Consider the following 265,445-nt stretch of genomic DNA (forward strand, 5'->3'; position numbering starts at 1 on the left):
TATTTTAACATTTTCTTCTGCTACTCATAGTGTTATTTGATTTTATTTAAGTTCCAGCATGCCAACAGGGATGAGAAACTCCTCCATCATCACAGAGTTCCTCCTGATGGAGTTCTCCAGCATGCGAGAGTTACAGGTCTTCCATGCTGTGCTGTTCCTGCTGATCTACCTGGCTGCCCTGCTGGGGAATCTTCTCACCATCGCTGCGATTATCACTGACTCACACCTTCACTGTCCCATGTACTTTTTTCTGAGCAACTTATCCTTCCTGGATGTCTGCACCATCTCAGTGACATTCCCTAAATTCATTGTGAATTCTTTCGCTGGTTCTCAGTCCTTATCCCTCACTGCCTGTGCTGCTCAGATCTTTTTCTTTATCTTTTTTGCAGGGACAGAGATTGCTTTGCTTATGGCTATGTCCTATGATCGTTTCGTAGCCATCTGCCACCCCCTTCACTATGGCATCATTATGACCCCAGTGCGTTGTCTCTGTGCAGCAGCTGGCTCGTGGCTCAGTGGACTAATTTATTCAATTTTATACACAGGGAACATGTTTCGGCTGCCCTTTACAGGATCCAATGTGATCCACCAGTTTTTCTGTGATATCCCTCATGTCTTGAAAGTCTTAAACTCTGATGTATTTTATATTGAATTTCTTTTAATTGTAACAAGTTCATCTTTTTCCATATGCTGCTTTGCCTTTCTAATAGGCTCATACGCCCGCATCTTCTCCAACGTACTCAAGATTCCTTCTGTGGAAGGGCGCTACAAGGCCATTTCCACCTGCTCCCCACAACTGATGATCCTGTTGTTGTTTCTCATTTCTATAATAACTGCAGTCTTCAGGGACACAACAGATACATCACCTATCCAAAATCTTTTATTTGCAATGACCTATACTATACTTCCTCCTCTGATGAACCCAGTCATCTACAGCCTGAGGAACCAGAAAGTTAGAGCCGCCATGAGTAAGATGGTCAAGAGAATGTTTCGTTTTCCCAGGACAGATGTATCCATTTATGAAAACATAAAAAAGTTGAAGGATATATATTTGACTTTCAAATGTGTAAGATAATATATGAGATAGCCTAACAAGGAGGGAAATACAATGAAAATCAATATAACCAAGCAAAACAGATTCTTAGATGAACTGTTACATCTGATAGAATGAATCAGTCATTTTCTTTCACAGGACATAAGACTGGTCCATTTTTCTTTGTGCAACCGTGCCAACAGAAGAATGGATGGAACAATAAGTGATTCTGGAGAAATGGTAAATAAGCATCAGCAAAAGCAGTTACCAGGAATGACTGTGTTCTTTCCCCCTCTTAATATGTTTCTTTCCTTCTCACTTTCAAACTTTTTCTTCAACCCATTTGATGATGGTAATGTTCCTCTTTTTTCATGGTGAAGATCTATTAATACTTCAATTATATGCATATAAAATACACAAATGTACATATGTACAAATATACATATAAAATGCAAAATACGCACATAGATACATGCATATATATATGTATATGCACACTCACATTATATATATATATATATGTATATATATTTACATACATAATTTATGTATTTAGTAGATCCTTGAGAACTTAAACTCTATGTTCCTAATTTGGATCATTTATAAGATGCTGTTGGACTTAATCACTACTGTCCCTCAATCTTAATTTTCATGTTATAATTTTGTATACATTCTTTCCTCATCCCTTAAATTGGAAGTAATCTTTCATTACATCAAATTTTATGCATCGTTTATCTTTCTTTTCTATATGCTTTATTGTATTTTATTTTCTATTTCATCTAGAAATAGAAAAGCCTGATATATCCTAGTGTAGTCTCTGTTCCCTTTCCAATAGGGCACAGCCAGATCAATTGATACTACTGACTGGCTTGAAGTAATCGTGTGCATTTCATTTGGCAAAATTTGAAGCTGCAATTATACAAAATTGAGAATTTGTTTCTAATCCAAGAGAAAGTTCTGGTGTGGATTTTAAAATGCAACTAACTCAGATGATCTTGCTGAACTTCTTGATGACAAAGATTTTCACTTTTTTCTTTGTATTCCTAGAAATTAGCCCCTTTTCACACAGTGTAGATGCAGTATTTAGTTACTGAATATTAATTTCAAGCTTCCTGAGAAGTTTTCTTATGATTTACTCTTTATTTATTTACTACCTAGCATCACATGTTTTTCTTAGGAGGCCATTATTGTAAAGCTTTTAATTTGAATGACTAGAGAGACATAGACAGATACAGACAGAGAGAGATAGACAGACAAAAAGAGATACAGAGACATATAAAAGGGTTGTGCTTTCCTCTCCCTCCCCTTTAACATGTTTTTTTTTTTCCTTCTCACTTTCAACCTTTTTCTTCCACATGCTTTATGATGGTAATAAGATAAAGGAACAGGGAAATAGCATTCATGAAATGCCCATTTTACCTTCTAAAAAACTACAGATAGGGACCACTGACCTGAGCTCTCTCAAAGACTTTAAAATCACAAATCAGAACAATTTCTAGATAAATATTAACAATAGGACATCACGGCAAAAGAATTTTTGAGCCCAGAACTGGAAAGGAGACTTTCAGTAAAGGGTTTGTTTCACTAGAGTGATAATGAAGCCTGGAGTACAGTGCAGTACAGGTTGTACCCTAGAAAGCTGGTAGTGGGTCATGGGAGTAGTTGCATTGTTTCTAGGTTTTAGGACAAAAATTCATTTTTTAACAAAATTTGCTTGAAAAACCAATAGCAATATTTTGCATTGTATACTAGCAAAAACTGAAGATGGATACATTATTTAAACATAAAGGCTGTTATCATAAGGAAATTTTAGGAATGTGAAATATTTTGCCTGTCAGATCTATTGCTAAGGAAAGATTTATGACCAAATAGTATATAGAGCATTACTGAAAGCAAAATGAATAATTTTTATTTTAGTAAATTAAAAAAGATGTTGCACAATCAATAGCAATGTGGCCCAGATTTGAAGAAAAGCAAGAAACTGGGGGAAATTTCCAGTCAGATTCTCTGTTAAAGACCTCATTTCTCTAATATGTAGAGAAATCGAGTCAAATTTATAAGAAATAGAAATCATTCCCCAATTGACAAATGGTCATTGTTAATTAAGGAACACATCTCTGAGGTACAAACTCAGATCTATCAGATTGCCTAATATGACAAGAAAAAAAACATGATAAATGTTGTAAAGGGTTATTGAGAACTTGGAACACTAAGGCATATTTAGTAAAGTTGTGAGCTACTCCTACCATTCTTGAGAATAAGTTCACTCCATGCTTAGAGGTCAATAAACCTTCAATGTCCTTTAAACCAACACCACCATCACTAGATCCAAAAAAGTTTTAAAAAAATAAAGGAAAAGTAAATAGGTTAAAAATATCTGAAGTAGTTCTTTTGGGGTAGAAAATAATTGGAAACTGAGTGAATGGCTAAACAAATTATGGTTTCTGATTATTAAGTAATACAATTGTACTCTAAGAAATGATCTTGTAGGATTGCTTTTGAAAAACCTGGGAAAACATATAAATTGCTTCCAAGTTAACTGAGTAGAACCAGGAGAATACTAAATACTGTACTAGCAATATTGGAAGATGATCAACTGTGAGTAACCTATCCATTCTCAGCAATTTAATGATCCAAGAGTTTAAAGAAAAAAATGCTACTTACTAGAAGAGAAAGAATTGATTAAGCCTAAATATAAGCCAACACCCACTTTTTTACTTTTATTTCTCTTAATTTTTGTGGGTGCATGGCTAGTATGAAAAAAATCTTTAATGACTACACATGTATAATTAATATCAAAGTGTTTGACTTTTCCAGGAGTTGCCACAGAGAGAATTTGGAAATCAAACTGTTTTTAAAAAGAATGTTAAATGGGAAGTTAGACAACACAGTGGATGGAGCACTGGCCTCAGAGCAGGAGGTCCTGAATTCAAATCTAGCCTCAGACACTTAATAATTAAATAGCTGTGTGACCTGGGGCAAATCACTTAAACCCATTGCCTTGCAAAAACCAACAAAAAAAAGAAAAGAAATGAATGTTAAAAGCGTTGTTACATGTAATTGGATAAGATAATATCAAAGCTATCATTTGGAAAAATTTTTTTCAAGAGGACTGGAAATGGAAACACAAGCAATTCAGATATCTTCAGGATGGGTCACTATAAAAGCAGAAGCAAAAACATGAAAGGAAATGGAATGGAAGGTAATCACAAAGGTATAGTGTTGGTGGGAAACAGCTAATTAAGTCCAGGGAGCAAGTTGAACTGGTAGTGAAATCAGAGTTGTGGGGGATCCTTATATTTTTCCCCCCTGCTCTTTTCCCTCAGAAAATAAAAGAACCTAGTTTTGCAATCTCTAAGGGATCTATCCAACATGATTTGTCATATCTGTCATGTAATTTGTCATGCAAGTTCTATCTGAGAATATATCTTAGTCAACCATTAGATTGTGTGCTCCATAAGGGTAGAAAGGAGAATGCAATTTTTCTCTTAATGGTGTATTTGAAGTCACATTACATGTGGGAGAGGCAGATTTGACACAATACATTGATGATTCTTCTCATGATTGGTGCAATTATTACAGCTCCATACTCTTGTTTTCCTAGGCATTATTTTTTCCTGAGCAATATTCTTTGCTAAATATTTAGAAGATCTCAGTCCTTCATCACAAATTCATTGTAAAGTTTGTGATTAACAGCCAACCCCATCTCCCTCCTTGGTTGCACAGTTTAGTTCATCTTTCTTCTCTTCTTGAAAGCTACAAACTTTGCCTTGCTATTGAGTCATCTGTCATTCCCTACACTATGGCATTGCCATTATGCCGGTATGATGTCTTTGTGAAGTATTGGCCTGTCATGTGGAGCCTGAGAAATCAGAAGAATACATTTGCCTTTGATAAAATCATTCAGAGGATATTTTTTCCCTAAGAAAGTAATGTTTATCCTTGAAAAGATGAAAAAAAGATAAGAAACACATCTTTGGACTGTTTTATGTGCCAGATGTCCCAAGAGATAGAGTGAAATGGATATATACAAAACACAAAACAATGCTATTCAGAGAAACATTTCTTTAGACAATTTTACATTGAAGAAAATGAATCAATCAATTATTTGTGTATTTATTTATTTATTTGTTTGTTTATATATTTATTTATTTTTAGTTTTTGCCAGGCAATGGGATTAAGTGGCTTGCCCAAGGCCACACAGCTAGGTAATTACTAAGTGTCTGAGACCTGATTTGAACCCAGGTACTCCTGACTCCAGGGTCGGTGCTTTATCCACTACGCCACCTAGCTGCCTCCAATTATTTATTTTTAACATAATATAAACTCAGTGTATAAGTGGCTATTTTCTACAATGGAATTATCATGACATCAGACCTGCTACTTAGGCAATAATGTTCTCAGAAGACTGCATGCAACACTAATTGACTTCCTAAGCAATGACAGATATCTTTAGCTGAAAGCTCCTATATTGTGCCTTCATACTTATGTCACTCCTTTTACTCATTCTTATACTATGTCTTTCCTTATCTATCCAACTTTAAAAATTCATAGACCACTGAATAGCAGTCCTGGGTTTAAATTCTACAAAAACATTTACATTTCCCCTTGCAAAGTGGCTTTTTCTCTTTTGACCTATTTCCTCATTCTTAAATGAGGACTTGGACCTGATGACCCCTCAGTTCTAAAGAATTTTATCTCTGTCTATTTTACCCAAAACAGTAACTCAACTTAAATTCACACTCCACCCAGAAAAGAGTACAAAAGTGGTTTTAGTCTATCTAGGTGAAGAAAAGATAACCTACCATTCAATAACCATTTAATAAGCAATTATTATATACCAAATTCCATGGTATGCACTGACTAAAAAATGCCAAAAACCAGTTCCTGTTCTCAAGGAACTCAAAATGCAGTGGGGAAGGCAATAAACTAGATAGAAAGATAGTCAGACAGGCAGACAGACAGATAGACACAGACAGAGAGAGAGAGAGACAGATAGATAGAGAGAGAGAGAGAGAGGTAGAGAGAGAGACAGGTGCTTCACCAAGAAAAAATAAAGTTACTAAAGTCAAGAAGCTTACTTTCTAATAGTGGAAGACGAAACATCAATGGTATTTAGAACACCATACCTTGTTCAGTCCTTCCTCAACTCATGATGCTTAAAAGAGGAAAGAAGTGAGGAGTGTAACTGAGACACTCTCAGAAATAGTAATCCTACAATGACTCAACAATCAAAAGAATAAGATTCAGGGTAGCATTACTCCAGGGTGGTAGTAGCAAAGCTGGCCAGAAGGTATGGTAGCCTAGAGAGAGAGAGCTAAGTAGAACCAAGAGGATAGTGTGATTAAAACTTCCTTAAGAAACAGTGCCTTAAAAGGAAGCAGGTGATCTTGTTTGGATAAGTCATCAGATTCCTCAGCGCTTTGGAAAACTCCTTAAATGCTTAAGTTGAAAAAAGTTACTGTAGCTTTGCACTGGAAGAACTTTTCCCATGTTCCTTATCCCAGTGAAACTGAAGACTCTTTATTTATCCCTTCAACATTGGTGTTGCTGCTGTTATTGTTTCCTTTGACCCCATTTAGTGTTGTCATTGCAAAAATGATTTGCCAATCCCTTCTCTTCAGATAAGGAAACTGGGCCAAAGAGGGTGAATGAAGGGCCTTGTCCAGGTCTACAAGCTAAATGCGTGGGGTCAGATTTAAACCAAAGAAAATGAATTTTCTTAACTCCAGTCCAAGCATTATATCTCCTGTGCCACCTAGATATTTTTGGAAAAGGCATTTGGAATTTATTTGGAATTATAAATAATAAAAAAATCAATTGCATCAATAAATATGGAAATAGTGAATTGATTATTAATTTAGAAAATGGCAGATTAATGTTACTTTACTTTTGCTTTTCAGTCATTTTTCATTATTGTCATAGGAATAAAAATCTGAATCACTATTTATTAGAGAAATGCAATAAAAGTTACCGTATTAGCTAACTTTAGCAAAGTAAAACACCAAATGCAGGAAGGATGCAGAAAAATAAAAACACTAATACTCTGTTAATTGAATTAGGAACTTGTTCAAACATTCTAGAAAATGATTTGGAGCTGTGCTATATAACCTCTAATGCAGTTACACTACTTCCTGGGCTACTTCACAAAGAGGCCAAATAAAAAGGAAAAGGACATGCATATCCTTTATTTGGATGGATATATATAGATATAGATATAGATATAGATATAGATATAGATATAGATATAGATATAGATATATAGATATGTATATAGATATAGAGATAGAGATAGAGATGATAGAGATGATAGAGATGATAGAGATAGAGATAGAGATAGATATACAAACATGCACATACACACAAATATGGATATATATTCCTATGCACATACATTATAAATATATCCTTATAAACATATTCTTATAGCTATATATTTACATCAACTTTTTTAATGATGGCAAAGAATTCAGAATTGAGGGGTAATCATTTTGGAAATGGTTGAAAAAATTATGGCATATAAAATATGATTGTGATGGAATAATATTGCACTGTATGAAATGATCAGGAAGATGATTTTAAAAACCATGGAAAGGCATATCAACTGATGCAGAACAAGATGACCAGAATAAGGAAAACTGGGGATTTAAAATATTTCCAATTTTGTTATTTTTCATATTAAATCTATTGAATTCTAAATTCTCTCCCTCACACCTCTCTCCTTTTCATTGAGAAAGAAAGCAATATGATAACAAGTATACATGAAAAATCATGTAAGATATAAATCTATCTTGTCTATTTTAGAAAAAAGAAAGAAAAATAAGAAAGTGAGAAAATTTTATTTCAATTTGAACCCAGAGTTCATTAGCTCTTTCTTTGTAGCTCCACAGCATTTTTCTTCATGGATCCTTTGTCTTAAAACACTGTATTGACCAGTTTAAATAAGTGTTTCACAGTTGATCATCAATACAATATTGCTTTTGCCATGGGCAATCATTTTGTGGTTCCTATCTCTTTACTTTTTTTGAGGTTTTTGCAAGGCAAGTGTGGGTTAGGAGGTTTGCCCAAGGCCACACAGCTAGGTAATTATTAAGTGTTATGTACGTTGAAAGGCTTTGTTTCTGCCCCTTCATGTCAATCACTGTCTGGGATCACAATCTAATTGGTACATTGCTCCCCATACCTTTTCCCCTGCCTTGTTCATTATGCCAATGAGAAAGAACAGCTACCTCTCCTTGAGCATGCACTAAGGAATAGGTCTAAAAAGCTAGCTTAACTTAGAATTAGGTGGGGAAATCTCATCAGTTTTTGTTGAGATTGAGGCGAAATATTTTATCTTAACTCAGTATCTGGGCATAGGCAACCCCAGTCTTTGTAATGTAAACTAACCCTTCTCCTTTCACATTCTTGTCAAACCCCAATACTTTCATATTCCTTACACTATAAGTGTGTGTATATATATATATATATATATATATATATATATATATACATATATATATACAAATATATATATATGTATATGTACATATATTTGAAGAATGACTTTATCTGCAATATACAAAGAAGTGGAATATTGCCATCCAAAAACTGGTGGAAGCAAAAGTTTGAAAGTGAAAAAGAAAGAAACAAGTTTACAGAGGAAAGAATACAATCTTTTCTGATGACTTCTTTGGCTGAAACTTATTTTCCATTTAGTATGGATCAATTAATATTCCATTCCATTCTTCTGATGGTACCTTTACACAATAAATTAGAGCAGATTTATGCTAAATGAAGGCAAATGATGAATTTACTATCACACTTAATTTATCTAAGAGTCTGTGTAGCTAGATTGTATTTTTTATTGTATTTCTTCCCATTTTAGACTGCCTAATGGATTAACTTACACATTGGAAGAATCAAAAATATATTCTTCAGATTTTTCATGTTTTCATGGATGGGCTTATCTGTCTTGGGAAAATGGAACATCTTCTTGATTATCTTGCCCATGGCATCTCTAACCTTCTGATTCCTCAGACTGTAGATGATGGGGTTCATCAATGGAGGAAAAATTGTATATGTCATTGCAACTAAAAGGTTTTGTATAGGTGATGAGTCTGTTGTGTCCCTGAGGACTGCAGTTATTACAGAAATAAGAAATAGCATGAGGATTATCAGCTGAGGGGAGCAAGTTGAAATGGCTTTGTAGCGCCCTTCCACAGAAGGAATCTTGAAAATACTGGAGAAAATGTGAGCATATGAGGCTGTTATAAAGGCAAAACAGCATAAGAAAAGAGCTGAACTTGTTACAATTAAAAGAAATTCAGAATGAAAGACATCGGAAGCTGAGATTTTCAAGACATGAGGAATATCACAGAAAAACTGATGTATCACATTAGATCCTGAGAAGGGCAGTCGAAACAAGTTCCCTGTATGGACAGCTGAATACACAAGCCCACTGAGCAATGAGCCCCCTGTGGCCCAAAAACAACTTGTTGGAGTTATGATGATGCCATAGTGTAGGGGTTGGCAGATGGCTACAAAGCGGTCATAGGACATGGCCACAAGCAAAGCAAACTCAGCTGATGCAAAAAAAATAAAGAAGAAGATCTGAGCAGCACAGGCAAGGAGGGACAGGGAATGACTGCCAGACAAAGAATTCACAATGAATTTAGGAAGAGTGACGGAGATGGTGCAGACATCCAGGAAGGATAAGTTGCTCAGGAAAAAATACATGGGACAGTGAAGGTGTGAGTCAGTAATAATTGCTGCAATGGTGAGAAGATTCCCCATCAGGGCAGCCAGGTAAATCATCAGGAACAGCACAGCATGCAAGACCTGCAGCTCCCGCATGCTGGAGAATTCCATGAGGAAGAATTCTGTGATGATAGAGAAGTTGCTCATTCCTGCTTGTGTGTTAGAATTCTATTCAAATCAAATAACACTATGAGTAACGGAAAAAAAAATTTGGATCAGAAGCATGAATAGAAGAATCAATTAAAATACTTTAAATTGAATTAGAAAACGATTCTGTCCCATTAAACTTGAATAAAAATAAATCACCCTGTCTAAAGGCCTAGCTTATGTTTGAAAATTATGAGGCCAAGATACATTCAAGAAATCTGGAATAGTTTTAAGCACTTAGTTCTGAGAATAACCAGAGGGAATTAAACATGATGAACATTAGGAAAGCTAATAGTATCTCTGCAAATTTAATAAAATTTAAAAAGACATAGATAAATTTACACACACACACACACACACACACACACATATATATATAATGTGCATTTGCATACACACAGCTATAAATATAGTCATATCTAAACATATATCTATACTTATTTATCTATACATCCAGAAAGAGAAAAAGAGGAATAAAGAGAGAGAATGGTGAGAATGAGGGTAAGATTGATACTCATTGCATATTTCATGGCCTTGTGTTTAGAAGGGTAAATACATTTTAACTTTATATAAATTGTTAATTTATTGATATTACTCTTTCAAAGAATGGTAAATCAAGGTTCAAGCTCATTAAAATTTTGGTAAAAACTAACAAAGATCTTTAGTAGTCCAATCAGAACTTGAAATAAATTATTTTTCTCAATGCTCTTTTTCTCTTATAGAAAAAAAACAGCAATACAGATAACTTTGAAAATAGTCAAGTGATTGCTCTGTTATTGATAAGTCATATTTCAATTGTGTCTAACTCTCCATAGCTCCATTTGATTGTTTAATAGCAAACATGCTAGAAAGGTTTATAATTTCCTCCTTCAGTTAATTTTGCAGATGAGAAACTGAGACAAACAGTGTTAAGTAATTGGCCCAGCATGATACATCATACATCTAATAGTATCTGAGGTCAAATCTGAATTCGTGACAAGGAATCCGGCAAGCTCTACATTACTATATAACAGCTAGATTACTATGTCTGCTATTCAATAAATAAATATATATTGTTTAAGAAATACATATATATATATATATATATATATATATATATATATATATATATATATATATATACACATAAAATGGCAGACAAATACAAAAGTTCAGGCCAAAATAGAACTTTTGTTTCCTCAAAAATTTTTCTTTTATTTTTGTTTCTTTGTTTCCCTGACTTTTTGTCCTCAGTGCTGTACATCCCTTTTCATACTTGCCAGGTTTTCAAGAGCTTTTGATTCTGAGTTTACAGGTAAGCACCTGGTCATCATGTCACTGTTCCATTCTTGCCAAGACTGTGCACATGAATCACTTTGCTCTAAAAAGAAGCAGATGCCCTATTTGTGCCCCCAAACTATAATCACAGGCAGGATCCACTTTGTTTGTCAGGCTGAAGAATTTCCAAATGAATTAGTTTCCTCTTTATTCTCCCTCACTAAGACTCTTGTCTGAAAATAAGATGAATAGCCCAAGACTAGCACATATCTCCCATCTGTTTCAATGATCATAAGACGGAACTGAGAAGTCAAGAAATCTGATTGTTAAACTGAATTTTGCCCTTCCTAGATATTACACGCTTAGTGTCACCTCCTCATCTTGTATTTCTTACTTTCTATGGGCTTCAGGGTCAGAACAGATAAAATTAATGTTTTGGATGTTATGATCTACATTACTCCTTCCTTGATCCAAGATTCGTGATTCCTATAATCTGTACATAAAAATTTTTCTTGTGTAAAAGGAATCTATTTCCCCAGATCAGTTATTAGGTCTTTGAACTACTGAAAGAGTTCATTGACTCTACAAAGGAAATAGGATTGGTGTTGTGATTTTATATCTCCAGACCTGTTAGAGAAAAAAAAAACTGTCAATCAATACAGAGGACATACTGATTTTCAAATAAATATACAGAAAGAGATAGTTGATAGAGGAATAAATTAATGGATATGTAGAAAGATGCTATAAAGACAGCAATAAAGACATAGAATTGTATATTGCATGTATATATCTCTATATACATAACTGTTTTATAAATGCAGAAATATATTATTGTTATATTTATATACATATATGTATATGTGTATATATACACACACACACACATATATATATATATATATATATATATATATATATATAGAGAGAGAGAGAGAGAGAGAGAGAGAGAGAGAGAGAGGAGAGTGAGAGAAGATAGAGATAGACACGGAACTAGGGGTGATAGATAAATGTACATTATTCTTCCACTTAGCCACAACTACCTTTGTGGCTTGACCCTCTATCCAAACTATTGCCCCAAATGTGAACCACCAAATCAACATTAGAATTCAATCTCCCACTCCAAATATTCCATCATTTAGTTTCAAAATTCAACCTTTTTAAGAGCATTGAAAAAACTCAATGTACCTGAATTCACTGACCTAACAATCCCAATTTCTATTCACTTGTAACAGACTTCACTTCATACTTACACATATAGACAGACACACAGAGTCACAGTCAGAAATGCATACAACCCCCCCCCCACACACACACACATACAGAAATAAAATAGTTCCAGGCTTCTCTTTCCTTCTCTATAACCCAAAATGAAAAGGAAGTCACATACCTAGAGTTCTCATAGGTCAGCAGAAAAAAATAGAAATTTGGAGTGTTTCAGGTCACATCAGCAGACTCATAATTTTAATTTTCTTTTAAAAAGAACCAATATTTCCTTTATATACACGGTACTTTAAATGCCCATTTTCAAGTCAGTGAAAACTAGGCTGTCTAGAATTTGCTTTGAGTCATTCAAAAGTGGCCTCCCCCCCCCAAAAGAATTTCTGAAGGTCAAATGCTTTCTTTGAAAATTGCTATGGAGTTTCTGAGGCCCTCAGGGAAGTCGATTATCCCTATAAGCCTGTCTCTATCAAATATGATCATAGGAGCAGAAACTCAAAGCTGGAAGAAATATACAACTCAATTATCAAGGTTCTTTTTTTATAAAGGAAGAACAAAAGCATACAGTAACTGACTCTAGCGTGCCAGTTTGGAAATGACAAAGTCACGGGCAAGAAATTGTCTTCTGTTTCCATAGTCAGCACGCCCTGCATTGAATTTATTCAAAAGTCCAATTTGTCTTTGTTGTATCAAAATTAAATTATAGCTGAGGAGAGGGAGGAAACAGAGAAGGTAAAGTTAGAACTGATACAGGGGAGGCTAAATGGTGCAGTGGGTAGAGCACTGGCCCTGGAGTCAGGACTACCTGAGTTCAAATCCGACCTCAGACACTTAATTACCTAGCCGTGTGGCCTTGGGCAAGCCACTGAACCCCCTTTGCCTTACAAAAAAACCTAAAAAAAAAAACTGATACAAAACTTCTGTGTATCCCAGATATCTTTGTAGTACTCCATCATAAAGATTAAGCTAAAGATAAAAAGCAACAGGAATTGATCCAATTGTTCAACTCTCCTTGTGATCGGTACTACAAATTTGAAATTAATTGGCAATAGAACTGGGGTCTATAATCATGGATCAGAAAGAAATATTTGCCATATTTACATAACAAACACTATTGAAGTTCACAATTACATATGACATCTCTCATGAGCCTAAAAATTATTCTGTTAGAAAGATTATATTATGCACAGGATATAGGTTTGTGGAGAGGGGATCAATGACACTAAGATTTATTCAGTCATTCACAGTAAGTCCCTTGGTTGGATATATTTTTATAAATATCATGGTTAAAAACTTTCTCCCTTTAATCTCATTAAAATGTGAGCCACAAAGGACTAAGTTTTGGGAGTCTCTCAATTCAACAAATATGTATTTTCTACTGTGTTCCAGATACATAACCCCAAAAAGTCCCTGTCAGTGAGGAAGAGAAAACAAGAAAATTAGTAGATATACGTGATATATGTATAGGAATATTTGGAAAGCATCTCAGGAAGCCCCCCCCAACCAAATAACCAACTAATTAAGAATCAGAAACAGAATTTGAACTTACTTGATTCCAACCTACTATGCTATCCAAAAATGTGATACCAAACTGTCCACTGAACAAAGAATCACTAAAAATTAGATAATAGCCATGATTTTTAGTTCACACCTTAAGCACCTGAGCAAACTGATCAGTCACAAATAAAAATAATTAAAATTGTATTTAAAATACCTGAGCTATTTGTTCTGATGTGTGTGTATGTCCCAGTATCTGATATTATCCTTAGGTTCTCTGACTCCTTACAGTTCTGCACATATCTGGACACTATCTCTTTCCTCATCAATTAATTCCATCCTCTCTGCTGTAATGAAAAATGTGGCATGGCACTGAACTCTAAACCTTTAAACCTACAGGCATCATGGAGATTTTTAGTGATTCTTATGGTATAGAATCAGGTAAAATATATAGGCCATTGTCTTTACAGAAATTTCTATGAAATCATGAGTTTTCAAGGTGAACATTCATAATCCTTTGTTATCTAGGGCTTCTCTGACCCATCCCTTGAGAATAATTATAGTGGGTATATTTTTATAAACATCATGGTTAAAAACATTCTCCCTTTAGTCTCATTAAAATGTCAGCCACAAAAGAATAAGTTATTGGGAGTCTTTCAATCCAGGATGGTCTTAGGGAATAGAAAATAGGTATACCATGCTAAGTGTAAAGGAAAAGGGGAAAGAGGAGAAAGATGAAGGGGAGACAGCAGCTAACATAAGGGCATGAAGGAGGAGTATAAAGTGAATGTTGCTATTAGGAAATTAGGGGAAGACAATGTTGGGTTCTCTCATTAAATGGAAGTCTTCCAGATCATGACTCTGTCCTCCAGTAAGAAGGTCCAATGAAAAGAATAAATTATAAGATGTGAATAGCATGATTGATTCAGTCTCGCCAAATAATGTGATTTCCTAATAGTTTTGTTCTTTTAAATGTTTAATTCAATATTTTAAATGTTTGCTTCATTTAAAATTTTTATGAATATTGCTTTTTTGAGGTCTATACCTCCTAGAGATCAGAGAAAATGGTCTTGAATTTTCAAAAAATACTTTATAGTTAATCTTTCTCTGACAGCAAAGAATTTGAAATTTGGGGTTACCCATCACTTGAGGAATGACAGAACAAGCTGTGGTATTGTGATTGTGATGGGGAACCATTGTGAAATGAAAAAATAATTAGGGGGATGTCTTCAGAAAAATATGTTATGACTTTTATCAACTGCTGCACACGAAGTGAATAGAAGCAAGTCATGATTGTATATAGTTGGGTTTCTTTTGCAAGGCAATGAGGCTAAGCCCAAGGTCAAACAGCTAAGTATTAAGTGTCTGAGGCCAAATCTGAATTCAGGTCCTCCTGACCCTAGGGCTGGTACTGTATCCACTGTACCACTAAGCTGCTTCTATAATTGTATATAATAACAGCAATATCATAACAGTGATCAATCGTAAAGCATTTTCTTCCTCTAGTCAATACACGGTCCAATTCCACTAACATTCAAAGGAAGAATTAATAAACTAAGAAAAAAAATTGAAACAATTTTCTAACTTTCTTATTGTTCTTCCCATTTGTGACATGGTGAATATGCGTATATATCTTACATGATTTCACATATATAATTGATGGCATATTGCTTGCTTACTTGGTGGACAGGAATGTGATGGGGGAGAGAAATTTTAGAACTCAAATTTTAGTAGCATACATAAATAAATAACAATTTTTTTCAAGCTACCTGCTTTCTGATACTGCTCAGATTATATCACATGAATTGTCTCCCCATATTTTTTTTCTGGTCATCTCCTAAAGCATTTATTCTAGCACAAAACTATTCCATCAAAATCGCATACCATAACTTGTACTGTCTTTCCTAAATTGAAGGGAATTCCCTCAAATTCTAATTATTTAAAATTGTTAAAAGAATTTCCACAAATATGTTTTCATTCATCATTCCTTTCCCTTTTTCTTTTATCTCTTTGTAAAATTGCCCTAAACATGGTAGGGCTGAGCCAAAGAAAAATGCACAGTTTTGCAGATCTTGGAGCACAGTTCTTAAATATTGTCTAGAAGTTCATAACTAAACTAAAACTGCATTTGTGTTTTCCCACATCCCTTCTATGATTTGTTTTTTGCTTTTTGCTTTTTTGTCATATTAGATGACATGGTACCTTGGAGTTTTTATTTTGAATTGCATTCCTCTAATCTATAGTTATTTTGACATGAGCAGGAAGAATTTAGAAAAACCTGGAATGACTTACTTGACCCGAAGCTGAGTGAAGTGAGAAGAATCAGAACTTTGTACATAGCAACAATAATATTGTGTAATGGTCAATTATGATGGACTTAGATCTGCTCCATGATACAAAAACCAAAGACAATTCCAATGGATCTGTGAACAAAAATGCCATCCTCATTCAGAGAAAAGAAGAATTAAGCATGAATGAAGGCTTTAGCCTAATATTTTCATTTTTAAATTTTTTTAAAATTTTTTATATCTCAAGGGTTTTTCTTTTTTCTGATTTTTTTCACACTATTATTTATGCAAATTTACATTTAACATGTAATGAATGCTTGTACATGAATCACTTATATAGTATTGCTTGCTATCTTGGGGGGCAGGGTGGGAGGGAGAAGAACATGGAACTCAAAAATCTTACAGAGAATGGGTGTTCTGGATTGTCTTTACATTTAATTTTAAAATAAAATAATAAGAATGATGATGATTATGATGGTAATGATAATAATAGTGACAATAATTCAACTTACCAGAAAATATCTCAAGACTTTTTGGACAGAGGCAAAATGGCAACGTGAAGCTAGCATGCTCCTGGAGCTTTACAACATTAAATGAAGTCTCTACACGAACATTAAAGCTACAGATACCACCAAAAAAATGACAAGATCCAAAGAAATTTTCAACAGAAGATATCATGGAGGATCTTTGGTGAAGAACTATCTTTTTTTGGTGGAAAAGAGGAAGTAAAGCCAAGCTAGGTGGGATAGGCTTTTAGTCACAGTGTAGTCCAGGTCCAGATCCCAAAAGCTTAACAACACAGATTCCAGCATCTATATAGCAAGCCAGCAGGGAGGGTCCCAACCCTAAATAAAGTCCCTGCCCACAGGCCAGCCCAGCCCAGCCCAGGGATCACTGGGAACAACTTGAAGGGATGGTGAGAGAAATCTGCTGCACCAGAATGAGTGTGGAGTGAGAAGCACTGGCCACAGAACCTGCAGTGAGAGTGAGGGAAACCAACCTGCACCTCTAGAGCACAACTCACAGACAGTAAGGGAGTCAGGGTAGACTATAAAAGTCTCTCTGCTTTCCCTGGGGCAGGACTTGGCTGTTTACCCACACACAGATCCAGGATGCAGTTTGGCCTTTGACACTATGATAGCAGGGACCTCCTCACAGCTCCAGGGCAGAGGGGAGGATCTGTGATTATCTTCATATCAAAGTACAGACAAGAGAGCATAAGACCTTGGAGGAATAAATGTCCCAATGGGGTGCCCTCCCCAAAAAACCAAAGCCTTGGAAGTGCTGTAAATTAGTCTTGGACTGAGGAAATGAGTAAACAACAGAAAAAGAAGAATCTGACTTTAGAAAATTACTTGGTCCCATGGAAGATCAAAATACATACTCAGATGATGACAAAATTGGAGCATCTGCATCCAAAACCTCCAAGAGAAATAGAAAATGGATTCAGACTATGGATGAGTACAAAAAAGACTTTGAAAAGCAATTAAGGGAGATGGGGGAGGGGAATGGGAGGAGCAATGAGAGCTATGCAGAAAAATTATGAAAAACAAATCAGCAGCTTGGTGAAAGAAATACAAAAAATGTTGATGAAAATAATATATTAAAAACCAGTTTAGGCCAAATGGAAAAAGCAAAAGAAAAGGCAAATGAGGAGAAGAATCCCTTAAAAAGCACAATTGGCCAGCTGGAAAAGGAGATAAAAAAGCTCACTGAAGAAAGTAACTCCTGGGGTGGCTAGGTGGCACAGTCGATAGAGTACTGGTCTTGGAGTCAGGAGTACCTGAGTTCAAATCCAGCTTCATACACTTAATAATTACCTAGCCGTATGGCCTTGGGCAAGCCACTAAACCCCATTGCCTTAGAAAATATAAAAAAAAATAACTCCTTCAAATGCAGAATAGAGCTAAAAGAACCTGATAACTTTGCAAGAAAACAGAAAGAAATAAAAATCTTCCAAAAGAAGTAAAAAATTAGAAGAAAATGTGAAATATCTCATTGGAAAAACAACCAACCTTGAAAGCAGATCCAGAAGAAATAATTTAAAAATTATTGGGCTACCTGAAAGCCATGACCAGGAAAAGAGCATCAGCCCTAGAATCAGGAGTAGCTGAGTTCAAAGCCAGCCTGAGACACTTAATAATTACCTAGCCGTGTGGTGTTGGACAAACTACTTAAACCGATTGCCTTGCAAAAAACCCTACAAATAATACAACAAAATTACCCTGAGATCCTAGAAGCAGAGGGTAAAATAGAAATTAAAGAATTCACCGATCATCTCCTGAAAGAGAACCCAAAAGAAAACTTTCAAGAATATTATAGTCAAATTCCCATACTCCCAAGTCAAAGAGAATATATTAAAAGCTGCCAGAGACAAACAATTCAACTACCATGGCTCCATAGTCAGGATTACACAGCATCTGGCAGCATCTATATTAAGGGCTCGTTAGGATTGAAATATGATATTCTGGAAAGCAAAAGATCTTGGTTTACAACTGAGAATCAACTACCCAGCAAAACTGAATTGCATCTTTCAGGAGAAAAGATGGACTTTCAATGAAACAGGCGACTTGGAAACTTTGTTATTGAAACAACCAAAGCTGAGCAGAAAGTTTGATCTTCAAGGACAGGATTCTGGGGAACCATAGCAGGGGTGGACAAGAAGGACTAGCTATGAAGGAATTAATAATATTGAACTGTTTTTATTCCTACATCGAAAGAACATATAACTCATATGAACTTTCTCATTTATAAGAAAATTTAGAAGGAGCATATATAAATAAGGCATAGAAGGGAGATGAATGCAATGATATAAAATAGTAAAAAAGATGGAGTCAATGGGTGATAAAGGGAAGTACTGGGAGGAAGAGAAAGGAAAGGAATAAGAAACTAAGATATTTCACTTAAGAGTCAAGAAAAAGTTTTTTTTTTTTCCAATGGAGTGGAACAGGGGATGGCAAAGGGGAATGAGTGAGTCTTCATTCTCAACAGAAATGGTTCATAGAGGAAATAACATACACATTTAATAGCGTAGAGAAATCTATCTTACCCTATAGAAAAATGAGAAGAAAGGGATGGGATATGGTGGAATGCGTGATAGAAAAGAGGAAAGATTGTGGGAGAGAGTACTCAGATACAACACACTTTTGGACAGGGACAGGATGACAGGAAAAAGAGAAGAGAATAAATGAGAGTGGGGAAGAATAGAGTGGATGGAATACAGCTGGTAACTGTGGGGAAAAATATTGAAGCAACTTCTCTTGGAGACTTATGATAAAGAAAGCAACTCACCCCAGAAACAGAGCCATTGGAATCTGAACATAGACTGAAGTATATATTTTTCTCTTTCTCTCTCTTTCACTATTCTTGAGGTTTCTTATCTTTTTTTGGGGGCGGAGCAGGTTTGTGCTTACTCTCATAACAGAATTATGTAATAATATAAAATAAATAAACCAAAAAAACACAAAAAATAAAATAAAAACAAAAAACTGAAAGAAAGAAAGAAAGAAAAAAGTAAAAATAACCAACTGGAAACTCGGGAAAGAGAAAAATTAATGAACTAGGGAAAAAAAGCAAAAAAAAGCTAACTGAAGAAAGCAAACTCTGAAAATTAGAATAGGACCAGTAGAAACCAATGAATCTATGAGACTTTTAGATTCCATCAAACAAAGTAAAAAGACTGAAAAAATTGAAGAAAATGTAAGGTACCTTTGACAAAAAAAACAACCTGGAAAATAGATCCAGGAGAGATAATTTATGAATTATTGGACTATTAGAAAATCTAGATCAAAATAAGAGCCTGGAAAATGTCTTTCAGAATATTTTCAGGGAAAACTATCCAAATCTGCTAAAGCAAGAATTCAAAATAGTAATTGAATGAATACACAGAACTTCTCCAGAAAGAGACCCCAGGATAAAAACTGCAAGGCTATGATAGCATAGCCAAATTCCAAAATTCTCAAAGGAGAAAATGTTGCAAGCAGCAAAAATTTAACAATTGAAATAGAAGGGAAACACAATCAAACTTACACAGGGATTATCAGCTTCAACACTATAGGACTTGCAAAACTATTTATCAGAGGAAAAATTACCTTAAATTTCAACCAATAATTTACTACCCTGAAAAGTTCAGCATATTCTGTCATGGAAAAAGATGAATGTTCAACAAAATAGAGAACTTCCAAAATTTCCCGACAAAGATACCAGAACTGAACAGAGAATTCAATATCCAATTAGAAGACTCGAGATACATAAAAAGGTAAATGAGAAGGGGGGGGCAAATATGACTCAAGAACATCAATTTGTACACAATTCTATACAATTCTCAAGAGTTACAAATGTTATATTCTCTATAAAATATAACATTTGTAACTCTTGAGAATTGTATTTCTTTTAGGATAGTTAAAGGGTTGAATATAATTGAAGAGATTGGATTTAGAGGAGATGAATATGGTTGGTTCTTGTCTTTCCACTGAACAAGATGACATCATTATGTCTGAGACAAAAAACGAGATGAAAAGCTGGGGTTTTTTCTCAAAACCCAAGTGTCTCAGTTTCATTTGACCTAATTTAACCTTGTCTTATCCATAAAGGGTAAGGACATCCTATGCTGGGTGGTCCAGAGTCAGTCTCTCATACCTTACAATCAAATGTAAAGTTTTAAGAGAGACCTTCCATGTATTTCCAAGACCAATTAGAGACTTTATAGCTGATTAATTTAAAAGTGACTTGGGGAAGAGGGTGGGACCCTCCTTAGAAGGGTAGGACATAATCCATGCTTCAGTTAATAAGGTTTAAATATTATGGTTGGAGAACAAAAGTGGGGGGATGTGGGAGAGTATGTGCTGGGCAGGTACAAATGGTTCATGAAATTATTTGACTTTGTGTGTCCTTGGAGGGTAATTGAAAGGGGATAAGGGTTAAAATGATTATAATTTGATGTAAAAAAATATTTCATATGGCAATATTGAAAATTGAAAACAACAAAGTAACATTGATTTATCATTTTATAAATGAATGAAAAGAATCCATTATTTTAGTTTTTAATACTTATCATTTGAATTTTTTATTATTTATATTTCCAAACATATCATTCACCTTGCCTTTTCCAGAGAATTAGGTGTCAAGAAAGCACAGCAGATCTAGGGTTGGAATTGGATTTAAAATATCTAATCTTCATCACTTCGGTTATGGCTCCATACATTTATTATCTGTGTAAACCTGGAGGAAGCACTCTAACCTCTTTGCTTCAGATTCCTCATTTGAAAAAAAATGAGCTGGAAAAGAAAATGACAATCATTCTTGTATCTTTGCCAAAAAAAAACCAAATCTGGGGTCAGAAAGAGTCTAACACAACCAAACAACAATGACAATTCCCTTTTAATGGTAGGTATAAATAAAGGATCTCAATTTCTTTGGAATAGGAAACTCTAAACACAAGAAAATTTCTCTACAAATACAAGTCTACAACTTCTTTGCAACTTATACATTTAAGGAATTGTTTTAAGGGACTGGGGGATTTAATGACTTTATACAAGATCATCTAAGTATTTCAAAACACTACTTCTTGAGGAAGTTCTAGTCACACTGCTCACTTGACTCCATATAATGCTCCCTCTAGGCTGTTATAACTTGTCATGAGCTTTCTTGCTCACTTATTTTGGGTTAATGCTGCTCTGAATCCTATTCTCTTGAATAATGAGTCATTGAAAAGAATTATAATTTTTGAGTGGTGTTTCAGCCATCTTCCTAATTTTGTTCCCCCTTCGGGTCACATCCCTCCTTGACATTTTGTCATCCTCTATTGGAATTTAAGTTTTGAGTTTAGGAACTTATTTTTTCTAGGAGAGGAAACTATTATCTGTCTATCTATCTATCTATCTATCTATCTATCTATCTATCTATCTATCTATCTATGTAACTATCTCTCTATGTTTATTGTCTTCCCCATTGGATTGTGAGATCCTGAAGAACTGGGGCTATCTTTGCTTTTCCTATTTATCCCTAGTTCTTAGTACAGAACTTGTGTCATAACATGCTTAATAAAGGGTTATTAAGTAACAGAATAACCTTTCCCTCATGTATATCAGGGATGGGAAATCTTTTTTTCTATTAATGGTTATTTGAATATTTATGATATTATTTTGACACATATAACATTATTAAATTTAGCCCACTATATTTAGTCAAACATTTTAATTCAATCCTAAAAAGCTCCTAGATTTATTGAATTTTGCACCCCACCTGCTATTGCATCAAAGTGCCAGAACAAATGATTTTCTAGAGTTATAAGACCTATGAAGTGAATGTTCCCTGACCTAGATTTACTAAAACCATTTTTTGTAGACTTTTCTAGGTGAAATGTGAATTAAGGTTCAGTTACTTCTTTGGAAAAAATAGATTCAGATATACTATTTTAGATTTTAGTGGTCATCATATCAAGTTCCTTTAAAAATAAAGAAACTTAGATCCAAAGAGATTAAGCCACTTGCCCAAAGAAATGTAATTATTTTTGTGGGACTTTAACCCAGGACTTCCAGTATAGTGGTCTATTAATTTGTGAATTTTCACAAGTGGGAGGAAATACCTGGCCATCTTAATGATCAGTGAAAAGAAAGACATGAAAATATAAAGACACAATATATGTTAGTAGAGAAATAACACAACCCTCATGATAAGAACTTTTACCTAAACTTATTTAATATTACTCAAGTGATTAATTGGTATTACATCCATTCTGGTGATGCTGCAGTTGTTCTAAATTAAGAGGCTTTTGTCATGATAATTCCATTATAGACAACACTTGTAGGCTAGGTTTGCACATAACATTTAGCATAATATTTTGTGCTAAAAATAAATGACTGATTCATTCTTTACAATATGGAAGTATGGTTAAGGGGATACTTTTCTGAGGATTTTTGTTTTGGTGCATTCTCGACCCATTTTATCTTTATTCTTGTGTCATTTTGAAAATATAAGTCAAAAGGTGGTTTTAAGCTTTTTTTTTCAAGGATGGACACTTCTTTCTTGGAAAATTTTTCTCTGAATTATCTTGTCAATGCAACTATGATCTTCTGATCCCTCATCTATAGATGATGAGCCAATTGCTGCCCAAAGACAATATATTGGCATTGGGGCATACAGGTGATAGTATGATGTAACAGTTAATAGATTACCAGATAGCCGCCAAAGCATATCACCACTCACAAAACAAACTTTATGAATTCAAAGAAGAGAAAGAAGATCTGGGATGTATAAGCAAGGAAGCAAATTGATTGATTGCCAGTAATGGACTTGACAGTGAATTTTTGACACAAGACTGAGATGTTACACATATTCAGAGAGAGAAATTGTTCAGAAAAAATATTACGTAGGAGAGCAAAAGTATAGGACAATAATAATTGCAGCCATGCTGAGAAAATTTCCCATCTAGACTGTCAGATAAATTAGCAGGAGCAACGTATCGTATAGGACTATATATCACTTGGCCGTCATGTGGCCTGAACGATACCATTAAAATAAGATTTTACTAACAAACTTATAGTTGAATAAGTCATAATCTCAGATATTATTTACATAACAAATTACATGACAAATGTGAAAAATGATTTAAAAATAAAGAAAAATGGGTGAATTTTGGATTGCAAAAGTATGTTCTTTAATTATTTGAGGGGGAAAGGACATGGAAAGGAAAGGGACAACTATTTAATAGGGAGCCCAATAATATTGACTTCACTACCAGATTAATATATTTACTAAACTTCATTAATTCCTTACCAGAATCACTGTCCATTTATGTGCAAAAGCCCTTCTAGTTCTGTTAATGTTTTGACTTTCTCTGTTATAATGACATATCTTGGATATGTCTGCATTGGTTGTGTTTGTATCACTAATTATAATTTATTTTATTTTTTCTGTGATTTTACACTTTCTTTTCTAATTTTCTGCAAAAACTCTTTATGGCATGCTTTTGTTTAAATTTTAAGTTCCAAATTCATTCACCCTTTTGTCTCTCCCATCTCCATCTTGGATAGGCAAGTAATTTAATATAGATGATACATTTGCAGTCATACAAAACTTATTTTCATATTAATCAGGTTGCAAAACAAAACCTAGATAAATAAAAAAAACAAAAAAGGAAACAAAAAATAAGAGAAATCAATGAAGTTCAATCTACATGAATACCCTATCAATTCTTTCTCTGCAAGTAGATAGCATTTTTATTAAAAGACTTGGATCATTGCTTGCTCATAATAGTTAAGTCATTCACAAATTATCACTTTACAATATTGTTGGTGTTATGTCCATTGTTCTCCTGGTTCTACTGTCTTCACTATCCAAAAGTTTATATGGCTTCCCAGGTTTTTCTGAAATCATCCTGCTAGTCATTTCTTAGAGCACAATAGCATTACTTAACAATCAGAAACCACATTTTGTTTAAGCATTCCCCAAATGATGGTCATTTCCACTACAACAAGGTCTACTATGAGTATTATTGCACATATTTCCACTTCTTTTACATTTAACACTTTTCCAGATACAAATCAAATATTGTTCTTGTTGTATTACAAGGCATTCTAATTTATCTCCCTCTGGGAATTGTTATAAATTACTCTCCAGAATGGTAGGATTAGTTCACAATTTCACCAAGTGCTTAGTGTCCCATTTTTTTCATAAGCCCTCCAATATTTATTATTTTCCTTTCCTGTGATATTATCTAATCTGATTAATATCAATTGATACCTTGAAGTTTTTTTTTTCTAATCCTTAGCTTTTATGAATTGAGAGATAATGTCTATTTTTATAAATTTGACTAATTGGATATTAGAGAAATTAGGTCTTTAACAGAATACCTGAATAATTCTCTCCTTCCACAGTTTCCTGCTTTCCTATTAATCTTTTGATTGTCAATTTGTTTAATTTTAAATAATCAAAACTTTTCATTTTGCTTTATGTAATGCTCTATATATCATTTGTCATGAATTCTTTCATTATCAATAGAGCTGCCAGTGAAATAAACCATACTCCTAAAATCTACTTACGGCTACGTCATGTACCTATCTTCACTTTATCTTGGTGTACAATGTGAGATATTCTACTCCTAGTTTCTGGCAAAATACTTTCCAGTTTTCCCATCAAATTTTATTAAATAGTGAGTTCTTGTCTCAAAGCCTAGGAACAGTTTAACCAATTCCATGGCCCACTGTTGGCTTTCCAAGGTAAAACCTGCACTGCACTGTACTCCAGTTCTAACCATTATTCCAGCAAGATAAGACCTTTCCTGCCAACCTCCTTTCCAGGCTTGGGCTGGAAAATTCTCTTAGTTTAACCTTTTGATGGTTATGGCATTCTAGAACTGAATTTGCTCTTTAATTTCAAGGGTTTTTTGGAGGGAAACTGGTGAGAGATCAAAGTGAGTCCCTTCTTTTGCTTTGCCATCTATTTCTGCTCTTTAGAAGGGAAAAATAAGCATTCAAAAAACACTTTTTTCTTCCAATCCTTCAAACTATTCACCTATCCATTCATACTGCAATCTTTCTGTCTCTGGCTCTATCTGCTTCTACCTTTCTTTCTCTAACTCTGTCTCTGTCTCTCTTTTTCTCTTTCACTGTTAATCTGAGACTCTCTCTCTCTCTCTCTTTTTCTATATATATATATATATATATATATATATATATATATACATACACGTATATGTAAATATTGCCTATCTATGTCTTTAGCTATTAAATTAAACAAGTTTACATTATCAGTTGCCCCCCCCAAGAAAGAGTTGTTATGATTGATGATGAAATATAAAGTTAAGCAAAAGAAGGCTTCTGTTCTTAAAAAGTTTGAAATTACTGAACACTAATTTATGAAGTACTCAACTGCGGAAAAAAAAGTAATCATATTAGGTTTTAGGGATATAAAGGCAAAAAAACTAGACAGCCTTTGCCCTTGGTACTTTAGCAACATTCTAACCATTCCTGAAGTGGTTTCATTTTTTGAAATTCACACCAGATATTTACCTTGGAGTAAAATCAGTGACCATATTTTCCCATATTTGTAGTTTCAGATTACGCCAATTGACATACACCTGATCAATTGAAGGTTGTCATTATTTGTAACAAATGATATACCTCTGGAAAAGTAACAGAGAATCCGCAAGGAGATAAAAGATGCAATGGAAAATAAATACAAAAAGGACATAAGAAAAAAAATAAACAATGCATAAAATTAAGTGTAATAAAAGAATTCTTCTAGCTAGAAAGATAAGGAAATGTTCCGTGCAAAATCATATCATCAAATTTGAGATGAAAAGACTACAGTGGTCATCAAATCTAACTTGTTCATTTTACAAGGACCCACACAATACAAAGCTATACATATATTTATATATGAACATAAATATATTTTTGCTTCTATATATTTTGTGTGTATATATGACATATATATGTCACACACAGACATAGACACAGGCACACAGACACACACACACACATATATATATATATATGTATATATGAAGGATGAAAATATCTTTAACATGCATAGAAAGGGAAGAGCATTATTGTCATTTTGATGGATGGAAGGAAAGTAGGGGAAAAAAAGAGAAGAGAAAGAGTGCATTAAGAGGGGAAATCAACAAGACCCTCATGATGGCTGCTTTGGTTAAGCTTATTTACAATAGCTTGGGAATCAATTAATGATCCATCCATTCTCCTAATGGCACTGTTACTCAAAGACAAATGGGTCTATGAAATATCAAGAACTATTGATATATTATGTCCCATGTAACATTTAATCTAAGAAGCTTTTTGCTAGATGGAATTTTTCCATTGTAGGCTAATCACATGAGTCATATTATACATTTGATGGGTCAAATATATATTTTTCAGCTTTTTATGTTTTCATAAATGGACATGACTGTCTCGGGCAAAAAAATATACTCCTGATCATCTTACCCATAGCAACTGTGACCTTCTGGTTCCTTAGGCTATAGATGATAGGGTTCATCAATGGAGGTAGTATCGTATAGGCCATTGCAATTAAAAGGTTTTGAATAGGTGATGAGTCTGATGTATCCCTGAGGACTGCAGTTATTACAGAAATGAGAAACAGCATGAGGATAATTAACTGAGGGGAGCAGGTTGAAATTGCCTTGTAGCGCCCTTCTTCAGAAGGAATCTTGAGGATACTGGAGAAGATGCGAGCGTATGAGGCCATTAGAAAAGCAAAGCAACATAACAAAACACAAGAACTTGCTACAATTAATACAAACTCAGTATGAAACACATCAGAGGCTGAGACTTTCAAGATGTGAGGAATATCACAGAAAAATTGGTGGATCACATTGGATCCTCTGAAGGGAAGGCGGAACATGTTTCCTGTATGGAGAGCTGAATATACCAATCCACTGAGGCAAGAGCCAGCTGCCGCCCAGAGGCAACGTGCTGGTGTCATGATGATGCCATAATGTAGAGGGTGGCAGATAGCCACAAAGCGGTCATAGGACATGGCCATAAGCAAAGCAAACTCTGTTGCTACAAAGAAAAGAAAGAAGAATATCTGAGCAGCACAGTCAAGGAGGGACAAGAACTGAATGCCAGCCAAAGAATTCACAATGAATTTAGGAAGAGTGACTGAGATGGTGCAGATATCCAGGAAAGATAAGTTGCTCAGGAAAAAATACATAGGAGAGTGAAGGTGTGAGTCAGTAATAATTGCAGCGATGGTGAGAAGATTCCCCAATAGAGTTGCTAGATAGATCAGCAGGAATAGCACAGCATGTAGGACCTGCAGCTCCCTCATATTGGAGAACTCGATGAGGAGGAATTCTGTGATGATGGAGAAGTTGTTCATCCCTGCTGTTGTGATGGATCTTAACTAACATCAGATAACACTAGGAGTGGTAAAAAAAAGTGAAAGTGAAAACAATAAATTAATTTACTTATTCAGATAGAACCTGTAAACTATTTTTTCCCATCAAGCTAATACAATAGAAAAAGTACACATTACCTTATAATGTCCAGTTCAACTGAAGGAAGAGCTTGCAGCAGAAATGATGAGGTTAAGATATATCCAATTGTTCTGGAACAGAGTTACACATATTTAGCTGTCCAGAATGACCAAAGGAAGTTCTGAATATCAGAAAAGTGAAAGGCACTACCAAAGAAGAATTACTAAGGGTGATAATAGATTTTATTCATGTTTATTCATGTTTGCAAACACATACACATATATATGTTAGAATATGCATATATACAATTATACTCAAACAAACATATTAATACATGTGTTTGTGCTTAGACACCTATACATAGATCTATAACTATAAGTATATATCTGGAGATCTACGTCTAGAACTATATGTGTATTTATAGTAGATAGATAGACAGCTGGATAGAAGATAGATAGATAGATAGATAGATAGATAGATAGATAGATAGATAGATAGATAGGTAGATAGATAGATAGATAGATAGATAGATAGGTAGATAGATAGATAGATAGATAGATAGATAGATATTCAGAGACCTTCAGAGATGACAAAGAAGGAAAGATTATCAATTTTTACATATTTTATAGGACTGTGCTCAGAAAAATAGTTTGAAAGCATTCAAATATTATACAAAATTAGGGTTGGCTAGGTGGAGTCAGGAGTAGCTGAGTTCAAACCCGGACTCAGAAACTTAATAATCACCTAGCTGTGTGGCCTGGGGCAAGCCACTTAACCTCATTTGCCTTCCAAAATCCTAAAAAAAATTATACAAAATTAAGTTAATTTTATTGATAATATTGGTTCAGATTATGGTAAAGAAAGGCCCCAAACCAAGTCAATGTTTTATGCAAAGTGACCAAAATCATTAGTAGTAAAATCAGAACTTGAAACCAATTATCTTGAATAAATCCGAAGTACCTCTTTTAGAAAACTCTAGAAATAAAAATAGCTACGAAATCAATAGCAGTGTTCTGTATCGCTGTTCTTATTTTTCAGTTGTGTGTTTTTCTTGGCAAAGATACTGAAGTAGATTGTCATTTCCTGTTTTGCTCATTTTACAGATAAGGGACTAAGAAAAAGAGGATTAAGTGGTCAGCCAGTAAGTATCTGAGGACCATTTTGAATTCACAAAACTAAATCTTCCTAAATTCAGAACTGGCATTCTATAAAAGCCAACCTAGGTCCTTGATTACACCAGCCCCCTTTTAAAATTATATATAATACATTTAAGATTTGTATCACAGGCTTATACTTAACAGAACATGAAAAAGGAAAATTTCATCTTTTATAAAATTATGGCCATATTTTATTTATTTGCTTCCCTTGCTAACCTCAACCCTGTAGTCCAGTCTTTTTTGGAAATGACAAATATGCCAAGAGCACTAATTCTGAGTTTGCAAGTAAGCAACTGGTCAACCTTTTGCAGCTTAGATGTGCTTCCTCATTCTTGCTAAGACTGTCTAGATTAATTAGTTTGCTTTCTAAAAAGGCACAGACATCCCCTTTGTCTACCCAGATTTGAAAGTCTAGCAACCAGCTTTAGGTTCTTCAGGCATAAGAATTTCCACCTAAATAAATTTCTTTTTGTCCTCATTTGCTGAGAATCTATGTAGATAAGGTAAATAAGACTTCTCCCTGTTCTCATAGAACATCTTCCCCCAGTTAGAGAAGACCTTTACAGGAAGTGTGCAAATATCTTCCTTCTGTTTCAATAATCAGAATATGGAAGCAGAAATTCAAGAGATCTGATATTTAGAGTAAATTTTGTTCCTTCCTAGTCACTGTAATGTTAGTGTATCCTATTCATCTATCACTTCTTGCTCCCTCAGATTGCAGGAGCAGTCAGTATCTATAAAATACTGGTTTGGACAATATAATTTTCACTGCCCTCTCCTAGAGTCAACATTTATAATTCCCATAATCCCTGCACATTTTCTTTATTGTGTGAATGCAATCTATTTCTATAGATCAGCTACTATGACTTTGAACTACTGCAAGAACTAATTCATTTTGGAAAGGGATTAGGAATGACATTATGACTCTAATCTATAAGCATGTGAAGAAAATAAAAATACATCTACCAATGCAGATGAGCAAGAAACAAATAGAGTTAGATGTAGAGATGGATATGACAGAGATAGACATAAAAATGGAGAGTTAGAGGGTGAGGTAGTTATACTGACACACACACACACACACACACACACACACATATATATATATATATATATATATATAGAGAGAGAGAGAGAGAGAGAGAAAGAGAGAGAGAGAGATGATAGAGAACTAAATGAATAGATAGCTATATCACTGAGGACTAGAGTTAGCAATAGAAAAATTGAAGGAAAAATAGGCAGATATGTGTTTACATAAATATATACACATCAGTGTGTTTTATGCATATATAGATAAAAATTTATCACTTCCATTTAACTTGCTTGACTTCAGCCACTTTCCCAACTATCCTCCATATTATGGACTCCTAAGTCCACATTAGAATTCAAATATTCAGTCACTTTATCTCAATATTCAAACATTTAAACAGTATTATCTAAATTGAGTATCCCTGAATTCACAGACCCAGCATACTCTCACTTCTAGCACTATATGTATTTACCTTTAGCTTAAATACATTTACACACATTCACATTTACACATACACATGCATACAGACATACTCACAGATGTGAAAAGGATATGCATATTGTTATGCTCCAGACTTCGTTTTCCCCCTAGAACCAAAGGTGAGAAAGGCTCCACAATTCTCAGAAGGTAATATGACAAAATAGAAATTTAAAGTTTTCAGGTAATATCAGAAGTTTCTTAATTTTAATTTCCCCTAAGCAATGAATAATATTTGCTCTATTTCCTTAACTTTTAAAAGACCACTTTCTAGTCATTAGATGTTAGAAAATTTAACATCTACTTTAATTCACTGAAAAGTGGTTTCAAATTAAAAGAGTTGATGATGATCATATGTGTTCTTTGAACTTAGCTGAGGAATGGCTGAGGTTCTCAGTGAAGTCAGGCACCCTTTTATACATTTCTCTTTCAAATGTGATCATAGGAACAGAAATTCAAAACTGGAAGAAGCTGAGAGTTCAGTTATCCAGGATTTTTAGTTACCAAGAAAGAATAGAACCATGCAGTGGCCCATTCTAAGGTGCCCAGTTTGGAAATGACAAAGCCAAGGTTAATTAAGTGTCTTCTGCTTCAAAAGTCAACACTTCCTCCATAGAATTTATTCACAAGTCCAACCTAGGGGTGGCTAGGTTGCTGAGTGGATAGGGCACCAGCTCTGGAGTCAGGAAAATCTTATTTCAAATCCGACCTCAGACACTTCATAATTTACCTAGTGGTGGTGGCCTTGGGCAAAGCATTGTCTTTAACAATTTTTACCTTTAATTGTCTTTACCCCATTGTCTTGCAAAAACCTAAAAAAAAAAAGTCCAACCTATCGTTGTTGCAACAAAATTAAATTACCTATGAGGGCATGAGGGTTACAAGAGAAGTGAAGTTCCAACTGACATCCATGTCCTTTAACCCTGCAGGTATCTTCGTAGCACTCCATCATACAGATTAAAATACAGAGGAACGATGAACAGCAAGGGAATAACTCACTTGTTCCACTCTCCTTGTGATCAATAACACACATTTGCAAATAATTAAAGAGAGAACTGGGGCACTATCATCATAGATCAGAAAATAACACTTTTGTGATTCACAAAGTATGCTTCATATTTCATCTCTTAGTAGCCTCAAAATGACTCTGAATTACAAAGATAATACTATGCAAATGATTACAGGCATATTAAGGGGAGGGGGTCTGCAAAGCTGAGGCTTGCCCCCATATTCAGCTCACAGTAAATCAACAAACATTTATTAATCTTGTCCCAGATACTGTGGCAAGCCCTGGAGTTATAAAGAAAGGCAAAAGACAACCCCTGACCTCCACAAACTCATAGGCAATGGGAAGAAAAAAGAAAGTCCATAATTAGATACAGAGGGAACCCAAAATGATTACCTGGGTCACGAGAACCAGAAGTAGAATTTGGACTAAATTTCTACTTGTTTCCAAACCACCACACTCTCTACAATGTGATGCTAATTTACATCTCAGAATAAAAGCATCACTTACACTGTGACCATCCCAGTGATTTTGAATTCACACATTCAGCACTTGAACAAACTGATCAGCCACAGAAAAAAATAATAATCACAATGAAAATACCTGAATGCTTTGTTCTTCTATGTATACTTTCCAGCATGTGTTATGTTTGTCATTAGGTTTTCTAGCTATTGAAACATTCTACACATACACTGGAGACTATTTCTTTCATCACCAACTAATTTCATTCTCACTGCCATGCTCAATAATATGGCTAGCATAAGTCCCTGAATCGACAAGCATTGTGGAGAATTTTGGTGATTCTTTTGTTATAGAGCTTGGTTAAATATGTTGCCCTGTATCTTTTGGAGACAGTTCTGGGAAATCACCAGAGTACTCACAGTAAACATCATCATTCTATGACCCATCCCTTGAGAATAATTAGAAGAGACATAGTCTATTTCATAAAAAAACATGGCAAAAAAAAATGTTCCCTTTTAGACTCATTGCAATATCAGCCATAAAAGTATAACCTACTGGGAGTCTCTCAGTCAATGACGGTCTTTGTCAAAAGTCAATAAAGATTTTTTGGACTTTGACTATATCTCATTCACTGTGTTAAGAGTAAGAGAAAAATGGGGGAAGAGCAGGAAAGGAAGACAGTATCTGGCATAAGGACATGAGGGAGAAATAGAAAGAGTACCACTAAAGGAAATAAGGAGAAGAATGTTTTGGTTTCTCCCCACTAAATGGAAGTTTTTCTAGTCATGGTTCTGCCCTCCACTGAGAGGATGAAATCATAGGAGTAGAGGGTAATATTAAGATATGAGTAGTATGAAAAGAAAATGTGATAGGACTTTGTTTTTTTGAATTTTAATACATTGATTAATAATTTCTAATACTTTAAAATTTATATTGTTTAACATGCCTTTTTAAGGGCTATACCTTGAAAATATCTTAGAAAAGGGAAAATGCTTACATGCACAAAATATATGATATATACATACATAATATATGTTTATATGTATGTAAATATAATATCTTTTGGTGGTAACAAAATTGAGCAACGTTTGACCAAGTCATTCAATATGAATGCTATGGAATACTATTGTAGTGAAAACTGAGCTATGAAATTATGATGGAGTGCTATTGTGCTATTAGAAATTACGAGAGGAATAGTTTCTGAAAACTATGGGAAGACGTATATGAATTGCTTCAAAGTGAAGTGAACAGAATCAAGAGATGATTGTACATAGTGACAGGTATGCTGTTATGATGATCAGCTGTGAAACACTTAGTTACTCTGGTCAATAAATGAAGACAATTCCAAAGGACTCATGGTCTAAGATGCTATCTACCTCCAAAGAAAGACTTAATGTACTTGGGTTTAAATTGAGATAAAATTTTCTCACTTTCTTCTTTTTCTGCCTTTTTTGTGAAATGTTTAATATGGATCCAAGTCTTATATAATTTGACATGTACGATTGAGAGCATGATACTTTCTCAGTGGACAGAAGCAAAGGGGGAGAGAGAATTGAGAATGTTTCAATTTCACAAAGGTAAGAATAACAAATACTTTTAATTCCTCTGTTTTCCTCATTCTGTTCTGCTTACTTTTCTTCACTTGCTATGTCTCCCCATATTTTTAATCATCTTCCTAATCATTTATTAGAGGACAATAGAATTCCATCACAATCATACATCATAACGTTTTTGGTCATTACTGAATTGGCAGGCATTGCTTCAATGTCTAATTCTTTGAAATTCCAAAAAGGGTACCACAAATATATTAACATATGTTCGTCTTTGTCCTTTTTTTTATCTCTTTGTAAAATAGGCCTTGAAGTAGTATGTCTGAGTCAAAGAAAATGCATAGACCTTGGAGCATAGCTCTCAATTATTTTCTAGAAAGGTAATTCACAAATTAACCAATCAATGTCTACTTTTTTCCACATCACTTCCAGCACTTTTTTGCCTCTCTCTGATGCTAGATATTGTAATAATAATCTGACATATTTATTTTTCATTTGTCTTTAAGTGCCATCTCTTATAGTGACTTAGAATATTTTTCATGTAACAAAACTAAAATAGGACGGAACAAAAATAAACATTGACATGTCACTTTATAAATGAATAGATAAAACAATTTATCATATTATTAATTTTTATTGATACATTTGAATATATTATTTATATTTGAATTTTTATTATTTATAGTTCACATGATTGCATCTTGCTTTGCCTTTTCCAGAGAACTAGATGTCATTGTATCTAGATTGCACAGAAAATGAATGTGGTGCTGAGACTGGAGTTAAAAAATGACAAGTCTTCTTAGTTTGAGTATGAGACCATAAATTGACTATCTGTGCAGAACTGGACAATAGACTGGGTCTGTTTACCTCAGTTTCCTCCTCTGAAAAATAAGCTGGAAAAGGAAATTGAAAATCACTCTTAGCCAAGACAACCCTAGATGAAGTCATAACTAACAAGAACAATAACAATTCCTTCTAGGTAGGGATAAGAGAACTAAGAAAGTCGCTCTAATTTTCATTGGGATAGAGAACTAAGAAACCCACTAATAATGCAAGTCTCCAACTTCTTTGTAACTTATACACTTAAATAGTTTGCTAATGCACTGAAGGATTTAATGATTTATTCAAGTTCATCTAATTTTCAAGTCACTCTTTCCTAATGAAGTTCTGGTCATACTATCCAAATGACTCTATTTATCATTCTGTTCAGACTGCTCTACCATCCCACCAGCTTTCATACCCACCTGTTTTGGGGTTGTGGTGTTGCAAATCCTATTCTCTTGATTGGTGAGACACTGAATAGGATTATGATTTTTGAAGAATTTCAGCTACCCTCATCACTTTTTTCACCTTTTTTGGGAATGGTTGAACAAGATATGGTGACCCTACTTCTAACTCCCCTTCCTCTGTTAAAATGTAAACTCCTTGCATTTAGGAAATTTATTATGGGGGGGGAGGCAAATATTATCGATCTATCTATTGATCTATCTATCCATCCATCCATCTCTATTATCTTCCCCTTTGAACTGTGAGTTCTTTGAGGAAAAGGACTGGCTCTGGAATTTCTTTTTGTCCCCAGTCCTTAGCACAGGACTTGTGACATAATATATCCTTTAAAAATGATTATTGAGTTTCAAACTAATTTTTCCTTCACCAAGATGAGCTAAACTCATTTTTGTAAACATTTTTTTGCAGGTGAATTTTGGCTAACTTACAGCTTTTGGGAAAATAACTTGGAATAAAAGGCCTTAACTCTGTCAGTGTTTATTTCCTTTATCTCTAGTCCCAGGGCTGAATTTTTGAGGCCAAATTTGGGCCACAATCTGAATTTCACAAGGGATCCATTATATTTTCAGTCAATGTTAGTTTCTTCCTAACTTACCTATAAATGAACTTAAAACAAGAAATAACAAATAAAATTTGAGTAAATATGTATTTTTCAATATAGCATGGTCCCAAACAGAAAGAGTTAAACCTTAGAGACCATCATGTCCAACTATTTCATTTAAAAGTGAGGAAACTTAGATACAAAAAAAAATAATCAACCTGACTAGAGAAATATGACTTTTTTTACATAACTTGAACCTAGAACTGTGTATAAGATGGTCTATCAATTTTTCAAGTTGCCTATGTAGGGGAAAGACAAGACCACCATAATGGTCAATGAAATGAAAGACATAAAAAGCGAAGGCACAAATATATTGCTAGAGAAACAAAACAACCATCATGAGAGCAGCTTTTGCCTAAACTTATCTAATATTGCCCACCGAATCAACTAGTTTTGCATTCATTCTTCTGATGATACTGTTGCCCCTAAGTAAGTGGGTGAATGTCACAATAATTCCACTGCAGTCAATAACCACTTATAAAATGAGTCTGCTGTATTAAAATAAATAATTTATTCATTCTCTTTAATATAAAATTATATCTAATGGGTGCTATTCTTTGGTGCCTTGTTTTGGTACTATATGTATCAATTTTATTCTCTGCCTTGTATTATGTTGTACATATAATAGTCCATAGATAAATTTCTTGCCTTTGTTATGTTTTCAAGCCTAGACATTTCTTTCTTGGAAAAAAAAAAATTCTCTGAGTTATCTTATCAATGACAATTGTAATTTTTTGATTCCTAAGGTTATAAATAGATGATGGGTCCAAAAGACAAATTGTGCACAAATACAACTTATTGGCATCATGGAGATTCCATAGAGTAATAGGTGGCAGATATCCACAAAGTAGTCCGAGGACATGGTCATTAGCAAAGGCAACTTTGTTACTTCAAAGAGAGAATGAAGAAGCGCTGTGCTGTGCAGCCAATGTACAAGATAGATCGTCTATCAATCAAGGAGTTTACAATCAAATTTTCAAGTATGACTACAATTTGCAATATAACTGTTGATTCATCAAGGAGAAGCTGCTCAGAAAAGAAAATCATAAGAAAGCAAAAGGTGTGGGACATTAATAATTGCATCAATGGTGATAGAATTCACTTTCAGGATTAACAGGTAAATAAAAAAAAAAATATTGCATGGAAGATCTGAATCTCTTGTTTGTCATATGACCTGGATTACACCACTAAAACAAAATTAAACTCTCACTTCTTTTCTTATGAAACATACAGTATAGCAGTTGATTAAGTCATATTCTTAAATATGACTTACATGATGAATTACATGAGAAATATCATTAAAATGATAGAGTATTGTAATATTTTGGAATGTAAAATTAAATTCTTTTATTATCTAAAAGAATAAATATTAAAGGAGGGAGCCCAGAAATGCAGACTTCATTACAACTCACTTCATTACCTGGACTTCATTTTCTTCTTGATAGTAGTCTCTTTCAGTTCCCTTTAGGTTTTAATTTCCTGTATTATAATGACATATCCTGAAAATAGCTAGATTAACTGTATTTATATCACTATATATATATTTTTTTTCCAAATGATAATTTTTATACTTTCTTTATCACCTGTAATAACACATTACAATATTCTTTTTTGAAATGATGGGTTCCAAATTCTTCACTCTCTCCATCCCTCATTGCTCCCAATTTGAAAAGGCAATCTACTTGATATATATTATCCATGGGCATTAAGTCAAACTTTTTCCAAAATTAGATGTGTTGCAAACAAAAATGCATAAAAAATATACAAAAAATGAGCACTTATGAATGATTTTTTTTCCATCCATCAATCCTTCCATCTATCCATTCATGCTGCAATTTCTGTGTCTGTGTCTATCTGTCTTTGTCTCTGTATTTTTCCTGTGTCTGGCTCTTTCTCCATTTCTGTGTCTCTGTCTTTGTCTATCTCTGTGTCTCTGCCTCTATGTTTCTGTGTCTTTGAGTCACTGTGTTTACCTTTCTGTGTCTCTTTGTGTCTCTCTGTCTCTGTCTCTGTCTCCCTCCCCCCATCTCTGTCTCACTGTCCCTGTCTGTGTATGTGTTTATGTTTTTCCATATATTCAATTAAATATATTTACATGAATTGTATTCTAAGAAAAACATAGTCAGGTGGCAGACAAATATAAAGTGGTAGATAAATATAAAGTAAAAGAAGGCATTTGTACTTAATACATTTGAAATTAATATACAATAATTTATGATGTACCCAGTATGTGCAAAAAATACTTTATTAAGTGATAGGTCTAGAAAGACAGAAATAAATGGACAGATGAAAAAAGCAGTTTTGCCATCAAAAACTTTAACTGCAATTTAAACTAATTGAAATGGTAGCATTTTAAAAATTGCATCAGAGATTCCCATTGATTTATAACTAATTACAATATTTTACATGATTACAGGTTGAAATTCAATATATTGAAAAACATATGACGGGGCGGCTAGGTGGCGTAGTGGATAAAGCACTGGCCTTGGAGTCAGGAGTACCTGGGTTCAAATCCGGTCTCAGACACATAATAATTACCTAGCTGTGTGGCCTTGGGCAAGCCACTTAACCCCAATTGCCTTGTAAAAAAAAAACTTTAAAAAAAAGGAAAAAAAGAAAAACATATGATGAATTCAAGAGAAGCACTATTTTTTATCAATTGAACTGACTGTATGCTATTGCAAAGGGAACAAAGAATCCACCAAGAGACATCTATAAAACACTTATACTTCTAGATGCAGTAGAAAGCAAAGTGCAAAAAGAACATAGGAAGCAAAGATAACATAACATTAGGTATAATGAAGGATTATTAAGAATTTAATATATGAGAATAGATTTTATTACAAAATCATAACATAAAATTTGGGATGGAGGGACTAAACCCTTTTAAGTGTAGCCCCTTCATTTTTTAAATAAGCAATTAAGTGTAATAAAAGATTACATTCAGCTTTAGGAACGCGGAAAGATTTTGTCCAAAATCACACCATCAAAATTGAAGAGAAGGGACTATAGCAGTCATCAAGTCCAATCATTTCACTTGGAAAATGAGAAAATTTAGGAACAAAAATATTAGTTACCTAGAAAGTATTAAGTATAAACATACATATGCAGATATATATAGATATATGTTTCTATATATTTTTGCATTATGTATTGTATATTGTATATCAATAAATAAATATGTATATGTATGTATGTGTGTAGAGTGAATAGCTCTTCATTATGCTAAGAAGGACATCATTATCATAAAAATGGGTAATGAAGGTGATTTTCATTCTTCCTTTTCAAAGAATATACTGATAGTAGGGAGGTAATGCTATGACAAGCAAGTAAACTGAATTTGAGTGAGACAGGCTATGCTAAGTCACCAACCTCAGTTTCCTCTGGAGCCACTTGGGCTAGACATGAATCAGAACACCTGGAGATGACACTGAATGAGAGACAAGATCAAGTGACTCATCCAAGGTCACACAGTAGTAGTAAGTGCCAGAGGCCACATTTGAACTCAGGTTCTCCTGCTTCAGGGTCATTTCTCAAAGAGTATGACAATGAGGAGACAAGAAATGGGCAGGGGGGGGAGGGAAAAATACAAGCATCCTTATGACTGCTTTTTGTTACACTTATTTATCATTGTTTCAAGGGATAAATTAGCCATCCATCCATTCTCCTGATGGCAATGTTGCCCAAAGAAAATGGGCAGACATCATGATAATTACACAATAGACAATAACCTCTTCTAAGATGAGCCTATGTTAGATGTAGGGAAATCTTTTTTCTGCCAAGGACCAAAACTTACATTGAACTTTATCTATATTTAGTCAAACATTTAATGAATGCTCTTCTAAAAAAAAAGTCCTAGATTTATTGAATTCTAAGCTCTGCCTGTTTGCTTTGGCAGTGCCAGACCATATGATTTCACGGGCCTTGACTTACAGACTGGACATGTACCCACCCCTGTTCTCTGTTATAAGAAAATAAATGATCGATTCATTTATTTTATATAATAGTTTATCTCAGGGTCTGTTTTGATTGATGATATTATTTTTGTTGCATTTACTCCCCATTTAGGGCTATCTTGTATATCACCTTACACATTTGATGGAAAAAATACATATTCTTTAGCACTTTTGTGATTTCATAGATGAACATGTCTTTCTTGGGGGAAAACAATCCGCCTGATCATCTTACCCATGGCAACTGTAATCTTCCGGTTCCTCAGGCTATAGATGATAGGATTGATCAATGGAGGCAGAACTGTATAGATCATTGCAATTAAAAGGCTTTGAATAGGTGATGTGTCTGATGTGTCCCTGAGGGCTGAAAGCATTGTAGAAATAAGAAACAACATGAGGATGATCAGCTGAGGGGAGCAGGTTGAAATGGCCTTGTAGCGTCCTTCCAGAGAAGGAATCTTGAGGATGCTGGAGAAGATGTGAGCATACGATGCAATTAAAAAAGAAAAACAGAATAAGAGTAGACATGAACTAGCCACAATTAATAGAAACTCAGTATGTAATACATCAATATTTGAGACTTTCAAGACATGAGGAATATCACAGAAAAACTGGTGGATCACATTGGATCCGGAGAAGGGCAGTCGAAACATGTTTCCTGTGTGGAGAGCTGAATAAATGAACCCCCCAAGCCAAGAGTCAGCTGTTGCCCAGAGACAACGTGTTGGTGTCATGATATTGCCATAGTGTAGGGGGTGGCAGATAGCTACAAAGCGGTCATAGGACATGGCCAAAAGCAAAGCAAACTCTGTGGATGCAAAGAAGAGAAGGAAGAAGATCTGAGCTGCACAATCGAGGAGGGACAAGGAGTGAATGCCAGCCAAAGAATTCACAATGAATTTAGGAAGAGTGACTGAAATGATACAGGCATCCAGGAGGGATAAGTTGCTCAGAAAAAAATACATAGGAGAATGAAGGTATGGGTCAGTGATAATTGCTGCAATGGTGAGAAGGTTCCCCATCAGAGTTGCTAGATAAATCATCAGGAACAGCACAGCATGGAAGACCTGCAGCTCCCGAATGCTGGAGAACTCCATGAGGAGGAATTCTGTGATGATGGAGAAGTTGCTCATCCTTGGTGGTGTGTTGGAACTTTGCTAAACATAAAATAACACTATTAGTAGCAGGAAAAAATGTTGAAAAGAATGAATTAAATCACTCAGTTAGAATCTGAAAACTCTTATTTCTCTTTAAGCCTGAACAAACAAAAAATAATCATGTATTTTAAGGGCAAAAGCAGGTGAAAGCATAGCTTACAGTACAGGTGATGATGCTAATATGCATCCAATACATCTGGAACCAAGTTTTATATATGTAACTCTGAAGAATGAACAGGTGTAACAAAATATGATGAACTTCAGGAAAACAAATGGTAAAATTTCGCAGTCAATACAAGCACTATGAACACCAAGGGTGGAAATGGTTTTCATGTATATACAGATGCACACATGCACCATATGTGTGAGCAAATACTTACATATTTTTATACATACCAACACTTTTATTTTGTCCACATAACTTAACATATCTACATATATGTTCTCTCTCTCTCTCTCTCTCTCTCTCTCTATATATATATATATATATATATATATAGAGAGAGAGAGAGAGAGAGAGAGAGAGAAAGAGAAAGAAAATGATGAGAAAGAAAATGAATGGATGAGAGAAAGATGAAAATAATGGAAAGATTAGCAATTTTATTGTGTATTCCATAGAAATGTCTCCAGGAACATGTTTTAAAAACATTCAAACATTTTAGAAATTAAGTTAATTTTATTCAATATTGTTTCACAAAGTGGTAAAGCAAGGTCCAAATTGATTCAGTGTATTATATAAAATAACAAAGATCATTAGTAGTATTTCAAAACTTGTAAACAATTATTCTGACTCTAAAAACATTATCCCATTTATAGGAAAAAATAAAAATGCACAGTTATGAAACCAGAAACAGTGATTACCCTGTCATTGTTGTTGCTTCTGCTGCTGTCATTGTTGAATAATTTTCAGGATCTCATTTGCATTTTTGGAAAAGACATTTGTCATTGTTCAGCTCATTTTATAGATGAGGACTTTAGGAAAGAGAATTAAGTGATATGTCTAGGATCATACAATCAGTTAGCATCTGAGGCCAGATTTGAACTCAGGAAACTTAGTGTTCCTTATTTCAGGTCTCGCACTCCATACCTTTCTACCTAGCTTCTTGATTACACTGTCCCTATAAATAAGATGATAGAGGTAGATAGAGATAGATGATAGATAGATAGATAGATAGATAGATAGATAGATAGATAGATAGATAGATAGATAGATAGATAGATATAGCTCTATATGAATTTATATGAATATTTACTGTAAAAATGGTGAATAAGGTTTCTTCTTGTTCATATTAAAGCATTTTCCCCTTAGTTAAACAAGGCAGTCTTAGACTAACACTTGACTTCCCCCTGGTTCAGTGGAATTAGGAATTCAAGAGATCTGAGTTTTAGAGCCCATTTTCCCCCTTCCTAGACATTTCACCCTTAGGATCAATTCCTCATTTATTACTTCTTGCTTCCTCCTATCACAACAGCCAGGATGTATTTAATTAGAGGCTTAAACAATATAATCTGCACTGTCCTTACTAGATCCATTTGTGATTCCTATAATCTCTGCATACTATTTCTTATTATGTGAAAGGAATCTATTTACCTATAAAAGCTACTCTGAAGATGATATACTACAAGAAATAATTGACTCTGAAAAAGAATTAGAAAGAGCATTGTAATTTCATTTTTATTGACAACTGGAGAGCTAACTATGTCTACCAGTGTAGATGTGAAAGAGTGAAAGATATAAAGATTGAGACATAGGTAGAGATGGAAATGATAGTGATAGAGAGATTGATAGAGAGATAGATGACAGAATAATAAAAGAAAAGAGAGATGTAATGATGGATGCTACAAACAGCAACAGCGTATGAAAGAGTGATATATGGATATGTATGTACATATTTATAAACAACTATGTATCTTTTAATGCTATGTAAATATGTTGCACATGTGTATTTATAGTTATGAAATATATTTCTATGTATATATTTATGTGAATATAAATAGAGATGATAGATTGATGGAAAGATAAATAGAGAGATAAACCTATATCATCTTTCCACTTAATGATAAATACTCATTTAGACCTGTCTTTTTCCAGAATTACAACTCAATATTAAAATTCATTCTTTAAACTTCAAAATATTTCATCATTTAGTTTATTCAGTATGAATATATTGATAGCACTGCCAAAAATCAATGCTACTGTATTGAATTAATATATAATCTCACATCCTGCCTTACACACATATATATGTTTGTATATATATATATATATATATATACACACACGCAAATATAGATATATATATATGTAGATATATATCTAGAAACATACATAAGCAAAAATATATTGATGTGCTCTAGGTTTCACTTTCTTCTATAACCAAAAGTGAGAAAGAAACCATAGACGTAGAATTCTCAGAGCACAATACATAATGCAAATTTTCATTGTTTCATAACATTTTCAGGAGGTTCCTAATTTTAATTTTCATTGAGAATGAGTAGTCTTTGCTATATTTTGTAATCATATCAATTTCCACTTTCCATTCAGAAGAATCTAGCAATCAAACACCTAGTTCAAGCCATCCAAAAGTGATCTCCACAATAAACAAAGTCACTCATCTTTTTTGAAAACTGATGAGGAATTGCTGAGACCCTCAGTAAAGTCAATTAATCCTGTACATAGAAAATTCTTTTAAAGATGAAAAAATGAACAGAAACTCAAACTGAAAGAAAACATAAAACTCAATTATCCAGGCCCTTTATTTACAAGGGAAGAACAGAGATGTACAGTCTCAGACTCTAGGTTGCCCAGTTTTGAAATGACAAAGTCAGGGTTAAATAATTATCTTCTACTTCCAAAATCAGCACTCCCTCCACTAAACACATTCACACACAACTTCTTTGTCCACCAAGTATTTTTGTAGTATTCCATCATAAACATTAAGTAACAGATAAATAAAGTGCAGCAAGGAATTGATCCACATGTCCAAATCTCCTTGTAATCAGTAATACAAATTTTCAATACATTGAAGACAGGACTGGGGTCTATCATTGTAGATCAGAAAAAGGACCAGGATTCTTATTGACAAATATTTGAGATTCACATTGTTATATATATATATATATATATATATATATTTTATATATATATATATATATATATATATATATATATATATATATATATATATATATATATACAATCTCTGAGCATCTATGAGAAAGATAAAATACATGTACCTAAGAATAGCCAAAAATCTTCACAATGCTTGTAGATTCAGGCATTTAAGCTAGTCATATTTCTAAGCAAGGCAGTGAAAATGAAATTAGTTATTGATGAAAGAAATAGTCTCCAGATTGACCCATAGTCAAGTTATATTAAGTCACCAAACAGTAAGTATCTCCTATGTTCCAGACATTATTGAAACTACTTAGGTAAGAAAGAGTGGTTACAGAAAAAGACAGCTCTTGGATTCAACAAACTCATAGTCAATGGAGAGGGAAAAGCATGTTAACAAGTGTACAAAAGATATAAGTACAGGAAAAATTGAAGATAATGTCAGACAGAAAAGCACTTACACTGAGATCATGCCTGATTTTAAATTGACACAGTAAAGCTCTACTAATCAGAAGATGGAAAGAGAAATTCAAGACATCTTAAATTTAGAGTAAATGTTATTCCTTCCTAGTCATTGTAACTTTAGTGTCTCCTATTCATCTCTCCCATCTGCCTCCTCTGATATCAGGAGCAGTATTCATAAAATAGTGGTTTGTACAAAATAATCTGCACTGCCCCTTTCTAGAGTCAACATTTCTAATTCCTATAATCACTGCACATTATTTCTTATTGTGTGAAAACTGTCTATTTCCATAGTCCAGCTACATGACTTTGAACTGCTACAAGAGATAATTTATTTTGGAAAGGCATTGGAAATGACATTGTGACTTTAATCTACAAGCACTCATTGAAGACAGAAATAGAGCTACCAATGCAGATGAGCAAGAAACAGATAGAGTTAGATTTAGAGATGGATATCATAGACATAGAGATATAAATGAAGAGAAATAGAGGTAGAGACAGATATATTGATACTCCAATATACAAATATACAGAGATAGATGATAGAGAAAAAAATCAAAAGATATATCAATGAGGACTAGAGTTAGAAATGGAAATATTGAAAGAAAAATTTACAGGTATGTGTTTATATAGATATATACATGTGTCTTTTATGCTATATAAGATAGATAAAATCTTATCAGTCTTTCATTTAACCTTCTTGACTTAAACCACTTTCCCAACTTTCTCCCATATTATAAACAAACTCAACCTTAGAATTCATTTTTCAACCTTCCAAATATCCCATCATTTTATCTCATTTTTCAACTATTTCATGAACATTGCTGAATTGAACTGAAAATTGAAAACTTCAGTCTCTGAATAGACAGACCCAACATAATCTCACTTCTTGAACTATATATATATATTTATCTATTGCATCCATACATTTATACACATTCATGTTTACACATAAACAGCCATAAAGACATCCTCACAAATGTGTAATGGGAATGCATGTAAGTGTGCTCCAGATTTTGCTTTCCTCTCAATAACCAAAGAGGAGAAAGACATGACAATTCTCAGAGGAAAATAAGACAAGCTATATTTAAATGTTTTCAGTAATAACAGGAGTCTCTTAATTTTAATTTTCACTAAATATTAAATAATATTTGCTCTATTTCCCACAATTTTAAATGGCCACTTTCAGGTCAGTAGATGTTAGTAAATCTAACATCTACTTTAAGTCACTGAAAATGGTTTTCATTTAAAAGGGTTGCTAATGATCATATGTGTTCCTTGAACTTAGCTGAGGAATGGCTGAGTTTCCCAGGGAAGTCAGGCACCCTTCTATGCCTTTATCTTTCAAATATGATCATAAGAGCAGAAATTCAAAGCTGGAAGAAGCTGAGAGCTCAGTTATCCAAGATTTTTAGTTACAAAGCAAGAATAGAGGCGTGCAGTGGCAGATTCTAAGTTGCCCAGTTTGGAAATGATAAAGCCATGGTTAAGTAAGTGTCTTCTGCTTCCAAAGTCAGCATTTCTTCCAAAGAATTTATTCCAAAGTACAACCTCTCTTTTTTTTGCAATGAAACCAAATTACAAATAAAGGGATGATGGTAACAAGAGATGAAAAGTTACAGCTGACATCCACCTCCCGTATCCCCTCAGGTATCTTTGTAGCACTCCATCATGTAGATGAAAATGCAGAGAAACAATATACAGCAAAGAAATGACTCACTTGGTCCCACTCTCCTTGTGATGATCAATAACACACATTTGCAAATAATTAAAGATAGACTTGGGGCACTATCTTCATAGATCAGAAAATAACACTTTTGAGATTCACAAAGTATGTTTCATATATCATCTCTGATTGGCCTCAAAATGACTCTGTGAGTTATAAAGATAATACTATGTAAATGATTACAGGCTTATTGAGGGGAGAGGGTCAGCAAAGCTGAGGTTTACCCCCACATTCAGCTCACAGGGAGTCAACAAGCATCTATTAATCTTGTCCCAGATACTGTGGTAAGCACCAGAGTTATAAAGAAAGGCAAAACGCAGCCCCCGGCCTCAACAAACTCATAGGCAATGTGGAGAAGAAAGTAAGGCAATAATTAAGTCCTGAGAGAAGCCTAAATGATTAACCGAGTCATGAGCAGCAGAAGCAGAATTTGGACTAAAGTCTTACTTGTTTCCAACCCACCATACTCTCTACAGTATGATGCTGAGTAACATCTGAGAATAAAAACATCACTTACACTGAGACCATCCCTGTGAATTTGAATTCATACATTCAGCACTGGAGCAAACTGATCCGGCACAGAGGGGAAAAAATCATCATAATGAAAATACCTGAATTATTTGTTCTGCTATGTCTGCTTTCTAGTATATATTGTAATTGTCATTCGGTTTTCTAACTACTGAAAAGTTCTGCACATGAGCTGCATACTATTTCTTTCATCACCAATTAATTTCATTCTCACTGGCATGCTCCAAAATATGACTAGCATAAATCTCTGAATCTGTAAGCATTGTGGAGATTTTTGGATACTCTTACACTATAGAGCTTGGTTAAATATGTTTCCCTTTATCTTTTGGAGATGATTCTGGGAAATCACCAGAGTATTCATGGTAAACATCATCATTCCCTCAGATTCTGAGGATTCTTTGACCCATCCCATGAGAATAATTAGAAAGGGCATAGTCTCATAAACAACAAGGTAAAAAAGTTCCCTTTTAGTCTTATTGAAATATCAGTCATAAAAAGTCTAACCTACTGGGAGTCTCTCAGTCATTGAGGGTCTTTGTCAAAAGTCTATGAACATTTTTTCTTAATTCTGACTATATGTTTTTCACTGTGTTAAGTATAAAGAAAATAGGGGAAAGAGGAGGAAAGATAGAGACCATCATGCATAAGGGCATGAGGAAGAAATACAAAAAGAGTGCAACTAAAGGAAATGAGGAGAAGAATGTGTTGAGTTCCCCAACTAAATTGGAGTTTTAGAGATCATGGTTCTGCCCTCCTTTGAGAGGACCCAATCATAGGGATAGAGGGTAGTATTAAGATGTGAGTAATATCACAAGAACATGTCATTTCACAAGGATTTTGTTTTTTCAAATTTTAATTCATTTATTAATAATTCTCTTTTAAAATTATTGTCTAGCATTCCTTTTTTCAGATTTATACCTCAAAAAGACATTAGAAAAAGGAAAAAAAAACTTTTATGCATAACAAATATATGGAAGATCTTTTGGTGGTAAAAAAGTTTGGAAATTGGGGGAATATCCATTGAGCAATGGTTGACCAAGTTACTAAATATGAATGCTTTGGAATACTATTGTTGTGAAAACTGAACTATGTAATTCTATTGGAGAGCTATTGTGCTATTAGAAATTATGAGGGGAATAGTTTCTGAAAACTATGGGAACACATATATGAATTGCTTCAAAGTGAAGTGAACAGAAACAAGAGATGATTGTACATAGTGACAGCTATGCTGTTGAACATCTGTCAAACATCATTTATTCTGGTCAATACAATGATGGAAGTGATGGAAGACAATTCCAAAGGACTCATAATCAAAGATGCTATATACCTCCAAAGACAGACCTAATGTACTTGTGTTCAAACTGAGATAAAATTTTCTCACTTTGTTATTTTTCTTCCTTTTTGTGAAAAGTTTAATATGGATCTAACCCTTACAAAATTTCACGTGTGATTGACACCATGATAGTTACTGTCTCATTAACTGGGAGCAAAGGGAGAGAATTTAGAACTCAATTGTTTAAATATCTAAAATATAAGAATAAGGGTGACTATGTGGAGCAGTGCACAGAGAACCGGCCCTGGAGTCAGGAGTACCTGAGTTCAAATCTGACCTCAGACACTTAATAATGACCTAGCAGTGTGGCCTTGGGCAAGCCACTTAACCACATTGCCTAACAAAAACTAAAAAAAAAAAAAATTAAGAATAACAAATAGTGTTAATTCCCCTATTTTTTCTCATTCTGCTCTGCTTACTTTACATCAGTTGATATGTCTCCTCATGTTTTTAATCATCTTTCTAATCTTTTATTATAGTAAAATCATATTCCATTGCAATCATATAGCAAAACTTTTTCAATTATTCCTGAATTGATGGGCATTGCCTCAATGCCTCATTCTTTGAAAGCACCAAAAGGGCTGTTACAAATATTTTAGCATAGGTTGATTCTTGTCCTTTTTCTCTGATCTCTTTGTGAAATAGTCCTTGAAGTGGTATGGCTGAGTCAAAGAAAATGCATAGTGTTATAGACCTTGGAGCATAGCTCCAAATTATTTTCTAGAAAGCTTGGGCTAGTTCACAAATTAACCAACAATGGATTATGTCTCCTTTTTTTCCACATCACTTCCAGCATTTTTTATTATACTTTTCTCTAATGCATTATTGCAATTCATATGACATAGTAATTTTAAGGGGGTTTTTTTGTTTGTTTTTAAGTATCTGTCTTTAAGTCACCATCTTTAATAGTGCCTGGGAATATTTTTTCATATAACAAAACTGAAATATGACTGAGCAAAAATAAAATAATATTGACATGTCATTTTATAAAGCAATAGACAAAAATTTCTCATTTTATTTTATTACTGTATTTGAATTTTTATTATTTTTAGTTCACATTATTTCATCTTGCTTTGCCTTTTGCACACAAGTAGATATCAGTATAGCTAGATTGCAAAGGAAATATAGCAGTGGGACTGGAGTTAAAAAGAACAAGCTTTCTTAGTTTGAATCAGAGACCATACATTTACTATCTGTGCATGGAAATTCACCATGGACATGGAACTTCATTCTGTTTGCCTCAGTTTCCTTATGTGAAAAATGAGCTGGAGAATGAAATGGCAAATCACTCCATTATCTTAACCCTAAATGAAGTCAATTGAAGACAAACAACAGCAATTCCCTCATAGGTAGGGGTGAGAAAAGTAACATCAATGTTTTGGGGATAAAGAATTTTAAACTGAAGAAAGTCCCTCTAACAATGCAAGTCTACAATTAAATTTTAACTTATTCATTTAATGAGTTTTCTAAAGTAGTGAAAGATTTAATGATTTATTCAAGATCCTCTAGTTTTCAAAGCACTATTTCTTTTTAAATTTTTTTTTTAAATTTAAGGTAATGGGTTACGTGACTTGCCCAAGGCCACACAGCTAGGTCATTATTAAGTGTCTGAGGCCAGATTTGAACTCAGGTCCTCTTGACTCCAGGTCCAGTGCTCTAGCCATTGAGTCACCTAGCTGCCCCCAAGACACTATTTCTTAATGAAGTTGTGGTCATGCTATGTAATTTACTCTGTTCAGTCTAGCGCACCTTCCCACCAGTATTCTTACCCACTTACTTTGGGGAAATGGTGTTCTGAATTCTAATCTCTTGACTGGTGAGACACTGAATAAGATTATAATTTTTGAGGGTCTTTCAGTTATCCTCGTCACGTCTTTCACTCTTTATGTTGGGAATGTTTGAAGAAGATATCTGCTCCTACTTCTAGCTCCCTTTACTCTTTTAGAATATAAACTCCATGAGTTTAAGAAAATTATTGCTTTTGGGGGGAGATGCAAATCTTATCTATCCATCTATCTATCTATCTATCTATCTATCTATCTATCTATCTATCTATCTATCTATCCATCCATGTCTATGGTCTTCCCAATTGAAAACTGAGTTCCTTAAGCAAAGGGACTGTCTCTGTCTTTACTTTTCATTCCCAGTGCTTAATGCCGGACTTGTGACATAATATATTCTTCATAAATGGTTATTGAGTGACAAAGAAATTTTTCCTTCACCTAGATGTTCTAAAATCATTTTTTGCAGGCTTTTCCGGGTGGATTTAGACTGATTTACAATTTGGGGGGAAAATAGACTGGAATAAAATGCCTTAATTCTATCAGTGTTGAATTTTTTTCCCTTTAGTCCCAGTGCTGAATTATTTGTGCCAAATTTGGGCCAAAATATGAATTTTACAAGGGATCCATTATACTTTCAGCCTATGTTAGTATCTTCCTACCTTCCCAATAAATGAACTGAAAACAAGAAGTAACAAATAAAAGTTGAATAAACATGCTATAGCATGATCCCAAACAGAAAGAGTTAAACCATAATGCACAACTACTTCATTTAAAAATGAGGAAGCTTAGATACAAAAAATTTAATCCACTTGCTTATGGAAATATAACTATTTTTGTATGATTTGAACCTAGAACTGCCTGTACAATGGTCTATCAATTTATCATGATGCATAGGTATGAGAAAGTTATGACCACCATAATGGTCAATGAAATGAAAGACATGAATATGTGAAAGCATAAATATGTTGATAAAAAACAAAACAACCATCATGAGAGCAGCTTTTACCTAAACTTATCTATTATTGCCCAGGGAATCAACTAGTATTGCATCCCTTCTGATGACACTGTTGCCCTAAGTCAATGGGGGAGTGTCAGGATAATTCCACTGCATTCAATAACCACTTGTAAAATGTGTCTGTTATGTTTAAAATATATGTGATTTCTTCATTCTCTTCAATATAAAATTTTGTCTAACCTAAGGGGGTGCTTCTCATTGGTGCCTTGTTTTGCTGCTATATGTAGCAATTTTATTCTATGCCTTGTGTTGTCTTGTACATATAACAGTCCATAGACAAATTTCTTACCTTTTCTATGTTTTAAAGGATAGACATTTCTTTCTTGGGGAAAAATGTTCTCTGAGTTATTTTACCAATGGCAATTGCAACTTTTTGATTCCTCAGGCTATAAATAGATGATAGTCCACTCGTGCCCCAAAACAACTAATTGGCATCATGGAGATGCCATAGAGTAGGAGGGGACAGATATCCACAAAATAGTCCTAGGACATGGTCCTTAGCAAATTCAACTTTGTAACTTCAAAGAGAAAGTGCTGTGCAGCCAAGATACAAGATGGATTAATTGTCAGTCAAGGAATTTACAATCAAATTTTGAAGTAGGACTGCAATTTGCTATATATAGCAGTTGATTCATCAAGGAGTAGTTACTCAGAAAAACAATCATAAGAAACCAAAAAGTGTGGGACAGTAAAAATTGCAACAATAGTGATAGAATTCACTTTCAGGATAAACAGGTAAGTCAGCAGGAAAAATATTTTGTGTAAGACCTGCACCTCTTTCTGTCATATGAACTAGATTTCCCCATTAAGACAAAATTAAATGATCACTTCTTTTGTTATGGAACATATAGCAGTTGATTAAGTCATATTTTAAGTATTACTTACATGACAAATTAAATGACAAATATCACTAAAATGATAGAGTGTTGGTATATTTGGGTATGTAAAATTATGTTCTTTATTATCTGAAAGGAAGGAAGAAAAATGGAATGGAAAAAATGGAATAAAGGAATAAACCTTAAATGACAGACCCAGCAATTGAGGCTTCATTACTTCAGCTCATGAACTGGACTTCATTCTCTCCTTAGCAATAGCCCCTTCCAGTTCCCTTTATGTTTTGGTTCCATTTATTATAATGGCATATCCTGGAAATATCTGGATTCGTTGTATTTACATCTGTAGTTCTTTATTTTTTTGAATGATAATCTTTATGCTTTTTTAATCTATTATATGCTTTTTTTAAATATTGAGTTTCAAATTCCTTACTCTCTCTCCATCCCTCCCTGCCCTCCCAATTTTAAAATGCAAGTAATTTGATATAGATCATTCATGTGCAGTAAGGCAAAACATATTTCCATATTAACTGTTGTGTAATCAAAACCACATGAAAAACCAAACAAAAATAAGAAAAATAAAGGAAACAGAAAAGAAATCAAATTGAAATCTATGTCATTCTGCAGATAGATGACATTTTTCATTATATCTTTTGGATCATTAAATTTCTGATATTGTCTGCATTGTTCTCCTGGTTGTCCTCACTTCACTTTGGGGCCATTTATATGCCTTTCTAGGTTTTCTGAAATCATCCTACTCATCATTTCTTAGTATACTATATTTTTACTTAAAAATCAGAAAGCACAATTTATTTAGCCATTCTCTATATGATGATCATACTATCATTTTCCAATTCTTATCCACCACAAAAAGAACTACTATAAATATTATTGTACATATTTCCTTTTCCTTAATTTTTTGAACTTTTTTATATACAGTATTTATATACAGTATTGATAGGTCAGAGGGAGTTTATGCTTTTTAGTTCACTGGACATTGTTCCAATTTATTTTCAGGAATGGAAGTATTAGTTCACAACTCAATCAAGAGTTCTGTAGTGGCCCATTTTTTTGTATAATTCCTCCAGCATTTATCATTTTCCTTTCCTATCATATTAGCCAATGTGATAGATCTAAGTTTATACCTCAAAGTTGTTTCCCCTAATCAATAGTTACTACTTATCAGTTGAAGAATAACATCTCGGCCTTAAAATTTAAATTATTTCTTTATATACTCAAAAAAATGAAAAATTTAACAGAGAACTGGTTTTAATCTGTCCCCCTCCCCACAGTTTACTGCTTTATTTCTAATTTTGGCTTCACTGCTTTTAATTGTGCATTTAAAATTTTAATATAATTAAATTATTCATTTTGTTTTCTGTAATAATTATCACCCTTTATGTCTAAATTGTGTACCCATTTTCCCTCTATCTCAGGATAAGATATGAGCTGCTGCTCAATCTTACTTTCTGAAAAAATAACTTCTAGTTAAATAGTGAGATCTTGCCTCAAAAACCTGGAACAATCCAACGACTTTCATGGCCCACTGCAGCCTTGTAGTATAAATCTTGCATTGCCCTACACTCTAGAACTGACCATCACCCTGGAAGTGAGACACCTTTCCCACCAATCTCTTTTTCAATCTTGAGCTAGAAAATTCTCTTAGCCTGACCTTTTACAGTTTTTCCATGCTAGAATTTGATCTGATGAATCATTGTCAGTTTTTTTAAGAAGGAAAGGAAGAGATCAGGAGAATCCCTGACTTTATTCTTCCAACTCTCTGTAACTCTTTAGAAGGCAAAAAATGAGCACTTACAAATTATTTTTTCTCTCCAATTCATCTTTCCAACCATCCATCCATTCATCCATTCATCCATCTATCCTTCCATCTATCCATCCATTCATATGACAATCTCTGTTTTTCTGTGTCTGATGCTTTATCTGTCTCTGTCTCAGTCCTCTTCCTTGTTTCTATCTCTGTCTGCTTTTCTGTGTTTCTCTCTGCCTCTCTCTATGTTTCTGTATCTTTATGTCTGTATTTATCTTGCTCTGTCTCTTTGTATCTCTCGGTCTATCGCTCCCTCTCCCCTTCTCTGTTGCTCTGTCTCTCATCTCTCGGTCTCTGTCTCTGTTTGTGGTTATGTTTCTGTAGCTATTCAATTAAATAAATTTATATCAATTATATTCTAAGAAAAGCATAGTAGGTAGATAAATATAAAATGGAAGAAAAATATAAACTTAAGTGAAAGATGGCTTCTGTACTTAAGATATTTGAAATTAATATACAGCAATTTATGATGTACCCACTATGTGCAAAAATACCTTATTATTAAGTGCTAGAAATAAAAGGCAGAAATCAACTTAAAGACAAAAAACAGTCTTTGCCATCAAGAACTTTAACTACCACTTAAACTAAGCAAATGGTTGCATTCTAAAAATTTCCATCAGCTATTTGCTTTGATCTAGAACCTATTACATTATTTTGCATAATTGCAAAATAATTGCAGTTTCATAATTGCAGTTTCAAATTCTATCAATTAAAAAATATTTGAAAAAAATTAAAAAGAACAAAAAATATTTGATGACTTCAAGAGAGTCACTATTTGTCACAATTGAACTGACTGTATGCTATTGCAAAGGGAACAATGAATCCACCAGGAGATATCTATCAGACACATACTCCTGGATGCAATAGATAGCAACATGTAAAAGTACATGGGAAGCAAAGAAAAATAATGTATAAAATCAGGTGCAATGAAAGATTATTTCTAGCCCAATATATGAGAATATATTTTGTGCAAAATCACAAAATCAAAATTGAGGTGAAAGGACTAACCCCTTTGTCTAATCCCTTCATTTTATAAATGAGCAACTTACTTCAAAGAGTTCAAGTTCCCAAGGACCTATTACACACACACACACACACACATACACACACAGAAATATATATATATATGTATATAAACAAGCTCACATACATCCATGCATGCATACAGATACACATGAACACATATGTGTATCTCTGAACTCTATGTTTATATGTGTATCTATGCATGCATGCATGTATGCAGATATATCTATATACAGATATATAGATATATATATCTATATACAGATATATAGATATATATGAAGAATGAATAACTTCAACATGAGAAAGGAGAAGAACATTACCAACATGATGATGCAAAAATATGAAAGTGAGAAGGCAAGAATCAAGTTAAGGGGGAAATATCACTACCATTTTATTGGTTGCTTTTGGTTAAGGTTATTTACCATTTCTCTGGGGATCAAATATTGTTCCATTCATTCTTCTTATAGTACTTTTGCCCAGAGACAATGGGCTGTTTTCATGATAATGGAAATACAGACAATAACAACTAATAGTATAGGACTAGGTTATAGAAAATAAATGATTTATTCTTCCTGTCTAATGTAATACTCCCATTTCTCCCTATTGCTGTCTACTCATTAGACATGTCAAATACACCTTATTCAGGGATTTCTTTTTATCTTTTCAAGGATGGACACTACTTTCTTGAAAAAACAAACATCCTCCTGATCATCTTACCCATTGCAACTGTGACCTTTTGGTTCCTCAAGCTATAGATGATGGGATTCATCAATGGAGGTAGTATTGTATAAGACATTGCTATTAAAAGGTTTTGGATAGGTGATGTGTCTGATGTGTCCCTGAGGACTGCAATCATTGCAGAAATGAGAAACAACATGAGGATAACCAACTGAGGGGAGCAGGTGGAAATAGCCTTATAGCGTCCTTCCACAGAAGGAATCTTGAGGATACTGGTGAAGATGCGAACATATGAGGCCATTAAAAAGGCAAAGGAGCATAACAAAAAACATGAACTTGCTACAATTAATAGAAATTCAGCATGAAATACATCAGAGGATGCGACTTTCAAGACATGAGGGATATCACAGAAGAACTGGTGGATCACATTGGATCCTGAGAAGGGTAAGTGGAACATGTTGCCTGTGTGGAGAGCTGAATACACAAGGCCACTGAGCCAGGAGCCAGCTGCTGCCCAGAGGCAACGTATTGGAGTCATAATGATGCCATAATGGAGAGGGTGGCAGATGGCCACAAAGCGGTCATAGGACATGGCCACAAGCAAAGCAAATTCTGTTGTTCCAAAGAAGAGAAAGAAGAAGATCTGAGCAGCACAGCCAAGGAGGGACAAGGACTGAATGCCAGACAAGGAATTCACAATGAATTTAGGAAGTGTGATTGAGATGGTGCAGATATCCAGGAGAGACAAATTGCTCAGAAAAAAGTACATGGGACAGTGGAGGTGTGGGTCCGTAATAATGGCGGCAATGGTGATAAAATTTCCCAGAAGGGCTGCTAAATATATCAGAAGGAATAGCACAGCATGTAAGACCTGAAGCTCGCGCATACTGGAAAATTCCATGAGGAGGAATTCTGTGATGATGGAGAAGTTGCTCATTCCTGCTGGTGAGCCAAAACTTTATCAAAATCAAATAACATTATGAGTAACAAAAAATATATTGAAAAGAATGAAATAAAGTAGTAATTCAGAAAGAACCTTAAAAGTATCCTGTCCCATTTTTTGTGAACAAAAGAAAATCACACCAGGGGAATTCAGAACTTGCTATAGAAAATGATGAGGCTAAGATATATCCATTAGTTCCAGAACAGTGTTATATATACTTAGCGATGCAGAATGACAGAGTAAATTATACATAATTAACCTGGAGAATAAATGGTACCACTTATAAAGGTAATAAAGAGGACCATCAGCATTAGGGATGGAAATAAAATTAGAGAATGTGTGTTTGCAGAAACACACACATGTGTGTGAGTATATATGTAGATACACTTATACACATGTAAACACATATATAAATAAATGTATTTGCAAATACATATCTATATATCTATTTCCTATATAAACTTACCCATGTATGCATATAGAAATATCTATATTTATCCATATGCTGAGAGATTAAGAATGAGATAAAGATGAGGAGGAAATAATTGAATATTTTTATTGCCTATTTAATAAGGTTGTGTTGAGGACAGTGATTTGAAAAAATTCATGCATCATATAATTTGTTAATTTTATTGCTAGTATTTTATCCCACAGTGGTAAAGCAAGGCCCACAGAGATCATTTTATCCAAACTAACAAGACCATTTGTAGTAAACTCAGAACTTGAAACCAATTATTCTGACTCTAAAGCCATTTTTCCTCAAAAGAAGACAGACATTCAAATTGCTATGAAACCAGAAATAGTGATTACTCTGTTGTTGAGCTCTGGTGTCCAGTTCTCTATGATTCCCTCTGGAGTATTTTTTTTGCAAATATTTTAAAATAGTGTGCCATTTCCTTCTATAGCTCATTTTTTAGATGAGAAATCGAACAAACAGGATAAAATGACTTGCCCAGAGTCATACAGCCAGCAAGTATCTAAGGCTAAGTTTGGACTCATGAAATTAAGTCTTCCTGACTTCAGACAGTGTTATATAGCTCATCAATTACTCTATCTTATATTTAGATGATCAAGCATTAGTATTTAAAATTTATACTCAACAGAATGGAACAGAGTAGAAATGCCATCTCTTCTAAAATGCTAGTCATATTTTTGTTTGATTCCTTTGCTTACCTCATCTCTCCATTTGATAAGCATTTCAATTACTGATTCTGAGTTAATAAATAAGCTATTTATCAACATTTTACTGCTCCTATATGCTTCCTCATTCTTGCTAAGAGTGTCCACACTAATCACTTTGTGTTCTTAAAAAGAAACAGAGGTCCCATTTTTGTTCCCACATTTGAATGACTAGCAGAAGACTTTCAGGCAGAACTTCTATCTGAATTAGTTCCCTTTTAATACTCACTCACTGAGAATCCTCACCATAACTAATGTAAAAAAGGATTTTCGTTGCTCTAGTGAGGGTATCTTTAACATAGTTAATAGAGATCTCCTCTGAAGATAGCAATGTTTCATATCTTCTTGAATGATCATATGATAGAAGTAGGAATTCAAGAGATCTGATTTTTCAGTTGATTTTACTCCTTTCTAGACATTTTATTCTTTTATTTTTTTTAGAATTTTGCAAGGCAATGAGGTTAAGTGGCTTACCCAAGGCCACACAACCAGGTCATTATTAAGTGTCTGAGGCCGGATTTAAACCCAGGTACTCCTGACTCCAGGGCCGGTGCTCTATCCACTGTGCCACCTACCCACCCCCAAGACATTTTACGCTTAATGCCATCTATTTATCTCTCACTTCTGGATGATCAATAAAATTAGTTATTTGGACAATATCAATGCCACTAGATCCAATATTTCTAGTCCTTATAATCATGGAGAGTGGGTTGACTTAGGAAGCATAAGACAGGTTCATGATCTATAAAATTAGTCATTTGGACAATATAATCAATACTACTAGATGCAATATTTATAATTCTTATAACCTTTCCATACAATTTCTTATTGTGAGAAATGAATCTCTTTCTCCAGAGGAGCTACTTTTTAATTTAACTACCTGACTTTTAAAAGGAACTAGGAATGGCATTAAGATTTTATTTCTAAAGGCACTTGCTGGAGATCAAGATATGGCTACCAATGCAAGACACAGAGCTACAACTAAAGTTAGAGATGGAGATGATAGAGAGGGAGAAAGATAAAGTGAGAGATAGGTAGAGGCAGAGATAAAGTTTGAATACTGATATATAAATACATATACATATATATATAGAGAGAGAGAAAAAAGCAATAGATAACAAAGAAATAAATGAATAGATATACAGCTAGCTGTTACAAATAATAGACATATTGAATGATATATATTTACATATATGTTTTTAATTCTTTATTCACATTGGTACAATCTAAACATATGGAAATATATAGTGTGTATATAAACCTAAACAATTTTTCTTTACAAATATATGTACTTATATGTTTGTTTATGAAGAGAGAGAGTGGTCCTAGACAGACTGATAGCTAGATAGATAGCTAGATAGATAGATGGATAGATAGAAGGATGATAGATAAATGCCTATATCATCCTTCTACTTCATCAAAAATATTCTTTTGGATCTCATTCTCTTTCCCAAATTTTCCTTCAAAGCTGAACTCCCAAGTCATCTTCAATTCATTCTCCAACTGCCTAAACATCATTTGTCATTATTTGTGTCAATGGTCAGCCATTTAAACAACTGTGCCTGAAATCACAAACCTAGCATAATTTTACCTCTTGCCATATTGGTAGAACCATATAAATTCATCTGTGACATAGATGCACCAATAGACATTCCTATTTATACACACATCCACATAATACAAAGCATACATACACACTCACACCCATATATGCAAGTAAAATATTCATTGTTGTGCTCCAGGGATCCCTTTCTTCCTATATAACCAAAAGTGAGAAATAAGGCCCAGACTTAGAATTCTCAGAGGACAACATGAAAAATATAAATTTAGCTAGTTTCTGGTCTAATCAGCAAGCTCCAAATTTTAATTTTTCCTGAGAATTGAGTAACATTTGTTTTATTTCCTGCTTATGTAAATTTTAATTTTCTATTCAGTAGACTCTAAAAGATCTTGAATTGACTTCAAGCCATTCAAAGTGATATCCACATAAAAGATTTAATGAAGTTTACACAGCCTCTTTGAAAATACTGGGAAATTTCTGAGATCCTTGATGAAGTCAATCATCCCTTTAAATATGTCTTTTTCATCAAATATGATCATGGGAGCAAAAACTTAAAACTGGAAGAGAGCATAGATTTTAATTGTCCAGACCATTTATTTATGAAGGAAGGAAAGATTGACTCTAGGTTGCCCAGTTTGGAAATGACAAAGCCAGGGTTAAATAATTGTCTTATGCTTCCTAAGTCAACCCACTCTCCATTGAACTAGGTCAAATGTTCAAACCATCTTTGTTGTAACAAAATTAAATACAGATAAGAGGATATTGGAAACAGAAAAATGAAGTCAGAATGGACACACAACTTCTATGTCCCCCAGACATCTTTATAGCATTTCATCATAAAGATTAAGCTATAGATAAATAAAGTGAGTAATTGGTTCATTTGTCCAACTCTCCTTGTGATCAATAACACAAATTTATAATTAATTAAAGGTAGAACTGAAATGTGTCATATATCAGAAAAATAAACATGATATATCTATGTAAGTCTAGTGATTCCCAAAACACTCTATATATGTCATCTAAGATGAGCTACAAAGATGATACTATGCACATGATACAAGCATGTGAAGGAGGGATCAACAAGACTGAGATTTACCAATAATGAATTCACAATTATCAAACATTTATTAAGTGTCTCCTATGTCCCAGATACTGTGGTAAGCCTGGAGGTTGCAAACAAATGCAAAAGACAACTCTTGACCTCAGCATACTCACCTTCAATGGGGAGGAGAAAACAAGTAAATAAATAGGCACAAATGACATATGTACAGGAGGAAATGAAGACAATCTCAGACAATCTCAGCCTATAAGAGTCAGAAGCAGAATTTGGAATAAGTTCCTCCTTAATTTCAATCCATTATGTTATTTGCAGTATAATGCCAAATTACATATAACAAAAAAAAAATCACTTCCACTAAGATCATTCTTTTGATTTTGAGTTTGCACATTAAGTCCCTGAGCAAACTGACTAGCCACAAAAAAAATAACCATAATCATAAAGAAAACACCTGGAATATTTTTCTGGTGTATATATGATCCAGAATAAGTTGTTATTGGCATTAGGTTCTCTACCTAGCTGTAATAATACACATAATCTGGAGAATATTTCTTTCCTAACTAATTAATTCCATTCTCATTGGCATACTCAAAAAAAACAACAAGGTGCTGAAGTCTAAACCTATGAACCTGCAGGAAATATGGAGAATTTTGTTGATTTTTATGTTACAGAACTGGTGATATATATTACTCTGTGTCTTTTGGGGAAGGTATTATGAAATCATTAGAGGATTCAAGACAAACAGCGTCATCTCCTTGCTTCCTATGAATTCTCTGACCCATCCCTTGAGAATCATTAGAAAGGACACAGTCTATTCTCCCTTTAGTCTCATTAAAATATCTGCCTCAAAGTATAGGCCATTGGGTGTCTCTCCATCGAAGAGCTTCTTAGTCAGTAGTCAATAAATATTTATTGAATACTTAGTCTATTTTAGGAGCTAATGTATTTGTTAAGGAAATGAGGATATGAGGAAGAAAGGGAGTCATCTCTCCTTAGGGTAGAGGAAGAAGTTCAAATTGGGAGGAAATGAGAAGACAATATTAGCCTCCCCCATTAAATGGAAATTTTAGAGGTCATGACTCTGTCCTCTAGTCATGGGTCCCAATCACAGGAATAAAGTGTAGTAAAAGGATGTGTCACATGATTGATTCAATATCACAAGATGTTGTCATTTCACAATGACTTTGTTTTTTGTTTAATTCATTCATAAATCTTAATTCATTTTTAATTTTAATTTTTTGTTATTTAATATTTTTTAGTTCTGTACTGGAATTAGATCAAAGGTAAAAGGCAAAATATAAAAATATTTAAAGAGGCTTTTTGTGGTGACAAAGTATTGGAAATTGGGAGGGGGGTTGCCCATCAATTATGGAATGACTGAACAATCTGTGATATGTCATTGTGACAGAGAACTATTGTGCTATGATAAATGAGGAAAGTGGTTTCAGAAAAAAAAAATGAAAGACATATGGATTATTGTTCCAAAGTTAAGTGAGGTGAATGAAGACACAGTTGTTCATAATACCAAAATTATTTAATGATGATCAGTTGTGAAGCATTTAATTACCTTGATCAATAAAATGATCTGAGACAAAAAGGATCCATGATGAATAAGGCTATCTTCAAAAAAACTTATGAACTCTGAACTAAGATTGAAATAAAACTTTCTAATTTTCTTATTTTTCTTCCATTTTGTAAAATAACTATAATGAATATGTCTTATATGATTTCATGCATATATAATTTAAATCAGAGAATGTAGAACTTAATGTTTTTATGATAAAAAAATTACTGAAATATTTTGATTCCCATTTTTTCTTATTCTACTCAGCTTTCTATGCATCAATTGATATGACTCCCCATGTTTTTTTCTGAAATCACACTTCTATTTATTTCTTATTAATCCAATAATATTGCATCATAATAATAAATTACAACTTGCTCTGCCATTCTCTGTATAGGAGGGCATCCTTTCAATTTCTGATTCTTTGTCATCACAAAAACATTCTGCTAAAATATCTATGAATATTTAAGTCCTTTTCCTCTTTCTTCAGTCACTTTGTGAAGAAACCCTGGAAGTGATATTGCTGAGTCAAAGGGTATACCCTTTGTATTGATCTTTGATCATAGCTCCAAATTATTTTCGAGAATGGAAGGACCAATTCACAATTCAAGCAACATTGCATTAGTGTCTATATTTTTCCATATTACATCCAGCATGTTATTTTCCATTTCTACCATGTTAGCTAACCTAATAAAGATGTCACGATAACTCAGAGTTTTGGGTTTCTAATTGAATTTCTCTGATCAATAGTTAATGATATGATGATACTAAAATATACGATTTATATAATACTGGAAATGAGTGAATAACAACAAAGCAATATTATATCATTTTAAATTAATAAATAAAACAATTCACCATATTTGTTTTGAACTATACCTTGACACTTTGAATTTTTTTATTATTTTATGATTCTAAATCTTACTCCTCACCTTGCTTCTTCTAGAGCTAGAGGTCAAGGGAGCTAGGTAGCACAAGAATTATATTGCTGGGCTATCTTCCTCAGTTCAAATGGACATTTGCTAGCTTTGCAAACTCTATCTCATTTGTCTCTGTTTCCTCAGATGAAAAAGGAACTGGAAAAGAAAATAACAAATCACTCCATTACCTCTGCCAAGTAAACTCCAAAAAGGGTCCTAAGGTGTCTTACATAATTAAACAACAATTCCCTTGCAGGGATAAGGAAAGGGTCTTCACCTTCACTGGGATAGGGAACTGTAAGATGAAAAAATCCCTTATCAATGAAATTCTATGACTTCTTTGCACCTGAGGTATTTAAAGTTTTAATCTACACAAAGATTTTATGACTTATCTAAAATCAACTACTTTTTCAAGGTACCATTTCTCATAGAAATTCATGGCAAGAGGGGCAGCTAGGTAGTTTAGTGGATAGAGCACCGGCCCTGTAGTCAGAAGGACCTGAGTTCAAATATGAAGCCATCAGACACTTAATACTTACTTGGCTTTTTGAACTTGGGTAAGTCACTTAACCCCACTTCCTGGCCAAAATAAACAAACAAATAAGAAAATAACAAAATAAGAAATTCAAGGCATGCTACTAACTTGATTCTTCTTAGGTTTTTCTCTAGTATACTATAACATTTCACCAGTTTTCCAAATTACCAGTTTTGGGGTAATGTTGCTCTAAATTCTGTTCTTCTATTTTATTGGAAATGATTATAACTTTTTAAGTTGTCTCGGAACTTATATACACTTCTTTCCCCTTTTAGGTTTTACAGACTAGGGATAAGATATGGTGACCTTATCTCTATATTCCCTTGATATTTTTCTTCCTTTTTTAAGAATGTAAGTCTATTGAGGTTAGAAATTGCATTATTTTTTTGAAGGGAGGCAACTCTCTCTCTCTCTCTCTCTGTCTCTCTACATATATATATATATATATATATATATACATACATACATACATACATACATACATATATGTGTGTGTGTGTGTGTGTGTGTGTGTTGATTGTCTTCACCATTAGACTGTTAAGTCCTTGAGATCCAACACCAGGACTGGTCTTTCTTTTTATACCCAGTGCTTAGCATAGAATAACTGACATTAAATATGTTTTATAAGTGGTTATTGAATTACCAACTGACCTGTCCTCCTAGATGGTCTAAAACCATTTTGGCAATATTTGGGGGGAAAGTAGACTGAGATAAAATATTTTAAATCTTAGAAGTCATCCTGTTCAAGTTCCTTACTTAAAAATGAGGAAACAGATCAAAAGAAATTAAACCACTTGCTCAGGGAAATGCAAATAATTGTGTAATTTAAACTTGACTGTGTCTTTAGTGTTCTATGCATTTTTAATGTTGCCTCAGTAGGGGAAAGACGTGGCCATTATATTAATGAGTGGAAGAAAATATATAAAAGTAATAAGGTATGGGGCAGCTAGATGGTGCAATGGATAGAACACTGGCCCTGGAGTTAGGAGAATCTGTGTTCAAATCTGGTCTCAGATACTTAATAATGATCTAGCTGTATGACCTTGGGCAAGTCACTTAACCACACTGCCTTGTAAACCCCACCCCCCAAAAAAGTAATAAGGTATACTATGTGTTGTTAGAAAAAACACAACCATACAGATAGAAAGTTCTGGCTAAATTGATCTATTATTGCTTGGGAGATCAACTAGTGTTTCATCCATTCTTCTGATGATAGTGCTACTCTAAGTCAAAGGGATGGTGTCAGGGTAATTCTACTGTGGACAGTATCCATTTGTTCTTGCCATTATGTTTCAGAATAAAGGGCTCATTCAATGACTTCCATGTAAATTTATATTTGAGAGGGTGGCTTTCTGGAACATTGTTTTTGTGCTTTATCTACCAATTTCATCTTATCCCTTGTGACATCTTGCTCATAGAGCAGTCCAAACATATTAGCTTTTTTACATTTTCAAGGATGGACAATTCTTCCTTGGGAAAAAAAAATGTCCTCTGAGTGATCTTGCCAGATGTGATTTTCTGATTCCTTAGCCATGTATAATGAATCAACTGATGCCCAAAGACAACTTGTTAGCATCATGGTAATGTTATATGGTAGGGAGTGACAGATGGCCACAAAGTTCACATAGAGCATGGACAGTAGTGAGGCAAACTTTGGTGCTTCAGAGAAGAGATGAAGAAGATCTAAGCTGTGCAGTCAAAGAGGGATTTGGAGTGATTGCCAATCAAGGAGTTTACAATCAAGACTTGAAATATGACTGAGATGTTACAGAAATTCAGCAAGGAGTTTTTCTAAAGAAAATACTTAGGAAAGCAAAATGTGGGAAAGCAATAATTTCAGTAATGGTTAGAGGATTTCCCATCAAGACTTTCAGAAACATCAGGAATAATAACATTTGCATGTCCTACATTTTGTGTGACCTGCAATATACAAAGACGAGATTAGTTTCTTTTCTACCCTTATGAAACATACGATCTAATAGTTAAGTCCCTTTTTTCATAAAATGATGATGATAAATTGCATGAAAAGATAAAGAAAAATGATAGTGGATGGATGCACTTTAAATTGCAAAGCTAAGTTCTTTAATTAACGGATGGGAAAAATATTTTGATATTTTTATTTAATATTAAGCTCCAAATTCCCTCACTGACTCCTTCCTCCCTGAAACTTCCTATAAAAGACAAGCAATTGGATAAGAATTATACATATCCAATTATGTACAATTATTTCAATATTAATCATGTTGCAAAAGAATGCCCAGACAAAATAAAAATAAAAACATTAAAAGATAAGAGAAATAAATGAAGATTAAAAAAAGCAGGGTTCAATCTACATTTTGGCTTTATCACTTCTTTATATGCAGTTACCAATTTTTATTTGAAGTCTTGGATCATTGAACTGATAAGAAAATAAATTATTCATGGCTGATCATCTTGTGATATTTTTGTAATTATTTCCAATGTTCTCCTGGTTCTATTCTCTTCACTATGTCTTCCCAAGTTTTTCAGAAAATATCCTCCTGGTCATTACTTAAAAATAAAGAACCACATTTGTTTAGTCATTTCTCAATTGATGATCGTGCTTCACTTTCAAATTTTTTTTAATACAAAAAGAATTGCCATAAATATTTTTGTATTTGTTTCCATTTATTTATTTGATAAACTTTTGGGTGTATAAATATTGTAGTGGAACTGCTATAGTTTTTTTAAAAAATTACTTTTTTTTAATCAATAGGACAAATAACCACATTATTTTCAAGGATCTTAGGACTGTTCACAACTCCACCAGTAGTAGATTAGTGTCCCAGTGATTTTTTTTCCATAATCTCTTTAATATTTTTCATTTTCCTTTCCTGTCTTTTTAGTCAATCTGATAGATTGAGTTTGTATCTCAGAGTTGTTTTCTCAAAGCAATGATGATCCATTATCAAAAAAGAAATGATTTCTGTTCATTTAAATTTCACAATTTGAGAAATAAGTTATTAGAATAATTTGTAATTTTCCCCTAATTTCCCCCTTTCCTTCTAATCCTGGCTACATTGATTGTGATTGTGCAAAAAAAAAAAATTTAATAAAATCAAACTACTTCTTAGTTTTTTTTCCAAAAATTTTAGTTAAATAGTGAGTTCTTATCCCAAACCTAGAAACAATGCAGCCAATTTGAAGGCCCACTGTTGGCTTTCCAGGGTGCAACCTATACTACGTTGTATTCCAGGCATAACCATTAACTTGTTCAACCTTTCCTGCAAACATCCCTTCCAGTCGTGGGTTGAATTACTTTTTTCCCCTTGACCTTTCACTGGCTATGCAAATCCAAAATTCTATTTTAAGTATCATTTTAAAGGATTTTTAGAGGGGGAATTTGGAACAGTTAAAGTTTGTCCCTGCCTTTATTCTGCCATCTTTAACTCTTTAGAAGGCAAAAAAGGCACTTAATAAATGATTTTTCTCTATCCATCCACTAGTTATTCATTGATACTGCTATATCCTTCAATATCTGTCTGTTTGTCTGTCTGTCTGTCTGTCTGTCTGTCTGTCTCTCTCTCTCTCTCTCTCTCTCTCCAGCCATTCAATTAAGCATATTTTCAGTAACGACTTCCTAATTAAAAGATGCTATTCCAGATAATAGTTAAATATAAATTTAAGTAAAAGACAGCTGCTTTAGAAGCTTGAAATTAATATAAAATAATTTATGATGCATCTGCTGTGTTCAAAAACCATGTTACATGCCAAGAATAAATAAGTCTTTGCCATCAAGAAGATTAGGCAGTCCTAATTAGCATGAATAATTAATGCCCTGAGGTAGTTGTATTTTTATAATTCAAACCAGATATTTCTCTTGGATTGCAATAAATTACCATGTTTTGCATAATAGTAACTTCAAATTGTGCCCATTAAAATACACATGATTACTTCAAAAGAACCATTATTTATACCATTTGAACTAGTTGTATGCTATTGGGAATGAAACAGAAAATTATCTAGGAGAGTTAAGGCATTTATACTTCTAGATGTAATAGAAAATACAATTCAATAAACTCAAGGAAAAAGAGATAAACATATATATGGATAAATATATATAATATATATATGATATACATATTATATGTATATAATATATATTGCATGCATATATATAAACAATTAAGTGCAACAAAAGATTACATCCAGCTTTAGGAATAAGGAAAGATTTTGTCCAAAATCACACACTATAAAAATTGAGAAGGGACTACAGCAGTCATCAAGTCCAACAAACTCATTTTAAAAATGAGAAAATGTAGGAAAAAAGAATGTAGCTCCCCCCAAAAATATTAAATATAAACATATATATACAGATCTATATAATTATGAATTAAATATTGTGTATCTGTATATGTGTGTGTATTTAAGGGGCGATTAGAACTACATTATGCTAAGAAGGACATCACTATCATAAAAATGAGTGATTAAGGTGATGTGTCATCCTTCCTTTTCAAAGAAGATTCTGATATTAAGAAGGTAATGTTATGACTAGCAAGTGAATTGGATTTGAGTGAGGGAGGCTGTCTTAAGGCACCTACCTCAATTTCCTCTGGAACCATCTGGACTAGACATGAATCAGAACAACTAGAGATGTACCTGAATGGGAGACAATCACAATCAAGTGCCTTCTCCAAGGTCACAGAGTAGAAACTGCCAGAGGCCACATTTGAACTCAAGTCCTCTTGCTTCAGGGTTGGTTCTCCAAGAGTATGACAATGAGAAGACAAGAAATAGTCTGGGGTGGGGGGGTACAAGCATTCTTATGACTGCTTTTTGTTATGCTTATTACCATTGTTCCAAGGGATAAATTAGCAATCCATCCATTCTTCTGATAGCAAAGTTGCCCAAAGACAAGGGCTGACATCATGAAAATTTGAAAATAGAAAATAACCACTTCTAAGATGAGTCTATGTTAGATGCATGAAAACCTTTTTCTGCCAAGGGCAAAAATTTAAATATTAAACTGCTATATTTAATCAATGAATTCTCCTCTAAAAAAGCCCTAGATTTATTGAATTCTGAGTTCTTCCTGCTGGCTTTGGCAGTGCCAGACCATATGATTTCATGAACCTTCTATGACCTACACTGGGGATTTACCCACCCCTATTCTATGTTATATGAAAACAAATGATTGATTCATTTATCTTATGTGGTATGTCATCTCAGGGGCTGTTTTGCTGAATAGTATTCTTTTTGTTGCAATTACTCCTCATTTGGGGCTATCTTATATGTCACCTTACACATTTGAGGGATCAAATACATATTCTTCAACACTTTTGTGATTTCATAGATGAACATGTCTTTCTTGGGGGAAAACAATCTGCCTGATCATCTTACCCATGGCAACTGTAATCTTCTGGCTCCTCAGGCTATAGATGATGGGATTGATCAATGGAGGCAGAACTGTATAGGCCATTGCAATTAAAAGGCTTTGAATAGGTGATGTATCTGATGTGTTTCTGAGGGCTGAAGCATTGTATAAATAAAAAACAACATGAGGATGATCAGCTGAGGGGAGCAGGTTGAAATGGCCTTGTAGCGTCCTTCTGTAGAAGGAATCTTGAGGATGCTGGAGAAGACGTGAGCATATGAGGCTATTAAAAAGGCAAAACAGAATAAGAAGAAACATGAACTAGCCACAATTAACAGAAACTCAGAAGTTGAGACTTTCAAGACATGAGGAATATCACAGAAAAACTGGTGGATCACATTGGATCCAGAGAAGGGCAGTTGAAACATGTTTCCTGTGTGGAGAGCTGAATAAATGAACCCCCCAAGCCAAGAATCTGCTGTTGCCCAGAGACAATGTGTTGGTGTCATGATGTTGCCATAGTGTAAGGGGTGGCAGATGGCTACAAATCGGTCATAGGACATGGTCAGAAGCAAAGCAAACTCTGTGGATGCAAAGAAGAGAAGGAAGAAGATCTGAGCTGCACAACCATGGAGGGACAAGGACTGAATGCCAGCCAAAGAATTCACAATGAATTTAGGAAGAGTGACTGAAATGATACAGGCATCCAGGAGGGATAAGTTGCTCAGAAAAAAATACATAGGAGAGTGGAGATGTGGGTCAGTGACAATTGATGCAAGGGTGAGAAGATTCCCCATCAGAGTTGCTTGGTAAATTATCAGGAATAGCACAGCATGGAAGACCTGCAGCTCCCGCATGTTGGAAAACTCCATGAGGAGGAACTCTGTGATGATGGAGAAGTTGCTCATCCCTGGTGGTGTGTTGAAATTTTACTAAAATAATAACACTATGAGTAGCAGAAAAAAAATGTTGAAAAGAATGAATTAAATTTCTTATTCATATAGAATCTGAAAATTCTAATTTCCCTTTAAAGCTGAGCAAACAAAAATATCTTGTATTTTAAGGGCAAAACCAGCTGAAAGCATAGTTTACAGTACAGGTGATGATGCTAATATGCATCCAATAGGTCTGGACCCAAGCTTTATATTCTTAACTGAAGAATGAACAGTTGAAATAAAATAGGTTGGAAATCAAGAAAACGAATGGTACCATTTCAAGGTTAATAACAAGGACTATGAACATGAAGGGTGGAGATGGATTTCATACACATATACACAATACATGTGAGCAAATACCTACATAACATTTTATACATAAAATATGCATGTATTTTGTACACATATCTTTATATATCTACACTTCTACATTAGATATTATATAGAGAAAGAAAACGGAAGAAGAAGGAAAGAGAAAGAATGCGAGAAAGATGAGAATAATGGAAAGATTAACAATGCTATTGCCTATTCCATGTAATTTTCTTCAGGAACATGTTTTACAAATATTCAAGCATCATAGAAATTAAGTTGATTGTACTGCTCATATTGTTTCATAAAGTGGTAAAACAAGGTTTAAACTGATACAGTATTTTATATAAAGCAACAAAGATCATTAGTAGTAAAGTCAGAACTTGAAATCAATTATTTTGCCTCCAAATATAGTTTTCTATTTATAGGTTAAAAAATAGAAATACACATAGCTATGAGACCAGAAACAGTGATAACCCTGTCATTGTCGTTAATGCTGCTGTTGTTGCTAAGATATTTTTAAGGATCCCATTTTCATTTTTCTTGGCACAGATACTAGAGTGACTCATCATTTCCTTCTTCAGCTCATTTTGTAGATGAGGACTTTAGGGAAAGAGAATTAAGTGACATGCCCAGGGTCACACAGTCAGTTAGTATCTGAGGTCAGATTTGAACTCATGAAACTTAAGTCTTCCTTTTTCAGGTCTAGCACTTTATACAGTTCTACCTAGCTTCTTGATTACTCTATCCCTATAAATGATATGATACATAGAGATAGATACATAGATACATAGATAAATAGATAGATAGACAGATAGATAGAATTAGAAAGAGCATTGTGATTTTATTTTTGACAATAGCTGGAGAGATAACTATGTCTACCAGTGCAGATGGGCAAGATACAGAAATAAAGATGGAAATGATAGAGATAGAGAAAAAGACAGATGAAAGAGTAACAAAAAAATAGAGATATATAAAGATGGATGGTTGCAAACAGCAATAGATTGTAAAAGAGTCATATATATATATATATATATATATATATGTATACATTTATAAACAAATGTGCGTCTTTTAAATCTATGGAAATATGTTGCATGTATTTATAATAATAAAATAAATTTCTATCTATATGTTTTTATGTGAACATACATAAAGAGAGAGATGTTGGATTGATGGATAGATAAATAGATAGATAAACCTATATCATCTTTCCACTTAGCCATACTTATAAAACCTCTCTCTTTCCAGACTTTCAGCCCAAAAGTGAGCTTTCAGCTCAATATTAAAATTCCTTCTTGAATCTTGAAAATAATTCTTTATTTAGTGTTATAGTATAAATATATTACTAGCACGGTCAAAACTCAATGCTCCTGTATTCATTGAATTAATGTAATCTCACCTTCTGCCTTACAAAGCAATTTGTGTGTGTGTATGTGTGCGTGTGTGTGTGTGTGTGTGTGTGTGTGTGTGTGTGTATGTGTAATCTCCTGTGGAGAAATGCAACCTAGACACATTTAAAAACTCACATTCTCACACCTACATAATCAAATATGTATTGTTGTGCTCCAAGTCTCACTTTCTTCTTCTATAACTAAAAGTGATGAAGAAAACATAGACCTAGAATTCTCAGGACACAAGACAAAACACAAATTTATGTGGTTTCATATCATATCAGCAGTCTCCTAATTTTCATTTTCATTGAGAATGAAAAGTATTTACTATATTTTCTGAATGTCAATTTCCACTTCTGTTCCAAAGAATCTAGAAATCTAACATCTAATTCAAGTCAAAAGTGACCTTCAACTACACAAGTTCACATTATCTTCTTTGAAAAGACTAGAGGAATTGCTGAGACCCTCAGTATAGTCAATTAGTCCTACATATATGCATACATATATACATATACATATACATATATATATATATATAATTATTTCAAAGATAAAAAATGAACAGAAACTCAAACTGAAAGAAAATGTAGAACACAATTGTCCAGGCCCTTTATTTACAAAGGAGGAACAGAAATATTCATTTACTAACTCTAGGTTGCCCAGGTTTGAAATGACAAAGCCAGGGTTAAATAACTGTCTTATGCTGCCTAAGTCAACCCACTCTCCCTTTAATTTGTTCAAATGTTCAACTCAGATCTTTGTTGAAACAAAATTAAATTAACTCAACGATGGAGGAAAAAGACAGGTGAAGTCAGAATGGAGATACAGCTTCTATGACCCCCCCAAGTATCTTTGTACTATTGCATCATAAAAAATAAGCTACAGATAAAGTGCATAAAGAAATTGATCCACTTGTCAAACTCTCCTTGCAATCAGTATTACAAATTTTCAATTAATTGAAGATAGAATTGGGGTCTATCATCGTATATCAGAAAATTACTAAGACTTATTTACATAACACTTTTGAAATTACCAGTGTTACATATATCATATCTGAGCATCTATGAGAAACAGAAATAAAGTACCATGTACATGTTATAGGCAAATGAATGGGGTATGAGTGAAGTTGGCCTATAGTCAATTTATAGGAAGTCACCAAACATTAAGTATCTCTTATGTCCCAAACACTATAGAAACTACTTAGGTTACAAAGAGTGGTTACAAAAAGAGACAGCCCCTAACTTCAACAAACTCACAGTCAATAAAGAGGGGAAATCATGTATATCAGTGTGCACAAATAACACATGCACAGGAAGAATTGAAGATAATATCATAGGGAAAACAAATTGTTTATCCAGTTCATAAAAGCCAGAAGCAGAGTTTGGTCTAAGGTCTAACTTAATTTTAATCTACCATCATATTCACAATGTGATGTTAATCTACCTTGCACAAAAAAGAATCACTTACACTGAGATCATGCCTATGATTGCTAGACACTAAGCAAACTGACAATCACTAGGAAAAGTGGTCAGAATCATATTGATATACCTGCGATAGTTATTCTGATATACCTATTTCCAGCATCTAATGTTGTCCTTAAATTTTCTAGCTACTTTAAATTCTATATATAATCTATAGACTATCTCTTTCCTCACCAATTAATTCCATTCTCAATGACATATTCCAAAATATGAAAAGACACTGAAGTCTAAACCTCTGAGCCTATAGGCATAATTGAGTTTTGGATGATTCTTATGTTATTGAACTTGGTGAAATATCCTGGCTAGTGTCTTTGGGAAAAGATGCTATGAAACCACCAGAGGACTTAAAGTAAACATTATTATCTCCTTGGTTCCTTTGGATTTTCTGACCTATCCTCAGAGAATAATTAACTTGGGCATAGTATATTCTAAACAACAAAGTGAAAAACTTTCTCCCTTTAATCTCATTAAAATATGAGCCATAAAGGTATAAGCTATTGGAAGTTTCTCAGTCTATATTGTCTTAGTCAATAGTCAATAAACATTTATTGAATTCCTACCTCTATCCCAAGAACTGTGTTAAGCATCAAAGAAATGAAATGGGGGGGGGTAGGAGGATGAAGAGGATACTACCTAGCACAAGATTCTGAAGGAGAAATACAAAAGTTTTGCAGCTGGTAAAAAAATGAGCAGAAAACTTGATTGTGGTACCCTATTAAATATATTTATTAGAAGTCATGGCTTTGCCCCCTTTAGTCGGATGGTTCAGACAGAGGAATTGAGAATAATAATTAGTTGTGAATGGTGTGACTGATTGAATCTCACAAGATAATCTCATTTCACAATGGGTTTGTGTTATAAATACTTAATTGTTTTATTCGTAATTATTAATTCACTTTAAAAAACCTGTTATTTAACATTCCGTTTTTAAGATCTTTACCACAAAGAGATCAAAGCAAAAGGCAAAGAACTTATATTGCAAAAATATTTTTAGAAATTTTGGGGGGGGTTGGGAAATTGGGTAGATGCCCATCATTTAAGGAATAGCTGCCATAGCAGTGTTATGTTATTATGATGGAGCACTACTGTATTATAAATAATGAAAAGGAAAATTGTTTGAGGAAAGCATTGAAAGATGTATATGAACTTCTGTAAAATAAAGTGAGAAGAGCTAAGAGATGATTGTACAGAGTAACAGCAATATTGTAATTATAATTCCCCCCATGAAAGACTTCATTATTCTCATCAGTACAATGATCCAAGACAATTCCAAAGAACTCAGGATGAAAAATGTTATCTATCTCCAAAGAAAACTGGTGAACTCTAAGTGAAAATTTAAGTAAATTTCATTCACTTTCTTATTTTTCTTCAGTTTTATGAAATGTTAATATGCACATGACATATATAATTCATATGATATTACTTGTCTTTTAAGTGGCAAAGGAAGAGAGAATATTTATAATTATTTTTAATGTTAAAAATATTTTTTAAAATTCTCATTTTCCTGGATTTGATAAGCTTACCCTACACCAATGTAAATAAATAGCCCCCATATTTTGTTCTGAAACTATTCTCTTAATCATTCCATACAGCATGCTATATTCCATTATAATTCTATCCAACAGCTTGTTCAGTGTTTCCCCAATTGATGACAACCAACCTTCTCAATTTCAAATGCTTTGCAATCAAAAAGAGAGGCTACAAATATTTTTGTATATATATCAGGCCTTTTCCTTTTTTCTTCAATTTGTTTTGTGATATGGCCGTAAAAATAGTTTCATTGAGTCAGAGACTCATTTTTATGGATCATTGAACATAACTTACAATTATTTCCCAGAATGGTTGAACCATTTCACAACTCAACCAGTAGTTCATTCCTTTCTCAATTTTCTCACATTTCTGCTAGTATTTGTGATTTTGATTTTCTGTCACATTAATTGATAAACATGATATGGTACCTCAGAGCTTTTGGTTTTTAATTCTTACATGTTAAAATGATTTTAATATTAGTTTTAATTGAGTTTCCAATTCTCTCCCTCCCTTCCTTCTGATCTCTGTCCTTGAGACAGGGAACAAGTTCATCTATGAATGATCATGCAAAACTTATTTCAGTATTATTCGCCTTGTGAAAGAAAACACAAATCAAAAATAAAATAAAGTAAAATAAAATAAAACTCATTGAAGAAATAAGAACGTGATAGTAGTATGAATTGAATTAATTTGCATTCAAACTCTACCAGTTAATTTTATGGACTTGAATAGTGTTTCCCAGCTTAAGTCCTTTGGAAATTATCTTTGATCATTATATTGTTTAGAGTAGCTAGGTTATTCACAGGTGATTATCTTCCATTATTGCTTTTACTGTCTACAATATACCTATTCTGCTCTCTTCACATTACATCCATTCATCTATATATTTCCAGTTTTTTTCTGAAATAATACTGTTCATTATTTTTTACAATTACACATCACAACTTCTTCAGCCATTCCCAAATGATGGTTATCCTCACATGTCCAATTATTTGCCAGTACAAAAAGAGTTGGCATAAATATTTTTATACAAATAGTTTCATTCCCTAGCCAACATACATTTTCGCTTCTTTTGGGTATAAGCCTAGAAGTGCTAGTGCTAGATGAAAGGGTATGCACAGTTTTAAAGCACTTTGGGAATGTTTCTACATCATTCTCCAAAATAATTTAATCAGTGCACAACTTCACTAACAGTGCACTAGAGTCCCAATTTTCTTCCATCCCATCTAACATTTTGATCTTATCTTGGTATACAATATGCGATTTTGTTCTATACCTAATTTCTGCCATCTTGTATTTCAGTTTTCCCAGCAGTTTTTGTCAAAAAAAATTTGTTCCAAAAACTTTAGTCTCTGGTGTATCAGACACTGGATTATTATGGACATTGATCATTGCATTTTTGACCTAATCTCTTCCTTTGAGACACCATTCTACTACTTAGTCAGTACTAGATTGTTGTCATGATTACAATACAGTATGACATCTTGCATGGATAGATCCCATTCCTTCTCATGTTTTCATAAATTTCCCTTATTACTCTTGATCTTTTCTTTTTCCAGATGAATTTTGTTATCATTTTCTAACTCAGTTTGATTCATATGGCACTGAATAAGTAAATGAATTTAGGTAGAATTGTCATTTTCATATATTGACTCAGCCTCCAGATGAGAAATTCATATTTTCCCAGTTCTTTAGATTTTGTTTGTGTGACTTTGTGTGAAAAGTGTTTTGTAATTGTATTCATTTAACTCTTGGTTTGGTTTTGTCAGATACACTGCCAAGTATTTTATATTGCCTATAGTTATTTTCAATGAAATTTTTCTTTTCATCTCTTGCTGCTGTACTTTGGTGATAATACATAGAAATGCTTATTATTTACATAGGGTTAATTTAAAACTTGCAACTTTGCTAAAGTTGTTAATCAATTCACTAGGTTTTTTTTTGTTTCTCTAGGATTCTCTAAGTATGCAATCAAATCACTGGCTGAGAATAATAGCTTTGTTTACTCATTGCATATTTAATTTTTTCATTTTCTTTTTTCTTCCTCTTATTGCTATCACCAGTATATATATATATATAGTATAATATAGAAAAATAGTGGTGATAGTGGGCATTTTGTCTTCACCTTATGATCCTATTGAAAAGTTGTCTAGCTTATTACCATTACAGATAATGTTTGCTGATGGTTGTGGAAAGATGCCATTTCTCTTTTTGTTTTAGATTTTTTTTTCAAGGCAATGGGGTTAAGTGGCTTGCCCAAGGCCATACTGCTAGGTAATTCTTAAGTGTCTGAGGGCGGATTTGAACTCAGGTATTCCTGACTCCAAGGCCAGTGCTCTATCCACTGTGCCACCTAGCTGCCCAAGATGCCATTTCTTAAGAAAATTTCTATACATGTTCACTGTTCATGGAGCACTCCTTGTGATAAGGGCATATCTTGCCCATGAGGGCACAGAAGAGTGGTCTTGTGCTAGTCTTTCCCATGCCCTACAATCAATTCCTAATTTCTTAGAGAAGTTTTTCTGTAGTTAGAGGCTCAATACATAATTAAATCACAAAATAACCTTTTTTTATTAGATACTTTAATAAAAGAGGGTTGTAAAATAGGGACAGAAGATGGAAACATATCTAGAAAGATTGGACATAAATAGATTAGGAATTGATCTTGCACTTATCCTTTCTTTAGTTAGCAAGCAATAAAGGACTTCCTGATTTAGGTATCAGAACCATATGGTTGTCATGGAAAGAGTTAGACAGAGGTCCATCTTCACTTATTTTTCCAAAGAGTGTATAAAGAATTGGAAAGAATTGTGCCTTAAATGTTTGATAGAATTCACCTGTGAATCCATCTGGCCTTGGAGATATTTTCTTAGAAAGTTCAAAAATGGAGGGGCAAAGCCAAGATGGTGACAAGAAAGGATCCTGTTTTAGGCGTTCTCTCATAAAACTCATAAGCTAAGGATTCTAACTAAATTTTTGAGAGACAGAATGCACAGAGGGACCCAGTGAGGCAGGTCTCCAACCCAAGGTTACCTGGAAAAGAGGAGAAAGGCTCTGCTCTCCGGGGTCAGAGGGGTGGCCGCCAGAGCAAAAGAACTTCAGCCTCCTGGAGGCAGCCCCAGGGCGCTGGGAGCCTCAGCTCACAGCAGCGGGGTAGTTTCCTGATTTATGCCCTGGGAGCACCAGGCACAAATTTGGGGAACAGCAGGGGACCTCTGCCAGAGTGAGCACTTGAAGCCCAGCACTCAGGGCACACAGAGAGCAGCTTGGCCAGCACAGCCCAGATCCAGGAAAAGAAGCAGGCAGAGCCTGTAAGCAGGAGCCCCCAGGGCTCTTAGGTCCCCTTTTTATTGCCCTCCCCATCCCCTTGCCCTTTTCCCCTTTTAATACTTGAAAGGTCAGTAAAGTTTCTTAACTTAACCTAATGTGTGTGTTAACTTTAAGCCAAGTCTGATGAGAAGAAGATTCATGTGGTTCTTCATTCCTCTATTCTTCCCCTCTATTACAATGTCTTTTGTAACTCTTAATATAATGAGATTTACCTCATTCTATCTCCTCCATCATCCAATCTCCTTACTGTCACACTTTTTAATGTGGTATTTTTAAAAAATCATTCTATCTGAGTGAAAGAAAAGTCATGTGCATCCATCACTTCTGTCTAAGCATATTCCAATAGAGTTACAATTCTCAAGAGTTATTAGAGATTTTCTCCCATGAAGGAATACAGTCAGTTTCATCTTATTTGATATCAGTTTTTTTCTTTACCCTTTTTTTTAGTTTTTCCTTTGTCTCTTGAGCCTCCTGTTTGATGTCCAAATTTTCTATTTAGCTCTGTTTTTTTAATCAGGAAATATTGGAAATCTTCCATTTTCTTAAATGTCCATCTTTTCTCCTGGAAGAGAAGCCTCAACTTTGCCAGATAGTGGATTCTTAGCTGCATTCCAAGGTCCCTTGCTCTTCAGGAGAGTATCTCAGCCCAGGCCCTTCAATCCCTTAATGTTGATGCAGCCAGGCCCTGCATAATCCTTATTGTGGCTCCTTGGTCTTTAAATTGTTACTTCCTGGTTACTTGTAGGACTTTCTCTTTCATCTGATATTTCTGGAGTTTGACCACAACATTCCTTGGTGTTTTCATTTTAGGATCTCTTTCAGGAGGGGATCAATGTGTTCTTTCAATAGCTATTTTGTCCTCTGGCAATTTTCCAACACTAAATCCTGTAATACTAAGACCAGGCTTTTTTTTTTCTCTTCAATGTTTTCAGGAAGGTTTGTAATTCTCAGGTTGTCCCTTCTTGATCTTTTCTCAAGGTCAGTAGTTTTGCTGATGAGTTATTTTACATTTTCTACTATTTTTTCGAGTTTTTGGTTTTGTTTAATAGAATCTTACTGTCTCATGAAGTCATTAGTTTCCACAGATTTCATTCATTTTTTAGAGAAAAAATTGTCTTCATTTACCTTTTGCAACTCCTTTTCAGATTGCTCAATTCTATTTTTGAAGGAGTTTTTAATTTGCCCAAGTGTAGTTTTGAGAGAATTATTTTCTTTTTCCATTTGCCCAATTGAGGATTTAAGAGAATTATTCTCATTTTGCATTTATCCAACTATATTTTCCGAGGATTTGTTTTCTTGTTGTGAGATTTTAACTTTCTCTTTAGTTTCTTTTCCTAATTTTTACAATTGATTTTTCAAATCCTTCCTGATTTCTTCAAGGAAGTCTTTCTGGACTGGAGACCAATTCATATTCTCCTCAGAAGTGTCAGATCTCTCTGGGTTTGAATGTTAGAATCTGTTAGAAACTTCTAAGTATTTCTCCAGGGTCCCCCTTTCTGCCAGCCTTTATTCATTTTCCTAGGATCTTATGTAGGGAGAGGGGCTGACTGAAAGAGGTTTGCTTTTGAAAACCCTAGAGGCTTTGTTCACTTGCCTTAATTATTCCAAAGCCCTGTCTGTAGGGGTCACTGATTGCTTTCTCTGGATTGTTTGAGGCCCTCAACAGCAGGGCTAAATTGGCTTTGAAAAATAGACTGGGTCATGGGGGAGAGAGTTAATCTCCCTTTCAGCTGAGTGAACTCTGTTACCCACACATGAGCCTGAGGGAGTGGGGAGATGTTTACCATTCCTTCTGGGAAGAAGACTCTGCTGAATGTATGGAGCTCAGGTCCCTTGCCCAGCTGGTGGTTTTCCAGGTATTCTCTGAAACTCTCTGGGCTGAAACTCACTAGGACTCACCAGAGCTCTGCTGCCTTCTGGCCAAAAACTCCGTGGCTCAAGTTGGTCCTGGGACCTACTACTCACCAAAGCCTCTGTGGCTAAGGTCAGTCTTCTGGCTTCTCCCAGCTTCTGTCCCTGCTCTGACCCTCTGGTCTCCACTATTGGTTCACCCACCATCCCCTGAGACAGACCTTACTGATAGGTGTTCTTCTCCTAGCTTCTCTTTCTGGGTTTTGTCCATCAAATTTCTGTTAAGAGGTTTATTTCATGTTATTTTTGATGGGAACCAGGAGCACTTAGAATAGTACCTGTCTTCTCTCTGCCATCTGGGCTGGAAGTGTCTAAATAATCAATTTTTAAATAAAGTGAATGAAACAATAAATTATAAAAATAATCAACAATTTCATACAAGAAAATGACAACAATGAGACATCATACCGTAATTTATGGGATGCAGATAGAGCAGTTTTTAGGAGAAATTTTATATCTCTAAATGTTCATATGAATAAAATAGAGAAAGAGGAGCTCAATGAATTGGGTACACAACTAAAAAACTAGAAAAAGTATAAATTAAATATTGCCAATTAAATACCAAACTAGAGATTCTGAAAATCAGAGACATTAATAAAATTGAAGGCAAGGAAAATATTGATCTAATAAATAAAAATATGTATGAAAAAATATAAACCATTCAATGAAACAGATAGACCTTTGGTTAATCTGATTTTTAAAAAAAAGTTCCAAATTGCCAGTAACAAAAATGAAAAGGGTGAATTGAGGAGCAAATTAAAGAGATAATTCTGAGCTATTTTGCCCAAGTGTATGCCAGAAAATTTGACAACCTGATTGAAGAAGACTAAAATGACCTCATTGTATTGGAGTCAAGTTATGGTATGTCTGACTGGCTTTTTTTATTGGAGACTTCTGTAGTCAGAAGAATCCTTAATCATTTAGGCCATTCTTAGTTAAGTAACCGAGAATATTACCAAAGTCTCTAGACTGTTATGGCAGACAAGGTGGATTCCATTAGCTTTCTAAGTTTAAACCTAATCATTAGGGGTCTCAGCAATGGTCAATGTAAAACAGTACCCATTATTACAGTTGAAGTTAAGGGAAATACTTTTTTAATTCTCTTTTCACATGAATCACTACTCTTCAGACTGCCTCTCAACTATAAGCCATTTTGGCAAGAATTTGCAATACTATTATCAAAATAATTATCAAAAAATGGAACATTCTTCTAACATACATGCTCACAGGGGCACACACACACAACATACAAACACATATAATTTCATGGTTCATAATGATATGGAGGTGAACCTGGGCTTTTCAAACCTCTGACATCATGGATACTGGAAAAGCTTTAAGTATGGGTTCTCCAAATAGACTGTTTTCTGTTTTCTGAAGACCAATCTAATGTAAAGAAGTATATCCCAGGTAGAGTGGCTGCCAAAAGATGAATTTTTACCAATCTATAAAGCTCTGTTTCCCATATCTATCTGTTTCTGACTTGCTGATGTTATATTTGCAGAAATTAGGAAAACTTTATTAAGCATAGTCCTGTTTTTAAGAAATAAATCAATCTTAATTTGGCTATGATTAACCTAAATTAAAGATCCTGTTTAATGAGAGTAAATACAATGAAAGCAGAAATCAAGTAATAGCAAATCTGAAATTTCTGCCCTGAATAAAATCATAAGAAGGAATTTCTAGGCAATTTTAAGGTGATTAGAAGTTATTCTTACAACAAGGGCAGAAGTTTGTGTTTTTTGTTTTTCATTAAACTCAATGACAACAAGAAATGTACCTATATGAGATTTTTGGACATTATGAATTATAATACCAATGAGAAGAATTTACAAAATACCAACAAGAAAATAAATGCAGCATATATTAAAAAAATTAGTTTTGAGTCAAGGATGAAGAATCGAAGGCATTGCATTATGAAATTTATTAAAACATCTTCAGATGAAGCCAAAATATGTTTTGATATTTAGTAATTTCAGTGGAAAAGTGGGAAATTTGAGAATACATGTTTCTTGTTAGAGGTCTGAGAGATGCCAAAACCCTAGAAATTAAACACAAAGCCATACAAATACTTTAAAAAACAAAAAAAAGAGAAAAATTTTAAGTAAAAAAATGGAAAGGCATAAGATATAGTAATAACCAAATGACACCATAAAATAAAACAATATATTATAACTGACAGGATAATAATTATAATTAAAACATAGACAAAGGGCATAAATTAGCCTAAATTAATTCAGATTCAGAGAATATTGATACAGAATATTCACTGCATGTATGAAGGGATACAAAGAAAAAAATTGAGAAAAATAGTCCCTGTTCTAAAATATTATATACTCTTTTAGAGAAAGTTTTATGATGTGTCAACTGTGATAAAAAAAAGTATTTTGATGAGTGATACAGAGAACCAATCAAAATAAGAACAAGGACAGTAAAATAATTTCCAGAATGTATTTTCCAACTTTAATTACATTTTTAATGCCCCCCCAATCAAGATCATTCTTTATTATAACCTCAGAAAAAAACAAAAAACAAACTTTTTCCTCACTCATATGATCATAATCTGGATCATATCCTGAAATATTGAAAATAAATAATACTAGATAGCTCCATTAGTGAAAAATCCCTATCTATATAAATTCATAGAGAGACTTTATGGAGAAAAAGTGTCTTTTAATCAATTTAGAAAATAAATTGAATAAATTTTTCTGATTCTTCTTTTACAATATGACTAATATGGAAATATATAAAACACAATTATATATGTCAATCTATATCAGATTCCTTACTATCCTAGGGTATGGGGAGGGAGATGTGGGAAGGAGAAAACTTCACAAAAATGAATGGCTAAAATTTTTTTCATATATAAATTTTAAAAGAAATTTAAAAAAGAAATAATCTTCAAGTTCCTAATTGGTTTTTAAATAGATGGGGGAAAAAAGCAAATTTTTCAGGGTTCTTGTCTAATGAAACTTTAACTTGTAAATCACTGGATCCACTGTATCAACCAACACCTAGATTTTCAAATTTAATTGTTGACTTTTTAAAATAAAATAAAACTATGAAGAAAAAAGAGAATGGATGTATTTTGTAGATAGGCATTATGAAAGAACTTTACTGGTGAATTTTGTTTACATTTTTATAGCCTATTGGAATAACCAATGTATTACAAAGCTGAGTTATAATTGCCTGAATTTATATATATATATATATATATATATATATATATATATACAAAAAAATCAGAGGGAGTGTGAATGTGTGTATGTAGAAATAGTATTAATTTTTGGACTGCACAATTATCATCTGTATCTATTGTTTGTCCTTCACTTGCAAAGAACATATGACATCAGAGGGGTGATGCCATGAAATGCATATGAATTAGATTTGAGTAAGGGAGTCCTCACCCTCACTTTCACCTCCAGAGCCATCTGGGTCTAGTGAATAGATATGGATCAGCAAGATTGGAAATGGCCTGAATGGGAATCAAATAAGTTGAAGTGACGTTGCCCAGGTTGTGTGACTTGCACAACTAGTGTAATAGTTTTGTGACTTAGACAACTAGTAAATTTCAAATGTCTGAATCTGGATTTGAACTCAGATCCCCTAATTTCAAGACCAGTATTCTATCCACTGCACCACCTAGCTGTAGTGCTAATCTCAGTGATCCTTTAGTTATATGATTTTTGGACAAGTTTCTATTAAATTATTTGCCCATGTATAAAACAAGATGAGTAAAATCAGCTCTTTAATCCTATGGGATTAAAAATTTAAATGATAGTCATACAAGATATGTTTGAGGTCAAGCATATGATAATAGCAAATCAGTTGTAAATTTTAAAAACTAGAATGTGATGAATTGGTTAAATAGTCCAATCATAGCTGAAGTTGGGCCTTAGTATACTTTGTATAATACTTTGAATTTTCCAATATTCCATGGAGTATTTTCAGAGACCTGATTTTCTTTAAAGCACCCTTTTCCAGACTATTACTTAACACTGTACTCTATTTTAGAGTGAGCTTCTTTAGCACATTTTGGGGGCTTCCATGATAATGCAATACAAAAAAGAGGTCTAGTCACTAACCTATTTTGCACTCTGGTCCTTACCCAGGTATGAAACTTAATGTTTTGTAACTCTATTTACATTTCTGTATCCTAGAATTTTAATCCAGAACTGTTTAATATGTCAAAAAATTTCCAAATGATACAAGATCCTAACCAGTACCGATATATGAGTCTCTTGAAATCTGACTACTGCCTTGCCACCCTTTGTGTTGAGGATTTCTGTTGTTCCTACTATTCCTATAGCTGCAGACTCCAAGGCCAGGTCCTTACCCCATTCTTATTACCTTAGCATACTTCTGTGAACCCAAGGTGTTCACAGACCTCTCTTTCCATCTACCTAATCTTCCCTTGATTGGAAAAAAATAATTATATGAACTATAGCATTAGAAGAACACCTTCAAACATAATTTATTGATAGAATTGTGAGAAAAGTTATATCAGTATTGTGAGAGCCTGACCTCCCTATGCACAAGTGAGATATGGAAGGGTGATCTCGGAATATGTGCTAGAGCAGAAACAATGAAGTTACATGATAATTTTACTGAACAAGAATATTTTTAGTCAACTGATTTGATGTGATCAACTACTATGTATGCCACAGAACAGTTGAAATTGAAATTAAAAAGTCAAAGAGAATTCTTTCCAATTAGAAAGAGCCTCATAGTAATAGTTCTCATACAGACAACCAGGAGAGAGCAGGACAGTAAGACTGAGGGTAAAAATCAACCATCCAGAGAGTCCTTTGGAGTTCCACAATAACAAAAGAGGCATAAACAGTACTCATTGCAAGGGAGTATATAATAAAATTACTGTCCATTTCCAAATTGGAAAATTTCTCAAGTATATTGTCATGTACTACAAAATTTAATCAGTAATGCTAGCCTCACAAAATTATTTTATTTACCCCACTCCCTTTATGTGCCTTAGTCATGGGTATTGCCTGGCTATGTGTTGTGCCTGACATTTAGCATAGCAGGCTCTGAGACATTGCATTCACTTGTACATGAGGACAATACTTTTTTTATTACTGTTTTGGCCACAATATTTAAGTGTCTTTTTTATATTTAAAAGCTACTGGTGACTTAAAGAAAGTAGTTTAGTTTTTAGGGGTCTGACCTGAACCACTTAAATGAACAGACAATATTTATCTTAGTGAGAATTTGATTCTTATAAAGGAATTATTATATAAGCAAAATATTTAGGAAAGAACATGACTTTTCATTTGTTCCTCACATCAGTCATTGTTGGAACAAGTTTTAGAGATCTGCCATTTATTTTGTCCCAAGTTATTCTATGTACAAAATGCTAGCAGCAGCAAAGGGCATTTCACTTTTGGAAAAGAAATTAAAACAAAACAAAACAGCAAAGAAGTATGTACCTTTGAATTAATTTATTTTCATTTTTGTTTTCTTTACTTTACCAAACATCAAAAAACATGAGAACAGCATAAAAAGAACATATAGAGACAATTTGCTTTTTTATAAATGTATATTTTCAATATAAAAGTCCCAACAATGTCCTTATTGCTCAATCCCACTTTTAACTTTCTTTTGCTTTCTTCTCTCTATATGTTTTTGAAAGATTCATTGATAATTTGTTTCTTTTTTAAATATCACTTTCAATACTTCCTTTGAGATTATTTTATAAACTTCCCTTTTTCACAACCTAAATAAAATCATTTCTCTTGAAACAAACTTATATACACATAGATATGTTTATGTATTTATGTATATATATGGTCTATGTCTGTATAAATGTGCTTCTGTCAAAAAATCATATCCACACTTTATGTCTGGAAAAACAGAAGTAATTCTATATATTTAGCATCCATCACCTTTCTATTAAAAGATGGTTAGCAAACTTCATCATGAGGTATTTGGAGTTATTCTTCGACACTGCATCAGAAAGCTGTCTTTCACATTAGTTTCTTTCATAAGACTATACCCTTTGCTAAACATTTATACCACTTCTGGTTGTTTCACTGTGCATCAAATCACAAAGTATCCTGGATTTCTATTATTCTCTCTTTCATTTTTTTATATTTGCATGCCAGTTAATTCATTCATTATCTGTAGGATGGGAATCCACTATTTCCAGTAAATTTCCCAGATTTCTGCTTTTAGAATTAAGGTGAAATGATTTTATAATTTCAATATATAGGCAGCATCCCATATTACATATTTTGGATTTTTAAATGCTTCACTCAGTCATTAGCAGAAAATAATTGTCCTAACTTTGACTTTTGGAGATATTATTTTAATCATTTTGCATCTCAAAGGGAAGGATGACTGAAAAGTTCATTTTTTTTTTAAATCTAAGTGTTATGTCATCTTGTATATTCAAAATCCCAGCCTTACATTCCTTATCCTCTTACTTTCTTAGGGCTAGACACATTCTTCTTGGGAAATAGTGCCATTTTGATCATTCTAATCAACACTACTTTGATCTTCTGATTTCTCAGGCTATAAATGATGGGATTCATGAATGGAGGAACTATTGTGTAGGCCATTGCAATAAGAAGGTTCTGAACTGATGATTTGTCTGATGTAGGCCCCAAGACTGAAATAATTACAGAAAGGAGAAATAAGAGAAGAACAATCAAGTGAGGGGAGCAGGTAGATAAGGCTTTATAGCGTCCTTCCACAGAGGGGATCTTGAGTACGCTGGAGAAAATGTGAGCATATGATATAATTAGAAAAGCAAAACACATTAAAAGTAAACATGAACTTACAGCAAGGAGTAGGTATTCAGTATTGTACACATCCAAAGATGCAAGCTGCAATACCTGTGGTATATCACAAAAAAACTGGTGGATCACATTGGATCCTGAAAAGGGCAAACGGAACATGTTTCCTGTGTGTAGGGCAGAATAAACAAAGCCAGTGAGCCATGAGCCAACTGCTGCCCAAAGACATCTGGCTGGTGTCATGATGACCCCATAGTGCAGGGGATGGCAGATGGCCACAAAGCGGTCATAGGACATGGTCATGAGGAAAGCAAATTCTGTTCCTCCAAAGAAGAGGATGAAGAAGATCTGAGCCATACAACCAAGGAGGGAGATGGATTGGATGCCTTTCATGCTGTTAACAATGAATTTGGGAAGAGTGACTGAGATGTAACAAATGTCCAGGAAGGATAAATTGCTTAGAAAAAAGTACATTGGAGCATGGAGGTGTTGATCAGTGACAATTGCAGTAATCGTGAGGAAATTTCCCATCAAGGTTGATAAATAAATCAAAATGAAAAACACAGCATATACAACCTGTAGTTCCCAGATACTGGCAAAGTTGATGAGGAGAAATTCTGTGATGATGGTAAAGTTGACCATATTTGCAGTTTTCAGGAAATTTCGAAGACTGAAATTTATAGCAGGGTGCCAAAGAAAGGAGAAAATTCCTTGTCACATTGGGGAACCATGAAAATAAGCCTGTTCCTTTCAAAAACTGCACAAAGCGAGTCAGGTTCTAGCTTCTCTGTGGCAGAACTAGGACTAAGCTGAAATCGGGGGTGCTGGTTCTAATGCTGATCCATGAATTCAGCCAATATTACAGAAAATGCTGTTTATGGAATAGCTGATGACAGAAGAGGAGACAGACTGACATCAACTGTGAAGAGAAACAAATTCAAACAAATTAAATAGGAAAGACTCAGAAGCACAGGTAAGGAGACTGATGGAGGGGGAAAGAAGATAGAAGTACCTTGAGCTTCTCAGGAAATTCCCTTTTGATGTTGGGGAGAGTACCAATTTACAATAAAATTCAAAAGAAAATATATAGTGAATTATGGTATTTGTCATTGCAATATAGATATTGAATTTTAGCACTTAAACTATTTTTCCTAGTTTTATGGCATTTATTATTTGAATGATACAAATTCCTCCTTATGTCTCCTTCATATTCAAGACTGAAGTCTCAGTTACTGAACAAAACAAATAACGTTAAAGCTCTGTGATAGCCTAAATATTTTTCTTGTCAAACACCCACTTTTTACTGATAACAGAGTCCCAGGAAGGCAGCATGTTTTATAGCAAATGGGAGTTTACTAATGTAAAGATCAGGAGGAGAAGTCAGGTTTTTCTGACACCTGGGTCTTTTCAATTCCTTATATTATTTTTAACTCCAGAGTATACTTTTCATGGAAATTTTAGATAATTATGAAAATATAGACAAGCTAAATAAGTGAATAATCTGTAATTCAACCCCTCTTCTAGTGCTTTTTCTATATTATATTTTTTACTTTACCTAGAAATAGCCTGTCATCTATATATTTTTGCTCAAGTTGTCTCCCCCATTAAATTGTAAGCTCTTTTTTAGGGGTTTTTCTTTGAAAGGCAAATGGAGTTAAGTGGCTTGCCCAAGGCCACACAGCTAGGTAATTATTAAGTGTCTGAAGCCAGATTTGAACTCAGGTGCACCTGACTCCAGGGCCAGTGCTCTATCCACTGTGCCACCTAGCTGCCCCAAATTATTTGAGGGAAGAGTCTATCTTTTGTTTCTTTTGGTATCTCTAGCACATTGTACAAAGCTTGGTTACTTAATAATTTTTTATTGACTGATTGATTGCTTCTTTAATAGCTTCATATACTTAAGGTCCACGGAAACCAGGTACTTTAGATGTGATCTAATGTTTCCTCCCTTTATTCAATTTATTTCTCAAATTATGATCTATTTTATTAGCCTTTTTACCTCAATTCACCTAAAAAGTACTCTGACATAGTGGAGAATGTAGAACCTCCATTATTTGTGTACCTCTCTAATCAGATCAGACTGACCTTTTATCTCACTATGTCCTATATATGCAATGGAAGGAGTAGTAAGACAGAACATAGAGATCTGAATTTTAGTATCAAGTCTGCCCTGAAATATACAACTCATCTGGTTTTTCACTTCCCTCGACTTTGTCTCAACTTTATAAAATCCAGATTTTGAACCAGAACAGGAGATCTTATACTACGTTCTGTGAAATTCTAATCGTTAACTAAATGTATCCACTGGTAGTTGGATAAATTACCAATCAATAACATTTGAATTCAATTTGAGTTCTTTATAATCCCAGGTTTCAAAAGTCTGCTTAAGGAATTGGGGGGAAAAAACCTTTTCGACACTTGGACTAGATTTTGTCTCTAGTACTTTCTGTTTTTCACTTCTGCGATCCTTATTATCGCTGCCTGCTCTGTATGACTGTGAGAGCAAAAAGATATTCCCAAAGACCAAAAATGTGGAAGTCAGGTGCTAGAGGGATTATTTAATTTAGACAATTCATTTGAAGAAAGAAAAGAAAAAGAGGGAGAAAAAGAAAGAAAGAAAGAAAGAAAGAAAGAAAGAAAGAAAGAATGAAAGAAAGAAAGAAAGAAAGAAAGAAAGAAAGAAAGAAAGGAGGGAGGGAGGGAGGGAGGAAGAAAGGAAGGAAGGAAGGAAGGAAGGAAGAAGGAAGGAAGGAGGAAATAATAAAGACAGAAAGACAGAAAGAAAGAAAGACAGAAAGAAAGAAAGAAAGAAAGAAAGAGAAAAAGAAAAAAGAAAGGGAAGGAAGGAAAGAAAGAGAAAAGGAAAGCAGGAAAGAAAGAAAGAGGGAAAGAAAAGAGAAAGAAAGCAAAGGGAGAAAAAAGAAAAAAGAAGGAAGGATAGAAGGAATAAAAAAGAAGGAAGAAAAGGAGTATAGATCAAAGGAGAAAGGGAGGAAGACAAGAAAGAAACCAAGAAGAAAAAAGATTAAGAGAAAAAGAAATAAGATTGAAGGAAAGAGGAAAAATGATAAAAAAAATAATTTTAACATGTATTATTCTTTTGGTGTTTGTCATTGTGAGAAGTTTCGAATTACAGCATTAAATTCTTTTTTCTGTTTGTCCTTTCTGTTTATTTTATTTATTTATCTATTTATTTATTTATGTGTTCATTTATTTGTTTGTTTTTTTATCATTTTATTTTATCATTATGATCTAAATTCTTAAATGTGGGATTTAAGTTCCACAGGTTACATACACTTCAGCAGAAAACTGTTGAGAATGGAATTGTTCAGATTTTAGCTCTTCTGAGTTCAGGCTTCAAGGTCTTTCATTGCCATAACCATCTGGGTCTAGCATAGTGGCAGAACGTTTTTCACTTTTGTCATTGTATTCCTAAGATGTAACATGATATTTGGCATGTAAAAGAGAACTATTGATATTTGATGATTGTGTGTTCCATCCCAGTGACAAACTAGGTTATTTGATATGACATATATATATATATATATATATATATATATATATATATGTATATATATATATATGTATATATATATACATATATATATATGAAACTGCATACTCTCTGTCTTTGCATATGTGTGTGTGTGTGTGAAATTTATCTAACTAGTCTGTGATTTAGGAAAACCACCCTTCATTATTTTTTCCTCAACTTGATGGAAATTATGTAGAATTTGAAGTAGATACAGTGAATTTGGACGGCATAGCAGTATAGTCAATCAATCTTTCTAGTCATGGTTTCTTTGTGATAACAATAAACTTTAAAAAGGATTACTGTCCAAAATGTGAAGTTTTCTTTTAAATGGCGTCCCCCAGAAATAATTCAATAAATTAGTGATACAATGCAATTTATTTTTTTCACAGTCCATGGGTCATTTTTCTATTTCTTCTAGTTTTAATTTTCTATTAGTTAGTACATTTATTCTAAGTGTATTTCTTATACAGAGAAATTTTCATGACATTAGTTTTGACATTCTACTCTGTTCAAGGGAAGTTGACCCCTTTGAATAAAAGGGCAACTAGATCAGGCAATGCATCAGACCTTAGATGCTTGCTAGCTGTGTGACAAATTTGTCTGCCTCAGTTTCCTCATCTTTCAAATGAGCTGGAAAAGGCAATGTTCAACTACTCCAGTCTTTGCCAAGAAAACTTCAAATGGGTCACAAAGAATCAGACATCACTGAAATCATTTAACAATAAAATCTGAAAGAAGGCTGCCAAATAGCACATAACTGGCAAAAGCTGCCTCCTTCTTCTTTAAAACTCTCTTTCAAATAGGATCATGAAGTCTCTGAAGTGGAAGAACCCTGAAAGATGAATCCTCTCATTTTACAAATGAGGAAACTGAGACACAGATAAGTCAAATGTCATAGGTCACCCATGGAATGAGAGCTAGATGTATGATTAGAATCTATATCTTCTAACATTAATTCCAAAGCTTTACCCACTAAATGATCCTTATAAGTATTAATAATCTTTGCTTGAAATTCTCTAACACTTTCCTGGAGAATAACTAGAAGGGGAAATAGTGTCTCTCATATGCAATATGGAATTAAGCTATAAAAATTCTAATATATTTATTGTAAAATAATCTATGTTTATTATATTTACTATCTAGATATATCATCCCTTTTAATGGCTTTCAATAAATTCTTATATGTTTTCATTAAAAGCCCTCATCACTGACTACATATAGGATATATATATATATATATATATATATATATATATATATATATATATATACACACACACACACACACACACACACACACACACACACGAGTTCAGATCTTCATTCTCCATCGCACCAAAATAAAATTATAGTTTCAAATAATTTAAAATCTTATATATGGACTAATTTTAAGTTTTAGAGTTGGAATAGAACTAGCTGCCAATGTCAGCATCTCATGCCAACATCTTGTCTAGAATGTTTGTGAAAGGGAATCCTAATGCAGCCCATTCCAAAGACAGTCCTTCTATTACGACAGTTGTCATTTGCCCCAGAGTCTTCTTTTCTCTACAGTTATTCATACTTCTTCCTGTAATTTCATGTAAAATTAACTTGTTGACCTTCAGTTACCCATGTGTTGACTCTCACCAGCTTATCAATGGACATATACTGAACTCCCAGATTTAAATTCAATAACACAGATTTCATGAATAAAGCATAGGATAGGGGGATTAGATTGTCTTTTCAAGGTGACAACTTATATGATTTCCACATTATACTTTGAACTCATTTTAAGCTTGCAATACATAATACTTCATACTTTAAAACTCCATTTACCTTGGTTTCAGAATACTAATATTAACATCCATGCAGTTGTATTAGAAATTTTATAGTTTAGATAAATTTGGTGTTTATAAATCTATGATCACAGGAGTTTCATGGATTATACCTTGAGGAACACAGTTTTACATGGTTAATGAAAGCTCCTTATTCCATATTGCGTATGAGTAAAAAGTACAAGGCTGGAGTGTTCATAGAACTTTATATTTTTCAAAATGTTTCCTTGGGGAGCTCAAAATAATGGACTGTTTCAATAGTCCTATGAGGTAGAGAAAACAAGTCTTGCAATTCTTCTTCAATAGATGGGAATGTGGAGTTCAAAGAAAAGATGTTTGTAACTAAAACACAATTCCTCCTCCAATTCTCCACCGCAAGATCCTTCTCTTTAGATGAGTGAGCCACATTCTAATTGATTTGTAACACTGACCCTTGTAACCAAATTCTTCTTGTGACCAATAACATATACTTGACAATTGACTAGAATTAAAAGGGATGAGTAGTAGTAGCAGCAGCAGCAGCAGCAGCAGTAGTAATAGTAAAAGCTATAATAATAGTAATAGTAAAAATAATATTGGCCATTTATTTAGTTCTGGAGATTGATACATCATCTCTTTAAAGTCTCACATACAGTGTTTCAAGCTAAGCCAATGTTTCAAGCTCTATACTAAAGAAGTATTTTCTTTATGTTAGAAAGGAAAAGTTAAGACTTACCTTGGGTCTCATAGGAAATCACTCCTGGAGACAGGTTTCATATCTTATGAAGCAATTTCTTAACTAGAGTACCACACACTATCTATATTAACACACTTCATTTTGAGAAGCTAATAACTCATAAATTATCAAACCTGTAACTGAAGCAGTCAAAAAGAAATAAAAGGAGGAAAAAACACATGAATTATATAGTGTGGATGATTTCTTCTCTCTCGAAGGTCTTGATTTGCTCTTTAGCATGTTCTAGATATGATGGTATCTCCTTTTCTCACTCCTTAAGGCAAGACTAAGAGGACTGAAGTAATGAAAGTAATGACATGTGACCTTGATGACTTCACTGAAATAATGTTTCTTTTGTGACTAATCATGGTGAAATATATTTCTTAGGAGTATGTGAAAAAAAATTGATTCCTAAATTATCCAGATGAGTCAAGAGCAACATTATCTCCTCAGAAGCTATGGGTTCTTTGGACCTTCTCTTGAGAATAATTAGCCAGAAAGTCATGTCTTTCATAAACAAGAAAATTGACTTTTCTCTTTAGTCTTGTTAAAATATTGTTCTTCATTGTCTAGTCCTTTGGGTCTCTGAAAGTGCATGAGAGTCTACTACATAATCCTCAATTTTATCCAGAATGCGGGTCAATTAAATCTGTTTTGTATTAATTATGCTGTATAATAATAATAATAATAGTAATAATAAAATAATGACTAATAAGTGATAGGCAAATAATAAAAGATTTAAAAAAATTCCTAGCCTCAAGGAACTTAAAAAATAGAATAAGATTGATAAAAATCTATTGATCATATCTATGATAAATTCATTCATAGTTTAGCATGGCAAAAGGTTGTTTGTGAAGTATGTACATACATAATGTAGATATAGATAATATAAATTATATGAATATCCATATATAGATTTAAAAATATAGTGATACAATACACATATATGCTATCTGCAAAGGCTTACTTGAGTTTTAAGTTGTTATGATAATACTAAAAATTTATAAATACATGCCTACCAATTATATACTAATATATTATATATGTATAAGATAAGCAGTACAATATTTAGTGATCTAACATACCTTAATGAAAAAGTATATTATTCTCCAAACTAAAATGCAAATTCTTTTTAAATAATTAAACACATAATACCACTGTTATATATGAGATTTCAAGATTTCCAAAATGATTGTCTTATAATAATCTTTTGATGCTAAGAAAAAAATTATTCTTATTTTTCAGATCAGAAGAGATGTTCCTATGATTTACTCAGTGTCATTTAACTAGTGACCACCTAATCCAATATCAAATGCAGTTCTTTCTGTTTCTGAAACTTATGCCATCTCTGTCTCTCTCTCACTGGCCAGTTTTCATACAACTATAGTGTCATATGAAACATATATAGTATTGTATAAATGTAGAAATTTACATGTATAAAAGAATATTTTAAAAGATAAACATTATCTCTCTCTCTCTCTCTCTCTCTCTATATATATATATATATATATATATATATATATATATGTACATATCCTAGAACTAAGGATATATTATATATATATCCTTAGTTCTAGGATATAGTCACTAGTTTCAGTTACAGAAGTTCATAACACTGCCTAAAATATAGTACACATTTAATAAATAAATAAATACTGACTGACTAATACTAGAAGTGAGGCCCAAAGGAAGCGCTGAAAATGTTGGCCTACTTATTTGGCTTCTTGATGAAAAAAGAGTTGTCATCTAGAACCATGGATTTATTTCTCCACATAACCCAAATTTGGATTCTACATCAAATATCTCATCTCTCACAAAGCTTCAATGCAAATGCTGAAGATTGGCAGATGAAATACAGTCCTCTTTCTATTCACCATAAAGAGAAATTTCCACGTTTATTGACTTTTCAAAAATGAAACAACTTTGAATAATTTTTAATCATTTGCCATAAGACTTTGGGTCCCTAGTTCAATGAGTCTCTTCTTCCCAAGATTCAAACTAATGACATCCTGAATAGAAGCCACTCTGCAGAGAGATTTTTTTAGAAAGAATCCAGCTACGAAGAAAACTTTCTGTAGACCTCCTCTGCTCTGGGGTCCTAAATTTACTTTTTTCACTCACATTTTACATAGAACAAATACAAAGTCTCTCACACTCAATCTGAGCCTGTAACCTAGAAAAATTGTTTCTGCTTATTTTGTTGAGGGTGAGGAAGGACATAAAATAATGAAGTGCATGGTAAAAGCTTAATCCCAATCTGGGTACAGTTTATAAAGCTCTATAATGTTTATTATCAAGCTATAGATAGAGAGAGAGAGAAAGAGAGAGAGAGTGAGAGAGAGACAGACAGACAGACAGACAGACACAGAGAGAGAGACAGAGAGACAGAGAGACAGAGATGGAGATGATAAATATTTATACATTTCAAATTTAACACAGAAGCATCAACACAATTCTGCTTGTCTATGACCCTTTCTGAATTCTTTTCTCCTGATTTTTGTTAATTTATTCCCTCAATTGGTTGTAAGGACATCAGTGGTCATGTCATTATAATTAACTGAACTCATTATCATGTTAGTGATAATCTGATTCTCCTACTGGAGAGTTTGATTCTCCAATATTTTCAAATAAAATGCTTAGAAGAGAAGATGATCTTCCACCACTCTTTTTCTTCCTTTGAATCATGTTGGAACTTGGTTCATAGGCTTTATGTGCACATATGTGTGTGTATATGAATATGTATGTGTACATGTTATGCTGCAGATAATTTGCCACCAACCACAACAGAAAAATTGAAAATTTTGCAAGAGAAACAAGAAAAGTCTGGACCCTTCAGTTTATTTTTATTTAATTTTGTGCTTATGAATTTAAAAATGAACAGATATGAGCTGTTCCTTAAGCAAAGAATCAATGAGTAAATAGTGATTAATCAGCACACGTTATAAGTATCTGATAAATGTTTAGCTATTGATTGGGGTAACTATCATGTGTTAGGCACAGTTTGACAGAGCACATGTAGCAGGTAAATTCATTTATCCAAGCTGATAGCAAATAGAAACAAGCAAAAAGTTATGCAAGTGAAATATATCAGAAAAATGCAGAATTATTGAGCACTCCCATTAGAAGTGAGTCATCTTAGCTCAACCAAAGTAAAAAAGTCCTATTTCTACCCCAATGGGTAATTTCATGAAGACTTTAGTAAAGTAAGCTGGTTGGGGGATATAAGTAGGGTACAAGATCTACAAATTTCTATCTTCCCAAACCTTTTCTATACCTTCAGAGACCTTTCCCTGAAGAGAATCTAAAACCTTGTTTTTCCCCCTTGAATACTGGTACCAGAAATATAAGGATTTCATCTTTTCCAAACTCTCAACAATTCCTCCTTTTGTCTGAGATCTCCACCAAAAGTTATTATGCAAGGTTTTGTGCTTTCGTCTTCACTATCAAAATAAGAACTGTTTTTGCATAGCCCTTCACAACTTTGTTTCCAAATTTAAGGTTAGCATGGGGTTCAGTGTCAGAAGGCAGAGAATGTGCAAGCAGACAGGACCTCAGAAAGGCATCCAGGGTGCAGCTAGATGGCACAGTGGATAGAGCACCAGCCCTGGAGTCAGGAGTACCTGAGTTCAAATCCGATCTCAGACATTTAATAATTCCCTAGTTGTGTGACCTTGGGCAAGCCACTTAACCCCATTGCCTTGCCAAAAAAAAAAAAACCCTTAAAAAAAAAAGGCATCCAGGAGAATCACTATGTACATCCTCTTCAGTTTTGGGCACTTCCAGAACAAAAGGAGTGATTTTCAAAGGAATATCACATTTTTTACCTCTTTAAAATACACTCAGCAGAACTAATGAGTCTCCCCTTCATTTGACTCAAAAGCTCTTCCAATGGCAACTTAAAATGAGAGGCTAAGGTTTGGACTGAGTGAAACAGCCTACAAACATATTAAAAATAGAAGTATGATGATGGTAACAAGAACAGAATCAATTCAGAAAGAGAGCCTAATAAAGGAGTCACCAGAAATGCTGAGGTATCTTAATGAAAATTTCTGACTTAAGGCTCAGATTTTCCATTTTTAATTGGGTTATAGCTATGATAAGATGTAATTCAGAGTATGAAATAATTTAGAGAGGATAATCAGACCTTAAAAATTTTGATTTTCAGCACCATATAGTGGGAAAAGATTTCAATCAGTCTATTCATGAGACAATAAAAATGGATAATTGATTAATTTTTCTTTCTTTTATTTTTTAAACTTTTTCATCCAGATGATTGATCTTAGATATAGATTTAAATATATGCATATTTTTTTAGGTTTTTGCAAGGCAAATGGGGTTAAGTGGCTTGCCCAAGGCCACACAGTTAGGTAATTAAGTGTCTGAGACCGGATTTGAACCCAGATACTCCTGACTCCAAGGTCGGTGCTTTATCCACTATGCCACCTAGCTGCCCCAATATATTTTCTATTATTTATTTTTATTTAACCATTTTCATTTTGGGGACAGTGGGAAGAAGACTAAGAGAATCCCACAAATAAGAAAACAAGCAAGAGCCTATAGGAAATTTGTGAAAATTTGGTTATTGTGTAATTATATATTGGGAAGGGTGGGGTTGAATAAGGCCCATCAGCTAAAACTAGTAATGGGAGAACTTAACTCCAACAAAGATATGCAAATGTGTGTGTTTGCTTGTGTGAAACAGACAATTTATAGCTTCCCTTATTAAGAGTAGTTTCATATAGAAGCTATATGTATAGGGATATTTATAGTAGTTCTTTTCTGATGGTGGGGAGCTAGAGATTGAGGGAACACATATTGGTTAGGGAATGTTTGAGACTGAGATGAAATGATGTTCTATTTTGGGAAATGATCAACAAGAGGCTCCCAGTAAAAAAAAAAAAAAATCAAAAACCAACTCTTGCATGAACAGATGCAATGTGGAAATGTACTGCATAAAGTGGCAGCAATGTTGCAGGATGATCAGCTGTGACTAAACTACCTTCTTTCAGTAATATCATGACCCAAGAAAACTCTGAAGGGCTTATGATGGGAAATGCTATCCATCCCAGAGACAGAGCTGAGGGTGTCTCAATACAGATTGAAGCATTTTTTTCACTTTATTAACTTAAGATTTCTTTACTTGAGGGGGTTATGTTTGCTTTTGAAACATGACTATTGTGCTAATGTTTTTTATGACTACACATTTTCGGTCTATGTTAGATAACTTGTTTTCTCAATGAAGGGAAGAGGGAAGGGAGGAAAGGAAAGAATTTGGAACTCAAGGTTTTCAAAGTTCTTGTTAAAACTTGTTTTTGCATGTACCAGGGAAGAAAAATAAAATAAAATTTAGAACAGAGGATAATTTAACATAAGAATTAATATGTTATAGTTACTGAGGATGATTAAGTTTTCCCTGGGAAGATGAGTGAATGTTGATAGAAAAAGAAAAGATGTGAAAGGAAAGTAATGGTTAAGGAAGAAGATTTTGGCCATCATCTTGATGATAACTTTACTTTCAAATGATCTGCTGTGGTTCATGAGCTTAATCAGTTGTTCCTTTCAGACCTCTATTGATAACAACATCTTTATGACTAGGTGAATTTTTCTGTATAAAGATGAATTATCTATATAAAGGAAGTATTTCCTAATAAATATTTTGATTATTTTGAACAGATGATTTATTCAATTCCATGAAATAATTTCTTAACTTTTGATTTATTATTTATTATTTTGGCGATTTTATAATAAAACATAGTAATCATTTGCTTCATTTTTTATCTCATTGGACCATCTAACATATTCAGCAGTACAGTGACATAATTATCTTCTTAAATTTCTTAGTGTTAGACACATTCTTCCTGGGAAAAAATACTACCTTGATTATCCTAATCAGCACAACTTTGATATTCTGGTTTCTCAGGCTATAAATGATGGGATTCATGAATGGAGGTAGTACTGTATAGGCCATTGCAATAAGGAGGTTCTGAACTGATGATTTATCTGATGTTGGTCCCAGGACTGCAATAATTGAAGAAAGAAGAAATAAGAGAAGGACAATCAAGTGAGGGGAGCAAGTAGATAAAGCTTTATAGCGTCCTTCCACAGAGGGGATTTTGAGTACACTAGAGAAGATGTGAGCATACGATATAATTAAAAGGGCAAAACACAATAAAAGAAAACATGAACTTATGGCAAGGAGTAGGTATTCAGTATTGTATACATCCAAAGTTGCAACTTTCAATATTTGTGGAATATCACAGAAAAATTGGTGGATCACATTGGATCCTGAGAAGGGCAAGCGGAACATGTTTCCTGTGTGTAGGGCAGAATAGACAATGCCAGTGAGCCATGAGCCAACTGCTGCCCAAAGACATTTGGCTGGTGTTATGATGACCCCATAGTGCAGGGGATGGCAGATGGCCACAAAGCGGTCATAGGACATGGTCATGAGGAAAGCAAATTCTGTTGATCCGAAGAAGAGAAAGAAAAATATCTGAGCAGTACATCCAAGAAGAGAAATGGATTGAATGCCCTTCATGGTGTTTACAATGAATTTGGGAAGAGTCACTGAGATGTAACAGATGTCCAATAGAGACAAATTGCTTAAAAAAAAGTACATTGGAGTATGGAGGTGTTGGTCAGTGACAACCGCAGTGATGGTGAGAATATTTCCCATTAATGTTGCTAGATATATCAGGAAAAACAATATTGCATGTAAGATCTGCAGCTCTCTGATGTCAGCAAATTCCATGAGGAGAAATTCTGTGACAATGGTGAAGTTGCTCATATCTGCTGTTGCCCTGTAAATTATCAAAAATAAAAAAAAATATTATGAGTAGGGGAAACAGAGACAATGAAATAAAACTAAAATGCCTAAGGGGGTTATGAAAATGAATTTGTTCCGTTTGAAAAACCTTCAAATATAAAAATAATGTGTCTGTATTAGAGATGAGACTAGAAATGATGATACAGAAGATGTTGATTCTAGAACTGAGCCATTTAGTCAGCTACCATCTGGAGATACTATAGAGTCTTTGTATTATTAAGTCAAATGTCCTGCTGTTGGTAATACATTGGATAGATGACTGAGCCTAAAGTAAGAAAAAAGTATGTCCAAATCCAGTTTCAGACAATTTCCAGTTGTGTGACCCTGAGCAACTCAAAAACTCTCTTTAAATGTTTACAATAGGCAAAATGGAATTATTAATAGACCCTATTTCCTTGTAAGAATGAAATGGGATAATGATATATGCAAACCATATATATATAAATATATACATATATATATATACTGGGATATAATAAGCATTATATAAATGTTTTTTACTATTTCCATAAGGAGTGGAAAGCAGATGACAGCAAGAAAAGTTCTAATTGACAAGGGTGAGGAAAGTCAGTTTCAAAGAAGGAAAAGATGAATGACTAGTTTATGTAAGCAAGGGAGGGAGATATAGGAAAAGTGACCAAGATAATGGTATGGCCCTAAAAAATATTGGTAGCAACTAGGTGGTTCAGTGGCTAGAGCACCGACCCTGGAGTCAGGAATTTTTCAAAACTTTTGGCTATAGTAATTTGCTCACCTGTTTCCCAATTTATGAGTATTTCCTGAGATTACTTTTCTTTGTCACTTGAAAAAGAACTATAAATATTTTTTGTACATTCTTAGAGTTTGTTTTGTTTAGTTTTAATCCTTCTCTTGAGTTAGCTAGATAGCATAATGGATAGAGCTCATGTCTAGAATCTTTCTGAGTTCAAATCCAGCCTCAAAATCTTAATAAGGTATGTGACCGTGGGCAATTCACTTAACTCTACCTCAGTATAATTATCTGTAAAATGAGTTAGAGAAAGCTATGTCAAGTAATTCCAGCATTTTTTAGAAGAAAATCCTTAATGGAGTCATTAAGATTTGAACAGAATTTAAATGACCCCCCAAAATTCTTTCTTTATATTAATCTCTCTAATTCACTCTTGTTCTTTCTCCTCTTTTCTTCTTTCCTTGCTAAGTGAGATATATTTCTACATATGACTCTGTGTTTGCTCTTCCCTCATTGAGCAGTTCAGAGGAGAATGATGTTCATATATCAGTCAATTCCCTCAGCCTCTTCTCTTTTATTGCATACATGTCAATTTATTCTTTTTGATTTTCTGAGAGATATTTCCCTAAACCTCTTTCTTAATCTAGCCAGTACATTCCTCTTTCTGTTTTTTCTATTTTTGTCTTTAGTTTACCAAGTTATAATATAACTACTTCTAGACATTATCTAATTAGACTCCCCCTATAGACTTGAATAATGATGGGGCTCAGAATGGAACATGCATCATCTCCCACATTAGAATATAAGTTAATTTGCCTTTACCCCTTCATCACTATTCATTCATGTTGATCTGATTACATTTCTCTTGCCTGAAGTTTGAAATTCAACATTTCAATATAGCTCTGTTCCCTTCCCATCAATAAATAATGCTTGGAAGTTTTGTTTCACCAAATATACAATTTTTCCCTGAAGTATAATACCCAATTATTTATGATCAAATTATTCCTGATTGCAAGCAGAGAAATCTTTCTCTTTTACAATATTTTCACAGTTCTCCATTACTCCTTATAATGGTGACTGCTAAATCATGTGTGATCCTGTCTACGGCCCCTTGCTGTTTCAAGGATTTCTTTCAGACTGCTTGGAGTATTGTCTTTCCTTTGACCTCTAGAGTTTGTTTATAATATTCTTAGGAGTTTTCATTTTGAGGTTTCTACCTAACATTTTTTGTAAGGTTTTGAATTTTTCAATTTCCCCCCACCTTCCCTCCCATGCCCCTCCCCCACAGTAAGCAATAAACTTCATATTGTTTCCATGCTATGCATTAATCAATCTTGACTGTCTTAAGAGAAAAAAATGGGGTGGCTAGGTGGCACAGTGGATAAAGCACCGGAGTACCCTGGGTTCAAATGTGGTCTCAGACACTTCATAATTACCTAGCTGTGTGGCCTTGGGCAAGCCACTTAACCCCGTTTGCCTTGCAAAAACCTAAAAAATAAAAGAGAGAAAAAAAATGTCCTTTAGGAAGAAACAAAATATTAGAGATAGCAAAATTATGTAATACATTAGACAAGTTTTTTTTAAATTGAAGTTAATAATCTTTCGTGTTTGTTTAAATTTCACAGTCCTTTGACTGGATACAGATGGTATTCTCTGTCTCAGATACCCTAAAATTATCCCTGATTATTGCACTGATGAAATGAGCAAGTCCATTAAGGTTGATCATCATCCCCGTGTTTCTGTTAGGGTGTACAATGTTCTGGTTCTGCTCATCTCACTCACTCAGCAACATTTCATGCAAATCCTTTCAGGTTTCTCTGAAATCTTATCCCACCTGATTTCTTATAGAGCAATAGTGTTCCATAATATAAATATACTACAATTTGTTTAGCCATTCCCCAATTGATGGACATTCACTCAATTTCCAAATTTTTGCTACCATTCCAATTCTTTGCCACCATAACAGCAAATGACTAGTGGACCCTATTTCTACTTTGTCCTCTAATTCTAACAGATCTGGGCAACTTCTTAAAATATGATGTTTATGCTTTTTTTTCAAACATTCACAAATATAAACATATACATATACACATACACATAGGAGACAATAAATGAGGGTCACCTCTCCTAACAAACTATTCTACAACTCTTCAAATTGCTGACTTTTTGTGATACCTTGCTGCAACATACTTGCTAAACTCATCACAAGACTAATTTCAAGATATCAGATCTCTTGTTGAATTTTTCTTACAAACTTAAGTGCAACAGATTCTGAAATAACTAATTTCTCAGCTACCTCAGGCACCTCCATTTAAGCTTAGACAACAAAGGAACTCATTCTTGCTTTACAAACTTCATTCCCATAAAGTCAGTTACAAACAACAGTCCCACTATTTGTCCAAATACTCAAACTATGGAAATTTAGCTTTAAGGAAAATTCTCAGCCATGTACACACAAAGGACTACATATACTTTAGGTTCATTCTGCCTCAACATAATCCCATGATGAAATAAAGAGAGTAAATGAAGTTGTGCATGTTCCTCCTCTTTTCATGAGTAATTCCAGTTTAGAATTATATTGCCTGTATCATGTATTATTGAGTAAGTCTCTATTTAGGTTTTGTCCCTTCCCAATTATATTTGCATCCTTCCTTTATTTTTTATCATTTAGGCCTAGTATAATTGCAGAAATGGATTGCTTTTGTCTTTGTAGTACTCATGCATAGCACAGTGTCTAATATGGTACATGACTGAGTGTTTGTGCATTACCAAGGTCTTCACTAAAATAGGCTATACTACATAGCAAACACATATATGAGACTGTTAGAATGTGTTTATGTGTAAAATATAGTGGTCTTGTCCTTAGCCAGTTTATAATTTACTACATATATATGTGTGTGTTTGTGAATGCCTGTGTGTCTATCTTATTTGGAATCCTTATTTTTTAGAGTTATTGTGGATGACACAAGAGGGTGGTTATTCTTTTTTGTTATTTTTAAATTTTATTTATCTAAGGCAATGGGGTCAAGTGGCTTGCCCAAGGTCACACAGCTAGGCAATTATCAAAGACCTAAGGACAGATTTGAACTCAGGTCCTCCTGATTCCAGGACTAGTGCTCTATCCACTGTGCCACCTAGCTGCCCCCCAAGGAGTGTAGTTATTCAAGCAATATCACTGTCCTGACTTCTTCAAAATAATGATGACATTTTAAAATAATTTTTAAAAATTGATACATATCCAGAATTTGGTCTTTTTTTTAAACCAAACTTTCATAAATAATTTAAAGTTAAGAATTCTTAGTGAAATGAAACAATGCCTCCCATATTTTCAGGGACCACTTTTCTAAATCTCTTCACTTTAATTTTTGGTGAGAGTAGACATTTACTTTACATATACCAACTGTTTACAGGATTTTTTTTTTGCTAGATATACCAGGAAACTTGAGTGCCCACTTTACTTCAAGGAAAGGTGTGACACATCTGAAAGACAGGTGTTAGGTGATGAATCACTGAGGCCATGACAGAAGCTGGCATCTGTTCATTAGAAATTCACTCTAAAATAAGAACATGAAACCATGGACTCTGAAATGAAAAGAAACTAAGAAGTTATTTAATCCAAGCTTCTCGTTTTCCAGTTGAGGAACCTGCATCAAAAGAACAGTTGTCATGGGTAGTAAGGGATAGAAATGTTCAGTTCACATCTTTTGACTTCAGTCAAATCAACAACCCATGCTTGTTGCTATGTATTATCTAACCTTTCTCTAGAAAATAAGAAAGGGAGAATAATAATTTTCATATGTTTCATGGGCTAAGCAATTTTCATTAATCACTTTAAAACTACGCTTCTCAAAGAACAATCCATGAGATTCCTCTGGTCAGTCAATGTGGTTCTCAGTTTTGTCTAACATCAATAAAATACCAAATGTCTTTTGTATTTAAACTTATCTTCAGTAACATTACTACCTAGGTATCTATGCCAAGTAATACAATCATTCAACTAATTCTGACAAAAAGCAAATATACCCTTCTCTATTGCCTTGGATAGTTTCTCTATCTAAGTGTGTGTGACTACCCCCCCCCCCACACACACACACCCAAAATTACTGAAGCAAGAACTTAATTTAAAGTTGAAAGAGAACTAAGCACATCTAGTCTATCTATCACACACCTGACAAATGATCATCTAACTCTTTGTGTGAAGGCTATTAGTGTGTATCACCCAAAACTAAACTCAATATCCCTAATCAGACAGGACTAGTCTGTGTCTCCCTGATTCCTGGAAGATTTACCTTTTTTTATATATAACCCAATGTCTCATTATCTTGTGTAGCTTTTGTATCATTCTCCTGACTTACATTGAGTTATTGTATTTGCAGGACATAATTTTTTTTTTATATTTTAAATCCCCATTCATCTTATTTTCAGAATATATATAGTGTGATCCATGGAACTACATGAGCAAAATAGCATAAGGCTTGTATGTTCAGAGAACATTCATCATTCACTGAGATGCTCCCTGAATAGTTCACATCACTGGGTTATTAGAAAAGCTTTGCAGCATAGAAATGAGATGGTATTATTTGAAACATAGGGACTTGAAAGCAAAGAGAAATGGCAGATTTCAACCTAAATCCCAGACATCCTTAATTATCCCTCACTGTTCTTTTACCTCAGAATCAAAATAGGCAATTGAACCACATTCTAATACTTTGCTACATTTAGTCTTTTGACCACATTTTCCCTGTGACTGACAATACACACTGAACTCTTTCAATTAATTAGAATTAGAAGTTAGAAGTGTATTTGTGAGCCACTGCCACCACCACTACTACCATTACTATTACTACTACTACTGCTGCTGCTGCTACTACTACTACTACTACTGCTGCAGCTGCTGCTACTACTACTACTACTGCTACTGCTGCTGCTGCTACTACTACTACTGCTGCTACTACTGCTGCTACTACTACTACTACTACTGCTACTACTGCTACTGCTACTAATGCTGCTGCTATTACTCCCCACGACTACTCCTACAACCACTATTAGTATTACTACTGCTGTGCTGCTGCTGCTGCTGTTACTCCTGCTATTACTACCCTTAACCACCATTACTACAACCACTGTTCCTTCTGCTGCTGCTATTGTTACTACCCTCCACCACAGTACTATTGCTGCTGCTGCTGCTACTGTTCCTCCTGCTATTATTACTCTCAACTAGCACTGCCATTGCTACTATTACAACCAATACTACCACTACTACTACTACTGCTATAGTCACTACTAAAACTACAATAGCAGGCACTTATTTTGGTCTTGAGATACAAATGCCATCTTTTTAAAGCTTCGATACTAACACTTCAAGGTATATTCCACAGGTAATATTTTCTTTATTAAAAAGCATAATTTGTGACTTACCTAGAGTCACATAGGAAATCACTACTGGAGAAAGATTTTTTTGTTTTGTTTTCATCATCTTAAGTGATATCCAGCACATGATCCATTATCCAAATGATAGCCAGTTTATATCCATATGTTTTCTCTTAATAAATCAATAACTCATACCTCATCAAACCAGATCTTGGTTATACTTTTAGCAAGTGAGCAACATGACCCACTTAAGGGGCTGCAGGGGGGAAATAAAAGATAACAAAAATTTGAATTAGGAATGGTAGAATTTTTTTCTTTTTATCCAAGGTGTGACTATCAAAAGACTGTCTCCTCACTAAGTTAACAGATTCTTTGCTTGGAGACAAAAGGCAGAAAAGGAATGAAGATTATCACATATTAACTTGTTAGCTTCTGTGATATGACTAGTATTTCTTATGTACCTGACTGTAGATATACACTTATTAAAAGACTTCTGAAAAATTTCAACATCCATTGCCTCCACAGCTGTTATGAGTTCTATGGTCCTTCTCTTGAGAAAAATTCCATGGGGAGTGGTACCTTTCACACATAACAAAGGAACTGAATTTTCCCTTTAGTCTTGTTAAAAGACTGTCCATCAATTTCTAGTCATTTGGGATTCTCAGAGTCCATGAGGGACTTCCATATGATCATCATTTATATTCATAATGAAGAACAAATAAATTTGTTATTTGGTAACTGTGTTTTCTATAACAGAAATTCTGGCCCTATTAGAAAAATCACAAAATAACATTTTATAAATAGCATGAGATGATACAGCTGCATACTGTGTATTTCTCACAAAGCAAGGAAGCCTTCCTCTATTACATAAGATTAGTTTTAATGCTACTAACCTTTTCTGAGGAGCTGTTACCATTAACCTCTTTCAAGTTTGAGGGAGTTGGAATGGTCCCAACTTGATACTGAGTTCATAAAATATAAGTCTAGAACTGAACAGATTGCTATGTGACAAAGACCTTGGCATAGAACTTGGCACTTATCAGGTATTTAATAAATATATACTGATTGGTAGATTGATTAATGGTTATAAAAGAAATGGTCAAGTTAAATCCCTAAAAATTGTAAAAAAAAACAAAACAAAAAAATTCCAAAATCCATTTACAAAACCATGGAATATTTATTAACTATTTTCATCATCATATATTAGCTCCTGATTGTAGCGAATGAAAGATGAAAGGATTAAGGAAACCAAGGTTTGAGCATATCAATTTATGAAACAACATATACAAGTTGCCTAACTAGACCTTATTAGCTTAGCATTGAACCTCAAACACAGGGGAGACAGATCATTACACATTAAAAACAACTAATTAAATATGACAATATTAGGAAATATCATTTTTAATTATAGAAAAGATTAGAGACTTTCCAAGTTGGGAGGGGGAAGTGAACAGAAGCACTTCCCTGAAATCAGAAAAAGGAGGTGTTCTACTCTTCCCAAGTGATTTTATTCAATCAAAGGAATATGAAAACAAGTGCTTAACCAGTAAGAGACTAGTTTTCAGATAAGGGTTGCTTGAGAGGTAGAAATGCTGATAAAATTCCTTGCATCTTTGGATCTGACAAGGGTTTCTGGTCAACATACTCAATTTCATTTGTTAAAGATTTTTTTGTTTTGTTTTTAGATTTTTGCAAGGCAAATGGGGTTAAGTGGCTTGCCCAAGGCCACACAGTTAGGTAATTATTAAGTGTCTCAGACAGTATTTGAACCCAGGTACTCCTGACTCCTGGGCAGATGCTTTATCCAAGGCACCACCTAGCTGCCCCATTAAAGGATTTTAAGCAACAGATAGATATGGTTCAGTTTCCCAGATACTCAGGGCAATAATGCTCACAGCAATAAACATATCTACAACTACATTTAGTTTTTTCCCAAGACAAAAAGAGTGAATAGAAAAGAAACTGAGATAGATCTAGAATTGAGTCACAAGTTGGAATCAATGTGGTTCATTTACTTCCCACTAGTGCTTGTTATAATACCCTCAATTTCCTCAATGTGTCATCTTGATTCATGAAGGAATAACAGTACATTCCCATCATGGAACATTTATTTATGTCAAATTTATAAGATTTTTCACTTGTTCATAATCACTTGTTCACTTGTTCACATTCAAAATTGCATGCCAGATTAAAAAGCAAGCTATTTAGAGTCTTCACAATGGACTAATGTTGAGAATGAATATTTAAATGTAACCAAGAAAAACTAAAAGTAAAAATTAACATTGAAAAAAGGTGAAAGCAATCAAATAATGTTCAGTAATATTAACTAATATCAAGTCTCCTTACATCTTAATAACTCACTTCCAGTACCTCTTAATCAGGACATTTTGAATTCCAGATATGCCATGTAGTTGTCATCTGGCTCATAGAAATCTTCTCTTGTATGTATAGGATTAGGCATCATTCTCATGACATTCTGAAGGGTGCTTTGCTTCTCTGCTTCCAGATCACTTATAAAACTGCCTACATAATTCTGTTAAAATCAACCATTAACAAGACTATATATACATGTATTTATATATATATATATATATATATATATATATATATATATATATATATATATATATGTTTAAATTGCTTGTTTTGTATTATATTTTCCCCAGGTACATGTAAGAGCAATTTTAACATTTGTTTTTAAAACTTTCATTTGCAAACTCTCTTCCTTCCTCCATGCTTGAGAAGGCAAGCAGTTTGAAATAGGTTATGACCATGTAGTCATGCAAAACATTTACATATTAGTCACATTGTGATAGAAAAACCTCAAGAAAAAAGTAAACACAAAAGAACGCTTCAAATTACCTAGAGGATAAATGCTAGAATACATACCTTAGAAGCTTGTACTATATGACCACTATAGAGAAGAGAGAGAATCTAGATGATAAAAGAATAATAAATCAGAGAAAGGGAAATAGGAAAAGAAAATAGATAATGAAAAGAGTAGAAAAAAATCATTTTTGGAAAGAGTATCAAACAGGAAATAAAAACAAAAACAAATGAATCCAACTACCTAAAGGGGAGAAAAGGAAGGGGGAATCAAATTGACTGAGAGAAAAAAAAGAGGGAAAAGAAATATATGCACAGGTAATAACTGGAAAGAATAAACAAAACCTTAAAAGGAAAGGAATGAAAAGTAAGAAACTGGAATTAAGTTGAGAAAAAAATCATTGCTAATAGGACTACTTTATTAAAAAATAAGGCAAAACAATTGAAGGAATTTAATAATGTACTTACAGTAGAAGAGAAAAAAGCATAACTTGAAAGAAGTCCAAAAGAGATAAGTTGAAAAAAATAAATATAATTCATAACTTTAAAGTAAATGGATTATATAATTCAATAAGACAGATTGACAGTTTAGATAATAAAATGAAAGCCTAGAGGCAGCTAGATGGCATAGTGAATAGAGCATCAATTCTGGAGTCAGGAGGACCTGAGTTCAAATCAGACCTCAGACATTAATTATCTAGCTGTGTGACTTTAACCAAGTCACTTAACCCCATTGCCTTACAAAAGAAAAAAAGCCTAAAAAATATCTGCTACAATATATTGCTTATAAGAATCCAATTAAAAAAAAAGATTTAAACTAAAATGAAACTGAAGAAATGGAAAAAATAATTGCTACACATTTAATTGCATCCAAAAAGAGAAAAAGTTATCAGGCAAAGTGAAAAAAAAGAAAAATAAAAAGGAATAAACAAGGAATCTATGTTATGCTGAAAGGAGCCAAGGAAAACAAATCAATGTCAATATTAACCTTAGATGTTACAAATGTCTTATCATGAAAATTAATATAGGAAATATTATCTAAGCATAAAGAAGACATTTTAAGAGTGACATGAGACTACAATATCTCTCTATCCATTTTGAATAAGACTAACAGAAAGATAAACAAAAGGGAAAATATGAACTGAAAATAACTTCCGGAGAAAGTAAAGTTAATAGACATGTTACCTTCTCTATGGGATAATAAAAGAACATATTTTTCAAATAATATAAATTTCTCTGCATCACATGGAATTTTCACCAAAAATTGTACTCTTGTACTTGTACTAGGAACAGAGATACTGCAAACAAATATAAAAAGACAATAATGAAAAGTACATGTTCTATAGATCATAAAGCAATAAGAAAAGGGACCACAAACAAAATGAAAGACTCAAATGGAAATATAAAAATATCATGACACCATCAACTAACAAATTGCAACAATTGATAATTGTGTAAAGATAATATTGGTGATGAAACACAAAAATTTTCTATAATGGGAATTTCTGGGATAGAAAGCAGTTCTCAGAGGGAAAAATATTATCCTTACAATAATACATAAAGAAAAAGAGATTAGTTACATGACTACACAATAAAATTAGAAAATAAAACTAAAATGGTCACAAAAGGGTATATTTTGAAAAGTAATGGGAAAACAAACTGCAAACAAAAACCTCATAGACTTTATAAGACTAAAAACTTGTTCCTTGAAAAGTCTAATAAAATTGATCAACCTTTAGGTAATTTAATTAAAAAGAAGAGAGTAGGATATCAAATTATTAAAATGGTAATGAGCAAGGTAAAATCACAGTAAAGCCAGAAGAAATGAAAATCATGATTAGAACATATGCATTATTATATTCGAACACAACTGAGAACAAAAAAGAGATACAACAGCTTGAAAAATATAAAATAATCAAATTATCAGAAGATCCAAGAAATATTAAATAATCTGATCTCAAAGAGGAAATAGACCTAAATGTGAAGGAACTACCAAGGAAAATAACTCTTGCACCGGATTAATTTTATCAAATTTTATAAACTAGTACCAATATTTCATAAATTATTCTTAAAAAATGAACAATATCCCTATTAGAATCCTTTTATGAGGGGCAGCTAGGTGGCATAGTGGATAAAGCACCAGCCCTGGCGTCAGGAGTACCTGGGTTCAAATCTGGTCTCAGACACTTAATAATTACCTAGCTGTGTATCCATGGGCAAGCCACTTAACCCGTTTGTCTTGCAAAAACCTAAAAAAAATCCTTTTATGAGACAAATATAATGCTTATTAGAGGGGAAAATTAAACACAGAAACAAAACTATAATATAATATCATTAATGAATATTAATTCAGAAGTTTTAAAGAAAATCCCATCAAGCAGATTACAGAAATTTATCCAAGAAAATTTATACAAAGGTTACAAAGATGGTTGTACATTAGGGAAAAAATCAATGCAATGAATCATCTGAAAAATTAAAATATCCCAAACATAAGATAATCTCAATAGAAGCAAAAAGTAAAAAAAAAGTCTTTTAAAAGTACAATTCTTTTATGTTTTTTTAATCAACAAATTATAGGCATTTAATATAATTGAAAGCATCTATTTAAAAACAAACACAAGCTTCATATGTTATGGAGATACATTCAAATTTCCTTCCAGTAAATACAAGAATAAAGTAAGAAAGCCCACTAGACTCAATATCATTTGATATAGCTCTAGTAATTTTAACAATATCAACATGAAAAAAAAAAGAAATGTAAAGGAAAAGATAAGATTATCTCTATTTATTGATATGATGGTTTCCTTGGAAAACTCCAAGGAATCAGGAAAGGTACTAACTGAAACAATTTACAGGTTTAACAGATTTGCAAGTTATAAAACAAACCCTCAAAAATCAGCACCATTTCTATAAAATAAAAACAAAGATGTATAAAATACCTCAAGAGCAACCTACCAAAGCCCTTAAAAACATATTTATTGATTCATTTACAGAAGACTTAAAGAACAAACTTAATAACTGGAGGAATATTCCATGTTTTTAGCTAGACCATGTCAATATAATAAAAATGTTGGGGGCAGCTAGGTGGTACAGTGGATAGAGCACTGGCCCTGGAGTCAGGAGGACCTGACTTCAAATCCGAAGGTAGATACTTAATAATTGCCTAGCTCAGTGACCTTGGGTAAGACACTCAACACAATTGCCTTAAACAAAAAAAAAAAAAATTGAAAAAATAATAAATATGTCAATACTATCAAAATTAATTTACACTTTGAATGCTACATAATCAAATTACCAAGAAAATTCTTTACAAAACTTGACAAAAATAATGATAAATTTTATTTAGAAAAAGAATCAAGAATATCAAACAAACCAAAGCAATGGAAAAAGGGGAAATACTTCTCGACCTCAAACTACTAAAAAATTTAAAAAATTGTAGTAATTAAAAAATTGAGAATTAAATTGTTGGAACACACTAGACAAGGGGATTCAAAAAGAGTAAAACTCAATAAATCACAATCTGATAAAGTGGAACATATAGATCACCCAGGAAAAAACTCCTTATTAGATAAAATCTGCTGAGGAAACTGGGGAATAACCTAGTAGAAATTATCTTTGGACTTATACTGAGACCATGTTACATTCTTAATTATATATGTGCAACCATAATATAAAATATTAAAAATAGTTAAAAAATGTAAGAGAAACAGACAGTTATTTATTGGTAAAAGATTTCTTCTTAGCCAAACAAGAAATAATCTATTGCAAAAGATAAAACAAATGGCTTTGTCCATTTGAAACTGAAAGGTTTCTATACAGTCAGCATTATTGCATCTAGGATAAGAACGGAAAGTGTTTCAATGAGGAAATATTTTATATTAGACATATCTCCTAAACATTTGCTATCCAAGATGTATCAACATTCATTACATCACATAAATCCCCCCCACACACACACACACCACACAGACGAGACACACAGAACTAACAGTCATGATCCCAATTGATTAATAGTCAAAAACAAATATCAAAAAACCTGCAAAGCATTGAAAAATCATGTAAGAAGGTTTCAAAAAATTAATAATAAAAGAAATGCAAACCAAATCAATTCTGACATTTTTCCTCAGACCCTGTAAAGTGGCAAAAATGAATCAAAAAATGCCAAGAGTAAATGTTGAAGAATTTGGGGATGATAGACCAATACATTGTTTGTTTGTTCCCCCATGGTGTATTTATTTTCATATTATTACATTACCTTGTTGTGAAAGTAAACATAAAACCCCTCCCCCCAAAAAGTAGAGAGATCGCAAGAGAAATGGAGTGAAAGGAAAAAAAAATATTTCAGTCTATTCTGATTCCATTGGCTCTTTTTGGGGGAGTCAGTTGCTTTCTTTATCAAAAGTCCATCAGAGAAGTTGCTTCAATATCTTTTCCAACAATTATTATTACTAGCTATATTTCCCTCCAGTCTATTAATCCCAATCTCATAGATTCTATTCTTTCTCTCCTTTCAGCCTGTCCCTGCTCAGAAGTGTATTGTATCTGTGTACCCTTTCCAATGATTTTCCCTCTTTTCTATCACCTACTCCCCCTCCCAGTCCCCTTATGTATGATATTTCCTCTTTGAATCATTTCTGATGAGAATAAAGGCTCACTCATTCCCCCTCTCCTTCTGGCCTTTTCCTCTCCATTTTTCTTGACCCTTTTATGTGAAATATCTTTTTTTTTTAGGTTTTATTTTGCAAGGCAGTGGGGTTAAGTGGCCACACAGCTAGGTAATTATTAATTGGAAATATCTTAGCCCATTCTCCTTCTCCTTTCTCTTCCTTCCAATACTTTCCTTCATCACCCATTGACACCATCCATATTATAGCATTATATTCAACTCCTTCCTCTGCCTCGTCCATACATGCTTCTTCCAACTGCTGTTATAAATGAGAAGGTTCCTATGAGTTTTTTTATCTTCTTCCCATGCAGAAATATAAACAGTTCAACATCATTAAGGTCCTCATAATGAGTCCTCATCCACCCCCTCTATGCATGCACGCTTCACCTGAGTCCTGTATTTGGAGATCAAATTTCCTGTTCATCTCTCTTTGTTTCAACAGGCAAGCTTGTCTCCTGTTTCATTGAAAGTCCTTCTTTTCCCCTGAAAGAGGATGTTCAGTTTTGCTGGGTAGTTGATTCTCAGTTGTAAACCAAGCTCTTTTGCCTTCCAGAATGTCATATTCCAAGCCCTACAAGCCCTTAATGTAGATCCTGCCAAATCCTGTGTAATCCTGACTGTAACATCATGCTATGTGAATTATTTTTTTTTTTTCTGGCAGCTATTAGTATTTTCTCTTTGACTTGGAAATGTGGCTATAATATTCCTGGGAGTTTTTCTTTTTAGATCTCTTTCGGGAGGTGGTCAGTGGATTCTCTCAATTTCTATGTTACCCTCTGCTTCTAGGATCTCAGGGAAATTTTGCAGTATTTTTTCTTGAAAGATGAAGTCGAGTGTCTTTTCCTGGTCACGACTTTCAGGTAATCCAATAATTATCAAATTATCTCTTCTGGTTCTGTTTGCTAGATTGGTTGTTTTTCCAATAAAATATTTCACATTTTCTTCTAATTTTTATTCATTTTGTATTGTTTCATGATTTCTCACAAAGTCAACAGCTTTCTTTAGCTCCATTCAGAGTTATTTTCTTCAGAGAGCTTTTATATCTCCTTTTTGAACATTTCTGCTTTTTTAAGGAATTCTTCTCATTTGCCTTATGGGTTGATTTTTTCCAATTGGCCTAAACTGGTTTTTAACATATTATTTTTTTCAGTCAAGCTGTTGACTTGGTTTTCATGATTTACCAGCACCACTTTCATTTCTCTTCCCAATTCTTCCTCCAGCTCCATTATTTTTTTTAATGTCTTTTCTAAGCTTGTCCATGATCTGAGTCCATTTTCTATTTCTCTTGGAGGCTTTGTATATAGAAGCTTCAACTTATCATCTTCTAAAAGTGTATTTTGATCCTTCATGGGACCAAAGCAATTCTCTATGTTCAAGTACTTCTGTTTATGTTTGCTCATTTTCTACAGCCTATGACTGTTTTACTGTACTTCCAAGGCTTGGGGGATTTTTGGGAAACCCAACAGAGACCTTAATTCCTCTAATGTCTTATGAGAGAATCTCACTGCTTGCTTTCCTGTGCTCTGGTCTGTGAATGACCACACACTCTATTCTGCCCTAGAGCTGTGAAGAAGGTCCCTGCTCCTCTGTGATATTAGGGGCCCCAGACTGTGACCTGGATCTAAATGTGGGGAAAGCAGCAGAGTCCTGCCCCAGAGCTAGCAGAGGGACCGCTGCAGTCTCTCCCCACCCCCATACTATCTGTGGGCTGAGTGCTCTGAATGTGCTGCGTGGCTCTGCATGTTCCTGGGTCAGATTCTTGCTCCTGGGATGCTCTGAGGCCAGTGCTGGCCAGGACTCCATGCTCACTCTGGCAGAGTTCTCTTACCACCCCTTCAAGCTGTCCCCATAGATCCCCATGCCAGGCTCTTCCATGTCCCCAGGTGGCCCCAGGGACCCAGGCAACCACAGACTGTTCCCAGAAGGTTGGAGCAGGTTTACTCTGAGTTTGCTGCCCAATCCAGGCCTAACTTGTATGGGAAAATGTATTGCTCAGTCTTTCTGTAGGTGCAGCCACTCTCCATTTTGGCTAAAGTCATAATTGAATGACTTTTAGATTTTTGGGGGCACAAGTTTCCAAAAATTCCTGCCCTCATTCCACTGTCTTGGCTCTGTCTCCAAAATTTCTTTACACCAATACATTAATAATGGTAAGAATGAAAAGGTTCAATCAATTCTGAAATAAGTTTGGAATCATGTGAATAAATATCCATATCTTTTTAACCAGAAGGTCCAATCCTGGGCTTATTTCCCAAGGAAGCCAGCAGCAAGAAAAAAGTCCCCATATATGAAAAATTTATAGCAGAATTTTTTGCAAGACTAAGAAATGGAAGGAAGTTGATAGCCATTGATTGAGAAACATCTAAATAAATTTGGGAAATGAATGTAATAGAATACTACTATGCTGTAAGAAATTGTGTGTGTGATGAATACAGAAAAGTATGGAAAGATATTCATGAAATAATACAGAGGGAAGCAATGTACAAAATAGCAAATATAAATGCAAAATAGCAATATAAATGAAAAAACATCAAAAATCAAAATTAAATGTGACAAAATTAATAAATTGAACTCAAATGATGACATATTAGAAGACATTCCCAACCTACTCGTTTATGAAAGTGAAAGGTAAACGTCTTTCACATTGCAAATTTCTTTGAATGTAACAATGCTTTCCTTTCTTTTTTTAGAGGGATTTTATATATTTTGAGTTTTACAATTTTTCCCCTAATCTTGCTTCTCTACCCCCACCACCACCACAGTGTACATTGTTTCCATGGTATACACTGATCTAAGTTGAATGTGATGAGAGAGAGATCATATCCTAAAGGAAGAAAAATAAAGTATAAGAGATAGCAAAATTACATAATAAGATAACAGGTTTTTTTCCTAAATTAATTCTTTCGTCTTTGCTTAAACTCCACAATTCTTCCTCTGGATACAAATGGTATTCCATTGCAGATAACTAAAAATTGTCCCTGATTGCTGTACTGTTGGAATGAGCAAGTCAATCAACTTTGATCACCACCCACGTGATGCTGTTAGGGTGTACAGTGTTTTTCTGGTTCTGCTCATCTCACTCAGCATCAGTTCATGAAAATTCTTCCATGCTTCCCTGAATTCCCATCCCTCCAGGTTTCTAATAGAATGATAGTGTTCCATGACATACATAGACCACAGTTTGTTAAACCATTCCCCAATGAAGGATATTTACTTAATTTTCCATTATTTGCCACCACAAATAAGGCTGCTATGAATATTTTTGTACAAGGGATGTTTTTAACCTCTTTCAATATCTCTTCAGGGTATAGACCCAGTAGTGATATTGCTAGATCAAAGGATATGTATATTTTTGTTGTCCTTTGTGGTAGTTCCAAATTTCTCTCCAGAAATATTGGATGAGTTCACAGCTCCACCAATAATGTAATAGTGTCCCAGATTTCCCATAGCCCTTCCAAGAGTGATCATTATCCTTTCTGGCCATATTGGCCAGTCTGAGAGGTGTGAGATGGTAGCTCAGAGAAGCTTTATTTTGCATTTCTCTAATAAGTAATAATTTAGAGCAATTTTTCATATGATTATGGATTGCTTTGATCTCCTCATCTGTAAATTGCCTTTGCTTATCCTTTGGCCATTTGTCATTTGGGAAATATTTTTTTAATATGATTCAGTTCTCTGTATGTTTTAGAAATGAGTCCTTTGTCAGAAATACTAGTTGAAAAAATTATTTCCCAATTTACTACATTTTGTTTATCATGATACAGTGGTTTTGTCTGTGTAAAAGCTTTTTAATTTAATGTAACCAAAATTATCTAGATTGTTTGTGATGATGTTCTCCAAGTCTTCCTTGGTCATAAACTGCTTCCCTTTCCATAGGTCTGACAGGACTTGATCTTCTAGTTTGCTTGTAATATTGTTTTTTTTATGTCTAAATCCTGTATCCATTTTGATCTTACCTTGTTTCTAGGGTGTGAGAAGTTGGTCTAATCTAAGTTTCTTCCATACTAACTTCCAATTTTCCCAACAATTTTAATCAAAGAGAAAGGTTTTATACAAATAGCTGTCTCCTTGCATTTATCAAGCAGCAGATTGCTAGAATCATTTCATGCAATTTAACCTAGTCTATTACACTGATCAACCACTCTATTTTTTAGCCAATACCAGACAATTTTGATGACTGATGCTTTATTTAATTTAATTTTTTATGCATTACTAAAATATTCTTTTTTAAGAGTAAACATAATACCTCTTCCCCCACCAAAATGAAAAAAAAAACCTCATGAGAAATAATGTAAAAGAGAAAAAAACTGTGTTTTAGTCCAGGTTCTGATACTACCAGCTCTGTCTTGGGTGGATCACATTCTTTGTCCTAAGTCTGTCAGAGAAGTTACTTCCATATTTTTCCACAGTTGCTGTTGCTGATTATAATTCCCTCCATCCATTCCTCCCCTCTACTATATATTATATTTTCTCTCTCCTTTCAATCTGTCACTCTTCTAAAATGTGTTGTAGGCTAGCTGATTGGCACAGCAGATAGACACTTGGCCCTGTGACCCCAAGTCCACATACCACCTCAGAGACCCAGCATTGTCCTGGCCCCATGGTCCCAGACAGGCCACCCAATGCCAGCCCCTTGCAAGAAGTACAAAAAAAATCTATTATATCTGACTGTTCTCTCCTATGATTTACCCTCTCCTCTATCACTCACATCCCTCCTTACCCTGTTCCCCTTCTCTCCTTTTTACTCTAACAGTCTATACCCTATTGACTATGTATGCTGTTTTCTCTCTGAGCCATTTCTGATGAGAGTGAACATTCCCTCATTCCCCTTCGTCTTCCCCCTTCCTTCCAAAATTTCATTGCAAAAATTATCTTTAATATGAAATGTCTTAGCCTATTCCAACTCTCCTTTCTCTTACTTCCAGTACTTTACCCTTTTAGCCAATGACTCCATTTTTACACTTTATCTTCAAATTCAGCTCTTTCCTGTGCTTCATCTATAAAAACTCCTTCCTGCTCTATTAAATGAGAAGTTTCATATGAATATTATCAGTATGATTTTTCTATGCAGGAATGCATGCAGTTCATAATCATCAAGTCCCTCATAGTTTACCCTTCTCCTCCACTCTCTGTGCTTCACCTGAGTCCTGAAATTGAAGGTCAAACTTTCTGTTCAGCTCTGGTTGTTTCAACAGGAATTTGAAATTCCCCTGCTTCATTGAAAATCCATCTTTTCCCCTGGAAGAAGGTGTTCAGTTTTAGTGGGTAGTTGATTCTCGGTTGCATTCCAAGCTCTTTAGCCTTCTGGAATATTATATTACAAGCCCTACAAGCCCTTAACTTAGTTTCTGCTAAGTCTTGTGTGATCCTGACTGCAGCTGCACTATATTTGAATTGCTTCCTTCTGGTCATAATATTTTCTCTTTGACTTGGGAGTTCTGGAATTTGGCTATAATAATTCCTGGGCGCTGTTTGGGTTTTTTTTGTATCTCTTTCTGGGGGATATCGGTGTATTCTCTCAATTTCTATTTTGCCATCTACTTCTAGTATATCAGGGCAATGTTCCAATAGATATTCTTGAAAAATGAGGTCAAGACTCTTTTCCTGATTATGACTCAGTTATCCCAATAAATTTTAAATTATCTTTCCTGGATCTGTTTTCCACATCAGTTGCTTTTTCAATGAGATATCTCACTTTTTCTTGTAATTTTTCATTCTTTTGGTGTTGAACTATTGTGTCTTGTTATTTCACAAAGTCATCAGCTTCCTTTAGCTCCATTCTAGATCAGAAGGATTTGTTTTCCTCAGAGAGCTTTCTTATATCCTTTTCCATCTGGCCAATTCTGCTTTTTAAAGCATTTTTCTCCTTAAGAACTTTTTGAACTGTTTTATCCATTTGACCTATACTGGTTTTTAACATGTTATTTTCTTCAACATTTTTTGGATTGCCTTGACTAAGCTGCAGACTTTATTTTCATGTTTTTCCTGCATCTCTCTCATTTCTTTTCCCAATTTTTCTTCTATCTCCCTAACTTAATTTCCAGAATCTTTTGAGCTCTGTCATAGCCTGAGCAAACTCTATTTTTCTTGGAGTCTTTAGATGCAGAAGCTTGTACTTTCACATCTTCAGATTGAGTATTTTGATCCTCCTTGGGATCATAGACAAAGTATTTGTCAATGGTCAGGTTCCTTTTTTTCCTGTTTATTCATTTCCCCAGTCTGTGTCTGGTTTTGGGGTGCTTCCTGAGCTTTTGAATTTTATTGGGAAACCCCCACAAGGACCTCTGTGTGTGAGGCTCTGATTGCTCTCCTGGTCTGTGAATGACCACAAACTCAACCTTCTGCAACGGGGCTGGAGGGGGGCCTGTTCTATGGGGAGTCTAGACTGCAATCAGCATTTGAATGTGGTCAGAGACACAGAGACCTGTTCCAGGGACAGAGGACAAACCTCCGTAGTCTCCCTCTACTCCCTTACCTTTGATGGACTGAGCACTCACGGCTCAGTTGTCTGGAGGTTCCTGCTTGATGGCTCCATGGGCCTGCTTCTGTTTCCTGGATCTGGGTTTCCAGGACCACACCACTGCTTGCTGAGTGCCCCAACTGCATTGAGGGCCTTGGCTTCATGCTCACTCTGGCAGAGGTCTCCTTGCTGATCTTCCAAGTTGTGCTTGGTGCTCCCTGGGTGCAGGTCAGGAAACCTCTGCTGCCAGGAGCCACGGTGACTAGGTACCCTAGGTATGTTCCCAGGAGGCTGAAATTTCTTCACTCCGACAGGGCTGCCCCTAACACCCTGGAACATAGTTTTCCACTCTTTTCCAGGTTACCTTTGACTAGAGAATTTCCTCACTGGATCTTTCTGTGGGTTCTGTCTCTCAAAAATTTAGTTAGTCATAATTTTAAGATTTTTGAAATATTTTGGAGAGAGCACCAAGGAGATGCTCTTCTGTCTTCATATTGGCTCTGCCTATAATCAGCTTCCATATCTAACAAACACAAGCATACATATCCATAATTACACACAAAGTTCACATTCTCCCATATTCCTGATATTTTTTTTCTCCTATAGTCTAAAATAAAAGAGTCAAACCTAGAATTTCAGAGATTGAATGATAAATCATTTATTAGAGGAATTTAAATCTTATCAATATGATCACTTAATGGAATTTTCAGTGAAAATGTAGGCATAATTGCTTCAGTATACTTCAGACATATAGAATGTCAGAATAGAAAATTCCCATTTTCTAGGTTATAGATAGATGATCTAATGACATTCAGTCCACTGAAAAAGGAGAACCACCCAAAAGAGTTACTGAACAATATCTCAAAAATAAAATTTTATTTTGAAATTAATGGTTTCTGTTATCTGGCACCTTCCTAATATTCCATTCTTCAAGACAGTTCCAAGTGTAACTTCTATACTTTTCTAGGTCTTTCTCTCCCCAATCTTTTTCTCTTCCCACTACCAGTGCCTTCCCTCTCAATTTAGTTTCCATGTCCTCTCTACTCTGTTTCTTGACCTTTACATACACACACACACACACACACACACACATATATATATGTGTGTGTGTGTGTGTGTGTGTGTGTGTGTGTGTGTGTGTGTATAACTTTATTGAATTTATTGATTGACTTTTTTAACTTTTATCTATACTAGGTATTTTAAAATGAGAGTTCTTTGGGAACGGGGAAAGTACTTTTTGTCTTTCTCTTTATTCTCATTGCTTAGCACACTGACTGGCACATAACAAGATTGTAGTAAATGATTATTGATCTGACTAACTGAAGCTTCCAACCTATTTATAATCGTGTTGAGTCCCCTAAAATAAGATGAGTCCTCACCATTTGATTTCAGATTTCAAATAGGGTCATAGAGTCAGGCCTTTTAGGTATATTACAGATTACTTGTTCAAACTCTTCAGTTACAGTAGTGGCACAATGAGTATATATGACTTGTTTCATGGAGTACACAGAGTAAATGGCTATAGGGATTGAAACCCTTGGTTTGAAACCCTGATCCATCATATCTCTCACTGGATTTGCTAATATTCTTATGGATTCAGTAACTCTTCATTTCAGAATATCTATTCTTTTTTATGGAGAACTCATACAGGACAAGCTGTCACATTGTGGATAGAAAAGGTAATGCAAGGACACAATCAAGATCTCTCTTTAAGAACTTTGAAATTGATTATGTGACATGGGAGACAGTTGACCAGGATGACCCAGTATGGTGTGTCCTCATCATTGGAACAATGGGTTCCAATTCCCATAGCCACTTATTATGTGTTCTCCATTATGCTGTGCTCTGTGAACAAAAAAATAATGGAAGCAGCTCAAAATAAATGCAAGATAAGCAGATTTAGAGAATCCACCCCATATGTTCGCATGGTCTATGTGTGCCTGACCTGTGGTAGAGCATTCCAATTTCATATTGGTCTGAATAGCCACAGTTCAACACCTGCAACTTATTTTCATGTCATTTTGATCCTCTTAATATGAAGGAAAACAACCAATTTTCAGAACAAATATAATGGAGAATAATTTGTATATTCTGTCTTTCTGGGTGGAAATTCTTAAAGTACAATTTTAGAGTGAAAATGTAAGTTATCAGAAAACTTTCCTTAATCTTGTTAAAATGAATGAACTCAGCACATAGTCCATGAGTCCTGATGGCCCAAAAGAATTCTACAGCTCCAAATACCCAGAATGGTTTATGAAGTATTTTTGTCTGTGCCCCACAACTTTATAGCCTAATTATTCAAACATTTGTCCATTACCTATGTGCTCTAGGGTTATTTATTGAATATAAATATTCTTAATCTCGAGCTTTTGAATTTTAAAAATATTTAACTTATTTCAGTACAACTGGTTTCTATGCATAAGAAACTATAATTCTGAGAAGCAACCTATAGCCTTTATCAATCAGAATGCCAAGTGGTTCAATCACAGAATAAAATTCCAGTAATCCCCATTTCATCAATAATTGAATTGTGATTTTCGTAATCATAATAACATTTATCAAACAGACCTTTAGTTGTATTATCAAAGTTGTGCTCATTCAGTATTAGTTAAAGCATTACTTTTATGTTATTGCTATTTTTCTTCGTTGGATTAGTTTCTGGTTTTTCAGAATGATTATGTTCACAGCAAAACTTTCTAGCTTTATTAAATATTGTAGTGCATTAGAAAAATATAAGAAATTAATAATCATGCTCCATATTTATGAATGATCATTTGCTCCTTAAAAGTGACATGCTATATATAAGTGATATGAATTGATAAATATAATTTGCAACATTATGACTACTGTTATTGCTTACTTTGTAATAACTTTTGTTAATAATAATATTAATAACTAATATGTATATGTTACTTACCATATGCCCCAACAACTTCATAATTATTTGCTCATTTGATGATGATGATGATGATGATGATGGTAATGACATTCATTTAGGGTTTTGAGATTTGCAAAATACTTTACAAATGTTATCTCACTTAATCCTTATAATAATCCTGGGTCAAAGGTGATAATACTATTCTTATTTTAGTGATGAGGAAACACACATCCAGAGGTTCAGTGACCACTTCAATGACTTAGTAAATGTATGAGAAAGGATTCTCATTCCAGAGATAGCACTCTATACACTATGTCAGATAGCTAACTTCTCAAAGAATTTTCAACATGGAATTCCTTTCATTGTAATTCTAAAAAAAAAGACTGGAGATTGGCAGAGGAGGTATTATATCATCTGCTAGGTGGGAGAGAACTTAAAGTCAGAGTTATCCATCTGACTGCTTTCATTTTATCTTTGTAGGATTCTACTTCAAAGGTTATATTTCAGACTCATGCTTTAAAATTCCTTGATCACCAACTGTAATCTACTTACATTTTTATTTGATTATATTTAGAAATTGGGATCTGTCCTCATATTTCATTTTGTTTTTGTTTTACAATTTATTTTTATGTTTTTATCTGAATTTCTTAATAACCTTGAAAAGTGCCACAACTATAAGTTTCTCTATTTTACAAGTAAGGAATTTGATTCCTTACTTGTAATTTGATTGAAGAGACTTGGCATTAAGTAATTGGAAGAGGGATTTTTAAAGCATGTACTTCTAATTCAAGTCTTATCACTTCATTCTCATTGTCTTTCTATAGTCTCCAGACCCGAAGTTATTCCCTTATATAGAGATCAACTATCTTACCTTGATTTCACTTCTTAACTGAAGGAATTGCCCTAGAGAAAGCGGGGAGTGAATTACCTGAGTTTTGAATAGTGTCATTTCTTCCTTTCAAAATGTAAGTTAAGGGGTGGCTAGGTGGTGCAGTGGATAGAGCACTGGTCCTGGAGTCAAGAGTACCTGAGTTCAAATCCAGCCTCAGACACTTAATAATTACCTAGCTGTGTGGTCTTGGGCAAGCCACTTAACCCCATGGCCTTACAAAAACCTAAAAAAAAAAATGTTACTTTACACAATCTAAAAATTTGTTTCACTTTGAAAGATTCAGAGGAAAAAAGGAATTGAAATAAGTAATGCAATTACTGTATTCACTGGGAATTTGGTGACTCTTGGGATACAATACTTGGTAAAATATAGTGTCCAGTGACCTTTGGGGAACTAGTCCCTGAAGGTCCATAGATGTCAATGTGATTATTGCATCCTTGATTGCAATAAATTCTCTAACATTTCCCAAAAGAATGATTATAAGGAGGCTACTGTCATCATAAAATAACAAGAGAAAGTTTTTTTCTCTTTAGACTCATTAAATCACTGGCTGCCAATGCAGAGTCCACTGGGCCTTTGGTAGCTCACCAAAGGTTTCCAAATTCATCTTCAGCATTGCCCAGATGAATGCCAATTATTCCTGGTTTTTTAATGTGGGTTTTCTATTTTCAATATGAGTTTTTCATGAGGGATTCAGATATGTATTTTAAAAATACAAAAAGGCAACTTTGTAAAGTAAAATCACTATATCTATTTCATCCATTAAAGAAAAAGAAAATCTCTTTACATTTTTTACTATGGCAAGAAAGAATATGTGTAATCGGTCCTGCATCATACTATCTGTATTAAAATGACTGTCTAAGGGGGGAAAAGTCAAATAATGTTCTAATTCTCCTAAGACCTAGGGACTGTACCTTGCTCACCAGAAATTAAAAGGGGAAAATGCAATTTCTCAGATAGATTCTATATGAACTGCCTAACTTTATTAGTAAAATTGGTAATCTCTTATAGGTAAATGATGGGAGTTTCATATGGGTTAAGAATTAAATATCAGTTTATTTAATGATGGTATTACTATAGAAAAAAGTATTAAAATGAATGCATAATTATTGAGTACAATAAAAATAACATAACAAAAAGCAGAATGGTTTATAATTACAAGGAATTTTCACATTGATGACCTCATTGATATTCTTAACACTAATCTAACTACTCCAACCTTATTTTATAGATGGAGAAACTGAGTATCAGAAAGGTAGAACAATTTACTCGAGATCACACAAATAAAATGTTTTCAAAGCAGTACTTTAACCCAAGTCTTTAGGATGCAAGACTAAATGAACAGTATTTACTATGGAATAGGGAATAATTTTATAACACAACTGCATATTACTTAGATACTTATGCTACCAGTTCCAATCCTTGAATTTCTAATATTGTATAAGTACATGGAAAAAAGGTCAAAAGGGGTCCTTTTAAAAAATGATTATAGTGGGGAGTGGATAAAGCATCAGTCCTAGAGTCAGGAGTGCCCGAGTTCAAATCCAGCCTCAGACACTTAATAATTACCTAGCTGTGTGGCCTTGGGCAAGCCACTTAACCCCATTGCCTTGCAAAAACCTAAAAATAAATGATTATAGCTAAATGGATATCAAGATGTAGTTATTTTGTTCTTCTCTATCCTGGTTACATGGTAACTGACTATTTCCTTGTTAGATCATTTCTGTCTACCACAATTTAGAAGATTATCCAAAGAAAGACAAGTTATAATGATTAATTTTATTCCTTTTAATTTGAGAATTAGTTGAAGGGACTTGCATGTGCTCCTCTTAGAGACAAAAATGTGCAGGTAATATGAAAATGACTCTAATTAAAAGTAAAAATTAAAATTGTTCTGTTTTCACAGGGGCTAGTTAGAAATTAGATAGAGACTTTAAAAGGCACATTTTGAATTGGTATAATAAAAACATTCCTAGTCGACTCAACTAAGTATATATTAAAGAAGGTATTTTAGGGATATTGGGACTCTTGTAAGTAAATGCCTTTAAGTAAAGGCATTAAAGGAACTTGTCATAGGCTTATTTTCATTATTGCTGAATTGGATTACATGGTTTTGGAAAACACTTTCAATATAGATGTACAATGTGATATATGCACAAAGCACATAAATAAAATAGCCAGAACTATTTCTATTCTCTTTTTTTAAATCTATTATATATTCATATTCATATATATGTATGTGTGTTTCTATGTACATATAAAGGACTCTTTTTAAAATTATTATATAAATATTGTATTTTTTCTAACTGCATGCAATCTCACTTTCTACCAATCATATTTTGGGGAAGGTTTTGAGTTTTACAATTTTTCTCCCTCCTTCCTTTCCCACCCCATCCCCTTTCCCAAAAGCAATTTGATACAGGTTTTACATTTGAAATCATATTAAACATAGATCAAAATTGAATGTGCTGTGAGAGAAAAATCAGATTCAAAAGGAAGAAATATAAGACATTAGAGGTAACAAAATTACATAACACATCAAACAACTTTTAAAAACTGAAGACTATAAGCTTCGATCTTTATTTAAACACCACATTTCCTTCCACATAGTTCTTCAGCATTAATTAGTGATTTGTGGTCTATCATTTTCGTTTTTAATATTTCTTATTTCATGGTTTGCAAATCAAAACAAGATTCATCTCATAAAAAGCACTTTGAGGAATATTCTTTTTTTGTCAATTAGAGAAAATATTTTGTAAGTTGTTAATTCCTCTGTAAATGCTTAAGCGAATTTACATATACTTCCTATGGTATTCCAGGCAACCTCTGCACCTAAAGCTTCCCCTGACTTGCCTCTCCCATCCTTACCCCAATTCTGTACACATTTCCCAACATCATACTTTTCACGTACATCGTTGTCTAATGCCTTGCCCCAAATTCCATTCAAGGATGTATCCCTGTTTACAATAATCACCTATTTTAATTCATTCCTTGATGATTCACATACTTCCACCAAATTCTTCTAAGTCTGTATTCTAGGTTGCCATTATTCAAATGCCATCCTACTTGCCCCTCTGACTGTTTCCCCTGCATTATCACATCTCTCTCCCAGCTCATTCTTCTGTTCCCAACAAATTCCCCAAAGGTAATGAAACCCTTTAAACACTGTATTCTCTGGAATTCTTGTTCCATAGGTAGCAATTGTTTTCTCTTAAACTATTTTTTCCTCCTTTCATCGTCTTGTACTGACTGTACTGTACCTGGCTCCTTCCTAATAACTTAGCTTTCCCTTTTCCATTACTTATTGTCTTTTTACTCAGTCCACAAATCACTGATCATGGTGGGAGAGTTGGATTACTACTTGCTCCCCTTTGGCACTTCCTTGCTTTCTCACTCTAATAATATCACTCAGTAACCTCTCGTTCTTTAAGAATCATTCAATCAAGATTCTGAAGTAAATTGTCTTCCTGGACACTCTTCCCTTCCTCAATGAGTTCAGTCCCTGTTTCATAGTTTCCTCTCCTCCCAACTCCTATTCTCTTACTAGAAAACTGACATACATAGTGATAAACCTTCAAACACCCTACAAACCTTCCATTTCTTCAAATTATTCATTTCCCAGCATAACACAATCTTCATAGTAACCCAGGTTCATAACTTAGGTGATATCCTTCACTCTTCATTTTCACCTTTTTTTTATTCAATCAATCACCATATTCTCTGGTTTCTAAATTCATAATATCACTATTATATATCCCCTTTTCTCTTCTTGCACTACCACCACTCTGATGCAAGCCAACATCAAACCTGAATTATTGCAATAGCCTACTGGTTACTCTGCCTTTCACAAGTCTCTTCCTATTCCAATCCATCCTCCACTCAGCTGCCATAATTGATCCTCCTAAAACATATGCATCTAAGCATAACACTCTGCACCCTGACATGCAATTTAATAAATTCTAACAATTCCATTTTATTTCTAGGATCAAATATCCCCTTTCCTAAAAAATTATTTCCATAATCTGGTCCCTTTCCTACTTTTCCAGTCTTCTTATATCTGATTAGAAAGAAGACTGAAGAAAGTTCCCACAGTGATTTTGCATTATGATCAGGTTGGATTTATACAAATAATGGAGGCTTGGTTCTTTGCTAGCACACCTATAAATATCACTAGCAAAAATATTTATATTTATGATGCAGAAAAAGTTTTAGACAAAATTCAGTGCATTTATGTTGAAAAAAACACTAGAAGGCATAGTAAGAAATAGATTATGCCTTAATATTATCTGTAAAGGCAATAAATTAGAGACCTTTCCAATAAAATTGGAGTTAAGGGAGGGATATCTATTAGCACTACTACATATATGTTTGTGTGTATTTATAGTGGAGCAATACGAGTGTGTATGTTGGTGTTAATGTTGTTTGTTTTAGTCATGTTATCTTTGACCCTTTAGAACACCATTTGAGGTTTTCTTGGCAAAACTCCTGATTTGCCATTTCTTTCTTAAGCACATTTTATAAATGAAGAAACTGAGGCAAACATTACTGGAAGATTTGCTTCGCTCATAATCAGAGTTTAAGGCCAGATTTGACCTCATGAAAGTGAATCTTCTTGATTCCCAACTTATTGCTCTATCCACTAACTTCCTCGTAAAAAGACAGATAAATATGTTCATATAGATATATATTTAGACATGGATATAGACACATACATACATATAGATTAATTTTGTTTTTTATATTTTTACACACACATACATAAAATAAACATTTATATATTTAATTTTATGTAAGAATTCACATATACATATTTACCCATATGTTTGTATGGAAATATGCACATACAGGCCTGTATCTATCTACAACAAATATTTTCATATTTAATGATATATACATATACTTATGAGCATATATTTCCCTTCTAGTAACCTTTTGGAATACGAAAAAATTGAAGAAAACCTCAAAGATACTGGAAAGACCTTTGGAAGGAAATGCAAAGGAAAAGATGAACAATAGTAACACAAGACTGGCAGGTTTAAATGTTTCGCAATGTGCATCATGACTGGAAATTTCAAATGGATAAGATCCATGTGAAGATTTGTTAAGTACACAATCTGTTATATTTATGGTTTTAAAAAATGATCCATCATTGAGTTCCTGGTATAAATTCAAGAACATGTTAGTGTATATTTTCTGAACACATTACTATAAGCTTATTATGCATTTTTTATTATTTTACATCAATATTCATTAGAGATAGCAAGGTGTAGTTAAATTTTTTTTGCCCTTTTTCTGATCAACTGGAGTATCAAGACTGTAATTATTTCGGCTCCATTGGTAATTATAGATGTTAAACTCTGACGATTTCCATTTTGCATCTTGTTTGCCACTTTTTCTCACTCTACGTTGCTTGTATTTCCACCAGTGATACCGCTAAATTCTTTGTCTTTTTTTGTTTACCTTTATCTCTGTCTTCATTAGAAAGCTCAGTATTTTTCAGTTAACATCATAAGCATTATCCTTGATTCTGTTCATCATGTAATGAAGATGGGGCAGCTAAGTGGCACAGTGGATAGAGCATCGGCCCTGAAGTCAGGAGGACCTGAATCCAAATCCAGCCTCAGACACTTAATAATTACCTAGCTATGTAACTGTGGGCAAGTCACTTAACCCCAATGCCTTGCAAAAAAATAATAACTGAAGATTAGATAAAGGAGGAATGTTATGTCTTTATCATCATCATCAATAAATTTATTTTTAGAGTCCTATCAGATTACTTCAACAAATATTCTATCAAAAATTCCTACAGTTCTATAAAGTTTGCCTCCTCCATACAAAAAAGCAAAATCATTTAGCGATGTTAGGATATCACGAAGTAACCCATACGCTATCAAATGGAGTACTCTGGAAAGTGATGATATGCACTTCATATTACAGACACTGGAAGAAATATTCAAATATGTTGGACTTCAAAAGATTGAGAATCCAAAGAAGAAAAATCGGCCTTTCTCAAAAAAGACAATTAATTATGTAAGTTGATTGTCAATTTGTTAAAGACTTTTTGAATTTTGGTCAGTATTTAAGTCCAGAACACTAGTACTGATCCAATGGAATAAGTATATTTTTCTTCCACAATTCTTGTTACATTTTTTAGTTCGTACCTAGTTTATCTGGTACATTACTAATGACCTCAGCAATATTGTGATTCAAACTGAAATTTTCAGCACCTCTGGACAAAACCTGGCAGAGGTTTAGGAAAAAGAAATCTAGCATTTAGCTGTGGACCAGAGTATCTACCACTGCATCTTGGGCCCAGAGCTATGGTTCATCAACAATATTCTCAACGAGCTGATCTACCACATTATTGTCTGCATATCTACCATACCTGATAATAATTATGTTCTATGAAATTATCTTTAACATTCTGTAGTTAAATAAGCCCTGCCTCCAAGACTTCTTCACATCAATTTCTGTGCATTAACTATATTGTCTCTTTTCGCCATCCCCCAACCCATTTCACCCCCTGATTTAAGATGAAAAATAAAAGGGGGTGCGGCTAGGTGGCACAGTGTATAGATAAAGCACCGGCCCTGGAGTCAGGAGTACCTGGGTTCAAATCTGGTCTCAGACACTTAATAATTACCTATCTGTCTGGCCTTGGGCAAGCCACTTTACCCCACTGCCTTACAAAAACCTAAATAAATAAATGAATAAAAGGGGAGGGGGGGGAAGCAATGAAGTCACTTCTAGTTACTTATGGTTGGAATATAGTAATTCAAATCTTTCACCCTCTTCCTTCAAGCCTAATTTACATCACAAATAATAGGATTTAACTTATTTTTGTCCCTACACACTCTTTGGTAATCATTACTCCATAATAAAAGTTAATTTTATATGTGACTCTTCCCTCCTCATACTCTGTCTGGTGCATTAAATATAATTTCCTTTCTCTTTGATACATTTCAGTTTCATTTTATTTTCTTATATTCCTATCCGAGAGAATTTCCTGACATCCCCATTCTTACTCTCCATTACTTTAAAACTTTCTATAAGCAGTTGGATAAGTATTTCTTTGGACATCTTGTTGAAAGGTAGAATCTGGCATGAACATAGATCAGGAGTCAAAAAGTTGGGGAATGAATGAATGAGTGAATGAGTCAATAAATGAATGAATAAATAAATGAAAATTAATGAAAAAAATTTTTCTGAAGCAAATGCTGAGTGTAAATTTCCATGCCATGCACTGAGAAGGTGGAGACTAAATTTGAGCAGAGTGATAACTTCATGAGACAGTGATCTCAGAGATACAAGGAATAAATATTTTATTTACACTTGATCAAACTTGTAGCAAGCAGGCTGGGACTTGTAGAGAAAGAGATGAGAGAATAATGTACAAAGGTAATAAAGGGGAAGCAAAGTATGGTTAGCATACTAAGAGAGACAAAATTCCGCACAGAGATGATAAGGAAAATATTTTGAAAAATTTTATTTTCACAGAACTCTTTGTATATGCTTCAGTATTGCTTTCAGCAGCTAGATGGCTCTGGTCTATGTCTGGGGCATAACAGTTTTGACAAAATTAATGGAAATATCTACTATACACAGAATACATGAGATTGGGAAATTTCTGACCAGATAGAGTCAGTGAGATAGTTGGCACCAAGAAGCACAAAATAACAAGTTTTCAATATATTTTTTTAGAAAAAATAGGCAGCTTTTACTAAGGTACAGAAATTAACAAACTGGCTTAAATCTGCCGACACTCAACTGAATGATCATAATGGGTTTGATAGATTTGCACATTAACTCTAAAAGAAGGTCATTTTTCTCTAGAGCTCTGGTAACTTCATTCATTCTAATAGCGAGTTGTTTCCTGATATGTACAGGAGTCCATCCTGGTATAACATCATTTTTCCTTACTTAGAATTTCCATAGCTTCAAAAATACAGAAAAAAAGTGAATCTATCTGTAGCTTCCAGAAGGTGATTCTAATAGAGGGAGACAAATCATAGAGGAAAACATGATTTAAAAAAAAGGGCAGGCAAAAGAAAAAAGGTATGCACATATACACACACATATCTTTAAATATATGTATAGATATAGATAATGATAGAGATATATAGATACAGAAATGTCTGAGAAATGTGTAGTCACATTGTGAAGGCAAGATAAAACCAAAAGTCACCTATCAGAATTAAGAGGTCTAAGGGCAGGGATAAAATTTCTAGCAGAAGCCAGAAGAGGATGGCATGATGTAGACATGATTGCATATAAATTCTATCTTGCCACTAACTTCTGTGGCCTTGGACAACACATTTTATATTTGTAGGCTTCAATTTTTCACTTGAAAAACATTGAGGAATAATTTTCCTCTAAACTACCTTGCACTTAAAGCTTTTGAATGTGAAAAAAAGAAATAATTTCCCCCCTTTTCTCAAACATAAAAGTGGAAGAAAAGCCAACACTAGGAAAACCTGCCTCAAAAGATTATATAAACAAATAGGATTATGAAAATTAAGGTAAAATATAGATAATACAGAAAATATGAACTGAAATGTGTCATCAGAAGTGCCAAAGCTATTTCAATTATTTTCTTCATGAAGTAAGAGAAATAAGATGATATATTATGTGAAAGGTTGACATCTTAGGAAATACTTCAGTCCTGGAAAGATAATCTCCAAATTTTCATAGGAAAGGACAGAATTTAGATAAATCATACATGGAAAGCAATGGCTTGATGAATGACTAATTTTTTTTGCCTTTGCATAGACATTATGTCACAGAAAAGTTGACAGGAAAATTAAAGTATTTGATAAAGTCTAATTAGAAAAAAATGTAAATTCACATTTATAAAATTAGCCAATATCAGGGGATCACACAAGTCTTTTCAGATGGAGAATTCTTTGAAGACTGTCCAGTTCAACATTCTTTCATAGAATGGGAAATTGAGGCACAGGAAAGATAATTCAAATATTAACATCATCTAATTGGTTCATGGCATGGTTGGAATTAGATCCAACTCCATGGTAAGGTTTTAAACTAGTGGTCTAAAGTAACATTAACATGAAGCCAGAAGTATGAATTGGGAGACAGGGCTACTAATCACTAAGACAAAGTTAAAGCTAAGTTATCAAAAGAGAAAAATAGTAAACTATGTTATGTGTCAGTCATATTATTTGATATTGTTTTAGACTATTTAAAATAATTAGACAGTATAAAATACCTGAAAGCATAATTGACAAAACAGACAAGGGAACTCTGCAAACATAAATCTACTTTTTACACAGATAAAGCTAGATCTAAATAATTAATTTTCATTGTTCATGGTTAGGTAAAGTCATTTTAATTTAAAAAAATAACAGTTTTTGCCTAACCAGTCTATTTATCTAATGACATTAACATTAAATTATGATAAAAATGTTATCTTGCTGATTTAGAAAAAATAATAATGTTCATTTGGAAGAACAAAAGGTCAGGAAAATTAACCAAGGGGAAAAATGTAAAGAAGGAAGATTCAGTAGTATCAGATCTTAAAATATATTTTAAAGTAAGAACATTATTAAAGTGTGAAATGAATAATTATGATTATTTTAAGTTAATTTTTTCTTGCATTAATAAAACCGATATACAAGAATAGAAAGAATGCAGAAAATTGAAGAAAAAAACATTTAATAGAAAATCTCTCAGATACAATGTGATTGGGTTGGCATATTGCTCTGGTGTAGAAAATGATAAGCTGGTTGATTTAGAAAAATCTGGAATGATTTAGACATATAAAGGAAGATGTTATCCATCTTCAGGAAATAGATAGCAAGTGCAAGTGTAATATATCACACACACACACACACACACATATGCCTATGTTTATAGACATCTGTGTTTATGTGGGTGTTCCTGCTCAAGTGTAGCCTTCTTTGAGACAACAGTGGATGGGGAAAAGAAAGTTAAAAGTGCAAAGCAGAGAACAAAAGGAAGCCGACAAGAAAGCAAAGAAAAACTGGACAGCTTTGAAAACACTGTATGGTGTTTATTATATAGGTTATCTTGAAATGGAAATTCATTATTTTGTCTTGAATCCCCCCATGTTCTTCTGAGTATATGGCAATGTTTTTTGTTCTATTCTTACTTTGTATTTGTTTGAAATATAAAACATAGAAATAATCATTTAGAGCAATTACCATATCTATATAAATTGTTTGTTTTTTGATTTCTTCATTGGAAAACAACATCTTATTATCCTTTGACTATTTATCAAGAGGGGATGATTTGTATTCTTACAGATTTGAAAAGTTCTTTATATATTTTTAATTTGAGCCCTTTAACTTATAAACTGTCTTTGGATATTTCACCCCCTCCAGTTTTCTGCTTTCCTTCTGATCTTGGCTATATTTATTTTTGTACAAAACCTTTTGAATTTGATGTAATTCTTAATTCTATGATCAATTTTTTTTTATAAAATAAAGTAAAATATTAATTCAAAATAGACAATGGCAGTTGCTGGCCCTTACTGAATACAAAATCTATTATTAAAATGTAGAGAGCAAATAAATTCTTTCCAAATAGAGAAAGACAGAAGTGGAAGCAACAAATGCTTCTTAGCCAAGTAATGATGAGGGAGATAAATGAATTAGACAAGGGAAAAATTCACCAGGATACAGTTTTACAGCCAATTCCCTCCAAGGCAATAATTCCTGAAAGCAAGTCAGTGAAACATAAAAGCCTCCAAATTATCATGTCCATATTCAATTGAAGTAGCTCTGTAAGCTCCAAAGCTCCAAGGTTACTTTATATGCTATGGTTCCCATAACACATCAGTCCCTTTTCATATCAAGGTGAAATTTCACAGTTTAATTCTTAGCAAAAAAAAAAATGCAGCAAGTAATTTTAATAATCAATAGTATAGAATTTCTCCCTTAGAAAACTACAAAAATGTGTTATATGAAGTCTAAAGAATAAAATCATAGGAAAATATGTGAGTTAGTTTTGATAGAAAAATATCAATTAATATCTATTATGCACAAAGGATTTTACTAGTAAGCTGGAAATAATTCTTACAATCAAGCACCTAGCAATCTATTAGGTAAGGTGGAATTCCCCTCCAAATAGCTATATATATATATATATATATATATATATATATATATATATATATATATATATATATAATATACGCTAAGTGGTGTGTGGATAGAGCACCAAACCTGGAGTAAGGAGGATCTGAATTCAAATCTGACTTCAGGCACCTATTTGTGTGAACTTGGGCAAGGTTCTTAACCCCATTACCTTGAAAAAGCAAAAGAATGATAGTAATAATAGTAATAATAATAATGATGATAATAATAGATATCCAAAAGAGGAACAATGAAAAAATACAATAGTAAACAATTATAAAAAAGTAAGAAAGGATTAAATAAATTCTAATCAGAGATTATTTTCCTCTGAAGGGATCATGACAGGCTTCCTGAATAAGGTGACATTTGATAAGAATTTTGAAGTTTGAATACCTTTTCAAAAGGGAGTTTTGGGGAAAGGAAGAAATCACTACTCTTTTTTATCCTATAGTGTTTATTTTATTGGATAATTGGTCCACTATTGATTAGAGTAATTAACATAACAACAGCCTCAGGCTCTTATATTTTATGTTTATCTTATGTTTGAGCAATGACATTCACTTTTTCTAAGATGGAAAATTGTTAAATTGGATTTTGTGTGTTTGTGTGTTTGTGTGTGTGTGTGTGTGTGTGTGTGTGTGTGTGTGTGTGTGTGTGTATGTTTGGTTCACCTCCAAGATAAAAGCAACCAAATGAGGAGTTATTTAATTTCCCCTAAACTGATGTATCAGTTTGTATAAAATAAACTCTCCATTCACCCAAGTTTCTTTTTAGTTTATTCTAGGATGGACATTCTCTTCTTTGGTAGAAAGATCTGTTTAATCATTCTCCTCAATGCAATTTTGATTCTCTGGTTCCTCAAGCTATAAATAATGGGATTAATAAATGGAGGAATAATAGTGTAGGACATTCCAACAAGAAGGTTTTGTACTGTTGAATCTGATGGGGGTTTCAAGGCTGAAAAAATTGCAGAAAGAAGAAATAAGAGAAATATAATCAACTGTGGAGCACAGGTAGATAAGGCTTTATACCGACCCTCAACAGTGGGTATCTTAAACACACTAGAGAAAATACGAGCATAAGACACAAATAAAAATGCCAAGCAGAATAAAGAAAAACCTGACCCTGCCACAATTAGAATAAACTCAGTATTCAGAACTTCATTAGATGCAACCTTTAAGACATCAGGAATATCACAGAAATACTGGTGGATTTCATTGGATCCTGAGAAGGGTAACCGGAACATATTTCCTGTGTGTATAGTAGCATAAATAAAACCACTGAACCATGAGCCTACTGTTGCCCAGATACATCTGGCTGATGTCATGGTCATCCCATAGTGCAGTGGATGACAAATGGCAACAAATCGGTCATAAGACATGACTATGAGTAAGGCAATCTCTGTTGACCCAAAGAAAATAAAGAAAAAAATCTGGGCCATGCAACCCAAGAGGGAGATGGATCTTATTCCAATCAAGGAATTCAAAATAAATTTAGGAAGAGTCACTGAGATAAAGCCAACATCCAATAGAGATAAGTTACTCAGAAAAAAGTACATTGGAGAATGAAGTTGTGGTTCAGTGGCTATGGCAGTAATGGTGAGAAGATTCCCCATTAGGGCAGTCAAGTAAATTATCAGGAACAACACAGCATATATGACTTGTGCCTTCTTTATACTGGAATACTCCATGAGGAGGAATTCAGTGATGACAGTGAAGTTTACCATAGTCCCTGAGAAGCTACAATTTATCTAGAACCAAAGGAAAACATGAGAAGATGACAGAGAGTAAGAAAAAAATGTAAAGTCTTTCATGTAAAATTACTATGAAAAAAAGTTCACTTCACTGAGTCTGAATATTACAGACACTTAGCCAATGTTTGCAGAATTGGGACTACAAAAATTGGGACTACCTAGAAAAGCATTTATGAGCTTGCTATAATCATAATTCATATATGTCATGGCAGGGATGATGACAAATGAGAAAATGTTTATCTAACACAGAACAGAGCAGTGACAATCTAGGGGGGAAAGTGTGCATGAAATGTTGAACATCCAAAGATGTTGACATTCCTAGATGATGGTTAGGTGGTATATTGTATACAATGCCAGACTTGGAATCTAGAAGACCTAAGTTCAAGTCCAACATCAAACACTGATAATATAATAAGCTCTTAGTTTGCTCAGTTTCATCATGTATAAAATGAGCTGATGAAAAACGTAACCATTCCATTATCTTTGCCATGGTAACCAAAATGGGATTACAAAGAGTCTGAAAGAATTGAGCAATAAAAAAGTGATTTACAAAGATTTGGAAACATTGAGAAAGAATACGAAATTATTCTAAGACATGATTATGGTTATTTAAATAAAGGAGTCCTTTTACTGTTAAGTGCTGGATTGTATAATTTTTTCTTTCCTCTTTGTCCCAAGTCAAATTTTATGATTTAAAAATGAAACATATCATCTAAAGTCACATTGATAAGAATTTTTTAGTAATAAATTCGTCATGACAAATGTAGAACTTTAAACCAAGAAGACACTTTGGAAATGATCACATTTAAGGCCTTCAATTTCCAAAGAAACAAATTGAAGACCATATTGTTGATATGCCTCACACAAGGGTCCACAATTTGATAGTGGTAGAGCTAGAAATATGTCTTAGTGATTGGGGATTATTTTCCATGTCACATACACTTTCTAATTCCTAAGATTTTTCATATACATATATATATATACATATATACATATATATGTATATATATATATATGTGTGTGTGTGTGTGTGTATACACAATATAATAAATCAATGTATATGCATATATATGTCTTTAAAATATTTTCTGAAATGAATTGAATATAATTAAGTCCTCTTGACAGTCAAGTTTATTAAGCATCAATTGCATTGATATTCAAGGAAGAAATTTTTCAAGGAACAAATGTGTGGACAGATAAATTCATTAAGCAGAAATTATTCAGTGAAAAAGTTTTAAAGATAGGAAGAGAAATAGAAAGAGTTTAGTTCAATTTAGATACCTGAAAGTCAATAGGCAATAGTGATAGAGAACTGGACTGTGGGCAGGAGAGAGTTTGAAGTCTTCTTTTTGTGGTATTGAACTTCCTTGAAATTCTAATTTCCTCTGTAAAATAGGAATCATGATATTGCTAATGTAGATCTCACAGGATGTTCCTGATAAAGGTGTTTCAAAAAAAGACTCTATAAACAAGAGGAGTGGAATATTCAGCAGATAGTAGACACAATAAATGCTTCCTTATTATAGGTAAGTAATCTGAAGATCAAACAGAAGGTGGGATTGATAAGTTAGTGACAGTGCCAGGAAGAGCTCTGAGGTTCCTTGTCATATAGCTCTTTCACTACAGAACCACACTAATTAGAAAGAGTTAAGTCAATCAGTAAATAATAAATAATGACAATTTTACATCAGCTATGAAGATTCAAGGACAAAAGCAAAATTATACCTACTCTCAAAGAGATCAAATTCTATTTTGGAGAGATGAGCAAGGAAGCAATAAATTAAAAAATGAATGGATGAATAAATAAATTATTTAATAGATAAATATGTATAATATGTAGGTAGATAAAATATGTATGCTTATATTTATATACAAACAGATCTCATATAAATGTATACATATGAGATAATACATATGAATATACATACCTTGTTTATTTGAAAAATACAACTTTATATAGATTTAAATAAACTTGTAATAATAATTATATTGAATGTTAGGAGATTTCCCTCAGACTGTGCCCTCTGGAGGATGATTGATACATGTTAAAATTAAATATTAAGTTTTAAGCTCATTCCAACCTCAGTTAACTTACTTTTAATTTTAAGTTAACTTTTAGTGAAGGAAAATAATGCATTTTTGTACCCTATCGAAATCCTGTAGGAAAAGAAAGATTTAGAAGTTAAATGCTTTTCCCTACATCAGTTAAAATTTATAATTATTGATTTCATTCAACATGAATTTTCCCATCACAATATGCAAAGTTTTATATTAACTACTAGGTTTTTAATGATGAAAAGAGTGTTCTGGAATATTGTGGAAATCCTTCAATTTTCCAGTCCTTATTCTGAGACTCTGTGATAAGACAAACCTTCTTATTTTACTATTCCCATTATTCTGAATTGAAGGAAATAGAATTAAGTCCTCAATCATCCCAAATGCATATGCATTGAACCTAACCTGATCATTTCAAGTTCATTCTCTCCCTTCCTCTGGCTTCCTGCCTGTCTCTGTTTCTCATCTCTCTCACTCTCTCTCTCTCTCTCTCTCTCTTTCTCTCTCTCTCTCCCCATCTCTCCCTGTCTCTCTCTGTCTCTGTCTCTGCCTCTGTCTCTGTCTCTCTCTCTATATACATATATACACATGCATATGTACATATACATATGTGTTCACATATATACATGTGTGCATGCATGCATATATTCTTACATACGCACAAAATCATACCTGTACACATGCATATTTATGAACATAGATTCACAAAGCTGAATACACAGTAATGTTGTAACAACTGACATTTGCATAGAACTTTAAGAAACCCCTCAACATATATTGTTTCATATATGTTACACTAACACAGAGAGATGGGCAGATCAGGTATTATTATCCTCATATTTATAGATAATGAAACTGAGGTTTAGAAAGGGTATGATTTGTCACAATAATCACAAAGATAGCAAAGCAAATGGACCTAATTCTTCCTGAGTCCATATTGCTGCCTCTTACACTACCCTGAAACTTTTGTTCTAAAGCAGAGCTACTATAACCAGAAAGGGACTAGACCTAGAACTTAATTGTCATGGGAAATCCTCTCTATCAATTCAAGTTAGCACCTTCTCTATAATTAAGACTCTCATAAAATTGCAGAGAGCAAGAAGAGGTTACGTGACTTGCTCATGATTAAACAGTCATTAAACCCATATCTTCCAGACTTTGAAACTAGTTCTTCATGCCCTTGAAAGATTGAAATTAATTGTCCTCTTTTTCCCTGAACTTATAAATATATCTTAATGGGCAGTGTTGAATCCAAGGGTCAACCCCTGTGCCATTATAAACAATAGAGCATCTCATCTTTGAGCAGATTTACATCCATAGATACGGACCTTATATTTGTTCAGTGATGAAATGATATCAGATGTTAATAATACTTTTATTCAGTTAGAAAAATCAGTTATTTTACTCACCTATGCAATATATAAATATGTCCATACAGCACAGGCTAGTAATGGATTCCAGGACTCTTTCCATCTGTGCTCCATTAAAATCACGCAGAAGAACTAGATAACCACAAAAGAAAAAAGAAAATAACAGCAATAATAATGTCATTAAATTTCAGTTAGAAAAATAGTTCTAAGATAATGATTCAGAAAGAAAGTAGAGTTATTATCAAAGAAAATAGAATAATTGATCAATTAATAAATCAATGAAAATTATTCAATGAAATGAGAAAAATGTACAGCATTTCACTGCAAGTTTCCATATTTTTCTTCTACCAAATATTTAGGAACAAAAACATTTTTTGACATCTCCATGAGCAGCTTGTATCCTCACCAGATTAACAGATAAGAATTTCAGCTTACAAATGAAAATTCATAATACATGTAGAATTTAGAGTGCAGTCTCCACTGGAACTTGAACCTCATTTCTGGCTCTTTATTGTCTACATAAAAGACATGACATTGATCTTTATAAAATATATGAGTAATTGTTTTTCCATAGATGTCTCATCAAATGTTTTTAACCTTTAAACTATATGGAATAAAAGTTGTCAAAATGTAATGATCTAATGGAAGAAATTGAAAAAAAAATGAGAACAGCAAAATCAATCATTTTGGCATTGTTTCACAATTTCTTTCTTTTTTTAATTTTCTTTTTATTTATTTGAGCCAATGGGGCTAAGTGATTTGTCCAAGATCACATACCTAGGCAGTTAAGTGTCTGAGCCTGGATTTGAACTCAAGTCCTCCTGACTCCAGGGCCAGTTCACTATCTACTGTGCTACCTAGCTGCCCCACAATTACTTTTGTTGAGTCTTAGAAAGTGAGCTTATATACAATATTTTTATTCATGCCAAAAACATTCATGTTGCTCTACTTTCACACCAGTTTGTAGAACATTAAAAATGAAATAAAAATTACAAGGTCATGGTTTGTCCCTGGACTATTTCTATGGGAATCTACTTTTAAAAAGATGTGAATAATATAACAATCATAATAATTGCAATGACGATGATGATGACGATGATGGTGGTGATAAGTTTGATAATGATGGTGATGATGTTGCTAATGATAGAAATAGGAAACTAGGTGACATTATACTTAACAGTTTATATTATAATTATACGCGATATTATATGGGTAGCTAGGCTTGGAGGCATGATTACCTGAGTGCAAATCTGATCTCAAACACTTATTCCCTATATAACACTGGGTAAGTCATGTAACATATCTCATTTCCCTCAATTGTAAAATGAGAATGATAATGATAGTAGACTCTGCCATTCAGGGTTCTTGTGATTTTTTTCAAAGTGCTCAGTAATGGCACTAGTAGGAGCTATGTGAATGTCAATTACTATAATTATTGCTATTGTTGGAATACCATTAAGTTTTCATGTCTTTATCTATTTTTCAAAGTCCTTTCACATATGAACATCTTTCAGGGTCATTTCACATTTTACATAAGAAAAATTCATACAATTTAAGTCACTAGCCTTTGGACAGATAGATAAACAGTGGAGGCAGTAGGAGACATCATAGCTTGTAATCCAACATCATACCCACTAAGCCACACTGCTCCTTTGAAAGCTAATGGGTCATAATAACCATCGGCACCTAGCATGCAGTTAATAAAGGTGATCTCTCTCTTGAAGTTTCTTTGTCAGTCTGTCTTTGCCTGTCTCTGAATATGTCTCTTTCTACATGTCATCCCTCTATTTCATATATACTAAATATCTAATGTCTGTCTGTCTACCATCCTTTTTTTCCTATTATCTTTTCTCATCTAAATGTATGTCTACCTACAATCTGTCTATCATTATCAGTAATAACAACTTTCTATCTATCCATATTTTCATCGAACTCTAGAGCTTACTTCAATGAAAGGACTGTCATCTAAATGATGAGAATTCACAGAAGCCTATAGCTGGAAGAGCTCTCAGAGGGTATCTCAATCTAAGTGGGAATCCTTTCTACCACAACCAGGAGAGAAATATTTCTAATGACTGGAATCTTGCCATTTATTGGAAACCGGTACTCTTTCCATTAAACCCTACTGCCTCGAAATCTTACCATTTAATTAAGACAAACTGTGTTTCTTTCCCTTCATCCATTCATATAGCTATCTTTCATTTAATCTATCAAAGTTATAGCTTGGTCATACATATTGACCAACAAGAGAATGTATGTCAGTAATAAAGGATAATATACCCGGATTATAAATTCTGAAGTATCTCCTCTCCAGGATGCAGTCCTGCTATCATAATTTTCACAGCTCTGGTTTTCGGCACAATTCAAAGTTTATCTCTTTTCAGATTGATCCTTCAATTACTCAGAGGATAAGAGTAGCAGCTGAAAAATCTGTGAACTCACTATTTTCAGTGATATATTTAAGGAGGACTGTGAGATTTTCAGAACATAGAACTAGACCATGAGGTGTCCTCTTATTTCCCAGAGGAAACCAGATGAATAGAATATTTATGGTTGCTATGGACTCGCTCGCTGTTCTCCTGGGAATAATGAGTAAGCCAACAGAATCTTTCATAAATAACTGCAAATAGTTTCCATTCAGACTGGCTAAGACAATGCCCCTCAATGCCTTTGTCCATTGCACCATACTTTTGAATATTTTTCAAGATTTTCCAAAATTCAAGCCAATCAAGTGTGTTTTTATATTAAATGATGGCTTTTCATCTTCACAACTCACCTCTCTTAGATATTGGCCTCATTTGTATTAGGATTCCAAAGTCGAGTTCCCTAACAGGGAGGCAATTTCCAACTTTCCTTGACTGCTCTACACAGGACTCATTTATTTATTTATTTACTTTATCTTCAGATTTTACTTTTCACATTGTTAGAACAACCATATATTACAGCATTATTGTGATCCCAATCAGGAGTCTGGGAAGCAGATTGAGTAGGCCTTGTACACTCAATAGCAAAGGCCATCAGTTTCTGTTATCCTATAGCTCCAGTGTGGATCTCTAGCTTTCTGTCATATATATATATATATACAGTAATTTGAAAATCTCAAATCATGTTTTACCTAAGACGAAAACATATTTGACTTTATTTTACATAATCTTTTATCATGTTTAAATTTATCATATGTTACCATTTATCATAGTTACGTACAGATGATAATTCTTAAAAATTTACATCCTTTACTGAGTGAAATGAGCACAATCAGTAGAACATTGTATAAATTAACAGTAACATTGTGTCATGATCAAATATGATGTACTTTGATCTTAGCAATACAATGATCAAAGACAATTCTATAGGACTTATGATGGAAGGTACCATCCACATCCAGAAAAAAATCTATGGAGCCTGAATACATTCAAAAATATCTTATTTTCTATTTAAAAATTTGCTTTGTGATTTATGTCTTCTTTGAACCATATCATGGTTTTTCCCCTTTTATTCTGATTCATTTTCCCCATATGAATAATATGGAATCATGTTTAACATAGTTATCCATATACAATCTTTATCAGATTGTGGTGTCAAGGTTAGGGAAAAAGATAAGGAGGGAGAAAAGTGTGGATCTACTAATCTTATGAAAATGAAGGTTAAAAACTATCTTTTGCATAAAGTTGGAATAATAAATACATTTATTTAAAAAAAACACCTTTTTCCAATGTGTCCAAGACCCCTCTATGTAGAATGTTATTACTGAGCCTTGTCTGTATGTTTACCCATCTTTACTATCATCTTCTTTCTCCTTTATGCATTGTTAGGTTGCATTTCAGTTCACCTTTTGTTTATATTGGATGGTAACAGATATTATATACCAAATAAATGGCAATGCAAGTAGACAAAAATTAAAGTTGACAGTTCATTTCATAGCCTGCCATCAGAAGTTACCACTTCAATGATTTCATAATCTATCTCCCTAAAAGGCAAGACTTGTATAGATTGAATTAGAATTCAGTTATGAAATTCACTTTTATAGATTTAATTATAATTTAGTTATCAAATTCATCCCTTTAATTTCTCGAATAAGTAAGCTGAAGTTGAGAGACATTAAATGATCTTCTTAAAGACTTCCAAAGAGTCAGCAATAGAACTGGACCTCTGTACATAATCTTTGGTATATCTACAATGCTCATTCCCCATTTCAAATAGTAAACTCTACTTATTTTATTAAAATCCAATTCAAATATTACCTCATACATGATCTTCATTAATCTCTCAATTTTTCCTTTAATCTTTCCATAATTTTTGTTCTACATTCCCTTTAAAAATAAATGAATGCGGGGCAGCTGGGTGGAGCAGTGGATAGAACACCGGCCCTGGAGTCAGGAGTACCTGGGTTCAGATCCGGTCTCAGACACTTAGTAATTGCCTAGCTGTGTGGCCTTGGGCAAGCCACTTAACCCCATTTGCCTTGCAAAAAACCTAAAAAAAAATATAAATGAATGCACATAAAATTATGATGATGATACCAAGCAGTCCCAGTACTAAATATTTTATAATATAATAATGAAAATGATAATAATGATAATGATGATGATGATGATGATGATGATGATGATGTCCTCACAAAGAACCTGCAATAAAAGTGCTGGTATTATCCCCATTTTACAGATGAAGAAAGTGAAGTGAATAGACATGAAGTGACTTATCCAGGGTAGCACAGCCAAGAAGTGCCTGAGGGTATATTTAAACTTAGATCTTTCTAAATCCTGGTCACTAGCTCTACCCCCTGAACCATTAAGTGTATAGTTTTAGTTCAACTATAGTGGACTAAGCCTGTGCTAAGTGCTAAGAATACAAATTTTAAAAGGGGGGGGGGGACAATACTCACATGGTTTAAATTCTTATGTTCACTGAATATATTAACCATAATCCTTGTTTTTATATTGTCACTATTTGCATGAAAACCTTATTTTTTTCTACTTAGCTGCAAGCTCCTTATAAAATTTATAGATAGATAGATAGAGAAATAGATAGAGATAGAAGTGTTAACTATCTCTATCCCTCTCCCTCTCCCTCTCCCTCTCCCTCTCCCTCTCCCTCTCCCTCTCCCTCTCCCTCTCCCTCTCCCTCTCCCTCTCCCTCTCCCTCTCCCTCTCCCTCTCCCTCTCTGTATCAGTCTTTGAATTCACATAGCACCCAGTTTCGCTACTGGTGCATACTACACATTCAAAGTTGGATTTGCTTTAAAACTCACATATCTTATTTTGCATTTCTCTATAATTCTTATGCTGAATATGAATTATTATTATTCTTTGTTAATGTGCGTAGTTCCCTTAAAAGTTGTTAAATTGCACCCCACTATCTGAAGACCATGTTTGTTACCTAAGCCTTTAGTACAAATATCCTTAATGGGATTGGGAGTGTCTGGTCTTTGCCACTGACTCAAGCCCCAGCCTGATTTCATCTCACCAGAGGGATTTTCTGCAATTTGTTGTACTTACCTACTTAAACATCATATTACTTTTCAGAAAGGATTATTTATTTCAAAATATAGAAAGAATTTAGATTCCCTCTCCCTAACACATGGAGGACCTATATATACAAAATCATTCATACTAGTTCTATGTGTGCCAGTAAAAAAAAAAAAAAAAAGTATAGGTGCCCTTCACTTGAGGTTGGCTGAACAAATTGTAGTGTATGATTTTGATGCAATGCTCTTGTGTTATAAGAAATTTATAAGTAAGGTAATTTCAGAAAAATCTGAGAAGACAGACATGAACTGATGCAAAGTGAAGTGAGCAGAGCTACACTACTATAGACAGTAATAGTAGTATTGTTAACAGTGATCAACTATGAATGATTTAACTACCTTGAATAGTACAATAATCCAAGGATTCTGAAAGACTCATGAAAAGTACTATCCACCTCCAAAGGGAGAACTGAGGAACTCTTAGTAAAAATCAATTTATATTCTTAAAACTTTCTTTTTCTTGTCTCTGGGAAACATTGATTTGCATTAGGACCATTCATATTTTCAAGAAGATTTTCAGTAGGATAAGGGTATTTTACCTTTTCTGTTTTTCACTCAATCCTGTTTTCCCCAATTCTCTCCTTTTAATATCTCATTTCTGTGATAAAATCTCTTTAAATCCCTACATCATTTGTTTCAAGAATTTTAATTATCTCTGTAAGTTGTTTTTTTTAAGTTTCATTAATAAATATTTTTGAGTTATTTGATTTCTTGGGATTTATGGCTAGGTCATCCCTGGGATTATAAAACCCATGCCTTTTTTGTTTGTTGATTTATTTTCATTGCTAAAACTTAAAGAATAGAATTCATTTAAAATAAATGGCAGATTAGGAGGGTGGTGGAGAAGAGAGGGAAGTAATTTTAGGGTGATAGATAAAATAAGGAATGTGGGTAAGGTAACAGGGATAGGGTGAGAAGAGATGCTAAGAGGGAAAATAGTGAACAATAATAAGATTGAGGAAAATTCACACATTTTAATTAAAACTTAATCAAATCTTGAAGAATAAAAATCATTCACCACTTGATAAATGGTCAAAGATATGAAAAACACAAGTTTTCAAATGAAGAAGTCAAAATAAATTGTAATCATATATAAATGCTCTAATATAATCTCTCCCCCCCACACTCTCAGGACACAAATCACAGGCACAAACACACTCATATTTATTGTCTTCTAATGATAGACATCTCTGGGAAAGAAGGTAGAGAAAAGGAAAAAATTCACAATAATTTTGATGTGTATGTGAAAGGAATAGCAAACTGTATTTAGTAGATTTTCAATTTCATGTACAGCCATCTTTTTAAAAAAATGCATTATGTTATGGAAATGCTTGTTTCATTTCATAAATACATATATATATATGCATATATATATATATATATATATATATATATATCAATGCCAAAAATAAAAGACAAATAATATAAGGAATAGAGATTATGGTCCTACTAATATAGACTAAAAGACTTTTAGAAAGTCTATCATCTATTCTTTAAAAAAAAATCTGCTAAACATGGAATTAAATGGAATTTTCTTTTATAAAATAAATGATTACTTTAAATCAAGTTCTAATTCTTAATAAACACACTTTATTACCCATCCACCAATGATCAATCTGGGTAGAGGAGGGAGGAGGGAGAAGACAGCCCAGGACCTCTCCTCTAGGTCTACACCTGTTCGGGTTGATTCTGATTTCTGAGCCTTCATCCATATGCACACAAGGAAGCTCATGAACAGACAATGATTGGGGTGAGGTGGGGTTGGAGAGTTTTAGGAATAGCATCAAGGTTTTGGTCTGATTCTCCTTGGATCAATCCCAGGCCTTCTTTTTATGGAATCCAAGCATAGAAATTTTATAAGGTCCATCCTAGTGCACTTCAGCTGTTAAGAATCATTCTTTGTAGTAAAGTCTTTGTGTTAAAGCATTCTTTTGTCTCTGTATCTTCTTGTATTTTGCTTCTAGTTATTTTGAATATAGAGCCAACTAGCAGGCTGCCTGATCTGGAGCTGCTCCTTGCTCCTCAGTGAACGTGACTTCTGCTAATGTTTACAGCAATGGTTTTCCTTTCTAGATATTTCAAGCTATTCAGTTCATGCATATTTTCCAGAAGTTTATAGTCTTCACTAGTGACTGTCAATTTGCCTGGTACTTGGCCATTTTGAAAAACAAGTCCTGGTATAGTAACATCTAGCACAGTGAAAGGAGAAAGGAGATGCAATGGAGGGAAGGATTGGAATAGCAGTGGAGAGAGAATGGAGGAAATGAAAGGAGAAGTGGAGAGAGAGAGAGAGAGGGAAAGAGAGAGAGAGAGAGACAGAGAGAGAGAGAGAGAGAGAGAGAGAGAGAGAGAGAGAGAGAGAACTGGGAGGAAAGGAATTTAGGGGAAAAAGAGAGGGGAGAAAAAAGGGAAGGATGAAGATTCAGACAGGCAGATAGTGAAGGAGACAAGGAGTGGGGAGAGGCTCCTGTTTCATCATTTCTTACTGCACAAGAGCATTCCATCATACTCATATGTCACGTCTTATTCAACCATTCACCAATTGATGGACATTCTTATAGTTTCTAATTCTTTATCACCACAAAAAGAGCTTTTCAAATGTTTTGGGACCTCAGGATCCTATTATTTTTGTCGAGGTATTTTTGTCTAAAACTTTTGCCTGTCATATTCTTAGCCACATTTGCCAATATTAGTTGCTCTTCCAATAATATACTTACTTAAGTCATTCTTATGGAGCAGCTCTTCAAAACAATTTTCCCAGGATATGCCTTTAAGTTTGTTCTGTGTTAGTAATGCTTTTTCTTTCACTTCTTATAAATATAGACAATCAACAAAACACCAAATCAAGATCTGATATTTGATTTTTGAGGAGCAAATAATCATATTGAAAATTTAACAATAGGACCTCTCGAGCCAGTTGGGTTTCACATCAATTCAGTCCTAAGTATATGTCTCAATTTCCATTGCCATTTCCAGAGTCTCAGACTATCATTCAGTAGTCTCTCCTTTGAGATTTATTAGTTTATATCTAATTTCTAATAAAAGTTCTGGTATCCATTATCTACAATCCCTCCCAACACACACACACACACACACACACACACACACACACACACAAACACATATCATTATCATTCCTTTCTCAATGAGTTCAGTGCTGGATTCACAGTCTATTTTTTTCTAAATCTTGCTTTTATGCTAGAAGCCTTTTAATATACATGTTGATACTTTCTGAAGAACCTTCAGTTCTCAGTCCTTCAAATTACACAATTACTTTGACTTATTTTTTCATTCTATCTTTTCAACAATTTGTCATCACATATAAAAGTTTCATATATGTGGGCAGGAACTCTAAATTTTCTTCATTTTATCACAATTTGTTTTCATCCAACCCTTCACTAATCCAAGAAACAAGGCAAGGGAGCATGAATTACAAAAAGAATCAACTATCCAGATCACCTGAGTCTTCTCTTTCAGGGTAAAAGATCAATGAAAAGAAGAATAAAACAGCTATTTTCAAATTTTCCTGATGAAAAGACCAGAGATAAACAGAAAATTTGACCTTTAAAACTGGTACTTTAAGAGATACATGAAAAGGTAAACAGGAAAAAAATAAAAAGACTGCTATTCAGTATGATTAATCTTCTCCTACTTGGGTTAGATGCTCATAACTTTTGAGAATTGTAACTCTATTAGAGGGAATTGACCTTGGCTGAGGGTATGGATGTCCATAGTAAATCCATGACTTTGATGGAATGATTCAAAAGCAAATTCAGATGTTTAGAAAGAGGAGGATTCTAAAGAGATGGAAAGAAGGAGTGGTAGAATGGGATAAATTCCATCACATGAAGAGGCATAAAGGATCTATTGTAATACAGAGAATGAAGGGAGGTTTTAAGAACTACCATAATTTTACTCTCATCAGACTTGACTCAAAGAACCATTAACACTCTTTGTTGGATTTAGAAATTTATATTACCTTTCAAGTTTTCAGAGGGGGGAAAAGGAAGGGAAACAAAGGAGAATCTGATAGGAAAGTAGTAAAGGAAGCAATGCTGATGAAAAAACATTAAATGAAATTTTACCCAATCAGTTAGATGCATCTTTCTCTGACTAGAATTCTTATCAAACTCCCAATATATGTATTTCACATAGAAGCATACATGAAGACATAGATTCATGTATGTATGATATGTTATCCTATATATGTACATAAAGATTCATGTGAAATTGATGAAGAGAAATCAAAATTACATAGAAACATAGAAAGATGGAAATATAGGAAAAATGGTTTGGGGGAACAATAAGGATGTACATGGGGATTTCCCTATTTTCCATTCCCGTCAATTAGCTAATAGAATTTTGTAAGAGAACAATTTGCCAAAAGGGAAACATCATATCAAAGAAGAAAGAGCCTCAGTGAATGGGTGGCCAAGCACAGTTCTATCATTAAAGTTCTGTGAGTGAGGAAGAAGATATCCCTTTTTGTTGGGAGATTAATAAAGAAAAGAATGGACCCATAGCACCTAGATAGTGACTGAACTTTCCTGTAGACATTTCCACTCAAGTATAGGTTCTTCACTAGGCAACCCACCCAAGCTGTATCTAAAATAAGCAAGTTTATAAAAACCTAATAACTTAACATCTCCTGCTTAGATTCAACAGCAAAGATGTGCCAAAACAACAAAGGACACATAATGACTTGTAAAACCACAGATAAAGACTATCTATGTTGCAGTATGTATTTCAACATTTGTTAAATGCATTTTAATTTGGTTTTGATGAATGTCATTCCAAGGGCTAGAAGTCTGCTAACTCTGTTGGAGAACCATCACATAAGGTTCTGTTTACATACTAAACAAGAATTTTAAGTAGTCAACTTTGCAGGACAACCTTTTTCAGTGCTGACATGGATTATGCCAATAGCATCATCTTGAAGAAATCCCAAAGAAAAACTATTTTAAACAAAAACAAATCTTGACAACTTGGTCAATTTAAATTCCTATATAAAATGAAGGAAAAGGTGTGTATTTGAGAAGACTAATAAAGGAAAGAATAGAGAAGGAAATAAGAACTGTAGTGGAAAGACTTGGATTGAGAATTAACACTTTATTCTAGCAGGTTCAAAGTCAAATCCAAACAATAGCGTTTTATAAGAAATAGGATGTGTAATGATTAAAATTTCAAATGTTTAGATTACATAAAAGGAACTTACAATAAATGATGAAGAGCATCTGAAAATAGAAAAGTTCACTAGAGGCAAATCCAATGGAGTTAAGAGTAATTGAGCTTAAGATCTTCATAAAAGGCCTAAATGCAAATATCTATATGTTAATATACAAATTCTTTATAAGACGTTAGTGGTATGTGTGATACTAGCCCTACATTTATACCATAGATTGCACTGGGATAGTAGTAAGATGAAACCCCAAACTGTAACATGGTTCTGAATGAATATCACTTATTCAACATAAATAGAGGGAGAAGAGACAGAAACGATGTCAGATTTTATAATCTTGGGCTGAAAGTCACTGTAGTAAGCAGCTACAGTCACAAATTTTAAAAATCCTTGCTTCTAGTTTCAATGGATGTTTGTGAAATTTGGACTATTAAAAAAGCTGAGCACTACACAATTGCTGCTTATAAATTTTGTTGCTGAAGAATATTTTTGAGAGTCTCTTGGACAGCAAGGAGCAGGTCCTATCTGTCGATATTTGAAGAAATTAATTCAGGCTATGCAAAGAAAGGTCAAATTCTGAAGTTGACACTTAAATGAATAGAAGATAGGACTCAAAAGAGAAGACCTTTAAGGTTGGAAAAGATTAAGGGTAAATGGAACAGGATACACAGGATGAGAGTGATAGATAGTGTCATGGAAACAAGGAATATAAACTTGGTGAGATTTTCAGAGATAACGGGGTATAGAAGAAAAATCTGGAAAGACTTCTTTAACTGTTGCAAAGTGGAGTGAACAGAACCAGAAGAATATGGGACACAGCAATATTGTTAGGTGCTGACTTGTGAATGATCGCTCTTCTCAGAAATTCAGTGATCCAAAACTTATAATGAAAATTTTTATCTACCTGAAGAGAAAGAATTGATGGAGAAAATGTAAATTGAACCATACTTTTAAAAATTTCCTTCATTTCTCTTATTTTTATTTATTTTTCATGTGTTTTACTTTGCAACATGACAAATATGGGGGGGAAAGCTTTTCATAAGTGCACATGCATAATTTTTATCAAATTGCATAACTTTTCAAGCAATTGGGAGGGAAGGACAGAGAGAGTGAGGGAATTTAGAATTTATAAATTTAAAAATGTTTAAAAGTTTTGTTACATGTATTTGAGTAAGAAAGTAAAAAAATATTACTTGGAAAAAATAAAAATAAACTACAGATGTAAAAACAATTTATCCAGACATCACCAGCAGAAGTGAAATCAAAAAAGGAATTGGAAGAGAAGGTACCTACAAACAATCAGTTATTGTAGTAAGGAGTTAATGAAGTACAGGGAATGAGTTGAGTTGGTAGTAAAGTCAGTATTGCTGGGCTCCTTCAGTAAATATTTATCCTTTTGGGGGCGGCTGGGTGGTACAGTGGATAGAGCACCAACCCTGGAGTCAGGAGTACCTGAGTTCAAATCCAGTCTCAGACACTTAATAATGGCCTAGCTGTGTGGCCTTGGGCAAGCCACTTAACCCTATTGCCTTGCCAAAAAAAAAAAAACCTTAAAAAAAATTTATCCTTTTGCTCCCCATTACCTTTTCCTTGAGATTATAAAAGAATTTTGTTTAGCAATTCCAAAGGAACCTATTCAAAACAACTTTTCGTGATATTTGCCTTGTAAGTTATAACTGAAAATGTGACTTAAGGAATGATTAGATGGCATGTCCTTTAAGGGTAGAAAGGTTGATTCAATCTTATTTTGTTCCAGGTCACATTACATGTGGGACTCTCAGGTCTTACATATGCTACTGTTTCTGCTGATTTATATTGTAGACTTGGTAGGGAATCCTCTCACTATTGCTGCAATTATCACTGCCCCACACCTTCGCTATCCTTTTTATATTTTACTGAACAATTTGTTCTTGTTCCATATCTGCACATATAAATGATTATTTTCTTGTCAAGGAGATCTAGTATATCTATTTCTTTTTTTTTTTTTAGATTTTTTTTTTGGCAAGGCAAACGGGGTTAAGTGGCTTGCCCAAAGCCACACAGCTAGGTCATTATTAAGTGTCTGAGACCGGATTTGAACCCAGGTACTCCTGATTCCAGGGCCGGTACTTTATCCACTACGCCACCTAGCCGCCCCTCTAGTATCTATTTCAAGCCATTCAAAATCGTTTCCAGATTCACAAAGTTACTAAAGGTCAAACATCTTCTTTGAAAATTCCTGGGGAATTGTTGAGGTCCTCTGTGAAGCTAATCAACCCTACATGCATGCCTCTTTCAAGTATCATCATAGGAACAGAAACTTAACCTGAAAGAAGGGTACCGGTAAATTATTCAGACAAAAAAAAGAACAAAGACATGCCACAACTGACTGTAGATTGCCCAGTTTGGAAATGACAAAGTCCAGGTTAAATAACTGTCTTCTGCTTCCAAATTTGTCAGTCCTTTTTCGTTAAATTTGTTCAAAAATCTAACTTAAAATTTTTGCAACAAATTGGAATTATGGATGATCAGATAGAAAAAAACAGAAAAGTGAAATTAGAACTGGCTTTTAGCTCCTGGCCCTCCACAACACCCCCCCTCACGTATCTGTGTAGTATTCCAACATAAAGATTAAGCCATAGACATGCAAAGACTTGGAAGGAATTGATCCACTTGCCCAACTCACTTTCTGATCAGTAATCCAAAATTGCTTTTGATTGGACATAAAACTGGGATCTGTCTTCATAGATCAGAAAAATAAATGTCACCTATTTAACATGACGTTCTTGAGATTCACAGAGGATGTTCCTTAAACCATCTTTGATGAGCCTGAAAATAGCTGTGTGCTACCAGATCATATTGTGCAAATGTTATAGGCATATTAAAGGAAGATCCATGAGGTTGAGGCTTATTCACAGACAAGTCGTATTAAGTCAATAGGCATTTATTAGGTATATACTATGTCCCAGACTTTGCAAACGCTGAGGATACTAAGAAAGGCTAAAAACAGCAAACTCACAGTCAATGAGGAGCAGAAAGCAAGTAAATAAGGATGTTCAAATGTTTTCTTTATACAGGAAAAATTAGAGATAATCTAAGAGGAACCAAAAAAGATCACCCAGTTCAGAAGAGCCATAAATGGACTTGGAACTGTTAATATTATTTCATTCCAACCCACCATACCATCCAAACCATGATGTCAAAGTTTATCTCACAAAAAAGAATCCCTTATACTGAGATCATTTCCATCATTTTAAGTTCTCTCTCTCTCTTTCTCTCTCTCTGGCTCTTTTATCCTCAAACTCTTTCTTTTACCCCATACATTTTTCCGTCTCATGCTAAGGGCACACAGAGACAAAAATAATTTTCTCTTTCAGTGTATACCTGTCCTGTGTCTGTCCTTCCATCTGTCCATGTTTTCTCTATCACTGACTCAACGTATTTCTCATTCTCTGTCTCTGTCTCTGTCTCTCTCTGTCTCTCTTGCTCTCTCCCACTCTCTCTCTTTTTCTCTGTTTTTCTGTTTCTCTCTCTCTCTCTCTCTCTCTCTCTCTCTCTCTCTCTCTCTCTCTCTCTCTCTCATCCTCAAACTCTTTCTTTGTGCTTGTATTTGAGATCTGAACACTTAGTTCAGTGTTTGTTTCTCAATATGTCTTTCTCTCTGTGCCTTTCTGTTTCTGACTGTCTTTATCTCTGTCTCTCACTGCCTCTTTCACTATCTCTGTTTCTCTCTACCTCTGTCTTTCTGTCTCTCCTTATATCTCTGATTCTCTCTGTCTCTCCCCAACATTTCTCCATGAATTAGGACAATTAATACATGATTCTGAAATCCAACAAATCCTCTCATTTGATCAATTATTTTTAAAAATCAACTAAAATAGACATGAACTCAATCTTAATGTCCCAAAACATGTGATGGTATCACTATGTATGTAACATTTCCATTTTACTGAACACATTATTAAACATTGAGCTTGGGATAGAAAAAGAAACCAAAAAAAAACCTGATAAAACATGAAGCTGATGACTTGGAAGGAGGAATGAAGTTTGTGATGACTAGATTAGTGAATTAATTCTGGAGTCTTGAAGGAATTGCTTTATTCTGATATCTAGTTGAGATTAAAGGATGGCTTCAATTTGTAATATGTTCAGGCAGTAAGCTTTGGTGACTATGACCACTTCCATTGTTCAACACATGAAAAGAAGTGTGGGAGGCATATGACAGAAGTTGTCAAGGTTCAAAATTTGGCTCGATATTCTTGTATGTTTCCTAGGACAATGGAACTTGAATGGGAAAAATGGTGAAGAGTTGAGTAGGTTTATCAAGCAGTTGAAACAGGGGAGGGAAGAGAGAATATCTAGCTCAGGATGGACGGCCTAGGGGATGGGGGTAAATTGAGGGATGGAGGCATTTGAGATTATGGTCATGATAAAAGAGTTTCTTGGATTAGTGAAGGGTTGAATGAAAAAACAAATTGTGATAAAATGAAGAAAATCTGGAGTTCCTGCCCATGTAAAAGAAACTTTTATTTGTGATGACAAATTGTGGCAAAGATAGAATGAAAAAAATAAGTCAAAGTGATTGTGTAATTTGAAGGACTGGGAAATGGAGGTTCTTCAGAAAGTATCAACATGTATATTGAAAGGCTTCTAGCATAAAAGCAAGAGTTAGAGGAAATAGACTGTGAATCCAGCACTGAACTCATTGAGAAAGGAATGATAATGATATGTCTTTGTGTGTGTGTGTGTGTGTGTGTGTGTGTGTGTGTGTTGGGGGGGATTGGCAGATAATGGATACCAGAACTTTTATTAGAAATTAGATATAAACTAAAAAACTCCAAGGAGAGGCTACTGAATGATAGTCTAAGACCCTGGAAATGGAAATGGAAATTGAGATAAATTCTTAGGACTGAGTTGATGTGAAACCCAACTGGTTCAAGAGGTCCTATTGTTAAATTTTCAATATGATAATTTGCTCCTGAAAAAATCACAAATCAGATCTTGATTTGTTGCTTTCTTGATTGTCTATATTTATAAGAAATGAAAGAATAAGCATTACTAACAGAATAAACTTAAAGGTATATCCTGGGAAAATTTTGAAGAGCTGCTCCATAAGAATGACTTAAGTAAGTATATTATTGGAAGAGCAACTATTATTGGAAAATGTGGCTAAGAATATGACAGGCAAATTTTTTAGACAAAAATACCTAGACAAAAATAAGAGGATCTTGAGGTCCCAAAACATTTGAAATAGTTCTTTTTGTGATGATAAAGAATTAGAATCTATAAGAATGTCCATCAATTGGTGAATGGCTGAATAAGATGTGATATATGAGTATGATTGAAAGCCATTGTTCAGTAAGAAATGGTGAAGCAGTCCCCGCTCCTAGCCCCCTTCCCTATCTCTCTGTCTAAATCTTCCTCTTTACCTTTTCTCCTCCTCTCCCATTTCTCTCTCCACTTCTCCTTTCATTTCCTCCATTCCCTCTCCACTGCTATCCCAATCCTGCCCTCCATTGCATCTCCTTTCTCCTTTCACTGTGCTAGATGTTACTATACCAGGACTTGTTTTTCAAATGGCCAAGTACCAGGCAAATTGACAGTCACTAGTGAAGACTATAAACTTCTGGGAAATATGCATGAACTGAATAGCTTGAAATATCTAGAAAGCAAAACCATTGCTGTAAACATTAGTAGAAGTCATGTTCACTGAGGAGCAAGGAGCAGCTCCAGATCAGGCAGCCCACTATTCAAAATAACTAGAAGCAAAATACAAGAAGATACAGAGATAAAATAATTCTTCAACACAAAGATGGCATTACAAAGAATGTTTCTTAACAGCTGAAGTGCACTAGGATGGAACTTATACAGTTTCTGAGCTTGGATTCCATAAAAGGAAGGCCTGGGATTGATCCAAGGAGAATCACACAAACCTCGATGCTATTCCTAAAACTCTCCAACCCCAGCTCACCCCAATCATTGTCTTTCATGTGTTTCCTTGTGTCTCCTGGATGAAGGCTCAGAAATCAGGATCAATCCAATAAGGAGCAGACCTAGAGGAGAAGCCCTGGGCTGTCTTGTCTTCTCCCTCCACCCTCCTCTATCTAGATTGATCATTGGTGGATGGGTAATAAAGTGTGTTCGTTAAGAACTAGAATTCGTGATTTAAAGTTATCATTTATTGTCATTAAGAAAATTCCATTTAATTGTGCCATTTCAATTTTCTTTCATATTAACCAGACTGGTAGGTGTGTGATGATACTTCATATTTATTTTCTCTAATATATAATGTATCTCAGAGTAACTATGTGGAACAGTGGATAGAGCAGTGGCCCTGGAGTCAGGGGGACTAGAGGTCAACTCCATCTTCAGACACTTAATAGTCATCTAGCTGTGTGACCTTGGGGAAGACAACTCAATTGCCTTAAAAAAATTTTAAATAAATTTAAAAAATAAAATAAACAATAAAGGTATCACCATTAAAAGAGAAAAAAATTGTATTCTTATAAATTTGACTCTTTTCTCTACCTCTTTGAGAAATGGGACATTTAACAAAGAAACTTGCTAACAGATTTTCCAGTTTCCTTCCTTTCTTCTAATCCTTGCTACATTGGTTTTAATTGTACAATTATTAAAAAATGTAAATAAAATCAAAATTAATCATTTTTCTTTCTATATTTTCTCAAATTCATTTTGTTTCAAATTCTTCCCTTACCTAAATATATCACATTTTAAATAGTCCATGCTCCTTTAATTGACTTATGAGATCATTGCTTTTGTCTACATGATGCACCAATTTTCACTTTATCTTGGTATTGACATGAGATTGGCCCTGTGTACTTAGATTCTGAGATAATGCTTTCCAATAAATACAAAGACAAAAACAAAGCAGAATTTGCTGTCAAAGAGAATGACTAGATTCTAATTAATACAAGTAATGCCCTGAAGTGTTGCCCTTTTAAAATTCACAACAAATATTTCCTTAAGAATTGAACCAGTTAAAATATTTTTGTCAATTGATATACATATGATCATTTCAAGAGATCCATTATTTTTGACAACCAATTTGGCATTATGTAAATGAAAAGGGAACAGGGGAATGCAGGAGAGATACAATATTAATACTTCTAAAAAATAAAAAATAAATCCATTAAATACGTGAGGAACAAGATAATATAAATTTTAAAGTAGATGTAATGAACACTAATTCCAACTTCAGGGTTGAAAAAAATATTGCATAAAATCATAGTCTAAAAATTAAATGCAAGGACTATAATTGTCATATAGCCAACTCTCTCATTTTTAAATGAACAAAAAATAGGAACAAAGAATTTAAGATCAAACACATTTGTATACAAGTGTATAAATTGTCATATATATATATAGCTATATTTGAATGGATAAATATAGCTTCAACATGCAACAACATGGAAAGAAAAGAAAGATTCCAAAAAAAAAAAAGATTGACAGAAGTAAAAGAAAGTGAGAAGGCAAGATTCCCATTGGGAAGAAAAACAGCACAACCATCCTGTTGAGGGAATCAATTATTATTCCACTGACTCTTCTGATGACATTGTTATTCAAAGACAAGGGCAAAGATCTGAATAATTTCACTATAGACCACTGGTAGGATGCATTCTTGTTTTGCTAAAATAAATGATTGTTTCATTTCTTCCCATTTAACATTGCATCTAAAGGGTCATTTACCTGGGTGGTATTATTTTGGGTGCCACTTCTCCCTTCCTTTCAGCTACTTCATATGGTCATCATTTTACATATTTGAGAGTCCAAACATGTAGTTTCCAGTTTGTTTTATATTGACAAACATAGGGAAAAGACCCTCTTTTTGATCATCTTGCCCATGGCAACCGTAATCTTCTGGTTCCTCAGACTATAGATGATGGGATTTATCAGTGGAGGCAATGTTGTATAGGACAATGCAATTAGAAGATTTTGGATAGGTGCTGTGTCAGATGTGTCCCTGAGAACTGCAAGCATTATAGAAATGAGAAACAAGAGGAGGATAATTAACTGAGGGGAGCAGGTGGAAATGGCTTTGTAGCGCCCTTCCACAGTAGGAATCTTGAGTACAGTGGATAAGATGCGGGTATATGAGACAACTAAAAAGGCAAAACAGAATAATAAGGCACATAAACTTGCCAAAACTAATACAAACTCAGTGTTAAACACATCAGAGGCTAAAACTTTCAAGATATGAGGGGCATCACAGAAAAATTGATGAATCACATTGGATCCTCTGAAGGGTTTGCGGAACATGTTACCTATGTGGACAGCTGAATAAATAAGCCCACTGAGCCAGGAACCAGATGCTGCCCCAAGACAATGTGCAGGACTCATGATGATGCCATAGTGTAAGGGGTGGCAGATGGCCACAAAGCGGTCATAGGACATGGCCACAAGCAAAGCAAACTCTGCTGATACAAAAAAGGTAAAGAAAAAGATTTGAATAGCACAACCAACGATGGACAGAGAATGAATCCCAGACAAAGAATTCACAATGAATTTAGGAAGAATGACTGAGATAGTACAGATATCCAGGAGGGATAGGTTGCTCAGAAAAAAATACATAGGAGAGTGAAGGTGTGAGTCAGTAATAATTGCAGCTATGGTGAGCAGATTTCCCATCAGGGCCACTAGGTAAATCATCAGGAACAGCACAGCATGTAAGACTTGTAGCTCCCGCTTACTGGAGAACTCCATGAGGAGGAACTCGGTGATGATGGAGAAGTTGTTCATTCCCTGCTAGTGTGTTGGTACCTAAATAAAATCAAATAACACTATGAATAACAGAAAAAAAAGTGTTGAAAAGAAGAAAAAAATAAAATGCTGAGTACTTCTGAATTATTCTGTCCAATTAATGCTGAAAAAAAAAAATCACACAATAGCTTAAAGTCAAAACAAACTAAAGGCTTGCAGTAGAAATGGCGAAACTAAGATGCTTCCAAGAGGTCCAGAGCAGTGTTTTAGATCTTAGCCATCCAGAATGACCAGGGGATGTTATACATTATGAACCTCAAAAAAAAATGAAAGATATTACTTCAGAGTTAATAAAGACATCTAACAAGGAGAGAAATGGATTCCATACATCTGTTTTCCTGCATATAGACATGCACACACATAAAGAGAGACATGTTTTACAGAATTTCTTACATACAAATATATAAATATGTATATTTCTATACCAACTTCTATATTTCTCTATAATCTATCTAAACTTCAGTCTTTATATCTATTTATAGATATAGATATAGATCAAGAAAGAATGAGAGAAAACTAAGGATGAGGGAAAGATTAATACTGTCATTATATATTTTTAGGGTTGGGTTCAGTAAAATTGTCTGAAAATACCCAAACATTCTATAAAATAAATAATTTCATTGATAGTATCGTAGCTGATGGCTACTTGAGTTCGGTTCTGCCTATGAAGAATCATTATTCAGACTCAGGAAATCATAGGTGAAAATAAAACAAAAATTTATTAAAAGGTTACAACACATAAGAAGGGCTGGGGGGGGGGGAGACAGAATGAGAGAGAGAGAGAGAGAGAGAGAGAGAGAGAGAGAGAGAGAGAGAGAGAGAGAGAGAGAGAGAGAGAGAGAGAAATGAACAACCAGGCAGTGTTTACTGGGCCATTGTGAAAGAAGACTGAGGCCTCCTGAACTGTAGTCCAGGTCAGGTTTTTATGTCTTGCCTCTCATCCAGAGGGTAAAAGGTGAACTCCTTTTCTCTTACTATACTGGGAATTATTTAGAGGGTAAAACCAAAGGAGATCAGTATACAAATTTTTCATTAAATAATGAATCAATGGTACTTTAAGAATGGGGAGGGTCTCCACCCAAGATTACAATTGTTTCTGTTATATTCATAATTCTCTACTTCAAGTCAATTTACAAATCAAGAATTAATTTACATCTCCACCCAAATTCTTTCTGTAACATTCAAATTCTCTTCTTCCCCTGCATCAGTATTATGGCACAGGAGGATAAAGGGATGCCCAGACTGATTCAGTTTTTCATTTTAAAATAACTTTATAAGAGTTTCCCTCTTATAAAAAATATATATATACAAATATATACAATATATACAAATATATATATATATACCCATGAAATTAGTAGCAGTGATTTTTCTGTTGTTTTCATTTTTTAGTTCTGTAAACTCTCCATTTCCCTATTTTGGTTTCTTGGCAAATAAACTGGAGTTCTTCACCACTTGCTTCTCTAGCTCATTTTGCAGAAAAGAAATTGAGACAAACAGGTTTAAGTGACTCACCCAGTATTATAGAGACAGTGTCTGTGGTCACATTTGAACTCATGAAATTGATTCTTCTTGACTTCAGATCTGATATTCCATAGTGCTATCTGGTGGTTCAATTATTCTCTCCCCTATTCAAGGGCATAAGATTTATGTAATTGGTTTTAACAAAATACATTATAATAAATTAGAAATTTCATTTCTTCCAAAATGTTCCTCACAAATTAGTCAAATCTCTAATCTCAACTTCATAGTTCAAACTTTTTATACTTGACAGACATTTCAAGAGCTCTAATGCTGAGTTTGCAAGTAAGCAGTTGGACAGCATTATATATTACATCCTCATTCTTTCTAAGACCACCTGCATTAATGATACATTATTCTGAAAAAAATGGATAGTCCATTTGTGCCCCCAATTTTGAAAGACTAGCAGAAGTCTTTTTTTGTTTCCCTTCAAGATGAAAAATTCCCACCTGAAGAAATATGCTTTTTTATCTTCAATTATTTAGAAATGTTATTGTAAATAAGGTGAAAGGGTTTCTCCTTGTTCTTGTGAGATTAGCTTTCCACTCATTAGATAAAACCTAGCATAATGCTAGAAGGTCTTCCATCACATTTCCTTTAATTAGATAAGACCTAGCCTAAGGTTAGCAAGTATTCCATCAGAAAAGGGAAATGGCAATTCAAGAGGTATGATTTTTAGACTAAATTTTACCACTCCCTAACATTTCACCCTTGGTGTCACCTTTTTATCTCTCATTTCTTGCTTCCACTGTGTGTCAGGGCCAGGATTTGTAAAATTAGCATTTTGAATGATTAGCCCCTACCAGAGCTAATTAACATTTTGATTCCTATAATCTCTGCATACTATGTCTTTCTGTGTGAAAGAAATTCACTTCCCCAGATTAGCTACTAGGAAGATGAACCACTGAAAGAGTTAATTGACTTAGAAAAGAAATTAGGAACATTATTTTGCTTTTATTTTTTCCTGAGAAGTCCTAAAAAGAAAACTGTCTAACAGCGCAGATGGGCAACACAGAGATAGTGACTGAAGTAGAGATAGAGATGAAGGATAATAGGAGATAGAGATGGAGGTGTTGATAGAGATGTGCATGGAAAGAAATAGATGATGGTCCATCTACTTATAAATGCTACAGATAGAAGTGATGGAGTGATATACAGATATACTGTTATTTATGCTTATATTTATATATACAGAAGAGTTTTAAATACAGAAAGATATATAAATTGTGTACACATGAAATGATATCTATATACTCATATATATATGTATATATTGAAAAAGAGAGGTAATAGACAAACAGATGAGAGATTGCCCAACAGACTAACCAAAAGATAGATAGATCGATACATAGATAGATAGATAGATAGATTAGATACATAGATAGATAGGTAGGTAAGTAGAAAAAATATATGGGACTCAGCATTCTAATTAACTACAAATACTTTTTTAGACCTCAACCTCTTTCCCAGATTTTTGCCCATTTGGAACTACCAATTCCATATGAAAATTTATTCCCAAATTTTCCAAATATTCCATCACTGAATCTCACAATTCAACCACTTTAACAGCATTGCCCAAATTCAAAACCCTGAATTCATTAACCTAGCAAAACCTCACTTCCTTTCTCGTATTGATTTACCTTTAGAAGACATACCTATATGCATTCACATTTATACACAAAGACACACACACACACACACACACACACACACATAGATACAAAAATGAAATACTTGTTTCTCTTTCCCCCTTCTTCTCCCCACCTCCCATAACCCAAAGTGAGAAAGAAATCACAGAATTCTAATCTCTGAGAGTAAGATAGATTTACAGGATTTCAGGTCCTATCAGTAGAAAGAGTAGCAATGGCCCCATTTAAGGCAAATATTAATGCTTATTTTCTAACCAAGGAGAACTAGTAACTGTTTCAAGCTATTCAAAAGTGGCCTCCAATTCCCATAGTTACTGAATATCAAACATCTGCTTTGAGAATTGCTGGAGAATTTTTGAGCTATTCTGTGAAGTGAATCAACCTTTTATGCATATTTTTTCAAGTATCATCTTATGAGCAAAACTCAAAACTGGAAGAAGGGTACAGGTAATTATCCAGGTCCTGCATTTGAAGAGGAAGAACAGAGATATACAGCTACTGACTCTAGATTGCCCAGTTTGGAAATAACAAAGTCCATATTAAAATACTGTCTTCCACTTTCATATTCATCAGCCTTTTGGTTGAATTTGTTCAAAAGTTTAATCGATATTTGTTGCAACAAATATGAATCATACATAAGGGAACAGAAAAAAACTGAGAAGAGAAGTTGGAGCTGGCTCTCAGGTCTTATGCCACCCCCGCTCCCCAGGTATCATTGTAGTACTCCAATAGAGAGATTAAGCTATAGACACACAAAGAACAGAAAGGAATTGATCTACTTGCCCAATTCTCTTCTGATCAGTAATACAAATTTGCAATTAATCAAAGGTGGACCTGGGATCTGTCTTCATAGATCAGAAAAATAAATGAGACCTATTTACGTGAAGTTCTTGAGATTTACAAAGTTATGTTCCTTAAATCAACTTTGATGAGCCTCACAATGACTCTGAGCTACCAGATCATACTGTGCACATGTTATAGGCATATTAAGAGGAGATCTGTGAGGCTGAGGCTTATTCATAGACAAGTCATATTAAGTCAATAGGTATATACTATGTAGACTGTGCAAGCACTGAGGATACTAAGAAAGGCTAAAAAACAGCTACTGATCTCAAGAAACTCACAGTCAGTGGGGAGGAGAAAGCAAGTAAATAAGGATGTTCAAATTTTTTTTTTTATATACAGGAAAAATTAGAGATAATTTAAGAGGAACCAAAAAGATCACCCAGTTCAGAAGAGCCAGAAATGGACTTTGAACTGTTGATATGACTTCATTCCAACCCACCATACCATCCAAACCATGATGTCAAAGTATATCTCATAAAAACGAATCCCTTATACTGAGAACATTCTCATAATTTTAAGGTCATAAATTAAGTACTGAAGCAAACTGATCAGTGACAAAGAAAAAGAATCACAATTGTAATGAAAATACCTGAGATAATTGTTCAGGTGTGCAAACATTCCAGGATATATAGCTATTGTCATTAGAGTCCCTAGTTATTTACAGTTCTTCACAGAATCTGGAGACTATTTTTTTCTTACCAATTAATTCGATTCTCACTGTCATATTCAAAAATGTGACAAAGTAAGAAAATCTAAACCTCTGAATTTACAGACATGGAGATTTTGGTAATTCTCATGTTATACAATGTGGTGAAATATAAAGCCTAGTTTCATCTGGAGAAGAAGCTGCTCTGAAATCTTCGGAGTATTCAACACAAACATCATCAGTTCCTTTGTTTCTATGGATTCTCTGACCCATCCCTTGAGAATTATTAGCTAGGGTAGAGTCCATTTTATAAAGTATCAGCCATAAAAGTATAGGTTATTGGGATTTTCTAAGTCAACAAAGATCTTAGTCAATAAATAGTCAATTAACATTTATTGAATGCCTACTATACACCAGGCAATGTGTTGTGTAAAATAAATGAAGGGAGAAAGATGAAGAAAAGAAGGCATCCAGCACAAGGGTATGAGGGAGAAGGCAATGTAACTGGTAGGGAATAATGGGAAGACTGTGTTGGGCTCTCCCATTAAATGGAGGATGGTGGTGATAAGGGGTTTCAAATCAAACTTTGTAGCTTCAAAGAAGGGAAGGAAAGAAAACTTAACTATGCAGCTAAGGAGGGAGATGAGTTGACTCCTCGTCAAGGACTTTGCAAAGTTTTTTTTAGGCATGACTGAGATGTTGGGGTATTCAGCAAGGAGACCTTTCTCAGTAAAAGACAAAAAGGAAAGTAAAGGTGTGGGACAGGGATTATTGTAGCAATAGTGAAAAATTCCCCATCAAGACTACAAAGCAAATCAGCAGAACTAATAGTGTGTAAGACCTGTATCTTCCACATATAAATCCTCCTTTCTACCCTTATAGAGTATACAATCTAATGATTCCTTAAGTCATATTCTCCGATGTGACTTACATAACAAAAAAAATTATTTTGAATAGGTACATTTGGAAGTGCTAAACAATATTCTTTTATAATCTCAGAGTAAAGGTAATGGAGAGCAAAAGGACAAATACTTAATGAAAGACCCCAGAAATACTGACTTCACTGCCAACTCAACTCATTCCCTGAATATCATTAACTCCTTATTACAATCACTGATCCTTTGTAGGTACCTTCTCTTCCAATTCCTTTTTTGATTTGTCTTCTGCTGATGATATCTGGATTAACTCTATATCTGGAGCTTATTTTTATTTTTTCAAGTAATAGTTTTATACTTTCATCCCCAAAGACATATAACAAACTTTTTAACTTTTCTTTTTTTATTTCTGAAGTATAAATTCCCTCTCTCTCTTGGTCCCTCACTGACCATTGCTTGAAAAGGTATGCAATTTGATAAAAATTATGCATGTGCAGTTATGCAAAATGTTTTCCCCCCCATATTGGCCACGTTGCAAAATATAGCACGTGAAAAATAAATAAAATCAAGGGAAATAAAGTAATTTTTAAAAAGTAGGCTTCAATATATACATTTGAACTCCATCAATTCTTTCTGTTCAGGTAGAGAGCAATTTTCATCATAAGTCCTGGATCATTGAATTGCTGAGAGGAGCGATCATTCACAAGTCAGCATCTAACAATATCGCTATGGCTCATGTTCTTCTGGTTCTGCTCACTCTACTTTGCCACAGTTAAATAAGGCTCCTCAGATTTTTCATCTTTCCACCACTATTTCTCAAAATCGATCTAAGTCCATGCTCCTTTTTTCCATGACACTAACTATCCCTCTCATCCTGTGTATCCTCTTCCTTTTATCTTCAATCTTTCCCAAAATCAGAGTCTTTTGTATTGACTTCTATCTTCTCATTATTTGTCAACCTCAGTATTTGTCCTTTCTTTGGATAACCTGAATTAATTTCTTTAAATATTGACAGATATAACCTCCTTGTTGAACAAGGTACTCTCAAAATCTTCTGTAGAATCAAAACTTGTAAACATCAATTCTGTAGTGCTCAGCATTTTTAATAGTCCAACTTTCACAACCATACATTGATACTAGAAACACAGTAGTTCTGACTATATGCATCTTTATATTAAACAAAATTAATTTTGTTAAAGTGTAAAATGTTTTCATTTATAATTAAATTTAAAGTATAGTAAAAGCTAAAGTATTAAATTAAATTTTTAATAAATACATCTTTCCCATGTTCACGCTTTTTTAGTATATTGATCAGATTTAACCATAACTTTTCTTCCTAGAAGCAAGGATCTTTTAATTTGTGACGGCAACCACTTTTTACAGTGACTTTGAGCCCAAGATTGTAAAATCTGGCATCATTTCCATTTCTTTTCTCCCTATTTATGATGAATAAGGAATGTTCATCCAGAACCATGCTCCAGTTTGGGGTTTCATTCTACTATTATCTCAGCACAATCGATGATGTAAATTCAGGGTTAGGATTGCACATACCACTAACTCATTATAAAGACTTTGTACATTAACATATAGATATTTGCATTTAGGCCTTTTATTAAGACCTTATGGTTAATTACTGTTAACTCCATTGGATTTGCCTCTAGTGAACTTTTCTGTTTTCAGATGCTCTTCATCCTTTATTGTAAATTCCTTTTTTTGTAATTTAAATACATGAAAGTTTAATCATTACACATCCTATTTCTTATAAAGTGCTTTTGTTTGGATTAGATTTTTTACCTGCTAGAATAAGGTGTTAATTCTCAATCTAAGTCTTTCCACCAAAGTTCTTATTTCTTTCTCTATTCTTTCCTTTATTAGTCTTCTAAAATGAACACCTTTTCCTTCATTTTATATAGGAATTTAAATTGACCAAGTCATCAAGCTTTGTTTTTGTTTAAAGTAGTTTTTCTTTGGGATTTCTTGAAGATGATGCTTATTGGCATAATCCTTGTCAGCACTGAAAAGATTGTCCTGCAAAGTTGACTACTTAAAATTCTTGTTTAGTATGTAAACAGAACCTTATGTGATGGCTCTACAACAGAGTTATCAGATTTCTAGCCTTTGGAATGACATTTATCAAAACCAAATTAAAATGCATTTAACAAATGTTGAAATACATACTGCAACATAGATAGTCTTAATTTGTGGTTTTACAAGTCCATATGTGTCCTTTTTTGGTTTGGCACATCTTTGCTGTTGAATTTAATCAGGAGATTTTAAGTTATTAGGTTTTCTGATCTTGCTTATGTTAGATAATTTGTACAGGTTGGGCGAGTTGCCTAGTGAAGAACCTATACTTGATAATGACCTAGCTGTTTCCTGCTTGGTGTCTATAACATTTTTTCTTTTCACATTCCTTCTGTCTGGGCATCTCTCTTAACAAACAGTAGAAGCCCATCTGGATGCCCAAAGTTTCCTGTTTGTTTCGCTGTTTATGACACTGTAATAACAACATCCTCCTGGTGTTCATTCCTTTAAGTCCCATTTTCCTAGTGCCTATGTTCTAGTAAAACTCCATCTCAGTTTTAAATTATTAGTATCATTGTATAATTATTGGAAAATATTATTAAAACATTTTGCTTCCATTTTCATAGAGAATTATTATACCAACTCTCAGCAGAAAAGTTCATGGTGTCAGAGCCTGGTTACCATGTAATTTGGCACAATAGACTAGTTTTATTTCAACAAATTAAATAGATATTAATGAAATACTGTTTTACATGATTTTACACCACCATAATACTGAACTTCCAAAGGAAAAAGATGAACTCCCATTGACCTAATTATACCGAGGAAAAACAAATTAAAAAACAGATATGTAAATAAAATTTAAAAGAAAAGAGAATTGGTACAATTTTCAAACATAATTTAAACACAATAAACCCACAACTTACTTTGGAATAAGGTGGTAATTCTCAATCCAAGTCTTTCCACCAAAGTGGAAATTAGCTCAAAACAAAGACACTTAGCAAGAAAGCATCATATGAATACTGCTAACAATATATTCCCCCCTCTCATAAATCTAAGGTTCATTGTCTAACAACTGTAAGTTGTATCAATATCAGAGGAAAATGAGCATACATAGAACACAGTAGTAGAAAAGTGGCTCTATGGGAACATATTTGATCTCGACCACCCATTTGTCAGACAGAGCTGGGTCCATCTGACCCACACTTTCTAAGGATGTGCTCATGCTATTCCTTCTGGGTGGAAGGTGTCTACTGGGAAGTCCAGTCATCTAGGCCTCATGGGCCTATTCCTTTTCTCGGTTAATCTCCCAACAAAAAGGCTGTTTTCTTCCTCACTCATAGAACTCTATTGTTAGAGCTGTCTCTTGGCCACCACTCACAGAGCCTCTTCCTTTTTTGTCATGATGTTTCCCTTTGGGCAAGTTGTTCTCTAACAAATCACTATTAGCTAAGTAGAGGGAATGGAAAATAGTGAAATCCCATCTACATCCTTCTTTTTCCCCAAAACCATTTTCTCCTTTATTTCTATCTTCCTATGTTTCCATCTAATTTAGTTTTCTATTAATCAATTTCACATATATCTTTATTTACATATATAGGAAAACATATCATAATTACATGACTATGCCTTCCTGTGTACTTGTACTCGAAATACAGATAGTGGGAGTTTGTTAAGAGTTCTTGACAGAGAAAGATGCATCTAATGAATTGGGAAAATTGCATTTATTATTTTTTTCATAAACATTGATTACTAAGTTCATGCTTTAATTGTCTAACTATTCTTTATCCTCAATTGTCTGAGTATTGAGCTCATGAAAGATATTTGATAGAAAATTCTTTTGGAACATAAGTGCAAAATATCTACAAATTACTATTAAATGAAATATAAATGTATTGAAAATCATCAGATCATTGATTTTTAATTGAAATGTTTTTCTTTGTAATATACTTTCACTTGATTTCTCTTCCTAAGTCCAGTTCATATTTAACTCCATTTCTTTTTTATTTACTTGCTTATACTGTTGTATGACATGCAGTGACCTGACCACTAAAAAGAGTATCAAATTGTCCAGCTTCACATACATCTACTCAGTCTTCTTTATTGAGTGTTTTTGATGCATAAAACATTGTGATTCCTAAGAATACGATCAATGATTGAAGTATGGTTAAAACTGCTTTAATTACATAATATACTTTTTCCACTTCTTCTCTCCTCCAAGTTGGCTTAAATCAACTCAGTTGAGACCAAGTCCTCTGATATTTCCCTACAAACAACTTTAAAACAATGCCTTAAATCAAATTCTGACAGGTCAGAACCAATAAAAGCTCAAACTGAGACATCTTTCAGGTCAAGACAAATTTGGAATTTGAAAAAGACACCTGAGATATAGGAGTGGAGTCTGAGCCAGAGACCATGTGGATCATTCACCAGTTGTAGGAATTAGTGGTGAAGACAGAAGTAGCAAGAGCTTTGAGAGATCTACTGCAATTAATCACTTTTAGGTCATAGCTTTAGAGAAAAAAAAAGAATATTTTCTAGGAAGAGGGAATGGTAGCTCTGAGGGATAAAATCTCAGTTCCAAGGGATGAACACCTTCAGGATAAAAATCAGAGTGTAGTACAGGAGAACAATAACCACCCCTCTGCCCAGATTACTCCACCTTGGAGGCACCAAAAACTTGAAGACATACACAATTAATTCTGAATATAGTTGTCTATTGCCATAAATACTCCTTCTCTAAGACCTTTACATGGGTAAAATCAAATTTTTGAAAGTTCCTACTCAATATCTATAATGTATTGAAGATTCCTTGTTCATGTCATGTCAAACTATTATTGATACCTAGATTATTTCATCTCAAAAGCTCTTCTTCCTTGACCTTATATAGGGGAGGTATTTTATAAAAAAAAAATTGAGTGACGTATCTTCTGAGAGCTCTTCCATCTTTTGCCTCATTGTAATATTTAAAAGCCCTTCTGTTTCCATGTTTCATTCGTGTATGCATTTAGAGATATAATATTTCCCCTAATAACTGTTTTGACTGCATGCTATTAATTTTGTCATGTTGATTGCTTATCATCACTGTCTTAGATCAAATTATTAATTGTTTCTATGATTTGTTGTTTGATCACTCATTCCTTAAAATTAGAATATTTATGTTCCAGTTAACTTTAGTTCTCGATCTCCATGGTACTTTATTGAATATGATTTTTATTGTATCATGATCTAAAATGGATGCATCTAATATTTTGGGCTTTTTGTATTTCATGATGAAGTATTTAAAGACCTAATACATGGTCAATTTTTGTGGATGTGTTATGTACTACAGGAAAAAAAAACCGTATATTCTTATCTCTCCCCATTTAATTTTCTCTAGAGGTCTATCATCTATAAATTTTCTAACATTCTATTCACCTTTTTAACTTATTCATTTGATGGTTGAGTTTATCTAATGCTGAGAGAGGGAGGTTGAGGTCCCCCACCAGTGCAGGTTTCTCTCCCTGTCTTCTAATAACTCATTAAACTTCTCCTTTAAGAATATGGATGTTGGGGGCAACTAGGTGGTATAGTGGATAAAGCACCGGCCTTGGAGTCAGCAGTACCTGGGTTCAAATCCGGTCTCAGACACTTAATAATTACCTAGCTGTGTGGTCTTGGGCAAGCCACTTAACCCCATTTGCCTTGCAAAAACCTAAAAAAAAAAGTTATAAAAATAGAATATGGATGTTATACCATAAGATGCATACATGTTTAGTACTGAAATTACTTAGATTATCTATAGTACCTTTAAAGAGGATGTAGTTTCTTTCCTTATCTCTTTTAATGAGGTCTATTTTTGTCTGAGATAGGGATTGCTATTCCTGCCTTTTCCACTTCATTTGAAGCATAACATAATCAGCTACAGTCCTTTATCTGTTCTGTTTGTATCTCTCTGCTTCAAATGTATTCTTTGTAAGCAGGATATTGTAGGATTTTGTTTTTAATGCACTGCTATCCACTTCTATTTTGGGGGGGGGGGGTTCATCCCATTCACATTCACAATTATAATTACAAACTCTTTATTACCCAGCTTGCTATCTCCCCTCCTCCATTTGCACTTTCACCTTATTCTTACTCCCCAGTGTTTTGCTTGTAAATACTGCCTCCCTCAATGTGTCCCCCCTCCTATCAGTCACCCTTCTTTTTTTCTCCTTTCCCTGTTACTCTTTCTTCTTTCTCTTCTCTCCTATCAATTCCTCCTTCACTTCCCCTCCTTTTCCCTTCTGAAAACTTGCAAGGTAATATAAATTTCTACTCCAGGTTATCCTGCTGTAATGCCAGGGATTCCAATGGGAACACCCCGGCAGCTAATAGCTTGGGCATCTAGACCAACTAACACTCCTTGAGTTGCTATACTGGGAAGTTGGGCTAGAGCTCTCTCAGTTCAGCCCCACAACAAAGGTTTTCCCTTGGTCCTCTGGTTTGTCTCCCACCCCAATCTGCGGATGCTATATTGGGCCTTTATTCTTTGCCCTGGACAAACCCATGCTTCCCCCAAGACAGACCTTGTTGGAAGTTGTTCCAATCTGTTATTTTGTGGGTTCTATGACTCCAAAACTCTGTTGAGAGACTTAAGTGATGTTGTTTCTGAAGGAAAGCCAGGAGAGCTTAAAGTAGTACTTGGCTACTCTCTGTCAACTTGGTCGGAAGTCCCAGAAACCATTTTGGAACACTAAAGACACATCTCCTTGAATGTCTTAGTAGTTCATTATTTAAAGAAAAAGTAGTATGAGAGCCAGGTTTCAGCACTAAAAGAACTTGAGTTAGTTTAGATGGTTGGTTGTTGACTCCTGTCCTTCACTAATCAAAGAAGATCAAAATTATGTAAATATTTTAGCAGCAATTACAGAATGATCAACTGTGGCTGATCAGACCAATATAAGCTAAAAATATCCTATCTCAGAAAGGACATGCAATATCACCTGCATTAATTACTTTGAACTTATACATCTCACATTTCTTATTTAGTTGCTTCAAATCCTATTTGAGAGCAAATGATATTAAAATTCCCTAGTAAGGAGGTAGGCTCAAATCCTAATAATTACCATATTTTAAATTTGTCTTTTTAAAACAATGAAATCCAAATCCAAAATAAAAGGAAAAACATTTAATATGTAGCTGCTGGCTACTTAGGTTCAGCTCTGCCTTTGAGGAATCATTATTCAGACTGGGAAAGCATGGGTGGAAATAAAACAAAAATGTATTTAAAAGGTTACAAGACATAGGAATAGCTGGGGGAGAGAGAGAGAGAGAGAGAGAGAGAGAGAGAGAGAGAGAGAGACAGACAGAGAGAGAGAGAGAGAGAGAGAGAGAGAGAGAAAACTACAGCTAAGCTAAGCAGCCTTGGCTGGGCCATGGTTAGAGAAGACTGAGAAGACTGAGCTGGTCCTGAACTGGAGTCTAGCTCAGATTTTTATGTCTTACCTCTCATCCAGAGGCCAAAAGGTGAGGTAGAGAATAATCCCAAAGAGATCAGGATACAAATTTTGCATTAAACAATGTTACTTTAAGAATGGGAGGGTCCCCACCCAAGATTACAATTATTTCTGTTACAATTATAATTCTCTACTTCAAGTCAATTTACATCTAAAGAGGCAATTTACATCTCCACCCAAATTCTTTCCATTGAATTCTAATTCTCATCTTCCCCTGAATCAATAGGTCTTAACAATCAGAAACCATTTCAGATCTGAATTAGGCACACAGTCATTTTACACAAAGACACACACAGATACTGGTACAGTTCTTTTTGAACAAAGGTTACATATTTATCCAATTATGTATTGAGATTTTAGGTAACTCTGACCAGCTCACTAAATTTAGAGACTTTTCCCTAGCTCTCCAGGCTGGTAGAGGAATGTGAAAAAGTCTCACTGAAAAAAAAAAAATTACAGAGATCTTTGATTTAAAATAAAATTTTAAAGCAGACATACACACACACACACACACACAATGAAACATAGATTATTAATTTTGAATCATACTAATTAAAACTAGACAAAAATAATTTTAGAATCAATTATATTCTTGAGGAATCTCATATGTAACATAAGATTTTAAAATAGACAATCAGACTAAAAATTCTTTAATAAAATAGGAAAGTTTTTGTACTTAAAGATTTTATTTATTTTGAGTTTAACAATTTTCCCCCTTACTTTACTTCCCTTCCCCCACCCCCCACAGAAGGTAATCTGCCAGTCTTTCCATTGTTTCCATGGTATACAGTGTTCCAAATCGAATGTGATGAGAGAGAAATCATATCCTTAAGGAAGAAAAATAAAGTATAAGAGACAGCAAGAGTAGACTATAAGATATCAGTTTTTTTTTTTCTAAATAAAAGGTAATAGTCCTTGGTCTTTGTTCAGAGTCCACAATTCTTTCTTTGGATCCAGATGGCATTGTCCATTACAGAGAGACCCCAATTGTCCCCATTGTTGCACTGATGGAATGAGCAAGTCCATCAAGGTTGATCATCACCCCCATGCAAAGTATTCTTAAATTCAGTCCCTGTTACCCTATTAGAGACTAGAGACCTTTGCTTATTATCAGAGGGCTTAATAAAAATGGAATCAGAATTTCCCCAATAACAGAAAAAATTCATAACTTATCATTTCCCATTACTCTTTCCGCCCTTCTTTTAATCAATTGAAAGCATAGGGGTTTCTCTATAATATTTATGGGGCTAGACTAAGTTTTGGAGACCTTTAAGGTTGATAGAGTGGATTTGCCTTTCATCTGGGGCATAGATTAAGCTTCAAAGTCCTAAGAAATAAGACCTCTTTTCCTTCCCCCCTCCCCATAGCCATTACTAGAGGGTACGGGCTGCAGAGAATGAGAAAGAGCATTTCAGAGATAGAGAGAGAGAGAGAGACAGAGAAAGAGAGAGAGAGAGAGAGAGAGAGAGAGAGAGAGAGAGAGAGAGAGAGACATGAGCCAGGCAGAAACACAGGCTGAACCATAGATGAATGGCTGTCCTCCAGGAGTGAGGGAGATCATGAAACAAGCTAACCAGATCTATAAAGGCCTCCCTAGTTTACTGTCCAAAGTTTGCAAGTTTCCCTACAAGGGCAAGGCCACTGCTTGGAATTTTGAATTGGTTGCAAAGCAACCCCTCAACAGGTTGAGAAAAAACTGAAGCATCCCCCACAAAAGTAGGATTGCCTGCTCACAACAGGCCTCTTGGAGGTCATGGCCAATACAGCAGGCTCCTCAAAGATCATGCCCACACTAGGGGGTACTTCAACACTGTGTCCCATCTTTCTTCTACCCATACCCCCCCCCAAACATATCACTACACGGCACTTCACCTGCCATCCTAGGAGCAAAAAGAAGGAAAATATAGTAAGAAGATTTGGGCTAAATTTAATCTGGTCTGATCTGAGAAAGGCGACCTAGTTCAGGGTTTCTCTTACCTCATAGACTTCTGAGCACATTGAAGGAGATTTACTAACCATAGTTTGCCAAAATGTACTGGATGTGAATTGGGGTCTCCAATAGAGATTGAGAGGCCTAGTAAATGAGAGACTAGTAAATGAATTCACATACTCCCTGGGACTTATATATAGATTTATATAGATTACCGCCAAATATATAGATTAAAAAAATTTTTTTCTCCTCCCAGAGAAGTCAGGCACTTTGAGTACAGAAGTGAATAACAAAGAACTAGGCTAGGTTGTTTGGGAGACAGAGACAGACAGAAAAAAAGATTAGGAGAGAGAGACAGCTGGTGACTGAGCCAGAGAGGGTGGTGGTGAGAAGGGAGTTTAAACCAGGTTTTTGGAGTCTTTCCCATTATCTGGGTATTGAGGGCAAAAGGGAAATCCCCCCCCCCCCTTACATAAATAAAACCAGGTAAAAAGATTAGAAGGGGGGGGTTGGGAATGAGCAGACATTTACTAACTTTATATTTAATAATAGATCAATAGTTAATTTACATTTCAGGATCAGATAATATTTTACACTTTAACAAAAATTACAGGCATAAAAGATTGCAAAATTTTGCTTCTAATTACAAATTTCCTATATTCATAATTCTCTGAATCAAACCTAGGTAGAGATTTTCTAGTCACTCAAATAGTTCTCTGGTAAAAATAATGGTGAATCAAAATCATAAATTGAACTTTTGCAATGTTTCAGGAATTAGATTCAAATGCATTTAAATTTATTTTAGTCTTATTTTAACTGAAATTTAGTATTATTACTATGATGGGAAATTTCTTAATTTTTAAGCTGTTTTAAAGTCAAATTATCTGATTTGTAAAAAAGAAATAAGGCGAATCATTCCCTCAAGGTCATGATGAAAGTTCCTTGACTGTACACTAACACTTAATTTTTAGAAGGAAAATACTATATGAATGTTATCCCTTATGACATTGTAAGTTATCTAAAATTATTTTCATTATGTTAAACCATAAAATTGGTAATTGGTTAAGGATTTAGTCTTTATAGCAGGACAAACTTAAGCTTATTTGAAGGAAAAAATAATGAAATTTCTTATGATATTGAACTGGTAAACTTTGCTTAGTTATTGTAACTCCTTGGGGGGAAAAATAATTGTATCTAGCCCTAACTTCTTGGGTGAAATTTACTATTTGGAATGAAAGCCTTTAGGATTATAACTGATTTTATTTTGAGGTTTGAATTTTGTTATAGTTCTCTGATAGATTATTATGTCATTACTTCACCATCACCATTTTAGAGAAATGCCAAAACCTACCCAAAAAATGATTACAGGTGGAAATCAGGGTAAAAAAGCTTAAGGAAGGTGTTTGGTCTCAGCCCAAGTTAGGATTCCCCTGGTTTAATTTTCCCTTGAAAAGGAATATTTCCCACCTTCTTACTTGCTAAGTCTGACTATGAGATAATATTGTTATTGTGTAATTGGTTGTCTTCTCCACATGAAAACAAACAGATGTTTGGATGTTTTATCCTGATGTATATGATTAAATCCTCAAAAACTATTTTAATGTTGTTTAGTCATGTCTCCAAATTTCCCCCTTTCTGGTAAATTCCCCCCAATCAGAGCAGGTAGTCAATAGGAAACAAGGGTAGAAATATATCATGCTCTTCTAGTGTTCCCCTAAATACTGAAAAGACCTGGGTTGGGGACCTTCTCCAAGATGTTAGATACACTGCTTCAATTACCAATTAGTCTTAATCTTTGTTGCGATCCTGTAGTATGACTTTTAGTCCCTATATTTCCCTGCACTAATAATGTTTCCCAGATCTCTCTTCTAGGTGCGACACCTGGTTTTTCTCCATAGTGACCCCTATACTTATCCCATTACTAATCATTTTATATTTTTGGCCCGTTTGGTTAATTTTCTTTTAAAATGCTGTTTCCTTCAGATTAGAGGCAGTGTATCTCCAACTAGTGGCCCCAGTTGAATATCATCCTATATCCAAACCTGGGAGCCATGAAGCACCTCCAGGACCCTACCTCAACTGATTTTTGGATGCAATCCTACTTCCCCTCACATGAAACCTGCTAGACAAGGGCAACACTATACTCCATTTTCAGTTAGAAGAAACTTCAGAAGAAAAATGGTACTTCCCTCAACTCCCAAATAAATTTTGTTCTAAAACCAATTTTTTACCGATTTTCTCTAAAATTTTTGAGTAGGGAATAAAATAGAAGAAATGATGAACAGGAAATTATGCTTTCTAATTGATCTAATTTCCCTTTGCTGACCATGTTCATACATTAATATTGACTGTGGGGTGAGGGGCCTGCATAATCCCTTTGTTCATGTTACGAAATGAAATCAATCTTGGTAAATCCCTGATTGCAGGTCCGAAACAAACCTCTATCAACAAAACAATGAAATTGCAATTTGACCTGAAAAAGTCTTTCACCTGTCTACCTTCATCTACATACTCCTAATTAACCTCAGTCCACTCTCCCACTAACTGCCCCATGAATATTTGCCTAACTGATCTTATTTCCCTACCCTTTTAAAAAGTCACTTACACCTCAGCTGAGATTACTTGTCTTCTTTTGGGAGGGTAACCTGCTCTGGAGGAAAGAGTCCTCCAGGTGGGAAATCTATCCCAAAGGAGAAGACAGAGGATAATAGGTTGCTCTGAAAGGAGAGAGGAGGATTTGGGGTTCCTTCTCCAGGGAGGGAGTTTTCCCCATAGCTTAAAGCCCACATGGGAAAGCCTAACTACAAATATCCAAAGACTTTACCATAAGTTAAAGGAATGTGAAATCCAAATCCTGACTTTACATCACAGATGGAACTGAAATATAGTATGATGAAACCCCAAATTGGAATATTGCTCTGGATGAAAATTCCTATTCAATAGAAATAGGGGGAGAAGAAATGGAAGCCATGTCAGAGTTTATAATTTTGGGCTCAAAGTCATTGTAGAAATTTCCTACACTCACAAATTAAGAGACCCTTGCTTCTTAGAAGAAAAGTTATGGCAAATCTTATCAATATACTAAAAACAAGAGAATGGAAAAATATAATCTTTGAAAAATTTAATTTAATACCTTAATTGTTATAATACTTTAAAATGAATTTAAAAACTGAAATACTTTAATACTTTAATAAAATTAATTTAATTTAATATTAAGATACAAATAATCAAACCATTTGTTTTACAAGTATCAATTTATGTTTGTGAAAGTTGGGACTATTAAAAAGCTGAGCACTAGAGAATCAATGCTTTCAAATTTGGATGTTGCAGAAGACTTTTGAGAGTCCCTGTGCAACAGGGAGGTCAAACCAGTTAATACTAATGTCAATTGATTCAGACTAGTCAAAGAAAGGTCAAATTCTGAAGCTGACAAATAACAAGAAGATAGGACTCAATAGAAAAGACCCTGATGTTGAGAAAGATGGAAGGTTAAAAACAATAGGATACAGAAGATGAGATGGATAGTTACTGTCGTGGAAACAAGGGACATCAACTTGGACTGATTTTGAGAGATAATGAGGGATAGAAGAACTGGGAAGACATATCAAGTGTTGCAAAATGAAGTGAGCAGAACCAGAGGAACATTGTTATATTGTTAGGTGCTGACTTGTGAATGATAGTTCTCAGTAATTCAATGATCCAAGACATAAAATGAAAATTGCCCTCTACCTACAGAGACAGAATTAACAGAATCGAGGTGTAGATTGAACCCTACTTTTAAAAATTTCCTTTGTTTCTCTTATTTTTATTTATTTTTATGTGTTTTATTTAGGCACATGGAAAAAAATCTTTTCATGACTGCATGTGCATAATTTTTATCAAATTATTTGCCTTCTCAAGCAATGGGTAGGGAGAGACAGAAAAGTGAGGCTATTTGGAACTCATACTTAAAAGAAATGTTATAAAGTGTTGTTACATGTAATTGGATAAGAAAGAATAAAAATTATTATTTGGAAAAAATGAAAATGAGCTACAAATACAAACCCAATAAATCCACACATCATTAGCATATGTTTTTCAACTAGAGGAAGTCAAATTGTGAAACCTTTGGGAGAGTAGGGACCTACAAAGGGATAATAAATCCTTTAAGGAGTTAATGAAGTGTAGGGAATGAAATGGTAGTGAAGTCAACATTGCTTACTTCATAAAATACTATCCTTTTCCTCCCCGAGACCTTTTCCCTGAGACGATGAAAGTGCTTAGTTTAGCAAACCCCAATGCACCTATTCAAAATAATTTTTCATGATATTTTTCATGTTAAGTCATATCTGAGGATGTCATAATGAATGATTAGATTGCATATTCTATACAGGTAGAAAGGAGAGTTTAATCTTATCTTATTCCAGGTCACATCACATGTGGGAGATGCAGGTTTTGCTCCTTCTAATATTCCTGTTGTTTACTCAGTAGTCTTGGTGGGGAATTTTCTCACTCTTGCTCCAGTTATCACTGTCTCACACTTTTTCCTCTTCTTTGCATCTTTTTCTGGGCAACTTTTCCTTGTTCAGTATCTACAAAACCTTGGTTCCACCTAAAAAAGCATTGTAAAGTCATTGACTAGGAGTCATCTCATCTCCCTCCTTGACTGCGTAATTAAGAATTTTTGCTTCTTTTCTTTGAAGCTCCAAAATTTGCTTTGCTAATGGTCAGGACTGCTTTATGGACTTCTGACATCCTTAAAACCAGTTGTCTTGTGATAGGAGAGCCCAACATGGTCTTCCTCTCTTTTCTTATCAGCCTCACTGTCTTTGTTCTTCTCCCTTAACCCCTTGTGTTGGGAGCTGTCTCCCATTCATCTTCCTCCCTCCATTTCCTTTACATTTAATATTGTTCTTGTCATAATGCAGGCATTTAATAAGGTTTATTGAATATAAGACTAAGACACTCATGGACTGAGAGACTCCCAATAGCCTATATGTTTTTGGCTGATATTTTAATGAGACCAAAGGGATGGGTCAGAGAATCCATGGGAACAAAGGAGAGGAGTATGTTTCCCTTGAACACTCTGGAGATTTCACAGACTTTTCAAAATGACACTGGGCAATATATTTTACCAGATTCTATAAAATAAGAATCACTCCAAATCTCCATAATGCCTTCAGGTTCAGAGGTTTTGATTTTACTGTCTTGCCATATTTTTGTCAGTGAGAATGGGATTAATTGGTGAGGAAAGAGTCTCCCCATTATGTCTGGAATGTAAGTGGTGAGAGAACCTAATGACTATAGTAACATATCCTGAAATGTATGCACATCTGAACAATTGACTCGGGTATTTTCACTATGATTATGATTATTTTTCTTTGTGACTGGTAATTTTGCTCAGGTGCTTAATTAATAAACTGGGATGATGTCAGTGTAAGTGATTCTTTTCTGTAAGAGGTAGGTTGGCGTGCTCTTGTGGATAAAATGGTGAGTTGGAATGAAGTAAGACCTTAGATTTATTTTCTTTAATCAATATTCTAAGTATCATTTGGTTGTAAATTCTTTCCTTCTGCAAAGGTCTGAAAGGTAAAATATCTACTTTAATCAGTTTATGAAATCACTGTATGGCTAAATATTGTACCCATTTCATGTTATCTTGCTACTGATGTGAAATGTTGCGCTACATAACTGCATACCTAGGATAATACTTTCCAGTTTTCCCAGCCAACTATGTTAAATGGTGAGTTCTTGTCCAAAAAGGCAGGAACAAGGCAACCTCTCCCTCCTGCTGGCTTTCGGTACCCCTGCCCTAAACATGTTGCTCTATATACCTAGATGCTGTCAAAATGCTTTCCAGTTTTCCCTGCAATTTATCATAAAAAGTAAGTTTTTGTCCCAAAAGGTAGAAGCGGTGCAGGCTCTCCAATGACACACTGCTGGCTTTCTACCATACAGTCTGCACAAATGATACTTAGAATAATGTAGGATGGAAAAGGAATAATGTTGAAATTAAATTGAAAAACTTTTGCCCAATTTAAAACCAATTTAGCAAGAATTAAAAGAAAAGTCAGAAACTGAGAAACAAGTTTTCAACTTGTTTCTCTTTTAAAGACCCCATTTTTCAAATATGCAGAGTCAAATTTATAAGAATACAAGACATTTTCCAAATGATAAATATTTATTATTGATTAAAGAAAATAAATCTAATATATTATTTCACATCTATCAGTTTGTCTAATATGAAAGAAAATAAAAATGGCAAATGTAGGAGACATTATAGAAGCATTGGGGTTATGAACTAACTAGTCCTGCCATTTTGGAGGATAATTTGGAACTATGACCAAAGGGCTATAAAACTGTGCACTCCCGTAGACCTATCTGCTATAGCAATTGACAACCAGGATTGTTTCAGAGAAATCTGAGAAGACTTATATAAATAAAAGTGATTTGTACTTGTAGAAATAATTGCCATAGTATTCACTTGAAAAAGTTCAGAGAGGTAAGAAAATTAGGAGATGGATAGGAAGAGACTTTTAGAAGGGTATGAAGAATAAGATTTAGGAGGGTGGGAGAGATGATAGGGGAAGGAATTTTAGAGTTCAGTAAAATAAGAAATAAAAGGATAAGAGGATAAAAAAATAACAAAATAACAAGGGGGGGCAAAAAAGAGTCTGAGAAGAAAAATAGTGAGTGATACTAATTGAGGGAAATTCACACATTATAATTAAAGCTTCATCAAATCTATAAGAATGCAGAATCTCACCAATTGATCAATGGTCAAAAAATATGAAGTCAGTTTTCCAATGAAGATAGCAAGAGAACTTATAATCATATATAAAAGTTAGAAAGTCATCATTTTTGTGTAAAGAAATGAGAATTAAAACAGCCTTAAGATATCATTTGACACCAGCAGATCGCTAAAATGAAAAATTTTGGTGAAGAAATGGAAAAATTGAAACTAATTCATTATACTCAATTGAATCAACTATTTTGGAGACCAAACAGGAGTTATGCCCAAAAAAGGAATGAAATTCATATAGCTTTTGGGCAGAGGAGAACATGGTATGCAGTAAGTTATTTTGCTTAACACAAATATCCAAATTAACTATAAAAGGCATATGAAAAAAGATTCAAAATGACTCCAGAGGAAAAAAAATAATAAATAGAAGTATGGTTAGAATAATTTTGCATGCATGCAAACACATTCACTCACATACTTCTTTTCTTCTAATGAGAGGGAAGAAAAAAAGATATTTACATGATAATACAGTATATTTGAAAGGAATAGCCAATTGTACTTAATGGATTTTCATTTTCATGTGCAACCATTTTTTTTATTTCATTATGTTATGAAAATGCTTGCTTTATTTCATAAATATATATCAATGTAAAAAAAGAAATAAAAATAATGTAAGGAAGGAAAATCATGATTCCTCAGTTTTAGACTAAAAGGCTTTTGGAAAATTTCTATTGAAAAATCTGGTAATCATAGGATTAAATGTAATTTTTTTAATACAGTGTCAATTTTAAATCACAACTTCTAGTTTTTAATGTTCAAAATTTATTTCCCATTCACCACAGATTCGTCACCATTTAACCATAATTTACATGGTTTCATGACAGATTTATCCACTTCCCTTATGATACAATCTCAGGAAACCTTGCTCAAACATTACATTTTTATTTCATTAATAATTTTTATTTTCTGTTTCAAAAGTTCTCCATCTACACACTCCCTTGTTCGCTCATTGAAAAGTCAACAACTGTGATCCAAACATTTATTTCAAAATCTATATTTCCATACCATCCATGTTGGCCAAAAACCAGGAGGTACTGAGAAAGAAAATAAGTTATTTGGGGATTTGATCAAAAGGCTCACATGTAAGCTTTATCATTTAGTAGTTATTAATAATAATGACTTCCCAATATGACTTACTATTTCTTTCACACTTTAACATATTTGGAGATCCAAGAAGGTTAAATTTTAGCCTGAATTTGATTGTCCTGAACCAAGAAGAACTAGTCACTGGGATGGAAATTATGGGAAACCTAGGGGAGAAAGAGGTTTATGATACAAGAAGGAACATATAATTGGTAGAGATCAAGAATATATCCTAGACTTTGAGAAATCAGATTTCCAAAGCTTACAGAGCAAATGTATTTTAATTATTACAAGACCTAAAATGGTGCAGGGGGAAATTGTCCTTGGATGGGATATGCTCTAGAATAAAATTATAAGCACATAAAGAGAAACAGTTTCAGTGAGGAAAAAAATAGACTTCATTTTCAGATAGAAATATGAATAATTGGAAAATATATCAAAAAGCTTTCATTTTAAAAGGAAATGTACAGAAGATGGAAGGAAGGCCAGGATACAGGACAAATATGAGTATGCAATTATCCTGTAAAAACAATGCCCGTGTAAGACAAAAACTAAGAATGAGCCAAAAGTAGCAAATAGCTATAAAGCTGAAATCTAAGAATTCTTAAATATATAGACAAGGAAAATTTACAATGAATTAGCTATTTATCTGAGCATCAGAAGTAGAAAGAATCATTAACCAACATTGATCAATTCTGCCTAAATGCAACATCAGAATCAATGTGAAAGATATTATCTAAAACCAGCTTCTGCTTTTTCACTTCACTTTTTTTGTTCATATTTTCCAACTTTTAGTAATGTTCCTTCCACAAATGCATCTGTAATAAAAAATGTTCATCTTTCATTTGCCATCTAAAGTGTGAATTGCATGAAGTTTTCCAGGATTATTGAACTTTGAAAAAAATAATCTCTCCCTAGGTCTTCCAAAGAATTTTTTGTGCCTCTTATTGGAGAGTCACTTTAATTATTAAATGGTAGTGGGGAGGAATGAATGGAGGAATTACAATCAGGAACAGCAAGTGTGGAAAAACATGGAAGTAACTTCTCTGATGAAATTATGATAAAGAATGTGATCTACCCCAGAGACAGGGCTGATGGTATCCAAGAACACAGAGTGATACACATTTTTTTTCCCTCTTTCTTTCACTTTATTTCTTGTGAGTTTTTTATTTTATTTTTGTGCGGGGAGGGTGGTTTGTGTTTACTCTTACAAAAATATTTCATTAATGTGTAAATAAAAAATAAAGATAAATAAATTTAATTTTTTTAAATAATAGAAAAAAAATGATACTGTTACCCAAAGACAATGGACAGCATCATGATAATTTCACTATGGATAATAACCACTGCTAGGATGGGTTCATATCATGCTAAAATAAATGATTGCTTTATTCTATCCCTTGTAATATTTCATGCAAAATGTCATTTTCCTGGTCAGTTATGTTTGGAGTTCCACTTCTACCCCCCTTAAGCTAATTCATAGATGTCTCATTTTGCATATTGGACAGCCAAAATATATAGTCTCTAGTTTTCTGAGTTTTTTTATGGTTTTAACAACAGAGGGAAAAAAACATTCTCCTCATCATCTTGCCCATGGCAACTGTAGGAAGATAGAAAAAAAAAAAGAAAAGAAATTTTCAAAAGTGAACATAGTGTGATTTGGTTTGTATTCAGAGTGCATATTTTTTCCTATGAATGTGGACTAAATTTTCCATCACAAGGATTTTAGAATTGCCCTTGATCACCAAGAGGAGGTGAGTCAATCATAGCTGATTATCTTACAATGTTGGTGTCAAAGTATACAATCTCTCCTAGTTCTGCTCACTTCACAGCATCAATTCAAGCAAGTCTTTCCAGGCTTTTTTGAAGTCAACCTACTCATGATTCTTACAGAACAGTTCTCTGTCACATTCCCATAACATAATTTGTTCAATCATTTCCCAAAGAATCAATTTTTGATTATTTGCTACTACAAAATGAGCTCTTGTGAATATTTTTGTACATGTGGGTCTTTTCCCCCTTTTTAGTGATCTCTTTGTGATATAGATTTCGCATTGGTATTGCTAGATAAAAGGTCACACAGACAGTTTTATTGCCCTTTGGTCATAGTTCCAAATTGTTCTCCAGAATAGTTGGATCAGTTCACAACTGCACCAATAGTGCATTGGTGACCAGTTTCCCCATAACATCTCCAACACTGAATATTTTCCTATTTTGTCACATTGGCTAATCTGATGGGTGTGAGGTCATACCTCAATGTTGTTTCAATTTGCATATTTCTAATCAATAATTATTTAAAGAAATTTCTGATATGAATTTAGATAATTGTTGGGGGGTCGGCCCTGACCGCCTGAGTGGATAGGACCTCCCCGAGAGTGAGGTCAGGCCAATCCAAAGAAGACACGGTTCCTTAAGGGGAGCAGTGGCTTCACCTGGTTGGCCTGTGTCGCTTGCTCCAATCGGGTGGTAGGTTCTGCCCTCGGGGCGGATCGGGGTGGCAGCCCAGAACGAACTCCCTATATTAGCCATCACCCTGAGCTATTCGGGGGATCCCTCTGCACCTAATAAAACATATGCCTCCTGAAGACGTGTCTGCCTGAGTCCCTCCTCGCTGATCCCCGGGGGAGGGAAATACCAGGGACGCCCGATGCAGTGCCCACTGAGGAGCTCACTCGGGAGTCCGGGGAAGAAGACCCCGGACAGAACTGGCCCCCGAACAGGGACACCCGAAGACCCCGCCGAGTGAGGTAAGCCTGTTTAAGTAAAAACAGAAGAGGCAGACACCCTAGGTCCACGGGACAACTAGAGGGAGTAAAGATGGGCAAAGGAATGTCTAAGCATTTACAGCCAGAGGATTCAGGAGTATTAGCATGTCAAGTACATGCACTAGTAAAGACTCATGGTATAAGAGTCCATATAAAAGAATGTAAGGATTGGGTGGAAAAAATATTGGTTGTCTCTCCTTGGGTCTCCCACACCGGCATTGACCCTCAGAAGTGGAGAGTGGTAGGAACTCAAATGTCCTCTTACAACACTGAAAAACCTGGCTTTCTAACGGACACAGACTTTGTAATTTACTCCGTGGTGGCCGCAGCCCTTGACCCGCAGCCCCCACAAGGAGCCGTGTCCGGAGAAACACAAACAGGACCCTCATTACTGGGGGAACCTGAATGGCCCCCGCCCCCAGATGAGGGGCTTGATGACCGGAGGGAACCAGCCCCCAAATACCCTTGGGAAGAACTGGCTGCCGCGAGTCGATCGCCTGCCCCGGTAAAAAGTGATAGTAAGATTTTAGAAAAAAAGGGCAAACATACAGAATGGCAAGGGATCTGCGGACAGGGTGCAGATGGCTGGAGCCACGTGCTGATAACAGGAAAGGAAGGGTCTGGGGCGACCCCCCAGCCAGGCACCCCGCCGGACTTGTTTACAGCAGGCCATTCATAAGGCTTTGGAGGATGGGGAGGAAGTAGAGGAAGAAGACCTAGACTATCTTACCTCCTCAGCAGCTGCTTACCCAGTATTTGTGCAAAGAGAAAACGGCCAACAGGTTAGAGTTCGCCGCCCAATACTGTACAAATTTATCAAAGATCTCAGAGAGGCAGTCCATACTTATGGGCCAGGATCTGCCTATGTAAAACGGCTCATAAGTTCTAACACTCAGACTGCCGCCTGGCTCCCCATGGATTGGGATGAAACTTTACAAGCGGTGTTAGAGTCATCACATTACACCGCCTGGGCTGCCTACTGGCGCAGAGAGGCCAGGCTACAGGCTGAGATCATAGACCCAAATAATTCTGATTTAGTCACTAATCAACTCATTGGATGTGGCCAATTTAACACGGTGGAGGCTCAATTACAACTTTCAGAACCCATTGTTAGGGCAGTACAGATAGCAGGACTGAATGCCCTGAACAAACTGGCTCGAGCAGCCGCTACTCCCCTGCAGCAGCTGAAACAAAGAACCAAGGAGTCTGCTGTAGATTTTATCAGCAGAGTGCAGACTACTGTGGAAGGGAAATTCGGGACAGGAAATGCAGCACAGCTGTTAATCATTCAGTTGATAAAGGGAGGGCTAACTCATTCAAAAGGCTTGCTAGCTACTCTGCCTGCTGACCCCTCCTTAGAGGAGATAATTGATAAGGCCCTAGACGAGGAACCCCCCCCCCACCCTCTCCAAACCTCTATTAACCTCCTCGCTAGTGCTTTACAAACCACAAGCTTGGTGCCTAGATCAAAGGGTAAAGGAAACTGTTTTCGTTGCGGGAAGGCCGGTCACTTTCAAGCTGAGTGCCGTAATTCCCAGAAGAGTGCAATGAAGTGCTTTGTCTGTGGTAAACCTGGTCATATAGCAAAGCATTGTAGACAGAAAAATAAGAAGTATAGCAATGATGGGCCGCAGGGAAACGGGAAGAGGGGTTGGGAAGCCGAGGGCCCGACCCCAGGGCTGACCTATTAAATCCCTCGGTTACTATTCCCCTCTCAGAGAGCACAGAATTGAGCCCATGGACTACGACTACTGTTAAAGCCTCCCCTAGGGACTTCCACCGTTTAGTGATTGGAACTGCTCTCGCTCCCCAGGTCATTGTCCACACACAGCTCCTAAGCCCAGGCCAGACTTCTATAACTGTTACAAATCCCCACCATTACCCGATAGAACCAAAAGGCGGTGAGCCTGTTGCTCTTGCCATTTCCCTCCCCTGGATAGATAAGGATTGGAGAGAGTGTACCAATGAGGACACATTTGTGGCATGGACACAGGCCATATCAGCCCACCGTCCCACTTTACCACTTATAGTGGAGGGAAGAGAGATTGTAGGTTTAATTGATACAGGTGCTGATGTCTCGGTCATATCCACAAAAGATTGGCAGCCCTGTTGGGAACTTTCAAAAAACTCCCCAAGACATCACGGGAGTTTCAGGAGGAACTTTGGCGAAAAAATCCCTAAGATTTCTAAAATGGAGAAGTGATGATGTGGCAGGGATCTTCCGCCCTTTAGTACTTCCTATTCCTATGTCCCTATGGGGGAGGGATGTTTTGCAAACTTTGGGCTTGTCTCTGACTACAGACACAGCTTTAAACCACTAGGGGTCACTGGAGGGCCGCAACCCATACCACTGACGTGGAGATCCGACAAACCGGTTTGGGTAGATCAGTGGCCCCTCACAAAAGAGAAATTACAGGCCCTTGCTAACATAGTACAAGGACTTTTATCGGCTGGACAAGTAGAGCTATCCACCAGCCCATGGAATTCCCCAGTTTTTGTAATCAAAAAGAAAAGTGGGAAGTGGAGAATGTTAGTAGATCTAAGAAAGGTAAATGCCACTCTACAACCTATGGGTACCACCCAGCCTGGGTTGCCTTCTCCAGTTGCCATTCCAAAGACTTGGCCCATAACTGTTATAGATATAAAGGATTGTTTTTATAGTATACCCCTTAACCCTGTAGATAGGCAATGCTTCGCCTTTAGTGTACCTGCTGTAAATTATCAAGAACCTGCTCAGCATTTTCAGTTTAAAGTCCTTCCCCAAGGCATGGCAAACAGTCCCACTCTATGTCAGGTTTATGTTGCACAGATTTTGATGCCCATTAGGCGAGAACACTCGGGAGCCATTATTATTCATTATATGGATGACATATTAATTTCTGCATCCCACCGGACTGATGTCTCGCTTATTTTACAAAAGATTACCTCAGCCCTAGCAGCATATGGGTTACAAGTTGCCCCTGAAAAGATACAAACAGAACCTCCCTACACATATTTACGACATCAGGTATACAAGGATTTAGTGAAGAAATCTCCTAAGATTGATACAGCTCAAGTTTCTACATTAAATGACTTTCAGAAATTAATTGGTTCAATCCAATGGCTGAGGAATGTAGTTCCTATTTCCAATGATATGATGTATCCATTGTATAATATTTTAAAAGGCTCATCTGATTTGAACTCGCCTCGTACATGGACCCCTGCAGCCAGGGAAGCTGTTACTCAGATACAGGACTTAGCATCCACATCAATTATTGCCCGATTAGATCCAGCCGCTCCGGTTTATGTAACTCTGGTGTGTCATCCTTCATTGGGTAAGGCCGGAGTAGTGTTCCAAGTTACAGGTCCTTTACAATGGGTACATTCATCTAAACCCATTAAGTCTATACCCTCCAAGTTTGAAGTGGATGCACAACTCCTTTTGAAAGCAGCGGAAGCTGCAATCACTATTTTTGGTACCATTCCTATGTTACTGCTCCAGGAGGATCCTGCAATACTTACTCATCTAGCACAGAACTCTGAGGAGTGGGCCATGTTATTGTCTATTTATCCCACTTCTCAGGGTCATCCACCTCCCTCATTACGAGGATGGTTGCAACTCCCTTTGAAGTATCCCTCCAACCCTGTAGTTCCTCAGCCAGTACAGGGAGTCAATGTTTTTACGGATGCTACCAAACACCATAGAGCATCTATTTATATTCCAGACAGGAAGATATTGAAGGTGTTACAAACCCCATATACCTCAGCTCAAAAGAATGAATTGCAGGCCATTGTGATAGCCTTAGAACTGTGTGCTTATGAGCCTTTTAACTTAATCACTGATAGCTATTACTGCTTTGTCTTATTGCAACAGTTAGCTCTAGCAGATCTTTCTTTGTCCAACTCTGCAGTCATAGATCTTTTACACCAAGCACAACAGTCTCTCCTACACCGCTCTGACCCCCTCTATGTCTTACATGTCAGATCTCATGTGTCCACTTCTGGCCCAATATACTCAGGGAATGCCATAGCTGACTCAGCTCTCCTTGACCCTGATATCAAAAGTGAGATAGTCATGTATGCAGATCCTTCTATTGTTCATGACACATTTCATCTCCCAGCAAAAACACTTGCACGGCTTTATGGTCTTCCTAAGGAAGAGGCACGTCGCATTGTCCGACAATGCAGGCATTGTGTCCCTTTCCGCCCTGCCCCGCTTGTACATGCCATCAACCCCCGGGGCCTGGCCCCTAATGACATTTGGCAGATGGATGTCACCCACTTTCAGGCCAGCCTGATTCATGTCACTGTGGACACTTTTTCTAACTTTATTATGGCCACTCTGCAGCCTGGTGAGGCTGTACGCCATGTGATAGCTCATTGTCTTCACTGCTTTGCCACCCACGGGATACCTCGGTTGTTAAAAACCGACAACGGCCCGGCCTATACCTCCTCTGCTTTTGCTCGCTTCTGCCACCAATTCGGTGTCACTCATGTTACCGATATCCCTTACAACCCCACCGGTCAAGCCATCGTGGAGCGTGCCAATCAGTCCTTGAAGCGCACTCTCATTAAACAAAAAGGGGGAATGCGTGGTAGACTCACTGCAGCCCAGGTAGCAACAGCAGTATTCACTAGGAATTATTTGATTGATAATGAACAAGGCATCACCCCTGCCATGAAACAGATGCTGTCAACATCAACACAAACACAAAAACATGATAAAAAAGCACACTCGCAAAGTCCGACCACAGTTTGGTGGAGAGATGAGGAGGGTCGTTGGCACGGCCCTGCACAGGTTAGGGTGTGGGGAAAGGGATTCTTATGTCTCCAAACAGGTGAGGGAACACGCTGGGTGCCCAACAAATGGACCAGGGCCTGTGAAGAGACGAAGGAAAAGATATCGGAGCAGCACCCTCCAGAGAATTTCTCTTATTCTAATTCCACAGTGCCTTTGCATTCCCTACCACCCTGCCCAGTAGGCCACCGTTCGCAAGTATTCATACCTACGGTACCCTGCTCCACGGGCATCCCAAGACTAGGCCTGCTTGGGCTACCTAACAACACTGAGTTATGGTTTTGGGATGGACAGCAGAACCACACCACGTACACCATGAGACCCTCTCCCACTCCTGTTGCCTTACTGTATGGACAGATGCATCCCGACCTCTGGAAAATAGGAGCGGCCTTAGGGGGTGTGAACACCTCTTTTCGCCTGTGGCCATGCCCTCGTAATGACAATGCCTGTCATGACTTTTCATTCCAACAATGGTATAATGTGTTTAAGACTCTTAACAGCTCTTGCCATCAAACCAAGGATGGCACGGACCGCCTGTGCTACCGGCTGAGTGCCACCGCGCACACCCCTCCAGACGCTCTCTTCCTTCTTTGTCCCCCTGCTAACCTGACTATTCAACTAAAAGGGGAGTCCGCTGGTTTACCCCTTTTTAACATCACTTGTACTGACCCGATTTTTACAAATGTTTTACGGTATAATCATACTGGGTATGCTGTGTTCCTAGCTGTATCCCCTCCCTACCAACTCCTACCTGTCAAAGCAGAAGATTTTGCGTTGTCCCCCGCTGATTCTTTGGTGAAAAAATTGTACCGTGCAGTGTCGGGGGAAAAGTTGTTACGTACCAGGAGGGATGGGATCGGGGATGTTTTGAGTTTGGTGAACTTGGCTGTTGAGATGTATGAGGAATGGCAGATCCAGGAACTAGAGAGTGAGGTGACTATGTTAGCTTCTACTATCCAAACATTCATGACAAACCAGGTCTCCCTCTGGCATTACCAGCAACATGTTGAATCCCTTCTACAGAAGCAAATAGGAGCATTGGAAACAACAGTCCTCTGGTTAGGGGATAGACTGGCCCTTATGGCAGGGTACATGAAACTTCAATGCCATTATAAGTATCAGCCTCTCTGTGTGCTTAATTTGCCTGTAAATATGTCACAGTTCCCATCAGACTGGGGTAGAGTTAAACAGGCGTTACAGGGGGCGATGTTAGCATACAACACCTCCAATGACATCCGCCAATTAGATATGCTGATAGCCCAGCTCAACAACATTTCCTCCCATTTCAGAGCTGAGTGGGATGATCAAGAAGACTCCTTTCTAAAATGATTTACGGGTGCCCTCCACCTGAGATGGTTGTTTTCCTTCTTGCCGGCTGTAGGAATGTTTATTGTGATTTGTCTTTTTTTCCCATGTATCCTGAAACTATTGTTCTTCATCTTTTCTCGTTCTCTGGAGGCATTGAAAGCGGACCTCCTAGGCCCACGCCATCGCCGGGCTCAGTCAGCCCCTGTGTGATTACTGACCAAGCCGAGCCAGGGTGCTCTGCCCCCCCCCATAAGCAGGTGGGGCGCTAATTGTGTTAAACAAAAAGGGGGAGTTGTTGGGGGGTCGGCCCTGACCGCCTGAGTGGATAGGACCTCCCCGAGAGTGAGGTCAGGCCAATCCAAAGAAGACACAGTTCCTTAAGGGGAGCAGTGGCTTCACCTGGTTGGCCTGTGTCGCTTGCTCCAATCGGGTGGTAGGTTCTGCCCTCGGGGCGGATCGGGGTGGCAGCCCAGAACGAACCCCCTATATTAGCCATCACCCTGAGCTATTCGGGGGATCCCTCTGCACCTAATAAAACATATGCCTCCTGAAGACGTGTCTGCCTGAGTCCCTCCTCGCTGATCCCCGGGGGAGGGAAATACCAGGGACGCCTGAAGCAGTGCCCACTGAGGAGCTCACTCGGGAGTCCGGGGAAGAAGACCCCGGACAGATAATTTTAATTTCTTCATATTTATACTTCTTGTTCATTTCTTCTGACCATTTAACAGTAGGGGAACGGTTTGCATTCTTATAAAAATGACTCAGTTCTCTATGTATTTTAGACATGTCTTTTATAGGAAACACAAGATATAAAAATGTTTCCCAGATTTCTGCATTCCCTCTGATCCTGGCTTCATTGATTTTATTTGTTAAAAAAAAAAAAAACACAAACAAAAACACCTGTTTGGGGTCAGAGCCAAGATGGTGTTGAGAAGCCAGGAAACTTTCTGATAAGAGATACAAAAATTTGTTGAAAGACCTGAGGAAAGATGTTTTTAATTCAATATTCAAGGAAGACTGTGCAGTTCACAATATAGATGACTATGAAAGGAGCAAAATTTTGTAAAAGATAAATTGGAGAAGGAACATTGTCAAAACTTTGGAAGATGTGATCAAAGAGAATGAGTCCAAAAAACAGATCATAGCTTTAGATGAAGTATTTCACATTAATTCACCTTTTTCACCTCTGCTTCAATGTTGTTTCTAATTCTGTTTCTCAGATATGTGGCTCATTCATTTTCAATATGTCTTGTCAATATCTTTAAGAATCCATAGATTTTAGGGGCGGCTAGGTTGCTCAGTGGATAGAGCACCAGCCCTGGAGTCAGGAGTGCCTGAGTTCAAATCTTACCTCAGACACTTAATAATTATCTAGCTCTGTGGCCTTGGGCAAGCCACTTAAACCCATTTGCCCTGCAAAAAAAAAAAAAAAAACCTTAAAAAAAAGAATTCATAGAGTTAATCCTTAGTTATTTGTCAGCTTTGGCTCATTCCTAAGTTTTGTATTATTAACATTATTTTTACAAGATAATTTCATACATATATTCACACCATTTACTTCCTTCCACCTTCATTTTTGTTTTTTTAGGCTTTTGCAAGGCAAACAGTTTATGTCTAAATCATGTACTCATTTTCACTTTATCTCATTATTGATGTGAGCTATTTATATATCAATTTTCTGTGACAATGCTTTCCAGGTTTCCCAATTTTTTTAATTAAATAGTGAGTTATTGTCCCAAAATGTAGAAACAATGCAGTCATTGCTAAGGCCCAGTGCTGACTTTCTATCAAAGCCTGCACTGTACTGCTCTCCAGGCTTGACCAGCATCCTGGTGAGAAAGACTGCCAAACTATTTTCATGTTGTGCTCTGGAAAAGTCCTTTACCATGATGTTCTATTGGTTATACCACTGTAGAACTCAAATTTATGTCATTTTAAAGTTATTTGACCAGGAATTTCAGAACGCTCAACTGAGTCCATGCCTTACTCTTCTATTTCTAGGTCTTTAGAAATCCAAAAAAGAGCTCTTCATAAGTGCTTTATTCTCTGCTCATCCATCTATTTATATTACTCTCTCTCTCTCTCTCTCTCTCTCTCTCTCTCTCTCTCTCTCTCTTTCTCTGTATGTGTGTCTCTCTCTCTGTTTCTCTTTCTCTCCCAGATATTCAATTCAGCAATTTGTCATTAGTTACTATGTAGAAAAAAAGATGCCTTTCTAGGTGGTGGGTAAATATAAATTCCAGTAAACGAAGGTTTCTATTCTCAAGAAACTTGAAACTATAAATAATAATTTAAGAAAAGTATCTATTGTGTATAAAACCTGGCATATAAATATAACTGCAAAAACAATCTGCTATCTAGGAGTATAAATAGGTACAACATAGGACCCCAAATCCCCTGAGGTGGATGTCCACCACTGGCTGAAGTTCCAATGTGACTCATACATTTGCTCCCAGAAGTTTTTCCCACCCTGTAGGGGAGGGAGCAGTAATCACCTTCAGCATATACAAAGGAGGAGGAATCAGATCCTAGGTTAACTCAGAAATACGTGGAGCAGACCTGATGTAATCTCAGTTTTTGATCAACTTGAGAGTAAATCTTTTGATTTAACTCACAGTACCACCCCATAGGCATCAATATAGGCAGACCCCAGGCTTCCGCAGTTTTGCAACCACAAAACCAATAGGCATTAGTCTGAAGTTAGGAGATCTGATTCTGAAGGAAGCTTGTTGTAAGGTTTTGGATTTTTTTTAAGGTTCAAGTGCTAACTGGGTTCCCATTCTTCAGGAGTACACTGGCAGCTTCTGGATCTTCCCCTCCCCCCAATGTTTTGTGTTGTGGACATCCCAAAGAGCCCACTCTCTTGGGACAGTATAACCGAATTTTCTAAGAGATGCCTCACTGAAAAATAAACCTTCCCTCCCTTCCCAGAACACTGGAAAGGAGTTGTGTTGGTGCTGAATTTGCCCTATAGTTTATAGAAGATTTCCAATAGTTGTGTCTAAGCTACAGGCATATTTTTCCTAAGATTGTGGGTAACATCAGGAACTCATCTAAAATTTGAGCAAAGAGACAGCTTAAATTAGTTTTGTCTGGTTTAATGGGTTGCCTGATCTAAATTTGAGTGCATGTACCCTATTGTGACTCTGTCTCTATGTCTTGATTAGCTTAGTACAGTGGATCATTCTGACTTTGTTTTCATGCTGGCCAGTTTGGCTTCCTCTCTATGTTGTGTGCTCTCTCTTCTTCCCTCTCTGGTTGTATCCACATTGTCACAATGGCTTGTTTGGCTGCCTCTCCGTATTTCCATCTGTAGTGTGTACTCCCCCGTGACCTGGGGAATTGGGGAGACATTGTTCTGTATTCCAGGGTCCTGAGAGGGACCAAGTTGTGAATTAACTAAGACTCACAGCACAATCTCCTCTTCTCATTCCACTTTACTGGATTATTCCATTCCATTTGATCAAGAGAGACTGTGCCCGAAATACAAATTAAAGCATCTCTAAGATAGCACCTCCCACCTCTCAGACTGGCCAATGTGACCAGAAAGGGCCTAGATGGCTGTTGGAAGGGATGCGGGAAATCTGGGACACTAATACATTGTGGGTGGAGCTGTGAAATCATCCAACCTTTCTGGAGAACAATTTGGGATTATGCCCAAAGGGAAACAAAAATGTGTAATACCCTTTGACCCAGCAATAGCACTACTGGGTCTATACCCTGAAGAGATGATGAAAAAGGGTAAAAATATCACTTGTACAAAAATATTTATAGCAGCCCTGTTTGTGGTGGCAAAAAAAAAATAGAAATTAAGAGAATGTGCTTCAATTGGGGAATGGCTTAACAAACTGTGGTACATGTATGTCATGGAACACTATTGTTCTATTATAAACCAGGAGGGATGGGAATTCAGGGAAGCCTGGAAAGATTTGCATGTACTGATGCTGAGTGAGATGAGCAGAACCATAAAAACACTGTACACCCTAACAGCAACACTGGGGTGATGATCAATTCTTGATGGACTTGCTCATCCCTTCAATACAACAACCAGGGACAATTTAGGGTTATCTGCAATGGAGAATACCATCTGTATCCAGAGAAAGAATTATGTACTTTGAACAAAGACCAAAGACTATTACTGGCAATTTAGGGAAAAAAAAAACCCAAAATGTTATGTTATTATGTAATTTTATTGTCTCATACTTTATTCTTCTTCCTTAATGATATGATTTGTCTGTCATCACATTCAACTAAGATCAATGTATAACATGGAACCAATGTAAAAGACTAACAGGATGCCTTCTGTGGGGTGGGGGGAGAGAAGCAAGAATGGGGGAAAAATTGTGAAACAAAATAAATAAAATCTTTCTTAAAAATAAAGAAAGGGGGCAGCTAGGTGGCACAGTGGATAAAGCACCAGCCCTAGAGTCAGGAGTACCTGGGTTCAAATCTGGTTTCAGACACTTAATAATTACCTAGCTGTGTGGCCTTGGGCAAGCCACTTAACCCCATTTGCCTTGCAAACATCTAAAAAAAAAATAAAATAAAGAAAGGACATTCAGGTAACAATATTTTATCAGCAGTTGGAGATTAGGATCTGGGGTGAGAAAGAGAGTCAGAGTTTGAGAGATAATTTAAAAAAAAAGAGTAGCTCTGCTACCCTTCTCTCCATCTCCACAATGCCTTTGCCTCTCAGACTTCAGACCCTGCCCCACTATCACAAAAAAGAGACCAGAGTATTTTGAATGTATTAAATGTGGAAAAACTGCATTATTTTGGCAGTCAGGAATTTTGAATTTTTGTTATGGGTTTCCTAGGGTGGCCAGAAACACGCCTGTTAAATTAAAATAAATTAAAATAAAAAATGCTTTATTTTTAATAAGTAAAAATGGAGGAATGAGATAGCTGGAAAATCCCTTTGGGATTGAATAACATAGAAATTTAATAAAACAATACCGTTAAAAGAAAGGTGTGGAGTTCTTCCCTTATTAAATGAAATTACAAAATTTTAAGACTGTAAAACATTATATGCATTATATTGAAGTTGAAAGAATTGGGGGGGGGAATGTAATGAAAGTTTATCTGTTATCTGATAAATTGCCCAAGTGCAGACAGAGCTTAACATTTTAAGCACCCAAAATGGAGGTCTCCTTGTGGAGACAAAGAATCTTAGTGTTTTAAGAACCAAAATGGAGGTTACTTTATATACAGACTTCCAGGTCACTTAAATAGCTCTAAGGAAAAATAATGCTACATTGAAATCATAAATTTAACTTCAATAATGCTTGGGAAAATAGATCCAAGCGTATTTAAATTTATTTTGATCTCATTTCAAATGAGTATTTCAGTGTTATTACAATGTTAAGAAATTTGTTAATTTTTAAGTTGTTTTTATGCCAAGTTATCTGATTTATAAAAAGAAATAAGGGGAAACTCCCCCCATATGAAAATTCCTTGACTGTATATTTTAACACTTGCTTTTTATAATACAAATGCTATACGAGTGTTATCACTTATGAAGTGTTAAGTTATTTAAAGTTATTTTCAAAATGTTAAAGCCTAAAACTGGTAATTAGTTAATGATTTGGACTTTATAATTCCTTGAGAGGAAAAATAACTTAATCTAGCCCGAAGATATCCTCGGATGAACTTAAAACATCCAGAGTAAAATCCTTTGGGACCATAAGTGATTTTCTTTTGAGGTTTGAATTCTGGCATAATTCAGTTAGTAATTCACCATTTGAAAGAAATGCCTGCAACAACTTAATACATTCCTAGTCATTTTATATTTTTCCCCGTTGATTAATTTTCTCTTAAGATGTAGTTTCCTTAGGCTTAAAGACAGTGCATCTTCATTTATTAGTTCCAGTTGAATTTTATCTGTACCCAGATCTGGTAACCAGGAAATGCCTCTTGTTGCTGTTTGTCTCAGCTGATATTTGGTTCCTATCCTGTATGCCCTCAAATGGGACCCTGCTAGGCAAGGATATCACTGTGCCTCATTTTCAGTTAAATATAGCTTCAGAAGAAAACAACACTTCCCCCCCCAATGCCCAAATTAATTTGGTTCTAAATTTCTTGAGTGGGGAATAAAGTAGGGGAAATATTGAGCAGAAAAATATATATTTTATAATTAATTTATTTCCCCTGTATTAACCATGTATCTTACATGAACACTGATTTCCTCTCCCCTAAACCCGTTGTCCAAGCTATGAGATGTAGATCATGGACTTTGAGAAAAGTAACTTGCCCCTCCCTGGCAAGGACTCTCGCTAAATCCTTGGATCCAGGCACAAAACAAGCCTCTCTGTCACAAAGCAATGGATCACTGATTTAGCATGAAAGACGAAGTTTTTGATCTTCCTCCCCTCATGTACATGTCGCTCACCTCTGCTTTCCCATTTGCTGCTCCATTACTATTTTACCTCATTTTCCTGTCCCTTTAAAACTCACTCACTCCCCAATTGAGATTACTTGTCTTGCTCTGGGAGAGAGGGATGCCCCCAAAAGAACCTCTCTTGCCCCTGTACTGCTCTTTACTACATATCCCCTTAATTCCTATTAACCAGAGAAATACTTGAATTAACTTTTTTTGTTCCTATAAAAAAAAGAAACAAATGTGCCAGAAGGATTTTTCCATAGTTGTTTCTATTCTAACTCTAATTATTTTTATGTAACCATTTTAAAATGAAATTTAAATTATGTGATTATGTAAATTATATAAATATGTAAAATTAAATTATGTAATCAATGAAAATTCAATCAGATTTATCTTCTGAGGATTTTCTCTATGCTTCTTCTAACTCAGAAGTATCCCATACTCCCCCCACTCATAATCTGAATGGTATCTCCTTCCCTTGTCAACTGTGTTCTTGACATAATAATCAATATTTTACTAGTAAGTATTGTACTACATGTTAAAAGATAAGATGATCCATTATATGGTATTCTTTCCTCACAACACATTTCTTTTTCTAGTCTACATTGAGATCATGAGAGATTTTATTGTAAAAATTGCAAAAGAACTGTTGTTCAATCATGCATCAGTAGACAAGCATTAAGGACCAGACTTTATAGTATATGATATGCCAGGCATTATAGTTTGCATAATTGAAAAAATCCCTCCCCGTAAGAAATTTATGTTTTATTGTGGAAATCATATGTTAACATGTCATCGATTTAAATTGTATAAAATATATGTGAAATAAATACAAGAAAATTTGATCAAAGTTGTAACTAGCAGCTAAGGGAACCAGGAAAACCTTCTGGGAGGAAGTGATAATTAAAGGAAACTAGAATTCTAAGATGTATAAGTAAGGAGGAAGTCCATCCCATGTAATGAAAATGATGATGATGTCTGTCCTTTGTTCTCAAAGAAGACCATGACCGTAAGAAGGTGATGTCATGACAAGCATGTGAAATGGATTTGAGTGAGGCCTGGGGGGGTGGGAAGGGCTGAACTATGTTGCCAGACCCAGTTTCTCCCAGTCCAGTGGCCAGATATGAATCAGGACAACTGGAGATGCTGGTAGATGGGAGGAAATCAGGATTAAGTGACTTGCCCAAGGTCGTATAACTAGTGCCTGAGTCCATATTTGAACTCAGGTTCTTCTTACTCCAGGGCAGGGTCTCTATCCACTATACCACCTAGTTGCCCTAATAATAATACACATAGGATGACGCCATGGTATTTGTGTTAAGACAATGCTCGGTAAATGAGAACAGCATCTCATAGAGAACAGAGGCTGGAATAAAGATTATTCAAAACACTTGAATTCACATTCTACCTTGCACATTCATCTTATACAATGGACTTGACAAATTAATGGAGCTCATTTACTTCACTTCATACATAAAGAGCCTATTCTAAGATGGAAAAGGAAATGTCCTGTGTTAGAACCAGAGAGAAGGCCAGTTTGGATGGATCAAAAAATAAATGGAGGAGGGAAATGTGTGATTAATTTGCAATATTACTTTTTTAAGATTATGAAGGGACTTAAATGACAGAGATTTGATAATTCATTCTAATGGGCTGTTTCAGCCTCCTATTGGTGATGACATTTTGCCCAGAGTCTCCTTTTGAAAAAATCTCTGAGCCAGGTACTACTCACTCTCCTTTGCGCAAAGCTCTCTGGACCTACCCACCTGTATTCCAGTTGTTTCTCCCCCCACCCCAAAGATGCTCCCATCCACGTGTTCACTTTTTCTGATAACTTTCTGGGTGAATCTTCATTTGAGAAAATGCTGGGGTCAGTTACAACTCATTTTTCTCTCTAAATTCACTAGACTTAAGTATCTACCTTTTCTCTATTGGCATCTTTCTCCTAACTCCTTTTTTTTGTGTCATCTCCAGTTAGAATGCAAGATACTTGAGAGCAGGGAATGTCTTTCGTGGAGCTTTTATTGGCATTCTGAGCCATACAGTCAGTGTTTGACTCTTGATTTCTCTCTCTCCATTTCTTTTTCTATCTCAATCTCTCTTTCTCTGTCTCCATCTCTGTCTCATTCCCTCTATCTCTCTTTGTCTCTCAGACTCTCTTTCTGTCTCACTCTGTCTCTCTGTATCTCTATTTCTCTGTCTCTGTCTCTGTCTGTCTCACAAACACACACACACACACACACACACACACACACACACACACACACACAAACACACACACAAACATCTTCTCCATGAATTAGAGAGTAATGATCCTAAAATTTTATGGATTCTCTCTCCTTTAATCAATTTCTTCAGATTTGGCCAAAAGAGGTACGAATTCTTGTTTCTGTGTCCCAAAATCTCTATTTATAGAATTACATATGAAGCACTTTCATTTTGCTGTACTCTTTATTAAATAATAAGGAAAAGATAGGAACTGAAACAGAAAATCAACTGATAAAACATGAAGCTGACAATTTAGGAGGAGGGGTGAAGCATTTGGGGGATTGGATTAGTGAATCAATTATAAAGTCATGAAGGAATCGCTTTGTTACAATATCTGTTGAGATTACTGAATGACTTCAATTTGTAATGGATTCAGGCCGTAAACTTTGGTGACTATGAACAATTCCATTCTCCAGCACATGAAAGGCAGTGTAGGAGGTAAATGAAAGGAATTAATCAAGGTTCAAAATTTGGCAAGGCGTATCTCCTAATAGGACAATGGAAGAAAAATCTTAAATTGACAAAAATAATGAAAAAGAGTTGCCCAGAGTTATCAAATTGAATAGATTCAAAATAGGGAAAAGTTTAGAACTGGATGACCTAGGGGTTTGGTATAACTGAGGGATGGAGACATTTGCAATCATGGCAATGATAAAGGAGTCTCCTGGATTAGTGAAGGCTTGGATGAAAATATAAATTGATGATAAAATGAAGGAAATTTGGAGTTCCTTCTCATGGAAATAAACCTTTTGTACATGATGTTGATAAAAGGTTATAACTATCTGTGTAGCTAAATTGGAATGAAAAAAATAAGTCATAGGGATTGTGTAATCCACAGGACTAGGAAAATGGAGATTCTTTGGACAATATCACATATATATTGAACACTTCCAGTCTAAAAACAAGAGTTAGAGGGAAAAAAGAACATAACTCTAGCACTGCACTCATTGGGAAAGTAAGGATTTTGGTATGGGGATTAGCAAATTATTTATTAGATATTAGGTATAAGCTAATAAACCTCACAGGAGCAGCTACTAAATGATGGTGTGAGAGTGTAGAAGTGGCAATGGGAATTGAGATATATTCTTCAGTGTGCTTATATGAACCCGACTTGTCACATGTTTGGTGTGATATTTCTCCTCAAAAATCACAAATCAGATCCTTATTTGTTGTTTTGCTAATTGTCCATACTTATAGAAGTGATAGAAAAACATTACTAACATGGAATAAACGAAAGGTATATTCTGGGAAAACTGTTTTGGAGAGCCGGTCCACAAGAATGAGTGAGATAGGGGTTTTACTGGACATAAAACCAATTCCAGAAAATCTGGGTGAGAATAAGAAAGGTAAAAGTTCAAGACAAAATTAAATTGTAATATCACTATTTGGTGAGAGAAAAAATAAAAGGACCTTGAATGACCAAATATTTGAAGCAGTTTTTTTTTTGTGGTGATAAAAAATTGGAATCTAAAGAGATTTCCATCAACTGGTGAATGGCTAAATAAGATATGATATATGATATATGATTTAGATGGAATGCCATTGTGCAGTGAGAAATGATGAAGAGGTAGGTGCCACCCCCATCCTAGCCCACTTCTCTATCTCCCTCTCTAACTATTCATCCTATTGTTTTTCTGCTTTCTATTTCCCCCTAAGCTCCCTTCCTCTGCCCTTCCCTCTCTCTCCTTTCCTCTCTCCCCTCTCCTCTGCCATCTTTATCCTTCTCTCCACTCTTCTCTATTCTCTCTTCAGTGGCATTGATGATGCTGTGGTGGAGTGTGTCCAGACAGACATCAAGAGGCTGTCCCAGGACATGTTCTCCAAAATGACCATGTGCTTCACCAACAAGTTGATAACAACCAGTGAAGACTTCTATAAACTTCTAGAAAATATGAAGAAACTGTTTGAAATATATAGAAATGAAAAATATTGCCATAAACAGTTCCGGATCAAGCAGCCTACAAGTTGGAGACATATTCAAAGAAACTAGCATCAAAGTACCAGAAGTTAGAGAAAGGATGAAAGAATTTTTTAGCACAAATATGTTACTACAAAAAATGAAGTGCATTGGGATGGAACATATAAAATGTTCAATACCATAAAAGGAAGCCATGAGACAGATTCAAGGAGAATCCAGTCCCAACCTTATTTCTATTCCTAAAACTCTACTGACCCACTCACCCTGATCTTAATCTTGTCCTCTGCTTCCTTTTGTCCCCTGGATCAAGGCTCAGAAATCAGGATTATTAATTCAACCAGGTGTAGACCCATTGGCCAGCCTCTGGGCTCCCTCTCTTCTCTCTCCTCCCTCTAGATTGATCATTGGTGGAGGGGAGAGAAAGTTTGTACATTAATTCTTTTTTTAAGAAAGATTTTATTTATTTTGAGTTTTACAAATTTCCCCCCATTCTTGCTTCTCTCCCCCCACCCCCCACAGAAGGCATTCTGTTAGTCTTTACATTGGTAACAAGTTATACATTGATCTAAGTTGAATGTGATGACAGAGAAATCATATCCTTAAGGAAGAAAAATAAAGTATGTGTGGTGTCATATGTGTTCCAGGCTAAGAGCTATGAAGGGTTAACACAGAAATAGCTATGTGCTTTAACAAGCAAGATATACTTCAGATCTTAGATAAGGGAGTAGCTGCATGTCTGAGCTAACAAGATGTATTCCCAGGCTCAGATAGAAAGCTCATTCTGAGATAATTACCTTCTGCACTGTTCTCAAAACAATCTGCATTCTGTTTATCAAAACATTGTTTGGTTCTCAAAACATTCAGCTAAGACACACACAAGGTATGCATGTGAAAAAAATGCTTGCTAAAATGCTTATGTAATTGGTTACCTAAATGTAGAGTATAAAAGTATGTATGCTGTGATCAATAAACGAACCAGCTTATGCATCACATTGGTGTTTCACTGAGTTCCCTCCTATCAAGACTCAACATTATGAGATAGTAAAATTACATAATAATATAGAATTTTTTTTCTCATTTGACGGTAATAGTCTTTGATCAAAGTCCATATTTCTTTCTCTGGATACAGATGGTATTCTACATTGCAGATATCCCAAAATTGTCCCTGTTGTTGCACTGAAGGGATGAGCAAGTCCATCAAGGTTGATCATCACCCTCATGTTGCTATTAGAGTTTTCCATTAATCCTTGATTTAAAATTATTATTTATTTTATTTAAGAAAATTTCATTTAATCCTGTTATTACCAGATTTTGTAAAAGAGAGATGATAGCTATTTTAAAAACCACTTAATCTATATTTCTAGAATAATCTTTTCATTCCTTATATTCTTTTTTTACATTGATATATATTTATTAAATGAAACAAATATTATCATAACATAATGCAGTTTATTGAAAAAGATGAATGTAAATGACATTGAAAATCTACAATTTGCTTTTCTTTTTAAGTACACATCAAAATTATTATAGATTTTTTTCCTTCCAATCCTCTCCTCCCAGAGATGTCTATCATCAGAAGAAAATAAGTTTGTATATTTGTATGTGAGATTGTGTGCATATATGGTGTGTGCCTGTGGATTGTGTGCCTGAGTGTGAGTGTGTGTGTGAGTGGGGGTGTTAAATTAATCTAAGTATACTTCTATTTACCAGTTCTTTCTTTGATGCAGATAGCATGTGTCTTCATAGGCCACTTATAATTAATTTGGAAATTTATAATAGATAAAATTATTTCTTCTGTGTTATTACTAAAATAATATTGTTGTTATAGCATATAATGTTCTCTTATGCACAGAACAGACTATTTTTAATAACTCTTGGGGCATAATTCCTGAGTAGTCTCTGTAATGTTTGAATCAATTAGCAGTGAATTAGATTTTCAATTTTTCCATGTCTTTGCTAAGATTTGCCACTTTATACTTCTATCATATTAGCAATATGGTAGGTGCAAAATGATATCTTAAAGTATATTAATCTTCATTTCTCTACTCAATAATGTATATTTGAGAGTATTTATATATGATTATAAATTATGTTGATTTCTTCATTGTAAACCTGTGAGTTCATATCTTTGACCATTTATCAACTGGTGAATGATTTGTTTTCTTGTAGATTTGATCAACTTCCAATGACAACATGTGAATTTCCTTCAATCTCATTACTGTTCACTATTTTCCTTCTTAGAATCTTTTCTTGCCCAATCCCTGTTACATTAAAATTTCCTCTTAACCTTTTATTGTTTATTTTGCCCAATATTCTAAAATTCTCACCTCTATTTTCTCCCCCACCCTCCTAATCTTATTCTATACACCCATCTATAAGTCCTTTCTCCTTGACTGGAATTTTCTTAACTCTCTAGATTTTCAACAAATATCTAAATTTCTTTAGATATTCATAGCTTCTTCTTTAGAATAGTTGAGTGAAAAAACTCCAACATTCAAGACTTATCCCCCCACTGGCTTCCTCACTAATAGTTATGTGTTTCACATCCAATTTTTATGGGATAATCGAATTTTTCCTTTTTTATTATCAAATTTTGCTTTTATTTTTTTTAGCATCATCCAACATCCATCACTCAGTCACAAACTTTCTTTCAGACTACTAGTACCAACATTTCAAATATTATTAAAATGTTGAAGTCCTAATTCTCTCACTCTCTCCATCCCTCCAGTGTTCCCTTCTTGAAAGGGCAACTACATTGATATACGATATGCATGTGTAGTAATACAAAATTTATTTCCATGTTAAATATATCACTGAAGAAAACAGTCAAAAGCCACACAAAATAAAAGAAATAAAGGAAGTTGAAAAAGGAGGGTTTGATCTGAAGTTGGATAATTGCAGTTCTATTTCTCCAAGTAGATAATGTTTTTCATTAAACATCTTGGATCAATGAATTGGTGAGAATAGCTATCATTCACATTTGATCATCTTACAATATTGATATTTTTTATACAATGTTCTTATGTATGTTATGTTCACAGCATTTTTCAACAGCTCATATAAGTCTTCCCTGGTTTGTCTGAAATCAGTCTTTTATTGAGAACCATAGAACCTTGAGAACCTTAAAACCTTAGAAATCAAGTCTGTCAATCATCTTAAAGTTATTTGGAAGGGAATTTGGAAAAGCTTAGCTGAATTCTTGCCTTTACTCTTCCATCTACATCTACCTCTGTTAGGTGGTAAATACATATAAAGTTAAGTTAAGGAAGGCTTTTCTTCTCAAGAAGCTTGAAATTTAATACATTAATTTAAGAAATGTTTAATGTATGCAAAAAATTATTATACCATGTATATCATTATAAAGAGAAAATCAAAACAGAATTTGCTTTTAAGGAATTTAGCTAGGTTCTAATTAGTATAATTAATGCCCTGAGGTGCTCCATTTTTAAAATTCACCTCAAATATTACCCTTGGACTAGAACCAATTAAAATATTTTGTATGATTTTAGTTCCAAACTTGATCAATTGAAATGCATATGATCACTTCAAGAGGCATTATTCCTATCAATTAATTAGTCAATATGCAAATTAAAATGATCAAGGGAATTCCCTAGGAGAGATAATAAATTAATACTACTATAAATAACAGAAATTAATATATCAGAAAAAAATAAAATTGTAAAAAAATTGGGTGTAATGAAGACTAAATTCAACTTGGGGGACAAAGATTTTATATGAAATCATAGACTCAAAATAGAAATGAAGGGACTATATTTGTCATATAACCAAAAATTCTCATTTTCAAAATAGCAAAAATAGGATCAAAGTGTTTAAGTCCCAAAAAGGAACTAGAAAAAACATAACTTATACACATGTGCATATATATATATATATATTTTTTGAAAGAACAATTCCACAAAATTACACCTGGAAGATGAAGAATGTGAGCAGGCAAGATTCCTTCTGGGGGTAGAAATAGCATTACTATCCTGATTGCTATCACGATAGGTACTTTTGGATAAAATTATCAGCTGCTGTTGAAGGGATCAAATATTATTCCATTGATCCTTTTGATGATACTGTTGCGCAAAGACAATGGGACAGCACCATGACAATTTCACCATTGACACACTGGTAGGATGAGTTCATATTATGCTAAAATAAATATTGGATTTATTTCATCTCAGGTAATCTTTCAACTAAGTCATTCATTTTCCTGGGTGGTTTTGTTTTGGGTACCTCTTTTTCCTCCTTTAGGCTACCTCATATCTTCATCATTTTGCATATTTGATAGCCCAAATATATAGTCTCCAGTTTTGGGGTGTTTTATGTTTTCAATGACAGGGAAAATACCATCCTCCTGATCATTTTGCCCATGGCACCTGTAATCTTCTGTTTCTTCAGACTATAGATGATGGGGTTCATCAGTGGAGAAAGTGTTGTATAGGGCAATGCAATTAGAAGATTTTGAATGGGTGACATGTCTGATGTGTCACTGAGGATTGCAATCATGGCAGAAATGAGAAACAATAGGATGATAATTAGCTGAGGGGAGCAGGTAGAAATGGCCTTGAAACGCCCTTCCACAGAAGGAATCTTGAGGACAGTGGAGAAGATGCGAGCATATGAAGCAATTAAAAAGGCAAAGCAGAATGAGAAAACACTTAAACTTGCCAGCAGTAATACAAACTCAGTATGAAACACATCAGAGGCTAAGACTTTCAAGAGATGAGGGACATCACAGAAAAACTGATGGATCATATTGGATCCTCTGAAGGGCTGGCTGAAAATGTTACCTATGTGGATAGCTGAATAAATAAGCCCACTGAGCCAGGAACCAGAGGCCACCCAGAGACAACGTGCAGGATTCATGATGATGCCATAGCGTAAGGGGTGGCAGATGGCCACAAAGCGGTCGTAGGACATGGCCAGAAGCAAAGCAAACTCTGCTGAGGCAAAAAAGGTAAAGAAAAATATTTGAATAGCACAGCCAAGGATGGACAGAGAATGAATCCCAGACAACGTATTCACGATGAATTTAGGAAGAATGGCTGAGATGGTGCAGATATCTATGAGAGATAAGTTGCTCAGAAAAAAATACATAGGAGAGTGAAGGTGTGAGTCAGTTATAATTGTAGCAATGGTGAGAAGATTTCCCATCAGGGCAGCTAGGTAAATCATGAGGAAGAGGATGGCATGTAAGATCTGCAGCTCCCTCACACTGGAGAACTCCATGAGGAGGAACTCTGTGATGATGGAGAAGTTGTGCAACCCTGTTGGTTCACCAAATAACACTATGAGAAGCAGGAAAAAAGTAATGAAAACTCAAAAGAAATAAAATATTAATTCAGAAAGAACTCGAAAATTATTCTATCTAATTAAATCTGAACAAAAGAAAAATTACACTATATATTAAAGCCAAAACCAGCTGAAGGTAGACCTTGCAGTAGGGAGAGTGTGGCCAAGCTTCTTCCAATAGTTGTACAACACAGTTTAATATCTTAGCTCTCCAGAATGACCAGAGAAAGTTATACAAGATGAACATTAACAAAATGAAGGGTAGCACTTCAGAATACATGAAAAGGACTATCACCACCTGCAGAGAAATGGATTTCAAACATCTGTGTACCTGTATACAGGCACAAACACACCTGCACATAGAAATATGTGTGTTCATTGAAGTAGTTACAAATATATTATATTTCTATATCTACTTCTATATTTCTTTATGATCTATCTAAATATTTATCTTTCTGCCTATTTTAACTATCTGGCATTAAGATCAAGAGAGAATGAAAGTTGAAAATGAGAAAAAGACATATTTTTATTGTATATTAATAGGGTTGGGTTCAGAAATGTGTTCTGAAAACAATTATACATTCTATAAGGTAAGATAATTTTATTGATAGTTTTATTGAACAGAAGGATAAATCAAAGTCATGTCTAATTCAATTTTGGGCACAAAGAAACAGATCTTTAGTACTAAAGTCAGAACTTGACATCAATTATCTTGACTCTAAAAAGAATTTCCTTCTTATATAAAATAGAAATTGAAATAACTATAAAACTATTCCCAGTGATTTTGTTTTCCTTTTTTGTTGTCATTTTTTCAGTTGTATTAACTCTCCAGATCCCCATGTGGGACTTATTGGACTTGTTTGCCATTTCTCTAACCCATTTTGCAGAGAGGAATTCAGGCAAACGGAGTTAGCTGACTTGCCTAGGATCACAGATTCAGTAAATTTCTGAGACCACAATGGAACTCATGAAGTAACTTATGCACTTTCGCTCTGTTGTGCTACCTCATTGTTCAGTTACTCTAGGCCATAATCACATGATCAATATATGTCCTTAAAATTTATGTAATTGGTTTTAACTAGACATACTATAACAGATTAGAAATTTCATCTCTTTTAAAATATTCCCTATACATTTGTTTGTCTGCTCAGATAATTTCATTTTTGTAGTTCAGTCTTTTTTTGCACTTAGTAGACATTTCAAGAGCCCAGAGTTTGAGTTTGCAAGTGAGGAACAGGACAGTATTTTATTATCCATATGAATTCTTCCTTCATCCTAATTCTATCTACACTCCTGACTGTTTTCTGAAAAAAAAAAAGAGGTCCCATTTGTGATCCAAAATTTGAAAGACTATCATGAGTTTTTTTTGTTTCTTGTCAGATTGAAGATGTTGTACCTGAAGAAATACTCTTTGTGTACCTTTACTGTAACTAAGGTGGACAGAATTTCTCCTTGTGCTTATGAGATTATCTTTCCTCTAGTTAGATAAGACATGACTAAGGTTTACACATGTCTTTCATTTGATTCTGTAATCAAAAGATGGAAGTGGAAATTTGAGAGCTATGAATTTTAGAAATAATTTTATCACTTCCAAGGTATTTCATCCTTTGTGTCTCTTCTTTATCCCTCATTTCTTGAGAATTGGTTAAATTATCACTTTATGGGGGGTTTGAGTTTTTTTTTTTTTTTTTTTTTTAGGTTTTTGCAAGGCAAATAGGATTAAGTGGCTTGCCCAAGGCCACAGGGCTAGGTAATTATTAAGGGTCTGAGACGGGATTTTAACTCAGGTACTTTATCCACTGTGCCACCTAGCTGCCCAAATTATCACTTTGGATAATAGTAGTCTGCACTGCCCCTACCAGAACCAATATTTTTGATTCCTATAATCTCTGCACACTATTTCTTCTTGTGTGAAAGAAATGTAATTTCTGATCTCCAGATCAGCTGCTAGGAAGATAAACTACTCAAAGAATTAATTGGCTTTGAAAAGAAATTAGGAATGGCATTGTGATTTTATCTCTATAGGGACCTCCTGGAGAGAAAACTGTCAACAATGCAGATGGGTAAGACAGAGATAGAGATAGAAGTAGAGATGCAGATTGTAATAGAGAGATATTCAAGTAAAGAAATAAAGAATGCATCAATACATGAATATAAAGATGCATCCACAATAAGAAATATATTGATGCAGTAATACACAGATACATCTTTATTTGTGTATGTATCTATATGTTTGTACATGAGCTTAAATATATATATATAACATATATAAATTATGTGTCTTTATTTGTATACATCAAATAATGTTTATACACATATATGTGGTGTATATTATGTACAGAAAAACGAAATGGTGCTACACAGGTAGATAGATAGATAGATAGAGAGAGAGAGAGAGAGAGAGAGAGAGAGAGAGAGAGAGAGAGACAGATGATAGATAAAAAGATGTGACTCACCATCTTCCTTAATTACAAGTACTCTTCTAGACTTCAGCTTCTTTCGAAACTTTTCCTCAATCTTGAACTACCAAGTGGACATTAGAATTCATTCTCCAAACTTCCAAATATTCTATCATTTCATCTCACAGGTCAATGCTTTTAAAAGCATTGCCCAAACATGGTGCCCATGAATCCATTGACCTAGCAGAATCTCACTCCCTGCCTTATATAGATTTACCTTTAGTCATACAACTATATGCACATCAAATACTCTTATACACACACAGAGAGACACACAAACACACACATCAAACATTTACTGTTGTTCTCTCAGCTTTTCTTTCCTCCTCAATAACCCAAATTGAGAAAGAAGTCACAGACCTCAACTTCTCAGAGTACAAAAGGAGGAAACATACATTTAGAGGATTTCAGGTCATGTCAGCAGTCTCCTAATTTTAATTATCAATGAGAAATGAGTATAATTTCCTCTATTCACTGCAGTTATAAAAGTCTATTTTCTAGGCAGCAGAATCGAATAGATTTAACTTCTATTTCAGTCATTCTAAAGTGGACTTTGATTAACAGTTTCTGAAGGTCAAATACCTTCTTTGAAAATTGCTAGTGAATTGTTGAAGTCCTCAGCAATATCAATCATTCCTGTATGTATGTCTCTTTCAAGCATCATGATAGGAGCAGAACCTCAAACCTGGAAGAAGGGAATCACTAAATTATTCAGTTCCTGTGTTTCCAAAGAAGGACAGACAGAGACATGCAGTGACTGACTATATTTTCCAAGTTTGGAAATGACAAAGTCCAGGTTAAATAACTGTCTTCTGCTTCCAAATTCATTTATTCTTCAACTAAAGTTATTCAAAAGTCCAATTTATCTTTGACATAACAAAATTGAATTATAGATGACAAAATGGAGGAAACAGAGTGGTGTAGGTAGACTTGACACACAGTTCCCATGTACCCCAAGTATCTTGGGGGGTTTCATCCTAAAGAGCATAAAGGAACTGACCCATTTGCCCAAATCTCCTTGTGATCAGTATCAAAGTTAGCAATTATTCGAAGGTGAAATTGGGGTCTGTCATCATAAATCAGAAAAATAAATTTGACTTATTTCCATAATAAACATATCACTTAAATCATCTCTGATGAGCATCAAAATGACCAGGATTATACTATGTACAGGTTATAGGCATGTGAAGGGGGAATCAGCAAGGTTGAGGCTTAACCATAGTCAATTCAGAGGAAGTCAATAACCATTCTTAAATATTTGCTATGTCCAGACTCTGTGTAAGCACTGAAGTTACTAAAAAAGGCCAAAAAAATCAGTTCCTTACCTCAGAGAACTCACAGTCAATGGAAAGGAGAAAAATAAATAAATGAGGATGGAGAAATGATATGTATAGGAAGAACAGGAGATAATCTAAAAGAAGAACATAAAAGATTACCCAGTTCATAAAGAGTCAGGAACAGAATTTACTAAGCTCTTATTTCATTCCAACCCTCCATTTTATCCACAGTTTGATGCCAAATGCCTTCTCACAAAAAGAGTTATTTATACTGAGGCAATCCCTATGACTTTGAGTTTTCATGTTAAGCCCCTGAGCAAACTGACAAATCATAAAGAAAAATAATCCTAATCTTAATTAAAATACCTGAGATAATTGTTCAGATGTGCACACATTTCAGCTTTGTTTTTAACCTCATTAGCTTCTCTATCTTATTTCAATTAAATACATAATCTGGAGATGATTTCTTTCCTCACCATTTAATTCCATTCTCACTGTCATACTCAAAAATATGGCAAAGCAACCTCTGAATCAAAAGACATTCTGGAGACTTTTGGTAATGTGGTATAGAACTAGTGAAATATATCGTCCAGGGTCATTTGGAGAAGGTTCTATGAAATCTCCAGAGTATTCAAGGCAAACAACATCATCTTCTTTGTTCCTATGAACTCAGAATTATTTGTTAGTAGAATTCACTGTATGAACAACATGGGGAAATCTTTCTCCCTTTAGTCTTGTTAAAATATCAGTCATAAAATGATAGACTAATGAGACTCTCAGTTCATGAGTGTCTAAGTCAAGAGTCAATAAACTTTTATTTAATGCCTACTATATGCCAGACAATGTGTTAAATGTAAAGGAAATGGAGGGAGATAGATGAAGGGGAGGAAACATCCAGCACAAGGGCATGAGGGAGAAGAACAAAGACAGTCTAACTGATAGAAAATGAGGGGATGAATGTATTGGGCTCTCCCATTAAATAGGGAGTGGTAGTGATAAGATGTCTTAGACAATCACAAAGATCATAGATCTGACCTTTAGCAAAACAAATTTTGTAGCTTTAAAAAGGTGAAGGAAGAATCCTTAACTATGGCACTAAGGAGGGAGATGAGCTGATACCTCGATGTTTTTGTAAACATGGCTGAGGTGTTCCAGATATTCATGAAGGAGAAGTTCAGAAAAAAAAAGATAAAAATCAGAGAAAATGTGTGGGACATTGATAATTGCAGCAATAGTGAGAAGACTCCCTAACAAGATTATCCTGTAAATCAGCAGGTAGAAAATAGTGTGTATAAAGTGCATCTCCCACATATACTGTGGTTTGGAATAATCCATTAAGACAAGTTTAAACTCTTCATTCTACCTTTATGGAGCAAACAATCCAATCATTCATTTTCATGTTTTTATATATGACTTGCATGATAAATTACCTGACAAATATCATGATAAATTATTTTGTGTAGGTGTATTTTGTATAGGTGTATCTAATTGCTTCTATTATCTCAGGGAAAAAGTCTTGGGTGAAAAATGGAAAAAATATTTAATGAAGGACCCCAGAAATGCTGCCTTCATTGCCAGCTCAATTCATTCCATGTACATCATTAACTTTTTAAAATATAAATATTTTATTCATTTTCCAATTATATACAATAGTAGTTTCTACCAATCATATTTTGTAAGATTTTGAATTTTATAATTTTTTCCCATCTTCTTTTGTTTCCTCCCCCTGCCTCCAACAGAAAGGCAATCTGCTTGTCTTTGCATTTGTTTCCAGGACATACATTTATCAAAATTGAATGTGTTGAGAGAAAAAAATCCATAAAGAAGAAAATAAATATTAGAGATACCAAAATTAAGACAACTTTATTTTTAAAAAATTGAAGATAACTTTTGGTCTTTGTTTAAATACCACAATAATTTCTCAAGATGCTGATGGCATTCTCTATCACAGATCCCCTAAAATTGTCCCTGATTATTGCACTGACAGAATGAGCAAATTCATCAATATTGATCTTTGCCATGTGTTGATGTAAGACTGCATAATGTTCTTATGGTTCTCTTCATCTCAGTGAGTATAAATTCTTGCAAGTTTTTCCAAGTCTCTCTGAAATCCCATGCCTCCTGATTTCTAATAGAATGATAGAATTCCATGACATAAATATGCCACAGTTTGTTTAGTCATTCCCAAATTGATGGACAACCCCTCAATTTCCAATTCTTTATTACTACAAACAGAGCTATTATGAACATTTTTGCACAGGTAAGGTTTTTTAGCATTTTTCAGGATCTCTTCAGGATACAAACTCAGTATTGATATTTCTAGATCAAAATATATGTACATTTTTATTGCCTTTTGGGCATAATTACAAATTCTATAATTCCAGATAGGTTTCAACAGTTCACAGCTCCACTAACAATGTATTAATGTTCCAGACTTCCCATATCCTTTCTAATATTAATCATAATTCTTTGTGGTCACATTGGTCAATCTGAGAGGTGTGAGGTATTACCTCAGAGATGCATTAATTTGCATTTTTCTAACCAGTAATGATGTAGAACAATTTTTCATATGACTATAGATAGCTTTGATTTCCTCATGTGAAAATTATTTTTGCTTATCCTTTGATGATTTGTCAACTGGGGAATGAATTGCTTTTTTATAAATTTGATGCAGTTCTCTAGATATTTAAAAAGAGTCCTTTGCCAAAAACACTAGTTATAAAAATTGTTTCCCAATTCACTACATTTGTTTTGATCTTGGTTAGTGTGATTTTGTGCAAAAAGCATTTTAATTTAATTTATTCAAAATTATACAAATTATTTTTTGTAATGTTCTCTATATCTTCCTTGGTCACAAACTGCTCCCCTTAGATCCCCATAGATCTAACAGATAAACTATTCCTTGTTCTCATAATTTGCTTTATAATATTGACTTTTTTTGTCTAAGTCCAGCACCTATTTTGATCTTACCTTGGTATAGAGGTTCTGAAATATTATCTTCCAGTTTTCCCAACAGTTTTTTATTGAAAAGTGAATTTTTATCCCAGAAGCTGCACTCTGGCTTTATCAAACATCATGCTATTATCAATTCCTGATCTCATTAGTACCTAGTCTATTCCACTAATCTATTTCTCAGCCACAACCTGACAGTTTTGATGACTGATGCTTTATAATATAATTTTGGATCTGATAAGGCTAAGCTGACTTCTTGTGCATTTTTTATCATTAAATTCCTTGATATTCTTGAACTTTTGTTTTTCTCCCATGTTGCTGTTAGGGCATACAATATTTTTCTGGTTCTGCTCATCTCACTCAGCAACAGTTCATGCAAATTCTTCCAGGCTTCCTTGAATTCCCATCCCTCCTGGTTTCTAATAGAACAATGGTTTTCCATCACATACATATACCACAGTTTGTTAAGCCATTCCCCAACTGAAGGACATTCACTTAATTTCTAATTCTTTGTCACCACAAACAGGGCTGCTATGAATATTTTTGTACAAGTGATTTTTTTACTCTTTTTCATGATCTCTTCAGGGTATAGAGCCAGTAGAGGTATTGCTGGATCAAAGGGTATGCACATTTTTTTGCCCTTTGGGCATAATTCCAAATTGCTCTCCAGAATGGTTGGATGAGTTCATGGCTTCACCAACAATGTATTAGTGCCCCAGATTTCCCATGTCCCTTCCAACATTGATCATTGTCACTTCTGGTCATATTGGCCAGTCTGAGAGGTGTGAGGTAGTACCTCAGAGATGCTTTAATTTGTATTTCTCTAATGAGTAGTGATGATTTAGAGAAATTTTTAATATGACTATGGACTGCTTTGATTTCCTCATCTATAAATTACCTTTGCATATCCTTTGATCATTTGTCATTTGGGGAATGATTTGTTTTTTGTAAATTTGACTCAGTTCTCTGTATATTTTAAACATGCATCCTTTGTCAGAAATACTAGTTATAAAAATTGTTTGCCAGTTTACTACATTTCTTTTGATCTTGGTTACAGTGGTTTTGTCTGTGCAAAAGCTTTTTAATTTTATACAATAAAAATATCTAGTTTATTTTTAATGATGATCTCTATCTCTTCTCTGGTCACAAACTGCTTCCCTTTCCATAGATCTGAGAGGTATACTACGTCTTGATCTTCTAGTTTGCTTATAATATTGCTTTTTATGTCCAAATCCTGTATCCGTTTGGATCTTATCTTGGTGTAGGGTGTGAAGTGTTGGTCTAATCCAAGTTTCTTCCAGGTTTAGATAAATCTAAATTTATCTTATTTTTCCAACAGTTTTTATCAGAGAGAGAGAGAGAGAGAATTTTTATTCCAATATCTGGACTCTTTGGGTTTATCAAGCATCAGATTACTATAAACATTTCTTGCTATTGCACCTAATCTATTCCACTGGTCCACCACTCTATTTCTTGGCCAACACCAGACAGTTTTGATGACTGATGCTTTATAATATAATTTTATATCTGGTAAGGATAAACCAACTTCTTTCGTAATTTTTTTTCATTGAATCCCTGGTAATTCTTGACTTTTTATTTCTCCATATGAATTTTTTTTACAATTTTTTCTAGCTCATTAATTTGTTTTTGGAATTTTGATTAGTAGGGTACTAAACAGATAGCTTAGTTTTGATAGATTTGCCATTTCTTTTATATTAGCTCACCCTATCCACAAGCAGTTGTTTGCCCAGTTATTTAAATCTGATTTAATTTGTGTGAGAAGTGTTGAGTAATTGTTTTCAAAATTTTTTGAGTCGGCTTTGGCAGGTAGACTCCCAGGTTTTTTAAATTATCTGAGGCTACTTTGAATGAGATTTCATTTTGTAGCTATTTCTGCTGTATCTTGTTAGTCATATATAGAATAATTGAGAATTTATGAGGGTTTATTTTATATCCTGCAACTTTGCTAAAGTTGCTAATTATTTCTAGTAGTTTTTTAGATGATTTTTTTGGGATTCTCTAGGTAGACCATCATGTCATCTGCAAAGAGTGAGAGTTTTGTCAATGGGAGTGAATTGGAAAAATCTGGCTGAGAAGAAGAAAGGAAAAGAAGTTCAAGGCACAACCAAGTTGTAATATCACTATTTAGTCTGAAAAAAAATTAAAGGTCCTCGAGGTAGCAAAATATTTGAAACAGTTCTTTTTTGTGGTGATAAAGAATTAGAATCTGCAAGGATGTCCATCAGTTGGTGAATGGCTGAATAAGTTATGGTTTATGATTGAGATTGAATGCTACTGTGCAGTAAGAAATGCTGAGGAGTCAGGTGCCACACTCACATTAACTCACTTCTCTGTCTCCCTCTCTTACTCTTTATCTTTCCCCTTTTCTTCCCTTTCTTTCCTGCAAATGCCTTTCCTCCCCTCTTCCCCCCTCTCATCAGTTATCCTTTCCCTTTCTTCCCCCCTACCATTTTTATCTTTCCCTCTATCTCTTCTCCTTTCTCCCTTCACTGGCCTAGATGATTCTGTGGTGGAGTCTGTTCAGACAGATATCAAGAGTCTGTACCAGCTCATGTTCTCTAATATGGCCATGTACCTGAAGGTCAAGATAACAGACACCAGCGAAGACTATAAACTTATGGAAAATATGAAGAAATGGCTTAAAATATCTAGAAATGAAAAAAATATTGCCATAAACAGTTCCTGAGCAAGCAGCCTACAGATTTGATACATATTCAAAGAAACTAGATGCAAAATACCAGAAGTTAGAGAATGATTAAAGAATTCTTTAGCAGAAATATTTTACTTCAAAACATGCTTTCTAAGAGCTGAAGTGCATTGGGATGGAACTAATAAAACTTCAGTGCTTCAGTTCCACTAATTTTCAGTTCCATGGGACTGATCCAAGGAGAATCCAGCCCCAATCCTGACACTATTACTCAAACTCTACTGACACCCCTTCCCCCACCCCACTCCATCAGTCCCTATCATCATCTTGTCCTCTCCTTTCTTTTTCCCCTGGGCCAAGGCTTAGAAATCAGGATCAACCCAACCAGGAGGTGAGGTTCTGGGCTCCCTGTCTTCTCTCACCTCCCTCCAGATTGATTATTGGTGGATAGGAAATAAAGTTTGTACATTAAGAACAAGAATTCTTGATTTAATATTAATATTATATTTTTAAAATTCCATTAAATCTTGTGATTACCAGATTTTTTCAAAGAAAAAGATTATGTGTTTTTTAAAAAGCCTTTTAGTTTACATTTATAGTGTCATAATTTTCATTCCTTTCATTTATTACATCGATATATATATTTATTAAATGAACCACACATTTCCATATCATAAGGCAGCTTATTGAAAGATGATTGTACATGAAATAGAAAATCTACTAAATACAATTTTCCTTTCAAATATACATCAAATTTTTATATATTTTTTGTTCCTTTTTCCTACCCTCTCCTCCCAGATATTTCTATCATTAAAAGAAAATAATTATATAAGTATTTATGGGATTGTTTTGTCTGTGTTTGTGTGTGTGTGTGTGTGTGTGTGTGTGTGTGTGTGTGTGTGCATGCATGCCTGCGCTTGTGGTTGGTGTGCCTGAGTGTGAGTCTTTGGGAGTGGAGGTGTAACATTATTCTAAATATACTTCTATTTATCAATTCTTTCTCTGGGTGCAGATAGCATATTTCTTCATATGCCAATTATATTTCATTTGGAAATTTATGATAGATACAATAATTCATTCTCTGTTGTTCCTAAAATAATGTTAATGCTACTGTATACAACATTCTCTTATGCACAGAACAGAGTAATTTTTAATATCTCTTTGGGCATAATTCCTGATTGATCTGAATAATGGTTGATTCAATTGATAATTCCATGTCTTCACTTAGATTTGTCACTTTTCACTTCTATCATGTTAGCAATCTGGTAGATGTAAAAGGATATCTTAAGGTATGTTAATCTTCATTTTCCTACTTACCAATGAATATTTGAAAGCATCAATATGTAGGATTATAAATTATTTTCATTTCTCCATTAGAAAACTTTGTGTTCATTTCTTTGACCATTTATTTATTGGTGCATGATTTGTTTTCTTAAGATTTGATGAACATCTAATTACAATGTGTGAATTACCCTCAATCTTCTTATTGTTCCTTATCTTCCTTCCTGGCATCTCTTTTGCTCTATCCCTGTTACCATAAGTTTTCCTCTTACTCTCTTATTGTTTATTTTGCTCAGATTTCTAAAATTCCATTTCTTATTTTCTCCCCCACCCTTCTAATTTTATTCTATACACCCATCTAAAACTTCTTTCCCCTGGCCCTAATTTTCTTAAGTCTCTAGATTTTCAGTAAACAGCTAAATTTCTTCAGATATACATAGTTTCTTCTTTAAGCCAGATGAGGGGAAAGTTCCAGCAATACTTGCCCTTCACCCCAACCTGCCTCTTCTCTAACAGTTATTTGGTTCATCTAATTTTCATAAGACAATTGAACTTTTGCCTTTTATTTTATAATTTTGGTTGTTTTAGCATCATTGAACATCCACCTTTTAGTCACAAACTTTCATTCAGACTGCTAATAGTAACATTTCCAATAGTATTAAAATGATGAACTCTCTCTCTCTCCATCCCTCTTCTGTTCCTTCCTTGAAAGGGCAAGCACTTTGATATGGATTATGCATGTGCAATAATACAAAATTTATTTACATATTAATCATGTCACAAAAGAAAACAGAGGAAAAAACCTACAAAGCAATATAAATAAATGAAATTTAAAAAGAAGGGTTTGATCTGAACTTGGAAAATAGCCATTCTATTTCTACAAGTGAATAATATTTTTTGTTATACATCTTGGATCAATGAATTGGTGAGAGTAGCAATCATTCACATTTGATCAGCTTACAACCTTCCTATTATTGTGTACAATGTTCTCTTGTTTTTTACGTTCACTGAATTTTTCAATGGTTCATATAAGTCTTCCAAGATTTTTCTGAAATCAGCCTTTTATTGATTATAGCACCTTAGAATTCAAGTTTGTCTATCATCTTAAAGTTATTTCAAAGGAAATTTGGGAAAGCTCACCTGAGTACTTGCCTTTACTCGTCCATCTATCTCTACCTCTGCTAGATGGTAAGTGAATATAAAGCTAAGTAAAAGAAGGTTTCTCTTCTTAAGATGCTTAAAATTTAATACATTAATTTAAGAAACATCAACTCTATGCCAAAAACAGTCCCATAAATAAAAAGATAAAAATAAAAACAGAATTTGCTTTCAAGGTAGTATAGCTAGGTTCTAATTAGTATAAATAATCTCCTGAGGTGGTTGCATTCTTAAAAATCACATCAGAAAATTCCCTGAGACTGGAACTAATTAAAATATTTTGCATATTTGTAGCTTCAACTTTATCAATTAAAATACATATGATCATTTGAATAGTCATTTTTTTTATCAACTAACCTGGCAGTGTTCAAATGAAAAAAGAACAGGGGAATCCACTAGGAGAGATAAGCAATTAATACTGCTATAAATAATAGAAAATAAATATTTTAAATGCATTAGAAAAATATAAATTGCAAAAAATCAGGTGTAATAAATCTAATTTCAATTTGTGGGGTAAACAAAGATATTGTTGAAAATCATAACTTCAAAAAAAGAAATGAAGGGACAATAGTTGTCATATAGCCAATATTCTCATCTTTAAATTAGCAAAAATAGGATCACTGAAGTTTAAGTCCCAGTAAAGAAATTAGAAAAATACTCACTTACACAGATGTGCACAAATCTATACACTGAGATTTGTACTTGGAAAGACGATTACGTCTTCAACATGCAAGGAAAGAAAAGAACAATTCAACAAAAAGATAAATGGAAATACAAGAAAGTCTGAAGGCAAGATTCCTACAGGAGGTAGAAATGACATAATCGTACTAATGGCTTCTTTTGGTAAAGATTATCTACTGCTGTTGAGGAAATTAAGTAGTTTTCCATTGATTCTTCTGATGACACTGTTGCCCAAAGACAAGGGACTAAAACCATAACAATTTCACCATTGACCACAACCCCTGCAGAAAAGGTTCATATTATGCTAAATCAAAATCAATCTACTCCATCCCAAGTAATTTTTCATCTAAAGGGCCATTTTCCTGGAAGCCATTGTTTTGACTCGCTCTTTTCCCCCTCCTTTAGTATACCTCATATACTCATTAATTTGCAAACTTGACAGCCCAAATTCATATTCTCCAGTTTTGCAGGGTTATTATCTTTCCAAGGATAGGGAATAACTCACCCGCCTGATGACCTTGTCCATAGCAACTGTAATCTTCTGGTTCCTCAGGCTATAGATGATGGGGTTCATCAGTGGAGGCAATGTTATATAGGACAATGCAATTAGAAGATTTTCAATAGGTGAAGTGTCTGATGTCTCCTTGAAAGGTGCAAGTATTAGTGAAATCATAAACAAAAGGAGGATAATTAGCTGAGGGGAGCAGGTGGAAATGGACTTGAAGTGCCCTTCCACAGAAGGAATCTTGAGGACATTGGAGAAGATGTGAACATATGAAGCAATTAAAATGACAAAGCAGAATGAGAAAAGACTTAAACTTGCCAGCAGTAATACAAGTTCAGTATGAAACACATCAGAGGGTAAGACTTTCAAGAGATGAGGGACATCACAGAAAAACTGATGGATCACATTGGATCCTCTGAAGGGCTGGCTGAAAATGTTACCTATATGGATGGCTGAATAAATAAATCCACTGAGCCAGGAACCAGATGCTGCCCAGAGACAATGTGCAGGATTCATAATGATGCCATAGTGTAAGGGGTGGCAGATGGCCACAAAGCGGTCATAGGACATGGCCACAAGTAAAGCAAACTCTGATGATGCAAAAGATGTAAAGAAATAGATTTGAATAGCACATACAAGGACAGACAGAGAATGAATCCCAGAGAAATAATTCACAATGAATTTAGGAAGAATGACTGAGATGGTACAGATATCCAGGAGGGATAAGTTGTTCAGGAAAAAATACAGAGGAGAGCAAAGCTGTGAGTCAGTGATAATTGCAGCAATGGTGAGAAGATTTCCCATCAGGGCCACTAGGTAAATCATCAGAAGCAACACACCATAGAAGACCTGAAGCTCCCACACACTGGAGAACTCCATGAGGAGGAACTCTGTGATGATGGAGAAGTTGTTCATTCCTGTTGGTTCACCAAATAACTCAATGAGTAGCAGAAAAAAAGTATCAAAACATGAAAGAAATTAAATACTCATTCAGAAAGAACTTGAAAATTATTCCATCCAATGGAACCTGAACTGAGTTGTCTATCTTAACCCTCTAGAATGACCAGCAGAAGTTATATATGATAAACATTAAGAAAATAAAAGGTAAAACTTCAGAGTTAATAAAGAGGACTATCTAAACCAAGGGAAGAAATGGATTTCATCTATCTGTGTGCCTGCATACAGACACATACACATATACATGCAGACACATATACATATACACACTGAGATATATGTGCTCAGAAATTCTTGCATACAAATATATGAATATATGTATTTCTGTACCTACTATATTTCTCAATGATCTATCCAAGCATCTATCTTTCTCTCTATTTTAAGTATCTATAGATATAGATCAAGAGAGAAAGAGAGAAAGTTGAGGATGAGGGAAAGATTGATATTTTTCTTGTAAATTAATAGGGTTGGGTCCAGAAAAGTAGTCTGAAAATATTCAAACATCCTCTAAGTTAAGTTAATTTTATTATAGCATATTTGTACAGCACGGTAAAGCGAGGTCTTACCTAATTCAGATTTGTGGGCAAAGTAACAAAGATCTAAAAATCTAAAGTAACAAAGGACTAAAATCAGAACTTGACATCCATTATCTTTACTCTAAAAAGCATAGGGGTGAGGTCAGGCGAATGACCTGAGAATAGTGGTGAAAGCAACTACTGTGTGTGACTTGCTCAAAAGCAAGAAATGCAAATATTTATAAAACCATTTACAGAAATTTTTTTCCCATTGTGGTTGTTATTTTTCAGTTGTGTTAACTCTCCAGATCCCCACGTGGCATATATTGGAGTGGTTTGCCATTTCTTTCAACCCATTTTGCAGATAAAGAGCCAAGACAAACAGGGTTAAGTAACTTGCCCGGCAAATAAGTTCATAAGTGTCTAAGAGTAGAATTGAGTATATGAATTGACTTCAGAACTGGCATTCTATAGTGGTACCTGGTTGCTCAATTACTCTCTATTCAAATGATCAATATACGTTCTTTAAGATTTATGTGTTTGGCTTCAACTAAATAGACTATCACACATTAGAAATTTCATCTCTTCTAAAATATCCCCCCATAAATTTCTTGGTTTGCTATGCTGACTTCACTTTTTAGTTCAGTCTTTTTGGCACTTACTAGACTTTTCAAGAGCTCATATTCAGAGTTTGCAATTAAGGAACAGGATAGCATTTTATTATTCATATTAATTCCTCATTCATGCTCATGCTATGTATTAATGACCGTTTTCTGAAAAATAAACAAGGCCCCATTTGTGATCCAAAATTTGAAAGACTATCAGAAGTCTTTTTGTTTCCCTTCAGACTGAAAAATTTCTACTTGAATAAATACTTTTTTTATCCTCACTCACTGAGCATCTTCACTGTAACTAAGAAGGAAAGGACTTCTCCTTGTTCTTAGGAGATTATCTTTTCCTCTAGTTAGTTAGACTAGACTAAAGTTAGTACATCTCTTTCATCTGATTCAATAATCAGAAGATGGAAGTGGGAATTCGAGAGCTATGATTTTTAGAGATAACTTAACCACTTCCAAGGCATTTCATCCTTTGTGTCACTTCTTTATCCATCATTTCTTGCTTCTTCTGGGTATCAGGGCCAGAATTGGTAAAATTATCACTTTAGATGATATAGTGTGCACTATGGCTACCAGAACCAACATGTATGGTTCCTATACTCTCCACATACAATTTCTTATTGTGTGAAAGAAATTCATTTCTCCAAATCAACTACTATGAAGATAAATTAGTCTAATAGTTAATTGACTTGGAAAAGAAATTAGGAATGGCATTGTGATTTTATTTCTATAGGGAACTGCTGGAGAGAAAACTGTCAACAATGTATATAGGTAAGAGACAGAAGTACAGAGATAGAGACAGAAGATAGAAGTATAGCTAGAGAATGTAATAGGAAGATTTACAAAGTAAAGAAATAGATAATGGATCAATCCATGAATAAATGGATGATTACACAGTAAAAAATATATTGATGGAGTGATATACAGATAAATATTTGTATATGTATCTATATAGCTAAAATTGTGTTTAAATAGATATAAATAGATAGTGTGCATATATTGTATACATCAAATAATGTTTATGCACATATATGTGTGTATATGTTTCTACAGAAAGACAGAAAGGTGATAAACAAATAGTGATAAATAGATACATAGATAGATTATAAATGAATAGATGTGAATCACTATCCTAATTAATCACAATACTATTTTAAACCTTAGTTTCTTTCACAATTTTTCCCAGTCATGAAATATCAAGAAGACATTAGAATTCATTCTCTTACCTTCCAAATGTTACATCATTTAATATGAAATTTAATTTTTAATTTTATATTTAATTTCATAGGTCAACCCATTTGGCAGCATTGTCCAAACTTGGTGCCCCTGAATTCAGAATCGCACCTCCTGCCCTATGTAGATTTATCTTTAGATATCCACCTACATACATTCACATCACATTCACTCACACATAGACAGATACACATGTAAATAAAACACTTGGTGTTGTTCTCTGGGCTTCTTTTTCTTGCTCAGTAACCCAAATTGAGAAAGAAGTCACAGACCCCAACTTCTCAGAAGAGAACATGAGAAAACACACATTTAGAGGATTTCAGGTCACATCAGCAATCTCTTAATTTTAACTAGAAGTGAGAAATGAGTAATTTGATCTACTTCCTGAAATTATAAAAGTCTATTTTCTAGGCAGTAGAATCCAGGAGTTTTAGCATCTACTTCAAGGCATTCAAAAGTGACCTCCTATTAAGAGAGTTTCTTAAGGTCAAATTCAAAAGTGACCTCCTATTAAGAGAGTTTCTGAAAGTCAAACACCTTTGAAAATTGATAGGGAATTGTTGAAGTCCTCAGCAAAGTTAGACATACCTGTGTATATGTCTCTTTCAAGTTTAATAATAGAAGCAGAAACTGAAACTTGGAAGAAGGTAACAACTACATTAACCAGTTCCTGTATTTATAAATGAAGGAAAGAGATATAAAATGATTAACTATAGATTTCCAAGTTTGAAAATGAAAGGTCCAAGTAAAATAACTATCTTCTGCTTCCAAATTCATTAGTCCTTGAACTGAATTTATTCAGAAGTTCAATCTATCTTTGTTGCAACAAAATTGAACTATAGTTGAGGGAATGGATGAGACAGAGAGGTGAAGGCAGAATTGACACACAATTCCTATATCCTCCTGGTATCTTTGAGGGTTTCATTATAAAGATTATGCTATGGAAAAAGAGCGTCAAAGAATTGACCCACTTCGCAACTCTCCATGTGATTAGTAACACAAATTTACAATTAATTGAAGGTAAATTGGGGTTTGTCATCATAGATCAGAAAAATAAATATGACCTATTTACATAATGCTTGAGATTCACAAAGGATAATATTTAATTCATCTCTGATGAGCATCAAAATGGCAAAGATTATACTATGCATGTGCTATAAACATGTGCAGGGGGAATCAGTGAGGGTGAGGTTTACCCATAGTCAAGTCACTGTGAGTCAACACCTATAATTAAACATCTACTATGTCCCCGACTCTGTGTAGTCAGTGAAGTTTCTAAGAAAAGTAAGATACAGGTTCTGACTTCAGTGAACTCATAATCAATGGAGATAAGAAAGCAAGTAAATTAGGTTATACAGATGATGTAGACAGGAAGAACTGGAAATGATCTAAGAGAGGAACCTAAAAAATTACCCAGCTCATAAGACCCAGGAGCAGAATTTGGACTAAGATCTTACTTTTATTCCAACTTTCCTTTTTATCCACAGTATGATGCCAAACTATCTCTCACAAAAAGGAATAACTTATACTGAGGACATTCCCATGATTTTGGGTTCACACATGAAGTCCCTGACACAAAGAAAAATAATCATAATCTTAATGAAAATACCTGAGTTATTGTTCAGTTGTGCAAACATCCCAGTGTATGTTGTTATCATCATTAGGTTCTCTAATTACTTAAAACGCTACACATAATCTGGAGACTATTCTTTTCTGCACCAATTAAATCCATTCTTACTGGCAATCTCAAAAATATGGCAAAGCAGTGAAGCTGAACATTTGAATCTGAACACATTCTGGAGATTTCTGGTAATTCATATGGTACAGGACTAGTGAAATATATTGCCCAGTGTCATTTGGAGAAGGTTCCATGAAATCTCCCAAGTATAGAAGGCAAACAGCATCATCTCCTTTGTTCCTACTAACTTTGTCCATCCCTTGAGAATTATTAGATAGGGTAGAGTCCTCTGTATAAAGAATATTGTGAAAAATTTTGTCCCTTTAGTGTCATTCAAATATCAGCCATAAAATTAAAGTCTAATAGTATCCTCTCAGTTTGTGAGGGTCTAAATCAAGAGTCAATAAACATTTGTTGAATGTCTACAATACACCAGGTAATATGTTAAGTGTAAAGGAAATGAAAGGAGTCCAATGAAGGGGAAAAAGCATCCAGCACAAGGTCATGGGGGAGAAGAACAAAGGCAGTGTGACTGGAAGGAAATGAGGGGATGAATGTGTTGGGTTCTCCCATTAAATGGGGATTACTGGTGATAAGGTGTGTTAGACACCCACAAAGGTCACAGACTTGACCATTAGCAAAATCAACCTTGTACCAGCAAAAAAGAGCAGGAAGAATTCTTAATTATGGAGCTAAGGAGGGAGATGAGCTGAATCCTCAATGGCTTTGCAAACATGGCTAAGATTTTGGAAATAATAAAGAGAAGTTGCTCAGAGAAAGAAAAAAAAATTAGAGCAAAGTTGTGGGACAGTGGTAATTGCAAAAATAGTGAGAAGATTCTCCAACAAGATAAGCAAGTAAATCAGCAGGTAGAAAATTTATATTATATTAGGTAAGCCTATTCATGTCCAATTATTAAGATCTTATTTTATTTGTGTGAAAAGTGTTTCATAGTTGTTTGCATAGAATTTCTGGGTCTGTCTTGGCAGGTAGACTGAAAAATATTTTAGGTTGTCTGATGTTATTTTAGATGGGATGTCTCTTTCAATTGTTTTTTAGATGTTTGCAAGGCAAATGGGGTTAAGTGGCTTGCCCAAGGCCACATGACTAGGTAATTATTAAGTGTCTGAGGCCGGATTTGAATTCAGGTACTCCTGACTCCAAGGCCAGTGCTCTATCCACCATGACACCTAGGCACCCACTTGTTCAAATTTATGTTGCTGTATCTTATTGGTAATAAATATATGTGTTGAAGATTTATGTGAATTTACTTTATATTCCTCAACTTTGCTAAAGTTGATAATTGTTTCCAATAGTTTTTTAGATCGTGATTTTTTAACATTCTTTAGATATAACATCATGTCATCCACAAAGAGAGTTGTGTTTCTTCCTTCCCAATTTCATTTCCTTAGATTTCTTTTTCTTCTCTTAATACTGAAACTAATATTTATAATATGATATTGAGAGTAGTGGTGATAATGGGAATCCTTGTTTCACCCCTGATCAAATTGGGAGTGCTTCTAGGTCATCCCCATTGCTTATAATGCTTTTGATGGATTCAGATAGATAAAGCATATCATTTTTAAGGAACAATTCATTTATTCCTATGCTTTCTAGTGATTTTAGCAGGAATGGGTGTTGTACTTTGTCAAAGGCTTTTTGGGCAAATAGTGAGGTTATCATATGATTTTTGTTAGGTTTGTTATGGATATAGTCAATTGTACTGACAGTTTTCCAAATATTGAAGCAACCTTGCATTCCTGGAATGAACTCTGCTTAGTCATAGCATATTATCTTAGGGATAAGCTGGTTCAATTACTTTGCTAATATTTTATTTAATATTTTTCATCAATATTCATTAGGGGAATTTGTCTCTAATTTTCTTCCTCTGTTTTCACTGTTCCTGGTTTAGCTGTCAGCATCATATTGGTGTCATTGAAAGAATTAGGAATATTTCTGGCTTTACCTATTTTTCCACATAGATTACATAAAATTGGAACCAAGTGCTCCTTGAATGTTTGATAGAATCCACTTGTGAATCCATCTGGTCTTGGAGATTTTTTTCTTCAGGAGTTCATGGATGGCTTGTTGAATTTCTCTTTCTGAGATAGGGTTATTTTGGTTTTTAATTTCTTCATAATGCAGAATTTAGAAATAAAGGGCAACACCATAGATAAATTTATAGACCAAGAAATAATCTATCAGATTTATGGAAAGGTGATACATTTATGACAAAACAAGAAAGAGTACATTAGAAATGCAAAAGGTATGATTTTTATTTTTAAAGATGAAAAGTTTGTGCACTAAAAATTCAATGCTGCCAAAATTAGAAGGAAAGTAGAAAGCTAGGAAAATCTTCACAACTAGGAGTTCTGGTCTGTTTTCTAAAATGTATAGAGAATTGCATGAAATTTAAAAGATTACATCATTCCCCAATTCATAAATAGTCAAAGGATATGAATAGATAGTTTTGAAATGAAAAAATTAAAGCTATATATGATCATGTTTCACACCTATCACATTGGCCAAGATAAGAAAAAGGGAAAATGATTAATGTTGGAGAGGTTTGGGGATTATTGGGACATTGATGTATTGCTCATGGAGTTGTAAATGGATTCAACCACTCTGGAAAGCAATATGGAACTATGCCCAGAGAGCAATAAAACTGTTCATGACCTTTGACTCAATAATTCTAATTATAGATCTATATCCAAAATAAATTATAAAAATGGGAAAAGTAGTACATGTTCCACAATATTCATAGCAGCTCTTTTTGTTGTGGTAAACAATTGGATAGTGATGGGATGCCCATCAATTGGGGAATGGTTAAACAAGTTATGGCATATGAATATTGTGGAATATTACTCCATAAGAAATCATAAATGGTCGGACTCTAGAGAACTATGAAATGACGTTTCTGTTTTGGTATGTTGTCTCATTATTGTCATTGTCTTGCATAAAATGGCTAATTTGTTGTCATTCTTTGAAAGGTAATTATTTAATTTCCAATTAGGTTTAGGTTTATATCTCCATGGTTCATTTTTGCAAATGATTTTTATTGCACCATAGTCAGAAAAATTTGTATTAAATATTTTTGCATTTCTGCTTTTGATTATGACATTTTATGCCCTAATATATGGTCAATTTTTGTGTAACTGCCATGTACTCTAGAAAATGAGGTTAAGGCAATGGGGTTAAGTGGCTTTCTATCCCCACTCAGTTTTCTACAAAGATCTATCATGTCTAATATTTCTAGCATTCTATTAACCTCCTTCATGTTTATTTTAAGGTTGATTGATCTAATTCTGAGTTAGGGATTTGGAGGTCTTGCTCTACCACAGTTTTGCTTCCTGTAGTTTAAAGAGCTTCTCCTCAAAGTATTTAGATGGTATACTAGTTGGTGCATGTGGAGAGTGGCCTGTACCCTCAATGCCTGGGTGGGAAGCTGAATAAAGAAAAGACACAGGCAGGTGGGCAATGCAAGAGAGAAATTCGTTTATTGTCAGGTTAGAAAATGTAAAGATAAAAACTGCAAATGGTATGTGATCAAAAAAACAAGCTTCTGAGAATTGTATCCTTTGATCTGGTCATACACAGACCTCTGTGCACTATTTTTCCATGTCCTTGGTACAGGATTTGTTTTGTCTGACTCAGTACTTTCAGGCACATCTTCCCAAGTTGGAGACTCTCTCCATTCTCAGGGTCCTCATCTGGCATTGCATAAATTTTCAGGGTTCATGGAGAATTGTAAGGAAGCAATCTTGGAGCATGTACCACAAATATGGATATCAGCTAATACTAAACCCGGACCAACGGATTGCATACTCTGCTTCAGTTCTCTATAGATGCATACATATTAAGTATTGAAATTGCTTCATTGCCTATGGTACTTTTTAGGAGGATATAGTTTCTTTCCTTATCTCTTTTAACGAGATCAATTTTGGCAGCTGCTTTGTCTAATATAAGGATTGCTACCCACCATATCCACTGAAGCAGAATATATTCTGCTCCATCCTTTTACCTTTACTCAGTATGTATTTCTCTGCTTCAAATGCCTTTCTTGTAAACAGCATATTGTAGAATTTTGGTTTTTAATCCAATCTGCTCTCTGCTTCCCTGGCAATGATTATTGGTAAATCCCTGACCTCAGGCACAAAGCAAGCATTCATAAAGAAAACAATGGAACTCTGATTTAACCAGAAGTATTAAGTCTTTGACTTACTTCCCCTCATCTATATACCACTAATTACCTCTTCTCTGCTTTCCCAGTTGCTGTTCTACTAACATTTGCCTAAATTGGAAACTTGCTTGATGTGGGACTTCTAGGGCAGTGCCAAGATGGCAGCATGAAGTAAACATGCTCCCAAAGCTTAACAATAGCAGAGGTCTTGGCAGCTACATAGCAAGACAGCAAGGAGGATCCCAACCCCAAACAAAGTCTGAAGCATGGGGAACACTGGATAAAAGACAGGACTGTACCACTGCTAAGTCGAAACCTGGACATAAAGGAGGAAACACACCAAAGGCAAGCCTGGACTACATAGGCAACATTTTGGTCAATAACAAGCCAGCAAAAAACAAAGACTTTGGATCTGTACTACCTATACACCACAAGCAGAGCTAAAATAGCAAAGATGAACAAAGCAGCTAAAAGAGAATTCACTATAGAAAAGTACCTTACAGACAAAGGTGATAACAATAATATGTCAGAAGAAGAAATCAGTGAAAGATCACTCACACAGGAAGTATCAAAAGAGTCTATAAATTCACTCAAATACAAAAACCTCATCGAAGAGCTTAAAAATGAATTCAAAAACCAAAGAAAAGAGGAGGAAGAAAAATGGAAAAATGAAATGAGTATCATTCAAGAAAATTATGAAAAATTGACCAGAGAATCCAACACCTTTTTAAAGGAAAAGCAAAAAAGTAATTGAAGAAAATGAAACACTAAGAATTAGAATTGAATAAATAGAAACAAATGAATATAGGAGACTACATGATTCTATCAAAGAAAAAGATTGAAAAAATGAAAGAAAATATAAGGAACCTTTTAGGGAAAACTAATGACTTGGAAATTAGATCAAGGAGAGAAAATTTATGATTCATCAGACTAACAGAAATCTTAGATTAAAAAAACCTGGAAAACATCATTCAAGAAATTATTGAAAGGCGGAGCCAAGATGGCGACAAGAAGGGATCGAGTCTTAGGTGCTCTCTGATAAAACTTGAAACTAAGGACTCTAAACTTTCGAGAGACAGAACCCACAAAGGGACCCAGTGAGTCAGTTCTCCTACTCAAGGTAACCTGGAAAAGAGCAGAAAGGCTCTGCTTCCCGGGGGTCGCAGGGGCGGCCCACCAGAGTGGTGGCCTGCCAGAGCGAAAGAACTTCAGCCCCCTAGAGGCAGCCCCAGGGCACTGGGAGCCATGACTCACAGCAGTGGGGGAGTCTCCTGAGCTGCACCCTGGGAAGCACCGGGCACAAAGTGGGGAACAGCAGGGGATCTCTGCCAGAGTGAGCAGTGGAGCCCAGCCCTCAGGGCATACAGTAAGCTGCTTGGTCTTTCAGCAGCACAGATCCGGAAACAGAAGCAGGTGGAGCCAGTAAGCAGGAGCCTCCAGGGCATGAGCCCATTGAGCTGAGGGAGAGGAGTGAAGAGAGACTGCACAGCTCTTTCCTCAGCCTCTGGAACAAGACTCTGGGGCTCTGACCACATTCAGATCCTGATCCAAGTCTAGGCCCCCCCATAGAACATCAGCCCCCCCCCCCCCCACCTCAGTCCCATGGCAGAGGGCGGCACTTATGGTCATTCACAGACCAGGAGGGAGGACAGACCCTCACACACTGAGACCCTTGTCAGAGTGTCCCAAAAGCTCAGGAAGCACCACAAAACCAGGCCCAGGCTGGGAAAATGAGCAAGCAGAGAAACACGAGGAAGACCATTGAGAAATACTTTGCATATGAGCCCAAGAAGGATGAAAACATTTAGTCTGAAGATGAGGAAGCACAAGCTCCTGCATCTAAAGACTCCAAGAAAAACAGAAATTGGGCTCAGGCTATGACAGAGCTCAAAAAAGACTTTGAAAATCAAATGGGGGAGATGGAAGAAAAACTGGGAAAAGAAAGGAGAGAGATGCAGGAAAAACATGAAAATGAAGTCAGCAGCTTAGTCAAGGAAATCCAAAAAAATGCTGAAGAAAATAGTATGCTAAAAACCAGCTTAGGTCAAATGGATAAAACAGTTCAAAAAGTTATGGAGGAGAAGAATGCTTTAAAAAGCCAAATTGGCCAAATGGAAAAAGAGATAAGAAAACTCTCTGAGGAGAACAAATCCTTCAGTCAAAGAATAGAATTCAGGGAGATTGATGAATTTACCAGAAATCAGGAATCAATACTTCAAAACCAAAAGTAAATGAAAAATTAGAAGAAAATGTGAAATATCTCATTGAAAAAACAACTGATATGGAAAACAGACTTAGGAAAGATAATTTGAAAATTATTGGAATACCTGGAAGTCATGATCAGGAAGAGCCTTGACATCATTTTCAAAGAATTACTACAGGAAAATTGCCCTGAAATTCTAGAAGTAGCGGGCAAAATAGAAATGGAGAGAATCCACTGATCCCCCCAGAGAAATAGATCCCAATAAAACCAACCCCTAGGAATATTATAGCCAAGTTCCAGAACTCCTAAGTCAAAGAGAAAATATTACAAGCAGCCAGAAGGACACAGATCAAATATCGTGGAGTCAAATATCGTGGAGCTGCAGTCAGGATCACACAGGACTTAGCAGCAACTACGTTGGAAGCTCGTAGGGCTTGGAATATAATATACCAGAAGGCAAAAGAGCTTAGAATGCAGCCAAGAATGAACTACCCAGCAAGGCTGAATGTCCTCTTCCAGGGAAAAAGATGGACTTTCAATGAACCAGGAGAATTTCAAATGTACCTGTTTGAATGACCAGAGCTGAACAGAAGGTTTGATCTTCATATACAGGACTCAGGTGAAGCATGGAGATTGGAGGAGAGGGGGGAAATATGAGGGACTTAATGATGATGAACTGCATGTATTCCTGCATAGAAAAATGACTCTGATAATACTCATATGAACCTTCTCAGTTAATAGAGCAGGTAGAGGGAGCTTTTATAGTTGAAGCACAGAAGAAAGCTGAATTTGAAGATAAAATATGGTGTAAAAATGGAATCAATAGGAAAAAAGGGAAATGGAATGGGAGAAAGAAAAAGGAGAGGGGGAATAGGCCAAGATATTTCATATAATAAGATTTTTCTTTATTACGATGAGCTATTGCAATGATATGGAAGGGGGGAGGCAAGGGGGAATGAGGGAACCTTTGCTCTCATCAGAGGTGGCAAGGAGGAAACAGCCTATATACTCAATGGGGCATAGACATCTGGAGTATGCAGGAGGGGGGAGCAGGGGGAAGGGGTGGGGATGTGAATAAAGGAGGAGTGGATGGACCATGGGGGGAGAGTGGTCAGATATAAACATTTTCTTTTTTACTTCTTGCAAGGGGCTGGGATTGGAAGGCCCATCCAGGACCATAGGGCCAGTTAGATTCTGGGCCTAAGGGGTGGTATGGGGGCTCAGGGCCTCTTGGCCCCAGGACCAGGGATCTGTCTGCTGCACCAGAGAGAAAATATAGTACATGGTATTGGAGAAATAAGAAAGGAGGGAGTTGCAATCAGCAATGTCAATGTTGGAAAAATATGTAAATAACTTTAGCGATGGACTTACCATAAAGAATGTGATTCACCCATGACAGAGTTGTTGGACCCAAAATGAAGCACATTTATTATTATTATTATTATTTGGGGGAGGGTGCAGGGCAAATGGGACTGGGTGCCTGGGGCCACATAGCAGGGTGATCTTTGGGTGTCTGGGGCCAGATGTGGACCCGGGTGCTCCTGGGTCAAGGGCCAATGCTCTGTCTGCCACCCAGCCACTCCTACTATTATTACTATTGAATTTTATTTTGGGTCTTTTTTTTCTTCTTTTTGATTTTTGCAGGGCAGTGGGGATCAGGTGGCTTGCATGTCACACAGCTGGGTGATTATTGGTTCTACGGGGCTAGATGTACGCTTGGGTGCTCGTGGCTCCAGGGCTGGTGCTTCATCCATTGTGCCACCCGGCCATACCTACAATTATTACTATTATTTTTTTTAATTTTAATTTTTTTTCTCTCCCCTTTATCACTCAAGCAAGTCTATATTCATGGGGGAGGGATATTTTGTCTACTCTTAAACAAGAATATTTTATTAATGTAAAAAAATTAGTACAAAATGAGAATTAAAAAAATAAAATTAAAAAAAAGAAATTATTAGAGAAAACTATCCAAATCTGCTAGAACAAGAAAACGACATTACCATCGAAGGAATCCACAGAAACCCTCCAGAAAGAAATCCCAGGAACAAACTGCAAGGACTATTATAGACAAAGTCTAGAACTCTCAAATAAAGAAGAAAATATTGCAACCAGAAAAAAAGAAACCTATTCAAATTACAATGGGAACACAATCAGCCAAACACCGGACCTATCATCCTCAACAATGACAGATCAGAAGACCTGGCATGCCATATATTAGAGAGCAATTGACATGGGGTTACAACCTACACTGCAAAATTGAGCATATATTGTCATTGGAAAAGTTGGATGTTCATCAAAATAGAGGACTTCCAGAATTTACTGACAAGACCAAAAATGAACAGAGAATTCAGATACCAAATACAGGACTCAAGAAATTCATAAAAAGGTAAATGAAGAGAGGAAGGAAAAAATAAAACACAATGAAACAAAACATGACAAATGTTGGTCGAGACAATCAAATTTTATACAACCCTAAAAGGGAAGATATAACACTTTCAATTTTTTAGAACTTTGCTTTTCTTTGGAACCCAGTTTTTCTTCTGATATCTTATTGTCTGATTTTGCTATCTCTTATACTTTATGTTTCTTATACTTATACTTATGTTTCTTCCTCTCTTCCTCTCTCATCACATTCAATTTGGATCAATGTAAACCATGGAAACAATGTAAAGCCTGGCAAAATTGCCTTCTGTGGGGAGTGGGGGAAGGGAAGTCAGATTAGGGGGAAAATTCTAAAACTCAACATAAATAAAATCTTTGTCATTAAAAAAAGAAGTGTTTCTGGTCTGGAAACCAATTTATATTTTACTCTGAAGCTTGATTCCTCTGTGAATTAGGATCCTTGTCTTCAAGCTCACATTCAGTGCCCCTCCCACCCATGCTGGCGTCTTTTCATTGTGGGTCCTTTCCCATGATACTTGTGCTGGTGGAGGGTCACAGGCTTTTGGTGTGGATCTCCCTAGAGGATCATACCCACTTCAGGGGGCTACTCAGTGAGTCGGCCTGTGGGGGATGCCAGAAACTTTCTCTGCCTTGTGTGTGTTTAGTGGCCCACTCCCTAGTCCTGGGAGCCTGGGGAGAGCAGCAGGATTTGTGCTGTCCTCCCACAAATATGGGCTGGGCCCTTGAGCTAGATAATTAAACTACTTAATCTTCAATCATTTCTATTGGAGATCTGCTGCCCACACCTGAGTCTTGGGGCAAGGTACAAACACCAGGGGGAGGCTCTTTGTTGGGGATAAAGTCTCTTTCTCCCACAGGAACATGGAGGGGGGAAGGGAGGGTACTCAAATGGAAACATTCTGACTCCAATGAAAACAGGGGGACTCCCAGTCCATGTCTTTCAGACTAACCGAGCTGACCACATGGATGTCTATGCCATCAACTGGTGGCTCTCCTGTCACACACACAGTAGTTGCTTTCACCACTATTCTCAGGTCATTCGCCTGACCTCACCCCTATGCTGGGTCTCAGATCTCTGCCCCTAGCTTGACCATCCTCCCTTGTGACAGAGATTTCTGATCTCCTCTGTTCTTCTTTGGTTTCTGAGAATACAAAATCTGTTAAGAGACTTGGTTCGAGTAAGTTGTGAGAGAAAGCCAGGAGAACAATATCTGGCTCCTCTCCACAATCTTGGCTGAGAGTCCCACTTTCATTAACTCTTGATGAGAATCTCTGCTTCTTTGCAAGTACCTCCCCTTCCACTTCCAGTTTTTATTTGGCTTCTACTCTTTGAATACCATATACTAGAGATTTCTGGATTAGTCATGCTTGTACCTTTAGCTCAATTTTTAATTTTTCCAAGTGATAATTTCTATTTATTCTTATTCAATTACTATAAGAATACTTTTGATATTATTTTTGAAATTCCCTCTCTGTAACTCCCCAAACATTGTATGCAAAAGGAAACAATTAGATAAAAATTATATATGTGCACTCATGTAAAACTTTTTCCCAAATTAGCCATGTTGAAAAAGAAAACACTAGGGGGCCGCTAGGTGGCCGCTAGGTGGTGGCTAGGTGGCGTAGTGGATAAAGCACCTGCCCTGGAGTCAGGAGTACCTGGGTTCAAATACCATCTCAGACACTTAATAATGACCTAGCTGTGCGGCCTTGGGCAAGCCACTTAACCCCATTTACCTTGCAAAAACAAAAAAAGAAAAAAAGAAAAAAGAAAACACTGACAAAATAATGCACATAAAATACAATGAAAAATAAGAAAAATAAAAAAAATCTTTAAAAGTAGTGTTCAATCTATATTTAAATTCTGTCAATTCTTTCTCTACATATAGATAGCAATCTTCATTATAAGTCTTGGATCCCTGAATGAATGAAAATAGTCACTGTTCATAAGTGAGCACCTAACATTTTGCTGATGCTGTGTCCCATCTTCTCCCAATTCCGCTCATTTCACTTTGCAACAGTCTTCCCAGGATTTTCTTCTATCCACACTATTTCTCACAACATATCCTTGTTTTCATGACACTTATCCATCTCCTCCTCTGTAATTCCCTATTCCCAACAACCTAGTTTTTTTCCCAATGAGCCTTATATCTCATTATTTAAGTGTTGGCTTCAGTATTTGAACTTCCTTTGTATAATCTGAATTAATTTTTTTTCAGTATTAACTGATTTGATGTCTTTGATGTTCAGGGGATTTCCAAAAGTCTTCTGCAACATCAAAATTCAGAAACATTGATTGTTGAATACAACCCTACTTCCCTTCCTATGGAACATGTTGGGCAAGGGACAACTCTATATTCAATTTTTAGCTTATCTTTAGTAGTTTTAGAAAAAAAAAACCTTCCCTCCAAGTCTCAATTATTTGATTCTATGTGTTTTGAGTGTGGATTAAATTAAAATTTATACCCCTCCCCTAATCCTATTGTCCAAGCTTCAAAATGAAGTCCATGGACATTGAGAACAGTGATTCTTCTCTCCCTGGCAAGTACTCTTGGTAAAACCCTGACCTCAGGCACAAAACAAGTCTGTTTCAAGAAAACAATAGATCCCTGATTTAACCTGAAAGATTAATTCTTTGATTTACCTCCCCTCATCTACATACCCCTAATTTCCTCATCTCTGCTTTCCCGGTTGCTATCCCATTAAATTTTCCTAAATTAGAAACTTCCTGGATGTGGGACTTCCAGGGCAGAGCCAAGATGGTAGCATGAAGCTAAAGTGCCCCCAGAGCTTGACATGGTCACAGAGCTGTGAACCTCCACCACCACAAGTCCCATGGCAAAGGACCCAAAATGAAGAAAAACCAGCATGGGGGGGTGCCATTGAATGTAAGCTTGAAGATAAGGATCCTGACTCACAGCTTAGGTATAACAGATGTCTTGGCAGTTAGATAGCAAGCCAGGCAGGAAGATTCCAACCCCAAATGAAGTCTGAACCCTGATAATACCAGGGCAAAACACAGAATTGATTATGAAACAAACTACTGCTGAGTCAGTAACTGGATATAAAGGAGGAAACAAACATCTGCAAAGGCAAGGACTAGACTGCATAGGCAAAATCCTGGCCAAAGGCAAGCCAGGATTAAACCTTCAACTTTAGCCACAAAAAAGCTTATTTAACTGTAGAAAAGTACAGTTAAAAGTACTATAGAAAAGTACTTTACAGGCAGTGATGATGTCATGTCAGAATGAGAAATCAGTGAAAAATCACTCAACAGGGAAATATCAAAACAGTTGGTAAATTTGATTCAAATAAAAAAGATCATAGAAGTTCTTAAAGTTGACTTTAAAAACCAAAGAAGAGAGAAAGAAGGAAAATGGAAAAAATAAATAAGAGTCAGGAGGAAAATTATGAAAAACTAGCCAGAGAATTCAATATATTTAAAAAGGAAACACAAAAGGTAATTAAAGTAAATAAAATGCTGAAAATTGGAATTGAGTAAGTAGAAACCAATGAATCTGGGATAGTACAAGATTCCATCAAGCCTTATAAAAGAGCTGAAAAAAATTAAAGAAAACCATTAATTTCACAAATAAAACTGAGTCAGTTTTATGAAAAACAAGAAAAAATAGGCAAACCTTTGGTTAATCTGATTTAAAAAAAAAGAAAACAACCAAATTGCCAGTATCAAAAATGAAAAGGGTGAACTAACCACCAATAAGGAGGAAATTAAAGAGATAATTCCAAACTACTTTGCCAAACTGTATGCCAATAAATTGAATAAACTGAGTGAAATGTATGAATATTTAGAAAAATACAAACTACCCAAATCATCATAAGAGAAAATAAATTACTTCACCCCATTTCAATTGATGAAACTATCAACAAACTCTCTAAGAAAAAGTCTCCAGATGGATTTACGCTACCAAACATTTATGGAACAATTAATTCCTATTCTAAATAAACTATTTAATAAATAGGGGAATGTGTTCTGTCAAACTCCTTTTATGACACCAACATGGTGCTGATACCTAAACCAGAAGAACAAAAACAGAAAAAAAAATTATAGACCAATCTCCATAATGAATATTTATGCAAAAATCTTAAATAAAAGTTTAGCAATGAGACTGCAGCAATCTATTACTAGGATAATACACAAAGATCAGGTAGGTAGGGATGGTTCAATATTAGGAAAACACTTAACTTAATTGAATATATCAATATCCAAACTAACAGAAATCATATATCAATAGATGCTGAAAAAGTCTTTGATAAAACACAATATTCATTCCTATTAAAAACACTAGAAAGATTAAAAATAAATGGAATTTTCCCAAAATAATAAGTAGTATCTATATAAACCTTCAACAAATATTATATGCAATGGGAATAAACTCAGCATTTCCAAAAATAGGTTGAATCAAAAATGCCCATTATCATCATTGCTATTCAATACAGTATTAGAAATGTTACTTGTAGCAAAAAAGAGAAGAAAAAGAAATTGATGGAATCAGAATTGGCAATGAAGAAGCAAACCTTTCACTCTCTGCAGATGATATGATGGGATACTTAGAGAACACAAGAAAATCATATAAAAAACTACTTGAAACAAGCAATAAATTCAGCCAAGTAGCAGGATATAAAATAAACCCACATAAATCATCAACATTTCTATATATGAATACCAAGTCTAAGAGCAAGAGATAGAAAAAGAACTTCAATTTACAGGAGCCATAGATAACATTAAGTACTTGGGAATCTACCTCCCCAGGCAAACCCAGAAACTGAACCCAATTATAAAGCATTTCTCACCCAAATGAAGTCAGATCTAAGTAACTGGAAAAATATTAATTGCTTATGTTGAGCTAATGTAGTAAAAATGACAATTTTATCAAAAATTAATGACTTATTCAGTGCCATACCAAACAAACTATCAAACAACTATTTTAATGAGCTAGGGAAAACCAGTAACAAAATTCATGTGGAGCAACAAAAAGATCAAGAATAGCAAGGGAACAGATAAAAAAAAATGTAAATGAAGGTGAGATGGCTCCACCAGATCTAAAACTGTACCATAAAATGATAGTCATCACAACTGCCTGGTACTGGTTTAGAAATGGAGCAGTGGATAAGTGGTTTAGGATAGGTTCAAAAGAAACTATAGTAAATGAATTCAGTAAGCTAGTGTTTGACCAAACCAAAGACATCAGCTTTAGAGATATGAAATCACTATTTGACAAAGATTGTTGGGAAAACTGGAAAATAGTGTAGCAAAAACTAGGCATAGATCCACATCTCACACACTTTACCAAAATAAGGTGCATATGGATGAAAAGAAATAAAGATGCTACTAAAAAACAATTCCTGTTCCCTCTTCTTTCTGCCTCTTTAAAAGCTGATTCATGCTTCAGTTTATATTTCTTGTCTTCCTCTGGGAAGGTAGCTAAGTCTGCAGTAGTGTAATTCTCCAAAATAACTTCTTATGCCTCTTTACCTTTTGTATTGTACTCTTGTACTTATTCCCTTACCTCCTGCTAACCATAGCAATGCTCAACCCTTATTTGTCCCTAAAAGAAAAAAAAAAAAGATAAGCATAATGGAATTATTTTTCCATTTTTATTTCAATTCAAACTATAATTTTATGTAATTAAATTTGTTGGCCTTAACCTTCTTAGGTCTCCTTTTCTACCTCAGAATTCTCCCTCCCCCCACCAAGCCATAATGTAATTGGTATCTCCTTCACTTCTCAACTTTGTTCTTAATATAATAATCAATATTAAACTCATAAGTACAGTTTTAGTGTATTATGCTATATGGTAGAGGATAAGATAATCCTTTATATTGTGTTCTTTCCTCATAACACATATCCTTCTTTCCTTCTTTCTCTTGTCTACATGTAGATTCTGAAAGACTTTATTATAAGATTTGCAAAGAATTGTATGCTCAATCTATCCATCAACTACAAGCATCAAGGACCTATTAAATGCTAGACAATATAGTAGACAATGGTGACAAGAATACATGAATGAAAAAATCCCTGCCCCCCCCAAATTTATGTTTTATTGCAGAAACCATAAGTTCACATGTCAGTAATTCAAACTATATAAAATATATATGAAGTAAATGCAAGATAATTTGTTCAAAGCCACCACTAGCAGTTAAGGGAATCAGGAATATCTTCTTTTTGTTTGTTTTTTGTTTTTGTTTTTTTTGTTGTTGTTGTTTTTTTGCAAGGCAAATGGGGTTAAGTGGCTTGCCCAAGGCCACACAGCTAGGTAATTATTAAGTGTCTGAGACTGGATTTGAACCCAAGTACTCCTGACTCCAAGGCCGGTGCTTTATCCACTGCGCCACCTAGCTGCCCCTAGGAATGTCTTCTTGAAGAAAGTTTTATTTAAAGGAAACTGGGAATTCTAAGAGGTATAAGTGAGGAGTAAGTACTTCCCATGTGATGATAATGATGATATGTGTCCTTTGCTCTCAAAGAAGAATATGACATCAAAGAGATGATGCCATGGCAAGCATTTGCATTGGATTGGGGAGCGGGGTGGGCTGTGCTAAGTCATGAGCCTCACTTTCTTCTCCAGGGTCATCTGGGTCCAGTGGCTAGATATTAATCAGGATCTGGAAATGGTGGCTGATGGGAGGAAAACAGGTTTCAGGGACTTGCCCAAGATCATACAGCTATGTAAATAAGATCAGTGTCTCACAGAGAATTGTATGATGGATTAAAGACCATCAGAAAGACCTAATTTAAAATTATGCCTTGGAAATTCATCTTATATATGGGAATGGACAAATCAATTGCACTCATTTACTTCCTGTGGACATAAAGAGTTGATGCTAAGATGTAAAAGGAAATATCCCATGTTAGAACCAGGGATAAGACCAATATGGGTGGATCAAAAAATGGTATGTTGTATTCAGATAATGAAGGGACTTAAATGAGAGAGCTCTTGATAATTCATTATAAAGGCTAGAGTGAACCACTTGGATTTATTGAAAACAGGACAGTGATATGGTTAGATTTGTGCTTTTGAAATTAATGCAATTAATGTAAATAAAAATAATAAGACAGCATGTATCAAGTACTTAGAAAAGGGAAGGTAGTATACTAAGAAATACAAATACATAACTTTAGTTCCTGAACTCCAATGAGAGCTTATCTTACTCCTTCTATGTGCTAGACATTGTGGGAAGCACTTTAAAAACATCTCATCTGATCCTCATATCAACCCCACAGGATAAGTGCAATTATGTTAACTTTTTGCCTTAGGAAACTGAATCAGACAGAAATTAAATGACTACTTCAAGGTCTCATAGCCAGTAAGTGTAGAGACCAGATCTGAATTCAGATCTCCCTGATTCCAGGCTGTTCTCTTTACATTGCACCATTAACTTCTTCCTAAAAAGGAGAGTTGATTTATATTGGAATATCAGAGGGATGAAGACTCACCCCATGTAACAATTGGATTCAAATACCATTCTCAGGAATGATATTTTTGGTTTGATTATTAGTCCAAAGGAGAGATACGAAAAATGACTCCGTATATAAGCCTCTGTGTGTGTGTGTGTGTGTGTGTGTGTGTGTGTGTGTGTGTGTGTGTGTGTGTGTTTGTAGAGGGGGAAGGTGTCAAACAGGGCAGAAGAATAAAGGATAAATAGGATAATGATGACCAGAGAAGCATCATGGTGGTTCCATGTTGGGCTTCCTGTGGATGATTTTGCACAACCAAGAACCCAGTCACCTGGTGACCATAGACTGAATGTTAGATTTGTGGAATCAGGCAGCAGTGAGAAGCAATATTTGTAGGGAAATATGTGAGAAATGAGAAAAATCAATTAAAAGGCAAATACAATAATCCAGGCAAAAAGAGACCTCACTGGTTCTAACACACATTTCATAACATCATATGTATTTCATATATTCCATAATGTAGAAACTTTTATACTCATCTTGCACTTCCAGAATTCTCTGAATTCAATTCCTTTTCTGCATTGACAGTAAAGAAATGATTGAGTTTGATGCTCCCAGAAACTTGATCCTTGCTGTTTTAATCATCAGTATGGTCTTACAATAGGAAAAGAGAATTTATTTTAAGCATTATTAGAAACACTTCAACAGAATGTACAGTGCTGGATTAGTAAGACCAGAGTTGGGACCCAAACTATGATAATTACTAGCTGTATCACAAAGGACAAGAATGTAAGACTATTTCTTGTCCAATTTCATTATTTCTATAAAAGAAGCTGGTAGAGGCACCTACCTCACAGGTTGATTGCAAATATTAAGTAAGAAAATAAATTCAATTACCTTACAAAGCTTAAAGTGCTAATTATTATTTTTATTATTATTATAGTTTTTTTTTCTTTGGAGCAGAAATCTTTCTCCCAGGCTTCTCTATCTGCCTTCACAACTCTCATCTAATGGTTCATTTCAGCTTCCTGTTGGTGACTTTTTGCCAAGATTCTCCTTTTGAAAAAATCTCTGGCACAGACACAGTTCACTCTCCTCTGAAGCTGTTAACTCTCTGGAGTTTCACACCTCTATTCCAATAGTTTCTCCCCGTGAAGATGCTTCCATTCCAGTGTCTACTCATTTTTTCCCATAACTTCCTCCAATTAGTGAGATCCTGACCTAAACCTCTGCTTGAGAGAAGAATGGGGTCAGTCACAACTCATTTCTCTCTCTAAAATACCTGGACTTAAGTATCTACTTTTCTCTATTGATATCATTCTTATAGCTCCTTTTTATGTCATTTCTAGCTATAATGTAAGATACTGGAGAGTTGGAAATGTCCTTCTTTGTGCTTATATTTGCATTCTGAGCACTCAGTCCAGTATTTGACACTTGATGTGTTTTTTCTCAGTCTGTGTCTTTCTCCCTTTCTCTCTCTCTGTATCTCTCTCTCTCTCTCTCTCTCTCTCTCTCTCTCTCTCTCTCTCTCTCTCTCTCTCTCTCTCTCTCTCTCTCTCTCTCCCCACCCCCCAACATCTCTGCTATGATTCTGAAATTTTATGGATTCTCTCATTTGATGAATTTCTTCAGACTCAACTAAAAAAGGCAAGAATTCTAGTTTGGGTTTCCCAAAGCAAACATCTGCTGGTCAATTTGAATGGAACACTTTCATTTTGCTGAACACTCTATTACACATTAAACAAGGGACAGGAAAAGAAGTAGAAAAACAAAATGAAAAAAATGTGATGATAACTTAGGAGGAGGGGATGAAGTTTGTGGGACTGGATTTGTAAATTAATTATGGAGTCATGATGGAATTGCTATGTTTCTATATCTTGTTCAGATGACTTCAATTTGGGCAGCAAGCTTGGTGACTATCAATAATTTCATTCCTCAGCACATGAAAAACAGTGTAGGAGGCAAACAAGAGAAGTTAATCAAGGTTCAAAATTTGGAAAGATATTGTTGCATAGAATTAATGACTGATTGCTTTGTAGGGATAATGAGGGAAATTATCAAAGGTCATGACTGTCTGGGTTCCCTGAAGTTTTTAAATGATGTGTTGGACCTTGCTCTAGATCTGTTGGTCCAGGTAAAAATTTAATAATGGAAAGACTCTTTTGGGAAATCTAGTTTTTAATGTGTTAACATGTATTACTTTGTTGTTAAATTTAGAGAACCTTCAGATATTCTAATGGATTGAATGAATTATGAAAAGTAAAAATTTAATTTTGAATCTGGCTAAGAATTAAATAGGCATTTATAGATAATTGCATAAACTTGCCAATTGTATATGTAAATTGGAATTTTTGTGGTTATATGTATGTGTGTGTGTGTGTGTGTGTGTGTGTATATATATATATATATATATATATATATATATATATATATATATATGTTGTGGTTGCTTGCTTTGAAGTAAAGGCACCTGAGCAATATGGGAAAGACAATAACTATAATAATTTGTGATTGTTTTTTCTGCGGCAATCTCTGGCTAATTATATGAAAATTCTTAGAATAATCTCCTAGCCTAAGGAGGTGTTTATTGATTGTAATACAGCAGGCTATCCAAGAGGCCTCTAACAAACCACCTTTATCCAGAAATTAAACAGATATGATTTCAGACAAAGAGATTTGGATCTGCAGCTTAGAAGTTACTGCCACCTAGAGGATAGGCTTCTAGTTGAATTATGGACCATATTTTGAAAAAAGGGTTTTTTGGGGTGTGTTGAGGAATATTCCAGATGCTGGGGGAACTTGATTGCTTTTTGAATGTTTAGAAAATAACCCTATTTAATGTAGTCTGATGACAGGGACACTCAGAGTAGATATATATGATAAATGTTTAAGGAAGGGGGCTGATTGATTGTGACCCACCAATCCAGATAAGAATTAGCATTTAGGACTTTTAATTGGCTTTTCTTTGTGTCTAACATCAGGTATGATCAGCAGAGGAAGTATCATTGAGTCAATCCTCTCTTGCTGTCTGGAAACCCGAAAGAGGTTTGGACACTACGCAGGTGACAGGTGTATTGGGATAAAAAAACTGAAGGGGCGACTTTTCAGTGCAACCTGAGGTTGGACCCTTTCACTTGATTTTCCCCAAATGTGACATCTGAATAATGTCTCATGGAATAACTCTAAAATTTGACTTAAAGCATTTGACTATACATATGACCTCTGCCTGGAAACTGACACTCAAAATTATATCTATAAAGTAATTGTCCTTTGATGTCCTGGATGTTTATAAGAAATTGTTAAAGGTCAGTTTGATATAGAAATTTTATGTCAATTGGAATTTAATAGTTACATAGGTCAGCATGTGGTTTTAACCTCTTGTTGCTACCTATATTTTTTTTGAAGAAATAAGAAGCCTTGATTTTATGTTCCTTTATGCAAGGAAAAAGGATATTTCGATAAGAAGACTAAAAAGGGTTTATATAATCTCAAGATACACTTCTGTGTAGTAGCAGTTTCAATTTCCACTTTAAGAAGGGAATGTAAATCAGTTGAGTATATCAGGAGAAGAATCACCTATAGTTTAGTTAGAAACATTTTGAGAAGAAAGAAGAATTTATTTTAATTAAGGATGTTTGTTATAATTTTAATGAAAAGTAAGAACACATTCACTTGTGAAGTGAACAATTATGGAAGTTGTATTTTTGTTAGTAAAATAGGTATATCAGTGTGATAGTGAGTAAGGTTTTATAATTTTATGGTCTAAGCATAAAAATATGAGGCTGTCTGATAAGATGTTATGTTAAGAAGTTCCTTTACCAGAAGAGGAGATCTCAACAAATCATTTGAATTGGAGATTTGAATGAACTCGGCATATACAGAAAGATAATGAATGACTCCAGGGGAAAAGAGAGAGGAACCAGATGAATTCATCTTCTTCCATTGAGTCTATGTGTGTGTATGGCTTGTTTGGTCAGGGGGTTCCAAGAAGAAGATGGGTCCAAAGTGGATAGGAAGAGAGAATAGTATCTGAGGGGGTATCAAGGACAATGCGAGAGGACTTTAGATATAAAATATTTATGTATATATATATATATATATATATATGTATATATAGGTATATATATATATACATATATATATGTATATATATATAGGTGACTCAGTCTCCTTACTTTTGATAAGACAACTAATAGGATAGTAAACTTTTTCCCATGAGGAAAAACCTTGCATTCCAAAAGAGTTCATAAGCCTCCTGTTGTTTGATGAGATGTTCCTGGACTAAAGTCAGGTTTAAGTGACTTGCCCAAGGTTACATAGCTAGTAAGTGTAGAGTTTGAATTCAAATTTGAACTCAGGCCCTTCTTACTCCAAGGCTGGCATCCAGTTGCCCTAATGATAATGCATATAGCATGATCTACATGGTATATATGTGAAGACAATACTATATAAATGAGAATAATGTCTCATAGAGAACAGTGTGATGGACTAAAGATCATTAGAAACACATGAGTTCTAATTCTGTCTTGGGCTTTCATCTTATATAAGGAAATGGACAAATCGATTGAATTTATTGGCTTCCCATTTACATAAAGAGCCTATGCTAAGATAGGAAAGGAAATGACCATGTTAGAACCAGAGAAAAGGCCAGTTTGGATGGATCAAAAAATAAATGGAGGAGAGAAATTTGTGGTTAAGTTAGAATGGTGGTATGCTATATTCAGATTATGAAGGGACTTAAATGACAGAGCTCTTGCTAATTCAGTCTAAAGGCAAGAACCACTTGAACTTAGTGAAAATAGGACAGTGATATGGTCAGGTTTGTGATTGTGAAATTAATGTATTTAATATAAATTAAAATAGCAAGGTAGCATGAATCAAGAACTTATATAATCAAAGGTTTTCTAAGGAATGCAAATGCATAAAAATAATTCCTGAGCTCAAGGAGCATATCTTCTAGGGGAAAGGAATTTGCTCTTTTTATGTGCCAGACATAATGGGAAGCACTTTAAAAACATTTCATCTGATCCTCACACCAACCTCAAAAAATAAATGCAGTTATATTCATTTTATGTTCAAAGTAACTGAGGCAAACAGAATTTAAATGACTTGATTAAGCTCTCATAACCAGAAAGTTTAAGAAATAGATTTGGATTTATATCTTCTTGACTTCAGGTTCAGTGGTCTTTCCATTGCGTCATGCAATTTCTTCCTAAAAAAGAAAGGTCTTTTACATTGGAATGGCATAGGAATGAGGACTCACCCCATGCAACAATTGGATTGAAATATCTTTTCAAGGAATGATATTGTTGGTTTGATCATTATTCTAAAATATAGAGGTAGAAAATGACTCTTTGTATGCAAGTTTCTGTGTTTGTGCATGTGTGTGTGTGTGTGTGTGTGTGTGTGTGTGTGTGTGTGTGTGTGTGTGTGTGTGTGTGTATGTGTAAAGGTAGGTATCAGACAGGATAGAGGAATAAAGGGTACACAGGCAGCAAAATTATATGAGGATGACTAGTGAAGCATAATGGTGGCTCTGTATTGGGCTATTTCTGGATGTTTTGGGACATCAAAGAACCGGTTCACATGGAGACCATGGACCCAATATTAGATTTGTAGAACTAGGCAGAAGTGAGAAGCAAGGGGAAATACTTGAGACATGAGAAAAATCAATTAAGAGGCAAGTACAATAATCAAGGCAAAAAAAATGAGCTCACCAGTCTTAACACAAGATATTTCATATCATTGTTTATGTAATATGTTTCATATATTTCAAAGAGTCCATGATTCTCATCTCAGTCCACTTCCAGGGTTCTCTTAATTCAATTACTCTTCTCTATTGACAGAAAAGAAATGATTGAATTCGATGTTGCTCGAAACTTGATTCTTGTCATTTTAATGATCAGTGTGATCTTCCTGCAGGAAAAGATAATTTAGATCCAACCTGAGATAATTACTAACTGCATCAAAAAAATCAAGGAAATAATGCTATTAGAGGCACCTCCCTCATAGGTTGAATAAAATATCAAATAAAATAAAACTTATACTGATCATAATTAATATTAATGTTTTATAAATTTATTTTCCACAGAGAGATGTCTGATGACTTATGGATCTGAAAACTTTCTCTTTGTTCTCCTTCAAGGTCATGCCCCACTCCTCTCTATCTTCCTTCTCCACTCTAATGTTTCAGTCTCCTGTTGGTGACTGGGCAATCACAACTAATTCTACACTGAGCTAAGTTCTTAACTCTCTCAACTTTCCCACCTCTATTCCAGTTGTTTCTCCATCCCCTCCTCCAAGATGCTCCCATCCCAGTTTCCACTCACTTCCTCCCCTAACTTCCTCCTTTTGGTGAATTGCTGACCTAAGCATCTATTTGAGGAAATGCTGGGGTCAGTCACAATTCACTTATGTCTCAGAAATCACTAGACTTAGTATCTACCTTTTCTCTATTGGCATCTTTCTCCTAACTCCTTATTTCTGTCATTTACAGTTCAAATGTAAGATATTGGAGAGTAGGAATTGTCTTTCTTTATGCTTGTATTTGCATTGTGAACACTGAGCCTGGTGTTTGACTCTTGGTGTGTCTTTCTCACTCTCTCTCTCTCTCTCTCTCTCTCTCTCTCTCTCTCTCTCTCTCTCTCTCTCTCACACACACACACACACACACACACACACATACACACAGACACACCCCTCCTCAATGAATTAGAGAGAATAATACATGATCCTCAAATGTTGCAGATCCCCTTATTTAATCAATTTCTCCAGACTCAGCTAAAATAGGTAACAATTATAGTTCAGATGTCCCAAAGCATCTGGTGATATTGCTATATAAGGAGCATTTCCATTTTGCCAAACACTTTATTAAATATTAAGCAAAGGACAGGAAATGAAACAGAAAAGCAAAATGATAAAACTTGAAGCTTACAATTTAGGAGGAGGGGTGAAGCATGTATGGATTAGATTAGTGGATCAATTATGAAGTCACAGACAAGTTACTTTGTTAGAATGTTGTGTTATGATTAAAGATTATTGGATGACTTCAATTTTTCATGGATTCAGGAAGTAAACTTTGGTAACTATGAACAATTCCAGTCTCAAAACTTGAAAAGTAGTGTAAGAAGAAAAGAAAAGGATGAATTCAGGTACAAAATTTAGCAAGACATTATTGCATGTCTCCTCTTGGGAGAATGGGAAAAAAAACTTGAATGAAAAAAAAACCTGAAGTGTTGAATATATTTATCAATTTTAACAGATTTAAAATAGGGAAGAGAGGAGAGTGCAACAAGGTCAGACCTGGATGATCTAAGGAAATGTGGTAACTGAGGGATGGAGGCATTTGAGATTATGTCAGTGACAAAAAGAGTTTCCTGCATTAGTGAAGGCTTTGATGAAAAATAATTGGTGATAAAATGAAGCATATTTGGACTTCCTGCTCATGGAAGTAAAACTCTTGTACATGATGTCAAAATAGATGTTATAACTGCTTTTGCAACCTAAGTTGCAATGAAAAAAATAAGTCATAGGGAATGTGTAATCTGAAGGACTAGAAAATGATGATTCTTCAGAGAATATCAAATGTATATTTAATGCCTCTAACCTTAAAACAAGAGTTAGAGAAAAAAGACTGCCTCTAGGATGGAACTCATTGAGAAAAGAAGGATTTTATTTGAGGGATAAGCAAAATTATTTATTAGATACAAGATATAAACTAATAAACCATAAAGAAGAAGCTACTGAATGAATGTGAGAGTCAAGAAGTGTCAATGTAAATTGAGATATTCTTAGGAGTCTGTTTATGTGAGTCCCAACTGGCTTAAGAGGGCCAATTGTTAAATTTTCCATGTGATAAGATCTGATTTGTGAAGTTTGAAAAGTTTGATTTGTTTTTTTGTTAATTGTCTATACTTTAAAAAGTGATAGAAAAACATTACTGACATAGAATAAACTTAAAATTATATTCTGGGGAAATTGTTTTGGAGAGGTGGTCCACAAGAATGAGTGAGATAGGTGTTTTTTTGTTTTTTTGTTTGTTTGTTTGCAAGGCAATGGGGTTAAGTGGCTCACCCAAGGCCACATAGCTGGTGATTATTAAGTGTCTGATTCTGCATTTGAACTCAGGTCCTGCTGACTCTAGGGCTGGTGCTCTTTCCACTGTGCCACATAGCCTCCCCGAGATAGGTGTTTTAATGGAAGTGAAATCAATACTGGCAAATCTGGCTGAGAATAAGAATGGTAAAAGTTCAAGATAATGATAAGTTGTAATCTCTCCATTTGGTCTGAAAAAAATAAAAAGACCCTGAGGTAACAAAATATTTGAAACAGTTCTGTTTGCAGTGATAAAGAATTAGAATTTGTAAGGATGTCCATCAATTGGTGAATGGCTAAATAAGATATAGTATATGAATGAGATGGAGTGCCATAGTACATTTAGAAATGATGAAGAGACATGTGCCACCCCCATCCTAGCCAACTTTTCTTTCTCCCTCTCTGATTCTTCATCCTTCCCCTTTTTATCCCATCTATTTCCCCCTATCCTCCCCTCTTCCCCCCTTCCCCCTCTATCTCCTTTCCTCCTTCCCTTCTATTCTCCCATCTGTATCTTTCCCTCCATCTATTCTCTTTTCTCCCTTCACTGGCCTAGATGATGCTTTGGTGGAGTCTGTCCAGATGGACATCAAGAGGCTGTACCAGGACATGTTCTCCAGAATGGCCATGTACCTGACAGGGGAGCTGAGAACCACCAGTAAAGATAATAAACTGGAAAATATGAAGAATTTTCTTGAAATACTTAAAAATGGACAATATTACTGTAAACAGCTCCTGAGCAAATGCCTACAAGTTGGGTGCATATTCAAGAAATTAGAAGAAAAAGCAAAAGAAGTTAGAGAGATGATGAAAGAATTCTTTAGCACAACGTTACTACAAAAATGTTTTTAAGAAGTGAAGTGCACTGGGATGGCACTTATAAAATGTCTATGCTTCAATTCCATAAAAAGAAGCAAAGGGATTAATCCAAAGAGAATTCAGCCCCAGCCTTGTTACTATTCCTAAAACTCTACTACCCTCCCCCTCACCCCTATCTTCATCCTGTCCTTTGTTTCCTCGTGTCCCTTGTATTAAGGTTCAGAAATTAGGATCAGTCCAACCAGAGGCAGACCCAGAAGTGAGGCTCTGGGCTCCCTGTCTCCTCTCACTTCCCTCTGTATTGATCATTGGTGGATGTGAAATAAAGTTTGTCCATTAAGAACAAGAATTCTTGATTTAAAATTATTGTTTATTATATTTAAGAAATTCCATCTAATCATGTGATTATCATATTTTTTAAAAGAAAAATATGATGGATTTTTAAAAGCCTTTTAGTCAATATTTATAGGATGATAATTTTTATTCCTTATATTATTTTTCTTTTATTTTTTACATTGATACATATATATTTATGAAGTGAAGCATTTCCATCATATAATATAGTTTATTTTTAAAGATGGTTGTACATGAAATTGAAAATCTTCTAAATACAATTTGCTTTGCCTTTCAAATACACTTCAAAATTAGTATGTATTTTTTCCTTTTTTCTGCCCATTCTTCCCAGAGATGTCTATCATTGGAAGAAAATAAGTGTCTTTCTATGTGCATGTGTGTTTGTTTGTGTGTGTGTGTGTGTGTGTGTGTGTGTGTGTGTGCCTACATATAAGTGTATGGAAGGGAGGGTAAAATTGTTCTAAGTCTGCTTCCATTTATTCTTTTTACTGGATGAAGATAGCATCTTTCTTCATATGCCATTTATAATGAATTGGAAATTTATGATAGACAAACAATTTATTCATCAAGTCATTCTAAAAATAATATTGCTTTTACTGTTTCTATTGCACAGAGGAGAGGTATTTTTAATAACTCTTTGGGTACAATTCCTGATTTTTCTCCATAGTGGCTGAATCAATTGACAATTCCACAGTTAATTAGATTTTCAAATCAGATTTTCAAATTTTCCATTTCTTTGCTAAGATTTGTCACTTTACACTTCTATCATAATATCAATCTGATAGTTGTAAAATGATATCTTAAGGAGTATTAGTCTTCATTTCTCTACTCGATAATGAATGAGAGAATTTAAAATTACTATATTTTGATTTCTTCATTGGAAAAATTTGTCTGTTCATATCTTTGATAATTTATCAATTGGTGAATGATTTCTTTTCTTGTAGATTTGAACTTCTAATTACAATGCAAATTTCCCTCAATCATATTCTTAGCATCTCTTCTTGCACTATCCCTTTTTCCACAACATTTCCTCTTAACCTCTTATTATTTTGCCCAATATTCTGAAATTCTCTCCCCTATTTTCTCCCTCACCCTCCTAACCTTATTCTTTTTGTTTGTTTGTTTGTTTGTTTTTAGATTCTTTTGCAAGGCAAACGGGGTTAAGTGGCTTGCCCAAAGGCCACACAGCTAGGTAATTATTAAGACCGGATTTGAACCCAGGTACTCCTGACTCCAAGGCCAGTGCTTTATCCACTACGCCACCTAGCCACCCCCTCCTAACTTTATTCTAACATTATGACCTTTACTGCTGCTTGCTTCCTCTCTAATAGTTATTTGTTTCAAATCTGATTTTTATGAAAACATTGAACTTTTTGCCTTTTATTATCTAATTTTTTATCATTATTTAACATCCACCACTCAGTCACAAACTTTCTTTCCAACTACTAGTAGAAACATTTCAAACATCATTAAAATGCTGAACTCTTAATTCCCTCACTTGCTCCATCCCTCCACTGTTCCCTCCTCGATGGGGAAAGTACTTTGGTATATGTTATGCATTTGCAGAACTACAAAATTTATTTCCATATTAACCATGTCACTAAAGAAAACAGACAAAAAACCCACAAAACAAGAAAAAATAAAGGATTTTTAAAAAGTAGGACTTGATCTAAAGTTGGACAATCACAGTTCTATTTGTACAAGTGGAGAATATTTTTCATTAAACACTTTGAATCAATGAATGGGTATGAATAGCTGTCATTCACATTTGATCATCTTATAATATTGGTATTATTGTATACAATGTTCTCATGTTTACTATGTTCACTGAATTTTTCAACAACTCACATAAGACTTCCCAGGATTTTCTGAACCCCACCTTTAAGTGGTTATTGGACATTATACCTCATTTGTCAATCATCTTAAAGTTAATTGGAAGGGAATTTAAGAAAGTTCAAATGAGTTACTGCCTTTCCTCTTCCATCTGTCTCTACCTCTGTTAGGTAGTAGCTAAATATAAAGTTAAGTAAAAGAAGGCTTCTCCTCTCAAGAAGCTTAAAATTAAATTATTAATTTAAGAAACATCTGTTGTATCCCAAAAAAACAATCCAATAAATATAAAGGCAAAGACTAAACAGAATTTGCTATCAAGTAATATAGCAAGGCTCTAATTAGTACAAATAATCCCATCGGGTGGTTGCATTTATAAAATTCACCTCAGATATTCTCTTGGACTAGAATCAAATAAAATATTTTGTATAATTGTAGCTTCAAACTTTATAATTGAAAAGCAGATGGATATTTCAAGAGTCGTTATTTTTATCAACTAACTTGGCAGTATGAAAATGAAAAGGAAAAGGGAAATCCACTGGGTGAGATAAGTAATTAATACTACTTTAGGGTTTTTTTTAGGCTGTTTTTTTTTTTTTGCAAGGCAAACCGAGTTAAGTGGCTTTCCCAAGGCCACACAGCTAGGTCATTATTAAGTGTCTGAGACCATATTTGAACCCAGGTACTCCTGACTCCAAGGCCAGTGCTTTATTCACTACACCACCTAGCCCCCCCCCCCAATACTACTTTAAATAATAGAAAATAAGTATATTAAACACATTATAAAAATATAAATTTAAAAAAATTAAGTATAATGAAGAATAATTTCAATTTGAGAGATGAACAAAAATTGTTTACTAAATCATAGCATCAAAAAGATATGAAGGGACTATGGTTGTCTATATTCTTATCTTTAAAATAGCAAAAAATAGGATCAAACAGTTAAGTCCCAAAAAAGGAAATAGAAATAACACACATTTACACACTTGTGAACATATGCATATATTGATATATGTATTTGAAAAGATGACTACATCTTCAACATGCAAAGAATAAAGAACGATAAATGGATAAAAGGAAACAAAAGTGCAAAGGCAAAATTCCTACTGGGGGTAGAAATATAACAACATCCTGATGGCTATTTTTGGTTAAGACTAATTGACTGCTGTTGAGGGGATTGTTCCATTGATTCCTCTGATGACACTGTTGCCGAAAGACAATGGGTCAGCACCATGACAATTTCAACATTGATCACAACCACAAATAGGATGGGTTCATATTAAGGTAAAATAAATAATAGATTTATTCTATCCTAGGTAACCTTTCGGCTAAAGGGCCTTTTGCCTGGGTGGCTTTGTTTTGGGTGCCTCTTTCCCCTCCTTTAGGCTACCTCATATATTCATCAATTTGCATATTTGACAGCCCAAATATATAATCTCCAGTTTGGGGGAATTTTTTGTTCATGTTTTCAAGAATAGGGAAAAAGCCATTCTCCTGACCATCTTGCCCATGGCAATTGTAATATTCTGGTTTCTCAGGCTGTAGATGATGGGGTTGATTAGCGGAGGCAATGTTGTATAGGATAATGCAATTAGAAGATTTTGAATAGGTGATGTGTCTGATGTGTCCTTGAGGGCAGCAAGAATTATTGAAATGATAAACAACAGGATGATAATTAGCTGAGGGGAGCAGGTGGCAATGGCCTTGTAGCGCCCTTCCACAGAAGGAATCTTGAGTACAGTGGTGAAGATACGAGCATATGAAGCAATTAAAAAGGCAAAGCAGAATGAGAAAAGACTTAAACTTATCACAACTAAAACAAACTCAGTATGAAACACTTCAGAGGTTAAGACTTTCAAGAGATGAGGGACATCACAGAAAAACTGGTGAATCACATTGGATCCTCTGAAGGGCTGGCGGAACATGTTACCTATGTGGGCAGCTGAATAAATAACCCCACTGAGCCAGGAACCAGCTGCTACCCAGAGACAACGTGCAGGATTCATGATGATGCCATAGTGTAGTGGGTAGCAGATGGCCACAAAGCGGTCATAGGACATGGCCATAAGCAAAGCAAACTCTGCTGATACAAAAAAGGTAAAGAAAAATATCTGAATAGCACAGCCAAAGATGGACAGAGAATGAATGCCAGAAAAAGAATTCACAATGAATTTAGGAACAATGACTGAGATGGTGCAGATATCTAGGAGGGATAGGTTGCTCAGGAAAAAATACATAGGAGAGTGAAGCTGTGAGTCAGTAATTATAGCAGCCATGGTGAGAAGGTTCCCCATCAGAGCAGCTAGGTAAATCATCAGGAAGAGCACAGCATGTAACACCTGCAACTCCCGCTTGCTGGAGAACTCCATGAGGAGGAACTCTGTGATGATGGAGAAGTTGCTCATCACTTTAGATCTTCTGGAAGTTAACTAACATCAAATGTTATAACAGTATGAATGGCAGGAAAAAAGGGATGAAAAGAAGAAAGAAGTAAAATGATTATTCTGAAAGACCTTGAAAATTATTCTGTCCTATTAAACCTTAACAAAATAAAAATCACACTATATTTTAAAGACAAAACCTGATGAAGGCAGAACTTCCAGTACAAATGGTGACGCTATATGAATGCAAAATTCTAGTAAAGAGTTTTATATCATACCTTTCTAGTCTGACCAGAGGAAATTAGACAGGATGCACATCAGGAAAGTGAAAGGTAGCACTTCAGAATTAATAAAGACAACTATCATTACCAAAGGGAGAAATGAATCCCACACATCTTTATGTAGACATTTACATACATATACCCCAAGATATATGTGTTCATGGAAATGCTTACATACAAAAATATAAATATGTGTATTCCTATACCTACTTCTATGTTTCTCAATGATCTATCTAAACATCTATCTTTATATCCATCTTAATTATAGATATAGATCCAGAAAGAATGTGAGAAAGTTGAGGATGAGGCAATAATTAATACTTTATATTAATACTTTAGGTTCAGAAAAGGGATCTAAAATATTCCTACATTCTATAAGTTAATTTTATTGACTATTGCTGCAAAGGAGAGTAATGGAAGACCAAGTCTAATTCTGTTTTTTTGTGCAAAGTAACAAAGATCTTTCGTAGTGAAGTCAAAATTTGACATCAGTTATCCTGACTCTAAAAAGAATTTCCTTCTTATAAAAAAAATAGAAATGCAAGTAGCTATAAAACCTTTCACAGTGATTTTTTCCATTATTGTTTTCATTTTTCAGCTGTGCTAACTCTCCAGATCTGCATGTGGGACATACTGGAGTGGTTTGCTTTTTCTTTGACTCATTTTGCAGATAAGGAATGAGGCAAAAGGGGATAAGTGACTGTCCGGGATCATAGGGATAATAATTGTCTGAGACCAGAATTAAATTCATGAACTGACTTCAGTACTGGCATTCTATAGTGCTGCTAGTTGCTCACTTACTCTATCCTGCATTCAAATGATTAATATATCCTGCTTAAGATTTATGCAGCTGGATTTAACAAAATAGAATATCGCAGATTAGAAAGTTTATCTCTTCTAAAATATTCATCACAAACTTGTCTGTTTCTTAGGTTATCTAATTTTTGTAGTCCAGATTTTTGTATTTAACATTTTGTATTTAAACTCATATTCTGAGCTTCCAAGTAAATAATTAGTATTTTCATATCCAGTTTTATTCTTCATTCTTGCTAAGATTGTCTGCCTTAGTGACTATTTTCTGAAAAAACCCAGATGCCCAATTTGTGCCCCCAAATTTGAAAGACTATCAGAAGTGTTTTTTGCCTGAAGAATTTCCACCTGAAGAAATAGTCTTTTTATCTTCAGTCACTGCATCTTCACTAAGGTGGAAAGGATTTCTTATTCTCATGAGATTATATTTTCACTAGTTAGACAAGACTAGACTATGGTTAATGCATGTCTTTCATCTGATTCAGGAATCAGAAGATGGAAGTGGATATCGGAGACCTATTATTTTTAGAGAAAATTTAATCACTTCCAAGGCATTTCATCTTTACTGTCACATCCCTTTCTCTCATTTCTTGCTTCTTCTGGGTATCAGGGCCAGAATTAGTAAAATTAGCCCTTTGGATGATATAGTCTGCACTGCCCCTGCCAGAACCAAAAATTATGGTTCCTTTAATCTCTGCATCCTATTTCTTACTGTGGGAAATTCTTTTCTCCAAATCAGCTACTAGTAATATAAACTAATAGAAGTGCCAATTGTTTTTGAAAAGGAATTATGAATGGCACTGATTTTATTTCTCCATGGACTTCCCATAGTGTCTACTGATGCAGGTGGGGAAAAACAGACATAGAGATAGAAGTAGAGATGGAGATTATAGAGATGGAGAGAGATGGAGATTGTGATAGAGAGAAATACAAGTAATGAAATAGATAATGGTTCAGTAAATGAATATCTGGATGCAATAGATACTAATAAATATATTGATGGAGTGATATATAGTTATACCTTTATTTATATATGTATCTATATATCCATAAGGTTGTCTAATATATATATATATATATACATTTATAAATTGTGTTTGTATATTTATATACATAAAATAATGTCTATAAAGTTACCTATGTGTCTATATAGGTTTGTTCAGAAAGAGAGAAAGGTGAATGATGGATAGATAAATCTGAATCAACATTCTCCCTAATCTCAGATTCTCTTCTTGACTTCAACCTCTTTCCCAACTTTTCCCCAATCTTGAACCATCAAGTCACCATTGGAATTCATTTCTAATTGTCCAAATATTCCATCATTTAATCTCACAATTTAACCATTTTAACAGCATTGCCCAAAATCGGGAGCCTGAATTCACCGACCTAGCACAATCTCACCTCCTGCCCTCTATAAATTTACCTTTAGCAGACATGCACATATATATATATATAGATATATATATATATATGTATATGTATATGTATATGTATTCACACTACAGTTACACACATATTCACACACATATGTATGTACACACACACACACACACACACACACATAAAAGAAATGCTGATTGCTGTTCTCCTGACTTCTCTTTGCCCTAAAATACCCCAATGTCAGAAAGAGGTCACAGACCTTTAAATCTCGGAGGACCACATAAATTTAGAGTATTTCAGGTTTCATCATCAATATCCTCATTTTAATTAAAAATAAGTATAGCATTAGCTCTATTTCTTGCAAATGTCGATGTCTATTTTCTAGTCAGTAGAATCAAGGAGACCTAGGATCTACTTCAAGTCATTCAAAAAGTGACAAAATAGTTCTGATTAACAGAATTATTGAAGGTCAAATACCTTTGAAAATTTCTTGAGATTTGTTGAAGTCCTCAGCAATGTCAAACATTCCTGTATGTATCATTCTTTCAAACATAATGATAGGAGCAGAAATTTAAACCTAGATGAAGGGTATAACTAAATTATCTAGTTCCTGTGTTTACAAAGGTAGAAGGGAGACATGAAGTGACTGAATCTAAATTTCCAATCTTGGAAATGACAAAATCCTGGTTACATAACTATATTCTGCTTTCAAATTCATTAGTCTTTCAAATGAATTTATTCAAAAGTCCAGCCCATCTTTGCTGCAACAAAACTGAATTATAGATGAGAGAATAGAGGAAACAGAGAAGTGAAGGGAGAACCTGCACACAGATCCTATTCCTCTAGATATTTGGGGGTTTTTTCCATCAATAAGATTAAGTTATGGGCAAAGAACATTGTGAAATTGACCCACTTGCCTAACTCTCCTTGTGATGGATAACACAAAATGCAATAAATTGAAGGTAGAATGGGCCTTAGTCATAATCATAGTCACAATAAATCATATTCACAATAAAAGTGACCTATTTGCATAATACTTGAAATTCATAAAGTATATTACTTAAACCATCTCTAATGAACCTCAACATGACTATGTGAGTTATAAAGCATATACTATGAACATATTATAGGCATGTGAATGGGGAATCAGCTAGGATGAGTTTTACCCATTGACAAGTCACAGTAAGTCAACAACCATTATTAATTATTTGCTATGTCTCAGACTCTGTGTAAGCACTGAAATTACCAAGACAGACAAAAAAACAGTTCCTGGTCTCAGTGAATTCCCAGTCAATGGAGAGGAGAAAGCAAGTAAATAAGGATGTACAAATGATATAAACAGGAATAACTGGAGATGATCTAAGAGAGGAGCCAAAAAGATAACCCAGGTCATAAAAGCCAGAAGCAGAATTTTATCTAAGATGTTACTTCATTCCAACCCACCATTTTATCTACAGTATTATGGCAAGCTACTTCTCACAAAAAAGAACATTTTTCCTGAGGTCATGATTTTGAGTTCACACATTAAACATCTGAACAAAATAACTAGTCAACAAAAAATTCATAACCTTAATGAACAAAAATCTAATCACAAAAATAATCATAATCTTAATAATACCTGAGATAATTGTTCAGATGTGCAAACATTCCAATGTATATTGTTATTGTCATTAGGTTTTCTAGTTTCTTACAATTCTATATATAATCTGGAGACGATTTCTTTCCTCACAAATTAATTCTGTTCTCACTGGTATACTTAAAAATAAGCCAAAGCAGTGAAATCTAAACCTCTGAATCTGCTAGCATTCTGGAGATTTTTGGTAATTCTTAACGACAAAGAACTAGAGAAATATATTGCCCAGTGTCATTTGGAGAAGGTTTTATGAAATCTCCAGAGTGTACAAGGCAAACATCATCGTCTCCTTTGTTCCTATGAATTCTTTGTACCATCCCTCGAGAATTATTAGTTAGGGGAGAGTCCACTGTATAAACAACATGGTGAAAAACTGTCTCCCTTTAGTCTCATTAAAATATCAGTCACAAAATTATGGCTAATTGGATTCTCTCAGTTCATGAGTGTCTATGTCAAGAATCAATAAACATTTATTGAATGCATGCTATACATCAGGCACCCTGTTATAGAGACAATGGAGTGAGGAATATGAAGGGGAGAAAGTATCCAGCACAAGGGCATGAGGGAGAAGAACAAAGGCAGTATGACTGGTAGGAAATGAGGGGATGAATATGTTGGGCTCTTCTATTAAATGGGGAGTGGTGGTGATAAGGTATGTTAAGACACCCACAAAGGTCACAGTCATAGAAATTAGCAAAATAATCTTTGTAGCTTCAAAGAAGACAAGGAAGAGTCCTTAACTATGCAGCTAAGGAGGGAGATGGGCTGACTTCTCAGTGTATGTGCATGCCTGACTGAGACGTTGTAGGTATTCAACAAGAAGTTGAGAAAAAGACAAAAATTAGAGCAAAGCAGTGGAAGTGTGATAACTGCAGCAATAGTGAGAAGATTCCCCATCAAGACAAGCAAGTATGTCAGCAGGTAGAAACCAATGTGTAAGACATGCATCTTCCAATGTCCTTAGGGAATACACCATTAAGACAAGATTAAACTCTTCTTTCTACCCTTATGGAACATCCAGTGTAATCATTCATTATGTACATCACAAATTACATGACAAATAACATGAAAAGTTATTTTAGATAGATGCACTTGGGGTCACTCAACATATTTTTTTTTTATCTCAGAGAAAAGGTCTTGGGGAAGAAATAAACAAATATTTAATGAGGGACCCCAGTAATGCTGACTTCACTGCCAGCTCAACTCATTCCTTATCCTTCACTGACTCTTTAAGAGAATGAGTGCTCCTTTGAAAGTAGCTCCCTTTCCAGTTCCTTTTATGATATATCTTGTATTAGAATGATGTATCCTGGAGATTTATGGTTTATCAATGCTTGTATCTGAGGTTCATTTTTAAATTTTTTTCCAAGTGACTATTTTAATTGTTCTAATTCAGTTACATATAACAATATTTTTAATATTATTTTTAATTGAGTTCCATATTCTCTAACTCTCTAGGTCCCTCCCCAACCATTGCATGAAAAGATAATTTGATAAAAATGATATATGTGCACTTTTGCAAAAGTTTTTTCCAAATTAGTCATGTTGCAAAAGAAATTGAAAATAAAAATATGCACACAAAAAACAATGAAAAAATAAGAAAAATAAAGAACATTTTATAAAATATGGTTCAATCTATATTTGGATCCCATCAATTATTTCTCTGCAGGTAGATAGAAATTTGTATTATAAGTTGAGTCATTGAATGATTAAAAATAGTTATTATTCTTAAGTAAGCCCCTAAGAATATTGCTGATACTGTTCCATGTGCTCCTGGTTCCTGCCCCTTCACTTAGCAACAATTTATATGTCTTCCCAGGTTTTTCTTCTAAGCACCAATATTTCTTGAAATCTATCCATTTTTAACTTCCTTGTTTCTAGAACATTAACTATCCATCTCATCCCCTGTAACCCCTGTTCCTTTTGCCTTTGACCTTACCAATATCATGATCTTTTCCAGTGAATCTCATGTTCTCATTATTTAAGTGTTGGCTTCAGTATTTAAGCTTCCTTTGTAAAACCTGAATTAATTTCTTTAAGTCTTGACTGATTCGATCTCCTTTCTGTTCAAAGGAACTTCAAAAGTCTTCTACAGCATCAAAATTCCAAAACAGTGATTCTGAAGTGGTCAGCTTTTTAAATAGTTCAACTCTCACATCCATTTCTGCTAGAAAAGCAACAAGCTTGACTATATGAACCTTTGTATGTAAGGCGATTTCTCTCTTTTTAGTTTATTGGTCACATTTGTCATAGTTCTTCTTCCAAAGAGCAAGAAGCTTTTAATCTGCGCCTGCAAATATTTTGTACAGCGACTTCAAGTCCAAGACTATAAAAATTTGACAAGGCTTCCATGTCTTGTCTCTCTATTTGCCAGGAAGTGGTAGGATTTTAACTACCAAGATAGTCATTTTTTATTTTATTTTTTTATGTGAAACTAGCCTTTACACTTTTTCCTTCATCAATTAAATTCTTGATTACTCTTCAGGACTTTCAGTCATTAGAATGGAATCTTCTGCTTATTTTATATTGGTGATATTTCTGCCCATAAACTTGTACTCCAAGTGACCATAAGGCCAAAGCTACATGATGGGCCATGCAATAAAAATGCAAGCCAAACAGGATTATTATATGGTCTTGGAGTAAGGTAGTTATTACTGGTCTTCCACTCAGTGTCCTCACTCAGATTAGACTCTTGAGTAAGATGAATTCCTTACTGTTTGTTTATATATGCATATATATATATATATATATATATATATATGTGTGTGTGTGTGTGTGTGTGTGTGTGTGTGTGTATGTGTGTGTTTGTGTGTGTATGTATGCTATTTATATATTAAAAAGCTTATAAACAGATCAAAATAACTGATTTTTATAGAGTTCTTTAACACTTTTTAATGTGTTCCCAAAAACCATCATGTAAATATTTAATCCCCATTTTAAAAGGAACTCATTTTTAGAATCTGAAATGGCTATCCTAAGGTCACAGGTTTAGTAAGGACCTAGGCTGACATTGGAAGCAAGGATTTCTTACTGTAAGTTCAGCAATGGTTTAACTACATCACATAACTTTTCATAAAAAAAAAAAAAAAAACTTTTCATGAAATCTATAGAGGAAGACTAGGTTATTTTAATGTGTAAAAAGATCATGAGGGGCAGCTAGGTGACACAGTGCATAGAGCATCTGCCCTGGAGTCAGGAGGACCTGAGTTCAAATCTGACCTCAGACACTTAATAGTTGCCTAGCTGAGTGATCTTGGGCAAGTAATTTTAACCCCATTGTCTTAAATGAATGAAAATAAATTTTAGAAATTTATAAAAAAAATCATGAAAAATTTCATGGCAGAAAATGGTTCAGATATATAAATGTATAACATTTCAGGTGTAAAATTTTGCAATAAAAGAAAGCAAAGGAAAAAAAAGACAGGAAATCCAAATGGTTTAGTACGGTTGGAACCTTGGTGCATGCTTAGGAGATGGATTACAAAGTATATTGAATTAAAACTGGAAAGTTCCTTCAATGATAGGTTAAATTGGTCTTTTTATGGTATGTAATTGGGTGATCAACATCAGAAATATGTACAAAAAACAATTTTGATTGTATTTGGGATTGATGGAAAAAAAAAGTGAGTAGAATTTCAGTTATTTCACAATTCTAGACCTCACTTCATCAAGGACTAGACAAGGTGTTTAAAACTAGAAAAGGAGTTTGGAGGGGAGAGATTAGGTGGAAAACTCATGAGTTTTCTGGTGCCTTAGAGACGAATTGAATTCTGATGGATGGTTATGGGTAAGTGGGGAGTGCTTGGAGAATGTGTTCTGGAAGAAAAATCTGCATTCACTCTAAAGGAAACTAATTGCAATTAGTCATGAATCAGGGACTAGGTTACACAATAATTCCAAAGTATGATGTTTTGGGGATGCAAAGAAAATGTACACTGAAACATTTCATCCTTAAGAAATTGCTAGTCTAATGTAAAGTATAACATGACAGTGCCATATATCTGGTCCTATAAGGGTCAATTAAACAAAATATAATGAATAAATAATTTCATGAGGAAAAGTACACCAGTAACTGAGAGGATAAGAATGACTTGCTATAAGGACACCTGAGCCACCCTGAGCTGTACTTTCAAGCAAGTTAGATATATGTAAGACAGAGGTAAGGATAAAGACTAGCCATCATGGGAGGTCCCTGGAAAAAAGGAATGCAATGAGAGAAATAATTTCAATTAAGGAAAATAGCTATCAGGCCATTTTGAAGGGAATGAATGCTGCTTCACCAGACATTCCATCACCTGATTCTATACATTCTCAAGACTTTTCCTCATTCCTTCCAACTCTATTTTCAATTTCAGCTCCTGGTTTCCCTGAATTCTTTAAAGATTCAACTCAAATCCCACCTTCTACAATAAGCCTTTGCCAATAATCTCATCTTATATCTCTATCAATCGTTCATGACTGTCCTCTGGAAAAATCTCTCATTTACATATATCTGAAATGAATCAGGTCTTCCCATATTAGTTCATTGATCTCATTTTTTCCATTTCTTTCTACATCATAACTGCTTACAATATTTGACAGATCAGCAGATTAAATGCTTTTTAACTTATTTAATTAATTTAAGTTATATTTCCTTGTTAATCTTGAAAATTAATATAAAATCATGCTGCAGGTAGAAAGGAGCTAGATAACAGTGGCTTATTATGTTGGAATCATAAATTTTTATTTTCTTCTTAATACAAGTGGAAAACATCAAACATTTTTGATAGATAAATAAAATGATCATGTCTCTATTTTAGGTGTATAAATTTAGAAACCATGTGGTAGAGAGATTGGAGAAGAACAGAGTTTAGAAACAGGCAAAAAAAATTAGGAGGCTGATGATGAAATAATTGTGGAGTTTGAACAAAGACCAAAGACTATTACTTTCAATTTAGAAAAAAGTTATCTTATGTAATTTTGCTATTTCTTATACTTTATTTTTTTCCTTACAGATATGATTTCTCTCTCATTATATTCAACTTAGATCAATGCATACCATGGAAAAAATGTAAAGACTAACAGACTGCCTTCTGTGGGGGGTGAGGGTGGGGAGAGGGAAGCAAGAATAGTGGTAAATTTGTAAAACTCAAAGTAAATAAAATATTTCAAAAAAGTAAAGTAAGGGGTGGTGGAAAATACCTAAAATTAAGAGGTGCAACTTCATCAAAAGGAACTGAGTTCAGGAACTGACTTCAAACATATACTAGCTGTGTGACCCTGGGCAAGTCATTAAGCTTCTATTTGCCTCAACTACCAAAATGGTAATAATAATACTTACATCCCAGACTTGTGATGATCTAGTAATATGATTTTAGTAAAGCACTTAGTGGACATCATCGCCAAAGAAAACTGCCCAGAAGGGATAGTCTAAGAAAAACCTGAACCCCCTTCCCTGAAGGAATTCTATGTGTCTCGATCTCTGACTCCATATACATTGTAGTATATTCTCCTTGTGACCATGTGCAATTGCAATTTCAAGTTAGAAAATAAAATATTGAGATTCGCATGATCTGATATAAGTTTATGAAAAACTGTGATTCAGTCACAAATTGAGGATAGGTAAAATTAAAGTCATGAATGAAATTACAGGAAGAGAAGAAAAAGAGTAGTATTGAGAAAAGAGATTTCAGAAAATCTATTAAATTTCCTCCCCTTTGAATAGCACTCTTCCTTCAGTTTGGAAAGAAAGAAGGGATACCAGCAAATGGTAGATACAAGGAAAGTTTAAAGCATTAGGCCTTAGTAAAATGTGACCAAAGTCAGATGAGTTATTAATTCCTCACTCAAAATATTCAACAGATACTTTAGATACAGGGTACAGAAAGACCTTTATCTCTAACATCATAGGAAATTAATAGGCTGCAGAGCATTCATATCAGCTGAAGAAACACAAATGTATCAGAATATGTTAGCCTCATCACATTTAATTACTTCTTCCCATCCTTAGTGGCAAAGACATTAGTAAACAACTCAACATTATTCCATGCCAAATTGGAGCAATTCATGGTGCTCCCAGGATTGGCAAAGTCCAGATTTCTTGATTTCCCTTCGTACTACAACAGGTTTGGTTATTCACTCCTAAAGTTTAATTACTAGTGGAAGGTCACAGGACAGTTTCTAATTTCTCCTTCTTTGGACATTTCAAAGTACACTCTGAGGCCTTGAAAACACTATCCCTCTAATCCTATTGATAAGAGTTGACAGGCCAAGGATAAGGGCTAAGCCATCACTGAAACAATCTGTTTTGGGATCTATTAAATAGAAATATGAGTACCATTGTGGCAAAAACCATGGCAAGTAAAGAACAAACAATAATTAAATAAATGGAAGAATTAATATTCATTCTAATTATCATTTTCCATTTAAAATCCAGATTATATATCATGGTGAGGGAATGTTATGCAATATTTAGAGCATTATTCTCAACCACATTTTCCAATATTAGTTTCACTTCCATTAAAATACCTTATGGCTGAGTTCTCTAAATTGATTTACCCAGGATAAACCTTTAAGTTTATTCCATGTTAGTAATGGTTTTTCCTATCACTTTTTATAAATATAGACAATCAACAAAACAACAAATCAAGATCTGATTTGTGAATTTTGAGTAGTAATTTATCATTCTGATATGTGATGTAACACTGTTGTTCTATTAGAAACCAGGAGGGATGAGAATTCAGGGAAACCTGGAAAGATTTGCATGAACTGATGCTGAGTGAGATGGGCTGAACCAGAAGAACACTGTACACCCTTACAACAACATGGGACTGGTGATCAATGTTAATGGACTTGCTCATTACATCAGTGCAACAGTCAGGCACAATTTGGGGGTATCTTTGATGTAGAATATCATCTGTATCCAGAAAAAGAATTGTGGAGTTCGAACAAAGACCAAAGACTATTAACTTTAATTTTTCAAAATGTTATCTTATTATATAATTTGATATCTCTTATACTTTATTTTTCTTCCTTAATGATATGAATTTTCTTTCATCACATTTAACTTAGATCAATGTATGCCATTAAAGCAATGTAAAGACTAACAGACTGCCTTCTGTTAGGGATGGGGGGGAGTGAAACGAGATTAGGGGGAAAAATTATAAAATTCAAAATGAACAAATAAATAAATCTTTAAAATTACAAATAAAAAATACCTATGTAGCAAGAATTAGAATAATGGTAAGAAACTAGGGGAAATTTTTCAGCAAGATTCTCTGTTAAAAGCCCATTTCTCAAATAGATAAAACAGTCAAATTTATAAGAATACAACTTATTTCTCTTTGTTAGGGACACATTATTTAATAGAGAAAACAAATCTGAAGTATCATCTCACACCTACCAAACTGATTAATATGAAAGAAAAGGAAAATGACAAATGTTGAAGGTATTATGGAAAAAAATGGGATTTTGTATTGTTGAAGGAGTTGGGAACTAGTCCAACTATTCTGGAGAATAACTTGAAACTATCAAAAACCTATAAGATCCTGCACTCTCTTAAACACAGCATTGTGTTGTAAGAAATGATAAACAGGAATGTTTCAGAAAAACCTGGGAGGCTCATATGAATTGTTCATAAATATAAGTAAGAGAACATTGTATATAGTAAAGGGAATATTGTAAGATGATTCAATGTGAATGACAGCTATTCTCACCAATACATTGATCCAAGACATGTAACAAAAAGTACTGCTGCTATAGTCCAATTTCAGATCAAACCCCAACTTTAAATCATCCTTTATCTCTATTGTATTGTGGATTTTTTTGTCTGTTTTCTTTCACGACATGGCTAA

At 34.6% G+C, this 265,445-nt stretch overlaps 11 protein-coding genes across 11 annotated transcripts; 1 reads left to right on the forward strand and 10 right to left on the reverse strand.

Annotated features, from left to right (window-relative positions):
* Positions 1-58: 58 nt before the first annotated feature.
* Positions 59-1,940, forward strand: LOC141519444 (olfactory receptor 14I1-like). The gene is made up of 2 exons (XM_074231684.1): positions 59-637; positions 1,869-1,940. Exons 1-2 carry the CDS (start codon positions 59-61, stop codon positions 1,938-1,940), a joined length of 651 nt encoding a protein of 216 aa, XP_074087785.1.
* Positions 1,941-8,905: 6,965 nt separating this feature from the next.
* On the reverse strand, positions 8,906-9,919 carry LOC141519445 (olfactory receptor 14I1-like). The gene has a single exon (XM_074231685.1). It carries the CDS (start codon positions 9,917-9,919, stop codon positions 8,906-8,908), a length of 1,014 nt encoding a protein of 337 aa, XP_074087786.1.
* Positions 9,920-23,658: 13,739 nt separating this feature from the next.
* On the reverse strand, positions 23,659-28,023 carry LOC141519446 (olfactory receptor 14I1-like). The gene is made up of 2 exons (XM_074231686.1): positions 27,126-28,023; positions 23,659-23,678 (listed from the first exon to the last, which is right to left on the reverse strand). Exons 1-2 carry the CDS (start codon positions 28,021-28,023, stop codon positions 23,659-23,661), a joined length of 918 nt encoding a protein of 305 aa, XP_074087787.1.
* An 11,802-nt stretch (positions 28,024-39,825) lies between these two features.
* Positions 39,826-40,776, reverse strand: LOC141519447 (olfactory receptor 14I1-like). Its single transcript, XM_074231687.1, has one exon. The coding sequence runs from the start codon at positions 40,774-40,776 to the stop codon at positions 39,826-39,828; it is 951 nt and encodes a 316-aa protein (XP_074087788.1).
* Positions 40,777-40,858: 82 nt separating this feature from the next.
* Positions 40,859-68,324, reverse strand: LOC141519448 (olfactory receptor 14I1-like). Its single transcript, XM_074231688.1, has 4 exons — positions 68,246-68,324; positions 67,505-67,643; positions 55,168-56,084; positions 40,859-40,899 (listed from the first exon to the last, which is right to left on the reverse strand). Exons 1-4 carry the CDS (start codon positions 68,322-68,324, stop codon positions 40,859-40,861), a joined length of 1,176 nt encoding a protein of 391 aa, XP_074087789.1.
* A 5-nt stretch (positions 68,325-68,329) lies between these two features.
* Positions 68,330-69,127, reverse strand: LOC141519450 (olfactory receptor 14I1-like). The gene has a single exon (XM_074231689.1). It carries the CDS (start codon positions 69,125-69,127, stop codon positions 68,330-68,332), a length of 798 nt encoding a protein of 265 aa, XP_074087790.1.
* Positions 69,128-85,537: 16,410 nt separating this feature from the next.
* Positions 85,538-86,503, reverse strand: LOC141519451 (olfactory receptor 14I1-like). The gene has a single exon (XM_074231690.1). It carries the CDS (start codon positions 86,501-86,503, stop codon positions 85,538-85,540), a length of 966 nt encoding a protein of 321 aa, XP_074087791.1.
* Positions 86,504-97,725: 11,222 nt separating this feature from the next.
* LOC141519452 (olfactory receptor 14I1-like) lies at positions 97,726-141,348 on the reverse strand. The gene is made up of 3 exons (XM_074231691.1): positions 141,122-141,348; positions 138,881-138,973; positions 97,726-98,725 (listed from the first exon to the last, which is right to left on the reverse strand). The coding sequence occupies exon 3, from the start codon at positions 98,710-98,712 to the stop codon at positions 97,726-97,728; it is 987 nt and encodes a 328-aa protein (XP_074087792.1). The 5' UTR covers positions 98,713-98,725; positions 138,881-138,973; positions 141,122-141,348.
* On the reverse strand, positions 134,439-135,389 carry LOC141519454 (olfactory receptor 14I1-like). The gene has a single exon (XM_074231692.1). It carries the CDS (start codon positions 135,387-135,389, stop codon positions 134,439-134,441), a length of 951 nt encoding a protein of 316 aa, XP_074087793.1.
* A 15,987-nt stretch (positions 141,349-157,335) lies between the features above and the next one.
* Positions 157,336-158,280, reverse strand: LOC141519455 (olfactory receptor 14I1-like). Its single transcript, XM_074231693.1, has one exon. It carries the CDS (start codon positions 158,278-158,280, stop codon positions 157,336-157,338), a length of 945 nt encoding a protein of 314 aa, XP_074087794.1.
* Positions 158,281-252,588: 94,308 nt separating this feature from the next.
* On the reverse strand, positions 252,589-253,533 carry LOC141519456 (olfactory receptor 14I1-like). Its single transcript, XM_074231694.1, has one exon. The coding sequence runs from the start codon at positions 253,531-253,533 to the stop codon at positions 252,589-252,591; it is 945 nt and encodes a 314-aa protein (XP_074087795.1).
* Between the last annotated feature and the right edge of the window lie 11,912 nt (positions 253,534-265,445).

Source organism: Macrotis lagotis, chromosome 3 (assembly GCF_037893015.1).
Source record: "Macrotis lagotis isolate mMagLag1 chromosome 3, bilby.v1.9.chrom.fasta, whole genome shotgun sequence".
Lineage (NCBI taxonomy): Eukaryota > Metazoa > Chordata > Mammalia > Peramelemorphia > Peramelidae > Macrotis > Macrotis lagotis.

What these genes read in the sequence shown, in the direction of transcription:
- LOC141519452 (XM_074231691.1), bottom strand. Translation starts at nt 98,712, where the DNA reads ATGAGCAACTTCACCATTGTCACAGAATTTCTCCTCATGGAATTTGCT.
- LOC141519444 (XM_074231684.1), top strand. Translation starts at nt 59, where the DNA reads ATGCCAACAGGGATGAGAAACTCCTCCATCATCACAGAGTTCCTCCTG. An exon ending in TGAAAGTCTTAAACTCTGAT is followed by an intron (nt 638 to 1,868) that starts GTATTTTATATT and finishes CCTTTCCAATAG; the next exon opens with GGCACAGCCAGATCAATTGA.
- LOC141519450 (XM_074231689.1), bottom strand. Translation starts at nt 69,127, where the DNA reads ATGAGCAACTTCTCCATCATCACAGAGTTCCTCCTCATGGAGTTTTCC.
- LOC141519446 (XM_074231686.1), bottom strand. Translation starts at nt 28,023, where the DNA reads ATGAACAACTTCTCCATCATCACAGAATTCCTCCTCATCGAGTTCTCC. An exon ending in GAAGGTCACAGTTGCTATGG is followed by an intron (nt 23,679 to 27,125) that starts GTAAGATGATCA and finishes GGTATCGTTCAG; the next exon opens with GCCACATGACGGCCAAGTGA.
- LOC141519448 (XM_074231688.1), bottom strand. Translation starts at nt 68,324, where the DNA reads ATGGCCTATACAGTTCTGCCTCCATTGATCAATCCCATCATCTATAGC. An exon ending in GAAGATTACAGTTGCCATGG is followed by an intron (nt 67,644 to 68,245) that starts GTAAGATGATCA and finishes CCCCCACCCCAG; the next exon opens with ACTATTTCTTGTCTTCTCAT. An exon ending in TGTGATTGTCTCCCATTCAG is followed by an intron (nt 56,085 to 67,504) that starts GTACATCTCTAG and finishes ATTTTGATAAAG; the next exon opens with TTTTGGCTCACCAGCAGGAA.
- LOC141519454 (XM_074231692.1), bottom strand. Translation starts at nt 135,389, where the DNA reads ATGGTAAACTTCACTGTCATCACTGAATTCCTCCTCATGGAGTATTCC.
- LOC141519455 (XM_074231693.1), bottom strand. Translation starts at nt 158,280, where the DNA reads ATGAACAACTTCTCCATCATCACCGAGTTCCTCCTCATGGAGTTCTCC.
- LOC141519445 (XM_074231685.1), bottom strand. Translation starts at nt 9,919, where the DNA reads ATGAGCAACTTCTCTATCATCACAGAATTCTTCCTCATGGAATTCTCC.
- LOC141519456 (XM_074231694.1), bottom strand. Translation starts at nt 253,533, where the DNA reads ATGAGCAACTTCTCCATCATCACAGAGTTCCTCCTCATGGAGTTCTCC.
- LOC141519447 (XM_074231687.1), bottom strand. Translation starts at nt 40,776, where the DNA reads ATGAGCAACTTCTCCATCATCACAGAATTCCTCCTCATGGAGTTCTCC.
- LOC141519451 (XM_074231690.1), bottom strand. Translation starts at nt 86,503, where the DNA reads ATGGTCAACTTTACCATCATCACAGAATTTCTCCTCATCAACTTTGCC.